The sequence below is a fragment of the Microtus pennsylvanicus genome, chromosome 2 (assembly GCF_037038515.1).
Source record: "Microtus pennsylvanicus isolate mMicPen1 chromosome 2, mMicPen1.hap1, whole genome shotgun sequence".
In the NCBI taxonomy this organism is placed as follows: domain Eukaryota; kingdom Metazoa; phylum Chordata; class Mammalia; order Rodentia; family Cricetidae; genus Microtus; species Microtus pennsylvanicus.
In genome coordinates this window covers 98,313,753-98,551,722 of record NC_134580.1, presented here as the reverse complement: position 1 = coordinate 98,551,722, position 237,970 = coordinate 98,313,753, and the positions used below count along the sequence as shown (strand labels likewise).

The 237,970-nt window shown below is 48.6% G+C and overlaps 5 protein-coding genes across 7 annotated transcripts; 4 read left to right on the top strand and 1 right to left on the bottom strand.

The window, feature by feature from the left end:
• The first annotated feature begins 644 nt into the window (after positions 1-644).
• Positions 645-22,606, top strand: Pla2g4d (phospholipase A2 group IVD). Its single transcript, XM_075962660.1, has 21 exons — positions 645-652; positions 898-967; positions 2,354-2,432; positions 2,622-2,758; positions 4,275-4,406; positions 5,039-5,079; positions 5,420-5,462; positions 6,743-6,806; positions 7,070-7,206; positions 8,756-8,866; positions 8,962-8,999; positions 9,526-9,661; positions 9,932-10,068; positions 11,521-11,743; positions 17,045-17,162; positions 17,507-17,644; positions 17,854-17,955; positions 18,083-18,274; positions 18,545-18,711; positions 19,279-19,465; positions 20,835-22,606. The coding sequence occupies exons 1-21, from the start codon at positions 645-647 to the stop codon at positions 21,059-21,061; spliced, it is 2,487 nt and encodes an 828-aa protein (XP_075818775.1). The 3' UTR covers positions 21,062-22,606.
• Positions 22,607-35,480: 12,874 nt separating this feature from the next.
• Pla2g4e (phospholipase A2 group IVE) lies at positions 35,481-114,583 on the top strand. 3 transcript variants are annotated; one of them, XM_075961871.1, is made up of 21 exons: positions 35,974-36,065; positions 70,523-70,634; positions 79,063-79,135; positions 85,882-86,018; positions 87,709-87,840; positions 89,218-89,258; positions 90,570-90,612; positions 91,404-91,467; positions 92,466-92,626; positions 92,729-92,815; positions 93,183-93,220; positions 95,302-95,437; positions 97,088-97,224; positions 101,349-101,571; positions 105,560-105,674; positions 106,138-106,275; positions 108,211-108,318; positions 108,822-109,025; positions 109,916-110,082; positions 111,225-111,408; positions 111,748-114,583. In XM_075961871.1, the coding sequence occupies exons 2-21, from the start codon at positions 70,539-70,541 to the stop codon at positions 111,963-111,965; spliced, it is 2,502 nt and encodes an 833-aa protein (XP_075817986.1). In that variant the 5' UTR covers positions 35,974-36,065; positions 70,523-70,538; the 3' UTR covers positions 111,966-114,583. The 3 variants fall into 3 exon arrangements, with proteins under 3 accessions (XP_075817985.1, XP_075817986.1, XP_075817988.1); XM_075961870.1 differs by lacking the exon at positions 70,523-70,634 and having other exon boundaries at positions 35,481-36,065; positions 111,748-114,582; XM_075961873.1 differs by lacking the exons at positions 35,974-36,065; positions 70,523-70,634; positions 79,063-79,135; ... (5 more) ...; positions 92,466-92,626; positions 92,729-92,815 and adding an exon at positions 92,825-93,004.
• Positions 58,718-59,556, bottom strand: LOC142843851 (small ribosomal subunit protein uS3). The gene has a single exon (XM_075961885.1). The coding sequence runs from the start codon at positions 59,551-59,553 to the stop codon at positions 58,822-58,824; it is 732 nt and encodes a 243-aa protein (XP_075818000.1). The 5' UTR covers positions 59,554-59,556; the 3' UTR covers positions 58,718-58,821.
• Positions 114,584-124,795: 10,212 nt separating the features above from the next.
• Ehd4 (EH domain containing 4) lies at positions 124,796-194,271 on the top strand. The gene is made up of 6 exons (XM_075961858.1): positions 124,796-125,119; positions 144,542-144,718; positions 154,008-154,105; positions 179,406-179,818; positions 185,674-185,838; positions 191,920-194,271. Exons 1-6 carry the CDS (start codon positions 124,884-124,886, stop codon positions 192,454-192,456), a joined length of 1,626 nt encoding a protein of 541 aa, XP_075817973.1. The 5' UTR covers positions 124,796-124,883; the 3' UTR covers positions 192,457-194,271.
• Positions 194,272-197,251: 2,980 nt separating this feature from the next.
• Sptbn5 (spectrin beta, non-erythrocytic 5) lies at positions 197,252-235,613 on the top strand. The gene is made up of 62 exons (XM_075961857.1): positions 197,252-197,374; positions 197,535-197,702; positions 199,558-199,674; positions 201,359-201,516; positions 201,949-202,177; positions 202,954-203,585; positions 205,165-205,303; positions 205,407-205,639; positions 205,895-206,048; positions 206,163-206,363; positions 206,452-206,658; positions 207,840-207,966; positions 209,001-209,089; positions 209,170-209,313; positions 210,031-210,183; positions 210,473-210,603; positions 210,832-211,071; positions 211,805-212,092; positions 212,987-213,227; positions 213,358-213,497; positions 213,635-213,734; positions 214,510-214,680; positions 214,971-215,135; positions 215,527-215,741; positions 216,011-216,197; positions 216,427-216,627; positions 216,857-216,973; positions 217,950-218,095; positions 218,474-218,609; positions 218,813-218,958; positions 219,645-219,759; positions 219,841-219,951; positions 220,137-220,319; positions 220,614-220,817; positions 221,013-221,166; positions 221,586-221,686; positions 221,984-222,151; positions 222,657-222,806; positions 222,900-223,091; positions 223,282-223,362; positions 224,945-225,060; positions 225,150-225,264; positions 225,954-226,067; positions 226,159-226,280; positions 226,493-226,655; positions 226,833-227,021; positions 227,239-227,316; positions 227,799-227,971; positions 229,592-229,682; positions 229,782-229,928; positions 230,701-230,838; positions 230,929-231,185; positions 231,437-231,623; positions 231,841-232,053; positions 232,736-232,932; positions 233,061-233,265; positions 233,498-233,692; positions 233,770-233,922; positions 234,199-234,416; positions 234,549-234,729; positions 234,887-235,063; positions 235,172-235,613. The coding sequence occupies exons 1-62, from the start codon at positions 197,264-197,266 to the stop codon at positions 235,364-235,366; spliced, it is 10,569 nt and encodes a 3,522-aa protein (XP_075817972.1). The 5' UTR covers positions 197,252-197,263; the 3' UTR covers positions 235,367-235,613.
• The last annotated feature ends 2,357 nt before the right edge of the window (positions 235,614-237,970 follow it).

Here is a 237,970-nt window from a genome sequence, read left to right as displayed (position 1 = left end):
TCTGCCTTGCCTCCCCCTCCGCCGCACCAGAACCCCACCACAGTCACAGGGGAAAGGGTGGGGTGGGGAGTCATCCTCTCCTGTGCTGGCTTAGAGACTCACACCCCCATGTCTGGCTTTATGTTGGACTGGGGATCCGAACTCAGGTACTCATGTTTGAGCAGTAGACATTTTACCAACAGCCACCTCCCCAGCCCCTTCTCGAGGTGTTTTAAAGCAGTCCATAGGCTTTGGGCGTGTGGGGTCTTAGCCTGGCCAGAGAAGCAGGTGAGCAAGGCCTGGTGCCTATGCTGTCTCAGAGAGGAGCATTGAAACCCTCACCTCTCCTAGACCAGTATCATCCCAGTCACCTTCTTCCGTGTGTCAGGCAGTGGAGCATCTGAGTGGGGGAGGACGTGGAGCCAGGCACCTAAAAATTGACTAATTCTCTGACAATCATTCCCTCCAGCTTAAGGACTTAGGGGTTGAGATGTTGCTGGGGTTGCTAAAATTAATCATGTCAATGTGTGTGTGTGTGTGTGAGTGTGTGTGTGTGTGTGTGTGTGTGTGTGAGAGAGAGAGAGAGAGAGAGAGAGAGAGAGAGAGAGAGAGAGAGAGAGAGAGAGAGAGAAAGAATAAGATGACAGGAAATTCAGTGTACAGCCATGGCAGGGTAGGTGCTGGGACTGGGACGGGCTACCTCCCGAGTCATTCTACCTTGGTCCCTCAACCTTTGCAGTTCTCTGTGGAGAGATGCTTTGGGTTTCCTCAGACCCAGACTCTAGTAGGAAGCATCCGTACAGAACTAGATCTGTCCCAGGGGCACAGGGACCCCTGACCACACAGGCTGTGGAGCAATGATCGAGCCACAACAGGAAACCTTCTCAGGTTTCACAACACCTGCCTCCCTGCTTGCAGTGTCGCGGTGTTGCGGTGCCCATTGTTCACCGTGCAGCTTCTGGCTGCCTTGGATGAGAGCAGGGGTGGGGTGCGGGGGTGAGTATCCCACGAGCTCTTTGTTCTCCAGTGTCAGTCCTCCCCGTGTGGACTCTTTCTGGTGGAACCAAGCACCCACAGATGTAGTTCTCATGGCAGGCTCTCTGTCAAGACGATGCAAGGCCAATGACCTTCCTTTTGGCCAGCCCAGAATCCCGCCAGGCCCATGTGAGTCACCTCGGATTATGGGGCTTGTCTTATGTCACCTAGAAAAAGATGGAGAGCTAACCCCAAACTGGAGAAAAGAGGGAGTCCCCGGGTCCCAGGAGCGTTAGGATTTCAGTTGGCACGGGCTCTGCCAAGACTCAGCCAGCTGGGCTCTGATTGCTTCCTTGCTGCCCACTCTCTTGCTTTCTCTTGGGCTTATCTGAGGTCTCATTTGTCTCGTGAGCATCTAACACGCAATACCTTTCACCACCATTCTCTGTGCTGGCGTGATCTTCCTGGAATTGCCTAATTCATGGCCAGTGAATCACAGATGACGAACCGCAGTGTTGATAAAATTCCTTCCTAGGGGAAGGCAAAAATAATAGCTACCCTACTTCCCAAGCTCTCAACAACTACCGGAGGCGTGATCAGAGCATAGGTGAAAGGTCAACTATAGGAGTGTGGGTGCTCCTCCCTGCAAACATCAGAAAATCTTGAACCCAGAAAGAATTATGGTTTTCTCATTGTTACATAGATGTAATGCCCTTGCCTAGTCTCCCCTCTGCCTACATACACTCCAGCCCTCCTGGGGGCCATGTGCCATTAAGGCAGAGCTGCCTGCAACAGGTAGAAGATAGCCTCTGGGTACTCAGATGAGGGTCTCAAGTCCCTCCCCCACGGGGGGTGTAAACAGTCAATAAGGTCATCTGGAATAATCCTTTGGCAAGGGGGTAAAGCTGAACCCCCCAAGATGGAGGTTGCTTGGATCAGAGGATAGTCATTCACATTTTAGAACTTGGGGATACATGGGCCACTGGGTTTCCTTTGCTCTGTCCACCTTGAGATGTAGGAAAGACACAAAGGATGGGAATCATTGCTTCAACAAAGGACAGCCCTCTCTGGAAGGCCTGACTGTGACCATCTCCCCCTGACCAGTGAGGTGGTCACTCCTTGTCCTCCGTTTCCTGCTTTATCTGCTCTGCTTGGGATTTTGTCCCTGAAGGGGAGATGACCTCACCAGCACTGACCCCAGGTGGTCTGCCATCCCATCATTGCCAAAGGCCACAGTCAAAACACCAGGGACAAGTGGTAGACAAAGGCGGTTTGGTCTGGTGTCCCGGCAGCTTCACTCTGTATGAGGTCAATGAGTGGAGTCGGGGACCTGGACAGTGCAGCATCTCCAGGTTTGAGAGACTGCTGGTGAGCACAGGGGCTTGGGGTGTCTTTGCAGGAGGAGGAGGAGGCCTCTGTCTTCTGGCGGCTCACTGTGAAGGTCCTGGAGGCTCGGAGTCTGCCTAGGACTGACTTGTGTAAGTGACTATCTGCGGGTAGGGGACTGGATCCCACGGAAAAGGACCAGGCGCTCTTTGGGGTGGGGCCTGGCTGCCCTCAGTGTATGCTGAGGTTGCCATAGAAACCTAAGCAAAACCCCTGGAAAAGATGTGCGGCGTTCTCTCTCACCTGATGGACAGTTCTCTCCCACCCCTTGACTTTGTCAGTGAGTCACGCGGATCCGTATGTGACTCTGCTGCTGCCCACAGCCCCTGGAGTGAAATTCAAGACCCAAACTGTCACCAACTCCAGTCATCCTGTATGGAATGAGACCTTCAGTTTCCTCATTCAGAGTCAGGTCAAGGTAAAGGTCGGGGTGGACAGCCCTGCTCTCCTCTTTACAGGAGGGTCTCGGAATCAAGCAGGGTTGCTCCAGTAGTCCCCGAACTCGGGGGAGGGGGCTGTCTTTGTGCTCCAGACTCTATGTGCTGTGAGCAAGAGAATGTGGGAAGGAATGCTCATCCCTGGCTGTGGGGCCGATGTGTGGCAAGATGCTACGTCTCCCTAACCCATCTATGATGTGGGAATAGGAGGCATTCCTCTTTAGTGGGGCTGCTGTGGGGCCGAAGGGGAGCTTGTGTAGAAACTGCCACAATACTTGGCATTTGCCTTTGGGGCGTGTTAGGGAACTAGCAAAGCAGACTAGTTGAACGCTTTCCCTCAATTTAAACTACATTTTAAAATTTATTCTGTGTATGTGTGCCTGTGTGCATCAGAGAACTCACGTGGAGGTCAGAGGGCAACTTTGGGAGTTAGTCTCTCCCTCCACCATGTGGCTCTTGTTTGTCAGTCTTGCTAGTAAATGCCTTTACCCACTGAACCATCTTGCCTGCCCCAAAAGAAATTTAAAAATATATTTTGATTGTTTTTAGATTTTTTTCTTTCCCTTGTTTCTTTCTTTCTTTTTTTTCCAAATAGGATCTTGTTGTGTAGCACTGGCTGGCCTAGAACTCACTATGTAGACCAGGCTGACCTTGAACTCACAGAGATCCACCTGACTCTGCCTCCAGAGTTGCTGCATTAAAGGGATGTCATACCCAACTTGGTTTTCTGCTTTTGCTTTTTTAAGGCAGGCTCTTTTACATAGGTTTGGATGACTTAGATCTCACTATGTAGCCAGATTGACCTTTAATTTACAGTAAGACTCCTGTCTTTGCCTCCTGACCTCTAGATTGCAGACACAAACTGCCATGTCCTACCTAGGAAGAAAATTCAAGATACATACACACATATTTGAGACAGGCAATATTTGTGTAGTTCAGACGAGCCTCAAGTTCACGGTCCTCTTGCTGCAACCTCCCAAGGGCTAGGATTATAAGAGTGAACCCCCAGGCTGTTTTTACTCTTGATAAAACAAAACCCGTAAGTCCCAGGATGGATGAGAAAGAGGCTTGTGAACTCCTGCCCTCATCCATGAAACTTTCGGCAGTTGAGGAGAAGAGTCAACTTCCTTTATGGGTTCAGGCCCTGAGAGGCTCCCCATCCAGTAGGGGGTCCCACACATGTGCATATACAGGCAGCACCAAATGGGCTCAGTAGGTGATAAATCAGAGAGACAGATGGAAAGAACATGAGGAAACATGAAGACAGGAGATGGGGTAAAGGAGGAATTGGAAGGGAGAGTTGTGGCAGTGGTAGATTGGCTACCAACAACTTATATTCTTGTATGAATGGTAAATAAAATATTCAATAATTTAAAAAAATGAGTAGGAATTAAGAACTTTACTGGATTTTACACTTGTATGTGTATGCGTGTTTTACACTTGTATGTGAGCTATTGTTGCAATGAATCAATACTATGTTATGTTCTTGGCCCTTAGAATATTCTAGAATTGAGCATCTATGACGAGGACTTAATTATGAAAGATGACATTTGCTTCAAAGTTTCCTATGATGTCTCAGAAATCCTCCCTGGCCAACTGATCCAGAAAACCTTCCGCCTGAATCCTCAGGTGGGTGAGAAGGCTCCAGGCTGAGGAAATTGCTCAACGCTTCTTAGCTGCCAGGATGGTGCTGGCTGCACTCATTCGCCGGCAGGAGCGTTTTCGTTGGAACAGGAAATGGGCTGTTCCATCTGGGGCTGCTTCCAGCCTTACCCCACGCCAGCGTTTTAGTCACCTGCAGGATAGCCCTCAAAACACTTCTCAGAGCAACCACGAGAGGGCAGTGTAGGCTCACTCCTGCACAAGGGATTCGGGCCTGCCGCTCCAAGGTCTGGTTTGGCTTCCACTGCGGGCTTGGGGAGGGGGAGGGCAGAATTCCGGGGGCCTCCTCGACAGGGAGAAGAAATCGGGCCTGGATAGCCTCAGGTCACCTCTCGCTGAGCTGGTCTTTTACCTTCAACCCCATCAGGGTTTGGGAACCCAGAAGGGAGGGAAATCTGTCCTCCGAGGCCCACTAGCTTCGGGGATTTTAGCAGATAGCTTATCTCACCCTAGACGGCTATTTCCTCAATTTTGAATTGGAAATGATCTTAATAGCGCCCCACCCTCAGAGACTGCTGGGGATGCAGGATAATGCTGTTAAGAGAATGGGGTCGGTCAACTGTAAACGGCCGTGACTTGCTCACCCTGTGTGGTTACAGGGACCAGAAGAGTTAGATGTGGAGTTCCTCGTGGAAAAAGCGTGAGTAAGGGTGAACAGCCCCGGGAAGTGGCTGCGGACACAAGCTCTGCTCAGGAAACTGGCCCTGACCCAGATTCCTGGTTGGTCTGTCCAGCTGAGTCACCCTCCATCTCCTCCCCATCCCTGTCAGGGTCTCCTCTTAGGATCACGGAGAAGGGCGGCTGGGGTTTTCCCCGCCCTGTGCTGCCCTTTCACCTTGCCCTCTGTCCGCAGTGGTATCTCCCTCATCCATCACCCACGGAGAGCCCCTGCTGGTGGGAAAGCGAACAGTGATAGGAACGGGTGAATGCAGAACCCCTTTCCTTCTGTTAAGTCACTGTGGATGTTTTGACTTTTCCAGGTTGGACCCTCCAGAAAACCTCATCACCAACAATGTTCTTGTGGTAAATGGCCTTCCTGTGACTCAGGGGAAGAGATTCAGGGCAGGGGAAACTGGGGTTCTGGGGTGGGGGTGGGGGACAAGACGTGGTTAGGGCTTTGTGGTCGAACTACCCCAGACCTGCAACCAGGTGGTTACACGAAACTGTGGGGCTTAGAGAGGTCTAGAGCCGAGGGGCACATGCAAAGGGAGCTTGTGGTTGTGCGGAGAAGGTTCTGACTTCTGATTGGACAGCTTTCTGATGACGCTTAGTTATGTGTAATGAGCACAGAGTCCTTAGGGATTAACTTCCTTACAGTCATAGTGAAGTCCCACACGCCAGGTCCATCTTCATTTGTTAATATTGAGGTCACCGAGGTTTGGGCTCCCATGAAACTGCAGTGGGTAGTAATGGCCACAAGGTGGCGAGCGCTGCATTTGAAGCTGCCTTTTGGGCGTGGGGCTCATAACAGGCATCAGGTGAATAAAACCTGGAGCTGTCGTCTCCTGGAACACATCTCAGGAGCCCTCACCCCCAGGGCTTGCAAGTGCGGGTCTGGTGGTTAGTTTACCTTTAAAAGGAATTCATAGTGTAGCTTGGCACCATGGCACAAGTCTGGAATCCCAGCATTTGAGAGGCAGAAGTAGAAGGCCATGAATTTGAGGGTCTATAGAGTGAGTCCCTGCCAGGGTTACATATTGTATCGTGTCTAAGATACAACAAAATATCCCTTACAGTAAAGTAACTCCCACAGCAGTTGTGGCTTCTGTGAGTTGGGGTGAGCAGCGGGTAGTTAGAGCCAGTGGTTCTGTGGGAAGGGCTGGCCAAAGCAGCACCGGGCACTGAGCTTCACAGGGGGACTGCTGAAGGCAAGCCAGTGGAGCCGAGGGTCATCAAGAGATGTTCTGGTCACTGTGGCTCTGAGTGCTTCTTTGATACCTCCAGTTTGGGGCCTGAAGTCCCCACATATTGCCTGGAAGTCCAAAAGATGAAGACTGGAGACGTAACAGAGAGAGACATGAACCTGAGAGCTGGGGGCTCTCACAGCTTCCAGAGGCTCAGTAAAGCTGCCAGTAGGGATGGGGTGGGGATGGGCTGTCTTGGATGTTCACATGGACAACAGGCATAGCAGTCTGCAGCAGGTCAGGAACACATGAAGCATTTTCTGTCTAGTCCCATTTTGAACCCCACTTCTTGTTCTTCAGTGAGTGGGTTTGGTTGAGGCTCAGTGGGACCCAGAGCTGAGGGAGAGGGGACCTCGGTTTGTTCTGTGGATCCCTTGCCTATGATGTGCTCTGTCCCAGGCCCGAGAACTGTCACGCCTGGATGTCTGTCTGGACAGAGCTGGGGGCGCCACCGTGGCAGCAGGTGAGAACTCCTGAACCCTTGCTGAACCGTAGGGAGCGTAGGCTGCTGGGAAGCCTGCAGGGTAAGGGGCATCTCTGGCATCGGTGGGAATCCCATGGGGCTGTGGCATGCAGCAGGCTGGCAAAGGACCTCTTTAGGTTTTGCTTTGCTTACTGTGGTCCAGCCTCCACCTCTACAAATACCACTGTTGCCGGTATCCCAGGTCCAAGACGGTGTTCTAGGCCCCCTTTCCCTTGCTCTCATCCATTCCATCTCCTCCCTAGGTCAGGACAAACTGGAGCTGGAGCTGGCCCTGAAAGGATCATATGAGGACACACAGACATTTGCCCTGGACACCGCATCCACTTTCAGCTTCCACTACATGAGGGGCCAAGACACAGAGCTGACAGGCTGTCTGAGGGTGAGTCTGCCCTCCACTCCCCACTACCCTGGGCTTTAACTGACTCCCTGCCCTTTCCCTGTGAAAGCCAGGCCTCCTGTGTTCTTGTCAGTCTCTCTCAGCCAGACCCCATACCCTGGAAGACGGGAACATCAACGGGGCTGTTGGGAGGTGGGAACAGCTACATGGACTCAATCTCTTTAGTGCTCTGCTGGCTTCTCTGTCAGTGGAGTGAGTGTTGTAGACTAAAGCCTGCCTGTGCCCACACGGTCAGCCTGTGCCCACATGGCCAGCCTGTGTAGCCCGGCCTTGCCCATCTCCACTGGGCCCCAGCCATCCTCCTCTCCTTTGGCTTTTCAAACATACCAGGTGCTTTTGGGTCTTCTGGCTCCCTCCAATGCCTCTTCGTCCTCTTCCGGCCCAGTTTCTCCTCCCCATCTTAGCTCAAACAACACCTCTTCAGAGATGACCTCCATGACCCCCTTCATCACAGACAGGTTCCCATATCCCCCTTTGTTTACAGTATTCTACCCTCTCGCACTATGATGTACTGACATCACACGGCTGACATCCCACTATGACATCACATGGCTGACATCCCACTATGACATCACACGACTGACATCACACGACTGACATCACACTATGACATTACACGACTACATCCCACTATGACATCACAGACTGACATCCCACTATGACATCACACGACTGACATCGCACTATGACATCACATGACTACATCCCACTATGACATCACACGACTACATCCCACTATGACATCACATGACTGGCATCACACTACTGACACCAAGTTCATTACCCATGTCTTTTCTTTGAAAACTATTTTTGGATAGGGTCTTATTAGTGGCATGGCAGGTTTGGAACTCCCTCTGCAGACCAGGCTGGCCTCAGACTCAGAGATCCGCCTGCCTCTGCCTCTCAAGCGCTGGGTTTAAAAGCGTGCACCGCCACTCCCAGATGTGACCCCGTCTTCACAAGTGTGATTCCGTGAGAGCAGTCTCTGGGCAAGCAGCATCAGCGTCCTGATTCGTAACCATAGTCAGTTCCGTATTGTCAGGGAAGGGCTGTCCTGTTTGCAGTTTAGACACTCAGAATTGGTTGAATGAGGGGCTGGAGAGATGGCTCAGAGGTTAAGAGCATTGCCTGCTCTTCCAAAGGTCCTGAGTTCAATTCCCAGCAACCACATGGTGGCTCACAACCATCTGTAATGGGGTCTGGTGCCCTCTTCTGGCCTTCGAGCATACACACAGACAGAATATTTTTTTAAAATATTTATTTATTTACTTATTTATTATGTATACAATATTCTGTCTGTATGCCTGCAGGCCAGAAGAGGGCGCCAGACCTCATTACAGATGGTTGTGAGCCACCATGTGGTTGCTGGGAATTGAACTCAGGACCTTTGGAAGAGCAGGCAATGCTCTTAACCACTGAGCCATCTCTCCAGCCCCCGACAGAATATTGTATACATAATAAATAAATATTTTTTTAAAAAAAGAATTGGTTGAATGAATAAATGAACGAATGGATGAATGTTTCCCTTCAGAGCTCCAGAAGCAACGGCTGGATGTCACGTACCTCAGCTACTCCCCTCATTGTACCCCTGAAGTCCTTGGCCACAGGGAAGGAGGTGACTATAGATGTTCCTGCTACAAATGTAAGAGGCCTCACTGGAGGGGACATACGCCCCGAGACACCTGTCTCCCACAGGGTCTGGATTATTCTGAACAGAGTCTCTTGCTTTGGTTTCAGGCCCCAGAAGTGAAGCTGCGGCTTAGGACAGACAGCTGGTGAGGACATTGAGGGGGATAAGGAGAGGGCGGCTGGTAAGGACATTGAGGGGGATAAGGAGAGGGCGGCTGGTGAGGACATTGAGGGGGATAAGGAGGGGGCGGCTGGTGAGGACATTGAGGGGGATAAGGAGAGGGCGGCTGGTGAGGACATTGAGGGGGATAAGGAGGGGGCGGCTGGTGAGGACATTGAGGGGGATAAGGAGGGGCGGCTGGTGAGGACATTGAGGGGGATAAGGAGGGGCGGCTGGTGAGGACATTGAGGGGGATAAGGAGGGGACGGCTGGTAAGGACATTGAGGGGGATAAGGAGAGGGCGGCTGGTAAGGACATTGAGGGGGATAAGGAGGGGGCGGCTGGTAAGGACATTGATCTCTGTGGGACAAGGAGGGGGACGTGCTGTGTAACAGGCACTTCTTGCAGGTAGAGAGGGTTTTTTTTTTCTTCAGAAGCTCACCTTGGGCTTGTTCACCCAAAGAGTGAGCCATAAAGCTTTCTCCTAACCCTGGACTCCTCCACCATCCCAGCCCCAAGGAGCTGGCTGTGCGGCTGGGCTGTGGGCTCTGCCCTGAGGAGCAGGCCTTCCTAGGCCGGAGGAAGCAGGTGGTGGCCGCCGCCCTGAAGCAGGCCCTGCAATTGGATAAAGACTTGAAGGAAGACGAGGTTTGGGGGTGCAGCAAGGATGTGGGTGTAGAAATTCTGGGGTGGCTGGTGTCCTCTTGGTCTCCAAAGAGTAGAGCTGGACTGTTGGAGAGGATGGGGTTTCTAATCTCTGTGGGGGCTCTGCTAGGTGCTGAGGGTTGTCCCTCAAACCTATAGGCCTTGACTGCAAGGCCCTTGCCTGGAGGCAGGGAACAGGCTGAGTCCCTGAATGAGGCAGAGGGCAACTCATTCCCATCTTGTTAAACTAGTCTGCATCTCTGTGTGGTCCAGGTTCCCATCGTGGGCATCATGGCTGAGGGAGGAGGTGTCCGGGCTATGACTTCACTCTATGGTCACCTGTTGGCGCTTCAGAAGTTGGGCCTCCTGGACTGTGTGACCTATTTCAGTGGCATCTCGGGCTCTACGTGGTAAGGGACATAGGGACTGGAAGAACAAGAGATGATCAGAGGCCAGGATAGGGGCAGAGCGGATGCCAAGGGGCCTTTGTATGGGGAAGTGGATAGAGCAGTGGGACCTGTTGGGGGCCAAACAGCTTTCTCAGAAGAGAGAAACAGACTTAGCCAGAAGTCCTGCCAGGGGCACAGTGAGGTCAGAGGGCTTTTCCTAGGTTCTAAGGAGCAGGAAGGAGGAGGGTGCAGAGGAGGCTGGGTTTGCTGTTTTGTCAGGCTATTTGTAGGCTTGGGTGGCCTTGAACAACTTCTCTGAGTCTCAGTTGGTTCATATCTAAAACCTGCATGATAAGAGACACACTCATAGGCTGACAGGAGGGAGGCCCTACAGGCTTGGCCTGAGGTTAACACACACCAGGACCTCTACTGGCCTCTCAGGTGATGCTTAGGGCTCACAGCACGTTCTGAGGGAGTTTCCTTCTTGCTTATATCATACAGGTGAAGAATTTGAGGTAAAGAAAACTTTTATTCTAAGCTAGGCATGGTAGCCATGCCTGTATTCCCAGCACTTGGGAGACTGAGGCAGAAGGATTACCATGAGTTCCAGGTGAAATTGTGTCTAAACAAAAAAGGGGGGGCAAAGAATGTTCTTTACACAAAGATAACACTCTCCAGCCCCCCCCCACAATGAACCAGACTGGCTCACTATTACAGATTCATTCATTCAAGTCTCATTGACACGTGACATAGGCAGTAAAGTAGAGATAAAAGTTTGAGTGACAGCTGTTGACAAGGCCAGTCTCAAATGGCCTCAGGACAGCCCCATAGAGGTGGAAGTAGGGAGGGGACTGTGGAATATAATAGCCATCCGCCACACACAGCTGGGAGTTTTCAGGTTTGGAGTTCAAGAGGAGGACTGAGGGGGCTGTTGTTTTGGGATGAGAGATTATAAGACAAACTATAGACCGGCAAACAGTAGCGTGGCGGGAGCAGCTCTGAGAAGGAGCAGGTCCGTGGGGGCAGAGTGGACGCTCCCTCAGAGGAAAGAAGAGGAAAGGAGGCGGAGAACTTCCCTCTCCAGGCCCACAGTTGGCTCCTGCTGTCACTGAGTCCAATAACATAAGTCATTGAACCAGTTTTTACTGGTTTCCTGCTGACTTTCCAATGTGGCTGCTGAGATCCTAAATTATACACAGGCTGGAAATGTGCTTGTTACTGAAGCCCCGGCCAGCGTGTAAGACACCCTAGGTCGAGCTTCAGGCCAGCAAACAAAACCCAAACCACATCAAACCTATACAAGGCCAATTTCACACCCAGGCCAGCCCAGGACTAGAAGGAAGTCCCAAGCTCGTCTCCAGATGGATTTTCTAGGCAGTGGGGGCCCTCAACAATCCCTCCTCTAGGAATTAGACACAGGGTGGGATTACGGAGCCTGTGGGGGGGCTCGTTTTCATCCACTTGTGCCCCCAGGGCAATGGCCCACCTTTACCAGGATCCGGAGTGGTCGCAGAGGGACCTCGAGGGACCCATCAGCCATGCCAGGGAGCATGTGGCTAAGAGCCTGTGGAGCGAATTCCTCCCCGAACACTTGGCAAGCTACCACCAGGCACTGAAGCTTCGGGCGGAGCAGGGCTACACCACCACCATAGCTGACCTGTGGAGCCTGGTGCTGGAGTTCAAGTTGCATGGGCAGGTATGCCATCTGCTCAGCAGCGTGGTGTGATTGTGCCTTTAAGAGCGTCTCTGGAGGGTGGAAGAGACTGGGAGAGAATGCATGGGGTCTTAGCACTTGGGAGGTCAGAGAAAAGGGGTTCAAGGCCAACAGAGACTCCATAAGGAATGTGAGGCAAGCCTGGTACACTGGGGGACTCAGTCTCAAACAGACACATACACAAAAAGAATGTGAGGGTTAGTGTCTATCCACCGCCAGAACGCCTTCTTTCTAAGTAAGTTCTTCTTCAATGACTTGCTACGTACTAGAAATTTCTGGACCTCCCAAGAACTGAAGTGCAGTCAGTTAAGCAAGCAAGGCTTTTGCATTGGTTGAGCCGGTTACTAGAATGCATTTAATGAATGGTTCAGAATGAGACGTCATTCCCCTTCCCCATCAGGGTGGTGTCCACTGCAAGGGCTTTGGAGCCAAATGCTCTGGGCCCTAAGCCCTGCGTTTACCAGTGGTGTATCCTTAGGCAGTTAGTTCTTCTCTCTTCCCCTCGGTCTTTGTCGGGGTCTGGTGGCAGCCCAGACCATAAATTATTTCTCTAGACCGGACCCCAACATAAACTATCTCTCTTGGCCAGCGTGGAGGTGCGGGAATAAAAACACAACTCACATGGCTTTATTGGGAAGGAGAGTCTCAGAGATCCCTCTTGAAATCCTGAGTTCACATCCTGAGAAATTCCTCTCATTTATTCTCCAAACATCCTTTATACTGAAAAGTAAACATTCCAGGAACATGCGACTACAACATTCCTTTCGACAGAGTTTAGAGACTGTTGGATCTGACATCGGTACAACTCCTGCTACTCTTTTGCCTCATGTAACTATCTCAACAAAGTTTCAAAGGCATCCAAAACACCTGGGAGATGAGAAATCGCTTTCAAATGTAAAGCAAGGGCTAAGGCCTGACTGGTAAAGCGCTTGCTTTGTAAACGCACGGGTTCAATCCTGCGTGTCTGTTTGTCAATCCCAGCGCTGGAGAGGTGAAGATACATGAGTTCCTGTGGCACAAAGCCAGCCTGGTACTTGGCAAATTTCAGGCCAGTGAGAGACCCTTTGAAAAAGAAACTTTGAAAAAGGTTGGTGGTGGCCTGTGCCTGGAACAACACCTGAGGCTGTGCTTGGCAGCTTTGGAGCTGTTTCTAAAGCTTCCTTCTAGCACCAGTGGTGTCGCCCTCTGGGCTCAAGGTGGCGTCTCTGAAACCCAACACCTCCCAAAAGCTGGAGAACACCCGAGTGGCATTTTACTTAGAAGTAAAGATCTTCTGAGTCTTGAGGATTTCTCTTCTTTGTAAGATCATTTCCTTCCTTCCTTCCTTCCTTCCTTCCTTCCTTCCTTCCTTCCTTCCTTCCTTCCTTCTTTCCTTCCTTCCTTCCTTTCTTTCTTTTTTTCAAGACAGGGTTTCTCTGTAGCTTTGGAGCCTGTCCTGGAACTAGCTCTTGTAGACCAGGTTGGCCTTGAACTCACGGAGATCTGCCGGCCTCTGCTGGGATTAAAGGCGTGCACTGTGGTTCCATATGACATTTCTGTCTGTGGCCTTAGCATATTCGTGCTTTGATACTCTCTCTTGTCTCCCCTCCTATCCTCCTGGTCCCCTTCCTCTTCCCAGATAGTTACCCTTCTCTTTTCACGTCTTTAAAGACAAATCTAGATTTCCCATGAGAGACATGTGTGCTTTCTGAGGCCGCTTTGTTTTGCTCGACATGGTGACCTCTAGCTTCATGTGTTTTATTCTCCCTGGTTGAAGGAATTCCATTGCATATACGCTGTATTTCCTGTGCCCATTCCTCTGACAGTGGACTCCTGAGCTGGTACTCTAACTTGGCCAGCATAAACACTGTAGCAGCGAATATGGGTGGAGCAGGCATCGCTGTGCTGTGGTGATTTAGAGCCTTTGGGTAGATCCCCAGAAGTGGTCCAGATACGGTGTTTGTATTTCAGGTGGATAGATTTGTTTGTTTGCTTGCCTTTGGTTTTGTTTTTCATCCTCGTTTCTATAGTGATCACTCTGATTTACACTCCCAGAAGCAGTGTGGTTCCTTTCCCCTCATATCCTTGTCAGCATTTATTGCTGTTCATTCTCTTGACAATAAACACCGAGACTCGGGTAGGATGGCATCTCGATGTAGTTTATTCCTAAGGATGCTCAATCACATATTTATTGGACATTTGTGCTTCTTTTGAGACCTTGCCCATTTGTAGATTAGATTCTGGGCCTTGGAGTACTTAGTTTCTGAGCTCTTCATATATTCCAGATATTAGTCCCCTGACGGGTGAGTTGCTAACGACATTTTCCTGCTGGTCCGTAGATTGTCTCTTCACTCTGATGGTTGTTTCCTTTACTACACAGAAACTAATTTATTAGATTCCCATTTGTTGATTTTTTGCTATTGTTGCCTGGGATATTGGAGTGTTTTCCTATATTGGTTTCAGAGTTCAGGTCTTTGATGCATTTTAAATTGAATTTGCAAAGAGGGAGACATGGGGAACTGGTTTCATTCTTATACTCATGAACATTCACTTTCTCAGCACCATTGTTGATGAGGCTGTCTTTTCTCCAAAGTATGTGTTTTGCTCTTTTTTCAAAACCCAGGAGACTGCAGCTGCATGTATATGTTTCTGGATCTTTATTTCATTGATCTGCATGTCCTGTTCTGTGCCAGGGCCATGCTGTTTTTGTTTTGTTACTATGGCTTTATAGTATAATTTGAGATCAGGCATTATAATATCTCCAGTGTGTCTCTTTTTGATCAGAATTGCTGTGGCTGTTTAGGGTGTGTGTGTGCATGTGCGCACGCGCGCACGCTTCCCTGTGAATTTTGGGACCGACTTTGAGTTCTGTGAAGAATGTCTTTGGATTTTAAGGAGGGATTGCATTGTATCTGTAGATCGCTTTCAGCAATATAGTCATTTTCTTTTCTTTTTTCTATTTTCCTTTATCTAAATGATTTTTTTCCATACAATAGATTTTGATTATGGTTTTCCCTCCCTCAATTCCTAGATCCTCTTCACCTCCCTTTCAATCCATATCCATATCATTTTTCTCTCTCCCTAGAAAACATACAGACAGCTAAAGAAGGTAAAACAAAAACAAACAAATCTGAATAGAGCAAAACAAACAAACAGAAGAAAAAGAGCCAAATATAAAGCAAATAAACACATATAGACACAGTAACACACATATTCGCAGACACAGGAATCCCATAGAAATACAAAACTAGCTGGGCAGTGGTGGCGCATGCCTTTAAGAGAGGCAGGTGGATCTCTGTGAGTTCGAGGCCAGCCTGGTCTACATAGCTAATTCCAGGACTGGCTCCATAGCTACAGAGAAACCTTGTCTTGAAAACCAAACTAAATCAAAACAAAACAAAGAAAAAGAAACACAAAACCAGAAGCTCTAATATACACAAAGGACCTGTAAGATGGAGGCGGAGGAGGAGGAGGAGGAGGAGGAGAGGGAGGAGGAGGAGGAGGAGGAGGAGGAGGAGGAGGAAGAGGAAAAGAAAGAAGGAGAAGAAGAAAAGGAAGAAGAAGAAATGCCCTGACCAAATATTATGAGACCAAGAACCTCCACAGATGCCACTGAGTTCATTTTTGTGTTGGCCTTCTGCTGGTCATGGGGCCTGCCCTTGAGTGGGTCATATCCCCAGTGAAAATCCACTGTAGACAACTGATTTTCCATTTCATCTCCAGTGAGACTGTGTTGGAGTGAACTAAGAGGCTATCAGTTGAAGAAGCTGCTAAGTTAGGAATGGGGCATGTGTCTACTTCTCTCAGCCCTGGGACCCAGCTGGTGCAGATCTGCTCTGGCCCTGTGTATGCCGTCAGTTCTGTGAGCTCTTACGGGCACTGGTCCTGCTGTGTGTAGAAGGTCTCGTTTCACGGTACCAGTTTTGCTGAACAACGAGCATCTATTTTGATTATTCTTTCAAATTATTCTGACTGCTCTTGGCCTTCTGCTCTTCATAATAGAATCAATTAGCTGTGTTTCCCTATTAATGTTGGGATTCTAATTGAAATGGCATTGAACTTATCAGGCCAATGTAATTATTTGAAATGTTTTTATTGTATTAGCATGTCCAGTGTGTTCGTTGGACCTACTGTTTAAATTCATATTCTGTTTAGAATGTGCTGTGCTTTTGCTAATTGACTTCTGTCTCCTGTCAACAGCTAATTAACATAATGGGAGGAGCTTATTTGACTACATTTTATGAGGTGCTAAAATAACACAATTTGATCCCAGCTGTAAAGAATTTATATTATTATTTAATTATCATTTGATCTTCTAATAATGACTTCAGCATGAGCTTATGTATATAATTTATAGTAATTTTTTTTGAAACAGAGTCTCATATAGCCCAGGCTGGCATCCAACTTGTTATGTAGCTGAGGCTGGCCTTGAACTCTCCTGCAGCTATCCCGCAAGTGCTTGGATTACAGGCATGTGCCATCATGCCTGTTTTACCAGCGTCTCATGTGTGCTAAGTGGGTTGTTCTATCAGCTGAGCTACATCCTCAGCCTTCAGTTTCAACACTTTTCCTGAATCTTTCGTTGGGTGGAGCGAGGATATCAGGAAAGCATTGGAAGAAGCCCAGACTTGAAATGCAGTAAAGGAATCCTAAAAAGGACATCACATCCCTTGGCATATTGTAGAATGTGGGCTAAAAGATTGCGGTGTGCTTCTTGGAAAGGGGTGTACGTGTATGTGCGTGTGTGTGTCTATGTGTGCATCTGTCTGTGTGTGTGCCTATATGTGAGTGTCTGTGTGTTTGTGTGTGTATGTGTATGTATGTGTTTATCTATGTGTGTGTCTCTTTCTGTGTCTGTGCCTATGTGTGTGTGTCTATGTGTGTATGTATGTGTGTATGTATGTGTGTCTGTGTCTCTGTGTATGCATCTCTATGTGTCTGTGTGTCTCTTTGTGTGTATGTGTGTGTATGTCTCTGTGTGCTTCTCTCTCTCTCTCTCTCTCTCTCTCTCTCTCTCTCTCTCTCTCTGTGTGTGTGTGTGTGTGCGTGTGTGTGTGTGTGAAGAAAGGATGGGGAGGATTTGAGGAGCTGTTGACATGGTAGTCTTTGAGAATGACCTTCTCTGGAGATACGGCTGACTGCATATGGAACTCAGAACTGCTTGCACAACCCACTCATAACCCTAGAACTTAGCGGAGCTGCAGCCTCCTCACTAGCCCGTGTCCCTATCCTGCCCTGGCCCTGTTGGAGTTACTGCACCCGAGACAGTGCTACTCACGCATGTCCTCATGCTTCCAACCCTAGGTGACAGACCAGAAGCTGTCGGGGCAGAGAGCTGCCCTGGAGAGGGGTCAGAACCCACTGCCCCTCTACTTGAGCCTCAACGTCAAAAAGAACAATCTGGATACTCTCCACTTCAAGGGTAAAGTCCTCCCCATTCCAGCCCCTAACAACTCCTCCATGCCCCAGGAGTCTCCAGAGAGCCAATAGCCCAACTCCTGCACACCACGGCTAGCTTCTGGAAGGCTGCTATTGTTGATGAGCCCAGGAGCCAGCCAGGGAGCACTCTGTCCTCGGGTGTGGGGTGTCTGTATGTGTGGCCAGGGGTCAGTGAGAATGCTCGCCTAGGAGTCTGCTTCCTCAGACTCCAGGGTTTGGTAGCAGACAAGGGGAGCCAAAGGCCTGCCAGGGGCAGTGCCACTGGCCACAGCGAGTTGAGCCCCACATCTCCCCTCACATCCCTGCCTCTCTTTCCCATCCCATTAGAATGGGTGGAGTTCTCTCCCTATGAAGTTGGGTTCCTGAAATATGGCGGCTTTGTCCCCCCTGAGCTCTTTGGCTCTGAGTTCTTCATGGGGAGACTGATGAAGAGGCTCCCCGAGTCCCAGATCTGCTTTCTGGAAGGTGAGTGGAAGCCTCTTCCTGGACAGGACTCTTGTAGTGCAGGTCTGGGTGGAGGGACAGGTGGGCAGTGGGGAAGGCTCATGGGGAGCTGCTCTCTCCCCATGCCCATTTTCCATGGGCACCCAAGAGTGGGGATCATTTGGTGTCCCCGTGGGAAACAGGTACAGGAACCTAGGGACTGTATTGGCTTTGGGGAATTTGGCCTTCAGGTATCTGGAGCAACATCTTCTCTGTGAACTTGATGGATATCTGGTACGATGTCACCTCTGGGAAAGATTGGAAGAATGTCATTGTGGATGTCCGGCACTCAGGTAGAAGGGAGGTGATGGGGGAGAGAGCCTGGGATGAGGCCACTCCCCTTCGGAGGCTGGTGGAGGAGAGAACAGGAAGGCATTTGGGGGCCCCTCTGACAAGCAATCTCTGTTACTCTCCATGCAGAGGAGCCCTCAGCCTCAGCAGGAACCTCCTCCTGTGTGGAGACCTCGTGGCTGCAGCCTGGAACCGCCCTGGCCCAGGCATTTAAGGGCTTTCTGAACGGCCGGCCATTCTTTCAGCGCAGTGCCAACTTCCTCCATGGCCTCCAGCTGCACCGGGGCTACCGTAACCAGAAAAACTTCTCCACCTGGGCAGGTAAGGACGGACCATGGCCTGTGTCCCCACAAGGCCAGGCTCCTGGATGGGATTGAGCTGTGGCCGCTAGCCAGCAGGGGTTTGCAGGGAGAGTGTATGTATGTACTTGGGGGGTGTGGTCTAGAGAGCCCAACGTGGACCCTAGGGACCTGAATTCAGAGAGTGGCACCAGGCATAAGAAGGGGACGTGGAGGGAAGCAGGGTCAGAGGGGTGTGGAGGCTACCTCTGCAAAGGTGGTTGCTTTTAACTAGCATTGCCTTTCCTATCAGATTGCCACCTAGATAACACCCCCAATCAGCTGACCCCACAGGACACTCAGCTCTGCCTAGTGGATGCTGGCTACTTCATCAACAACAGCTGTCCCTCCATGATCCGCTCAGGTCGCCAAGTGGACCTCATACTCTCCTTCGGCTACTCCCAATTCTCGCCCTTTGAGGTACCTAGTCACTCCGTGGGAACTCCTCTGTGTGGCCTTCACGGATGAGCAGCAGGGTCACTGTGCCACTGCCCCATCCTTCTCGTGACCAAGGCAGGAAGCTGTAATCCACGGGGGGCTCTCCGGGTCCTCGGTTGGGAGGGCAGTGGTGGTGGCTGAGCTCTGGGACCCAGGACAGGTGAATGGGAACCTCTTTGGGACAGAATAGCTGGACAGAGCTGGCAGGAGATCCCCAAACACCTCCGCGGCCAACTCTCAACTTCCTCTAGGAGCTCTGGGTGGCAGTAATGCCAGCATGCCCATCTAGGTCCCCTGCTGAAGCCCTCCGGGTCTAAGACACAGTGATGGTGCATTGGCAGGAGGGGGAGGAGCACGGCTGCTGGGCCTTCATTCCCACCTTTAACTTTTAACTACCCAGATCCTTGGATTCATCTCTGAGGCCTCTGTGTAACTCAGGCCCGGGCCAGATCGCTGTCTTGATGCTGAGGGAGCAGGAGGGGGCTGGAACAGACCTAGTGTGGATCCGTGGTGACACAGCTTCCTCTGTGCTTTCCTCTGCTCCTCTAGGGGCTGCTGCAATCTGAGAAATACTGCAGAGCTCAGGGCCTGCCCTTCCCCCACGTGGAGCCCAGCCCCGAGGACCAATGCCAGCCCCAAGAATGCCACCTCTTCTTAGATCCCACCTGCCCTGAGGCACCGGTTCTGCTGCACTTCCCGCTGGTCAATGACTCCTTCAAGGAACACTCAGCCCCTGGTGAGGCCACTATTCCTTTCCAGTGGCTTCTAGGAAAGGCTTCTGACTGGTCACCAGGCTCTTTGGCCACGCCTTCCCAGCCTAGCCATGCCTCCCTGGCATGGGTGGCTGATGCCCCTTATCTTTGTAATGTCCTTCTGTCACTGGTCTTGTCACTGTCCTGCAACTTTGTCCTGACCCCTCTGCTTTCCTGCTCTGTGTGGCCTGGGACCCCTTCTCAGGGACCTGGGCCTTTCTTCGAGTGATGCTCAGTGTCTGCTTTTGTGCATCGTTCCCAGGTTTCTAGTTGATACCATAATTCTGAATCTTCCAGGTTTACTCTTTTCTATGATTTTGGTTGTTCATCTTGCTATAAGGTCTTTCTGGATAGCCTCAGCTGACCTGGTACTCACTATGTGACTTCAGCTTCATAGCAATCCCCCTGCCTCAGCTCCCTGAGTGTTGGGATTACTTGTGTGTGCTACCACACTTAGCTCTACCTTTTCTTCTTTTCTTTCCTTTACTTCCTTTCTTTCCCCTTTCCTTTTTAAAATATGAGTATTTTGTCTGCATGTATGTCTGTGTACCACTTGCATGCTCTGGTGCCCAAGGAGGCCAGAGAGGGCATCGGACCCCTCTGGAAGTGAAGATGGTCATGAGCTGCCATGTAGGTGCTGGAAATCAAATCCAAGTCCTCTAGAAGAGCAGCCAGTGCTTTTAATCGATCAGTCATCTTTCCAGGCCCCATTTTTTTCTTTTCTTATGAATGAAATTTATGCCCTGGCAATGCTGAAGCATGCATGGGCAGCCCATATATGATGATTCTGTTAAACTTGTCCATATTGGGTTTCATGGTCTAAGCTGATGAGGACAACATCTTTTTCTTATACTGGGTGTTAAATCTAAAGCCTCCCACATAGTAGCGATTGTTCAGTAACTACATCCCCAGCCCAGGTTTTAAAGTTGCTCAGGCTGTTTGTGATCCTGGTGTTAGACCAGGTCTTGGACATATAAACCTGCCTCAACCTCAGAGTAGCCAGATGACGGCCTTAGAGACTGGGCTTCTAGTTTCACCCTTAGCCAAGTCTCAGAATTCCAAGAAAATGCCTCTCCTCGTTCCTACCAGGAGCTTTAAGAATCCATTCATCAATCACATTGTTCCTCCTGAGAGGCCCTGGAGCAGCCATTAGCTGTGTGAATTGTGGGAGGTGTGTCTGGCTGTGGGGGATAAGGGTGACAAACTCCTCTTACCTCAAAGCCTTTACTACCCACATTTGTAGGGTTGGGTGAAGGGGAAAAGCAAGAACTCCTTCCAGAGACGCAGTACCCTTGGGGCCTGACTGAGTAGCCTCTGGTTCCTGCCCCTAACTCTCCTCTCACCCTTGGACAGGCGTCCGGCGCAGCCCTGCTGAGCTCGAGGCTGGGCAGGTGGATCTCACAGGGGAAGCCTCCCCGTACTTCATGTACAACATGGCCTACAAGGAGGAAGATTTCGACCGCCTGCTTCAGCTCACTGACTACAACATGCGGAACAACCAGGGCACTGTCCTGCAGGCCCTGAAGACCGTTTTGAAACGTAGGGCCCCGGAGGTGAAGCCCTTGGAGATGCAGACCTGAGGCTTCTCAGGGGCCTCTAAGGCTCTGAGGACCACACTCGGACCCTCCACTTTCCAAGGACTTAACTCAGGCTGCAGCTGGGCTTAGCCACAGAGTCCCTCCCAGTTCTCCAGATCCTGGCTTCCTCTGCAGCTAGCCTCACTGTCAGAGAGGCTGTACCCCACCCACCGGTCTCCTCTGTGTCCCAGCTGCTTTGAGGGGAGTTGAAAGCCTCTCCTGGCCAGTACATATAACGACTGACTACACCAGCCACGCTTTCACAAGCAATTACTTTCTTTCTGAGCAGAATGGACTTGGGGTGGCTTAAGGCACCTGGATGTACCTGTACCGTCTCCTCCCTGTCAATATGCAAGGCTTTTATTTCCTTTTTAAAGACAGGGGTTTAAAAAACCTCCGTACTTCATGACCTCACCATGTCTTAGTACACAAGTCTTAGGGTTAAATCCTCAGTATTCTATTCTTTTTGATGATATTACAAATGGAAGTATTTTCTCAGTGTCGTTTTCATACCGTTCCTTGCTTATGGAAATGTAGTTAGTTTTGTAGTTTGGACTTGCATGATACAATCATTAAGCTCTCTGGCTTAAATACTTTCCATAGGTTCTTCAGGGCATTCAGTTACGGACTTGCCACCTGCAAATGGAGAGGGTCTGACTTCCCGCTTCCTGATTTAAATGCCTTTTCTTTCTTTCTATGACCTGATGCTGTGACTAGAACCTCTGAGTGGAGGTCAGTGGACATGGTGAGAGCAGCCATCCTCGTTTTGATGCCTGGTGTGGAAGGAAAACCTTGAGGTCTCTGCTGCTCAGTCTTCTTAAGTGGTTTGAGTTTGTCAGATTGAAAATGCTCCATTCTGTTCCAAGTTTGTTGAGTGTTTTTGTTTTTGTTTTTAACCATAAGAAAGTACTAAATTTTGTCATGTAATTTCTGTATCTCTTGGGATACTCATGTGGGTTTGTTCTTTAATTCTATAGTTGTTTATTTGTTTGTTTTGCTTTGGGTTATTATTTGTTCGTTTGTTTGTTTGAGACAGGGTCTCACTCTCATGCCTGACTTGCCCATACTTCACCATACAGACCTAAATGGCTTCAGACTCACAGAGGTCTGTTGTGGAATAATTTTCTTATACACTGTAAAGATTTGTCACTTGAATTGGTTTAATAAAATGCTGATTGGCCAGTAGCCAGGCAGGAAATATAGGCAGGGATGGTGGGAAGGAGAAGGGCAGAGTCAGGACTCAGCAGTCAGACCAGGGAAAGGGAGCAGGAGATGAATGTGCCATGCTGATGAAGGTGCCACCCTGTGGCAGAGCATAAATAAGGAACGTGAGTTAACTTTAGAATGTAAGAGCTAGTAGGAATAAGCCTGAGCTATCAACTGAGCATTTATAAATGATATTAAGCCTCTAAGTCAATTATTTGGGAAGAGGCCACCAGGTATTTGGGAACAGGCATTCCGAGACAGGAAACATCCAACTATTAGAGACCTGCTTGCCTCTGCCCCTAAGTGCTGGGATTAAAGGCCTATACCCCCATGTCTAACCTTATATTCTGTTCATGTGTCTTACTTATTTTTACTGAACTTTGGACATCAGCCACCCTTGCATTGACCATAAATCCTTCATGTGGATTGCTATCACATCTTTTTTATCTTGTACACTTCTGTACACCACACACACACACACACACACACACACACACACACACACACACTGGCTGCCTTGGCTTGAGGTAGGAAGCCAAGTGGAAACTTTAGGACAGACTTCAGCTCAGGGACTATCTTCAGCTGTTGCCTTGCTCAGGGTCTTCCTCATCTGCCTTTCCTGTATCCAGCTTTGTTTTGATTTTCTTTCTTTATATTATCATAACCTTGTTTTCCTTAGCTGCAGTATTGGTCACCAGCCTCTGCCTTCTGAGTGCTGGAATTAAAGGTGTGCACCACCACACCCAGCTCTAAGCTTTTCTTTAATTCCTCTTCACAAATTGGAAATTTAACTGGGTGGGATCTTGCCCTCAGGTCACCACTCCCTCTTTTTTATCTCCTTGAACAGCGGATTCAGCTCCATTCCACGTCCTGTTGCTCCTTTTCTCTCTTCTACATCTTGTATTTTTTTATGCTCCGATTGCTCTTTTTCATTATAAATCTTTAGTTGAGTTAACACGAATGACCACATGACAGAGTCTATGCTAGGCTGTTTTGAGATTTCCTCTGCTAATGGAATTAATCCAAATATTTTCACTTTAGTCTTAGGTAGACTTTTTGGACAAGGGCAAAAAACAGCCATATTCTTTAACAAAATATCACAAAAACAACTCTCAAGGCAACATACTAACTTTCTTCTCTTCTGAAACCCGGTGAGCCAGGCCCCTATAGTTCTTTTACCAAAGGTCTTTATTGATTGCTCAATGTTAAAAATCTATTGGCCACTTTGGCTTTCCCATCATCTCAGAATATTGAGTCCAGCACCCTCGTTGCCATAAAGCTCCTTTCTTACATTTTAAACTATGACTTTTCTACCCACAGAGCAGTCTAGCTGGGAGTTACTGAGTTTAGTGGTTCCCTGAACATCACTTACAGGAGGGAAGGAAAGAGGGAGGAATAGAGGATCACATCCCAGTCTCAGAGTCCACTCTATAAGTACAGTCAATGTAACTAGTACACTCAGGTCCTCTCTGTCTTCCCACTGTCCTTGCCACACACCTGTAGTAACCTGTACAGGAATGTGGTAAGACCACCATTGACGTTAGCAAAAAGCTAGCACAAATTCAAATGTCTGTTAACCAAAGATTGGAGGGGCTGGAGGTGGCTCAGTGGTTAGGAGCACCCGATGCCTTTGCAAAGAGCCTGAGTTCAGTTTCCATCACCCACATGGTGGTCCACAACTGTCTGTAGCTTCAGTTCCAGGGTATCTAATACATGCAGTGCCCATTAAGTCATGCAGGCAAACACACATACATATAAAAATATACATCTTAAAAAAATAGAGGAATGGATACATAATTGCCATGAGGGCAAAGAAAAGTAATAAAGTATAACTTCATACATTGACATAGATGAATCTCAAAAACAATGTTGAATGAAAAATAAGTCCTATATAGTTTCATTTAGGTTAACTAACCACATACCCCAATGCTGTGGAATATTTCAATATTCCTTTACACTGTGAAGATGTGTCACTGTGATTGGTTGATAAAGCTCTGAATGGCTGTTAGTTAGGCCGGACTTCTGGTGACAGAGGAAAGTGTTAAGAAGAACCTCTCCCCAATCAAACCAAATTAGACCGAATCAAAAATGCCCACATTTAATAAATGCTATACTCCCGGGAGGACCAAGACAGCATGGTGGGGAGAGGAGCCCATGCACACCCTGGAGACCAGGTGTTCCTTTTTCTGTCCTAAATAGCCCATGGGAGTCGTCCTGACCCTCCCGGGGGAGGGGTCAGCACTTTGCCGGCTGGGAGGTGGAGTCCAGAGGTGGAGCCCAGCCCAAGGCAACTCCCAGGCCACGGGCTGGGGTGATGCTTCCAATCATCCCAGACTTCTTAGGAGTGTCAGAGGGCTGGGGTCTCACTTTCAATCAAACAGAAAGGAGTCACCAGACAGACACAGAAGGGGCAAGACATCAGGAGGAGAGGTAAAAGCCACAAGTCACCTGATAAAGAGAAATGGGTTAATTTAAGTTATAAGAGCTAGTGGGGCAAGCTTTTATAATAAATAGTGCCCATGCTGTTTTTGTTGTGAGCTGGTGGCACAAAAAAAGTCTGTCTACACCCCAGACTCAGCAAAGACTACTGATATATATATATATGCATGCAGTAAACATATGGAAAAGTGAAGTGAGCCAGTAAGATGTTTTATCTCCGGCTAAGTCAGACAGGGGTTGAGAGGACAGAATGAACCCTTGGGAAACGACTCGGCAGATCTCTGCATCAGCGGCCAAGTGAAAAGCGATGGCTGCCGTTTATTGAGCGTAACCAATGGGATGCTAAGCATTTTCGTTTTCCCATTTAGTTTTCACAACAGCCTAGGGAGGTAAGTGTCATGCCTAAAAGTTATTTTCTGAGGTGAGAGGTGGCGAAATAACTTGCTCCAAGCCACAGAGGCATTAAGGGTGGAGCCAGGACCCAAATCCAGGCCACCTGAGTTCAGCTCATCTGTTTGGCCATCCTATGTGCTGCCAAAACCATTTTCACAGTCACGACAAACTGGTAATCCCCAGTCCCAGAACGGAGTACCGGCAGTCGCTGCATTGGCCAACATACCAGGAGCCAGGATTCAAGAATCTCTCAGCATCTCATAGAATCTAGGACAGCTGGCTTTTGTGGCCCAACCTGGCCCTGATTTGCTCGAGGCTAGGAGGGGAGTGAGCTTGTTCAGCACAAAGCGGGTTGTTAGGATGAGAGAATTTCAGTGCGTATGTGGAGAAGGTCCTGAGTATGCAGAGACAAGCTGGCCGTCTGACCTAACACCTGGCACTGGCAGTGGGGCAAGAACAGAGGGACGGGGGACTGGCGACTGCTGCTACCCAGGCAGAGGAAGAGGAAGGAAAAACACACATGTGTCCTTTCTGGGAATGGACAGAGGAAGAGGAGTTACAAGTATTTGCCCCCCAGTGGAGCTCAGGAGAAAATGAGAGCCCTTAGCCCACCTATGGAAGGGGCTGGCGTGTGAGGGTGAACCCCGAGAGAGCCATAAACAGTGAGGTGCAGCCGATGGAAGGAAACTGATGAGATCCTGACTGTGGGTGAGGGCTGGGTTCAAATCCTGGCATATACCTTGATGATTATTGTTATTTTGATGTGTAGGGGTGTTTTGCCTACATGTATGTATGTGAGGGCCCTCACACATGCTGGGCACAAACCAAGTGCCCACACATGCTGGGCACACACCAGGTGCCCACACATGCTGGGCACGCACCAGGTGCCCACACATGCTGGGCAAGCAATCTGTCACTGAGCTGCACCCCAACCCAGTAGTTATTTTAAATTTTTATGTAATAATTTTAAATAAGTACTTGTTTGACACAACTTCATGGAAATGGGGTACTTTATGCACATAAATGGATATCCTTTCAGGGGGTGAAGAGGTGGGTCAGCAGTTAAGACCACTTGGTGTTCTTGCAGAGAACCTGGGTTCGTTTCCAGCACCCATATGATTGCTTACAATTTTACTCAAGTTCCTTCTTCTGGCCTCCTTAAGAGCCAGGCACACACACAATGCATGCAGGTAAGGCACTCATACACATAACATAAACATAAAAAGTTGCCAGCCATGGTGGCACCCGCCTTTTGTCTTAGCACTAAAGAGACAGAGACAAAGTGTTCGCTGAGTTGGAGGCTGGCCTGGTCTACAGAGTGAGCTCCAGGTTAGCTAGAGCTACATAAATAACTCTGTAAGTAAATAAATAACTAAAATCTCTTTTCAAAAACGAAAGATTATATCCTGGTGTTGAACATAACTAGCCTCAAGGCCAAGCAATCACCACTGGTTATGACTCTTGTAAAAGAACAGCAGGACTAGCCCAGCTGGGCCTTTGGCTATTTAAACCCCTTCGTGGAGGGAGCGGTCATGAGACGCACACCTGAGTATCCCTCTATTGGCTGTAACTTGGCCTTAATTGCACGAGGCCTCAGGGAGGGGCTAGAGCATATAGACCCAGGAAGACTGATTGGGGGCTCGTCTCTGGGGCAAGAAGAAGTCCTCACCTGCTGCTCCAGGTGCTGCCTTTGGAGAAGCGAGCCCTCACACCCACGTAGGGAACCCCTCCCCTGTGCTCCATAAGGAAGCCCAATAAACTATAAGTACTCCAGAGCAAGTTTTGGTGGAACCATGCCTTGGTTTGCCTGGCAGCTTAGTTTCAGGAGAAGTAGATGTTGGTTATGGCTTACCCCCAGGTTAAGAATTTTAGCAACTCCTGGGCACTTTCAACCTAGCTAGCAATTAACTTGAGTGAAGATTGCAGTTTAGCTGACCTACCACTAGGGGATGGTGTTGTGAAGTGGCCCCAAGGAGTTTGACTGAGACCCTTGGTCTTCAAGAGAACAGAACATATGCATCGCTGTAAACTTCTCATACAATATACCCCTTGAAATTTTTATTTTTTGTACAAGAGTATTTTGCTTGCATATATGTCAGTGCACCATGTGCATGCCTGGGACAGAAGAACTCAGAAGACGGCTTCTGATCCCTGGAACTGGAATTACAATTGGTTATGAGCCACCATGTGTGTGCTGAGAACTAACCTTGGGTACTCTGCAAGAGCAGCAAGTGCTCTTAACCACTGAGCCATCTCTCCTACCTTACAGTATGTCCTTAAACTCATGAAGCAGTCTTACATGGTAGTTTGTAACCAGTGTTTACATATGTATTCAAAGGGGAACTTAATTCAAAAACATAAAATACCTAGAGGAAGCCTCACATCATACAAGTACTTGGGATTTTGTTCTCAGCCAGGATGCCCATAGTACTTAGTTGTGCAATGAGATATTAAGTAGCTATGGAAATGAACACTTTGTCCTACACACAACATGTGGATGGATCGTATAAATACAATGCTGGTTATAAGCAGCCAGGCTTACGAGAGTAATACTGATTGACTGCTTTTACATAAAGACCCCAAAGTGGTCAAACTCACTATGGTATAGGAACTCGGGATGTGCTTTGAGGGACCAGGGGAGCCAGGATAGAAGGAAGCCCAGGATGTTTGGGGGTTTTAGTTAGTCTTCTGTGTTTTGATTGGTGCACTGGTTATGCATGTATGTCCAACTTAGTCTGCTTCCTGTTAATATCCACAGTCAAGTAATTTAAAGAGAAGAAATTTGTTTCTTACACCTCTGAAAGTTGGGAAAGCCAGAGTTAAGGGGTTGCATCTGGTAAGGGCCCTCTTGGCTGGTGAGGATTCTGCTGTAACGAGGTGGTATGGCAGAGAAATCACATGGTGAGAGGAACCCAAACCAGCCTAACTAGTTTTTATAACAGACCCATTCTGGAGATAACCCATTAACTCACTAACTCACTGATCTATGGGTGGGTTAGTGTATCCGTGAGGACAGAGCTCATCACCCAATCACCTCCTAAATTCCTGTCACCTTTACATACCACCGTGCCATCTACCTATGACTTTGAGCATTAAGCATTAAGATTTGAATTTTGGGAAAGCACCACGCAACCACCGCAAACAGTGAGCATTCATGGGCTGCACACCTACACCTAGAATTCATACAATTTTCTGTGTGTCAGGATTGGCCTTAAGTTTTCTATGGGGTTTCAGAGATGGATCAGTGGCTAAGTATTGAAAGAAGACTGCTAATTAGTTCCCTGCCTCTTAGCCCTGAAATAATCACACAGAAACTGTATTAATTAAATCACTGCTTGGCCTATTAGCTCTAGCTTCCTATTGGCTAACTCTTACATATTAACTTAACCCATTTCCATTAATCTGTGTATAGCCACGTGGCTGTGGCTTACTGGCTAAAGTTCCGGCATCTGTCTCCAGCAGGGCTACATAGTGTCTCTCTGACCCCGCCTCCTTTCTCCCAGCATTCACTTTAGTTTTCCCCATCTAGCTCTGTTCTTTTGCCCTATCACAGGACAAGACAGTTTCTTTATTCATTAACCAATAAAAGCAACACATAGACAGAAGGACCTCCCACACCAGCTAAGAGCTTGGGCTATCTGTTCTTGCAGAACATGAGAAAGGCAAATGAGATAGGTTGTCTTTTCTAGCAGAGGGGTAAATGAGACAAAGGAGGCACCAGGTTTGACGAAATTCATAAAGATGCCATTGGGCAAAAGTTCCTCTGCCAGTCAGCTCTTTCCTAGGGTTGCATTATATGCTCCAGGCTGCATCCTGCTCTCACAGCTGGGCTTTGCCTAGCCTGCCCTTCGAGTCAGCCAACTGCATAGGACTGGGAGCCAGCTCTGACCACTCAGAGTATGGCACAGGACCTCTTTCTATTAAGAATATAAGTTCAATGGGATTCCAGAAGAATATGTTTGCTTGATCTGTAGAGGTTATATTTCCTGACTTGCTGAAATACTTCAGATTGGGAACCCATCTCTAACACGGAAGACCTGAGTTTGGTTTCCAGCACCCATATAGGGTACCTTATGACCACCTTTAACTAATTGTAGGGAATCTAATGGTCTCTTCTGGCCTCTGTGAGCACCTGTACTCATGCATACAAACCTACACACACACACACACACAAATTAACAAGAAATAAAAAGTGTTTATTGAAAGGAATGTTTAACTAGCCATGTTTGAGGACCTGTGTTCAGTCCTCAAGCCCCGGGGGGAAAGGGTATATTACAAGAATCTGAAAGTACCAACTTGTGCATAGGGGGCTGAGATGCAGCATTTGTGTCTACCATGTAAGTGTTCCCATCACTTCTCTCTTGACAACTCCGGCCTGGTGGCCATGGGTGGTGAGGGCGTGATCAGGACTAGCCTATCTTAGTATGTCATCTCCCTGGCCCTGGGATTGGCCCAGAACAGCCGCCTTGCTCAAGTGAGGTGCTCAGAGCCTGTTAATAAATGTCTCTTTGATGCCGGGCTTGCAGGTGTGAACAGGACAGAGTCCTGCTGCTTCTCATTCCAGGCTCTGACCTCCAACACTCTAAATCTCTATCCCCGTCTGTTCTGTGAGTCAATGTGGAGCTTTCCCAACTCGGTGAAGCCAGAAGTTGCTGCTGGTGCTTACGCTCCTCTAGCGTGCAAGACTCTCGACACCTGCAATTAGTCAGGATTAGTCTTGACTAATCTGCGAAGTGGGCGGGGCCAATGGCTGACGTCAGCAATAAGATGAAAAGTGGTCTCTTGTGGCGCAAGGGTGAGCAGAGAAAGGTGGCTCTTCTCCTGCACTGCGACATCTTCACAATGGGACCTCAATGCTCCACACAATCGGGGGTGATAGCCAGCCCCCCAAGTACCACCATGGAACAGCTGCCTAGCTTGGAGCTTAAACTGAGATTGTATTCTCCTAAATTCCCAGATTCCTTCACTCTGAGTCTCCAACCAGTTTAACTTGGAAAGATTCTTTCTTCTCTGGATTTTCCCCACCGTGGTAACTATAACACCCCACCCTACTTAGGATGCTGTGACCCTCGCCATGAAAGAGGCAACTGAACAACCTTCAGCCAAAGCTTGTGGCTGCTGCTTGGTCTGGCTTTGCTCTCAGGGCCACATGGTGTCACTGTTGAAGGTGGACAGTGTATCCCCTACTGTCCCCTCCCCTCCCCGTGCTACACTGACGGCCCCCTGCTGGGCAGCTACTCTGGAGTTACCCACTATGCCCACAGCAGAGTGGTCTGTGGGGCCAAGCAGGGCACCTCCCATTATTTCTCTGGAGAGGGAGGCTGGGAGGACTTCACAGGCTTCATGCCCACAGCGGGAAGGGATAGCAGAATCACAGCCAGCTCCCTACAGCCTGCAGGGCCTGATTCAAAAGGCCTCTACAGGCAGTCTTCCACTGTGTGCCTGGGTTTCTCTTCCTGCCAGCATTCTTCCCCTAGGATCAGGGAAGTCCTGTTTTCCCACAAGACGATGAACTCATATGGCGTTACGGATGCAGGTTTTACCAAGTGCCACCTTCATGAGACACAGCAGTGATACCATATGGGTCTCATCCTATGAGGTGTGACATATGTGCTGCCCGTAGAATCAGCTGTGGTCTTTGGTTGGAAGCAACACTTAAGAGCTGGCATGGGCTGTGCCCAGCATTTGCTTCCTGCTTCTGTGAGCTTACTGTCATCGCCATCCTCATTTCATAGGTAAGGAAAACAGTTAAAAAACTAAGGCCGGGCCTGCAGAGATGACTCAGTGGTTAAGGGCACTGCCTGCTCCTCCAGTAGCTCCTCCAATTCCCAGCTCCCACATGACAGCTCATAGCTGTCTGTATCTCTAGTTTCAGGGGATCCAGCACCCTCTTCTGCCCGCCCCCCGTGGCACCAGATACACTGTGTTGCACAAGCATACATGCAGGCAAAACGGAGTGTAATTTCTTAAGTTAAAAAGAAAATAGCCAAGGGGTAATGGCACACACCTTTAATCCCAGCACTGGGGAGGCAGAGGCAGGAGGATCTCTCTGAGTTCAAGACCAGCCTGGTCTACAAAGAGAGTTCCAGGACAGCTAAGGCTGTTACACAGAGAAACCCTGTCCTGAAAAATCAAAATAGATAAATAAAATAAAATAAGACGCAGGCAGGTTAGGTATCTGTGAGGCCCCCAACACCATCAACCTCTCCACCTCTCGGATGACTGGATGGGAGGGCAACGTTCCCTGTGGAATGAAGGCCCCACCCACAGGAAGCGTATATCAGATCCTCTGGAGCTGGAGTCGTAGATAGTTGTGAGCCATCTGATGGGGGGATGGGAACTGATCTTGGTTCCTCTGCAAGAGTAGTAAATGTTCTTAACTGCTAAGCCGTCTCTCCAGTACCCTAAATGATTACTTTTAATATAGTGGAGACTACTACCATTTTAATTATGCCGTGGATAAACCTTTATGGCATGTGGGACTGGGGGATGGGTCAGTGGGCAAAGTCCCTATTGTGTAAGCATGAAGCCCCCAGCTTAGATACCCAGCACCGATCTAAAAGCAAGGCATGTTGGTATGTTTTGTACTCTTGGGGGAGGGATGGGTGTAGAGGCAAGGAGATCCCAGGGCTCAGAAAAAAAGGGGAGAGCTTAAAGGATAAGATCCCAACAACCTGAGTCCCCATCTTCAGAACTCATGTAGAAAACTGGATGTGGTGCTGGGCATTCATAATCTCAGCTCTCCTGCAGCACCATGAGAGACAGAAACAGAGCAGACTGGGAGCTTGCAAAAGTGGGCAGTAGCAGAAAGACCTAGAGAGCCTGCCTCAAAGCGAGGTGGGAGGAAAACCAGACTCCCATAAAGTTGTCTTTTGACTTCCAAGTGTGTACTGTGACCTGTGCACAAGAGGGCACACACCAACTTAATTAATTAAAAAGAAGATGGAGAGCAATAGAGAACAGCCAACGTCAACCTCTGGTCTCCATAAACACACTGATGGCTGAGTGCATACATGTATGTCTGTATGAGCACATACATGCACACACACACATACACACACATGCACACACAGACACACAGTTTTTTTTATGATATGTAGGGAAGACTTGATTCCAAAAAATTAAGTGGAAAATTGGAAACAGAATAACTATTATCCTATTGAAAGTCAATGAGAAAATGAAATTGGCTTGATTACATTTGTTCTGGGAAATAGTTCTCCCCTCTTTATTTATTTTTTAAGTAAAAGAAGTACAGTTGTCATTAGGGGTGGTGGTGGTTTACCCCAGTATCACCAATAATCCTGCAGCATCTGTCTGGAGGACACAGGTCTGCTTCATTCTACACAAGTAGAGAATGGAACCTTTTGGAGATAATTGACCAGGTGCTCTGGAAGGGATGGGGGGTGGAGTAGACTCTGGACGCCCTGTGTGGAGTGTAAGAATGCCATTGCAGTTGTTGCTTTGGCTGAAGTTGTAATTCTTTTGATTGATTTTTTTATTTGTATGTATGTATATGTGCATGCACGTATGTATATATGTAGATTCAGTATGTCGTTTTACAGGAATAAGCAAGGCAAGGCCTTGAGATACCCCTTTAAAACAATGCTTATAGGATTCAGACCTGCAAGCACGAAGGCTCAACTGGGCTTCTCTCTGCGCACAGGATGGGATTCGTGGTAGTTCCCTCCCCTCGTTCTAAGTCCCTAGTTATCCCCACTTGGACCCTCTTTGCAGTTCCTGCTGTGGCAAAGCTCTGGAGCATGGAGCACAGTAGGCAGCTATGACCCAAGCAAGGAGAGGGTCTTGGAGGGTAGAAGGAAGAAGAGGAGGAAAGTGCACTGGCAAGATGGCTCCGCGAGTAAAGACGCTTGCCACCAAGCCTTGGTTTCAATCTCCAGGACCCACCTTGTGGAAGGAAAGATGGCAACTTCTTTTTTTTTTTTTAAATATTTTTTATTGTTTATTTAACTTTATTTTATGTGCATTGGTGTGAAGGTGTCAGATCCCCTGCAACTGGATCTTCAGACAGTTGTGAGCTGCCATGTGGGTGCTGGGAATTGAACCCGGGTCCTCTGGAAGAGCAGTCAGTGCTCTTAACCGCTGAGCCATTTCTCCAGCCCCCCAACTTCTTAAGTGTATAAAAATGAATAAATAAATGCAAATTTTAAAAAGAGAGAGAGGAGGAAAAGGTGTGTGACATCATGGGTCTTACCATGCCAGGTAAGAACAATTGCATGGTGGGAAGATTTATCTTGGCTCATGGTTTTAGGGGGCTCAGTCCATCATGGCAGGCGAGGCACAGTGGGAAGGTGTGGGGAAGTTCCTGATGAAGCCTCGTTGCGTGCATCAGACCAGGAAGCAGGGAGCAGGACCAGAGTCAGTGGTCTGGTTATCACCTCCAGAGGTCTATAACTGCTATGATTTCTGCCAGCTCGACCCCACCTTCTCAAGGTTCCCAGCTCCCCAAACAATGCCACCAATTGGGAACTGTAAAGTATTTTCCAGACCAATAAGCCTCTTCGCCAACGCAATAATCCAAATCAAATCAAATTAGAAAAAGCCCAGGTTTAATGCATGGCAGCCCTCCCTGGTGGCCCTCTGGGAAAACACATAGAGGGGGAAGGAGAACTGGAAAGACCACTGTTCATTCTCTGGGGAGCAGTTTAAATAGCCTGAGGGAGTGGTCTAGACCCTCTCTGGGGAAGAGTCACCATTTGGCCAACTTCCTCGGAGGTGGAGTTTGGACCGAGGCAAACTCCCAAGGGAGAGGGCTTGAAATGGAGCTTTCCACCCAACATTCCAAAATGAGTGCCAGGGAGCTAGGGTGACACTTCCAACCAAACATCTCAGACTTCTTGGATAAGGATGTTAGGGGCTGAGGTGATGCTACCGACCACAGACAGGAACAAGTGACCAGAACATGAGCCTATAGGGGATATTTAAGGGTTAAATCACAGGCGCATCCTATGAGGCTGGGTCGCTAGCCTTTCAGGTACAGTGAGCTGGTCTCTATGGAGCTCCACCATGCTTGGTCTATACCTTCAACTCTGGCCATGACACACACTGGCACCAGATCAGACCCATGGTCAGCTGCCTGTACCCATGCACCAATGTCATTCTAGGTCTTACCTGAATAGATGGAGTGGGCAGAGTGTCAAGGAAAAAAAGTTTGCTTAGGACAGGTAGAGAATGCATGGAGGTGCCTAAGCTTCCTTTTGCCTTCATCAGGTTCCAACATATTTACCTTTGCTTCTGGGGCTGGAGAGATGGCTCAGGAGGTAAAGTGCCTGCCGTGTAAGCAGGAGGACTTAAGCTCAGCTCCCCAAAATCTACTTAAAATCCCAAACATTTGTCTGTAACTCCAGCACTTTGGGAATGAGGGCAGAGACAAGCGGATCCTAGGGCTGAATTAGTAAGCTCTGGGTTTGATGAGAGACACTGTCTCAGAGTAATAAAATGGAGAGTGACTGAGGAAGACATCCAGAATTGACCTCTGGCCTCCCTATGTACTTGCCCATTCAACACGTGCATGAACACATGCACACACACACACACACACACACACACACGTGCATGAACACGTGAACACACACACACATACCCACACACATGCATGCAATAAAAATTTTAAGAAAGTCTTCTAATCTCTCTCTCTCTCTCTCTCTCTCGCTCTCTCTTTCACGCACACACACACACACACACACACGCACACACACACACACACACGATTCACTTGGAATCAAGGGCTTTCTGGGTCTTACCTGTGGCTTTCTCTTTAACTTCAAGATAACCTGGCTTCAAATACCCTTGTCGATTAGAATTCTTCATCCATAGATTTTTTTTTCTCTCTCAATCCAAGCTTTATCTCTCCTTATTTATGACAAATAAAAATAATATAAAGTGCTATATCCATATCTGATATTGACCAGTTTTCTTTTCCTACTTACTGGCCTGCATTGGCCACAGCTCTGCAGGCTCCAGACCCCGGAGAAATGGAAAACCTGAGCCAATGTGCTTTGTCAGAGCCCTGGAGGATGGCTCAGCCTCAGCGGTCAGGAGAGCGGCCTGCTATTTATTCTAGAAGGCCTGGCTTGCTTTTGCTTTTGTGATTTTAAACGTAATACCACGATGCGTTCTCTTTAAAGCTGATATCATTCATCAAACCAAAGAAAGAGATGAATGAGAGGCAGGGTGAACCTTCTGCTCCAAGCCTAGAGGTGGATGTTTGTTTTCAGGGCTCAAAATAGAGATCTGGGGGCGCTGAGGGACAGCAACATCTGAGCGATGGATTTACCTTTCCGGGAATACAGTCTCCTTTAGGACCTGCTAGCCTCGGCCTCTCGGCCGCTCGGCCGCTCCACCGCCCCCCTCCTCTCTGTGACATATTGAGTTTCGTACTTAAAATAGCTTCTCTGGTGTAGAGCTGGAGACAGCCCCGAGCCCGAATCACGTGGCCCTGAAACGCGGGTCTCCCCTCACCAAACACTACCTGGTGTGGGTTGCGCACAGCGCTAGCTGCCTGCTGACCCTCCGCACGGCAGGGAGCCTTTCTTTCACCAGTGACTATAGAAGCATTTTTCGAGAGGGGAGCTCCCTTAGCAAAGCTGTGACCTCCCCTCCGTCCTTAATAATTCACCTGACATTTCTCCAGGAGGAACCTGATGGCACCATTCCTTTCTCACAAAGCTCCTGACGTCCCCCTAGGATGCCCCACAAGGACACCTTGCTCTTAAGTATCAGCTTCAGCTCTGCACGGTCTAGCCCGTGCTCCAACGATGCAGACATGGCTGGAAAAATCCAAGCCCCAGAAGGCCACCATGACATAGAAACCAACATGTTCGTCCCACAGAGCCTACAAGGGGAAGAAGACAGTGGGCCAGGAAGAAACTGCAGTGGATTTGAAGATACACAGGGCCTGGAAACGGCTGTGTGCCCACCTTTACTTCCCATGGCTCCTTGCGGCTCTCAGGTAAGTCTGTGTTCTGAGGGGGAAGGGCTCCTGTCGTCCCCCTCCGTCCCGCCCCCAACTCTGAATAAGATCACCTGCATCCTTTCAGAGGTCATATTTTGTTCATTTAATATAGATGTCATATTTTGTTCACTTCTTTCTGTTCTGGATGTGGCCCCTCCTCCCCCGCAATCACCTGCCTGTCCTTACTTCTCTGTGTTCAGAAAATCAGTTAACAGAGGTCGTAGCCTTTCACTGATGAGTGTATCTGCTACTCCACCAGGCAGGGATTCACAGCTGCATCTGATGAGATGCTAACGCTCGGCAGTATTAGGCAGCTTTTTTTTCCCCTTTAAGACTTTTTGAAAGCTCTGTGTAAGTGTGTATCTATGTAAGTGTACATCTGTATGTCACTTGTGCACAGTTATCCACAGGGCCAGGAGAGGGTGTCAGACCCCCCTTTGGAGCTGGAGGTACAGCTCTAAGTGGTTGTCCAAACACAGGTCCTCTGGAAGAGAGGCCGGTGCTCTGAATCACCACGTTTTCAAGGTCACACAGATAGTTTTGAGGAGGTGGTGGTTTGAATATGAATGACCCCCATAGGCTCCTACATTTGAATTCTTAGTCACCAGGGAGTGGAACTCTTTGGTAGGATTAGAAGGATTAGGAGATGTGGCCTTGTTGGAGAAATATGTCACTGGGCGTGGGCTTTGAGGTTTCAAAAGCCCAAGCCAGACCCAGTCTCTGTCTCTGTCTCTCTGAATCAGGATAAAGCTCTCAACTACTTCTCTAGCACCCTGCTTGCCGTACCTCCGCCATACTCCCCACTATGCTCATGACGGGCCAAGCCTCTGAAACTGTAAGCAAGCCCCCAGTAAAACATGTTTTCTCTTATGAGACTTGCTGTGGTCATGGTGTTCCTCCACAGCATCAGAACAGGGACTAAGACAGAGGGGTATCTATTTCTGTCCATGGGTTACTGAGAAGAAAGTACGGTCACGCTTGTGACAGATCTATCAGAGTGTGCCTGGGACAAACCGCACAGATACACAGTCCACACAGTGGTACAGCAGTGTTCTTCGTGCGGCCGCGTGCAACTCAGAGGGAGTCTGAGGGAGCGTACTGATTTGGTCTTCTCACAGCCCTGCCTATTGGGCAGGGAAGGGAACATCTTGAACAAGTTCCATCTGATAAACATAGCACTGTACAAAAGCCAAAGGGCGTCTTTAGGTAACATGGGTTATCTTTCTGCGTCCCTCCGCTGACTGCCAGGGTTTGGGAAGGCCTGGTGATTCACACTTTGTGTGACCTCTCCGGCAGTGAGAGGTGGTCACATAGGCCATGGACCCCCTCACCTCCTACAGGCCTTACTGGTCTCTCTCCTTCCCTCTGTCTGGTCCATGGCTTGGTGAATCCATCCTGAGCCTCAACCGCAAAGTCATCATGCCTGTTTCTAGAAGATGCCGCTTCATACATACACACTAGCATCCACCACACCCCGCAACTCAGCCTCATAATGTAACTTGTGAGGGACGCTGTGGGGTGGCCCAGCCCTCACGAGAACATGACTCCACCCCTTAACCAAGGTGACTGCTCTGTGGATGTATGGGGCCTCTTCCAGGTGACCCTTCTCAGAGTCACAGGTGATGAGCAGCCAAGGGCCGCCAGGATTTCCCGCAACTTCTCTACCCTACACTAGCCTCCCTTTCCCCCTTCCCCCAAGCCCCACTGTTCCTTAGATGCTAGTTCTTGCTCTCCTTCCTCTTCCTGGTGCCACCTTCTTCCCAGAAGTTTGTGTCTGGGAAACTAGGCATGCTCTTGCTATGCAAAAAGGAGAGTCAGGGATTAGGACAGCCTTTCTCCCCTATGCCCTGATAAAGAAGTCACTGGCCTGTCCTTGCCTGCCCAGCATCCTCCTGACTCACCTCCGAGGCGCAGCTAAGAAGTTACAGCAGCAATTAAAGCGCAGTAGCTCAGTATTGGTCTCATTAGAGTGGTTAAGAGCCTTGCTTGGGAATCAGATGGGGCTCCATCCCTTGCTCTGTCATTTGTCATCCTGTTACCTCAGAAGAGTTCCTCAACTGCTTGGGCCTCCTGCTTCCTTATCTATGGAGAAATAGCAGGTCAGAAGTTGATAAGCTGCTTGGCATAGAGCCCGAGCACCTGAGGTAGAGCAATGGCGGCCACTGTTTCTTCTCTTCTACCTTGGCTATTTTCACACATATTGGGCTCTAGGAATGAGGTGGTACCATGATGCCTTTATCCTTTTTCTGTCTGCTTTATAGTAGAAAGGCCATTTATCTGGGACATAGACTACCACAGAAAGACATTTAGTTTCTTATACTTCATTATTTAATTTTTATGAATATCATTTCGGGTATACTACAATAAAATACATTACATCTAATATTATTTAATTAAACAAGATTTACTTTTTTAAAAGTCCCGTCCACAGTTTCTCCTCTTTCCTCTCCTTTCAGTCTCTCCCTTCAACCCCACCCTCATTCCCACCCCCCCCAACCCATTTCTTCTCCGTGTCCACCCAGAGTATCAATAAAACATGGCATAGCAAGTTGCAGTAAGATAAGCATCTTTCCATGGGCAAGACGACCCAGCATGAGGAGTAGGGTCCCAAAAGACAGTAAAAGAGTCGGATACAGCCCCTGTTCCCACAGTTAGGAGTCCCACAAGAGGACCAAGCTACACAACTGTAACATATATGCAGAGTGCCTAGGTCAGTCTCATGCAGGCTCCCTGGTTGCTAGTTTAGGTTCAGTTGTGGCTGTGAGCCCAGGTTAGTTGATGGTGTGAGCTTCTCGTGGTGTCCTTGACCCCTCTGGCTCCTATGCTCCTTTCTCCTCCTCCTCTGCAGGATTCCCGAACTCTGCCTTATGTTTGATTGTGGGTCTCTGTATCTGCCTCCATCAGTTGCTGGATGACTCCTCTCTGATGACAGTTGAGCCAGGCACCAATCTGGTCACAGGAGACAGCCAGTTCAGGCTATTTATCCACTATTGCCAAGTCTAACCTGGGATCCTCCCGGTAGACTACTGCGAGATTCCCATATTCCAGGCTTCCACCCAACCTGAAATGCCATGCCCTACAGCTGTCCCCTTAGCACCAGACCCCTCTAGTACCTCATCCCAACCTGATCACTCATGTTCCCACCTCATCTGTCCTCAGTCTACTCATGAAATCCCTTTTATTTCTCCTTTCCATGGAGATCTGGGCACCCCCTGCTCCTGAACTCTCCTTGTTCACGAGTCTCTCTGGGTCAGTAGATTGAAGCGTAGCCAACCTTTACTTTAACAGCTAATATTCACTTACAAGTGCATACACACCATGATGGTCTTTCTGTATCTGGGTTACCTCACTCAAGATGACTTTTTTCCTAGTTCCATCCATTTGACGTCAAATTTCATGATGTCATTGTTTTTAACAGCTGAGTAATACTCCATTGTGTAAATGTACCACATTTTTTTTTACTCATCCTCGGTTGAGAGACATCTAAGTTGTTTCCAGATTCTGGCTATTACACATAATGTTGCTATGAATAGTTGAGCAAGTGTCCTTGTGCTGTGACTGAGCATCCTGTGGATATATGCCCAAGAGTGGTATATCTGGCTTTTGTGATAGATTGGTTCCCAGTTTTCTAAGAAACTGCCATACTGATTTCCAAAGTGACTGTACAAGTTTGTACTCCCAACAGCAATGGAGGAGTGTTCCCCTTGTTCTACATCCTCTCCAGCATGAGCTGTCACTTGTGGTTTTGATTTTGGCCATTCTGACTGGTGTAAGATGGTATCTCAGAGTCATTTTGATTTGCATTTCCCTGATGGCTAAGGATGTTGAACATCTCCTTAAGTGTTTCTCAGCCATTTGAGATTCTTCTGTTGAGAATTCTCTGCTTAGATCTGAACCCCATTTTTAATTGGATAATTTGGTTTGTTGATGTCTAGTTTCCTGAGTTCTTTATACATTTTGGAAATCAGTCCCTTATCAGATCTTTTTCCATTCTGTAGGGTGCTATTTTGTCCTATTGATGGTGTCCTTTTCAGTTTCATGAAGTCCTGTTTATTAAGTGTTGAACTCAGTGTTTATGTTATGGGTGTCCTGTTCAGGAAGTTGTCTCCTGTGCCAACACATTCAAGGCCATTTCCCACTGTCTCTTCTATCAGGTTCAGTGTATCTGGATCTATGTTGAGGATTTTGATCCACTTGGACTTGAGTTTCGTGCAGAGTTAAGTAAACAAGATTTACTTTTAAGGATTCTCTCTCTCTCTCTCTCTCTCTCTCTCTCTCTCTCTCTCTCTCTCTCTCTCGGTATTTATTATTATTATTTTTAAAGACAAGGTCTCTCTACATAACCCTGGCTATCCTGGAACTCATTGTATAGACCAGGCTGTCTTCAAACTCACAGAGATCTGCCTGCTGCTGCCTCAGGAGTGCTGGGATTAAAGCTGTGTGCCACCATGCCTGGCTTAAAGTCTCTTTTAAGATATACAGGAGCGGGGCTGAAGAGATGGCTCGGCCGTTAATAGCATATACTACTCCTCCGTGAGACTCCGGTTCAGTTCACAGCCGCCTTGTGTATGTAGAAAATGAAACTACTAGAAAATAGAATAACAGTGCCAGAGCCCAAGGAAGGCTGTAGGAGGGAAGACAGAGGGAGGAGGCCAACAGGCAAGGACGAGCAGTTAGACAGGAGGGTAGAATAGCTTCTGCTCTCACGCAGCACAGGAGGATAGCTATGAGGGTTCAGGAGATGTGACATCTTCTTCTGGTCGCTTTGGGCTCCTGGACGCACATAAACATACTCGTGTAGATATACACACATGCACATAATTAAAATAAATCTTAACAAAATAAATAATTAAATCTATTTAGAGGTTGGGGTGATAGCTCAGTAGTAGAGCACTTATTCAGCAAGCATGGATCCTAGGGTTCAATTCCCAGCATCACACACACACACACACACACCTAAACAAACCACCAAAATTATTTTATTTTAGCATATAGCAACTTCATATATTTCTGGGACAAAGTGTGATATTTAAGCAGATGTACCTATCACCTCAGACATTTGTCATTTCTTTATGTTAGGAAGATTCAAATTCCTGTATTAGTTCTTTGGAAATAGTCCCTTACTTGTCATCAGTCACAGCTGTCCTCCTGGTTGTATGACAGCAGACATTATGTCATCGCCTCTGTCCAATTGCTCCCCTCTGCCTGTTGGCCTCCCTCGCTCCATCTTCCCCCTGTTTTCCTCCTCGGGCTCTAGCATCCCTTATTCTGTTCTCTAGTACTTTCGTTCTCTGCATATGCAAGTAGTTTCTTAGCATGTTTGAGAAACGACCAGGTGTTGGTGTCTCACACCTTTAATCCCAGCTCTCAGGAGGCAGAGGCAGGCAGATCTCTGTGAGTTTGAGGTCAGCCTGATCTACAGAGTGAATTCCAGGACAGCCAGGACTACACAGAGAAACCCTGTCTTGAAAATGAACAAACGAAAGAAAAAGTTTGGAAAACATTGAGAGGCAAATGCACTGAAAACCATCCAACCCAGTGAGTACTCGCCCCTTTCAGTTTTTTTCCCTTAGATAATATTTATACATTTATGCTTACAATATTTAGGCATATCTATCCCAGGGTATTTTTTAGACTAAAATTAAGGTATATTTTCTAGATTACAGTCTGAAGCATTTTGTGTTTGTGGGTGTAGCAGTGGAAATCAAACCTAGGGTATCAACAACAATAGGCAAGTGCTCATACCAAAGAGTTAAATCCCTGGAGCTTCGCTATGACAGTCCTGATGGCTGGTTCATATTCCACAGTGTGCAGGTGTCCATGCATTAAGACCTTGTGAAATATCTAGCGATTAAATGGCCACAGTCACATCTAGATCTGCAGGAGGGCAAGCTTGGCTGGGAAGATGTGAACACAGCTCAGTGGGGTCCTTGATTATAACCACATGGTGGCTTTGGAAGGAACAGTCCACCAATTTTCAGATGGCTTCTGGTCAGTTCTCTGTGTTGGCCTTTGAAGGGTTCTGTCCAGGCCCACCGCTGTGGACTATTCTTTCTAGACAGCATAGAGCCTCCAGTAAATACCGGCTCATCAGGCTGGCTGGGCCTCACTGCTTGGAGCTCCAGTCCCTGCCCTGAATTCTTGGGTAACTCTTCACAGCTTGCCACACTCTCCTGAGAAAACCAGCAGGCACATCAGAATACATTTCTTGAGCAAATATTTATAGAGTTCCCACTATGTGCTTAGGATTGTTTCAGGGGTGGGAGACAGTGCTGAGCAGGTCGTGTGAGATCCAGCCTTCATGCCACCTACATGTGTGTCCTCAGGGAGGGAAGCCTGGGAATCGCTATGGCACTCTTCTGATGTCTAGGACGAAGCACTCAGCAGCGAGTGACTAACAGCAGAGAAGCCCTGGCAGGCGGACTCGGCACATTTGAATGAGAACCGTGAGGAAGAGAAGAATGATGGGAAAATGTTCCCAAAAGAACCGAGTATAAACAAAGGTCCTGGGGTCTGCACAAGGGTCATTGGTTCTAGAAACGTAAAACCCCAGTGTCTGGTGGGCATGTCAGGGTCAAAAGTAAAGTTGGAGCCATCTGCTCCAGAAGCTGCGGAAGCAGTGTTAGCTTCCTTCTGAGGTCCAGGGAAAGCTGCCAGAGGGATTCAGTCTGGGGGAATGATTTCGTCTGTGTGTGGTACACACTTGGGGGGGTAGTGGAGGATGCTACCTGGTAACAGGAGGACCAGGAAAACAAAGATGGCAGCTTTAGCTGTGGCCTGGTGAGGGGTAGTAGATTTGGGGCTCTTCTGAGAGTAGAGCCTACCAGACTCAGTGACTGCTAAATAAGCCATCACAGATATTGCTTAGCTTTTTGCCTTTGTAACTGCTGGGCCCCATTACTCAGGTAGGGGACCCCAGGGTAGGAATAGCTTGGGGTAAAAAGGACTAGAGGTTTCTGTCTTAGACATTTTTTATGCAGAGAATTGAGCTCAGGGCCTTGAACATGCTGGACCATGGTGTCCTACAACTGAGCTATATCCCCAGTTCTTGTCCTGGACGTTGGAAATTTGAGACACCCTCAAATAGAAGTGTCAGGTTGTTCAACTGAAAAACTCAGGGAGAGAATACATGAAGCAGAATGCAGATTTTTTTTTTGAGACAGGATCTCATGGCGCCCAATCTGCCACTGAACATGCTACGTAGCTGAGGATAGTCTTGAACTCATGATCTTTCTCTCTTCCTCCTGAGAGCTGGGGTTGCAGTCCTGTGCTGTACTACCATACTCCGCTCCTGGGGTGCTGAAGGTCAAATCCAGGGTTTCTCCCCATACTAGGCAAGCCCTCCACCAACTGACCTATATCACCAGTCCCCAAATACAAACAGCTTTTAAAGCCATGGCCCAGGCTGAGATTTAATGGACAGGGCAGAGACAGAGGAGGCAGAATTCTGCACTCTCCTGATGTCTGCCATCAGACACCCAACTGCAAAAAAGTCATCAAAAGAGTCTGAAGGCTGGCTGTGGTGGCACATACTTACAGTCTCACCACCTGGGAGGCAGAAGCAGGAATGTTGGGAGTTGAAGATCAGTCTCCCCCATGTGCCAAGACCTGGCCCCAAACTAAAGTCAACAGATATGCACGAGTGGATTGTAAAGACATAGACAACAAGGTTGGAATGAACCAACGAGGGAGTGTGGTGGAAGCCAAGAGGTTTTTTTCTCTAATCATCCCATCATGCACTGCTGTCCTCCTGAGAGCAGAGGTGGTCCAGAAATACTTTTAGAAAGCCGAAACTCCAGGGCCACTTGCTCACACACCTTCCCTCTTCCCCAGCAGATGCTGGCTGCTGTCCTGAGCCGCTCCCAGCTTCCCACTATCTCCAACATCAAAGTTCATATCTGAACCTGACTCCAGAGGCCACACCCCAGCTCCCACCCTGCAGGGTTCACACCCCATGGTCCACAGCTCACACCCTTCCCTCCTGGCAAGACCTGCCCTACTCTAGGCCACCTACGCTAGTGAGGCAAGCTCATTCCACTTCTCTTTCCGGGTTCTGCTGCCTGCCTTCCTGGAGTAGAAGTCTGTCCTCCACACCTTGTCTGCATGTCAAGATCCAGCTCAGGGCTCACTCAGTCGATTTCCATTTTGATACTTGATGGAGTTTCTTCAGGACCATCCCTCTGTGTTGTCCTAGGTCACTAAAGCCTAATGAGTCTCTTCTGTCTCATCCTTCTTTCCACTCCATCACCATCACCGTATCTAGTAGGTTTTTCTCAGGCAGTCTTGAATCCCATCTCTCCTCGTGCTCCTTGACCCTGGCCTGGGCCATTGTTTTTGTTCTCTGCCCTAGCCACTTGCAGCTCCTCTTCTGCTCCCGGTCCTGCCAAGCCTGCACTGCCCCCCAAGGCAGAGTGAGCTCACAACATCTCTCTGCTTACTACCTTGAAGTGGCATCCATCCCTTATGATAAGATGCAAATTTTTTTACCATGGCTTTCAAAGTCACCTTCCGGATTACTCTCTATGCTTCGGACACAGGTGTAGAGTTGCGTGCCAGCCTTTCCTGCCTCTCAATTCTTGGGATGCACCCTTTGTCTGGGAGGCTCTTCTCTGAAGCCCACACACAGCTAGGTACTAACCTTCTCTTAGCTGACGCATGAAGGTTACCCACTCTGGGAGGCCCTGATTCTTCCCGCAGTCAGAGCCAGCTGCTTCCTGTTATGGTCCTTCATGGCATCCCGTTCTCCTACTTAATACCTGCACAGCTGCTACTGATAGTGGTTGGTGTTTATTTCCTCTTTATCTAGTGAATCCACGTCACCAGGAGACACAGAAGAGCAGCTGTCTTAATCATTTTGATATCTGCACTCCATAACAACATAGTCCCAAGCATGGGCAAGGCATTCAAATATTTTTGTCATAATGAGGAAAGTTTTTCCTACGGTCTGGAGCCCACCTAAGCTTTAGTTGTCCTTCAAATTCTCTTACAATTAGTTTCTTTTATTTATTTGTCGTGTAGGAAAAAATAATAAAGCCATCAATAGCTACACACTATTAAGATTCATTATAAGCAGAATCTGCATGGTAGTCTTGCAACCTGTGTGTGTGTGTGTGTGTGTGTGTGTGTGTGTGTGTGTGTGTGTGTGTGTGTGAGAGAGAGAGAGAGAGAGAGAGAGAGAGAGAGAGAGAGAGAGGACAAAGACAGACACAAATGGAGACACAGAACATGTGAGAGTTCTGAGTGTATATTCTTACACCTAGCCTGTGAAATGAATATTACTGACCCAGTTTTACACAGGGAAAAATGAATCAGAGAAAACGATTGCCTAACGCCACCTAGCTAGACTCCAAACGTATCTCCTTTATGTGTGTTGGTGAGGATTTTGTGTCTCCAACCATCTGGGAAGTTGTTTTGTTGTTGTTGCAGGCTTTTGGTCAGAGGTATCTTTGGTTTATTTTTGGTGTCCTCCACCTCCACCTCCGCACTGCAGGTGCTCCTGAGATGTCCTTTGTGCCACTTGTGAAGGTGTGTCTGCCAGCAGGTGAGAGCTTCTGGACAAAGGGTTCCATGTTTCTGCCACCGTTGTGTGAGAGATGAGCTATATAATTCCGAGAAAGGTGAGGGGCTGCCCCCAGATCCTCGCTTCCAGGGGCCCAAAGGCCAACTCCCTCTCTGGGCTAGTTGGCCCTGCCCTGCCCTGTCCTTGCTAACTTGTGAAATTGCTACAATTGCCATTTGTTATATGAGGTATCCAAGATTATCCTGGCTTCTAGAAGGCCTCTCCCACAGGTGCCTCAAGCAGCTATAAAGATTACAGTTGTCCTCAGAATCTGGGGCATGGCAAGAGAGTACTAGGATTGCACAGCTGAAATAGATTGTCCAGATAAAGGCCAGCCTCCTGCAGATTTTCCAGATAAAGGCTAGGCTCTTGTAGATTTTCCAGATAAAGGCCAGGCTCCTATAGATGTCCAGACAAAGGCCAGGCTCCTATAGATGCCCAGACAAAGGCCAGGCTCCTATAGATGTCCAGACCAAGGCCAGGCTCCTATAGATGCCCAGAACAAGGCCAGGCTCCTATAGATGCCCAGACCAAGGCCAGCCTCCTATAGATGTCCAGACAAAGGCCAGGCTCCTATAGATGCCCAGACAAAGGCCAGGCTCCTATAGATGCCCAGACAAAGGCCAGGCTCCTATAGATGCCCAGACCAAGGCCAGGCTCCTATAGATGCCCAGACCAAGGCCAGCCTCCTATAGATGTCCAGACAAAGGCCAGGCTCCTATAGATGCCCAGACCAAGGCCAGGCTCCTATAGATGTCCAGACAAAGGCCAGGCTCCTATAGATGCCCAGACCAAGGCCAGCCTCCTATAGATGTCCAGACAAAGGCCAGGCTCCTATAGATGCCCAGACCAAGGCCAGCCTCCTATAGATGCCCAGACAAAGGCCAGGCTCCTATAGATGCCCAGACAAAGGCCAGGCTCCTATAGATGTCCAGACAAAAGCCAGGCTCCTATAGATGCCCAGACCAAGGCCAGCCTCCTATAGATGTCCAGACCAAGGCCAGGCTCCTATAGATGTCCAGACAAAGGCCAGGCTCCTATAGATGTCCAGACAAAGGCCAGGCTCCTATAGATGTCCAGACAAAGGCCAGGCTCCTATAGATGTCCAGACAAAGGCCAGGCTCCTACAGATGTCCAGACAAAGGCCAGGCTCCTACAGATGTCCAGACAAAGGCCAGGCTCCTATAGATGTCCAGACAAAGGCCAGGCTCCTATAGATGCCCAGACAAAGGCCAGGCTCCTACAGATGCCCAGACAAAGGCCAGGCTCCTACAGATGCCCAGACAAAGGCCAGGCTCCTATAGATGCCCAGACAAAGGCCAGGCTCCTTAGATGCCCAGACAAAGGCCAGGCTCCTATAGATGCCCAGACCAAGGCCAGCCTCCTATAGATGCCCAGACCAAGGCCAGGCTCCTATAGATGCCCAGACCAAGGCCAGCCTCCTATAGATGTCCAGACAAAGGCCAGGCTCCTATAGATGTCCAGACAAAGGCCAGGCTCCTATAGATGTCCAGACAAAGGCCAGGCTCCTATAGATGCCCAGACCAAGGCCAGCCTCCTATAGATGTCCAGACCAAGGCCAGGCTCCTATAGATGTCCAGACAAAGGCCAGGCTCCTATAGATGCCCAGACAAAGGCCAGGCTCCTATAGATGTCCAGACAAAGGCCAGGCTCCTATAGATGTCCAGACAAAGGCCAGGCTCCTATAGATGTCCAGACAAAGGCCAGGCTCCTACAGATGCCCAGACAAAGGCCAGGCTCCTACAGATGCCCAGACAAAGGCCAGGCTCCTACAGATGCCCAGACAAAGGCCAGGCTCCTATAGATGCCCAGACAAAGGCCAGGCTCCTATAGATGCCCAGACAAAGGCCAGGCTCCTATAGATGCCCAGACAAAGGCCAGGCTCCTATAGATGTCCAGACAAAGGCCAGGCTCCTATAGATGTCCAGACAAAGGCCAGGCTCCTATAGATGTCCAGACAAAGGCCAGGCTCCTATAGATGTCCAGACAAAGGCCAGGCTCCTACAGATGCCCAGACAAAGGCCAGGCTCCTATAGATGCCCAGACAAAGGCCAGGCTCCTATAGATGCCCAGACAAAGGCCAGGCTCCTATAGATGCCCAGACCAAGGCCAGGCTCCTATAGATGCCCAGACCAAGGCCAGGCTCCTATAGATGCCCAGACCAAGGCCAGGCTCCTATAGATGCCCAGACCAAGGCCAGCCTCCTATAGATGCCCAGACAAAGGCCAGGCTCCTATAGATGTCCAGACAAAGGCCAGGCTCCTATAGATGCCCAGACCAAGGCCAGCCTCCTATAGATGTCCAGACCAAGGCCAGGCTCCTATAGATGTCCAGACAAAGCCCAGGCTCCTATAGATGCCCAGACAAAGGCCAGGCTCCTATAGATGTCCAGACAAAGGCCAGGCTCCTATAGATGTCCAGACAAAGGCCAGGCTCCTATAGATGTCCAGACAAAGGCCAGGCTCCTATAGATGTCCAGACAAAGGCCAGGCTCCTACAGCTGCCCAGACAAAGGCCAGGCTCCTACAGATGCCCAGACAAAGGCCAGGCTCCTATAGATGCCCAGACAAAGGCCAGGCTCCTATAGATGCCCAGACAAAGGCCAGGCTCCTGTAGATGCCCAGACAAAGGCCAGGCTCCTATAGATGTCCAGACAAAGGCCAGGCTCCTATAGATGCCCAGACAAAGGCCAGGCTCCTACAGATGCCCAGACAAAGGCCAGGCTCCTACAGATGCCCAGACAAAGGCCAGGCTCCTACAGATGCCCAGACAAAGGCCAGGTTCCTATAGATGCCCAGACAAAGGCCAGGCTCCTATAGATGCCCAGACAAAGGCCAGGCTCCTATAGATGTCCATACAAAGGTCAGGCTCCTATAGATGCCCAGACCAAGGCCAGGCTCCTATAGATGCCCAGACAAAGGCCAGGCTCCTATAGATGTCCAGACAAAGGTCAGGCTCCTATAGATGCCCAGACAAAGGTCAGGCTCCTATAGATGCCCAGACAAAGGCCAGGCTCCTATAGATGCCCAGACAAAGGCCAGGCTCCTGTAGATGCCCAGACAAAGGCCAGGCTCCTATAGATGTCCAGACAAAGGCCAGGCTCCTATAGATGTCCAGACAAAGGCCAGGCTCCTATAGATGTCCAGACAAAGGCCAGGCTCCTATAGATGTCCAGACAAAGGCCAGGCTCCTACAGATGCCCAGACAAAGGCCAGGCTCCTATAGATGCCCAGACAAAGGCCAGGCTCCTATAGATGCCCAGACAAAGGCCAGGCTCCTATAGATGCCCAGACCAAGGCCAGGCTCCTATAGATGCCCAGACCAAGGCCAGGCTCCTATAGATGCCCAGACCAAGGCCAGCCTCCTATAGATGTCCAGACAAAGGCCAGGCTCCTATAGATGCCTAGACAAAGGCCAGGCTCCTATAGATGTCCAGACAAAGACCAGGCTCCTATAGATGCCCAGACCAAGGCCAGCCTCCTATAGATGTCCAGACCAAGGCCAGGCTCCTATAGATGTCCAGACAAAGCCCAGGCTCCTATAGATGCCCAGACAAAGGCCAGGCTCCTATAGATGTCCAGACAAAGGCCAGGCTCCTATAGATGTCCAGACAAAGGCCAGGCTCCTATAGATGTCCAGACAAAGGCCAGGCTCCTATAGATGTCCAGACAAAGGCCAGGCTCCTGTAGATGCCCAGACAAAGGCCAGGCTCCTACAGATGCCCAGACAAAGGCCAGGCTCCTATAGATGCCCAGACAAAGGCCAGGCTCCTATAGATGCCCAGACAAAGGCCAGGCTCCTGTAGATGCCCAGACAAAGGCCAGGCTCCTATAGATGTCCAGACAAAGGCCAGGCTCCTATAGATGCCCAGACAAAGGCCAGGCTCCTACAGATGCCCAGACAAAGGCCAGGCTCCTACAGATGCCCAGACAAAGGCCAGGCTCCTACAGATGCCCAGACAAAGGCCAGGTTCCTATAGATGCCCAGACAAAGGCCAGGCTCCTATAGATGCCCAGACAAAGGCCAGGCTCCTATAGATGTCCATACAAAGGTCAGGCTCCTATAGATGCCCAGACCAAGGCCAGGCTCCTATAGATGCCCAGACAAAGGCCAGGCTCCTATAGATGTCCAGACAAAGGTCAGGCTCCTATAGATGCCCAGACAAAGGTCAGGCTCCTATAGATGCCCAGACAAAGGCCAGGCTCCTATAGATGCCCAGACCAAGGCCAGGCTCCCTGCCCAGAGCAGGGATCTTCTCAGGGTCTCCCAGGCAGGTTCCCTCTATTTAGTTCCAGCCATGAATGTTTACTGTTCCCAGGTGGTTTACCTGAGTGTTGTTTGGTTTGGTTTTTAGGATTAAGGTTCAGACCTCACAGTCTCTACCACACTGAGCTTTCCCCAAACCTCTTCTCACGTTTATTTTCAAACAGTTTGACTAAATTTCCCAGACTGCTCTCGAGCTGGCTCTGTTGCTCAGGTGGGCCTTGACCTTACGACCCTGCTCCCTCAACCTCTTACATGTCTGGGATACAGGCCTGTACCACCAAGTGTAGCTAAGGGTGGACATTTGAGTAGGAGAAGGAGGACCCAGATGTAGATAGTGGGTCAGTTGCTTCCTTCCCTTGGTGGAACTACCTGGCCACACCCATGCCCTCTTAGAGGATGAGACAGTCTCCCCATGTGCTTTCCTCAGGGTTGACATAATTAAATATGTGGCCTGGTAGCCTGGAACAGGGGAGGATGAGAAAAAAGAGGCAATCTTGAAAGGACCCTAATTTCCAAATATATCATTTTTTTGCTTTATTTATTTAACATATGATAATTTTTGTTTTTTTCTGTTCATATATTTTCAATGTAGACATTATAATATTTTAAAAGTTTTCAAAATAAAATAAAGATTATTAGTAATCTTATCATTCAGGGATGACATATGAACCCTTAGTGTGTTTTCTTTTAGTCTTTTTTCTAGGCACATACCTTCACAGAAATCAATGTTGCTTTTGCATACACATATTAATTATGTAATATTGGATTTGTTTAGAAAATTAATTCTCCCTATTATTTTCTTCTGTTACTAGGAAATAATATACCATTAAGGTATATTATTAGATATATTATTTTGCATATAAAATTAGGTTTCTAATTTTAAACTAATTTGTGTTTTTTATTGTTGGTTTTGTTTGTTTTTTTGTTTTTTTGCTTTTTTGAGATAGGGTCTTTTTATGTAGTTCTTTCTGTCCTGGTAATTGGCATGTAGCCCAGGCTGGGCTCAAACTCATGGTAATCATCCTGCCTCAACTTCCCAAGTGCTGAGATTATAAGTGTGTACCGGGACACCCAGCCAGATTTCTAATTTCTGATGTTAATAACATTGCCCAGAGCCCTAAAAAATGTGTCATTAATATGCAAATTACAACAATGCCTCTTCTGGCTAAGCTGCAGAATATCCAGCCAGAGATGCTATAGGTGACTGGGTGGGAATGACGGCTGTCTCTATTCATCTGCTACTAGGTTAGAGCCTGACCAACAAAACAGACAGAGAGGCCACAAGAGTAATGCTAAATCCAGCACCTTTGAGACTGTGTGTAAGACTTCATGTTCAACTGACTCCTAGAAATAGAATTGCTTGGTCAAAAGTCATACAGGCTTTACATATTAAAATATCCAGGTCTAGGCAGTAGTGGCTTTGATCCCAGCACTAGAGAGGCAGATGCCGGTGGATCCTCGTGAGTTTAAGGCCAGCCTGGTCTACATGAGATCTTATCAAAACAAAGAAAGAAAGAAAGAAAGAAAGAAAGAAAGAAAGAAAGAAAGAAAGAAAGAAAGAAAGAAAGAGGGGGAGGGAGGGAAGAAGGAAGGAAGGAAGGAAGGAAGGAAGGAAGGAAGGAAGGAAGGAAGGAAGGAAGGAAGGAAGGAAGGAAGGAAGGACGGACCACCAAGTTGCTCTGCAGATGTTTGGTCTCTTTCCATTAGAACAGTAGTTATGCTTTGTGGGGTCTCCCTCATCACTCCCACCCCAGTTCTCTCAACTTTTCCTTGCCAAGTTGACACTTGAAAAATGGCATTCATTTTTTAAATTTCAAGTTTTTCAGTATTAGAAATACAGTCCTACGCATTTCTTAGATAATCCATTTACTCCTAAACTTTTGAATGTGATTATCTAAGCAGAGCTTTTAAGTATCTTAGTGCCTGGGCCATACACCCCACCAATGAATACTTCAGAACCCCAGGGAGCCAAGCAGAAAGAATTTTCTTTTAAGAGATCCAGACCATTCCAGAAGGCAACAAGTCTTCCTTCAGTCTTTCTGTGTGTTGTGTGTGTGTGTGGTGTTCATGGTGGATGTGTGTCAGGGCATAAAAATGTAAGTGTGTGTACTCACAGAAGTCAGAGGGGACTTCAGGTAATAGCCCTTCACTTTCTCTTTTTGAACCAGGGTGTCTCTCTCTCTCTCTCTCTCTCTCTCTGGCTTGGAACTCATGAACTAGATTAGGCTGGCTGGCCAGTGAGCCCCAGAGATCCATCTGTCTCCTCCTCCCTAGGCTGGGTTTGTAAATGTACCTACGTGGCTGGCTTTTTTTGGTTTTATTTTATAATTCATGAAACTCAAGTCCTCGTATCTGTAAGACAAGTACTGTTCTGACTGAACGGTCCATCCTTTCCTTTCAGTCCACTCAATTGCTTTTGAGTATTTCTTTCAAAGAGAGTTTTGTTTGCTGGGAAAAATGAATCATCATAAATTTAGCCTTTTTTGTTTTTGTTTATTTTGTTAACAGGGTCTCACTGTGTAGCTTTGTAGCCCAGGCTGGCCTCAAATTTATAGAGAGTCACCTGCCACCATAGTACCAGGGTTACCATACCCAGTCATGACAGATATTTATACAACTTGACTTATTCTGTACAGTTGTCTTAGCATAAAGAATCTTAGTATGTATGTGGTCAGAATTACGCACTTATTTCTCTTCTTTATTGTGTCTCAGATTTACTTTTTCTTTCTTTCTTTTCTTTTTTTCTTTCTTTCTTTCTCTCTTTCTTTCTTTTCTTTTCTTTTTTTTTTTTTTGAGACAGGGTTTTTCTCTGTGTAGTCCTGGAACTCACTCTGTAGAACAGGCTGGCCTCAAACTCAGAGCTCTGCCTTCCTCTGCCTCCCAAGTGCTGGGATTAAAGGCATGCACCACCACTGCCTGGCTCTACTTTTTACATTTTTAAATTAATACTTTTGCACTTTAGTGTGGGGAAGTGGCTGGGTGATGGTGCCATGACTCCCATGTGGAGGGCAGGGGACAACTTACAAGCTGCCCTCCCCTTCCACCACATGGGCTCCCAATATCAACTTTGGGTCTTCTGGCTTAGAGCATCTGGAGAGGTGGCTCAATCGTTAAGACAATCCAGGTTCGATTCCCAGCCCCGACATGTGGCTTACAACAGTTTGCAACTCCACATCCAGGGGATCTGACACCATCTTCTGATCTCCTGGGGCACCAGACGCGTAAGTGTTACACACACATGCAGGCAAAAAACAAAAAACAAAAAAACATACACATAAAATAACAAAACAAATAAATCTGAAACAAAAGTTTTAAACTTTATTTTGTGCTTTTTCACTGATTTAAAAATGTTCAAGGGTTAATTTTATTTTATGTGAATTAGTGTTTTGCCTGTGTGTGTCTGTCGGAGCCCTGGGACTGGGGTTGTAGACATCAGCGAGCTGCGATGTGGGTTCTGGGAACTGAACTTACGGTGTATCTGAGGATGACCTCAAGCTGCTGACCCCTGGCATTAGGTATGTGCCACCATGCCTAGTCTCATCCCAATTTCACATCTTACTCCCTCATAAATGATGACTAGAATAATAACCAGTTGAAAAGTGAGATACGGTTTTAACTTACTTTTCTTTAAGTAACAAAATGGGACCAGTGTTTATTTTTCAATCTAACCTATCATATAAGCCATCATTTCCCTACTGGGAAAGCCATCGTTTTCATATGTAGATTTCCTGTACAGACACCAGTGACATGACCTCTGACACTTGAGGCTTTAAAGACTGCAACTTTAAAACACATTTATTAGAATAAATAGAATTATTATTAGAATTAATTTTTATCTTTAATCATATCTATTTTGCAAGTTCACTGAGTTGGTTTTTTTTCTCCATTTTCACTCTCCTGCATAAATTTTGGAATCTTTTGAACCGATACTCCCCAAGCTCTTAGTTGGAAATTTGATTGTGTTAAACATATGGATTGATTTAGGAAGATGCTACAGTATTATTTTTGTCTTCAATTATATGATGTCTCCATTTTTCAAGTGTTTGTGTCTATGAACAACTTTTTAGCTTTCTACAGAGTTTCTGTTAATTTTTTAAATAATTTCTGTGGAATATTCTCTCTTTCTCTCCTCTCTCTCTCTCTCTCTCTCTCTCTCTCTCTCTCCCTCCCTCCCTCCCTCCCTCCCTCCCTCCCTCTCTCTCTCTCTCTCTCTCTCTCTCTCTCTCTCTCTCTCTCTCTCTCTTTGTCCCCAGGGTCTTTTGTATCTTTAGCAGGTCTGGAACTCCCTATAGACCAAGATGACCTTGAACTCATAGAGATTCAATGGCCCTTGCTTCCCTGTGCTGGGTTAAAGGCATGTGCCACCATGCCCAGCATAAGGGGATATTTCATCTCTTGCATCTCTTGTGGAAAATTTACAATGCTCACTTATTTTTATAAGCATCCCTCTTTATTATACCATCACTAGTAAATGTATTAGATTTGTTTATTAGATTTATCGCTTATCACTACGAAATGAATAAGCCAGATCTGTACTTACAAAGGTGCGTGAGTCTCTCAAGCAGAGTGAGTGGAGAAGAAAACGTGTTGTAGCAGATTACACACTCAGCGTTCTTGGTGGTGGTGGTGGTGGTTTTGAGACAGGATCTCGTACAGCCCAGGCTTTCCTTGAACTCTCTATGAATGACCTCAAACCCTTGAACCTCCTTTCTCTATCTCCCAAGTGCTGAACTTACAGACAAGGGTCCCCACATCCAACTATGGGATGCATAGTCTGAAAAGATATCATATATAAACCTTTAAAACACCCAAAAACTGTAGCTTGGAAATCCATTTGTATGCGGACAAAGAGTGAGGAGTGTGGCCATCCAGGGTTGCGGCAGATTGGGCTTTTCTTGGGAAGACACAGGGAATGGGGGCAAGTGGCTCTTTCCCTAGGGGCTTCTATGCTGTTCCAGAGTTAGTTTTCTCAGCTGGGTAGTGGATTGTCTCCTGGGTGTTCACTTGATCGTTCTTTATGAACTTTGCATATCCTTGCTTAATACATTTTTAAAGTGGGGAACTCGGATTAGAAGATACACAGGTAAGGCATGTTTTTCTAGGGGCAGAAAAGCCAGTGAGGCTGTGTCTCTTCTCTCTGACCTCCCTGACTTTTCTCTATCTCCAGCATCTCGCTGCCTGAAAACTTCAGAGTAAAAAGGAAACCTGAAGCACAAGTGTTGAGAACATTTGTGAACTCTTTTGAAATTTGTTTTGTTTTCTTCTTCTTCGTTGTTGTTGTTGTATTTCGAGACAGGGTTTCTCTGTAGCTTTGGAGCCTGTCCTGGAAATCACTTTGTAGACCAGGCTGACCTTGAACTCACAGAGATCCTGCCTCTGCCTCCCGAGTGCTGGGATAAAAGGCATGTGCCACCACCACCCAGCTTGATTTTTTTTTACTTCACTTAATTAATATACATTTTATTCAACATGCAATAATTGCACATATTTCTGGGGAATTTGGAAATTCTTATCTGAACTATCTCAGGCCATGACCTCATTTCCTGTGGCTCTGCTGCCTCCTGTGCCTTCCTTTGTCCTATCCTGCCTCAGCCTGTCCTTTGCCCTTTCCTCAAGGCCAGCTGCTGCTACCCCGGCCAGGAGCCACAGTGCATCCCCTCTCTGGCTCTAGGCAGGACAGTGACCAACACACCTTCTCTCCACAGATACAAACACCAGTGTGGGAATGTGATGAGTCACAGGCCCATCCAGAGGCCTTCCCATCGCCAATGTGGTGGGTGGACATGTGATAGTGTTGATTTCCAGAATCAGGGACAAAGGCAGAAGAATTCAGTACAGAACACACCACACACACACACACACACACACTCACGGTACCACTCTGTCTTCATTTCTCGCCTTCCTTCAGACAGAAGCCAAAGTGGAGACCGGCCACAGAAAGGGGGGGCGAGGGTGTCCGAACTGCTTCGACACAAGAGGCAGAGTAATTGAAGTCAAATTTGTGCAAGCTAAAGCAAATAAAAAGTGCCTTTGTATTGTCCCCTGCACCTGTGGCTTCACCCAGGTGTCACCTGGATTACTGCCTTGATGGCAGAGTCAGTAGCTAAGGCTGCTGGGGTGCCCTTTGTCATACCACTCCTCCTGCGGTGTCTGGACATCTACCCCTGGCTTTAGCTCAGCACAGGCTGAAACCCAAGGTCACCACAGATGGATTAAAGGAAGAGGCTGGGCAGGGACTGAGGGGTTGGCACCAAGTGGGACCCATCATCCCACAAGGCCTCACTGTGTCCCTAGAACCAACTCAGCCACTCTTCCTTATATTCAGTGCAAATGACCTTGGACCTCAAGATCAACTAAATTCCACAGGAAATTCCCCGAGTGCTTCCTTCCCCAGGACCATTTATGAGGCTGACATCATCCCAAGTCTGGCTGGGCCAGTGGGGCCAAGTCTTATATGGACAGTTAGAAATGAGCCCTATAGGCTGGGCGCTCTCGTCTGATCTGGTACGATGGACTTCTTCACCTGTGACAGGGGCCTTTTCTTGCCAAAGGACTGTGTTCAGGAGAGAACAGAAGCAACCTCTGTATACACTGAGGACATGACTGCTCCAAGATATGGTTGAAGGGAAGGTTTTTATTATAGGTATGAGAGAGAGCGTGGCCAGAGGCATCTGAAAGAGTCCAGGGCAGAGGGAGGAAGTAGTACACTGAACGTGACTGGCAGATAGACCAGTCTGTGAGAGAAGAGAGAGAAGGAGAGAAGGAGAGGGGACAATGAAAAGGATGAGGGCAAAGGAGACCAAGAGAAAGGGGACAAGGGAAGAAGACAAAAGAGAGGATATGGCCAAAATGGTGGAGTTACATGGGAATGGGAAGTTGGGGAAAGGAAGCTCAGGAGATAGAGAAGTTTAGGGTAGGATCAGGGTGTGAAAAGTGAGAAGAGCCACAGTTGATTTTGATGCCAAGAAAGCCTGGAAGCCTGTAAGCACTTTGGTATGCTTATAGGAAACACAGATAGCCATTGGTCCCAAGTTTCTTTCGGACTTGACGACTTCCAGTTGCACACAGATGCACAGAGAAACAATCAAACACAGACAAGCACACAAAACAGATGAACATGTGTACACAAAGAGGCACACAGACATGCAGACAAGCATACAAAAAGGAAGGGCACAGACACACACACACACACATAGACACACACTTATACACACAGACACACACATAGAGTTGCATAAGACACAAAGACATGCATATACACAGACACACATAGAACTATACACAAATACATATATACACCCCCATAGATATATACATACTCACATACTCACACAAGCTCACGTACACAGACACAGAGAGATACATGAACAATACATGTTAGGAGTATATAACACACACACCACCACGCGCATCACCACTTGGTGTCCCTGTCGTATCTTAGATGTACCCTACCAATCTCTATCCTATCCCAGGCTATGCTGGTGCCCAAGCATGGCATGATCCAGCTGGGCAACAAGGAGCAAGTCAAACCCCAAGGCCAACAGAAGAGTACTCAGAGATGCCTGGTGAATGAGAACATAGGGTGCCAGTGTTACTCCGGGGGTTCTGGACTAACCTAGTCTGAGAGAAACCCAGACACTGGAGCCCACTGCTCCTGCTCCCAGCCAGTGCTCTGCCCAGCAGACCACACTGCCTTTCTAAGCACAAAGGGACACCCACTTGAAGCCCGTAGAGAGCCCCAGCCTCCTCTACTGTGTCATGCCTGGCAGCCTCCTGGACCTGGTTTGAAACTTCCTGCTCACAGGCCTCCCAGGTCTGGTACCATTTGTCCCATTTCTGCCCTGGAGACCATGAGATCTGTTTGAAGAGCTTTGCCTCAGGGGCTTGAGCCAAATAGAAGCATCAGACGTTGACTTTATTCAGGGGACTTGGCTAGAGCCAAATTCAGTCAAAAGACAGACACCAGAGGAGAAACCTCACCCAGGTCTTTGTACACATCCAGGCAGCCTGGCCAAATGACCCCAGAGCAGAGCCTGCTAAAAGACTGTCCAATCTTCCTATGGAGTCTGATGAGGCTCTGACTGCAGAGTGGCTTACAGGGAGACTCAGCAAGGCTACTGGAGGATGCTGGTCTTAGACCAAGAATGAGGGTTATCTGTTGTCCCCTAGGGAGGGGTTGGGCAGGTCTTCTAGCAGGTTAAGTCCACCCCTAGCCAGTGAGACAATACCACCCACACCGAGGGTGGTCATTCTTCCTCTTACACCTCTCTGGAAACAGCACAGATAAACCCAGAGGTGTGCCTCCTGGGTGGTTCCAAATCCTGCCAGCTGGACAATGAGGATCACCCATCACTGATACATTTGGACTAATTCTGACTATCCATATATTGTCTTTTACATTGCTTTCTTGGTTTATTTCTTTATTGATTTGTATGTGCCATTGATTTTTTTTCCTAAATTTTATGTCTATCAGTGGTATTAGAAGCTGTGTGCCAATTCTTGGTGGGTTTTGTTGTTGTTGTTGTACGTTATTATTATTATTTTTTTTGAGACAGGGTTTTCTGTGTAATCCTGACTGTCCTAGAAATTGCTCTGCAGACCAGGCTGGCCTTGAACTCACAGAGATCCACCTTGCCTCTACCTCCCAAGTGCTGGGATTAAAGGCGCCCATGTAAATTTGTTTTATAGAAATATTTAGTAGTTAACCTTAGCTATATATAAGGGTTATAATTTTTTTGGAAAATGTCCTAGTACATTTTTAAGCTTTGCTTCCTTTTGAATTTTCTCCATTATCTCATTCCAATTTTTATTTATTTATTTTTTTTGTTTTTTGTTTTTTGTGCAAGATTTTATTAAACGTCTGTACAGGACAACATCCAGCCTCCAGGTGCAGTTGCCAAGACCCTGTTAGGCTGTAGGCACTGGCTGGGGCATGGCAGGTGGCTCTGGCTTCCCGCCCTTCTGCTCTGAGATGGGGGTGGTGGGCAAGATTTCGTCCTTTGGCTCCACAATGCTCACGTGATCCGGCAGAGGCTTCTTGGGGCCGATCTTACCACTTGGATCCCAGGGCAGCATGATCTTCACTTTGATGCCCAGCACACCCTGTCTGAGGAGCACATGGCGCACAGCGGTGTCGACGTAGTAGTTGACAGGGTCTCCACTGTGGATCATCAGACCATCCACGAACTTCATGGACTTGGCCCTCTGTCCTCGGAGCTTCCCGGACACCACGACCTCGCAGCCCTTGGCACCACTCTCCATGATGAACCGAAGCACACCATAGCAGGCCCTTCGCACAGCAAGCCCTCCGAGGAGTTTGTAACGTAGAGACTCAGCCTGAGCAATGGCACACAGACCTCTTGTGGCCACTTTCTCTGCATAAAGCTCCACGCTGCCCTCAGGGAAGCCGAACCTCTTCTGGACCACTGCAGTCAGCTCTCTGATCCGGCGACCCTTCTCACCAAGAACATTCTGTGTTCTGGTGGCTAAAATAATGATTTCTGTTCTGGTTGGTGTGACTCGGACTTCAACCCCGGAGTAGCCATCCTCAGCCAGTTCCCGAGTGAGAAACTCATTTAGTTCGGCTTTGAAAATGCCATCAGCCACAAACTTCCTCTTCTTAGAAATCTGCACCGCCATCTTGCCCTCATTCCAATTTTTAAAACAATAGTACCATCAAGAATTTTACAAATGTCTTTTTCAGTTTTTAAGCAATCTCCATCATCAATATTAAGATCAAAGTGCATATTTGTTTGCTGCTCAATGTATATTGCATCTTCTGGTTTTCATAGCCATCTAAACGTTTTCTCCTAAGAAATCTTTTACAAAAGATTATGTTTTAACTATGCGTACCTGTGGTTCCGTGCACACAAAAGCAGTGTGTTAGTTATGTGTGCCTGTGGTTCTGTGCATGTGAATGCAGTGTGTTAGTTATCATTAAAAACATTGATCAAACCCAATCACTCCACTCCAAAGTGTGTAACCGAGTAAACCAAAGCTTAGACTTGCATAAAAACTTGTGCACAGATTTATATAATAGCTTTATTCTTAATTGCCCAACATTAGAAACAACTTTGCCCTTCAACTGATTGGTAAATAAACTGGAGTATTTATAGTTGAGTACTACATAGCAATGAAAAAGAATGGGTACATTATACATGGTAATAACAATGTATTTCGAAAACCTAGGCAGAAGAAGCCGGCACGGAAGAGCAAACTGTGAGTGAGCCCACTTATGTGAGACTCTGGGAAAGCTGCATTCAGCCCACAATGACAAGAAGCAGATGAGTGATGACTGACTTTGCTGCAATCTGAACACAGATGTTGCAGGGCTCTCTCTGACTAGGTCAGGCAGGGCCAGAGGCAAAGTGAGGACATAAATAACAGCTAACATCCTCCCGCCCCTCCCTCCTCCAAATCTTTTCCCTTCTGCAGATCCCACTCCAGAGCCCTGGTATGCAGGCCCAGACTGGCAGCCAGAGGCTTTGAGACAAAAGACGTCCTAGAAACCAATGTGTCTGCAGAACTAGGCCAGAGGCCATGCCCTACAACGTAGAAGAAAAAGTTTTGATGACCCGTGGACCTTTGGCAAACCATGGGCCACACTGGCTGGTGAAGGAGGCATCCCTTCCTATTCACCTAGGCCACACAGAACTGATGGCTGCCTGTCCTACTATAGAAACTGCTATCTCTATTTCTTTTTATTTATATAAGCTTGTAAGTGTGCATAGTGTGTGCATATATGTGTAGGTGCATTTGCCTATGCTTGCATGTGTTTTAGCTGGCTTGGGATATCTTCATCATTTTCCACTCTTTTTTGGATAAAGTGTCCTAGTATGTAGTTCTAACTTATAGAACTCACTGTGTAGACCTGGATGACCTTAAACTCACAGAGCTCTTCTTGCCTCTTCCTCCCAAGAGTATGGGTGCTAGCACACCTGGCTAGCCCACCTTGTTTTTTATACAGGATCTCTCACTGAACCTGGAACATGCTATTTTGGCTAGCCTGGCTCCATCCCACAGTGTTGAAATTACAGGGACACCCCACCACATCTGGCTTCCACTGGCTCCACCTCACAATGCTTGGATTACAGGGACACCCCACCACATCTGGCTTCTACTGGCTCCATCCCACAGTGCTGGGTTACAGGGACACCCCATCACATTTGACTTCAAAACTGCTCATTCTTAAACACTGTCTGTTCAAAAAACCCTGCCAGGAGTCACACTGCCAACACCAGGGGGATCCTGACTCTTTTTATCCCTAGCTGAGTCTTTACTGTCCTCTCCAGATCTTACCTTTGCTGATGCTGTCTTGCCTGATAATGCCCTCCCTCACCTACCCACTGAAGGGGCTGCTACTCTTCCTTCAAGGGCGAGGTCACGTGCTTCCCCTCTGGGCAGCCCCTCCTGCCCCATTGGTCAAGCTCTCTGAGAGCTCATTTGAACTCCTCATAGACAGCTCAATTTCCATGTCACTTCAGTCTCACCCTTGGTGCAGGGATGATGTCCCTGTGTCGCGATGTCCTGGCGTGATGAATCACACCATTCAACAGCTGTCTATCACAAAGAGGTGGTGACTTAAGGAAGGGTTTGTGTGGCTCATGGTTTGAGGGCACAGCTCCTCATGTTGGGGACGGTGTGGCAGCTGGATCGTGAGGCTGCTGGTCACAGTGTTCCACAGTCTGGGCTCAGAGACAAGCAAGTGTTGGAGCTCAGTTCCCTTTCTCTGTTTTATTAAAGTCTGGGAGCCCAACCCATAGAACAGTGCTGTTCACATTCAGGGTCCTCATCCTCAGTTAAACCTCACAGACATGTCCAGAGGTGTGTCATCTGGGTGGCTCCAAAAGCAGTCAAGCGGAAAAAAAATTGACCACCATAGCCAGCCATGTGCCTACTAAGCTCTTTGTGTCACCCAATCTTATGAGGGAGTTCTATTGTGTCCTTCAATTTACAGATGGAGAAACTTGACAGTAGGTAGTCAGGCCCAGTCGAGTTTGTGTGGCTTGTATGTGACAGAAGCCAGATCGTCCACCACGACACAGTGACAAGGCTGGCCTCACCATGGAGACAGCGATGGAGTGGACGCAAGGTACAATCTTGTCTCATGAGCAAGAGAGTCAAGAGCAGAAAAATGTAAAGCCAATTATTATCCAATTGAGACAAGAGGTGACAAGTTTTATTAGCAGGGACTTCATGAGATTGAGAAATGTTGGTTCGCGGCCACAAGCTCTCTGCAGGGTGTTGAGAAGGCCTCTACTGCCTTATAAACACAAGGAGGCGGGAAAATGTTTGCGAGCCACATACATTGTTGACGCTAAGAAAATAAGTCTTGGGAGAAGGCTGGGGGTGGAGCGGTGGGAGTAAACCAACAAGGGTGAGGAAATAGTTCAAGTCCAGGAACTCGGGTTAAGCTGGGCGTGGCAGCTAATGTCTTCAATCTCAGGGCTTCTTCAGGAAGATAAGAGATAAGAGAATCTCTGGAAACTCCAGGGCCACCTAACCTGGTGTGTGCAGTGCAGCAGGAAATAAGAGACCGCCTCCCAAACAAGTCTGAAAGCAAAGAACAACTTCTGAAATTACCCTCTGACCTCCACACCTGTGGCACCTGCACACCCCTGCTCAGAAGAAAACACATGCACACACACATTCAGAAGAACATACATATATTCAGAAGAGAACACACAGACAGACACACAGAGACACAGATACACACATAATTTCAAAAAAAAGAAAAATTTAGGAAGCTGGGCATAGTGGTGCATGTCTTTAATCCCAGAATTTGGGAGGCAGAGAATCTCTGTGAGTTCAAGGCCAACCTGGTCTATATAGTGAGTTTCAGGAGAGCTGGCCACCATGCCTGGCTCAACACATTAACTTCCATGACTGACATTTTCAGATCTCTCATGACCTGAAGAGATGATAATACATTGTTTTACTTTACATTGTGAGAGTTGTCTGTGGTCCTTGTTTGTCTTTGAACCAAAGGTTTGTGTATCAAGGGCGTGGAGGAGCACAGGAAAGCCCTAGTCAACAACCCAGGAGCTTTGTACCGAGCAGTACAGAGTACTCAGGACAGATGTGCCGGGCAAACTGACCTGTGTCACAGTTCTATCACTGCCGTGGTGATCTCGAGTGAGCTGTTTATGCTCACTGGGTCCCTTTCAGTCTTTAAACTGAGCTGATGAACACACCTTCTTCACAGGGGACATAAGCATTAGATCAATTGCCATCACTTTGTAAATGGCACATGTGAGCCACCTTGTCTTCCTGACGTCTGTGCTGGACCTTGTCTTCCCATCCCCTAACCTGATGGCTTGGGGTATTTCCAATCAACAGCAAGACAAGCAATGGCCAAACTCTGAAAAGGAAAGACTAAAAACGGAAATAATCAAGGCCCAGGAGGAGGAAACAGAAAGATTGTAAATTTGAGGCTAGCCTGGGCTAACTGGTAAGTTTCAGGTTAATCAGAGTATTGAGACCCTGCCTCCAAAAACAAAAGGAAATAGACAAGATCGTCTACAGTATGGTAGACTTGGTGTAAACTAGTAACTAGAGTGGCTGAGAAGCTAAGGAGGGGGGACAGAGGCACAAGTCATTGCGCCTACGCAAGGAAAGGCTCCTGGAGAAGGCGACATTTAAATAGAGCTAGAACAGAGGAGCAAGGTTCAGCTTCTCAAAGAGTGGCATTCAGGACTTCATGATAGGGAATCATTGCAGACACAAGACTCCCGACATGGGGAACTTGGCCCCATCAGGGCAAAGAGACTGCACAGCGGGAACCTGATTGATGCAGAGACTAGAATGACTGATGTGAGCGGCCAGATCACAGAGCTCATGACTCTAGAGAGACCTCAGAGAATGCAGAAATTTGTTCGTCAGGGCAGCCACCCAGGGCTGCTGTCTTTAGATCACTTCTTGCCTTTCTGTAGATTACCTAAGAGGACAGCGGCAAGTGCGGTGGTAGAGCGTTTTGCTTAGCATTCATGAAGTCTTGGGTTCAAGCCCCAGCACCTCCTCAAAGAACAGTTTCGAGAAAAGTGAAAGTAGATGCGGATAGGCTTGTTAGTCCAACATGGAGCAGAGATGGGGAGAATAGTGACTTCCAGTAAGGCAGTTGACAACAACAATTGGAAAAGCTGGAGGAAGCCAAATTTCTCCAAGAGACAGAGATGCCTACAATGTGGCCAGTATCATCTTTGGTCCAGAGATGGGTTTCTTGGGTTATCTCCCAATCCTCACATAACTTTCCTTTCCTTGTGGGAATGCTTCTATTTTGTTATGTTAGATATATAATGGATCTATGTTGCATAAGCCCCTTTTAATTTCTGTAACTGTATGTGATGTGGATGCCCCAGCTTCCTGCCTTTCCACTCCCACCCTGACTAGCCCATTTCTGTTCAGGCCCCTCTGTGCAAGCTGAACTTACTGCTCTTCTTGTTCATGCCCACCTTCTCCTGTTTCCACTCCAGGGATGGACACACAATGCTTTCAGAGTTAAGACGACACAGAGCAGATTCCATAAACCTTTTTCCACCCATGACCCTTTTTATCTGGGAATTAAGTATATAAAATAAGCATACAAATAAAACATCTAGTGTAAAAAAAATCACAAAGCAAAGTATTTAAAAATAATTCTTTGGTATGCCCATTATTGTATCAGTTGTTAATGATAAAAGAACGCGTCCATACCAATGAGATAGTGTGTTTGTTTATTTTTAAATATATAAATGAAATCTTGCCTAAATGTTTGGTATGGCAGAATGTCAAGGATCTTCAGTGTCTTTCAGTTGATTGATATTTAATTTTATAATCGGCAGTGCCTAGGCTATGACACGTCTCAGAATTACATAGTACAAAACCACAGGTGTATGTTTGGCATATTTGAGAACTTGGAATTTCTGTCCTAGTTCCAAGCCAAAATACATTTAGAGTTTTACTATTGCCAAAGTTTTGTGATCCCCACATACAGTGTCCCTATAAGGGGTTGTAGCCCACAGTTTAAGAAATTTACAGCAAGTGTCCTCGTGCACGTCTTCATTTTTTTCTTTTTAAAATATTTTATCAAACTTATTCATTTTCTTTGGTGTGGGATATTTGTGTGTGTGCGCGCATATGTGCACATACAGTCAGAAGACGGCGTCAGAACGCTGGGAACTGAACCTAGGTCTTCTGTGAGAACAAGAAGTACTCTTTTACTTATTTATAAATTATTTACTTTATTTTATTTGCATTGGTGTTTTGCCTACATGTATGTCTTGTGAAGGTGTAAGATCTTGGAATTACAGACAGTTGTTAGCTGCCATGAGGGTGCTGGGAATTGAACCCAGATCCTCTGGAAGAGCAATCAGTGCTCTTAAATGCTGAGCCATCTCTCCAGCTCCCATTTTTGCTTTTTGTAACACTGGAGACTAGATTCGGGGTTATAGATAAGACCATGAGGTACGTCTCTCTATGGCCTATAAGAGGTTCCCTGGGGCATTGTTCTACCAGTGTTCACTTTGACTGACAGTCCCAGGTCAAACTATGGTATCATTTCCTCTTCCATAGGGTAACACAATGGAACACAATGATACCTCTGTCTCCCCATTGCCACCAACACTGGCCATCACTTAGCTGTCTCACGGTTTTCCAATTCAATAGCTGTTGTGAGCTCACTTTTCTTTGTTTTCCTCCTGTGTCGATCTTCTCTTCCAAGTGTCATCCCTTTAATACAGCATTTAGGTGAGAGTGCTCTGTTACTTCACTCTGCCTAGGAAGTCACGTCTGCCTGTACCAACTATTAAACTGTTGATTTCTTCCTTATTGATTTTCAGACCGAATACCCATGATTTTGAGGGTCTCCTCCAGTGCCTGCTCACTTTTTGGTTTCTCCTTCTGAATGTGACAGGTTCAAGTCTTTGATTATTTTGATTATGTCTATGTCAACATAGACATCTTTTTTAAAGATATATTTTTATTTGTGGGGGGTTGGATGTGGTGTGTGTGCATGTGACTTGTGTGGGTATCCTCAGAGGTTGTAAGGTGGTGACAGATCCCTGCTGATGTTGTGAACTGCCCAAGGTATTGAGAAAAGCAAGTGCTTCACTACGAGATCCCCGCTTCATCGTGGTCATCTTTTTCTTGTGAATTATTTCTTTGTTTATTAAATATTAATCATCTGGTGATTTGCAAATGCATGGCAAGTATATTTGGTTGATTAGCTTTTTCTACAATATGGAAATGTTTAACCCTTTTCTTCTTTGTTGTTTGTTTTTTGAGTCTCATGTAGTCCAAGCTAGCCTTGAGTTTCATCTGTCTCTAAGGATGACCCTGAACTTCTGATCCTCCTGCCTCTACCTTCCAAATGATAAGATTATAATGTTTAGTACCATGCCTAGCTTACATTTTATTCAGTCTAATTTTATTCAGTCTAAGTTAGAAATGTTTTTGGTTTATAGTTGTTTCAAAATGTTTGTTTAAAAATTCTTCTTCAGAGTCCAGGGATGTATGTTTCACTGGTCAAACACATACTTAATATGTATGAGGCCCATTATTCAATTCCCAGCACCAGAGAAAGGAAGTAAGAAAAAAAATCCTTTTCTGTTGTTAGAACACATGCACTGTCTTCTATTTGTTTGATATTTGATGTTGGCCCATCTTTTTGCGTAGCACTAAGTGAAGTACTCTTATTTTATTTCCGTGTAGTCCGCCATGTTTATATATCTGTTAGAAAGTTTGTGTTTTCCTTGTTGATCTTCATCGCCAAGTCTCTGTGTGTATGTGTGTGCATGTGTGTATTTGTGCTTGTAAGCTGCCTGATATGGGTGCTGGGAACCAAACTTGGGTTCTCTGCAAGAATAGTACATCTTCTTAATTACTGAGCCATTCCTCTAGTCCTGTAATGATATTTTACTAGCTATTAAGTTCTCTTAAATTACAAAGGTTTTGCTAGACCTGGTGGAACATGTCTTTAATACCAGTACTTGGGAGACAGGGCAGGGGGATCTCTGTGAGTTTGAAACCAACCTGATCTACATAGAAAGTTCTAAGACAGTCAAGGCTAAATATAGAGACCCTGTCTCAAAAAAACAAAAACAAAAACCAAAGGACAAAGGTTTTCTCCAGTCTTTTTATTTTGTTTCCATTGATCTGATTCTTGGTTCAGCAACATGCTCTTTGTATTAGCATGGCTTTGTAACGTTAGTGTCAGCAGAACAAGGCTCTCCTCTCCACATTAGCATTTAAAGATGTTTATTGGGAAGAGGAAATGGGAGATGGATGCCGGAGGTGGACCTGCACTGACAGTATCCTTTTCTTTGCTGATATTTTTCTTTTCCACCCATCAAGTCAATTTCCCTATTTGCTTCTAGATTTTGTACCTTTTTGTTTTTGGAAGATTCTTCTCACTTCAATATTATAAGAATATATTTTAAACCATCTATAGGTTTAATGGTCAGCTAGTTCTCCTCTCTGGGATTTATTTTTGTGTCATTATGAAGTTGGGCTCCAACTTTCCTCCAAACAGTGAATAACCCCTCCCCATAATGAATAGTCTATCTTTTCACTATGGATGCAAAATGTGTCTTTTACTGTGCGGTAAACTTCCAAATGCACAGAGAGATGCTCCCGGGCTCTGCTTCCTTTATGGAAGGTGCTGGACCTCAGAGGTTGCCGTCAAGGATGGGAGATAGCAGGTGCATTTGAAAAAGAGAGAGGCTGACCATCAGTCCCTGAGCTTCAGCCTGGGGTGCAGCTAACATCATATAAGATGGGAAGGCAGGGACAGACACCTGAAGCCACATGAGGAGCAAAGGTGAGGATCGTTTGGTTGAGGTGGAGCAGGGCCAAGTGTGCTACTAAGAAGAACATATAGAAATACACTTGTCCATAGAGGGTCCCCAGCCCAAGAGGCTTCTTGTGAGAGGCAACTCTTGGCCAACCCATCCATGGGAGTAGAGAACAGACCCTGGGGACTCAGCTGAGAACAGTGGCCCTCACCTGGCATGCTGGGACCACTAAGGAGATCTGAGGCTTTCTGATCACTGGAAAGTGGGCTGGAAAGGAGTGGGATCCCTTCATCTGTTCCCAGCATCACCTCTATAGAGGGAGACTATAGGAGAAGGAGCAGCTGGGGGACCTGGCCTGGAGTGGTTGTTGTGCCTCACAGCAGAATCCTAGGTTGGGTCTCCAGAGCTGGTTCGGAGCCTCGTTGGGTGAGAGTTGGGGTCAGACAGACTTCACTCTGTCACAGGGTCGTAAGTGGCGATTCTTGGCACTGCGTTTCTAACACTCACCTGAGTTCACTTCTGCCTTCTCCAGAGACTTCAAAAGGACAACTGATCTTTTAATTTAACTCCACCTTGACCCCTCCCCTCTATGATGGCTTCTTGTCTCCTTCCAGAACCTTCCTGGGTAGTCAGCTTGGAAGTTGGCACACAGCAGGCAACAGATGTTCTTATGCATCTGTCCACTGAGTCCATGAAGTGGAAGGTTGGTTGTAGACTTCACCTAGGTCAGAAGTGCCAGGAAGAGCATAGAGGAAGAAGCTGCCACCACAGCTCCCCTTGGTCTCTGTTCAGCTGATTTAATCCAACTAAAAGTAAAGGCTCTGCTCTTGAGGCACTGGTAGATGATGAGGACATTGCCAGAATGGATGCGGTGGCTGGGGTGTGCTTGGGGACGGGACATATAAATGGGCTTCTGTGGCCAGAAGAGGACCAAATGCTAAGCCATGAGAAATGTCTTGGAGAGGTGGGTTGGTCCTCAGCAGACCTTACTGGAAAAGATGGAGGGGCAGAGGAAATGGAGTAGGGGAGACTCCCTTGCTTTGCAGACTGGATTGTACTGTGGTCAGGTCACCACAGAACCTCCTGACCCACCACCTACTGACCTGGCCTCTATTTTCTGACGTCTCAGACTATTTTCTTCTCCTAAGTGGTTCCTACATCGCTTCCCGATCACTCCTCTGCTTCAACATCAGGCAACTTTTCCTTCTGAAACTCCAACTCTGATCATATTGTTCTCCTGCTCAGAAACAACTGGCGGCTGTCGCCTAGAGAATATGTCTAAATGAAAAACACAGCCTTTGAGAGGCCACTCTAAGGCCATGGTTTATAGAATGCTGTCGTCCTACAACTCAGAACCAGCTTGGGGGGGGCAGGGAAGGAGATGCCAGGTCCTACTTTCCAGGTTTGTCCTTCTATCTTCCACATCCTCCCATGTCCCCCCATCTCTTCCGCCCTCCTATATGAGATAATATGTGGGAGATACCACATAACTGATGTACATCATTTGCATACCAAAACCTACCCTGCCTTGTTCCTGCCTCCTGGGGTGCCTTTCCCTCCCATCAGAGCTGTTGAAATCCTAGTCTCTAAGGCCCACATCAGAGGTCATCTCCACGAAGCCTTCTCGGAACTATGTTCTCCCTCCCTAGCTAGAACCCATCTTCCGGCCCTGTGTCCTTCCGCCAGTTAGTTGTCTACATCACAGCTGAGAACCATGGAGTTTCCCAAACATGAAGGATTTATGTTGATTCTTCTAGGGACCCCTGCCTGCCTAAGGAAATCTGGACCTTAGAACTGCTCAGGGGTTAGAAGTATTTGGCTCCCCAGCTGGACTGTGGAACTTTCAAGCCTGGGATTTCTCTGTTTAGCATCATGTATACAGTAGGAGCTCACTAAGTGCATAAAGTTAGTTGAATTTGTGAAATCAATTGAAAGGTGTGGGCATCGCATTAGTGTTAGTGACAGTGGGTTGATGGCAAGAGAAGTTTCAAAGCCACCAAGCTAAATAAAGGTCCTATCCTTTCTGGGGAGTCAGGCAACCCAAACAACACCGCCGACCACCCTCCTTCCATGCGTTCCTGTGTTCAGGTCTCACCTGTATGTCGTTCCAAAATACATCCTATCTGTGGGCCAGAAAAGCCGGTTGTTAAGCCTCCGGCAAGAACCCAGACAGGAAACTCCCAGTATGAATTCAAGCAAACCAGAGGTGAGCCAACACAGGCAGAGATAAGAATCATAGAGGCGGGGCAGAGCATCTTCCGCACTGTGTAGTGAAGACTTGAGGGGTTGGTGCTCTCTCCTCCCAGGCTGCCCAGAAGGCTGGTAGAGGCCGAGGCCCTGGACCCTCTTCTCACGTGACTGGGGCAAGTGTTTTCTTTCTTCACCCTCTAACATAAGAACCTGAATTTTGGCCCTTATATCTTGAGAAATCTCTGCCCACAACTCCCAGGAAAAACATGCCATGGTCCTGAGGTCTATTCGGTCCCAGAGGATCAGCTACGTATCCATCTGCATGAACTGGAGAGACAAGGCTTTCCTACTTCTTGGCAGAAACATGCCAAAGCCCAAAATGTTCTTTCTACCATATTGTACCCATAACCTGGTCATTCTGAGCAACTGGGGCTGCAGACTGCTGATCCCAGTGACCAGAGCCCTGGCTGGAGTCTGCATTTTCAAGATCTGCAGACCTGTGTGGTTCCTTTGGACCTGAGACCTAAGCCCAGGCAGCACATCTGTCTACTCGCCTTAACCCCTCCCTGAGCCATCACAGCCACTGCCCAGGGCCGGCCAGGAGGGTGGAGCTCTGAGTCAGAGTATAAGTTCCCGATCTTACCATCCAGCTGGAGAGCCGCCGCGATGCTTCAGAACCAGATGCCTGCTTGGGTTTCCCACTCCCTGTCAGACCCATGCCAAGCAGAAGATGGCAGGTCCATGGCCTCCTGTGCCTTGAAGGTGAGAGTGTGGTGGTGGTGGAGAGGGAGGCTCTGCCAAAGGCAGATGGCCAGGGAGGCATGCCCAGGAGATGAAGAGTCTGTCAGGTCCCAGAGAGGCTGGTGGGCATGGAACGCCTGTAGAGGTTGGCTTAGAATTCTCTGCCTAGCACCTGGGAGAGGTGCTGTTGCCCAGTCTGGACCAGGGCTCCTGGCTAGGGATGGCACGACTGAGTATACTCACAAACTTTACCAGCCTGCATGGGGAGACTCGGGGCTGTCTAGGGCCAGCCAAGTCAGCATCGGGGATAGACAATGCCTAGTACTGCCAGGGAGAATCTACATGTGGCCTGTCCTGGCAGTGACTGGTCATTAACCCTGTGGGCATCAATCCTAAACGTCTGTGATTTGTGAGTGTGTGGTTTGGGGTATTTTGAAGTGTGAGAGTTGGTGGTATTGTCATTTAATTGCTGTCAATTGCCCCTCTGGGTGTGTAGTCAAGAACCCTAGATCTAGACTAACTCTCAAAGTCTCCCAGGGAAATCCCTGGGTCTGGAAATGTGCTACTGCTTGAGACCAAATCTGCCTTAGTCTTCCTGTCTGGGCAATGGGAAGATGCCCTCCATCTCCCTGTTGGCTATAGACACACTGTGGAGAGAACGATCAGTAGCAAAGCAGTGTCCTCGGCCAGCCCTTCTGAACCACTGATGGAATTGAGTGAAGCCCCAAGAAGGTGTCATCCCTCTAGAGTGGGATATGGAGACACTGGTCAGTCTCCAAAGAGGCTGTGGAGCAGCTCCTTGTGGCATCGTGACAGTCCTCCCTGCTGTACTGGACAGGATTGGTGTTGCCTCCTGGTTTCCCCCAAAAGGCTTGGGTGTCTGGAAATGCTTCTAATCAGCTCTTTACTGATCCCCAAAAATGTGAACTAGGACAGTTCTACCACAGATAGGGTAGGGTCAGCCAAAGACTCAGAGTGGGTGCTCCAGGAATCACACCACAAACAGACACACACACACATAGACACACACACAGACACACACACAGAGGCACGCAGACATACAGACACAGACACACACACAGACACACACACAGAGGCACGCAGACATACAGATACAGACATACACACACAGACACACACACAGAGGCACGCAGACATACAGATACAGACATACACACACAGACACATACACACAAACACACACAGAGACACACACACAGACACACACACAGACACACAGAGGCACGCAGACATACAGACACAGACACACACACACAAACACACACACAGACACACACACAGGCTATGCTTGCTGTTCCTGTTGGGTCCTAGATGGTCCATGTCTCTCAGTTGTATTTTTTCTCTGGCCACTCACCTAACATGAGTGATAAGCAAAACAACTGCAAGAATTCCTCTCATGTGATGCCCACTCCCCAGGCTGGGATGTTGCTCAGATCTGCTGAAACTGGTACTAGAGTTTCAAATATCACCACCTAGGTGGTCTGCTGTGAAGGAAGGACCATGTAGACTGGCTGATATCGCCAGGTTGGTCAGAGCTCAGAGACAATGTTTCAGGGAGCCAATGGCTACACCCAGCTGTGTGGAGATGAGGTGGCCTCACCTGTCCAGCTTGCCCTGAGATGCCCCAGGGAAAGGAGCTGCCATCCTCTCTCCAGGCCTGGGCAATGGTTTAGGGAGGGGATGCCTGGCCTCGATAGGCATTGGACCCATCACTTTTGTAACTTAGTGCTCAGAACCTCCCTAGCCCTTGTCATCCAGGAGCCTTATGGTGAAGTTGAGGGGAAGTTTGTGTAATGTAACTAAATAGCTTTTGACTGATTATCAGAAATAGCTGGGCCCTTGAGTTTGAGGAGATCCCCAGCTATGGAGAGCTGAAGGCCTTACAGGTGCCTCTGACATTCAACTGGTCATGGCCCATTCTTTATTGGAAACCTTAGCCACACTCCAGCTGAAAAACGCAGTAGCCTGATAAGGTAGTAGGTTTGCACTGAGTTCTGGGTCCTACCTAGCTCCATCATCTCTGTCTGTACAAGCGTGTGCGATGTGTAACTTGTTCTTCTGTAAGGCAAGGATTATGTCTTCTGTGGAGGCTTCCCAGAGGGTTAAGACCCTATGCAAGGCATCTGGTTCAGGGGCAGGGGCAAGTGCTGGACTGGCATGCCAGACTCATATCTATGAAATTAGGGCGACGGGCAGCATTAAACGGTGTAGCAGCCAATCCATAGCGCTCCCCACTCCCCGTGTGAATTGGCAATGTTTCCTGTCTGGAGTAGCTCTCAGGAGGAAAGTAGAATCCTGACAAGATCAAGCCAGAGGTCAAGGCCAAAGAGGAAGCCTGGGCTGTGCAGTCTGCAGCCCAAGTATCCTGGTTCCTTTCGTCTTCCCTGGCACGGCTGCGCTGCTTGTTTCAGAGGCTGAATGAATCTCTGTGCTCTTTGTTCCAAAGTTCCTGCCCTGACCTCCAAGCCCCTGAGTGCTTCCTGCTCCTCACCCAGGACCTGCCAAGTGCCCTCTGAGCTGAAGGGGTATGGCTGTCTTTTCACCAGGGCTGTAGCCCCAAAGCATAGCACCCAGTGATGCCTACAGTTAAATATTTTGACCTTCGTCCTTATTCCCAGTCCCAGCCAGGGTTGGTCTTGTCCAAGTCTCTAAGGTTTCGGCTCATGAACCTGGGCTCCTTAATCTGACCGGTTTCTGGTTCCCATCAGCATATGAACTCAGGCACTGTACTGAATTCTATTGCCTCTTTTTTCTTTAAAAAAAAAAAAGGTTGTTTTTATTTTATATGTAGAACTGCTTTGCCTACATGTATGTCTTGTACCACATGAATGCGGTGCTCTAGAAGGCCAGAAAAGGGTATCAGATTCCCTTGGCACTAGAGCTGCAGACAGCTGTGGGCTGCCATGTGGGTGCTGGGATCAAGCTTGAGTCCCCTGAAGAAAAGCCAGTGCTCTTAACCACTGAACCTCTCTCCAGTTCCTTGATTGTGTCTTTTTATTGTAGATCGGCTTCTTCTGGGGCTGTGAATGTTTTAGGAGGAGCAAAAATTATACTTCTTTGCCAAACGAAGGTGTGTGTGTGTACGCGCGTGCGTGCATGCACACATCTCACTGGTTTGCTTCCTGAGTCTTGAGATCACAGACTTTCATTGCCCACCACTGGGGCGACTTCCAGAGTCATAACCCAGCTCTGCGAATGCACTTAGACCCAGACCTGAGTCTGGTAGTCCCACTTTCTTCCTCTAGTGCTCCACCTCTGTGCTGCTGAGATGTAAGAACCCCCTTTGGGGAACTTTGGAAATGGGCCCTTCCTAAAATTCTTTGAGCCAGAAGGAATTTCTAGGTGCAGTCTGAAGTTCAAGGCAGATCTCAAGAGGCCCTCTGTGTCTATCCATGAATAAGGTCTTCAAGGACCTGATGGTTGTGATGTGTTCTGGGGGCTCACAAGGAGAGTGATCACGGGGCTTGTCTGGAGAAACAGCCAATAAGGACACAGCCAATAGAAGGACTGCCAAGGTTGGGGGTTAGCTGAGAACTCAGTGAGAATTCAAGGTGAAAAACAGGAATCGGCCAGGAAAATTAGTCTTGAGGGAAGATCAAGACAGCGGAGCTGAGAACAAGAACCACCTCTTCATTTTTGGTGAGAGGCATCCTCAAGTGAGAGTTGACAGTGGACGTGAACCTGGGTCTGAGGAACAGAGATGAGTTTAACTCTGACCCAAGCTAGAAGCTGTGGGTCAAGGGTCTTAATCCCAGGTCCCCCGTCTGTGACGCAAAGTGAGTACTGACTGCCTCGGCAGATGGCTAGCTGCGGGGTGCCACTGCCATAGACTGCGGGGTGCTACTGCTGTAGACTGCGGGGTGCCACTGCCGTAGACTGCGGGGTGCCTCTGCCGTAGACTGCGGGGTGCCACTGCCGTAGACTGCGGGGTGCCACTGCTGTAGACTGAGGGGTGCCACTGCTGTAGACTGAGGGGTGCCACTGCCGTAGACAGCGGGGTGCCACTGCTGTAGACTGCGGGGTGCCTCTGCCGTAGACTGCGGGGTGCCAATGCTGTAGACTGAGGGGTGCCACTGCCGTAGACTGCGGGGTGCCACTGCTGTAGACTGAGGGGTGCCACTGCCGTAGACTGCGGGGTGCCACTGCCGTAGACTGCTGTAGACTGCGGGGTGCCTCTGCTGTAGACTGCGGGGTGCCTCTGCTGTAGACTGCGGGGTGCCACTGCCGTAGACTGCTGTAGACTGCGGGGTGCCACTGCCGTAGACTGCTGTAGACTGCGGGGTGCCACTGCCGTAGACTGCTGTAGACTGCGGGGTGCCACTGCCGTAGACTGCGGGGTGCCACTGCTGTAGACTGCGGGGTGCCACTGCCGTAGACTGAGGGGTGCCTCTGCCGTAGACTGAGGGGTGCCACTGCTGTAGACTGAGGGGTGCCTCTGCCGTAGACTGCTGTAGACTGCGGGGTGCCTCTGCCGTAGACTGAGGGGTGCCTCTGCCGTAGACTGCGGGGTGCCACTGCCGTAGACTGCTGTAGACTGCGGGGTGCCACTGCTGTAGACTGCGGGGTGCCTCTGCCGTAGACTGCGGGGTGCCACTGCTGTAGACTGAGGGGTGCCTCTGCTGTAGACTGAGGGGTGCCTCTGCTGTAGACTGCGGGGTGCCACTGCTGTAGACTGCGGGGTGCCTCTGCCGTAGACTGCGGGGTGCCTCTGCTGTAGACTGCGGGGTGCCTCTGCTGTAGACTGAGGGGTGCCTCTGCTGTAGACTGCGGGGTGCCTCTGCTGTAGACTGCGGGGTGCCTCTGCTGTAGACTGCGGGGTGCCACTGCCGTAGACTGAGGGGTGCCACTGCCGTAGACTGCGGGGTGCCACTGCCGTAGACTGCGGGGTGCCACTGTTAGCGACCTCCATTGTGGTGTAGGCAGCTTCGTAAGGCAGGGAAGAACTTCAGGACACATCAGCACGAAGCTGAGCTGGGTAAGATGAGCGATGGAGAGAGAAAAAGAAGAAGGAGAGAGAGGGAGGGAAAGAGAGAAACTTGAGATACTTTAAGTGCAAGAATTGAAAGAAAAATGTGCCTTAATGGTTGGGTGACACATGGCTATAATCACTTAGGAGGTGGAGGAAGCAGGAATACCAGTTCAAAGCTAGCCTGAGCTACGTAGGAAGTTCAAGGTCAACCTGAGTTACACGTGATCATGTCTCAAAACACCAGCTAATATTCTCTAATACACACATAATGTAGAAATGACTTGTGTCTTTTAAAGTGATATGGCATAAAGGATGCAATTTGCAATCAGGTTCAAAGATTTGTAAAAATTTTAGGTAAAAAAAAATAATGAGCTGGTTTGCTTCTTTTCTTTGTTTTAAACAATGTCCTGTTATCAATGAAATTGTGAGACTTATGAGGTTCAGTGTTAAGGGCAAAAGGAGTTATAAGTGATGCTTAATAACTAATGTCATTGAATCCAAAAACTGTTTGTATCCATCTTGTTTGAGATGTCTCTGGAGGAAACTAACTCCATGTAGGCAAATCTCTACTGATTTTGTCAGTTATAGTCAAACATAAATCAGATTCCGGAGCAAGAGGCCTCTTTTCTTTACCCGTGCCCCTTGAATTTTCCTTATCTCTCTATACTGCTCAAGGTTATAGTAAAAATTAGACAGATAAATCCATAAAAAGCTGGACATGGTGGTTCATATCCATAATCCCAGCATTAGGAAGGTAGAGGACTCCAGGGCAGTGGTGGTGCACGCCTTTAATCCCAGCACTCGGGAAGCAAAGGCAGGTGGATCTCTGTGAGTTTGAGGCCATCGTGGTCTACTGAGCGAGTTTCAGGACAGGATCCAAAGCTACAGAGAAACCCTGTCTTGAAAAAAAAAAATGAAGAAGAAGATGGTAGAGGCAAGAATTCAAGGTCAGTCTGGACTGTCTTGGCTCAAAGAAGCTGTCATTGTCATCATCATCATCCTCCACCTCACACAGTGGCAGCCCCATGGTTACTGATGTTGCTAGTATTGTACAAGAGAGTGACAGAGGAGGAAGCGACAGCCACCCTCACTGACAGACACTGGGGGAAGAAGACAGAAGAGAACAGCTCCCGCCTGGACTCTGGGTGCCCTCTGAGGAAATGAAGAGTAGGGAAAGCTTGCCAGGACCACACACTCCTTCCGAAAGGTGATGCTTGCCTCCTCGCTCAGTCAATCCATGACCTACTCTGCCCAGGACAGGATGAGAAATGAAGAGCTTGCTGCCTAGAAAAGTCCCGCCATAGGCCACAGACCACAGGCCACAGACCACAGGCCACAGGCCACAGGCCACGGGCCATGGACCACAGACCACAGACAGTTAGTATGGTTTTAGTCTTTGGCCCAACTACAGGACTCACAACAGAATGCTGTTTGAGCAAGTTATTGGCCCCAAAGGCTTCCGAGTTATACTCACAGAAGGGATCCTTGAACCCACAAGCAACTGTGAGCTCGACTCTGGTTCTGTTAGAGAGAGGGAAGAGATCTTGGAATTACATGTCCTTATCAGGTAATGAGGAACTCAGATTTCTCAGAATTGTTGTTCTCTTATTGGTTAGACGGAAGCCCCAGAGGAGTCTGGGGAGGAAAAGGAAAAGTGATAACACAAATTGCCCCAAGTGGTGTCAGTATGAGGACTTCCGCCCCAAATCCCTTTCATGTCAATCTTGGCTTTTCCACAAACCATAATTTTCTTTAAAGAGAAAAGAGTAGGCCTATCTGAAAAAGTCACAGAGTGTTCTAGCAGCATTGGGAGTTGTGCTCAGTGAGGGGGACAGGCTTCCATACACATACATGATGAGCTGGGGGTCTGCAGGACAAATCCAAAGCCTGGAGTGGACACTTGCAAGGGCTGGGCTACACCTGGGTGACATTCTCGGTAAAGAGTTTCAAGTCTGAGGTTTAAGCAGAAAGGGCATAGATCCAAAGATACATGAAGAGAACAGGCTTGGAGCCTCACACTGTGTTGGCTCGGTGGGGTCTGGAGGAGCATAGCTCCTTACCTCAACAGACCAGGACCCTGGAGGTCCAGAAGAGTCTTTCAGAGTCTGGAAATGCAGTGGTCTGGGGGGGGGGGGGATTTCTGTAGCCAAGAACGTTCCCATTGTGGGCAGCAAGAGTCCATGGCCAGTTCACCCTACTGTCCTCACCATTAACCCTGCCCATCCTCTCTCCACCTTGGACCCTCTCTGACTCCCTGGCTCACAGTGGCTATTCAAAAACTCTGAGTAAAAGTCATAGACAGAGAGGAAATGGTGTGTCTGTGCCGAGAGGCAACTGGAAGGTACTCTCTAAATGGCATGGTGGCAGAGGATTTGTGTTGTTGAGAATATATGTCCTTGAAGATCAGTCATACACAGGCATAATCTGAAAACCTGGGGCAGGAAACTTGAATAGAAAGAGGAAGAGAGTTGTGGTCCCTCCCTTCCTGGGCAGTACATGTGATGCAGGGACACTTGAGAGTGGGAAAACCTGGTTTGGGGATATCTGGGAGGGAGAAAGTATCAGGATGGAAAGAGGACAAAAGTGGACCCACGGCTAGTAAGAAACTCACAGAGGACAAAGACAGCTGCTGAGGGAAGCCAGATGATGACTTCCGATGGGTGGGATCTGAGACGAGGCAGGGCTCTCAGCAAGTAACCGGAACAAGAGCGAGACAGCTTCCGCTGAGCATCGGATGAGCAGCTCAGGGCGTGCCCCCGGTTCCAGCTCCTAGGCTAACACACCGAGGGAGAGGCACAGATCTGAGGGCTCCAGCCCCTGGGGTTAGCAATACCGACAGAGGCATCTAACAGGCATCAGTCATCGCCGTGAAGATTATCCATGCTTTTGTCGTTGTGAAAGACAAGCACCGCACATGGGCCAAAACATCACAGTCATCTAGAGCAAGGCATGGTGAGATGAAGGGCAGATGCCGTACTGGGGGAGAAGTACAGTGGCCAGGAATACAAGGAAGGGTTACTCTGAGGAAGGGGCCTGCCAGGCAAGGGAGCTACAAACACCCAGAGCTGCAACAAAGACCTGTGGTGATAAGCTCCTGGCATGAGATGCCCAGGTTTCAAAGGTGTCTACCATCCCAGTCATAAAGTGCCTATCTTCTTCTGAGCAAGCTGCCATGTTGGGTGGGCAAGGGGAAATTTTGTATCTGTGTGGCTGGAATAAGAAATTATTCATTGGGCTATAGAGACGTATATCAGCCTAGAGATAAAAAGATGAAAAAGCAGCATGTCTCCGCTCTAGAGACTTCCATGTAGGACAGGAACAAGCCAAAGTAAACCATGACGGAACAGCGTGGAGGTTGCTGCGAGGTGGGCAGGGAGACAAGTGTGGAGAGGCCTCCCCGGCAGCACTGGTTTCGAGGTGGTACTTGAGGGGTGACTTCACTTTCCTTTTAATCAACAGGAGGGACCATCTCCATGCCATCTGCTGACAGTGAGGGTCATCGGCATGAAAAACGTCAGGCAGGCTGACATACGTAAGTGTCCTCCCCACTTCTCCCTCCTTTTTGCGGGGTCGGGATGGAGAAAGGACCTGACAGCCACCAGTCAGGCATATCTCTGTGTATAGACGTCCTGAGCCATGGCTGTGTGTCACGGGTGAGGTAGGGGCTGCTGTGGAAGAGCAGTGGAGGCCGTTTAGCACCATGGAGCTGCCCACCAGCTCCGCTCAGAGCTGCTTCTCGGAACACAAACCCCAAACCAGGCTCTTGAGCCACAGTGGAGTCTGTAGCACCCAGATCTGCAGCCCAGCCTCCTCCGTGTGGTTGGATATTCAAACTCTTTTTAGACTAGCTTCCCCTTCATCCAGCTCCCGCTGCATTCCCAGGGCACAGGAGCTCAGGGAACTTCTGCTTTGGGACTGGGCCAGAAATGCCCTACATGTATGCTATAGTGCGGTATCTAAGGGATCAGTTCTCTCCTCGTGTGGACCTCTGCCTGCTTAAAGTAGGAAGGAAGCTTTGCCTCTCTAGGGAGAGAAGATTTTATGTCCAGAGTGCACAGCTGTGGGAATGGCCAAGGCCAAAAGGGCACACTGAGGTCCTAGGATCCAAGCACCCAGGTTATAAACATCCGGGGGGACCGAAAGCCTGGTCGGAGGAGGAGCAACCCGAGAGAAGGGCTCTGTCTTTGGGGCACCCGCTTTGGTCTGGCCACGAGGTATCCAAACAGAGCTCAAGTCTCCCCACACCTGAGTGATCATCACAGGAGGTCCACTTCGTAGGTGAGAAGTTTATGATAGCCTGAGGTAGAATGTGTGTTTAATTCCAGGCCTGGGGGTCTGGTGAGGAGAGGGGACCCTCTGGGGCAGTGGATCTCAACTTTCCCAATGCTGTGACCCTTTAACCCAGTCCTTCAGGTTATGGTGACTCCCAACCATAAAATTATTTCCTTGCTATTTCATAACTGTAATTTTGCTACTGTTATGAATCACAATGCAAATATCTAATATGCAGGATATATGATATGATATGACATATGATATGATATATGATAGGACCCACAGATTGAGAACCGCTGCTCTCTAGAGGAAAGAAGCTGTGGTCAGATTGCAGACAGTCAGAAGCTAGATAGACAAGGAATCTGTTGCATGGTGACTTCCTGATGGTCGCGTGCCAATCATGGAGGGACAGCAGGTGTGGAGAGCAGAGGAGGGACAGCCCTGTCGTCCCTGAGACTGCAAAGGGACAGACATGATTCAGACTGAGCCTACAGAGGGTGAGGCGTTCAGGGCCCATGTCAGTAGGAACGGTTCCAGAAAGCATTAAGTTGGGCTTGTGTCGGCCAAGGGACCCACTACAGAGCAAGGATCCCCCAGACTCCTTGGGGCTTTCTCAGTATACTGGGGTGTGACCTGAGGAGCCAGGAAATGTCCCCAGGCCCAAACCATGCCACCTTTCCTGCCCATCCCAGAATGGGTCTCTTACTCTCTTCCTTCTTGGCAGAGGTCACCCCTCCCCTCAGCCCTAGCTCCCCCCCACACCTTCCTCCAGCTTCTCCAGAGGTGTGTCTGTTTCAACCCCGTCACCAGTCACCCAGGACGCTCATTCTCAGTCTTCGTGCCTGTGCCTGTATGCAAGACCTTCCATTGTCCGAGGCCCTTTCTTTTGTCCCCGCCACGCCTATCCCCTGGAGGCTGGCAAGTGGTGTGGTAGGCTATGATCTGGCTTTACCAGTCTCCTTTCCCCCTTCACCGCATGCCCATTGGCACACAAGCAGACTTTGGGGTTCTTTTTGGGAACCCCTTTTTAATATTTTTCTCCCTTCCCCTAAGGGACAAAGGGCCGCTATGGCGTCTGATGGTGCTGGCAAGGTCACGTTGGGTCTGAACTCCACAGTTGTCACTGGCTAGGCTATGGTGCTACTGTCTATGGATCCGGGGGGAATTATCCTGATCACTCTTGCTCAAATTGCCCCTTCTAGCTTAAATCCAATATTAAAGGTTCTTTGGTTTAGGCATCTAACCCATGTCTGATTTCTGGAGATGTCAAAAGCCTAATAGAAGGAAGTACTCAGAGGTTCAGGGGTGATAACCCACTTGCCAAGAGCTAAAGAGTACTTGTCCCAGGCCAGAAGGCAGGCACCTCTAGAAACCCTCAGCCACCAGGAGTCTCCTTCTGTGGTGAAAACAAGTTGAAACCCCAACCAGTACCCCTGGGGACATCAGGCAGGGACCTCAAGAGATATTGGGGTATCCACTGGTAAACACACAGGAATGTACTGAACATCTGCAAAGACAATTAAGTCATCTCTGCCACCTACAATTCAAGGAAGGGAACATGTCATTCACATGACCACATCCTCTGTCACTTCCTGGGGAACAAGGGCTAGAACCTGCTTTTGTCTAGGAAATCCCAGGTCTTGAAATTCCCAGCTTAGTCATCACTTCCTTGTGGCTGACTTGACAGTATTCTTACAGTTGGCTAATGTGGTTGCCTCAGACTGTCACCTGGGCCCCCAGAGCCTCCACCATCATTCCTTGGCCTCCTCCCTTTAAGCTACGCTCTCCTCATTCTCAGCCTTTCAAGTATGGGGTAGAGGAATCTTTCAGCAAAAAGAATCGGGAAGCTAATGAATGCTTGAGTACGGGTATCTGATCCTGATCGGCCTTGTCACTTCCAGGAATGTTTTGTTGTTGCTGCTACTGTTTGTTTGTTTATTCATTAGATAAGTCTCGCTGTGGAACTGAGACTGGACTTGAACTCTTGTTCCTCCTGCATCTGCCCTCTCAGTGCTGGGATTCCAAGCATGCAGCTTGCCTAATTTGGTTTTTGCTGCTGTGATTGACCAAAAAAATTGACCAAAAGCAACTTGGGGAAGAAAGGGCTTATGTAATCTTACAGATTTTAGAACTTCATTAGAGAAGCCAGGACAGGAACTCAAGGCAGGAGCCTGGCAGCAGGAACCGAAGCAGAGACCACAGAAGGGACGCTGCTTACTGCGTAGCTCACCGTGGCTTTCAGCCTGCTTTCTTGTAAAACCCAGGACCGCTTGTCCAGAGGTGGCTCCGCTCACAGTGGACTGGGCCCTCCCATGCCAGCCATTAATCAAGAAAACACCCCACAGACTTGCCTACAGACCAGTCTGATGAAGGCGATTAATTCCTCAGTTGACATTCTCTCTTCTCAGATATGTCTCGGTTTGTGTCAAATTAGCTAAAACTAAACAACATTCGCTACCATGCCTGGAAAGAATTTTTTTTTTATCTTAACTTGAGGTTTAGGACAAAAGACTGAGATGTTATTTAATGGATTCAGTGGGAAATTTCTAGGTATGGATTGATAAAAGTGGAGGAGTTTTAGAGAGACAGAGGCCTTTAAGGGTCCTTTAAGTCAGGCGTGCTGAGCGACCTGGCAGAGCCAACAGGCCTGGCAGAATCCCTCTGCACAGAAAGCAGACTTGAGAAGAACATGCCACGCCCAGAGGGAAGTGCTTGGGACCAGGAAAAGCAAAGGGAGGAGTTCCAGAGGGCCGAGCAGGTCCCTGGGAGGAGGGAGGAATTCCAGAGAGCCTAGCAGGTCCCTGGGGCACCTCCTATAAGCAGAGCAATCCCACACACTGACTTGCCCACCTGCATCTGCTCAGGATTTCTTGCCTCAGATACAGCCCTTAACAGGAAGTTGTTATTCATTCATTTAAAAGTTGCCTAGTGAGTGCCTAGTCTGCCCAAAGGTTGCAGGCCTTGGCCTTCTCAATGAGCACAGTGGTGAAGACAATGACTGGACCTGTTCTGCCAGTACAGCATAGCAACAGCCCTCTCAGGAGTGCCACATGGGACCAGAACTGGATGCTCAGAGGAGGGGTACAGAGAAGATTCTAAAACCTAAAGGGCTCGGGAAGAGAAGGGTGGGTTAAAGTAGGAAAGAAGTAGCTGGGTGGTGGCAGCGTAGGCCTTTAATCCCAGCACTCTAGAGGCAGAGGCAGAAGCGGACAATCTTTGTGTGTTCGAGGTCAGCCTGGTCTACAGAGCGAGTTCTAGGATAGCCAGGGCTACACGGAGAAACCCTGTCTCAAAAAACCAAAACCAAAACCAAAAAGAAAAGGGAAAAGTAGAAAAGAAGGATGTTGAAGCTAAAGAGATGCCTCAACTGTCAAGAATATTCCATATGCTTATGGTGGACCCATGTTCCCTTCCTAGCATGTGCATGGATGTTCACAACCTCCTGTGACTCCAGATCCCATGCCCTCTTTTGGTCTCTACAGGTTACTGTATGCACATTGTGCATGTCTCATGCAGACAGGCACACCTACGCAAGAATGAAAGGGAGGAAGGAGGGAGGGAAAGAAGGAGGAAAGAAAGAGGGAGAGAAAGGAGAAAAGGAAGGAAAGAAAGAAAGAAGAAAAGACGGAAGGAAAAAACAAGGAAGGGAGGGAAGGAGGAAGGGGGGAGGAGGAAGGAAGGGAAGGAGGAAGGAAGGAAAGAAAAAAGGAAGGAAGAAGGAAAGGAGGAAGGGAGGGAAGGGGGAAGAGAGAGAGAGAGAGGAAGGGAGGGAGGGAGGAAGAAGTGCCTGGCACAAGGAGCGACAGGTGCAAGGCCTGGAGCAAGACAGCACGGCCCTTTTGGAGAGCTAAGATGACTAAGCTTGTCCTGCAGTCAGAGTGCGTGTGGCTGGTTGTCTGCACGCATGTGTAGGTGTGTGCATGTAGGCATAAACACATGCAGGGCAGGGGTGGGGAGTCAGGAAGGGTGGAGAGTGGAGGCGAAGCTGAGAAAATAGAAAGGAGAGCCATGATGGGTAAAGATAGACTCCTTCCTGAAGCCAGATGGGAGCCATTAAACTGCACAGTGACAAAGCCGCGCTTCCAAAGCCCCTCTCTTCGGAGAGAAGGCTGGCAACAACAGGGAGCCCAGTGGGAAAGCTGCAGAGACGATAGCGACCTGAACAAGGTAGTGTCAGTACAGATGAGGACTCAGGGCGAGAATCAGGGAGCATGCCCTCTGCTGGCCTAGGTACCTGAGTCAGTGGGCGACAACAGGGTGGGCCTGGAGGAGATGGGCCCAGATGGTGAGGTCATCATTTTCTTCTCATTCCGTCAAAGTTTCGTCTTTCTGTGTGGATTAAGCCACGGTTGGGATAGGTGAGGATGGCGTCTTCTCACCTTTACTCAGCGGGAGGAGGGCTGGGAGTGTCTGCTCACCAAATGGTGAGCCATCAAAGACTAGAAGCCAAAACATATGATGCAGAATGGGGCTACAGACCATGCAGAACTAACTTATAGTGCAACACGAGCTTGGGTCCCTGAGGGGCAGCTCTGCTTCCACTCACACAGCAATTCCTAGTAAAAGTTATGAGCTAGTTGGAGTCCCATCCTCCCAGCCTCTCTACCTACAGGACTTCTGACAGTGGGAACTATGAACTTTCACTAAATTCTACAGAGGTGCACCCTAGGACTTAACCAAGCAGGTCACCGAGCTGGTGACAAAGATAGTCCTGGTACCTCCCCCTCCTCCCAAGCATAATGGCATGAGGAATCACTTAGGCTATCCTTAGCCCTATCTGTCCCGCTACTCCCACCAGAAAGGTTAGAGCAGCTCCCATTTTGGAAAGTCTTACTGAAGTCAAAGCAGTTTCCCTTCTCCAGGGCACATGGAGCAATATACTAGGTTTGTTCATTTAAAGTGGCCACAAACACAAGGGTGTCCTGAATTGTACACCCCAGACTAGGAGACCAGTACTGAATGGAGAACCCACTAAGGGCAGCTGTATTAAATCATACAAAGACACGGCCCCTGCACATTGTTTCATCTGAACCCGTTCCCACAATGGCCCTTCTCGGCTCTCTGGTGGAAAACTATACTTCTCCCTGCTGCTTCTCAGCACAACCCTACTTTGGTTCTCTTGGTGCTAAGACCACAGGTAAAGTGGATCTTTGGAGCAGGGCTTTTAGGTATTTCCACGACATCTGGAGCACTATATAGCTTATCTCGTTGTATACTAGTCAAGGTTCTCTAGAGGGCTGGAACAGACATAGTGAATATGTATTAAAAGGGGGGTTATTAGAGAGGCTCACAGAATGTCGTCTGGATAGTCCCACAATGGCTTTCTTGTGATGGGAAAGGCTGAGGATGCAGTAGTTGTTCAGTCCATGATGTTAGCTGTCTCAGAGTCCCAATCTAAAGCTGTAGGCCTGGAGAGTACTCCTGGGAGATGCTGGTCCTCAGTACATATTGGAATCCCAGAGAAGTCGGTTCCAATATTGGTTAAGTAATGTTGTAGCAACAGGAGGGGTGGTCTTGCCAGTGAGAATGAAGGAAAGCAGGCAAAAAGCAAGTTTCCTTCCTTTGTATCATTTTATATGGGCTCCCACCACAAGGTGTGGCCCAAAATTAAGGTGGGACTTCCTGCTTCAAATATTCTGTTTTAGAAACCTTCACAGGAATGGCCCAAAGCTTGGGTTCTAGTTGATCCTAAATTAGTCAAATTGACAACCAAGATTAACCATCAAAGGTGTTTGCTCTAGCACCTGGAGTACTTCCTCTTTAGGTTACCCTGGTCCATGATGAGGGTCAGCAAGACTCACCCTCATCCCTTGTGACCTATAGCCCTTGGTCTGTGTGGCTTCTCGGGGTTCTAGGACCAAGCCAGAGAGGCAGATTCCTGCATCAGGAGAAGAGGAGCAACAGAGGAGGCCTTGCTCTAGAAGAGATTTGCCTGAGGTTCTCTCTTGACTTCACCATCTCCTCTCTTCTCCTTTCTTTTCTACTGTTGTCTTCCTGAGACAGTGAGTCAGACGGACTGCTTTGTCACTCTCTGGCTGCCTACTGCCTCTCGGGAGAAGGTGAGGACCAGAACCATCTCCAACTGCCCACACCCAGAGTGGGATGAGAGCTTCACCTTCCAGATCCAGACTCAAGTAAAGGTGAGCCGCTGAGAACCACACCTGGGTGCCCTACCCACGTGTCTACTCCCCTCTCTGCCACCTGTCCCTCCCCACTCCCATGTCTTCCTCAAGGCTGTTTGTGTATCGTCTTACTTGCCCTATTAACCTGTCTTCCCACTCCCCCACTGCTTCCTTCCTCCTATGTGTGTTCCTTTCTGAGTCTGCTAATCCTTCTACCTTCTCACTTCCCCGTCCTCCTAGTTCTCGTTGATCCTGACAGACTCTGGCTGAAGCACAAATTGTGTTTCCAGGACCTTCCAGAGCATCCTCCCTGCAGGAGAATACGCAGTAGGGAAAGCCATTCTATTGACCAGGTCTAACCTGATCTGATTTCAGCCAGAGGCTTTCCTCTGAAATCTGCTCTTGATCGCGTCAGTCCTTCACTTACTCTGTTTCCTTGGGTGTGTGCTCTTTCGCTTGTTGAGCCATTATTTCGCAGCGCTGTTTTTCTTCAGATACACGGTGCGTCTAAATCACAGCCACATTTCTGGTAGAACTCTCCTTGAGCAGCTTGAGTGGTGGCCCCCTTGAGACAAATTTGGCCTGGTGATGAAGGCATCAATCCCAAGATAGTCACAGCTTGATCCCCCAAGTCCTGGTCTAGCCCAGGAAGGACAGACCCTCTCGACCTTCCAGAACTAGAAGTATAGTTCTAGTTCGTCAAGAGTCCTTTTAGTTTTCGAGAGGGTTGTGCTCCCCATGGTTCCAAAAAAAAAAAAAACAAAAACAAAACAAAACAAAAACCTCTTCACCCGCTGTCGTGGCTCACACCTGTCATCTCAATACTCAGGAGGTTAAGACAGGAGGATCGAAAGTGTGAAGCAGCCTGAGCTGCACAGTGAGACCCTATCTCAATAACATAAAGTAAGATGCTTTTTCTGTTGTGTATCTGAATTTGGTGAGGGAGGTAGAGGTAGTGTACCATCTTGCTTCCTGTTTTGCAGTTACTAGATTGCCCTGGTACATATATAAGCTTCCAAAAATTACAAGACCAACAGATCTATATAGTTAGAGATACCCCGAACCGCATTTATGTCCACTAGATAGAAATCTAGGACGTAAACCTTGCCTTCAGTCACAGCTCCCAGGATCAGAGGTTAAGAGTCTTAGAAACTAGTCCATGCCGTCTGAGGCCATTGAGAACAGGCTACTTGCTACTTGAAGAGCTACTTTGGGACGACTCATAAGACCTTCTTAGGGGTTACTGTGCCAAAGCATAGAGTTCACACAATTCACCCCAATCCCCCAATTGCTGGGAACAAAATAGCCTTTATTGGCCCCTCCCTTGGAGTAGCAAATGTTCATTTCCCTGGCCTGCCTTTTCTTGCTATCTTCAGATCCCAGGTGCCCCATGTCTGTAGGGCCTTGCTATGCTCTCCATCCTGCCCCGGGTGAAATGAAAGCCCTCTATAATCTCCCCAGGCTTCTCAAGCTTTCAAAGGGACCAAATTACCCTGAAATCAGAGCGGGGAGGAGGGCAGTCTCTAGGGACCTGGAAAGCAGGGGAAGACACTTCATCCCTGCAGATGTCTCTGGCATCCAAGCGGAAGTATCTGTGTCCCCCTTTGTCAGACCTCACTCTCTGCTAGGACTGAGGTCCTGTCCCCTGTCCTGGGAGCAGGTCACTGCAACCATGGTAACCAGGCATCCACTCTCCTCTTTCCTCTAGAATGTACTAGAGCTGAGTGTCTGTGATGAAGACACATTGACGCCAAATGACCATCTCCTGACCGTACTCTATGACCTCTCCAAGCTTTGCCTTCGGAACAAAACCCACGTGAAGTTTCCGCTCAACCCAGAGGTGGATGCAGATCACAGAGCTTCTAACTTCATGGGAATACCCACATACTGTCATGAAACCCTTCCGTGGGCATCTCTGAGCACATATACAAACTGGGGAAAGGATACACTCTGGTTCAACTCCTAGCACTGTCACTTGCATGGAAATTACTTAACTTTCCTCGTTTCCTACTTCTTCATCTATGCAATAGTGACACTAGTCCTCCAAGTAGCGTTGCTATGAGACTTAAATGAAAAAAAAAGTAGTGATGGCACCTAGCAGTTAGAGTTTGCTATGCTAACTAGAAATGTGGGTGCCCATTTCCTTTTCCTCACCTCCAAGTCCTCTTTCTGGAATGCCCTTGAGGTAGAGAGGGCAACTTAGGGAAGTTCAGGGCTGGAAAGAGCCAGGGTATTCTAGATTCAGCCATTGAACAAATAGCTGGGTGATTCTGTGTGAGGTGAAGTGCTGGGCATACATCAGAGGGCAAGCAAGCATCGCTACCTTTGTTCTGTATATTCCGATGGGGAAACTGAAGCCCAGTGAAGCCATGGTTCACCCTCAGGTACACACGAGGCATGGAAACAGAGGGAAGGGAAGGGGCTTGTGTTGGCAGGGTTGGACTCTCTAAAGACACCAGCTCAGAGCTCCCTTGCCCAAGCTCTGAGCCCTATGAGAAGCGAGGCAAACAGTGGGGAACCAGGAGTCGAAATAGAATATCAACGCTCAGGGACAGAAGAATGCATATTCAGGGCCAGGTGTCACATCCGCACCTGAATCCCCTGCTGTGGGGTCCAGCCTTGAACAGACAGGTTTGTACATTTCAGGGTAGGGGCATGTGGGTTAGAAATGTTAGGCAGAAAAAAATAGAGGCACAAAGAAATAGATAGATAAGATAGAGTCAGGAGGGCAACTCAGTGAATACTTCGTCCCCTCACGTTTATTTTTCATAGGCTTTATATACCCCAATCCAAAGGGGAGGGGGAAGACCAAAGACCTTTTTTACCAAAACAGAAGCAGCAAAATGCTTATCTTCTCAAATACCCAAAGCATCAAGTAACAACAGCCTAGGTCAAATCATCCCGTTTGGAGTCACACCCTTGGGCAAACCTCCTGTCACTAACCTTGAAGGAGCAAGAATAGGCATGAACTCTCTGACCGTTGGTCAAGGTGACTGAGTCCACGTCCACGGGCTCTGACACCCTGCATTGTCACTCTGTGCCTGAGTCCGAGCCTGGGACAAAGATAGGTGGGGAGGGCAAGAAGAGCCGGCAGCAGCCATTCCTTCTCCACGACCCCATGGGCAGGACATGCAGGTCTGCAGGGGTGGAAGTGGGTCCCTGCAGGCAGAGGTTTGCAGACATGGCCAATAGCCTCCTTCCCTTTCTCTCTCATCAGGGCATGGAAGAGCTGGAGGTGGAGTTCCTGCTCGCAGAGAAGTAAGTAGGCATCAGCCCTGCGCGTCAGCTAAGATCCTGGACTTTAGAGCTGTGTCTGCCTTCGCGCTGCCCTACGTTGTTCCGGCCTCATTGCTGGCCTGTGTGCTGGCTTTCTCCATGTGTGCAGGTTCTCTTGGGAGCTTATAAAGGGTGTAGGTGCCCAGGCTCAGACGCTATTCTAGTTCCATTGATACCAGTATCTGTTTAAAGATTTATGAAGTTGGGCATATAGATTAGTTGGTAGAATGCTTGCCTAACACAAAGCCCTGGGTTCAGTCCCTAGTACTGTACAAATAAAGTATGGTAGCACACACTTGAGATCCCCCCCCACACACACACACACATTTCAGTGCTTGCCTCAAGTCCCCAGCATTTCCAACAGGAATTTCCTGGAGAATTCCTGCCACCATGGTATGGGATGAGGAACTGTCAGAGCAAACATCGTAACCCCTGGCTGAAATGGGAGGGAGTGGGCAACAAAAAACAAATCTGGAAGCTGGAGAAGAGACTCAGTGGTTTAGAACACTTGCTGCTCTTCCAGAGGACATGGGTTCAATTCTTAGCATCCCCATGGTGACTCACAACCACCTGTGACTCCACTTCCAGAGGATCTGATGCCCCCTTCTGACCTCTGCTGGCACTGCATGCATGTGATATACATACTTAGATACACCCTGCATGCATGCAAAAACAAAAAAAAAACATAGCTATAAAGTAACAAAGTAATTTAAATGTACAAACTAACCCTATTTGCAAAGTGTATACATTAATTGAAGCACAGAAGCTGTGTTGGTATGAAGAGTACTTGCTTCTGTTCTGGATGTGGGGCTGCAGTCTTATTGACCTCTGACTTGTGCGTTGTTCCCCGCTGGACATTCTGTTTTAAATGTACACCACTTTCTTACAGGGTCATAGAGGCTGGCTTAACGCTCCAATCCTCCTGCCTCTGCCTTTTAGGTGCTGAGTTTACAGATAAATGCCACCAATCCTGGTTCAAACCTAGTTTTGTTTTGTATTGTTTTTCCCGAGACAGGGTTTTTCTATAGCTTTGGAGCCTGTTCTGGAACTAGCTGTTGTAGACCAGGCTGGCCTCAAACTCTCAGAGATCTGCGTGCCTCTGCCACCTGAGTGCTGGGATTAAAGGCGTGCGCCACCATCGCCCATCTCAAACCTAGTTTTTCAAGCAGATATTTCTCATTTAACTGAGAAGGATCTGCTATTCTATGACTGATATGATTTATAGCTTTTGCTGCCTTCTTAAGAAACCAGCCAAGAACATTGTCACTGACCTGGAGTTCTCTTTTCTTTCAGTCTCTCTTCACCAGAGATGCTCATCACCAACGGCGTGATTGTGGTAATTGTCCTTCTGGGCTCTGGTCACTCCAGAGGCCGCATGTGGCTGCTGCTCTCAGGGGAGAGGGGCTTGAGCCTACCTTGGAACCTTGTCCCTATGCTGAGTCCAGCGAGAATTAGCCTAAATGGTTAACTAAATGACGTACACCCAGGGGTGGGGCTGCATCCCGAGCCCCTGGATCAAGGCAGGAAGTAGGAGGGTATCACCCTTGCCCAGCACCCTGCACTCCCAAAAGATCATTCCTTTCCCAGAATTGGTCACTTACAACAACTCCAATACCTCTGCAAGCCTGATTTCAGTACTAAAATTATTTCTTAGGCCAGCTCATGGTCTACATAGTGAGACCCTGCCTCAAAAGAAACAAAACAACTACAAACAACAACAACAACAACAAAAATCATAGCTATTTTAACTGAATGTACCCAATGTCCCAGAAAACTTCTCCTTTTTAAAGCAGAGTGCTTGGGATGTGCGGCAATAGCCTTTGCCCAGTCTCTGCTTTTCGGAGGTTATTTTATCCCAACTTCTTACTTGCACTGCTGGACACAGGCTCAGGTCAGCCCCTGATGCTCCTGTGAGCATGACTCCCAGTAAACCATGATGCGCGCCTAGCTTTGTCTTCCCCTTCTTGGAGCACTCAGTACCCAGCATGCTCGGCAGAAGCCCAAAGCTGATCAATACTAAATCTGCGCCTTTGCCTCTTCCCTTCTAACTGGAAGAGGGGGCGTGGCTTTGCTTATTGTGGCATGGCTTTGCCTAGCGTCCCATCCACCCTTTTTGCTTTGTTACAGTCTCGGCAAGTCTCTTGCCTGGAGGTCTGTGCGGAATCCAGGAGGCCAAGGAAGAGGAAGAAAAGTGAGAGTTTCTCTGCTCGTCTAATGGCGGGTTTTGCCATGGGGGTGGGAGGAAGACGGCTTCCAAGCCCCATGGAGGTCATTTTGGAGCTCAGGAAACTAGGTCAACTCAACCTGGTATGGGCTATCCTGGGTTGGGGGAAGTAAAGTCAAAACTCCTCAGAACTGCGTCCCCAGACACCCGTCCTCTTCAGCTGTCTCTAGGAAGAGTGTGTTCTTCCAGGGACCCAGATGGAAGTTCTCAGGGCCACCCAGTGTCCTGGGGCCTAGGGCTCAGTGCTGCCCTGAGTCTGCCTGCTCGTACAGTGGGGCCGGTGGGTTCTGCAGCTCCCAGTTCAGAGCATTTTCCTAGTGAGACACACATATCGCTGTCTGCTCCTCTGTGCCTCTCTTATGCTGGACTTCCAGCTCTTCTCACAGAAGCAGTGTGGACCCACAGACACAGGCTAGAAAGGAGGGCTTGGAGGGGCTTCTGCTCCCAAACTGACAGCCTGCTGGGGGATCTGTTTTCTCTACAATGGGCTGGTGACTTTGGCAGAGGGGGATGGGAGGCTGTTCTAGTAAAGCAACACCAAGAGGTCTTACCTTGACTCAGCATCTTAGAGGGCTTTCTGGAGAGCTAATCTGTCGGCATACTCCACAGGCCTTGTTAAAATGCAGATTTCAGGGCCCTGTCTGAGGCTTGCGAATGAGTGTCTGGGGATTGTGAACCCCAACTGGCACTTCAAGATGGGATTTTTTTTATTTTTAAATTAATTTTATCTTATACATATGAACATTTTTGCCTGTGTGTATGTATGTACTCCAAGTGTGTTCGAGTTCCTGGAACTGGACTTTAAACAGTTGTGAGGCACCCTGTGGGTGCTGGAAACTGTACCGGGGTCTTTAAAAGAGCAACAAGTGGTCTTAACCGCTGAGCCAAGATAGGAATTTTGCTGGGCTAAATGGGAAGCCAAGATGAGAATCTTCTCAGGGGTCTAACTGCATCTTCTTTCTCAGATAAAGACCTGCTAGTGATGGTAACAGACTCCTTCGAGAATACTCAGTGCGTCCCACCCTTCCAGGAGCCCTGCTGCAGCAATCCAGCCTGCTTCCATTACCCTAAGTACTTCCAGCCCCAGCTGCGTGCGGAGGCGCCAGAGAGCCGCTGGAACTGTGGGGTACATAGCAACCGCAGTTGGATGGGAGGAGGAGGGGGACTGGGCTGGAAGGGCTAACAGAGGGGCCCCTCAGCCCCTCACAGAGCCCACCCATCCTTCCAGATTTGCTGCTGTGGAACACGCAGGAATGGCTCTGTCTGCCAGCCCCTCGATTGCCTTTCTGATGGCCAGCCGGTGACCCTGCCCGTGGTGAGCGCCTGGGTCTGAGAAGGGGTCCCAGAGCCGCCTAACTCCAGTAGCAGGGAGATGGGAAGAGCGCAAAGACACATGGGGAAGGTAGCACCCGGGGTCTCGCAAGCAAAATGGAATGGCCTCGTAGGCTTCAGTGGGAACCAGGAAACGTGGAGTCTGAAGATGATGGAATCATTGAATCTAGAAGTAGGCTGTGGGAAGGGAGCATGCACGCATGTATGTGAGCATGTGTGTGTAGATTATTGTGACTATGTGTGCATGCTGGGTTCTGTCCATGAGTGAGTCATGCAGTAAGTAAGTCTCCCCCTCTTTGGCCGGGCTCCTTTGCTCTCAGGGGTCATCTCTAACATCCTTTTCTCCTCAGGGAGAGAACTATGAACTACACATGAAGTCCGTGCCCTGGTAAAGTACCCTTTCCTGTCCTTTCCCTAACTCAGGGGAGTGGGTGTGAAGTCATATCTCACTGTGGCTTGATTTGTGTTCTCTTCCATGGCTAATGGGGCTGAGCATCTATTCCGGAATTACTTGGCCTTTAGTAGATCTTTTCTGAGACATGTTTACCCAAATCCTTTGCCTATATTTTAAGTGGGTTCCATCTTAATATTAATTTATGGAAGTTCTTTGCATAATTCTGGATAGAAGTATTTATATTTACCTTGTTCTGTGAGATATCTTTGTATTTTATTTGTGTGTGTATGTGTGTGTATTATCTTATATCATGTATGAGTGTTTGTTTACATGTATGTATGTATGCCATGCTTAGCTAGGGCCCACAGGGATCAGAAGAGAGCATTGAGTACCCCAGAACTGGAGTTACAGATGGTTGTGAACCACCATGTAGGTGGTCCCAAACTGAACCTAGTCTTAACTGCTGAGCCATATCTTCCAGCTCCTCTTTGTACTTTTTGAGGGTAACCTTTGAAAAATGAAGGTTTATAATTTTGATGAAAACTATTTTCTCTTTTGTCATTTGTATTTTTGATGCCAAATCTAGGAAATAGTGCCTAATCCAAAATCATGAAAATTTGCTGCCATACTTTCTTCTAAGATGTCTTTAGTTTTAGCTCTCACATCTGGGTTATGGTTTAGTTCTTTTACATCCTGTACATTTTACGTGGGGATATCCGACTGCTCCAGCATCATTTTTGAAAAGACTCTTCTTTCTCCTGTTAAATTTCACCTGTGTTGAAAATCAAGTGACTATATTTTTTTTATAATTTTTATTTTATATGTGTTTTTCTTGCACATAAGTCTGTGCACCACATGTGTGCAGTACTATCAGCGGCCAGAAGAGGGCATCCTGTCCCCTGGAATTGGAGACACAGACAGTTGTAAGATGCCATGTGGGTTAGGAATTGAACCTGGGTCCTCTGGAAGAGCAACCAGAGCTCTTAACCTCTGAGCCATCTCTCTTGCCCCTCGCCTATATTTTGATTTATAGTTTGATTTGTTATTTTTCATTAGAAAAGTTTCTTAGTCACACTGGATCTCAGTTTTCCTTATCAGCAATTCAGGTTACTCCTTGAATTCCATGAATTAACATGTGTGAAATGCCAGGAATCTAGATGGCAAATGGGGTGCTCAGGAAGTGTCCACCAATGCTACTGTTATTTTCAGTCCCATGACTGCCAGTAGAAGCTATTTCCTCATAGGAAGAGAGGTGCTGGGAGAGTCCGGGCCCTGCCTTCAAGGGTACTCAACTTTGTTAGTATGCTAAGATAGGCCAGAAACTGACACCCCCTCGGAGTCCTTGGGGGAGATGGGCCTCGGAAGATTCAGGAATACGGGTAATACCTGTGAAGGTAAAGATCCTAACCGAGGTTCAGATCAGGCCATGAGAACCTGGCGTGTCTCTTCCAGCAGGTAGCTTAAGGTGAGCTTGGACAGATCTGGTAGGGTCGTATATGCCAGGCTTGAACTTGCTCGTGACAAGGATCTGATAAAAAGAGGACAAGCGTCAGGCCTGTCATGGTGGCTCATGTCTCATCTGCCTTGAAGAACTGTGGGGATGGGGCAGTGAGGTCAGCGTGAGAGGCTTTGGCCTTCGCACAAACACCAGAATCATGGTTCTGTGGGCAGGAAGGACGCAGAAGAAGCAGGGAGCCCTACAGGAGCAGAGGGCTGGTCTGTGGGGCTCAGAAGAGTCTAAGAGATTTACCTACGAGATCTAAGGAACCCTCATCACTCATGTCCAGCTTTGGGACAGAGAAGGTACCTAGGGAAACCTTTTGGAATTTTCCCGATCCTGCCGAGGAAGCAGAAGATTTGAAGAGGCCCAGTGGTAGTCTTCAGACAAGTACCAGCTTATCGTGGACCAGCTAAGGCTTAGGGCCTTTAGGTACTGAAGGTCGTGCTGGCCAGTAAGCATTTTGCAGATGAGAATGTAGATGCCCAAGGTCGCAGAAGAGATACATGGCAGAGCTGGGCCCCAAAGCCACATCTGCTAGTTGAAGACGGTGGCTACAGGGTCCCCTTTCCCACAGCCCTGACACGCTGGATGTGCGGCTCGGCTTCAGCCTGTGCCAGGAAGAGGTGGAGTTTCTGCAGAAGCGGAAGGTGGTGGTGACCAAAGCCCTAAGTCAGGTGCTGCAACTGGAGGAGGACCTGCATGAGGATGAGGTGGGTCAGCAAGGGCACTGCCTGCGCTAAACCAGTCCCCCAGCTCCACGTCCTACTTCCCAGACTCACGGTGGCTACTGTACCACCTGGATTTGTGTTTGCTCAGGCCGCTGAGGGTGTGGTGCCAGGACAAGGGCCCTGCTCTGTGTGGTCCAGCTGCGTGTCTACCAGGGTAGGGATGGGGGCTCCTGGAGCTGCACACACACACACACACACACACACACACACACGCACGCACGCACGCGCGCACACATGCACGCACGCACGCAGGCACACATACAGGGGTGGAGGGGAATCCTGACATGGCTAAGCTGTCTTACTGACATAGCGTCAGGATGGCATTCTCACCCAGCCAGGAGACATTTTCAGGTTCCAGCACCTAGGTCACCCAGCCCCCAGCCTTCACCCTCTTGTTCCTTTTCTTCTCTAATGTGTGCATGTACCTGTCCCCACCAGAAATGACAGCTGAAGGAAGCTGAAGAGAATCCTCTTCCATTCCCAGAGCCAGTTGCCTCTTCCCCTGGAGGTAGCCACAGAGCCCCTGCACCTCCATCTGTTAGTCTGGGGAACAGACTGGGCCCAGAGCACCTGGCTAACCAGGAAGCTGGCTGGGACGGGGCTCAGCTCCAGGAAAGATCTTACAGTCCTACTAATGGAAATAGGAAGCAAGGGCACCTTAAACCTATGTTTTACACACACACACTTATCAGAATGTGGTTTTTTTTCCTTCTCTTGCTCTCACAAGTGCTGTGCAGGCTGAGCATGTCCTGTGTGCCAGACCAGGGACGAGCGTCCCAACATTGCTGCCATGTATAGGTGTCGGTCAGCCACCGTCCATGTTCCCCACCGTCCATGTTCCCCACCGTCCATGTTCCCCACCGTCCATGTTCCCCACCGTCCATGTTCCCCACCGTCCATGTTCCCCACCGTCCATGTTCCCCACCGTCCATGTTCCCCACCGTCCATGTTCCCCACCGTCCATGTTCCCCACCGTCCATGTTCCCCACCGTCCATGTTCCCCACCGTCCATGTTCCCCACCGTCCATGTTCCCCACCGTCCATGTTCCCCACCGTCCATGTTCCCCACCGTCCATGTTCCCCACCGTCCATGTTCCCCACCGTCCATGTTCCCCACCGTCCATGTTCCCCACCGTCCATGAGCCGTCCATGTTCCCCTTAGCCTCGGTTTTAACATTTATTAACAAAGGGCTGGGGTGAGTGCTCAGAAATCTTTTTTTTAATTATTTTTTTTCAACTTTTCTCTGTGTAACAGTTCTGGCTGTCCTGGAACTCATTCTGTAGACCAGGCTGGCCTTGAACTCACAGAGATCCACCTGCCTCTACCTCCCGAGTGCTGGGATTAAATGCATGTGCTACCACCGTCTGGCTGAGTGCTTAGAACTCTCTAACCATGACTTTCTGATTTACCAAGCCTGGATTAGGCAGCAGACCCCTTACTGATGGCATCACTGACTTAGAGCAAAGGTCATCTTCTGGGCCCTACCGCGTAGCCCACTGCTCTGGAAAAGGCAGTCCCCAAATCATTCCCTTCGGTCTAACCAGCTCTCTGTCTTCCACCATTTTTATTAAGCTGAGATCACTCCATGTCTGTGGAGGAGCCCTCTCCAGCAGTCTTTTCTGTGCCTACAGGTGCCAGTGATAGCCATCATGGCCACAGGAGGTGGCACAAGATCCATGGTTGCCTTGTATGGCCACCTGCTGGCGCTGCAGAAGCTGAACCTTCTGGATTGTTCTTCTTACATCACTGGCTTGTCGGGTGCAACCTGGTAAGGAACTGGGCACCATTGTTGGTGGAGCCCAGAGGAAGCAGCAATGGGTGTGGCCTGGGATCTGGTAGAACTCTGAATTTTCCCATCCCAAGTGAAGTGACTCATGATTCCGGAAAAGCTCTGCCATGCGCAGTTGTGGGATTTGGAACATTCAGTTTAATTCCTTAGACTCGGTTTGCTGGGTCTGTAAAGTGGGGTTGACAATAGGCTTGGCCTCTCCCAGTATTAAGCACAGAGCCACTGTATACATTGGCCATTATTGGCTATGTCCTTGGCAGCGACCCAGAAAATCACAGCGGCTAGTGATGAGTGAGCCTGGTGTTACTGTCTGTCCTAGTGAGATGCAGCCACCCTCTCTCGGGGATGGGCCCCATCTCCCGGGATGGGTGGAGCTAGCCCGGTTGCGCTGGCTTGCCTCCCTGCAGGTCCTCAATACTATCCTTTCTCCTGGTCTCTGCCCTGTCAGTCCCCGTCAAGTAGCAGAAAGGAGTAAGCAAGCTTTTACAGGGCTGCCTCCTCCCCACTCTGCTGAGGCAGAAGCCAGGGAAGGTCAACTCTACCAGCTGGCATAGCACCAGGGCCAAAATAAAATAAAATAATCAAAGGATCTTGAAGGTTAATGACAATGTTTCTATGAAGGTCATTAATACAGTTATCTTTATATAAGATGGTCATAGCATAGACCTTGTAGTGTTTATATATATATATATATATATATATATATATATATATATATATATATATATATAGTGGAAGGGGCTCACTAAAATCCCCAAGCATCCCTGTGACCACAGGAAGTCTCTTAGCCAGAGCTACACCTTTCTCTGTCGGGTACTGAGCCCTGAGTCTAGGTAGCTCTCATCAGAGGGACTGGATGTGAACTTGACCTAGGAAAGCCCATGGCTCCATATCTATTCCCCAGATGCTGGGGGCTTTGGATAGATGGGCCAGGTTATCAGTGCTACCCTCTGCGTAAAGCATAGCTATCCATCAGCATCCAGAAGGGACTGGTTACAGGGTACCCAGGGGATATCACTGTCAGCTGATGTTAAAACCCTTTATCCATACATGGCATGGTATCTGTATAATAAAGCCCACACAGTCCCACCGGGCACCTTAAGTCACCTAGCACCAAATCCAATATATTTGCTGTGTGAGTAGATACTAAGTTCTCTGTCTCAGTAATGACAGTCCACAAAGTAAGCAGGAAGAAATTTCTGACTGATTTCCGTCAGCAGTTGGTTGGGTTTCTAGGCGAAGAACCTGCAGGTTCACCCATAACTTATTTTACAGGCAGAGAAACAAAAGCACTTGCCCTGCATTACTCATGTCAGGAATCATAGACCTGGATTTGAACTCAGTCCAGGGCCCGTGTTCAGTGGCAGCTCTCAGATAGCAATAAAGATAACTCAGAGTATTAGAGAAAGGCTCAGCTATCAAAAGCACATACCGCTCTTCAGAGGATCCAGCTTTAGTTCCTAACACCCACGTCAGACAGCTCACAAGGGCCTGGAACTCCAGTTCTGGGGAGATACAATGCCTCATATGATTTTTTTTAAAGGTTTATTTTATGTATACAGTGTTCTGCTTGCACCAGATCTCATTATAGCTGGTTGTGAGCTACCATGTGGTTGCTGGGAATTGAACTCAAGACCTCTAGAAGAACAGTCAGTGATCTTAACCTCTGAGCCATCTCTCCAGCCCAGCCTCATATAAATTTTAAAAATAATTATTAGCAGGGCGGTGGTGGCACACACCTTTAATCCCAGCACTCGGGAGGCAGAAGCAGGCGGATCTCTGGAAGTTCGAGGCCAGCCTGGTCTACAAGAGCTAGTTCCAGGACAGGCACCAAAGCTACAGAGAAACCCTGTCTCGAAAAACCAAAAATAAATAAATAAATAGATAGATAATAAATAAATAAAATTATTATCATAGCTGACGTGGTGGCCCAGCACTCAGGAGGCAGAGACAGGTGGACTTCCATGGATTCAAGGCCAGCCTGATCTACATAGCAAGTTCCAAACTACCTAGGGCTACATAATGAGACTCCATCTCAAACAAAATAAGTAATAATAATAATAATAATAGAATATGTTTAAAATGATAACTTGCTTTAGTAGGCCTGGGGAGGGGCAGGCATTGTGTTTGCTTGGACCGTAGGCAGAGCACAGAGAAAGCTTCAGGACCTGCCGGAATGTCGCAGGGAAAGGCTCACAGGTCCCCTGTACTGAGGAAAGTATGGGGAACATGCTTTTTAACACAAAGATAAACAAGATGTGGGTGGTGGTACGTGCCTATTAAGTCAGCACTCAGGAGATAGAGGCAAGAAGATCAGGAGTTCAAGGCCAATCTCAGCTACATACTGGGTTGGAGGCCAGCCTGATCTACATGAAACCCTGTAAATAAATGAAGAAGGAAGGAAGGAAGGAAGGAAGGAAGGAAGGAAGGAAGGAAGGAAGGAAGGAAGGAGAAAGAAAGGAAGAAAACACTAAATAGGTTTAGGGTAAGCTTTTGAAAGTAATAGAGCAACTTTATGGAAGTTAGGGTGCTATTTGTAGAAGAAATCTGATCACCTTCCATCTTCCTTTGGAACCAGCCCCAAGAAGGAGGCCCCTGTTTGTATCATTTGGCATCCTTAGGCAAACCCCCTGCCACCAGGGAACCTTCTGGGACAGAATAAAGAGGAGCGCTTCCTCATGTTGACATACAGAAGTTTGGTCCAGGCCAGCAGAGTCAGACAGATCACTTACCTGGAGAGAAGCGGGTTGACATTGCTCAGGGTCATTCGGTTCATGACCTGGATTTTTTAAAACTTTCTTTAAAAAATTTTTAATTGTGTATGTGTGTTCAAGTGCCCACATGGAGGACAACTACGGGAGTTGGTTTCTTCCTCTCACTATGTAGGTCCAAGGAATCAAAAAAGGTAGACATGCTTGTCGGCAAGCACCTTTACCTTCTGAGCCATCTTACTGTCCCCAAACAAGGTAGACATGCTTGTTGGCAAGCACCTTTACCTTCTGAGCCATCTTACTGTCCCCAAACTAAGGTAGACATGCTTGTCGGCAAGCACCTTTACCTTCTGAGCCATCTTACTGTCTCCAAACCCAGACTTTGAACTCAGTCCAGGGCCTGTGTTCAAAAGCTGCTCCCAAATAGCTATAAAGTTAGCTCACTTCAGCCGAGCCATGTCCCCGCTAGACTCCATGGGGCAAGCAGGAAAGAGAGAAGACCTTGGGCCTAGCCTTGCTATTCCCACCCATCATAGTCCACATTTATGTTAAGAAGGAAAAGAGGAGGTGGAGAATGAGAAATGGGGAGAGAGGGAAGGAGGAAGAGCAAGGAGAGGAAATAAATCTTTTCAAAAATTATTTACACGTGTGCGTGTTCCGCCTGCATGGATGTCTGGGCGCCATGTGGGTGGCTGGTGCCTGCAGAAGCCAAGAGAGGAACTGGATCCCCTTGATTTGGAGTTACTGATGGTTGTGAGATGTTGTGTGGGTACTGGAAATTGAGTCGGGCTCCTCTGGAAGAGCAACCAATGCTCTTAATTCCCGAGCCCCAGGAAATACATCTTTAATTAATGTCCTGTCATGGGGATGAATATGGTACAACAGAGAGTAACTAGGATCTGGAGTCAGCCGATCCCGGGATCAGATGTTGCCCCAGCCCTGTCTCACCATAGTTCTAGTTGTTCCACACAATGGTAACTTTTGCAATCTTTTTTTCACAAGAACTGTATGAACTGGGTACATCAATCACAATTCTCACCACTTCAGTTAAGGAAACAGAGGCAAAGAGTGGTTAAGTAGCTTGTCCAAGATCACATAGCAAGTGATGGGTAGAGCCTGGTTTTGAACCCAGGAAGATGTGGGCCTAGAATCCTAATCTCATTCAACACGGGCTTCCTGATGTGCAATAGGCATTCAAGAGAGGAAGCAATCAATTATGAGAAGTAGTACTTGCCTGACTCCCACCAAAGGTCCTCCCTCATTCCCTTTCCTCCAGGTCCTCTGCCAGGGTTAGAACTCCCCATGATCTGCCCATCTTCTGTCCTGTCTGAACATGGGGTTGGTCAGACTAGGGCTGGGGTAGCTCTGTCAGCTGTGTGTGTCTCTCTCCAGGACTATGGCTACCTTGTACAGTGACGCGGAGTGGTCTTCCAAAAACCTGGAGCCTGCTGTCTTTGAGGCCCGGAGACATGTTGTCAAAGACAAGATGCCGGCCCTGTTCCCAGATAATCTCTGCAAATGGCAAGAGGAACTCCGCCAGCACAGCCAGCAGGGCTACAAGACCAGTTTTACAGACTTTTGGGGCAAGTTGGTTGAGTACAGTCTAGGTGATAAGGTGGGTGTTCAGCCTTTCCTGGGTTCCATCTGCCTAGAGTAATACCAAGTCTCATTCTTTCTTCTTCAGAGATCCTGAACTTCCGTGGCTAAAGGCTTTAGGGTAGATTAGATTAGATTAGATTAGATGTACCTGCAGGTACATCTCAGGCTGGAAGAATCGTGGAGTGTCCAAATACATATTGGGGAAAGATGGTGAGGTCATCTTTCACACCCTTTTCAGAGGACTGAGACCCCGTGTTGGGCCCACCTGGGTGCTCCTCTGCGTAGATGAAGCATAGCTTCTGAAAGCCATATCTAAACATCTGTGGGAGAAAATGAGAAAGAAGCTGGGCCAAGCAAGAGTGCTGTCAGCCATGCCTCCATTCTGACCCCGCGTGGAGGAGAGACAGAAAAGTCAAATAAAGCATACATTGTGTGAGTGCTGTGTGGCCTAGGAAGGCTCACAGCAAGGACTTGTGGGTCCTTTGGTCCACATAGCTATGTGCTGCATTATCCCCGGCTAAGCCTGCCTTAGCATCTCATCATTAGGTCCAAGGAAATGTGGGCCCAGCATAGACAGCCATAGATTACAGGGTGCAGCAGCCAGCACCCCTCAGTGTTGTTCTTGGTCACTGAAAGTCTGCACGGTCCATTTTCATGGCCACCACAAGGAAAGAGACCTGGCAAGGTTCCTTCCTGTTCTAAGAGTCAACAACTGAGTGACATATGCCCCCAAAAGAGCCTGCCTGCGTGGGGTACAGCTGGCACAACCATGAGAGTTGTGGTAGAGTGGGGAATCCCTAAGAGATGTGGTCCCATACACCAGCATGAGCTCAGCTACTGCCTATATTCGTCACACTAGGCTTTAGAAAGCAGCCACTGGTTGTTGCTTGGCTCCAAAGCAGTTTCCCACTTAGCTCTGTCTAGCCCACCAGATCTTGGCCCACTTCTAGAGGTGTCTTGGGGGCTCTGAAGTCAAAGCAGAACTTCCCAGAAGGAAGATGGACAGCATAGTATCTTCCAACAGGTTCCCTCTGCTAGGTAATCAGATGTTTTGTGTAGGTGGAGGCTTCTTGTTCCTGGATGCCCAGACCCCAAATAATCACACAGAAACTATATTAATTAAAACACTGCTTGGCCTATTAGCTCAGGCTTCTTACTAACTAACTCTTCCATCTTAAATTAACCCATTCCTATTATTTTGTATTTTATCAAGAGGCTTATTATTTGCCAGTAAGGGTCCAAAGCATCTGTCTCCATCGGCAGCTATATAGCGTCTACTTGATTCCACCTACTATCTCTCTACATCTCTGTTCAGATTTTCCACCAGGCTTTACTCTGTTAAGTCACTGGCAGAAAGCAGGTTCTTTATTAACCAATGGCAATAAAACATATCAGAGCATTCAGAGGGGAATCCCACATCAATTTTGGCCTGGGAAAATAACTTAATGGATAAAATGCTTAAGTACCCAAACTTGAAGCCGGGCATTCAGATCCCCAGAACCCACGTAAAGCCAGGCAGACATGGAACTCTCTGTAATACCAGCACTCAGGAAGCAGAGAAAGCATCCCTGGTTGGTTAGCGAGAAATTGTTAAGCTCCAGATTCAGGTAGAGACCCTTAATAAATAAAGTAGGAAGCAATGGGGGAGGACATATGACATCAGCGGAATGCACACACACATGCACATGTGCTCAATACCCACACACACATGCAAACATGCAAAAGTCTATGTGTGCATACCACACATACATACACATCAAAAAGAAAAGGAAATGAAACATTTTGAGCAATCAATAACTTGACTCTCATTTTTTCTTGTTCTGAGATAAAGTCTCACATTATATAGCTCAGGCTATCCTGGGATTCACACTGGAGCTCAGGCTGACCTTGGATTTGTGGTGATTCTCTGGCTTCAGCTTTCCAAGGGCTAGGATTGCATCCATGTACTTCCACACTGGGTCAGCTCCTATCTTTAGTAGTTACTTATTCCACTTACATTTTTTTAATTTAAAGAAAGTCATTTAGAATTTTTTTTTCTGTGTGTTTACCTCCATGTGTGTGTGCACCACATGTGTGCCTGATGTCCACAGAGGTGCTCAGACAGAGCAGCCAGTGCTCTTAACCACTGAGCCACCTCTCCAGTCCTCATTTGTTCTTTTAACTAATTACCCCTGCATGCCTGCAGCTATACTGGCCATGAGGATTCCGAGAGGACTAAGATGTGGTTCCAACCCATAACCTGACCTGCCTTTGACAACCCCTCTCTACCCTGACTCCATGATGAAGCACAGGTGGAGGGCAGAGGCTAAGGGTGTTGGTTCTGGATTCAGATAAAACGGATCTGAATTCTTGTCCTGCTCTGCAGGACGAGGGTATCCACTATTCCTTAGTGGGAATTCCATCAGTGAGTAATTAACATTTTAAAATTAAAGGCTGACCATGGTAGCACATACCATAACCAGGGAGGCAGAGGATTGCCTCAAATTCAAGACCAGCCAGAGCTACCTATAAAGATCCCATCTCAAACCAGGTATGGTAGTGCACACCTTTAATCCCAGCACTTGGAAAGCAGAGGCAGGCGAATCTTCTCTATGAGCTTGAGACAAACCTGGTCTACATAATAAGTTCTAGGACAGCCAGGCTATGTAGGAATACCCTGACATAAAACAAAAAAAAAGGACTCATCTCAAAAGAGGAAAAAAAATATTTTTTTGGAGGTAGGTTCTCATTATGTATCCTTGGCTAGCTTAGAATTCACTATTTAGACCGTGCTGGCTCAAATTCACCTTATGTGTCTATGTGTTTCACCTCCGTGTGTGTGTGTACCACATGTGTACCTGGTACCCTTAGCGGTCAGAAGAGGAGCTTGGATTCCCCTGCCTCTGCCTCCCACATGATGGGATTAAAAGCATGCAATATCACAACAGGCACCAAAAAAATGGTTTTAGCAATAATAATCAATAGCAGCCCACATGGTGAGAAGAACGCACCAAGTGTTCCGAGCTAGAAGTCCAAGCATTTTGAGAGCCTAGAATGGAGAAGAATTAGGCTAGGGGAAGAGAAGCAAAGCTAGGAAGGTACAAGAAGACCTCTTCTGATCTTCCACTCTAGCTAGGGTGAGAGTCTCTCCCCCTCCTCCAGCCCCCTTGACAGCAATAGCTGGCTGGGTTCTTTCCTGGATCTGTGGCTTTACTTCTAGGACACTTAACTCTGTATCGCCCAGATCTCTGGGTCCAGTTGTGTTAAACACTCTCTTTTGCTTCAAAGAAGACCTAAGAGATGTTGGGTACACATGTGTTTGCCCTTCCACCCAGGTTCACTTCAGTGAAGTCTTTGTGCACAGGGTAAGCACAGAGGGTCAGAGCTTGGGCACCTAGGACCTCAGCTTGGCCTCATTTGCGCTTGCTGATTCTCTTTGGGACATGGCTGAAGTGGTCCAGGCATATCTGCGGGACTTGCCACACTGGACACAACACAGATCTTGGAGGACTTAAGGCTTGCCTAGATTGTCCCATAGTTTCAGGGTCCTAAGGCTCCAGTTGAGAAGTGGGGTGAGGGGAGAGGAAAAGAGATTTGCTTCTTAAATTTTAAGGGTCAACACCAAGTTAATAAGACAAAAATTCCTTGCGGACGTTCAGGTTCCAAGGGTGATTGGGAGTAATGGCAATAAAAAGGGACCATGGTGGCTTTTCCTACCTTTACCATATCCTCCATCCCCGAGATATGAGAATCCTCAGACCCCTCCCCCCCCCCCCGCAAGAGACAGCTTTAAATTGCAGAGCTAAGCCCACCTCACTTATGGCCTGTGTTGCCAGACAGCCCAAGAACACGTTATACGTTCTCCAAGTGCCTTTGAGAGTTGATGTCTGGACTCCCTGCAACTTATACAGCTCCCCAGGGTGGGGTGGGGGAGGCTCTGGAGTCTGCAAATGGATTCAGATAGTTCTCTTGTTCCTCACGAACCGCTTGCAAGCCACCTCTCCTAACCACTGGTGTCCCTACAGAAAAATGATTGCAAACTGTCCGAGCAGCGGGCCGCCTTGTGCCAGGGGCAGAATCCTCTGCCCATCTACCTCACCATCAATGTCAAGGATGATGTAAGCAACCAGGATTTCAGAGGTAACACTGGCGGCTAGTGACTTAGGACGGGGTCCCTTCTTGGCGGGTACAGCACACACTTTGCCAGTCTTCACAGAACTCTCCCGCATGAGGGGGGCAGGGAGATATGGGGATTTCCCTTAGCCAATTTCCCTTAGCTTGCCGGGGATTATCTGATGAGTCGGTGGGAAATGATGGTAGTGAAGATGAGACGCTAAGATTTGGGGGGGGGGGGCTGCCCAAAAGGGAAGCCTAGAAGGGTAGTTTTTGCCCCCAGGTTATTCAGCTTTAAGAAGCAAAAGTTTGAGCCTCACCGCTTGCAGAGCTGTTTGGTTCAGCAGCAAACGCCCCCTTGCGTCCCACAGCGGAATTGCGGTTTGCAATTCTAAGTTCCCTGGCTTCCTGGAGCCAGCACTGGTGGGCCGGGGGCGGGGCTGTGTAGATGGCTCGCCAACCTGAGACTGATATTGCTCCCTGTGTACAGAATGGTTCGAGTTCTCCCCCTACGAGGCGGGCATGCAGAAGTATGGTGCCTACGTTCCTACTGAATTATTCGGCTCCGAGTTCTTCATGGGGCGGCTGATGAAGAGGCTGCCTGAGCTAGAGATGTGCTACATGCTAGGTGACTCCCTAGGACACTCAGTCCCAGTGTGGCGGGGCGCCCTGGACTAGTGGAATGACTGGGAGAATCTTGTGCCAGTGCTGCCTTGGTTAGCCTTGAACTCTTGAATTTCCTGCTCTACCATATAACATGAATCCAAGAGGGGCTCCTGAACCTACTTCCAGATTGTAACTACCCTAATCTTGCTGTGACCCTTTAGGCCCAGGGAGACTTCAGTAAAGGACCCTACAGGACTCTCTCAGCACCCTGGTCTCTGATGGTCAATCTAGGGTCTGCTCAGAAGCAGCCTGGGTGAAAACGGCTTCTAGAAAATCACCTGTCTGGCTCTAGGCAGCAGTGTGCCTGCTTCCAAGAAAGACTGAACCCCTCAGATCCCAGGCAGGGGGGACCCCAGCAGAAAGGACAGAGTCACTGGGAAAGCCTAGCCCAGCTTCCTGTTCTTTGCTCCCTGGTTCCTCAGAAGCCAGGTCACTGAGTGCAGCAGTCAGAAGCCAGGTCACTGAGTGCAGGGGTCAGAAGGCAGGTCACTGAGTGCAGGAGTTCACTGTGACATCCACTGTAAAATCCACATCCACATGCCTACTGTGACATCCGCTGTGATGTGCACTGTAACACTTACTGATACCCACTGTGATGTCCACTGTGACATCACCCACTGTGACATCACCCACTGTGACACCGCCCACTGTGACACCGCCCACTCTGACATTGCCCACTGTGATATCCACTGTGACATCATCCACTGTGAGACCATCCACTGTGACATCACCAACTGTGACACCATCCACTGTGACATCGCCCACTGTGACATCACCCACTGTGACATCATCCACTGTGACATCACCAACTATGATGTCCACTGTGACATCATCAACTGTGACATCATCCATTGTGACATCATCCATTGTGACATCATCCACTGTGACATCATCCATTGTGACATCACACACTGTGACATCCACTCTTTGTTCTTCACTTCAGAATCTTGTCTACAAACAAAATGGCCTAGAAAATAAGCCTATCTTTATGGCTTCAAGAGCAGCTATTTAAACATGTTTTATCTAAATAGGATGCTTATATTCCACTTACTCCAAAGCAACCCATTCCAGAAAGTCTAACTTGAGTCCCATCTTGTCTACGATGTCCACACAGAAGCCCACAGTGCACAGTTCCTTTCTCTCCCCTGAGCCCCTACACTAAAGCCCGTGTGGTTCTGAAACCTATAGTCCAGCTTGAACTCACTTGCTAGCTGTGCAAAGTTGCCTAAATTGCCTAATTTCTCTGGAGCTGTTTCCTCAGGTCCATATAAGAAATTTAAATAGAGCATATAACTGTTAGTACTGGCTTGTTATGGTAGGGTCTCACTATCGTAACAGGTAGCCCAGGTAGGCATGAAGCTTACTATATAGCCTAGGCTAGTTTCAAATTCTTGTCAATCCTCTTGCCTCTGCCTTCCTACTGGGCTTACAAGAGTGAACCACCATATCTGGTTTCATTATTATTTAATAGTATTAGTATATAAATTTTTATATAACCTTATAGTATTGTTATATAAATTTTACATTCAAAAGTAAGAGCTAGCCTTCTATGTATCAAGGCTTACTGCATGCCAGACACTGTCTTAAGTGCTTTCTCAGTGTGAGCTGAGGCAAGGGTGGAACTGGGTTTGAACTCGAAGCCTGCACTTGTCAGTTACCAGCCCCCCTGCAGCTGTGTCCTAAGCACCCTCCTGCCCCCCTGCCCTGAGGGAAGGGAGAAAAAGAGCCAAGGACTAGCACCGTCAGCCATTGCACGGAACTGCTCAGTGGGAGTCAGAAATCCAAGTTTGTCCCACCTGCAAGCCGCCTGGTCTGGAGTAGGCATGGAGGCTAAGGCTCAGCCAGTGAGGTGTAGGGGGCCTGGCAAGAGTTGTTCATGGCTTCTCCGCTTCTCTAGGTTTGTGGAGTAGCATCTTCTCCTTGAACCTGCTTGACGCCTGGAATTTGTCGCACACTTCAGAGGAGTTCTTCTACAGGTGGACAAGGGAGAAGCTGCATGACATCGGTAGGTGGCAGCCTGGCCTCCCCTCTTGGGTAATGGATCTATAGCGTATGAACCGTGAGCTAAGGACTGATTGCCTGGCACTGCTTCTCCTTCGTCCCCATGATCCAGACAAGGGAAGGCAGTTGGGCCAGAGCGTTTTCCTTCACTGGTGGCAGGGGTGGGGGCAGGGTGGCTACAGGTGGTACTTGTGCCAAGGCCCAGAAGGATACCTCCAACATCCACAGCATCCAGAGAGCTGATGGCCCTAGATCTGAGCACAGAGAAACACCAGACTTCTGGGCTCGCCATCCTCTCTGGAGCCTTCCTTCCTGGCTGTTCTCTTTCTCTCTCTCCGTACCTCCCCACCCTCGTCTCATACCTCTGTCCTAAGTCCTCTTGGGTTCAGAGCTAGGGCTTGGGCAAGGAAGGAGTGAACTGAGCTTAGAGTGGCTCGCTCTCTGGGGTCGAGCAATCAGGCGCTACCCCAACTTTTGTAACCTGCCCTTCATTGCTTCCCCCTACAGAAGATGATCCACTCCTGCCCGAAATCCCGAAATGTGACGCTAACCCGTTGGAGACCACAGTAGTGATCCCAGCGTCATGGCTGTCCAACACCTTCCGAGAAATCCTCACGCACAGGCCCCTCGTGTCTGAGTTCCACAACTTCCTGTACGGATTGCAGCTGCATACTGACTACCTACAACACAAACAATTCTCTATGTGGAAAGGTACCCCACCTGGGAGCTCCTCCAGGGCTGGCTCTCTTGGGAGGGAGATAAATAGAATTGAAGTTGCCATTGAGAAAGTTGGTCTCCTTTGGTCACATGTTAATGGGTAGAAACACAGCTGGCTAGGGCAAGGATGTGGGGGAGGGGTGGGGACTAGCCCATTTGTGGCTGAGGGCTTGAATGAATACAACTCTGCCAGCAGGAGGCAATGCAGGCACTAATTAATTAACTGACTAACTGAAGAATCTGAGCAACTGTCCCAGGGGCAGATGTTGACCCCATTGTACAAATGGAGAGATAGGAGCACTTTTGGCAATATCTTTGGGGAACACCTTTCACTGTGAGTGGTGCCCCCATTGCAGTTGAGCAAGTACAGCCTAGCTCAGTCTCACAGCCCCAGATCTTAAACCACACTCTCATAGCACACATTCTGTGTGCCTCTCCTTGCTAAGATTTTGGGGACAAGGTCTAGGGCGCCTCCTCTCCCACCATGTAGAAATCTTTGATGTTTTATTTGACCACAGCCTGCGAAGTCCTTCAGTCTGGGCCCATTATCCTTTTCCTTGCTATCTGGAGCATGGGTATCCCTAGTTTATAGGATGTTAAGCCCCTCCTTCTCCATAAGTTCCATGGATGGGTCATGGTAGGTTTGTGTGCATAACCCATAAAAAACTGGCTAAAGTCTCAAGAGCATGCTGTTATACATCAGCCCACCCAGAGAAGTAGGACTCTGAGCCTTAGAGAGGATGTGGGAGGCTAGAGGCCCGGGCTGAAGCAAGAAAGCTCCAGGCAGGGCAATCTGGTCATATCAATGCCTCCACCCCCGCCCCCCACAGCGGACATCAGGGCACCGGGTAGGTAAGATGTTAACTAGAGGGCTTGACTTTCAGACACTGTGCTGGACACCTTCCCAAACCAGCTGACGCAGTTCACAAAGCATCTGAACCTGCTGGACACTGCCTTCTTTGTCAACTCCAGCTACGCACCCCTCCTTAGGCCGGAGAGAAAAGTCGACCTCATCATTCACCTCAATTACTGCGCAGGATCCCAGACAAAGGCAAGTAAAGTAGGAAGGGCGCCAGCCCCGGCTGCTCCTGAGCCGTCACAGAGTCAGAGGCTCTACCATGGAGACCTGCACAGGTGTGAAATGGGAGAAGATGCCCAGCTAGCGCACTCTGAGGCGGCCTCAGAAGAGCTCCCATCATGCAGCGCGATTCAGGGCCAGGGGACCAAACCTCGCTGGCAACCAGCTGGCTCTCACGTGCTAGGACTTGGGGTTTGCCTGAACTCAGTGAATGGCAACTTAATTTTTGCTTTTAAGCATCTGATGCACTTGGCCATTTTTCAGCTGAAAAAATATCTTGATGAGTTTGTAATATCTTGTTTTCAAAATAATACTAGGGTCCATGTAATCACAGGGCTTCCATATGGTTAAAAGAGTTAGCAGCAGTGGTATTTATTATTATTATTAGTTTTCTCTTTAAGGGAAAACTCTGGCTTTTGGTTTTTGGTTGTTTCTTTTAGAATTTTTTTGTTATTAACTTTGATACAATCCCATCCTGAAGCCAGGAAGAGAAAGGAATTATAGACAGATGACTAGAATGGAAGCAAAAGTCACGGCCTAAGCTCGTAAAGAAGCAACCGTGCGCTTCCCTACCCAGGACCTCACCTGGCCTTGCACCAGTTCCTTATGCTAGACTGCACAGCTGCTATTACCCCTAAGTCACAGAGGAGGGGACCAAGACTGGAGGCGTATGCAAATAAGGCCATTATGGGACTGAGGGTTCTTTGTGACTTAAAAGAAACTTTTTTCAAAGTCCAGCCTTCGGACACTGTCACTTCCAAAATCTCTGAGTGGTCAGTCAGGACTCCAGGCCCCAGTGTCTGTCAGTCTCACAGAGGCCACCCCTGTGTCCCCATGTCTGTCTTTGGGGGAAGCAGCAGCAGCGGGGCTTCTGTGTTTTCATTCAGCGGAGGAACTTTCATCGGGATGGACCCCAGACCACTGCCTGGGCCTTTTGTCCTAACCTGGCTTTCTTCTTAAAATACCACACAGTGGGAAAGAAGTTTGGAACCAGATTTAGCTAGAAAAAAATCAGGAAACCAGACCCAGGATCTCTGTGGGGCTCACCCCTCATGCCCTCCCCGGGCCTCTCCCCCAAGTTCTAACGTTCAAAGTGTCCTCCCATGACGTTACAGCCCCTGAAACAAACTTGTGAGTACTGCACCACGCAGAACATCCCCTTCCCCAGCTACTGCATCCAGGAGGATGACAAGAGTCTCAAGGAGTGTTACCTGATGGAGAATCCGCAGGAACCTGATGCCCCCATCGTGGCTTACTTCCCGCTCATCAATGACACCTTCCAGAAGTACAAGGCTCCAGGTAAGCTCCCAGCGTCTTCTGGACACAGGCAAATGCCCCTGATTTTAGACTTACAGAATCTTCTGAAGATCCCAAAGGGGAGGCCTGATTTAGCTCCAGTCTGAACCCAGAGAATTCCCTCCATCCTCTCCCATGAACTGGCCAACATAGTCTCCTGTTCTTTTAGTCACTCAGCCATTTATTGATACCCAGCTATGTGGATAAACCTGAAATAGATAAGCTATGCTTTAGGTGTGCGTGTGTGCATGCGTGTGTGTGTGTGTGTGTGTGTGTGTGTGTGTGTGTGCAAACAAGTCCTTACAACCTACCATAATCTGTAGCAAATCCTCTTGCCCCAAGGTGTAGAACGAAGTCCTGAGGAGCTGGAACTGGGCCAGCTGAACATCTATGGCGCCAAGTCTCCCTATGCCACCAAGGAACTGACGTACACAGAGGCCGCTTTCGACAAGCTGGTGAAGCTCTCGGAATATAATATCCTCAATAACAAAGACGCGCTCATTCAGGCTGTGAGGCTGGCGGTGGAGAAGAAGCGCATGAAGAGCCAGTGTCCCTCCTAGGCCTGGGGGAGCCCTGCTTATCCTGTGTCTGCTTCTATTGTCAGAAGCATCAGCCCTCAAAGCCTGACCTCACACACCGTTGCTGCCCTGCTTTCTGGCCAGGGGTGCAGGCGGCTTGGCCTGGGCTTTCTAGCGCAACATTACAAAGGAATGAGGAAGAGAGAAAAAGGAAAGAAGAAAGAATCGATCAAGTTTTACATCTCTGGAGTTTCTCTCCACTTCCCAGCCTGGAAGGTACCATGTTCGCAGGCTCCCGCACAGTCTCAAATGTAGAATGCAAATGTGACCTTCCTTTTCCTATGACTGGAGAAATGCCCAGGAAGACTGAGAACTACTCTAAGTTCCTCAGGAAAATGCTTTGTAAATTTAATGTGATTGCATCCTTGGAATTTTTGTTGTCAACAGTATTTTGTGATTTATTTTTATTTTTCTTTTTTACAATGATGACATGACGAAGAGAGTGTTAGTGGAAAGCCTGGTCTCCGACGCAACAAAACCAAACCGGTGACCAACCCGTGTCAGTGATGCCCCTTCAGCCGCCAGAGCCCTGGGCTGGTGTGCTCCAACCTTGATCAGGATCAGGTCACCCAGCCCCAGGAAAACCAGGCCCTGCTAGAATGCAGCATAAACCCACAGACTGCGGATCCAGGATGCCATTCCGGGAGGCCTGGGCAGGCTGTGGGCACCAGTTCAGTGGCAGGAAGCCACCAGTGCCATCCGCGCTCTCTGGCATCCCTCCGGCTTCCAGCTGGAGTTATTTATTTCTGAGTTCAATCCTCTTATTTATCACAGAAGACACCACCACCAGTTCCTCTAAGTTCTTATGAAGTGACTCAGGGAATAAGGTTAGGAAGGATGGCCTCAGAATGGCGACTTAGGACCCTGAGAAAGGCCTCAGCTCTGGAGGGGAGTATCTGATGAGCTCTGAACACAGACACCAGACTCCAGGCTTCACTGATAGATCAGAACACGAGCCCCTGTAATGAGAAGACAGAAGCTGAAGGGCAGCGAGGCCTGTGGCCTGCTCTGAGCCCAACAAACCTGGAGGTCAAGGCCCTTTTTCTGAGCCACGTGATCCCACCACAGTCCTTGGTTGTTGAGAGATGAATGGTACCAGACATTTTTGTTCATTTGTTTTAAATGGGCGCCTGTTTCCGTCACTGCTATTCAGAGTGTGATTGGGGCTATAAACCTAGCCACACTGACAAGAACCTGTACTGTGAAGAGATTGGTGCCCCCCCCAGCCTCACCTGCCCCCAGGTGACTCCCCTGTGGGAAGAATGGATTTACCACACATTTCTATCAACTTGGAGAACGTGAGCCCACAGACTCCTTTGAGCCATTGGTAAGCTGGTCTTCTTGACCTGCAGAACTGGTCCCTATACCCGCGTGATGCTGACGTGAGTCGGATGTCCCTCACCTCCTCTAGCCCTCTACTGGCGTAGCTGGCTGCCATTGTCTTCCCTCCCTCATGCAGGGAGCAGGCTCTGAACTGAACCAGAATAGGACCTGCATCTTGCAAAGCAAACACAGCCATGCCTCGGACTCGCCACAGCATGTGAAGTTTATAAGATCACTGTACCATTTGAGCACAGAATAAAGTGGTCAAGGTGGTGAATGTTGGCCCATCTGCTTTCATTATCCAATGCTACAAAGCCCTCCTGACCTGGACCCCCATCCTTGTCCCTACCCCCACCTCTGTCCTCATTCCCCACAATTCTCAGCTACTAGGGGTAGAGGAAGCTTGGGGCACATAAGCTTCTTCAGAGAGCTTTGTTGCCTGCTCCTGGGGTGGCCACTGCTTTCGGTGAGGCCTCCCCTGTTTTTCTGAAGCTCTCATCAGCTGGTGGAGTATTACCTGAGGCAGACCAGGATGCTCCCAGGCCATGTGCTCGGCAGGAGGAACCGAAGGAAGCTGAATGACTGCTTACATCAGTGGCCAGCGCATGCTTGTGCACAGCAGGCTGAAAACCATTTGCTTCCCAGGAACTTAGGTTTGGGTTGTGTCAGTAGCGAGAGAGGGTCACAGCCCCACGCTGTCACCCTCAGTATCCTGAGGAGTGCCCCTAAGCTTTAGGTACATTGGTTAAGGTCAAACTGGGATTCCTAGCTTCAACAAAGAAAGAATTTCAGGGCGACCTGGAATTGTGAAGAACAGCTGGTGTTTTTATTAAGGACATTTTTTAAATTTTTTTATTGTTTTTATTGAGCTATATTTTTTTCTCCACTCCCCTCCCCTCCCATCCTCTGCCCTCTCCCATGGTGCCCATGCTCCCAATTTACTCAGGAGATCTTGTCTTTTTCTACTTCCCATGTAGATTAGATCAATGTATGTCTCTCTTAGTGTCCTCATTGTTGTCTAGGTTCTCTGTGATTGTGAATTCGAGGCTGGATTTTCTTTGCTTTATATCTAAAAGCCACTTATGAGTGAGTACATATGATGTTTGTCTTTCTGGGTCTGGGTTGCCTCACTCAATATGATGTTTTCTAGAACCATCCATTTGCCCACAAATTTCAAGATGCCATTGTTTTTTTTTTTCTGCTGTGTGGTACTCCATTGTGTAAATGTACCATATTTTTCTTAGCCATTCTTTAGTTGAGGGGCATTTAGGTTGTTTCCAGGTTCTGGCTATGACAAAGCTGCTGTGAACATAGCTGAGCACATGTTCTTGTGGCACGATTGAGCATTCTTTGGATATCTACCCAAAAGTGGTATTGCTGGGTCTTGAGGAAGGGTGTTTCTTAATTTTCTGAGAAATTGCCATACTGACATCCAAAAGGGCTGTACCAGTTTGCACTCCCACCAGCAATGGAGGAGTGTTCCCTTTACCCCACATCCTCTGCAGCATAAGTTGTCCATTAAGGACATTTTAATATAGGCTTCAGTAGTAGGGTTAAGAGTGAGAGGAGCCCCAGAGGAAAAAAAAGATTCACCCAAGTGGGAGCGTATTCTTCCTACAAGGAAGTGAGGGAAAGTGAGGCATGCCAAAGTCTGAGTATAGGCTCTGCACGGAGAGCAAGCAGTTCATGTCTTAGCACTAGCCGTGTAGACATTGGCTGCTAAGAAATCCCTTTTTCCTTCTTCCTCCCCACCCTCTGTTGAGATGAGGCATGAGGTGGCTCCAGAGATGCACTGGATAAAATCATAATCTGATAAGGTAAAACCAGGAGCCAGAGCCAGCAAGATGACTCAACAGAGTCAAAACCAAACCAAACCTCATAGAAGCCTGGAAATCCAGACCCCAGAGCCCACATAAAGGTGTAGAGGAGGGCACTGTGGTACACACTCACATGTACACAGATGTGTCTTGCATACTAACATGTTTCTGCTTTATTAAGAGGAGGGGGAAAACCCAGAAGCCCCTAGGGTTGACCAGGGAGTTGAATGTGTCCTTTCTTTGTGAACAGGATTTCTGGTGAGATTCCAGAAAACTGCAGACTTGTGGCTGGGAAGGTGAAAGGCCTTAAGCGTTTGTTAATCATGTTGGAATTCTTGTTCTCTTCCTGGTTAGAGACTTCTGCTCGATGCTTGGTAGGAGCTCTTTTTCCTTTATCATGTTTCTGAAATTTCCCTTCATTCTGTCCTCCCACAGCTAGGATTTGTACCCGAGAGCTGTCAGCACCTATCCCTGTTCCCAGAGCGCCTCGCTGCCCACAGTTTCCTTGCCCACCAGTCCAACTTGCAAATGACTGGGACGTATTACTATTGTAGGGACTGGGACACAAGAGGGGGCCAAGCAGTGACTAAATTTCAAGGAGTTGCCTCTGGTCCCCCATGGGAGGGCCACATGGAACCTGATCCTCACAGCCTCTACGCAGAAAGGTACAGCAGGTACATACAGCAGGAGCAGAGGCCAGGCTAGCGATACCTTCCCTCCTGGTTTCTACTCAGGAAGCTGGAGCCCCTCTTGGACGACTCCTACTCTCCGAGATGCTGCTCTTCTGAGGTCCTGCCTCTCTGCTTCCTTCCCCCAACTCATACTCTTCTTAGCCGTCTCGGCTGCACCCAGGACTTAATGGCCGCTTCCTTTTCAACAGCTCAGCGTTCTAGTGCCAGCTAAGCTAAGGCAACCCTCCCTTGTTCTAAACAAAGGAATTGTAAGTCTGTATCTGCTAATGCAGTTTTTACTGTATAACCTAAAGATCTAAAATTAAGCCGCTCAAACAAAACTGAAGTTCTTTGTCTCTCAGAGATCTGGGCCACTTTCAGCTTTATATGCCATCCTCAAGGTTGCCTTTTGGCCGGCTATCACCACCTGTGCTTCAACCGCCATGCCTGTATTCCGGGCAGTAGGAAGATAAAGGGGTCTTGGGACTCTTGGACTGTGAAGTTACCAAAACAGGTCTAGACTGTCTGCATATAAACTCCTTTTCTTCTAAAAAAAAAAAAAAAAAAAAGACTGCAACTTTTATCTAAAAAGAATTACCAGTTGTTTCAGTTCTGATTTTCCAGTCTCTAACTTTGTAGCCTATAGCCTAACCTGGAAGTTACAATGTAGCCCAGGCTTCCCTTAAACCCATAGCAGTTCTTCTGCCCCTGGATCCCAAGTGCTGAGATTATAGGCTATGCCACCACACCCAGCCGTTTCCAGCTATCTATTCTTCCAAGTATAAGAACATAAAATAAGGCTGGAGGGATGGCTCAGACGTTAAGAGCACTGGCTGCCCTTCCAGAGGTTCTGAGTTCAATTCCCAGCTACCACATGGTGGCTCATAGCCTTCTATAGTGAGATCAGATACCTTCTTCTGGTGTGCAGGTGTACATGCAGACAGAGCACGTATACATAAAATAAATAAATCTTTTTTTAAAAGAACATAAAATAATCACTGTGTGCCTAGGGTCAGAGTCTGCTGGCTCAAGGATCGGGAAGGCATAGCAAGGACAGCTCTTCTCTCCCCATGTTTGAGGACGCAGTCAAATGATTTGAGGAGAACACTGAGCTTGCGTCTGAAAGGAAGAACTCCCTCCAAGACGGCTCCGTGGGTCAGCAATACGGTTCAGTGGGTAAAGCGCTTGTCATGCAAGTCTGGTCACCTGAGTTCAAGCCCCAGAAGCTGCATAAAGGTGAGAAGAAAGCTGAGCCCACAGAGTTGTCCTCTGACTGCCACATACATGCATGGCAACCATGTACATACATGCATACATCATGCACATATACAATGATGTAAGTGAATAAGTAAACTTTAATTTTTTCAGTTAATCTGGGTGGGGTTTCTTTTAGATTATAATAGTGATATAATTTCTCCCTTCTATTTCCTCCATCCAAGCCCTCCCACATACCTCTTCCTGCTCTCTTTCAAATCCACGGCCTCTTTTTCATTTGTTTTTTTTTTTTTTGTTGTTGTTGTTTTTTTTTTTTTAATGCTGGCTCCTCTCACTTCCCTGAGGCGTGGGCTGGGAAGTTCAGGAAGGTTGGACAGGTTCAGCAAGCTGTCAATCAGAGCACTTCCCATGGTCTTCCCCTACGGCCATTCTCCTGGGTGAGATTGAGATGGTGGCAGCAGCTGGCCTGTATGCCTAGATCAAGAGCACAGAGCTGTGTTTCCACAGAAATCTATGGGGTGGGGGGAGCCCTCACAAGCCAGGCCAGATTAAAGGCGGCAAAGAACTCACCTCTAAATAAGAGACATGTCAAAGAAACCTGTGGCAATGTTTTAAATCCTAACCTGTAATACTTGAATGCCTGAACATGAACTTTATCCTCATCTACGAAGTGGGCATCATGTTCCTGGTTCTGTTGTTAGCATGGTCCTTTCTAGAAACAAGCTGTCAGTTAGGAGTCACATTTTTGTCTCTGAAAAGTGGTGGCTCTGACAAAGTCCAGAGGGATGCAGTCTGAGGTCCCTGCACAGAGGGATGCAGTCTGAGGTCCCTGCACAGAGAGTGAGGGAGCCTGCTTCTGTTGGCTCTTTGCTTTGCCATCCCCTGTATAGTTCTTGGCCTCAGGGTCCAGAATGAGCCCAGGAACTCCAACAGGATATCATTCTTCAAGATAGGAGAAAAACAAACAAACAAACAAACAAACAAGAGCCAGGCATGGTGGCACACACCTTTAATCTCAGCCCTCTGGGAGGCAGAAGGTAGATCTCTGCCTTTAAGACCACCTTGGTCTACAGAGTGAGTTCCAGGACATCCAGGGTTACACAGAGAAACCCTGTCTCAAAACACTAAAAAAAAAAAAAAAATCTTTCTGATAAGATCTCATGACCAGACTTGCCTGCAGGGAGTCTGGAAAATTTAGTGTTTTACTTAGCTGGCAATGTGCCCCAGAACTAAGTCAAGAGTCATCTTGCTAAAGGTGCCTTCCCTGAAGGGCCTACAAGCCACCCTTGCTCTACCAGGTACATTTTTTTTTCTTTTTTTTTTTTTAGTTTTTTGAGACAGGGTTTCTCAGTGGCTTTGGAGCCTGTCCTGGAACTAGCTCTGTAGACCAGGCTGGTCTCGAACTCACAGAGATCCGCCTGCCTCTGCCTCCCAAGTGCTGGGATTAAAGGCGTGCGCCACCATTACCAGGTACATTTTAAGTGATCTCAGTGACATACAAAAGTGGCCACAGAGAGAGCAGAACAGGGTGTGAGAGTGATGGGGGCTTTCTTCACGGGCCAGAGAAGCTGCTCTCTCCCCCCAGGCCTCTAAGCCGCTCTGCAGTGTAAGGCACTGGCCTTGGTCAGCATCTACACCCAGCCATCAAACATAGCTCAAGACAAACCTATGGCCAAGGAGTAAGGGCAAAACCTTTCACAAGAATAACAACAGGGGGCTGGAGAGATGGCTCAGCGGTTAGGAGCGCTAGCTGCTCTTCCAAAAGTCCTGAGTTCAATTCACAACTACATGGTGGCTCACAACCACCTGTAATAAGATCTGGTGCCCTCTTCTGGCCTGCAGGTGCACATGCAGGCAGAACACTATAGATAATAAAAACCTTAAAAAAAGAATAATGATAGAACTTTGGCAAATATTACATTTTTCTCTCATACACAGAATCTAGATTTTGAGGGAAGTACGAAGGTAGAATAAGGACTGTTTCGGAAGGGGAAAGAGTGCGGCGGGAAGAAGAGGAGGGGCAAGACGGCAATGAGAGGAAGGATGCGACCCAGTGTGGAAATGTCAGAGGAGGCCTGGAGAGGCGCCTGCTGGGTAAGCACGGGGACCTGAGATTGCCTGGTGTTTAAGTGCACACCTGTAACTTCGGGGTGGGGCACTGGCCAGGCAACCCAGTGAATCAGTGTGCTCCAGATTCAATGAAAGACCTTGTTTCAAAAACTAAGGTGGAAAGCCACGGAGGAAGACACAATCTCTGACCTACACACACATGTACACAGGTGTACATGCATCCACAGGAACACACACACACACTCATACCCCATATATACAAAATATAACGAAAGGCATAATTTTATACAATGACCATTGTGCTAAAAAAAATTGTATAATTATTTTTTTCAAAAAAATAAATTTTTGCCAGGCGTTGGTGGCGCACGCCTTTAATCCCAGCACTCGGGAGGCAGAGGCAGGTGGATCTCTGTGAGTTCAAGGCCAGCCTGGTCTACAAGAGCTAGTTCCAGGACAGGAACCAAAAAAAGCTATCTCGAAAAATCAAAAAAAAAAATCCCATCCAGCAAATAGAATTGTGAATCTTACTATTAGGCTGCTTTCTTCCGGGATTACATAATACAGCAAATTGCCAGGCATCCCTGGAGAGCTGGAGTGCGTAGTATTAGCTTGGGAAAACAACTGGCTTCAGATGAAAAGCTGAGTGGGACTGGGACTGTTTAGTGGGAAGAAAGCAAACCAAAGGAGAACGGCATGCATAAATGGAAGATGACGATAGAGAGGACCAACCTCCACTCTTGCCTCTCCCCTTCCCCACCCTTCCCTCTCCCCCCCCCCCCCATCAGGATTTAGCAGGAGTAAGAATGATGCTGGGGCAGCTGCAGGAAGCAGAAGGGAAAGAAGAGAAGGGCAGGCACCATGGAGCTGGGGAAGGAGGAGGAGGCACAGCAGGACTTCCTTCCCCCCCCTTTTTTTTTTGGACTAAAGGCAATTCATTTATGTTTCTTCCTTACTTTTCTTTCCTGCTTGTAAAACAAGAATGTGATTGTTCTGTAAAGATTGAAAAAGTTCTAAAGCCCATAAAGAGAAAACTAAAGTTATCTGTTCCCACACTCTGGGAGCATTACAATTTGGGGGTTCATCACTTCTATCTTTTTCTTGAGTACTCTAAAAATCTTTAAACAAAAATATAAAATCATGGACTTCCACTAAAAAAAGATTAGAGCTGTGGTTTTTGTTTGTTTCCTTTTTTTCCAGATGTGGTTTCTCTGTGTAATAGCAGGGCCATCCTGGAACACTATAGACCAGGCTGGCCTCGAACTCACAGAGATCCACCTGCCTCTGCCTCCCGAGTGCTGGGATTAAAGGCATGTGCCACCCCTGCCTGGCCAAGTTGTAGTTTTTAAAACACCACAAAGGACTGAAGAGATGGCTCAGTAGTTAAGAGCATTGGTCATTCTTCATTTCCCAGCACCGACACGCACATGGTGACTCGATCATGTGTAACTCATTCCAGGGAATGTGACACCCTCTTCTGGCCTCTTTGGGCACCAGGCACACATGTGGTGCACAAACTTCCAGACAAACACACACACACACATACACACACACACACACACACACACACACACACACACACACATATTTGAATTAATTTTAAAAAGACCATGTCTCAAAAAGCAACATCGAAACAAAATCCAACACACTACCATACAACACAAAGTCACCTCCTCAGGCCATTCCTAAGCACACAGCTTAGAAGGAGTAAGTAAGCATTTCACACTGTTGTGCAACAGCTCTCTGGAGCTTTCCCACTAGCAAAATTGAAACTTTACACCCATTGAATAATACCCTATTTCCTCCTCCCCGAAAGTTCTGGTAACCACCACTTCGACTCTACTTCCTGTTTCTATGAACTTGACTACTTTAGAAACCTCCACAAAAGAGACATCTACGATATCACCTCTCTGTGGCTTCTTCACCACAGAAGATCTTCAGATACCCACGATGCGTCGTCATGTGCCGCTCACTGAGCTACAACCCTAATCCAAAATACTGTTTTGTTTTTTTTTTCAGGTCAATAACCATGTTGAAAGCCACCATTTCTTTAACTCTGTGGGAGACAGCTAGTTGCAGTTTTTCAGTATTATAAATAGTAATAAACTTCCTCTCAGATAAAGTTTTTTTTTTTTCTAGACAGGGTTTCTCTGTAGCTTTGGTGCCTATCCCGGAACTAGCTCTTGTAGACCAGGCTGGCCTTGAACTCCCAGAGGTCCGCCTGCCTCTGCTTCCTGAGTGCTGAGATTAAAGGAGTGCGCCACCACCACCCGGCTTCAGATAAAGTTTTATATTCATTATTCCACAGGGTGAATATCCTCAGGTTAGTTTCTTCAACATGTAATTCCCGAGTCAAAAAACAGATCAATTTTTGGCAACGCAGCAAGGAATGATTGACATGTAATCAACTGCATGTATCGAAAGTACATAATTTGGGGGTCTGGAGAGATGGCTCAGTAGTTAAGAGCATTGGCTGTTTTTGCAGAGTACCTAGGTTCAATTCCCTGGACCCACTTGGTGGTAACTTTAGTCTCTGGTGAAATCTCGTGCCTTCTTCTGGCCTCCTCTGGTCGTGCATGCGTGTGGTGCACAGATACACAAGCAGGCAAACATCCATACATGGAAAAGAAAGCACATAATATGACTAATGTCCTATGTGTACAAATGTGAAACTGTAACCAAAACCAAGGCCAGGGAGGTCATCTTTCATTTCCAAAAGGCTTCTCCTAACCAAGGTCAGGGAGGTCATCTTCATCCCCAAAAGGCTTCTCCTAACCAAGGCCAGGGAGGTCATCTTTCATCCCCAAAAGGCTTCTCCTAAGCTCTTCTCTCTCTTTACAAACCTTCCTTCTACTCCTCCTAGTAGATTATGTGATAGGTGTGTTTTCCTTTCCAAGTAATAGCCAAACGTCTCCCAGAGGTGTCCAGCCATTTCACATTCCCACAAGTTGTATAAGGCAACTTATACAACTTCTCGCCAACAATTGGTATGGTCTTGATAATTTTACACAATCTATTAGGTATATTGTGATCTTTCTGTGGTTTTAATTTTCCTTTCCCTAATGATTAATGATGTTAAACACACCATATTTTTGTGAAGGGTCCTTTGGAACTTTCTCAGTATTAAAATTTGTTTTTATTTTTAAAGCTTTTTCCTTTTTTATGTGTTTTGCCTTTTGCTATGTCTGTGCACCATGTGCATGCAGTGCCTGCAGAGGCCAGAAGAGGGCGTTAGGTTCCTGAGTCGACATGTGGGTGTTGTTAATTGAATCTGGGTCCTCTGGAAGAATAGCTAGCTCTCTTAGTCACTGAGACATCTCTCCAACCCCTTGTTATTAAATTTTAAAGGTCTAAGCATTCTGTATATAATTGTGAGATGTTATCTATAAATATATTCTCCAAGTCTGTACCTTACCTTTCCCATAGTTCCTTCATAGGTAGGACATTTTTTAGTTTGACAAATTTTCTTTATATGGATGTCCCTCTGGTGTTAACTAGGAAAAATTACCCTACCTTATAACCACATAAATTTTCTCATATGTTTTCTTTGAGAACTTTTATAATTTGTAATTTTTACATTTAGTTTTAGAATTCTTTTTGAGTTAGTTTGAACAAAGAGAATGAGGCCTAGATCAAACTTCATGTTTCTGTATACAGGCATCCTACTGATCTAGAACTATTTGTGGGTCATGTTTGACATCGCGGGGGTGGAACCCACTATGTCATGCATGCTAAGCTTCTACATTCTAAACTGTTCTGATAAAAGACTTTCTTAGCTGTCTCGGTGGCATGTGCCTGTAATCCCAGCACTTGGAAGGCAGAGGCAAAAGAATCAAGACGAGTTCAAGGTTATCCCATGTAGCTAGTGAGTTTAAGGACAGCTTAGGTGAATGAGGCTGTGCTCCAAAAAGAAAAACAACCAGATTTTGAATTGTCCACTAAATTGTCTTTGTACTTCGTCAGAAATCAGTCAACCATGTATGTGTAGGTCTCTTTCTGAACTCTGTTCCATTGACATGTGATTGAACACTAAAAGGTGGCATGTTCTGAAAATGTGATATTAGGCATTATGTGAGCATCATAGAGTATACTTACATAAACTAAGATGTGATGTCATCAGTCAAGAAAACCTTTCAAAAGCTTGCTGGAATGTCATTAGTATATGCTTATTTGATCATTTTTCCATTAATACCACCCTGTCTTGATTTTTGTAGCTTTATTAGCTTTGAAATTAGGTAATACAAGAGCTCCATTTTTGTTGTATTTTACAGGTTTTGTTTATTCTGGGCCCTTCATGTTCACCATATGAAATTTAGAATCATTTTATTAATTTTCCACTAAAACAAAGATCTGCTGAGATTTTTATTGGGATTGCATTAAATGAATTAGGGGAAGCTGGCATCTTACTGTTGAGTCTTCTGGTCCATGAACATGATACAGGCAATATATATTTAGGCCTCCACTTCTCCTGGAAATATATTGTGATTCTCAGCGTATAGATCTGGTACATTGATTAGATTTAACTCTAAACATTTGTTAGTTTTGGTGCTATTCCAAGGGATGCAGATTTTCCACTTCAATGTCCAATTGTTGTTTCTAGCACACAGACATAGTTGGTTCTTGTATCTAGAAACCACACTAATAAGTTCACCTCATAGCTTTTTGTATAGATAGACCATAGTTTGTCTATTTATCTACAGACGGCCACCTTGGTTACTTCCAAGTTTTAGCGATGAACAAAGTTCTCATAAACATTTTTTGTGCTGCACAGACAACACCTGGGTGATTGTTCAAAATGCAGTTTTACAACTACCTCACAAATCAGCTCTGCATTTCTCCCAAGTTCAAGAAGTAATTCATACGCGATCTTTCTCCAAATTTTATGCACACAAGAATCATCTGCAGGCACTTGCTGAGCTCCATCTCGCAACATTTTAATTTAGTAGGTCTGTAGCAAGAACTAGAGATCTGTATTTTAACAAGCACCTGACCTCATCGGCTACGCTGAAAACGCGCTAGAGCACTTCTCGCCAAGGACGCATAGGCGATGGTCAATTATTTCTACCAGGGTGTAGGTTTTACACTGGAAAGGGGGCGCGAGAAGGTGACAACCGCTCTGATTTATGTTAGTGTTGAATAGAGATTGTAATAATGATGATTCCATGCAAAAGAAAATCAAGTAAAACCAAGGAAAAGGGGGGCCTTTAATTGATCCAGAATTCAGTAGAGGCAGAAGAAATGTTCACGCAAATAGATTTGTCATTTATATCGGTGAAGCTGAGTCTCTTCGGGAGTAAACAGGGTTAATAACCTGCCAGCGGAAAAGAAACCTGTTGGTCAACTTTCTGAATTGTCCGTCCCCAGTATCCACGTCCAAAAGCTTAGGATGAATCGAGTTCCAGAAGGGCGGCCTCCGGTGGTTCGTTCCTGCCAGCTAAGACTTGCCCGGAAGCCAACGCCACCTAGCCAGAAGGATGTACCCCGAGCAGACGCGCCGTGCCACCAGCCGGGGCGACTCCCTCTCCTCGCCCAGCCCTCTAGGCCGATGCCGTCATCAATAATTCATTTAGACACGCCTTTCCATTGGCTAGAGCCTCCACTCCTCGCTGGCAGACGCCCAATGAGGAAGGACCTGAGAGCGCTTCTGAATAATGAGCGCCCGCCCGTGACGCAGCGGCTGATGATTGGTCGCCGCGGCAGGGGGCGGGCCCGGGAGCGGGCGGCGGCGAGAGCTGCCCGGGCGCCGAGAACCGAGCGACGCGGTGTCTGAGCAGAGTGCGGCGGGCTGCAAGTTGGCGGGCGGCGGCATGTTCAGCTGGCTGGGACGGCAGGCGGGCGGGCGCGAGCGCTCGGGCGGCATGGACGCGGTGCAGACGGTGACGGGTGGCCTGCGCTCGCTCTACCAGCGCAAGGTGCTGCCGCTGGAGGAGGCGTACCGCTTCCACGAGTTCCACTCGCCTGCGCTGGAGGACGCGGACTTCGAAAACAAGCCCATGATCCTGCTGGTGGGCCAGTACAGCACGGGCAAGACCACCTTCATCAGGTAACTCGCCGCGCCGGCTCGCTGCCCCTCCGCCTGGGCACCGTCTGCCCTCGGGTTACACTCCGAGCTCGGTGGCCCGTCGCCTCTGCCCACCCCGACGGGCTCCCCGAGCGCGAGGCTCCCCCAGCGCGGTGCCTGCGAGCCCCCTCCCTTGCTGTTGCCAAGGCCTTCCCTGAGCCTGTCACCCTGGCCTGGGGGCCTGGGAGAGGGAGGGAGGGCGAGGCACTAGATAGCATCATCAGTGCAGCCTGGGGCTGGAAGTGAGAGTGACGGTGTCCGGATCCTAGTTGAAGAGGTAAGCTTCCGTCACAGTGACAGCGAATGAATGAATGAATGCCACGGTGGAGGAATTGTCGTGCCTTTCCGTGCCACCCTCTGCCACAGCAGCTGCCATCATCCAACTTTATGGGCTATAGGAAGTTAGCCTACAGTGTAATCATCTCACCAGCCTGTGGAACGAAGGGGAGTGTCAGGTTACTATTTGTTAGTTTCCATTTCTTCACCCTTGACAAACTGAAAATATCATGCTCGCCCAGTATCCGGAAGCAATAGCCGTGCTTGCCCTGCGGTTCCAATCACATAGCCTCCTCAGCAGTGACTAGATGAGAAATAATTTACAGTGAAACAGACTGGGTTTTGTTTGTTTGTTTTAATAAGGCATCTTATTTCTAAAGCAACCAGCATATTAAAATTCCCTTACAGCCGAGCGGTGGTGCACGCCTTTAATCTCTGCACTCAGGAGGCAGAGGCAGGCGGATCTCTGTGAGTTCGAGGCCAGCCTGGTCTACAGAGTGAGTTTCAGAACAGCCAGGTCTACACAGGGAAACCCTATCTCACAAAACAAACAAAAAAAACCCTCCTTCTTTGAGATTTCTCTTTTGTTTTGTTTGTCTCTGGTTGTTGTTGTTTTGGTTTGGTTTGGGGTTTTTGTTTTGTTTAGAGTTAAAGCCCATGTCAGCAGAAGCAAAGTGACTCAAAATTTAAGATTTGGATCCAGAGTTTTGGAAATCGGAACACTCTCTTCATCATTTACTGTTCAACAGGTGTCCAGAAAACTGCACGTCTTTGGGGTACATGCCATTTCTGTTATGACATTTTTCTTCAATCCTGTGACCTACAATAGTTCCAACAAATAGAGTAGTTGTTACTGTAAGAAATATGTTAAACCCAAGCCTGTAGATACAATATGAATGAATTCCGCAAAGGAAATACACTGCGTTTTGAAATACAAAAGGAGAGTGGAGAAAATTAATGTTGAAATTGTTTCATTTGGTGCTTTTTAATAAACTGAAAATAGTGTGGAGTATGTTACTTCAGAAATAAAGGTAGATGTATATATAGATAATATATTTATAATATATATTAGATCTATTATAGTAACTGGCTCCTTGAAAGATGGCAAACATCTGGCTGTGATGGTGCTTGCCTGTAATCCCAGGATTTGGAAAGCTGAGGCATGGGGATTGTGCCTTCTAGGTTAGCCTGGGCTACATAAGGCATTCTAGAATAACCTGGGCTACACAACAAAACACCCTGTCTCCAAAACAAAACAACAGCAATAAGAGCAACAAAACTTAAGAGACGAAAACAAAATAGATGGCAGACAGATGGTACTGTTAAGGTCCTAGTAGTAGCAGTTGTGAATTATTAGGCTAGGAAAGTATTAGTAGAACAGGGAGAGAATTTTTTTAAGCCTAAAGCAAATAAGAGTGTAACATTGTTAAAGCGTACCAGTGGCAGGTTCATAGCAACCTCACCATTTCCTCCTGTTTATCTTTGCCATGGGTCTCACTGTACCTATGCATGACTAGGGACCATTTCCTTGATGCTGTCCCAACCTAGCCTAAAGCGCCTCTGTCCGTAGCCTGGCTAATAAACAGGCTTGAGATAGGAGAGTACAACTCAGTTCGAAGGGATGTGTATCAATCCCTTTCCCTGCCTCAGATCATTTTGTTATATTCTCATTCTTCTCTGTTTTGTTGAAGAGGAGAAGCTTTGTGGGATAGTACTAAGCTGGTCCTGAGGTTTGACTCATGGCTATACCTCCCAATTAAGTACTTCTTAGTAATTGGAACGCAGTAGGAGCTACAAACCAAGGTTAAGGGAGGAATAACCTTAACTGGAAGCTTGACCAAGTGGCTTTGTCATTAGACCAAGGGCCCAAAGTGGACCTGGGGGTTAGAAGATCCCTATGGACAGGAAGCTGGATGAAGCTACACTTGTGGCATCTGAAATTGATTTTAGAGCAGAGAAGGAGGAAGTGTTTGGTCTCTGGGAGAAAAGCTCCAAATAGAGGGCAGCTGTCCTGGAGATGTGGATACTTGGAGTAGTAAACAGGAGGGGTCATGAGAGCTGGCTTTCCTGGACCCTGGTTTGGTCCTGGTAGTGACCTGGGTGCTTTGCTCTTAGCTGTGAGCACCAAGTGCTCACTCATACATGGGGAAGGGACCAGTCTATAAAGTTACAAGTTCTTTTCCTTCCAACTAACACAGGACCTATGATGTCATGGAGGGACATCTTCTATATAAGCCTCTCAGCACAGTTTTTGCTGTGAATTTCACACCTTAACGAAACTCTGTTTTTCTCTCCCTTGTTTTGGAGAAACTAGGATCCCATTGTATGTGATGGGCCAGGACATTCATCAGAACTGAGGCAGCTAAGTGTGTCCCTTGTTTTGATAGAAAGGTCTCCTCGGTGGGATGCCTGAAGAGCCTTGGAGTGTCAAGAAAATATGCTCACTCTTTTATGGGTGATCACCAGGAGGGACCAAGTGCCAGGAAGAGAGCAATTAAAAGAATGGTGTTGATGGAGAGGTGGTTCAGAGGTTAAGAGCACTGGCTGTTCTTCCAGAGGTCCTGAGTTCAATTCCCAGCAACCCCATGGTGGTTCATAACCATCTATATTGAGATTTGGTGCCCTCTTCTGGTGTGCAGGCACATGGAGGCAGAACACTATATACATAATGATTTTTTTTTAAAAAAAGAGTGAGATTGAGGTTAAATGGAAAGTACAGATTGTTAGAATCTCCTGTAGATCATAGCACTGAAAGACTAGAGGAGGCTTCAGAGATATGTCAAAGTCTCTGGGATAAAGGCAGAACAGCTGAAAACTCTATTGTCTGCTTATTTTCTTTTCAAAAGATAGGTTATGTAGTCAGAACTGCTAAATAGCCTTCTTCTGACAGGCAAGGAAAAATCCAGAGAAGAAGGGATTAGCACTGGGGAGAGTGACCATATCATCTTTGAAGGGCAGATGTTGGACTTATCCAGGATTATATCCAAACCTTGAAAGGAAAGGAACAGTTTCATGGGCTGGTTTGGCAGTTAAGAGCACTTATTGCTCTTCCAGAGAACCCAAGTGTGGAGTTCGGTTCCCAGTACACACATCAGATGGCTCATAACACCAGCCCCAGGGGAATCCAGTGCCCTCTTCTGGACTTCATGGGTACTGCCTTCACAGGTGCGTGCACACACTTTCATACACAGTTAAAAATAAGCCCATTAAACATTCAATTTCAGAGCTTCCTCCAGAAAAAAAAATCCTGGGCCCAGCTGCTACACAGCAAAATCATTCCACTGTGAAACAATTAAAACTACGAATTGCAACTTTTGCTCTTACGGGTTCTACTTCCTCTCTTCCTCCTGTCCCCTGGTACCTTCCCCCAAGAAAACTTATTATAATGAGGAGAAAAGAAGAAGTGACTTTAGAAACTATGTAGGCTGGACTGGGGGTAGCTCATTGCTTACCTAGCGTGCGTCAGGTCCTAGGTTCAGTCCCCAGAACTGGAAAAAAAACAAAACAAGGAAGGCTTTAAAGGGAGAGATCAAGGCAATGGTGAGGAAAGACACAAACCACATCCATATTGTTTGCACACTACATGGTCTTTATGTTTAAACAATCTTGATATGAAACAGAAACCTTTTGCATTTTTATAAACTTGAACAGAATCAAAGTGTCACTAGGCAAACAAAACTATTTGTGATACCTCCTAGGAATAAGCCCAGCAAAAAGAAATGCAAGACTTCTGCACTGAAAATTAGAGTCATTACTGAAAGAAATTGAGGAAGACCTAGATACAGGATACAGGAAAGCCACCCTGTATCTGTGGACTGGAAGCCATGTAAGATGGCAGTGCTTCTGAGCTGCTGTTTGTTTGCTGAGACAGAGTCTCAGTGTTGATTACTTGGTGGCCTGGACCCACTGAATAGCCCAGGGTGGCCTCTTGTGGTAGTTCTCCTACCTCTGCCTCTGGGGTTCTAGGATTATAAGGGTGTGCCACCATACCTAACCAGTGTACCTGAATTGGTTGTCATGTTCAAAATAACTTCCATTAAAATCTTTGTCTTTTTACTGTTTGTTTGGGGCAGCAATTGACAGGCTGACTCTGTAATTCTTGGGAGCTCAGAATTGCAAATAAGCAGCCCTGAAGAATAACAAAGTTTGGAGGATTCACATTTCCTGATTTAGAATTTATCATGTAACTGCTGAAAAAAACAGTGCTGCATGGCACTAGCAGGATAGACTGGTTTGTGTACAGACCTGAGAGTCCCACAATAAACCTTCGTATGTATGATCAACTGGCTTTCGACAAGATATCCTGACAGGTCAGTGGGAAAAGGTAGCTTTTTCAAAAGATGATGCTGGGACAACCGGATGTTTGTGTGCAAAAGCAACGAAGAGAAACTGATCATGGGTATGCGGTTTCTTTTTGGTGTGATGGAAGTGTTTTTTGTTTGTTTGTTTTTTGTTTTTTCGAGACAGGGTTTCTCTGTAGCTTTGGTGCCTGTCCTGGAACTAGCTCTTGTAGACGAGGCTGGCCTCGAACTCCCAGAGATCCGCCTGCCTCTGCCTCCCAAGTGCTGGGATTAAAGGAGTGCACCACCACCGCCCGGCGGAAGTGTTTTTTTAAATTGGGTAGTGGTACTGATTATACAACTCTGAGAATGACTTAAACATGGATCTACTCTTTTTTTTGGGGATCTACTCTTTAGAAGAGTAAATTTTCCAATCTGTGAATTGTACTCCAGCTGGGGTTGGGGTATAGCTCATCAGTGAGGTGCTTGCCTAGCACGCACAGGGTCCAGAGTTGTTCAATCACTAGAAGTGAAAACATAAAAGCAAAGCAATAAAAGCATTCTTCCAGGTTAAAGCAGCCTATAATTCTGAGTTTCATAATTCTGTAATTGGTGCTAGCCAAGCAATTTGTGCATCTGTGTGTGCTAATTTAAAATAGAAAAAAAATGTATTCCAGAAAGAAAACAAGCTGGAAATGAGCGAAAGGAGAGTAAGAACAAAGAGAACTGGAGAGTAAGTGAGGCTGAGGGGTACAAATAGCTGCCTCGGGATCCCCGTGGTTTTGCTTCTCCTTGTATATATCTTGACAGTCAGGAAACATTCATCATTCACAATAAGTTGATACAATAACTGTATGATGAATAGTTCTTTTAAAGTACTTAATAAGGACTGGAGAGATGGCTCAGTGGTTAAGAACTCTGGCTGCTATTGCAGAGGACCCAGGCTTGGTTCCCTGTATCCATAGGGTGGCTCACAACCATCTTTAGCTCCAGTTCTAGGGGATCTGACACCCTTCTCTGGCTCCCACAGGCACTGTATGCAGGTGGTATGCTTATATTTATAAATATAAAACATTCATACATAAATAAAAATTAATGCTTAATATAAGTATGTATTAAACTTAAAAATATTGTTTTAAATATATATTTAGGGATCATCAATATAGATCAGTTGATAGAGTGTGTCTCTAGCATACAAAGGCTCTAGGTTTCATCCCTAGTACCACATAAAACAAGTGTGATGATACGTACCTATAATCCCAGCACTTAGGAGAGAGAGGCAGCAGGAGCAGAAGTTCAAGATCATCCTAATCTGCCATAGCAAGTTTGAGGCCAGCCTGGGCTGAATAAGACCCTCACCCCCTTCACCCTCCCCCTCACTTACACGTGTGTGTATATAGTGTTTAGTCAGGAAAGGCGGTGGAGACAATGAAGCTACTCCAGCATATTCAGCATGTCTCTGGTTTGAATCCCATGGATTCGTATACCCATCCCTGCAGATATTGAAGACAAAACGCATGACAAAGCCGAAGAGGAGGGAAAGGTGGTGTCTCTAGATGCTGTTATCAGAAAAGGAGAGGGGGTTGCTAAACAGGCAAAATATTGCATAGCCTCACAGAAGCTATAGAGCCAAGGGAAGGGAGGGTCCAGAGAACCAAGTGTTCTTGGGGGACAGGATCAAAACAGCTTGTAGGTGAATCAGCCAGCAGGAGCCAAAGTGACCTTGGCAAGAGCTGTGTCACAAAGTGGTGATGGTGGAAGCCAGGTGGTGGTAGGTTCAGGAATGCGTGGGAGGCATTAAATGCAGAAAATCCTCAGCGGCAGGCACTGGAGGGGAGGAACCATTGGTCAGAGACATTTCACTGGCTTGCTTAAAGAAGAGCATGACCTCAACACAGTTATAAGTGGATGGACGGGGGAGGGTGCAGAGGAAGAGCAACTGGTGGCTGAGAACTAAGTGACCGAGTATCAAGACAGATGGCGGTGGAAAGAGGACTTTCCTGGTGTGGTATGGTAGTGGGTTTGGTTTTGTGGTACTGGGATGTGAATGAAGGATGTGCCAAGTAAGTAGTCTACTGCAGAGCCATGACCTTAACCACAAAAGAGATTTTTTTAATCAAAAAATTCTCATTTAGATGATTACTTCTAAAAGACATTTAATATACATTTCAAACCCTGGCACTGTGACCAAGAAAGTTTTGGCTGTACATCTGAATCACCTTTCAAAATAAAGATCCCTTGGAATATGGCTGCCAGAGGCGCCCTCTGGTTCTTCTATAGCCTTATCCAGGGAACATCCATTGATACCTTGAAGGGCCAGCCAATGGAATTATGACAGATGAACCATCAAGTCTTGGAAACTCAGTTTTGATCCAGTAGAGGGAGACTTGACTCCAGTGAATGCTCCACCTGTTCCCAGCTTTATCAGATCACATTTTTAGCAACGACTCAGATGAAGACACAAGTCCTGCTGGAGATTACATGATAAATACAACTCAGCAAAATGATAGCTTTTCCCACTTCGTGTAACCTGTTGAAAATTTCTAATGTCACTAGATCGTCTTCAAAAGTAATTTCGGGCCGGGCGGTGGTGACGCACGCCTTTAATCCCAGCACTCAGGAGGCAGAGGCAGGCGGATCTCTGTGAGTTCGAGGCCAGCCTGGTCTACAAGAGCTAGTTCCAGGACAGGAACCAAAAAGCTACAGAGAAACCCTGTCTCGAAAAAATTAAAAAAAAAAGTAATTTCGGGGCTGGAACCATGACTTGGTGGGTAGGCACCCTTGCTCTTGTAAACGTAAATGCGTGAGTTCAAATCCCCAGTGTTGTGTGATGTTTTACTCTTTGGGCTTTTTGAACTCTTTGGGGGCCCACCACCCAGCTCCCACATAAATCACACACGAGGCTTATTCTTAGTTAGGAATGCCCGACCATAGCTTGGCTTGTTTCTTTCCAGCTTTTCTTAAATTATCCCAACTACCTTTTGCCTCTGGACTTTTTCCTTTTCTTCTGTGTATCTTACTTTCACTCTGACTCCTTGGTTAGGTGGGTGGGTGGCTGAGTGGTTGGGTGGCTGAGTGGCTGGCCTTTGATGTCCTCCTCCCCTTGTTCTCTCGTTCCTCGCTCCTCTCTTCCAGATTTCTCCTTCTATTTATACCCTCTGCCTGCCAGCTCTGCCTATGATTTCTCCTGTCTCGCTATTGGCCATTCATCTCTTTATTAAACTATCACATGTTTTAGACAGGCAAAGGATCACAGCTCCACAGAGTTAAACAAATGCAGCAAAACAAAAGCAGCAGTCTTTACATTATTAAACAAGTGTTCCACGGCATAAACAAAAGAAACACACCTTAAAATAATATTCCACAGCACCTCAGCATCCACATAAAAAGGTGGGCATGGGTCTTGGGTACCTCTAACCTCAGTAGTGTAGAATAGAGACAGGTAGCTGAAATGATTAACTAGGAAGCTTCTAGTTCAGTGAGAGCGTTCATCTCAAGTCGGTAGGGTGGGGAGCAGTAGAGGAAGACACCTGCAGTCCTGCACCTCATGTGCATGTGTCACACACCCCACCCGTGTAACTCGAATGGTTGCGTCTTTCTATAGCACAACTTGAAGCATTTGTTTCTCATCTTAAGCTGTTATGTATACTGCTATGATGAATACTTTTGATTAGAAGACTTTATTTCTAGCTTTTTTTCCCCTTAGAATACCCTGAGCATAAATACTGCATTGAAAACAAAACAAAAAACTAGGGAGAAAGCTCAGGCTGTAAAGTGCTTGTCACGCAAGTGTGAGAATCCTCATAAAATTGTCAGGCATGCTGTCCTGTGACTGTAACCCTAGAATTCAGAGAGACAGAGACAGGTGGACTCCAAGCCAGGGAGAGAACCTATCTCAAAAGGTGGATGGTCCTGGAGGACTGTCCCCCAACGTTGTCCTCTAGCCTCCACAGGCACACATTTGTACGTGTATACACACATACACACCTGTGTACACATGCAAAAACACCCCACTGTTTTTCCAGGCTAAATTATTATATCTGCCAAGATCCATAGATACATGAAGAAAGGTTATTCCAAACTTCCACCAGAAATGAGGGTCAGGATCACAGTTTGACTAAACCATTAGTAAAACTAATTATTAGCATTAAAAAAGTTTGATAGGAAAAGCATTTTTTAAATTTGCTTTTTAAAATGCTGATAAAGTTGAGCATACAGAGTAGTCACTATCTTTATTTCTTTGTAAAATCTGTGAACTTTGCCCAATTTCCGTTTCAAGTGCCAGTCTTTTTCATGTCAATCAGTTGGATATTTTCCCCAGTAACACTTGTCAATAACTTGTTATAATTATTATGTATTTTTCTAGTTTGAGGTTTGCCTTTCCATTCTAATGAGAACTTGTATATAAATGTATCTAATATTTGTGATCAAATTTAACAATATATATTTTTTATATTTTACTTTATGGTAAGAATAATCCTTGTTTATAATCATTTGGGAAATATTCACTCATTTTTATGTATTTTTTAATATTTGTATTTATTTTTTGCTTTGTTGTTTTGAGTCCTGGGAGCTAGAAGGCATACATGCCAAGGTACACGGGAATAATTAGAAGACAGCTTGCAGGAATTGTTTCTCTGCTTTCACTGTGTGAGTTCTGGGGATTAAACTCAGGTTCTTAGGCTAGTGGGAAAGTTCCCTTACCATCCTGAGCCATCTTAGTAGCCTGTATTTTCCTCTTGAATAGGCTTGGTTTAAATTTTTATATATTTAAGGTCAGGCATAGCAGCACAAGCCTTTAATTCCAGCACTCAGGTAATAGGGGCACACAGACCTCTGAGTTTGAGGCCAGCCTAGTGTACAAAGTGAGTTCCAGGACAGCCTGTCTCAAAAGAAAATACACACACACACACACACACACACACACACACACAGAGAGAGAGAGAGAGAGAGAGAGAGAGAGAGAGAGAGAGAGAGAGAGAGAGATCGATCAATTTTAAAAACTTGTCTCAGTACTGTTAGTTGTTTTGTCTTGTGGCCATATTTTTAGCACTACTGTTAAATAATATTAGCTCTTCCTCCTGTTAGGTGAGGCTTTTTCATAGGCTGTTATTTAGTGTTCAGACCTTTCTCTTTGTTATTATATTTATGAATATAATATATTCCAGCACCATCCTGTGTTGAAACACTTTTTAACATGAGGTAGCTCCAGATCCTTCTGAGTCTCTTTCTTTTTCAAACAAACAACTGTTAATTGTCATTTTCTATCACTAGTTGAGAAGAACTTTGAAATCACATTGTTAGGTGCTTCCTTGAAGAATCCCACTGGGGCCCATTTGTGTGCAAACTGTATTTTATCTAAATGAGATGTCTGTTTCTGCTCTTCCTAAGCAGAAACTCCACACCACTTTGGTGGGACCTTCCCTCATTCTTCTCTGAAGGCAGCTGCTGCTTTACTTGTCCAGCCCTCTGCAGCTCTTAGGAATGTTATCCTTAGGTATTTCAGCTGCCACTGCTTTTGTAAGATTTTTTTCCCTCTGTTATTTATGGCCTGCTTTCACTGGTACATACGGTAGCTACTGAGGTTTTGTTTTTATTTTGGTCATTGGCTGAAAGAGTATCCTGACATCGTTTGAATACACAGGCCTGTGTCTTCTAGACCCATAACTGGCAATTACACTTGTGACTGCATTGTCTCCTCTTGTCGTTCATAACTTACTGAACCAGGAATGTGGCATTCCTGTCAAACTTCTCATTTTAGTGATTTTGCCTTTGTTATTTTACCTAAAGGTAGTGCATTCATATCTCATCTCATAAATTAATCACATGAAAATACTTTTTCCAATATTAATTTTTAAAGAATTTTATTTGGCTGAGTGTGGTAGCATGCACTCAGAAGGCAGAGGCAGGTGAATCTCTGTGAGTTTGAGGCCAGCCTGATTCCAGGACAGCCAGGGCTGTTACACGGAGAAATCTGCCTCAAAAAAACAAAAAACAAAGCAAAACAAAAAAAAACCCAAGCAAACAAAAACAAGAATTACAGTGCTCAAAGATCGCAGAATTTACAACCTAAGTCTTTCGGATTATAAACTGCAAATCATAACATCAAAAACAATGAAGGTTCATTGTGTGATTGAATGAAAAACTGGAGACATGAACGGTGCTATGAGAAATTGGTTTGATTCCAAGAGGTTTCCGCACCCTCCTGAAGGCATGGAAGGAAGGCACAGGTGTTGATACCGTGTTGACAGCAGTTGTTCAAAGCCCGGCTCAACCCCAAGTAGTTTGAATTCCACTGAGGGCCAGAGAGATTTCACCCAGCAAATTCCGGTCTTTTGGTTCAACAGGGCAGTATCCATTCCATTGCTAGGCACAGCAATTTCTAAAATAGTATCACTTAAGTAAGCAATCCTAATAATAAGATAGATTCCACACTTAAGAAAGACAGTTTTGCCCAGTATGGAGGCACACATCTTTAATCTCAGCACTGGGGAGGCAGAAACAGGCAGATGTCTGTGAGTTTGAGCCAATCTGATCTAGATAGCAAGATCCAGGACAGCTAGGATTGTATAGAGACCCTGGCCAAAAACAAAACAAAACAAAACAAGAAGCCCTAAATAAGACAAAAAGTAATAATAAAATGTAAGTTTAAGAAACACAAAAATAAAATGGGAGTGGAGATCAAATTTGTTTACAGACTGATTTAGGTGTTGGGCACCAAGCCCAGGGTCTCATATATGCTAACATTGCTGTACCACTGAGCTGCTTCCCCTGGCCCAAGTAACGAAAGCTGCCTAGCTGCCTAGCCATTGGGAAATGACAGGCTAATTGATGCTACCTTAGAGGAAGCTGAGAGTGACAGCTTATGCCTGGAATCCTAGCACCTAGGAGACTGAGACAGTAGGATTGCTGTGAGTTAGAAACCAGGCTGACTACAGAAATAAAACTCTGTCTCAAATAAACAAAAGTATACAGCCTTTAAAAATCTTACCAAAGATGTTTTTAATCGCATAGAGAAAAACTAATGGTGGAAAATCTATATGCAAAGTTGTTTAGGCAGTTATAGTTTTTTAGAAGAAAAATTCTATCCACAGAGAAAAAATACTGGATGTAAATATATCAAAATGTTAAAAATAGCTGTGGTGCTGGAGAGATGGCTCAGTGGTTAAGAACACCACCTGTTCCTCCAGAGGGCTTGGGTTCAGTTCTCAGCACCCACATGGCAGCTCACAACCATCTGGAACTCCAGTTCCAGGGGAGCCAATGCCCTCTTCCACGGGTCTCCTTGAACACCAAGCACTCATGTGATGCACAGGCACACTTTCAGGCCAAAGACCCATACATATGAATTAAAACAAACAAACAAACAATACTATTTCTAGCATGTCATGGTGAAGCCCACCTGTAGTATTAGCATCAAGGAGGATGAGGAGGAATAGGATTGCTATAAATCAAAGTCTAGTCTGGCTACATAGTAAGACTCTATCTCAAACATAAAACCAAATCATTTCTTCAAGACAAGCCAGAATGGAAGGACATACAAAACACACACACACACACACACACACACACACACACACACCACCCCAAATATATGAGTCAAATATTATCAATAATGATACATTATGTGAGATTCCAAATATTATAAATTGAAATGTTTTAAGACTCATCCTCTTGAGTTAAAAATGAAAATTTTCCACTGATATCAAAATTGTATTTTCTATTATGTTTCTTTCACACTTGTGTGATTTAAAGTTTTAGCATGTAGAGAGAGCATGGGGTCCTTGTGCACATAAATAGGAATTAGGGAAAGTTAAACATGCAGGCTTGTGTCTTCAAAGGAAAGAGGCCCAGAATGCTGGGAATAGATGCATTTTCTAATCTGATGATCTTTGCTGTGAGCCAGGCTTCACCCAAATTCCCCAGACTGTTTTGTTTATCCCAGACTTTTCCCCTAGATCTTGAGTCACCTGTACTAGTGACTTCTGTGTTTTCCTAGGCCAGGCCTCTCCTGACTCCCACAGGCAATATGTTTCCTTCAGTTATTCTCCTAGACCCTGTCTTGAGCATTGTTTTTGAGTCAACAGAACCCATCTTTTGGAAGAGGACATATGTATTTGTAAAAAGTTTCAGTGTAAGCATGTCTTAAGCTTTGTTGTACACAAGGGACTGAGTTAATTATCAGGAAGCTTTTCCCCCGAAATTGTGCTGTACTTAAATATGATAAAATAAACTGACTGGTTTATTAAACTCTAGAAGTTTGAACCAATAGCAGCCACTGAGTCCCTCTGAACTGGATTTTCTTCTTGCTTCTCATGATCTTTCCTCTGCTGGCCATATCATTTGCAGAGACCCCGATATTAGTAGGGCTGGACATGTGGTTCATTGGTAGAGTATTTGCCTGGTGTGTTTAAGGGCCTGGGTTCAATCCCAAGTACTACAAGTAAACAAATAAAACCTTCTTAAGACTCAAACAACTGAGGCAGCTATTGGAGTTAGTTTAATTCTCCCCCTTTTCTTCTAAAGATTTATTTTTATTTTATGTGTATGTTTTGCCTGCATGTATGTATACCCCATGCATATCTGATACCTTTGAAGGAGGCCCCAGACAGACAGTTTTAAGCCACCATGTGGGTACTGTGAACAAAATACCAGTCAGTAAGTGCTTTTAACCACCGAGACATCTCTCTAGCCCCAAAATTCTCTTTTAAAAATGTTTTGTAAATGTACCGCATTTTCCTTATCCATTCTTTGGTCGAGGGGCATTTAGGTTGTTCCCAGGTTCTGGCTATGACAGACAAAGCTGCTGTGAACATAGTTGAACATATGTCCTTGTGGCACGATTGAGCATCCTTTGGATATATACCCAAAAGTGATATTACTGGGTCTTGAGGAAGGTTGTTTCCTAATGGAGTACTACATAGCAGAAAAAAATAAGGACATCTTGAATTTTGCAGGAAAATGGATGGAGCTAGAAAACATTATTTTGAATGAGGTAACCCAGACACAGAAAGACAATTATCACATGTACTCACTCATAGGAGGTTTTTAAACATAAAGCAAAGAAAACCAGCCTACAAATCACAATCCCAGAGAACTTAGACAACAATGCGGACACTAAGAGACACTTACATAGATCTAATCTACATGGGAAGTAGAAAATATAAAAAGACAATATCTCCTGAGTAAATTGGGAGCATGGGGATCTTGGGGAAGGGTTGGTTGAAGGGGAGGGGAGAGGCAGGGAGGGGACCAGAGGAAAACGTAGAGCTCAATAAAAATCAATAAAAAAAATGTTTTGGTAGGCCAGCAAGATGGCTCACCGAGGAAAGGTATTTGCCTCCAAGCCTGATGACCTGAGTTCAACCCCCAGAACCCACGTCATGAAAGGAGAGCCAATTCCCGAAAGTCTTCTGGATACTACTTACATATGTGGCACATATTCATACATCACACACACATGCGCGCGCGCACACACACACACACACACCTCCTCAAATATATGTGGAATGCTTTTAACATACATTATTGATTGAATACTTGCTTAATAAGATCTCCTTCTGAACATTCCTTGTGACTCACAGAGCATTTTCCTGTAAATGTTCCCATTGGTGTCTGACTCAGCCTCTCTATTCCTGATTTAACTCAGGTAACCGGTTTGACCATAGTTCAGAAGTTTACTCACCAGTGAATGGTGATGAAAATAAGGTATTTGCCAATGGAGACTATTTATGTAAAGTCCCCAGTGTTGGGTAGAGTGCATTACTAAACACAGTAAATGTGGAAGTCCAGTCCAGAGAGAATGCGTGACAAACACCCAAGTAGCAGAATTCACAGCTAGAATTTGGGGTGTTCTGCCTTTGAGAGGATAGTGCTTGGACTACAGTAAACGACTTCTCGTTATCCTGAGTTTTTTTTTCCTTCCCTTTGTCACACATAATACTTCTCTTTGAAGTTAATTTCCCCCCTCTAACCTAAGTGATAAAGAAAAGACACCATCCACATGCTGTGACCTCATCAGACCAGGACACAGAGAGGTCAGCTCTGCTGCCACCCCCTCCACTTCCGCCCAACCACATGTGATCCAAATGATGGCTTGGCTTAGGACCTTGGAGCAGTCAGTCATCGCTAGAATTGGCAGGCTTCTCTGAGAACACAGGAAAAGGGAGCAAAGTGATGCCAAGGACAGATATCAAGCCTCTAAGGCACAGGATGCCCGTGGAGTGGGCTGCTCGGCTCTGCATCATGGAGGATTGTTTTCTATAGTTTTCCTGTGTGGCCTCTTGTGTTCCTCTCAACTCTTGTTGCCACAGATAACACCTCAGAGTCCCTGGAACTCCCGTTTTGGTAAAGTGTCTGCCTCAGCCTTACGCCGGGGGTCTGTGAGGTTAACGTCTCTGTGTATGCCACACCTCAGAGTCCACCGTACCCTCCCCTCCCCGGTTGCTGATTTCAGCTGCGTCCCCTCGGCATCGCCCTTGTCACATGGGACTCTTGGTCTCTTGGTTGTTCTGTTACTGCCTGCCCAGCAGTCTGATGCACATCTGAGTGTCGGGAGAACCCTTTGGATCATCTACTCAGTGTGCCATCTCTTGATTCACGCGTGTGACAGGCCCTAAAATAGCCAGTGAACTCAGAGTACTCTGTACTCTGGGCCCCAAGGTAACGTGTAGAGTTTAGCCTGGTCCAGGAGTGAGGGGACCTTTGTATGGCCACTAGTGAGTTTGAGCAAAAAAACAAGTCATGCATCTACAGTAGCATCCTTCTCTTTAGATGGGTTAAATCAAATGATCCCAGAGACTTTGTGTACATACACACACACACACACACACACACACACACACACACACACGGTGTACATACAAACACATATCATGCCCTGTAGGTGCTGATGGTTCACAGAGGATAGAAAGGCCCATAGGTGACCCCCCACAGTAGATAGGAGAGGACCCACTCCACGAGGGCAGCATGTTATATAAAGAAGTGTGTGAGGGCCAGGCGATGGTGGCGCACGCCTTTAATCCCAGCACTCGGGAGGCAGAGGCAGGCGGATCTCTGTGAGTTTGAGACCAGCCTGGTCTACAGAGCTAGTTTCAGGACAGGCTCCAAAGCCACAAAGAAACCCTGTCTCGGGGAAAAAAAAAAAAAGGAAGTGTGTGAATACCTTTGCGGCAAGGTTGCCAACTATTCCTGCAGCTACATAAAGAGGTGGATTTTGTGACCCTCAACAACATCGAGTACGTGGGGGAGGGGTTAACTTTGTTAATAAGTTGTGTCTTTTATTGGTACTTCTTTGATAACTGAAAATCGAGTGTGGACATTTTTATACCTGTGGGAGAGCCCCACTGAACATTTTCCTACCCTAAGAGAGCAGCACAGCGGTCCTCCCTCGTTCTTGTCTGTGTTGGGAACCCAGAGTCTGAATGCTTTCTCAGGGTCACAGTGGAGGGCACTGTGTACGTCAGAGTAGTTCATATTTGCAACTACTTTAAAAATGAGCATTTGCGCTTATTAAAGGTAGCGCACACCTTTAATCCCAGTACTCAGGAGGCCGACACAGGCGACCTCTGTGAGTGCAAGGTCAGCCTGGTCTACAGAGTGAGTTCCAGGTCAGCCAAGAGACTTTGAAACCCTGTCTTGAAAAAACAAACAAACAAACACAAACACACACACACACACACACTTGGGCTGAAGAGAAGGCTCGGTTATAGTGATTAAGAACACTGGCTGCTCTTCCAGAGGTCCTGAGTTCAATTCCCAGCAACCACATGGTAGCTCACAACCATCTATAATGGGATCTGAATTCTGGAATGTAAGTGTACATGCAGAGAGAGCATTCAGACTTAAAAAATAAATAAAATTAATAGAAAAAAGAAGCACATGTTAACATTTGACCTGGCAGGGTTGCTGCTGAGGAAGCTTTGGCTTCTATTACTGTATAAACTTGGAAGTCGGAAATACCTGCTTTCCTTTAAACAAGTTTGTCATTGGTGTTTTCCTTTAAACTCCTATTTAATTCCGAAGTTCATGGGATTTGCTGTGATTTCAAGTAAATAAAACCCCAGAGAAGAGTTTAGAGTTTAGACACCTCCTGACAGTAAGTGTCCACTTACACAGACCTTGCACTGAGTTGTCCCAGTCTGGCTATAGCACCTCTATGTTCCCACCTGAGGCCCCTTCTGAGCAGCACTGATGTGGAACCTGAGGTCTCTCCTGCCCAGGCCTGGTGAAGGCACTGAGAAGGGGTCACATCCTAAGGAGGCTGGCCAGGTAGAACTCAACCCTGCATTCTCCTTCCCCACAGCTGATGGGACAGCTCAGATGTGACCCTTTTGTGAGTTGGAAACTGTGTGTGCAACCAGGAATCCTGTACCCCTGGCAGCTGTCGGCTCAAGCGTTGCCATCGGCACACCTGTCGTTCCTCAGTCCCCCTCCCTGCCTAGCCTCATCCAGGCTGAGGGTGTGAAAGTCGAATTGGGCATTGCCAGGTACAACCTGGCCCTCAGTTCCAACTCTGCTGTCGCATGGCCAGACTTGAAGTTCCAGAAGGGCTATGTGCCTGTGTTAACACACTCAGCGAGGTGTGTGAAATACACTGTCCTCACAATGAAGTCATCTCGCTCTAGCTCTTGTCTGTCCGTTTGATTTGTGTGGAATTCTGTCAGAATTAACCACTGTGCTATTAGGCGCACTAAGGCTTTGACAGGAAAAGACTTTAATATTTTGAAAAAATTAAATATTGACATGTTTTGAATCAGTAGTATGTCCTTGCTTCAGCTTTTCTTTGAGGAGAATGAGGCGATGTGCCCCACGTCTTTGGGAAGACAGTCTGGCGAGCCCCTTTCTCTCACATTAGATAAGGAAATAGAAAGTCCTGATTCCCAGGACCCTATCCTGAATGTTTCTGCTTCTCTGAGAAAGTCCCCAGTGTCATGCCAAGTTTAAAGATCTGAAGACAGCACACATCTGAGAAGCTGACCGCTTGTATTCTATTTTCTCTCACTCGCTGTGTAACAGTAGGCAAGTTGCTTGGCCTCTCTGATAGCCTGTTTTCCTACATGTAACATGAAGATGTTATCACTGACTTGAAAGTGTTGTAGGAACTGAATTAAACAGTAATGTATGCTTAAGGCACGGTGCACACATAAGGCACGGTGCACACAAGGCACAGTGCACACATAAGGCACAGTGCACACACATAAGGCACGGTGCACACATAGGGCACAGTGCATACATAAGGCACGGTGCACACATAAGGCACGGTGCACACATAAGGCACGGTGCACACATAAGGCACGGTGCACACACATAAGGCACGGTGCACACATAAGGCACGGTGCACACACATAAGGCACGGTGCACACATAAGGCACGGTGCACACAAGGCACGGTGCACACATAAGGCATGGTGCACACACATAAGGCACGGTGCACACATAAGGCACGGTGCACACAAGGCACGGTGCACACATAAGGCACGGTGCACACACATAAGGCATGGTGCACACATAAGGCACAGTGCATACATAAGGCACGGTGCACACATAAGGCATGGTGCACACATAAGGCACAGTGCGCACATAAGGCACGGTGCACACACATAAGGCACGGTGCACACATAAGGCACGGTGCACACACATAAGGCACAGTGCACACACATAAGGCACAGTGCACACACATAAGGCACGGTGCACACACATAAGGCATGGTGCACACACATAAGGCACGGTGCACACACATAAGGCACGGTGCATACATAAGGCACAGTGCACACATAAGGCACAGTGCACACACATAAGGCACGGTGCATACATAAGGCACAGTGCATACATAAGGCACGGTGCACACACATAAGGAACGGTGCACACATAAGGCACGGTGCACACACATAAGGAACGGTGCACACATAAGGCACAGTGCACACACATAAGGCATGGTGCGCACATTTAGAATAGTAAATACATCAGATTTGATGCATGTGTAGGGCACAGTGCATGCTTGTGACATGGTTCGTATATAAGGCACAGTGCATGTATCAGGCTTTTTGTCTTTTCAGTAAATGCTAGGAGTTATTAGCTAATTTTTTCATGATTAGTCTCAATTTATAGGACATCTTAAAACAATGTCTCTATTCTGGGTCTCTGCAACTTCACAGAAATGTGAAAACCTTGGGTAAAGTTAAAAGCAGTGACATACAGAAAAGGTTTAGAGTTACGCCTACTAATATTGCTAGCTAATTTTCATTTTGTTTCAATAAGAACAAAGTTTCACTTTTCCTTCTCATATCGATGGCAAGGTTGTGCTTGGCATTTGATATTCAGTTCTTTCTCTCTGTCCCCAGAATAGTCAGACTGCATCTAACTAGTCAAGATGTCCAGAAACAGAGATGGTTCACTGTTGGAGTGAGGAGCTGCAGAAACCCATGTAGTTTCTTCTCTTGGCCCCGAGTCATTCCCTGGTTATTCCAAGACGCCTGGTGTACCGTGGTGACTTCTCACACAGGGTGCCTGGGGACCACAGAGGAGGTGTTCCACATGCAGGCCAGAGATACTCTTCTAAGTGGGGAGTCGTCCATAATGCGTGGATGTGGTGAGGTGACCGGGGAATGCTTCCCCAAAGGTGTTACCTATTACGTCAATGGGACCTCAGATGTCTGCTTTTGGTTTGGGGTTATTTTGTCTTGTTTTGGGACACAGGGTCTCATGTAACCTAGGTTGGCTTCAAACTTGTGTGTAGTAGACTCCTGATCCTCAGTATTGTAATAATTGTGTCTGAGTTGGGTAATCCTCAGCAGCTCTCTGGCTTCTTGTTTGTGCCATCGTGCTAAGCATTTCCTTTCTTTTTCCAGATACTTACTGGAGCAAGATTTCCCCGGCATGAGGATTGGTCCTGAGCCGACCACAGATTCCTTCATCGCTGTGATGTACGGGGAGACCGAGGGAAGCACCCCTGGGAACGCTTTAGTTGTGGATCCCAAAAAGCCATTCCGAAAGCTTAGTCGCTTTGGAAACGCTTTCCTTAACAGGTAAGGGCCAGAAAACTGCCCTCTTTGATCTGGGTGTTCAAACTTTTCTTCAAACTATTTCCTGCCACTTGTGGGGTCCAAACAGAAGGACAGAGCCTGTGTTCTGGAAGAGGGAAGTGCGTGTGGTGGTGCTATCATTTCCTAAGACTGTCAGAAGGCTCGATTGTTTGCATCTGTTCTGAGTGATCTCCCTGGGCATAGCTGGGGCCCAAGATGGACATTATGCTGCCCAGTGTGAGGGCAAATGTCTCATAATTTGGTTTGCACAAGAATAGTTGAGGTTGCCCAGCTCCTGTCACTAGCAGTGTTAAATAGCGGGGGGGGGGGGGGGGCAGCCACTCCTCGGGTACGGTATGCAGGACTTCCCACACTCAGGAAACTTAGCTGACGTCCAGATTTGGTCTGTTGATTCAGGATAAATCACTTCACCTTCCTGAATGTTCTTCTGACGTTTTATTCCTATACTTTGAGCTTCTTCCTTATTCCTTGAAGCAGAGCAAGGTTGAAATAGGGTGATAACAAAAGGTTAGTTTCTCTGTGTGGCCATTAATTTTCCAGACATAGATGGGTGTGGATCGCTCTGCCTTGACTGGAAGTGTGTCTTGCGCTGTTGTCTTTCAGCAGACTTCCTGGTACAGCTGACGTGTGGCACGGGGAGAGCAAATGACTGGGTCTTTGCTACAGCCCTGTAGTAGGATGAGATTTCCTGGCCTTTCCCTGCTCCACTGTCCCTCCCTCTCTTCCTTCCTCCCTCCCTCCTTCCCTGCTCTCCTCCTTTTTCACCTCTCCCAACTTTTTCTTCCAGTTTTATTTTTTAATTATTTTATTTAGTTCTTTTAGTTCTAATATATGAAACAAAACATGCAAATCTTTCTTTTTATCACTTAACACAATACTCTGGTTCTGTTTTGCTACAAATGACAGGATTATGTTATGGCCAAATAGCACTCTATGTATATGTATATGTGTATGTGTATGTGTATGTGTGTGTGTGTACAAAGGTCCCTTTCTCCTCCACAATATCATCAGCATATTTTGATAATATCCATTCTAACTGGGGGAGACAGGATCTCGTTGTAGTTTTGATTTTTATCTCCCTAATGACTAATGATACTGAGCATTTTTTTCATGTGTTTAACTGACATTTTCATTTCTTTTGAGATTATGTAGCCACTTTTTATTGGATTGCAGTTCTTTGGGAGTTACTGTCTTTATAGCCTAGATATCAATACCCTGTCAAGTAGTTTCTCATCATATTATATAGGTTGTTTTTCACTCTGTTGGTTGCTTCCTTTACTGTGCAAAGGCTTTTTAGTTTGAAATAATGCTGTTTGTCAGTTTCGACTTTCGTTTTTCTGTGCTTTTAGCTTTATCTGGAAAATTAAGTTCATGGTTGGGACAGTTAATATTGTTAAAATATGTACATTTTCTTTTTAAACCCCTTTCCTCTTCCTTCCTGCCATTCCTCCACACCCCCCTTTTTCCTCTTTTCTAAGTGTGACTTTAAAGAATGGGGAGCCAGCCATCAGCTAGAAGTGGAGGACCAGCTCCAGCCTGCTTAGGAAGAGGAAGTAGGGCTGGTACTGGGGCACAGCAGGAGACTTGAGCTGCATTTCTGCTTTCTAGACGTTTCTAAAAATAAGAACAGCCCCTCCCTCTGATTGCTGCCTGTCCAGAGCCTGAGAGGCTCCGTTCATGAGGACCCTGGAATGAACACTTGCACAGTGGTTGTGCTGAGAGCAGCCCAGGGAGCCTCCAAGATTCCATCTATGAGCAGATTCCTCCTTTAAAGGCTTTCAGATGCTTCTGTTGCAAACCAAAGATAGTATCCAAGGGGTAGCAAGAAAACTCGGTGGGTTAGGCAGAAGTGTGTAGCTGATGAAGATGGAGAAGTTAATTCTTGTTGTTAACAGTGACTTACAAAACACTGTCCGGATGACCTCCCCTTGCAGATTCTCTTCTTCAGGAGGGGCTTGTGTCTTAACTCCAAAGCTGCCGTGGGTGGCAGCTTCTCCTTGTGCAGAAGTTAAACCCAGGGAAAGATCCCAAGGTCTTGAGAGCCTCAGTACAAAGTGATTGAACCAAGTCCAAGGAAATGGCAACAAAACACACACACACACACACACACACACACACACACACACTTTCTGGGAGCTCAGGATGTGAAGTAAGGAGCAACTAGACTGGTCCCAGCACTTTTCTATCTAGAGTCCCAGGCACAGTAATCTTCCTCCTGGAAGGTTGCTTTAGAATCCTTACATTCATTGCCCTTGCCTTTTCTTTTATGGTTTATTATTATTATTAATATTGTTATTATTATTATTTAGCTTGACAGGCCTTTAAAGAGAAATAAATCTGACTTTTTTTTCAAATTCTCATTTAGCAAAGTCCATACTTTTAAGGACATATTCAGAACGAATGATTATTAGTTTGTTTTACTTTCCTAAAATAACTTGTTTTGGGGCTGGAGAGATGGCTCAGTGGTTAAGAGCATTGCCTGCTCTTCCAAAGGTCCTGAGTTCAATTCCCAGCAACCACATGGTGGCTCACAACCATCTGTAAAGAGGTCTGGCGCCCTCTTCTGGCTTTCAGGCATACGCACAGAATATTGTATACATAATAAATAAATAAATATTTAGAAGAAAAATAAATAAATAAATAAATAAAATAACTTGTTTTTAATCTCAAACTTGGAAATAAATGTGGAAGAAAAGTATAGAGGAAAGATTTTTGAATGGCAAGGTTCACTATCTTAGAATCTAAAATGTGCTGAAAATAATCCATGCATTATGTAAGTCGAGTATTAATCAAACAACTAGACAGCTTGTGTCCGGCACTGGCCCACACTCTACTTGAATATGTAACACGGAGAACTGAGATATATTTTCTTTAAGTCCTCATGAAGATGCGTGATGTGGCTGCACCGTTATCCTCAAGCAGTGATGAGGAACTGGTGGACAGCAAGGGTCAGATGAGGTCTTTAGGGTCACTCAGCCCAGTGGCGGGGTTGGGATTGGAACCCAGATCATCTGACCTCAGTCAGTTCCCAAATAATGACATGGAGACTTTTTATTAATTATGAAAGCTCAGCCTGTATCTTAGGCTTGTTCCTAACTAGCTCTTATAACTTAAATTAACCCATTTATATTAATTTACATTCTGTCGTCTGGCATTATCTCTCTTCCATCTTGCACCTCCTGTTTCCTTTCCTGACATCTCCTGCATGCCTAAATTCTGCCTCTTCTTCCTATCTCTCCCTGGAAATCCTGCCTATACCCCCTGCCTAGCTATTGGACAGTCAGCTTTTATTATATCAGTCACAGCAATGTATCTTCACACAATGTACAAATTATTCCACAACAAATGGTCAGTTCACAAGTAAGAAAGCTAAAAGCAAAGAAGTGATTTGCTGAAGAAAGGGTGATCAGGAAGAAGCAGAATTCAGGTTTCCCTCCTACCATTTGCCACCCTGTGCCCCAGCAATGAGGAATGTCTGTCCTTCAAGCCATTCCGGTGGCTGTGCCTATGTGAGGCTCACAAGTACAGGATATGCCTCATGGAAATCCACAATGCTGATAGCTCAGTTAAGTGGCGCCTGCATGACATGGCAGCTGCCTCATACAGTGCGTAAGAGAGAGCATCAGTTAGGGTAGGGCGTTCCAACTTGTGTGTGTGTGTGCATTCAAACTCTGTGTGTGTGTGTGCATTCAAACTCTGTGTGTGTGTACATTCAAACTCTGTATGTGTGTGCATTCAATCTGTGTGTGTGCGCGCGTGTGTGTATGCATTCAAACTCTGTGTGTGTGCGTCTTTGTGTGCATTCAAACTGTATGTGTGTGTGTGCATTTAAATTCTGTATGTGTGCGCATTCAAACTTTGTGTGTGTGTCTGCATTCAAATTGTATGTGTATGTGTGCATTCAAACTGTGTGTGTGTGTGTGTGTGTGTGTGTGTGTGTGTGTGTGTGTGTGTGTGTGTGTGTGATTGTAGTAGCCCTCTGGGATACAGCAGGGTTGGGAACTCTTAACATGACACACTTTCTGGAAACTAGGTCAAAACAATAGGAAGGAAAATCAGTTGTTTTCTGGGTAGAACTTTCTCCCTAGGTCTTGATGACAGAGGCCTCTCATGACTTCAGCCACTGTTCAGAAGGGCATCTCACAGAGTGCTTTAAGCCAGAAGATGCCTGGAGGGTGAAACCACCTTCCCTATTAAACAAACCTTGGAGACCTGATTCCCCTAGGCTGATTGCTGAGAGACTAAAGGATCAGTGGTACATTTCAAAGAAACAGATGAATTCCTGAAAAGACGGGTTTGAATTAGGAAGCCACATACTTCAACAGCACAAGGGGGAGTTAGGTTTAGAATAAAAAAGAGTTTGATGGAAATGAGAGGCTTTAAAAATCTGCCTGCCGTAAGCTGTCTCCCCCAGCAGCACCCCCCACAGCACCCCGCTTGGAGCTATGCCATGGAGTTGATACTCCAGCCTGTATCAGGAGGCAGTTCACTTCACAGAGAAGGAACAGACACTGCCCAGAGCACCCTACATCTGAGTTCTGAAAGATGCCAATGTTGTTAGACAGTCCAGAAGTGTCAGGGCTTGGAGCCTGACGTTTTCAATCTCCAGCAGTCTGCAGGAAACTGTTAGATGCTTATTAGGAAATAAATTAGATGTTGTGGGTTTCCCACAGTGTACTTTTCTAAAAATGGCAGCATTTTTTAAATACAGATAGCCTCAGATACTGTTTTCAGTCTTATCATCTAGTATACTTTTAAATGACTGTTTTTTACAAAAGAAATTCAATTGCTCTCTCTCTTTCTCGTGCACACACACATGTGCACACACATGCATTTGCCTATAATTGCTTAACTTTTTCCCATTAATCTTTCCCCTTAGGACGTGAGGTGATTCTGGGTCACAAACCATTGTCCTTTTGTTTTGTTGTTGAGGTAGGATCTCACTATGGCTCTCTGGCCTTGTACTCCCTTTGTAGACCAGGCTAACCTTGACCTCAGAGATCCACTTGCCCTAAATTCTGGGATTAAAAGTGTGCACTACCATACCCAGCTACAATCTATTAGGGTTTTTTTTGTTGTTGTTTCTTTTGAGTTTTTTGTTTGTTTGTTTTGGGGTTTTTCGAGACAGGGTTTCTCTGTGTAACCCTCAGTTTCCTGGAATTTGCTCTGTAGATCAAGCAGACCTCAAACTCAGACATTCACCTGTCTCCCAACTGCTGGGATTAAAAGTGTGTGCCATCGCTACCCAACTTATTTTGGGGTTCTTGTTGTTTTTTTGTTATTGTTGTTTTGTTTTTTGTTTTATGTATATGGATGTTTTGCCTGTATGTGCGTTTGTATATCACATTTCTGCCTTGTGTTGGCAGAGTCCCAAAGAGGTTTTCAGATTCCCTTAAACTGGAGTTATGGTCACCATATGGGTTCTGGGATTCAGACCTAAGTCCTTTGGTAGAGCAGCCAGGGTTCTTAACCTCATCTCTCCAGATCCCAAACCACTGTTCCTGATTGACAGTTGCCTGTATGATTTTGGTTCCACCATTTCAGGAAATGTACCCTTTCCCCTTGGTTTGGGCAGATCCTTCTAGGCTGGCACACTGCTTCTGGCTTTCCTCCATGGCAGTTGAGAAAAGAGCATTCGTGTAGTCTAGATGTGAACATCACTAGTGGGACTGTGACACTGAGTTGCCAGGTCTTTTCGTAGATTTCTGTTTACATTATATAATCTCTGGATTTGTACTCATTGGTAAAGCAGGCAAGATCAAAGGAAGTATTTGAAACTGCTCTATGCTCCTTTCCTGTTATGATTTGAGCTGAGTCACAAACCTGGTAGAGTCGCATAGAGAGGCTTAGAGACTTGTTCAAGAGGGATTGCCTACATCCACATCCCCTGTCTGTCATTCACCGCTGCCTAGCTCCCAGGACAGCCAGCTTACATCTCAGCTTCGTCACTTGTCACCAGTGGGCTATGACAAGCAAAAGCATGTAGCCCTTCCAAGCCCCAGATTGCCCTTTTGTAATGCCTCTCAGATTGCAGTAAGGATTTAATCCACGGACACATAAAATAGAGCGAGCCTGGCACATGGTCAGGGCTTAGTGCTGGTGTTATTATTTTCATAATAACTGAAAACTTTATAGTTTCATTGAAAAATCAAAATCAGTATTCAGGTATGGGACAATTCTTTTACAAATCTAGTTTTTCCGTTTTGTTTTGTGCTTTGAAAAAAAAAATTGGGGTCACACGTGGCCCAGACCAGTCTCCAACTCAGTATGTAGCTGAAGCTAATCCTGTCTTTGATTGTCCCCTTCTAACGCCCAGGGCTCCCGGGTGCTTGAATTACAGGCGTGAATCACAGTGCTCAGCCTACCAATTTCATTTTTTAGTTCTTAAAAAATATGTATTTATTTGGCGAGGGGTGGTCAGCTGTCTACTGTGAGTATGTGAGGACACTGAACAAGCTGTGGGAATCAGTTTTCTCTTTCTACCCTGCAGGTCGTGGGGATTGACTCGGGTCATCAGAAATAGCTGCAAGCACCCTTACCCACTGAGCCATCTTGACAGCCTGAATTTAACTTTTTAAACATTAATCATTAACTTAGAATTTTAGCTTTTGGAGGTAATTCTAAGTAACCTAATACTTGTACCTCCTTGTGTTCCTGTAAGGCAGAGCTAGCAACTGCTTTAGACCTTTGATACCTGCTGTTACTTTATCTTCTACACCTTTGCTACCCTTGGCTTTTCCTAGAGTTGGAGGTGACATGGAGCTGGGATAGTGAAGGATCTTGATTGTTTTCTTCTTATACCTTGGGGAAAAAAATTTATCAGGTTCGTGGGAGGGGGACCTATAGAAGCAGGGAGAGGCCCTGGATCTCTGCAGCCCACCTGCCTTTTGTGTGTCTGCACTGATTTCACCGCTCCAGGAAAGAGTGTGAAATTCATCTTGGTACAGCAGATCTATGCCCAGAAATGTTCCTGCAGAACAACTACCATCATGATGTTAGGGGTTCCTGGTTACAGTAGAATGTGGTTTTAGGATAATGCCCACATGCGTAGACCTAACCTTGCAGTACCTGCTGTGGTACCCTAGTGCTCTCTGCCCGCCTAGCCTTGCCTGGCTAGTATCTCTCTCTCCTCTGTCTGTCTGTCTGTCTGTCTGTCTGTCTCTCTCTCTCTCTCTCTCTCTCTCTCTCTCTCTCTCTCTCTCTCTCGGCAGCTGTCCTTGCTGCTGTGTGGAGTACTGCGTCTTGCTCTGTGGCTCACACACTGACCTGGGAGCTGTTGACAAGCTCTTATTGTTCATTCCAGGGGTGATCACTGTAGGAATTTTAAGTCCCTCTGTTAGCCTCACACCAAAATCTAGGGATTTTGTGTTTTGGAAATTTTGATACTGAGTGTGAGCTTGTGGTTTTGGAGCCTCCATGTGGGGACAGATTGTGTAAAATAGTTTCACAGTACAGCATGTTCAACCTGTTCAGCTTGTTTCAGGATAGAATGACAAGAAATGGTGCCCACCAAGTGGTGCTCAGAACTCTGTTTCTCCCTCAGTTCTAGAGAGCAGAACAGGAAAGTCAAGCTCTCTCTGGGAACCTAACAGTGACTAGTGGCCCTGGGTGCTCTGCTCACATCCTCGCTCTGCTCACGTTGGGCAGTTGGGCGTAGGGTACAAGAGGGACCAGAGAAAGGATAAATGAAAGGTTCCTCTTACATGTATTTGGATTTATTTTTCATATTATGGCGATTTTCAGTTTTCTGGCCTGAGTTCCACTCATCTGTCTTAGAAGGTACTAGCGTGTAGTCTCCGGCCAGCCACACATTATTGCCCCATGATGTCATGACCGATCTGTGCTTCAAAGAGCCTTTCCTCTTCTCGAACTGATTCGTAAAAACAGAAAAAAAAGTGTGACTACCTAGTGCTGAGCCCCTTAAAGGACACTTTTCATGAACGTCAGTGATAGCACCTCGGGGCTGGGTGCCCTCCCCTGCCCACTGGGCTGCTCTGGCCACAGCTGTGGAGGCTCTGAGGCTTCCTTATGGCCTCCTTATCCTGCATTCCCAGCATACTTACTTTCTGAGTAATCCCTACAGTTCCACTAAATGGAAGAACTGAGCTGTTCCCAGGCGTTTCCAAGCCTCTGCCCACACAGATACAGCAGTCAGGCACTTTTAAAACAGGAAGAGGAGAGGCACTGTTTCCCCTGTAAAACATACACAAGCCCAACAAAGATCCAAGCCGGGCTTTGCCCGAGGTGGAAGTAACAGAGTGCTTCCTGCTATTACTCACCAGCTCACGACGGGAAAGCTCCAAGGACACGCCAGATCCTAGTCTAGCTGTCTCTCTTTACATATAAGGAAACTGAGGCCCACGGGGAATGGCTTTTGTCTAAGGTCACCAACAAAGCCAAACAGACTCGGAGCCCAAGTCTGCTGGAGCACAGTTCAAAATTTTCCTTCTCTCCCACTGTGCTTCCAGATTGTTAGGACAGATGATGGAAGCCTAGCAATAGGGACCATGGGCAGAAGGAGGAGGCAGGCAAGAGAGACCAGGAAAGAGGCTTGAAGATGCTCAGTCAGGACCTCTGCTGACCGTCCCCTCACCTGTTCTCAGGGCACCCCTAGGACTTCTGTCTAAGCATCTGAGGAGTGATGTTTCCCAGCCTTTTGCTGAACTTGAAGCACAGGGGACTTTGGACTAGATGCTGGGTCATTGGGGCCTCAGAAAGGGACATCAGCCCTAGGTCCTCTAGCAGTCTGCAGAGCGCACAGAGCAGACTCAGGTACTCTGGCCTGGAAGTGAACCCTGAAGGAGGCGGCAGAAGCTGAGGGTGCTTGAACATGGAGGTGGGAAGGAGGTCGTGGGGGTAGGAGTCAGACTGAGCTTAAGGCCCGGTTCTGAGCGACTCAGCTGCTTAACCTCTCTGAGATTGATGGAAGAAGGTTAATTTAGGGATCAAAATAGGCGATATTTGGAAAATGCCCAACTATTTGATAAATCTTAGCTAAAACCACAATTACAATAAGGGACCGAGTGGCGTCTAGCAGTGGGTTGCAGCCCATCCCCCACTCCTGTCTGTGGAATGGCATCTATTCTGTGGTTCCAAGGGGTACCAGGGAAGCTGCCATCAGTTTCCCCCAGCCTCTCCCCTGCTTCACAGCCCATTTCTTTAGCCTCTGTCTCCTCCACATCCTCTTTTACAGACATCGGTGAGTAGAGAACCCATTAGAGACTTCCTCAAGGTCCAGTTCCTGGCCCCAACTTTGTTCTGTCTCTTCCAGATTCATGTGCTCGCAGCTGCCCAACCAGGTTCTGAAGAGCATCAGCATCATCGACAGCCCTGGCATCCTGTCCGGGGAGAAGCAGCGCATCAGCCGAGGTCAGTGTACCCCCACCCCCGCCCTCTCCAGACTATTTCTTCTCCTGCCCCTTCTTCCCACCCCTCCAGGACAGCCACAGCCCAGGGCCTCCCATAGTACCCTAGGCAGACAAAGAAGCTCCAGGAAACAAGTGAGGAGGTTTCATAGCTTCAGCCATTTCAGCTAGTTCCAAGCTCAGGTAAATGTCCAGCACCCAGGAGGGGAATACCCCTTGGTAACTCTTCACTCGGACACGTGGCGTTCTTCCCACTGGTATGGATTTCACCCTAGGAGCCCTTGAAGCATCTCGCCATGAGGAAGCTTTTGCTAGGCAGACATAGTCCTGTGCATACAGCAGAAACAGGCCTGGTTTCTGTCCTTGAGGAACTGGAAACGAAGCAGACATCCTTCATGTTGTCATAGAGCTAAAATGAAGACTGGGTGAAACACCACGAACTGCAGCCCAGTTTCCAGGTAGCAGGGAGCCTGGCCTGGTGCTAGAGTGTGGAAAGAGGCACCCCCGAGGCTCTGAAGGACGAGTAAGAATTGCTCAAAGGAAACTGATAAGAGCCCATCTGTAGGAAGATCAGAAAGTTCGTGGACAATGCCCTGGGTTCCATTCGCCTTAGCAGACAAGGCCATGGGTAGTTGATAGTCATTTCCAGACCTGGGCGTTGTGGTTTTAATGGGTATACTGCTGCCTTCCATAGAAAAGCTCATGGGACAGATCCTAGGACAGCAGCAGAGAGAAGAAAGGCCTGGCCGGAAGAGCGCAGGGTGGATCCCCAGGTTATGGTTGTGAGGTTGCTGCTTCCTGCTGATAGCTTCACAGCCCTTTGCACAGCATAGTGAAACCATGCATGCCACCCTTGAGTGGCAGCCACTCTGTAGTCAGCCGTGAGTGTGACCAGCAGTGAACTCCTCAGTCCAGGAAGCAAAAGCGTAGTTGCTCGGTAAAGGGAAGCTGCTTGCTGGCACCGGAAGGGCTTCTTTGGCCAGTGACCTCCTTCCTTCACCATTCTGTGGACTCACAGAGAGCTGGGTCTGCCTGGCTCATCCTGCGGTCTTTGCTGATTCTGGCAGGGACACCTTGAGTCTTCACACAATCTGATGGTTAGAGAGAAAGGAGAAAACAAAACAATGGAAACCAGGCTTACACTGGTCTTCTCTCCCGAAGATCTTTATTGTTGTTGTTTTCTGTTATAAAAATAGAATCCGAATGAGTAAGGGTATGAAGAAGCTCACGCTGTCCCAGCAGCTCTTCCTACACATCCAAACACATAATTTCTAGCGGAAACACAATGACCAAACACATTTCCCACAACTGACATTTTGCCGTATGATCTCCATGGGCTTAATAAAAGGAATGTATGTATTCTGTTTAACTAATAATGTGGCTGTCATAGTGTTAGCGGTTTTTCATTTTTACAAAGAGAATTACAGGTTTGTTTGGTTTTGGTAGAGCTCTGTAGCTCAGTCCCCATAGATGATTTTGTTTTGTTTTGTTTGAGACAGGGTCTCATGTATCTCAGGCCAGTGAGACCCTGGCTCAAAAAGCAAGGTAGGCAGCCCCTGAAAAATGGCAGCCAAAGCTATCTTCTGACTGCCACATGCGTGGGCATACACATGCACATTTGTGACCAAGTGTGTGCACACGCAACTCCCTAGTTTGGGACCCTTAATCTGAAAGGCTGGCGAGGTGTTTTATTTGGGGGAAAAACAAGTGAGCTATCCCAATTTACTGCTTCTGCATGTCTGACTTAGTATTCTGAGGAAATATGTGACCCTGATAAATCTTTTTACCACAGAATTTTAGGGCTTTTAGGGTGTGGCTTCCACCTTATCCCTTTTCTTCCCCAATGGCAGGCCTTTGTCAATGCTCACCTTCCATATTTTTTAGCGTTTCTCTTATGTGTAGTAATTACAAGTGTCTTTCAAGCTGTAGCTCCTGCCCGGTGGTGCCGAAGCCTGGCATGATGCTTCTACTGTGCTTTGAAGATCAGTTTCTGTCGACACTTGGTATGATCTGACTCACATCCTGGTCTGACTTACTGTCCGCTCATATCCTATGCACAGAAATAGCACGCGTGGCCCAAGCCCACTAGCTGGCCCCTGCCATTCTGAGGGACACAGCAGCTGTGGGGAAGGACCTTGGACTCTAAAACAGTGCTGTGGACTGTAGCCAGGGCTTCCAAACCTGTTGACACATGGTATTGGGGACATAGTTGGTGGTTGGAGTCACTCTCTGACATATTCATTACCAAAGAATAAATAGCGTCTTAAACACGCTTCAGCTTCAGCAGTTTGGCACACCTCACATGTGCTCAGACTAACGTCCATCCCTCTGTCCAGCTTGGACACAGCCCAAGCATGTGGTCTTAATTTGTTAGAAATTAAGGTCAGTCAGTACAGCCGATGGAGTACTTACCAATTGTGACTCCATGGGCATTAAAAACATTCCATATTGACTTTATTGTTAAGTGTCTGGCTCCCTTGCGAATGTTTTGTCTGTAAGAAGAAGAAAGTGTGTGGGGGCGGGTGCCGATGTATCATCCCCGTTCTCCATTTCCCTTTTTGCAGTTGATGGGTTAACCCTCAACAAGCCTTGTGACTTACTCTCTTATGCAATAAAGGAGACCACTTGAGGTGGGTATTTGTAATAATGTAACAGTCATAGCGTGCTAAGCCCTTGCTATATGTCACTATAAACACTGTTAGTCATATGGGCTTTATTATTTAATTTAAACCTGAACATAACCATGAACAGACAGAGCTAAAGACTCCTCACCCTCCCACTTCTGGGAAAGCAGCCTTGAAAGCAGCCATGAGCGTTTTTCCCAGTTGCTAGGCAGATGTTTGACCAAGTTTGAGACCTGAGGAGCAGGGTAAAAATTACCAACAGTGTTACATTTGGAGAACAGGCTCAGAAGAGTGGCTGTTCCGGTATTGCTGACAGTCTAAGATAATGTGGAAGCTAGCCCACCTTCCTATCTGTGGGGAGTCTGCAGAGAGCCTGCATGAAGGAGTGCTAACGATGCGAGGAGAGGTGTGTGTGTGTGTGTGTGTGTGTGTGTGTGAGCGTGTGTGAGCGTGTGTGAGCGTGTGTGAGCGCACGCATCCTGACTGCTGAGCACCCCCAGGAAGAAGTACTGACTCCTGCAAACCCAGTGTCTTCCTTTAGCTTGGGACAAGCAGATAGTAAGGAGGCAGTTGAGCATTACACTACCCTGCTGCGGTCACATTAGACAGGATGGACCTGAACTGGAGAGCTGGCTGTTTGTCACACTGGCGGTCCTCATACCACATTACCCAGAGTAGTGAGGACCAGGGTCCAGAGATTTAGGGATCAGGCAGCCTAGTGCCATGTGTATATTCAGGAAGGAGTCGGATACGTTAGTGGTAAAAGCAGAAATAGGAACTCTTGAACCTGGAGTTCAGTTATGTGCCTCCCTTCGCCTGCAGCTCTACACATCATGTTAATTCTCTCATTGCGTTATAAGCCCCGCATCTTTATTCTGTACTGGGCAGAAGGGCAAGTGTGGTTACCAGAGTGAAGGCAGTGTTTTGCAGCCATTCCTCTTCTCTAGGCCCATAATGGGGAGAGAAGAAACGTGTGAGCTTTCTGAGTGATACCTCGTATTCTGCAGTGTTGGGTTTGATGCAAAGTATGTCCAACCCCACTTTAGGTTATAAACAGCCGTAAAGCTTATAAAGCCATAAAGAGATGCCTCTGCAGAATCTGACAGACTCTAGCAGTGACCCTCAAAGTCAGGGCATTGTACTCCTTGCCTCCTGCCTCCTGTTGGACTGCTCTATGCTCCAGAGTCAACAAGAATGCTGACAGTTGGGTAATTGGTTTTGAAGTAACTGTTTCATACCACCCAATGTGGAGATCCTTTAGATGTGCCTTAGTTCAATCATAGTTAGCAGAAAACCTTTAGGAATAAACAATTAGGTTTATTTACTGAATGGTAGCTTTTCTTGACTGGTATGAAGGAGTGAATGCTTATCGAGCAGGAATAAAAATACTCAGATAGATTTATAATAATTTTATTGAAATCAAGTAATAGCTAACTATAAGTCCTTCAAATGTTCTTGCCAATAAAAGAATGTGTGGGTTCTTCAGATTTTTTCAGATTATTTTTCTGAATTGGGTGTGTAAATTCTGAGCTAGTTCACCCTTCGGCAGCTCCTTTGCCCCAGTGTCAGCAATTGTTGACACAATGTGATGAGCTGGGTGAGCATGCTTATCCACATGCACATCCTTGTTTCCACTCCCAGACTGTTATCATCCTGGCTCTCAGACTGTTTGCTTCCTAGACTACCGTTTATTCCATGCAGAACCTAAACATCACCTAGGGTTTATTTCTGAACTTGGCATGAAAACCAATGTGTTCTCAGCTACTTGGGATAAACCTCTTCAGTCTAACTTTAACCACAGCATCTGCATCTTTGAGCACAACACAGAAGAAAATTGTAGCGCAGCCATCAGTGCCCTTGGCCGCCTCTCTAGCACAATTGCACTGAGGTACTGTTTTAGCTGCAAATAATTCTTCCTGTGGATTCCGGAGGAGACTGAGATTTGTCTCTAAAGATTTGATTATGGCAACAAAAATAGAATAGTTTTTCCATCCTAAAAATGCAAATAACGCCAGACATGGTGGCTCATGTCTATAATCCCAGCACTTGGTAGACTGAGGCAGGATTTAGCAAGTTCAAAGGGGACCTAGGATACATAGTAAGTTTGAAGCCAGCCTGGGCTACAGAGTGAGACCCTGCCTCAAACAACAAAGTGAAGTTAAACCCTTGACTAGACATGGTGGCTCACACCTGCATTCTCAGCACTCAGGAAGCAAGGGTTTGAGGTAGACTAGCCTGGGCTATAAATGAGACCCTGTCTCAAAACAAAACAAAAAATGCAAAGAAGTCTAGAGGGAAAAACAACCTCTTGGCCTGGCTCTTCTATCAAATCTTCTTTTCCTCCCAGGGCTCATACTCATCCAATGAAAGCTGAATTTCTTCCTCTGATGTTGAAGCCTTGTGTCTGTTACTTCCCCGTCTGTTCATTAAAACCAGTGACTATTGGAGCTGGTAAGATGGTGAACAGATAAAAGGACAGAAAATGCCCTGCTAATAAAAGCAGCACAGTGGTGGTATATGAGACAAGGATTTAATGTCTTTCAGTGACAGCAGCAAACTTCAGAACCGTTCATTAGCGTCTGCACATTCACGCCTTTGAATGTGGCACCTGAAGATAGGCAAACCCTGTCAACAGGCTGTTTCAAGAAACTACCAGCAAACTCGAGGTCCTCAAACTTAACATCACAAAAGAATTGCCGGAGCTGGGAAACCGGGCATGGAAGTCCAAACTGTGATTAATAAGGGCATAGAAAGAAAGAAAAAATAGAAAAGACAAAAACAGATCGCAATCAGGGAAGCACAAACATCTACTTGACAAGTTTTTTTGAACTTTAAAGACAAAAGACCGGATTTTGATCGCTGCCCAGGAAAAGAGAGAGAACATTTAGAGATATCCAGATAAGAGTAACTTCCCCTCTTGGGTTTTGGGAGTGAGAAGAATTTAAGGGAAACACATACACTTAAGTCTGTTGTGGAAGACTGAAGGCCTGGAGCAACAGTTAGGCATCTTCAACAGTAGTGAAGACCAGTGGGAGAGCTGCCAGGGCCCAGCCGTCCCCGGTCCCAGCAGGTGTGGGTGGCATAGTCAAGACTGGCACTAAGTCCTGAGTTAAGAGTGTGATGTGTATATATCCACTCTTACCTGCCTCTTTGACCTAACAAACAAGATGGATACAGTCACCCCCTGGTAGAACTTATGTTACAGTGAGTCAGACGCAAAGAAACAAGTAAATTATTTTATCCATTGCTATGAATAAGTATTGCGTACTAGGAAGGCGATATGAGACTGCTCAGTGAGGAGTCAGTGAGGTGGACTAGCCGCACTTAGACTGCACGTGCATCTGTGAAGACAATGCTTTAGGCAAGACCTCAGTGCTGAGAAGGAGCTGGCCTTGCAGAGTTGGGGCCGGTCAAGACCAAAAGTTTTGGCTGCTCACAGTATTCAGATCTAACCCCATGTAGTGTTTAGATAGTCAAAAGCTTTTGCGCAGGACCTAAGTTTGGTTCTTGCAGCTAACAACTGACTGTAATGCCAGCTCCACAGGATCTGGCACCCTCTTGTGGACTCTGCAGGCACCTGCATACATGTGTGCATACACATAAATACAAGTAAAAGAGATTATTTGAAAAATGTTCAAATGTCATATGTCCATTCATTGATTTAAAATACTGCATGTTCATTTTGTTCTGAGATTGTTTCTGTAACAATCAGTATAAACCTATAATCAAATTATTTTCATTGGTCCAGTCAAGGGATTGAAGTTTTTAGAGTCAGTACCCGGTGTATCTTAGTTTGCTTTCTATTGACGTGATAAAGACCATGACCAAAAACAACTTAGGGAGAAAAGGGTTTATTTGGGTTACGGATCCCAATTACAGTTTGTCATCGAGGGAGCTCTAATCAAGAGGTGCACCCAGCAGGAAGCAAAGGTTAAGTACTGAACAAAGGTTCTAAGAGCAGGGTTCCTCTCCCTTTTAGGAGCATTGTATTTTCTTTCTTGCTTTAAAAAAGAAGTAATTCATTGGTTTTCGTAGAATTGATTTAGCCATCACCACCGTCAAGTTTAGACCATTTATCACCCTGGAAAATAAGCCATATCCTTAGTGGTCATACTGGTCCTCCTCTCAGCCCTAACTAGGCGATCACCGATCTACTCTTTGCCTCTTTGGATTTACCTACCCTGTATATTTTATATTAGTAGGACCACCTAGGAAGTGTTTGCATTTAAAACCAATCACATTTGCAAGGCTTATATGCAATGTAGTTTATACCAATACTTGCTGTCTTTTATGATGACATGTTATCCTGTCATATGGTTATACCATATTTTATTCACTCATCAACTACTAGATGTTTGAATTTTGTGATGTTTTGACTGTTACGAGTATCTTGTGAGTGTTCATATGTAAATTTTTGTGAGGACATATGTTTCATGTAATTGCCAGATTGAACTATAACTGAATATGTAACTTCTAAATTTTATTATATTTATTTACTTATTTCATGTGTATGTGTTTACCTGCATGTATGCATGTGCACCACATGTGTGCCTGGTGTCTGCAGAGGTCAGAAGAAGGCAAGATCTCTTAGAACTAGAGTTATAATGGCTACGAGCCATCATATGGGTGCTAGGAATAGGACCCTAGTCCTCTGCAGAAGCAGCAAGTGTTCTTAAGCTCTGAGCCATTTTCCTGCCCAACCCACACCCCTTTTGGATTGGGTCTCACTATGTAGTCTTAGCTGGCCTTACTTTGTAGACCAGGCTAGCCTCCAGTTCAGAGAGATCTGCCTCAAGTGCTGGGAGTAAAGGAGTGTTCCACAAGTTGGCCTGATCAATATTTAATCTTTGAAGAGTTACTGAACTGTTTTCCAAAGCAGCTGCACCATTTCATTTCCTATCACAAAATAACGAGGGTTCTCTACATCCTCATCAACACCTGCTGCTCTCTCTTCTCTAACTGTGGCAATGACAATCAGGGGCATCATACCACCCAACTACGCTCCCAGCCCTGAGTGTCAATTGATTCTGGCTCTTTGGTTATGAAGCAGGATCTCATTTCAGGTTTTATTTGCATTTCCAGCTGATGATGTTGAACATCTTCTAGATCATTTGCCTATCTTCAGAGAAATGGCCATGCGGGTTCTTTGCCTACTCTTTTTAATTGGGCCTACTTTTATCGTCAAGTTGCAACAACTCTTTATATATACTGTACTCTTGTCAGATACATAATTTACAAATGTCTTCTTCTACTGTGTTTTTACTCTCTTCTCACTGACACCTTCTGAGATAAAGACCATGGTCATTTCAGTTTAGTTCATCTTACCTTGCTGTGTTTTGGCTTCTTAATCTGAGAATGTTAACTCAAGGTCAGTAATCCCAGCACTTAGGAGATGGAGGCAGGAAAATCAGGAGTTTAAAGTCATCATTAGCTATAACCTGGACTACATGTATTTTGCTCATATGTTTTTCTAGTAGTTTCACAGTTTTAACTGTCAGATGAAGTCATCAATACTTTACACTAATTGTTTGATATAGTATGAGTCAGGGGTACAGCTTCTTTTCTTTTGTGTGTGGAAATCCAGCTGTCCCTGCACAATTTTTTGAAAAGATAATTATTTCCCCCACCAGAAAATCTTGGCACCCTTGTTCTAAAACTTAATTACTTCACCAAGCATAGTGATATATGCCTGTAATCCTAGCACTCAGGAAGCAGAAGGATCAAAAGTTAAGAACTCTGGACTACCTAGAAAGTTCCAGGCTAGTGTGTGTTACATAATAAAATTCTTTCTCAATCATCATCATCATCTATAGATGTGAGTTCATTTGGGGACTCTGGTTCTAACTAATCGATCTATTAGGCTGTCCTTACACAGGAGTCTCCTTGCTCAGCAGCAGGGTAAATGGGCAAGCTCACAGGCCAGTTACTATAGACAGCCAAGGTGAACATGAAGGGAGTTGTTGATAGGAAGTTCTTACCAGCATCTGTCTGGAGTGTAAGGCAGGGGAGATAACCAAGGCTGCCTTTACTGTTATCTCTTGTAGACTACAAAAAGAGGGTGGGAACAAAAATGTGGGAAATGGCAGCTTTGGGGAGGCAGGGAGTGGTGTGCGTGCTGGAACATGCGCACATAGCCAAAAGGCACACGTTAGGAGATTTGGTTCTGAAGATTACTTGGAATGCTGAGGATTAGGAATTGGGTGATAATGAGGTAGAAAATCCTGTAGAATGTGTGTCTGCAGGCTCAGGTCATGAAGCCGTTTTTACATTTAGAATCGAGTTTAGTGACCTCTAAACTTTGTTTGGATTTAGCATCAACAGAAAAGTGTCTATCCCCATAGCTGGAACTGGCCCCTGATGACTTGTTGACAGGTCCTGTTTTCTGGCTGGTGCTAAGGCCGGTCATTTGGAGCTGTGAGATGCTGGACATCGCTTGTCACTTGGGCCCCCAACAGGAAATCCTGATTCCTTTTTGTTTGGGAGAAGTTTGCTGACAAACACATTCATGTCTCCTTTTCCACTGATGCCACGGGAAATTCGTCATGACGAGTGTTGCTGCTTCTGATCCGAATGTGAACTCGTCACCACTGTGGCTCAGAATGGTATCTGCTGGGCCCTGGCAGATTTTATTAACATTTTTAAAGCATAATCAATCATGAGGAATGGGCTGATTTTTTTTCTAACCTTAAAGCCTTGACTTTCACTTACAAAACAAAGCAAAACAAACAAATATATATCTTGATGGTAAGGCAGACATTTTTCTTAGTCTGTGTAGAAAACAACTGGTAATTATAAACCATTTCGCAAACTATTCCATAGACATTGGGAAACAAATGAATTGCGAAAATGTTTCTTGCCCTGTGAGTGTGCAACCTGAGTTCTTTCCATATGTTAGCTCATTGCTCCTTGAAGAAACCCTCTGTGGTCCCATTTTACAGAAGAGAAGACTCCAGTGAGGCACAGAGATACTAAGCAATTTTTTTTCGCACCACTGAAGTTTTTATTCATGTGAATTGTTAAAAATGGGCATCTATACCAGTGTCAAATGAGGGTGGGAGAGGAAGTCAGGGTAGGCAAGGAGAAGGAATTCCCGTCTATTGGTAATAAAGCTCCAGGTTCATCCCATCATGGATTTCATAATCTCCCAGAGACACGTGGTCCTTAAAAATCGTGTACCACTTTTTAAGAACAATCTTATTCCACCGGTGCCAGTTTGGGCCGCTATCAGTTTCTTCAAGTCCCTGATGGTGTCATGGTGTTGCACTTGATGCGGACTTTCTTCCCTAGACTGTTCGTTGCAAACCACCTCAGTCATTGTGGCTGGACCTCTAAACCCCTCAAACTTACCGACGACACAACTCCTACCTCGAACACCGATTTCTGGCCGCTGCTAAACAATTTTAACATCACTGTGCCACAAGCTCTTCTCACCACCACACCCCAAACTGTGTCTCCAATACTCACATCCTTGTAAAGTCTCCTCACCTTGAATCGGGCCAATCTGACCCTCTAACCTCACTTTTTGATCAGCAGAATTGAGTAGGAGGGATACTTCGTGACGTCCCAAGTTTCAGCCATAGGAAGTCTCACAGGTTTCACCTGGATCTCTTGGAATGTTTGCTTGGGGAGAAGCCAGATGCTGTGCCCTGAGGCTCCTGTAGTTGGGGAGGCTCACACCCATTCCCCTGGAGTGGCTCAGCTAGCCAGCCACTCCACTGGCCTGACTCAAATGTGTGCAGGCACCGGCACCACTCAACCAACTCAGTCAAGCTGTCGGGTAGCTCCAGTCATCAGACCTCACGAGGGACCTCAACCAAGAACCACCAGTCAGTTCTCAGAGCTACCCGAGAAAATGGGTTTCTGTTTAAACCATGAAGACTTATGGTGACTTAAACAAAGCAGCTAGCGAGAAGCCTGCTGGTTCTAGAGCACATGTTGTGACCCGCGAGAGATATGTGTACAAACTGGGACACTTTCACCCTTGAGAAGGCAGCCTTCGGAAGCAATGTAGTCTATGCTTTCCTCTTTGTGCTCTCTCGTTTTTATGGCAACCTGACCCCAGCTAGGGTAATCTGGGAAGAAGGAATCTCATTTGAGGAAATGCCTCTGTGAGATTTGCCTGTAGGTGAGAGAGCCCAGCTCACTGTGGATGATGCTACCCTTTGGCAGGTGGTCCTGGACTGTTTAAGAAAACAGGCAAAATGAGTCAGTAAGCAGCACTCCTCCATGGCCTCTGCATTACTTCCTGCCTCTAGGCCCTGCCTTGACTTCCTTTAATCATGAACTGTGATGTAGAACTGTAGGCTGAAATAAACCCTTTCCTCCCCAAGTTGCTTTTGGTCATGGAGTTTTATCACAGCAGTAGAAACCCTAACTAAGACACGCTGCAGATACTATATCTGTTTCTTCAGAGATTTTGATGGCAGTCTTAGGGAAGGCTATATACCACCCTGCAACTCTCATATCAAGGACGGCAGAAGGAGGGGAAGGAGGTTTCCCTACGTTGGTTGTCACGCTGTGCCAGGCGTTCCTGGTCAAGCGCTTCAGCCCCTTCTATGCATGCCCATTGCTTTAGATTTCCGCAGCGAGACAGTCGCTTGGCTGACTGTAGAAAGGTTCTGTGCAGGTGGCGGATGAGCCAAAATACAAAACAAATGCATGTTGAAGCAGAGGCTTATAAAGAAAGTCTTGATATCCCACAGCCAGTGGTGTTCCTACGATTGTCGCCTAGGCAGGGGTTGTCTCTGAGGCTGGACAGACAGAATGGCAGGGAAGGGTGGGGCTAGGTAACGCTCACTGGTAGAGTTTGCCTAGGGATCTTGATGTGATCCCTAGGACCAACAAAAAAGAATGGGGAGTTTGCCTAACAGAGTTGCGAGGGGCTCTGCAGAAGATGCTGTATTGGCAAAAGCTACTGGGGAGGGGTAATAAGATCTTCTGAGTTCAGGGTGCATTGCTGAGTAACCAGGAATAGCAGATGAGGCAGTCTAGGCGGGCCCGCAGGTGTGTGCCGGAGGCCTGGAGGAGAAGCGCATAGATTTTGCTCTGGAAATAACAGGAAGCCATTGAAGGGTTATCTTCTTAACCTTCTCCTGATTACCCAGAGTTATCATTATGAACATCCGGACATTCTTGCCCGCAGACTACTGGTCAATTTCTATTGTTGACTGTGTTTCTCTTTGCTTGATACCAGGGTGTTTCTGGGTCTTGTTATATCCAGCCCTGTTTTCTCTGCTCCCCGATTAATTTTGTTGTTGTGAGTGATTTTTGGCAGACAGAAGTGGTGAGTTCCAGGCTGAGGCACAGTTGCCACCGCCTCTTGGTACCTAGTTCAAGGAGGCTGGGTGTGGACCAGAGGCAGCTTCTCAGGAATTCTGATGTAAGAAAGCCCCATTTTGAGGGTTTGGGAGCAGCATTAAACCACTACTTCTGAGTCAGATACCCTATACATGTAGTAATAGGGGCAGCGGTGGCGGGGCTGCGTCCCCAAACACCCCAGCCGCCTGCCCTGCCCGGCTAGCTTATGCCCCGAAATAATTACACGGACACTGTATTCTTTTATAAACTGCTTGGCCCTTAGCTCTAGCCCTTACTGGCTAATTCTGATATCCCAATCAACCCATCTCTAACAATCTGTGAGCACCGGTCTTACCGGGAAGATTCTAGCCTAAGTCCATCCTGGGTCAGAGCTTCATAGCGTGTGTCTTCCCTGGAGCAGGTAGCATGGCATCTCTCTGAATCGTCTGCTCAGGAGAGGAGAGCTGTCGAGTCTGACCTCACTTCCTCTTCCTCCCGGCATTCTGTTCTGTTTACTCCACCCACCTAAGGGTGGGCCTATCCAATGGGCCTAGCAGTTTCTTTATTGCTTAGCTAATGAAATCAACAGATTGATATATGACACTCCCACATCACTTCCCCTTTTTCTGTTTAAACAAAAAAAGGAAGGCTTTAACCTTAACATAGCAAAATTACATATAACAAAACAGTTATCAAGTAAAAGTTACATCAGAAACATTTATACATATAACAAAATTGACCGTAAATCTCTATCAATAAAGCAAAATCTATACTAATGCAAATTATTCATGTCTATATCATATCCCCCTTTAAATGTAAAAGAACATTTATAAACATTTTTTGGGAACATGGGCGCAGTTATTTCTCTCCAAACTGCTTCCTGCTGAATGGGGGCGTCGTTAATTAGGTCTTTCATGGTATAACCTGTGTGCCAGGGTCATCTCAGTTGGCAGTTGAGCAAAGCAATTTTCTGAAGATGTTCACAGCAACCCTTCAGGAGGACGTGGTCCATCATACCAAATCGGAATTGAAGAAATGAACAGGGTCTCATCCTCTGTGAAAACAAAATAAGAAACTCCTTTCCAAAGCATCATGTCCTTAGATCCAAATTTCAAAGTCATACCCTCATGATATCCATTCTGGTTCCACTTGGCAGCCCATATAATGAAATTTCTCTCTGTACTTAGCTCCTTCACAGTCAAAAATTTTAAAGAAAACACAATAATACAAAGAATCCAGACTCTCTGTGAATTTTCCATTTTTTACGTGGCTTATATTTCTTTATTTCTTTTAATCTCTTAACTATCTGTACTCTAAAGACTTTACCGCCATATACACCTCTTCCACCCCAGACAAACAAAGCATAATGTTGGCAAATCTGACAGCTCTCCTAGACTGAGAGCTATATCCCTGGTGCCTCTCCTTCCTCTAGGAAAAGTCTCCTGAGCCAGCACTAACCAGTATCTCCCAGGGGAGAGCTGCCAGTGAGAGCAGAGGTCACCAGGTGACCAGGTAAAGGGAGCCCTCGTCTGAAGCTGCAGTCCTCCGCCTGTCTCTTCACTCCGTGCAGAACGCCCTCTACACATTTCAAATCTCTTTGGAAGGGAGGGGTCTTACAAACTTCTAGTGAATATAAAGAAGATTTTTTTTCCCACATTCTCATTTGTACTTTCAAATGTTTAATCTTTTCAGATTGCCTCAATCCCTACTGTTATATGTGGGGAAAAAACATATAGTAGTCTCTGCTCCGCTCCTGGGGGAGACCCCTATGGTGAGTGAGATAATTACATTTCTGGGTAGTAGAGAAATGGCATTCTGAGAAACGCTTCCTGGAATAGCTACCATTTCCCAGACCCTCCCACAGACTGGGTGACCTAAGCAAGGTACTCTGCCACGCCAGGCCTCCATGCACCCTTCCACAGGAGAAGAAGAAAATATTTCACCAGATAGTCCATGTAAATACTAAGTGCTCCATAGATGTCAGCTTTTCTCAGCAGCCATGAAGCACAGAGAAAGATTTACCTCAGGCTTCACAGCCTCTTGTGCAGCAGCTCCTCTCTCATCCAGACCAGCTGCGGATGTGGAAGAGCTGAAAACAAGAGGGCTGTCCAGGCACCTGTGGTGCAGTCCTGAGAGACAGGCAGGCTCACAGGGGGGTCTGGAGGAGGCTGACGTGAGCTCAGATCCCAGCAAAGGGTCCTGAAGATAAAGGAGGTAACGTGTAGACGCCTTTTAGCTTAAAGCTGTGGTAAGTAATGGACATGGTGGTCGCTGTTTATTGTGTAGAGATATGGTTAGACCCGGGATAGGCGTGCCAGGATCTCAGGGTTAGCTCACTCAAGTCTGGGACTCAGAGACAGACCAAACTTTTTTCCATTTGTTCTTCAGGGAACAAAAGGAAAAAAGGGGAGGGGTAAATCGGATATTTATACTAGAGTTAGGGAAAGCCAGGAGTACAAGCAAGACTTGAGTTGGCTAGGCCTGCCACAGAGAGCCGCCAGGAAAGAAGAATTATTTGGTGACAGCCCAGTTCCTGCCACAATTCTAGTTTTTTTCTCCCATGGTCCCCTTTTCCTGTACCTGGTGATGGCCCTCACATGTGTCAAGGCAGCTTCCTGGAGAGACCCCACTGCACACTTTTCACCTGGGTTCTTTTTGTTTCTGTTTTTTTTTTTCAAAACCATCTCTTGGTTTTTGTTTATTTTTTTATTTTGTTTCTATTTTGAGGATCTCACTATATAACCAGGCAGTTTTAAACTCCACAACCCCAGGCTTTATTGACTGTTTTGTACTGCTGGTAACTATAGCTGTAACATGAACTTGGCGTGGTAAAATAAGTGAGTCTTTTATCTTTTTAAGAGCCCATTGTGGACTCACGTGGTCCCTGCTGATATGATCTGCCGTTTCATTTGTGACATAAACCCAGAAAATCTCTGAGCAATGTTTTGGCGAGCCATAACTTAGTTGCTGAGCTGATCGTCATCATCTGGCTGCTGCCCCGTGCTCCCAGATCGCTCGCACGGTGCAGAGTGTTTCAAACACAGGGCAGGGTGGGCTGGGGTCAGAAATGGCTGTTAAGGCCTTTCTTGATCCTGTCAGCTTGGTTTGCCGTGTCTCTTTAGAAAACCACGACTTGAGGAGTCATTGTCTTTTTGACCCTCTGAACCTGGGAATGACAAGATTCATTGTCAAGGTCAAAGCCTTATTTGTCAGTGTCTGACCTTAGCGCACTTGGGTGGAGTCTGATGACACTGGCATTTTGCCTCAAGAAAACTCAAGTAATGTTTGCCAAACTGACTCTTCTGATTTATAGATGTATAGTGTAAGAGTTTCTTGTCTAATGTATACAAAGCCCACTCAAAAAATGAGAAATGGGTATTTTTCGTGTATGACACTGATTCCTTGATGTTGTTAATTTTGATACAATATTGGAAGACTGGGGTCAATCACTTTTTAAGCATCCTTTGACCTTTCTTCTGGTAATTTCTTTCAGTATAGAATTGTTTGGAATTGGGTCACAAGGAAATTAAACTTTCAAGACAAACTATTTACCCCAATGAAAATATTCAAGGACCTTCAAATTAGACCAAATGCTGTAACACACAAGCTCCATATGGACGGAATATAACGAATGAGACTTGTTACTTGCTAATATTATTAGTTATTTATTCAGTACTCCTATAGCCCCCTTAGGCTGATCTTGTGATTAGTGAATGTATTCAGTGGACACTGAGCTAAACTGAGTTTCCCAAGCATCTGACTTTCATAGTCTCCTGTCCAGGACCATTTAGACAACTAGAAACTTCAGATTCAAACGATTCCTTAATGATCACCAGACTTATAGATGTGGAAACTGAGACCTGGCAACCTGGAGTAATTAGACTTGTATGTGTCATGTCGATAGATTCTTAGAGGGATCTCCAGAAAAGAGCCTCAAGTGAGCATAGCATTCTGTCTTTTTCCAGTGCCTAGCGCTCTTTAAGTGAGCCTGCTTCTTGACCTAATTTTCAATCTGAGATAGAAAGGAAGATAGGAAACTATTTTCCTTTTCACTTGGCCACACTAACAAGATTTTACCTAGAACCTTCCTCTGTCCTGTGTCGATGGACTAGCCCTGCGGAGTGATCCTTTTCCTGACAGTCTGGACACATTCCCACAAATATGGTCTGCCATTATCCTCACCACCTTCCCGAGGACTGGTACAGGCACATCTGGGAGCAAAGGACACCCAAGTCCAGGCTCTTATGTCCTAGGAAAAAGGATTGGTTAGAAATAAGAATAAAGAGTTTATTAAGAAATGGAAAGTACCCCCGAGGGGAGTAAAGCCTTGAAGTTTAACCTCCATGACCCTCTATAGGACATTTAAATAGCACCTGCTTCTCCGACTGCGGGCTGGGGGGGGCAGTTCCCATGCATGCTTTGTTGTTATATAAAACCCAGCTAAGAAAGCGTCCCTGGCCTCTCTAGGCTGACTGGCTTCCTTCATGTGTTGATCTTTTTAACTTTATTTATTCCTGGTGTGCATTCTGTGGGCACACCACGCATGGTGCATGTGCGGTGGTCAGAAGACAGACTCGGGGAGTGAGTCCTCTCCTTCCGCCATGTGGGTTCTGGGTATATCACCAGCCTTGATATGTTGTTGTTAGTCTCCATGTAACTTTGTCCGGTCTCTATTCTCCTGCTATGGGGTGGAGAGACAGCCTGTGAGGCTGGCTTGTTTATTTTATAAGGAAACAGGCATAGACAATCTGATTTACAGGTCTTGGACTGAATCCCAGAGGGAGAAAGATGGGAAGGGAAACAAGTAAACAGCACGAAGCCCAGGTCCTATGCTTATCTGGACCTTGTTTGTATCTAAATTATGGCTCGGCCTCCTGCAGGCCAGGTGTGCCAAGTGCGGAACTGCTCCAGAGCTCAGGCCTCTTATTGTAGCTAGCTGTATCCCCAAGAGGTAGCCGTTACCCATTGAGATCTTTGAGGAAAACTTCACATTGAATTTCCACAAAAATAACTCTTGTCAGGGAATCTTCTTGTGCAGACCACAATGTGTTATTGTGATAACCACCTGTGTTACCACAGAGTGTGTTCCCTCCGAGCCCTGCTGCTCCCAGCTCGTCCCTGCTCCGAAACACACAGCTAATGGGGTCTTCTGGGCAGGTACTACATAGTTGAGGAGATGCTGCTCCACCCTCAGGGTGGTGAAAGGTATACCATTGCAGCCTATATCTTGAAAGTGCTAGAGATTGAACCCCCCCCCCCACACACACAAAATACCATACTATAGAAGGAAAAAGAATCCTCAGTCATGTTCCTCCCTCCCCACATCCCTGTGGTGCCACACAGTGGATAAAGGCACAGACTCTGGGGTCAGAAAGCCTTGTTTGGCTCCTGCTGCCCTGGGAAAGCACTGTGAACGTGGGGAAGTCAGTTCCTGTCTGTAGGTCAGGAGACACCATGGGCACGCTGCAGGAGTGTTACAAGGTCTGCTGAGATGAAGCCCTAGGAAGCTCTTGAAGCAAGACTGGAGCCAGAGCCAGTAAATTTGGACAGCTATTACGTATTTTTAGCCGTCACTCCGCTCTCAACAATGAAATGTTCAGAAAAATACTTTGTTAGCTGTAGAGCAAAGTCGGCCTGGAAACAATGCAGAGACTCCCCACAGGTCTAGCTGAAGTGGCCGTCATTGTTAACGCAAGTGCCCCCTTTTAAAAATAAGGTTAGCATGCCTAAGTGGGCCCAGATAGTTGATGTCTATTTTTAGATGATTTACACTTCCTGCAGCTAGGAACAGCCATATTTTAGAACTGTTTAAACAACTATGTCATCCAAATTGCCAAGAAAAATGATGCTTGTTCAAGTCAACGTGTTTGGCTAAGACATATTTGTGTGTTTTTTTTATTTTATTGTGGTAAGAGTATTTAGCAGGCAATCTTAGTCTCTTTACAATTGTCTTTCCTCCTTCCCCCACCTCTAATGGAAACAAACAGAAGTGCACTTATCTGAATGTTTGAGTCATGGGGCTCACACCCGGACCACAGCACATGTGTGGACGTCAGAGGACAAAATACAAGAATTAGTTCTCTCTCCTCCAAATGGGTCTCGGGACTCAATTTGTCGGAGACCTGGTGACAAGTGTCTTTGCACACTGAACCATCTCGCGGGCCCCCTTACCGAATTTTTACTTCCAGTATGGAATTAACTCTGGGCATGGTGGTGTTGAACCTGTCTCTAGGGCTTGCTCATGTGGCCCAGCTGGACTGTTCTGCCTGCTGGCTCTCTTCCCCTTGAGTCTGTGAGTCTGACTGTTCTGGTCTCTCACAGGTAGAATCACACAGCATCTGCCTTTGTCTGCAGTCTGGCTCGTTTCGTTTAGTATGTCCCCAAGGTCCATCCTGTTGTCACATTGCCACGTGCTGCAGAATTTCCTTTTTCTTTAGAGCTGAATGATATTTTACATTAGGAATATACCACATTCTCCTTATACATTCATCCATGCATGGACTCTCGTGTTTCATGGCTTGCCTCAAAAATAATGCCACATTTAACATGGGAGTGCAAGCTGACTGTCTTCATTCCACTTCTTTTCTATAAATACCCAGAAATTAGATTACCAGGTCATATGCTAGTTCCATTTTTACTTTTTTTGAAAAATAAGGCATGTTTATTAAACACTTACTATGTTTAATAGTAGATCCCGGGTATGTAGTGGTGGACAGAGTGAAGAGGGGAGCCCCCCACTGTGGGTGCTAAGAGCCAAGCTTGGGTCCTCTGGAAGATCAACAACACATGTTATTAACCACTTAGCCCTGAATTTACATCTTCAGGTCACTAAGTAGACCATTATAGACTCCGTGCTATGAAAGGAAGATTATTGGTGCTGTAGGAACCTGACTTAGATGGTGGGAAGCAGCTGCACTGGGATTTGGGGTAACAAACATAAGTAAGACCTCCCCTGCTCTCCGGCTTCCTGTAGTGTCTAGTCTAGTGGGTGCCTGGGCCAGGAGACACCCCAAAGCCTGGAGAAAAGGCCTATTGGGAGGCCACATGGGGGAAGTCCCATCCTGCTGCATTGGGGAGGGACCCCCATGGGGGTCGATGCAGGCAGAAGGAAAGTACAAAGGAATGAAGACTGGAATATGCAGGTGCCTCTGACACACAGCAAAGAGCCCTTGTGTGTGTTTGTAGGGTATGGTGGGGTGAGGCCCAGGCTAGTCATGAAAACACTGATTCTCAGAGCACTGAGGGGACTCTCAGTGTTTCGAAGAGCTAGGGGTCATTTGGGGGCTGGATTGGAGAGGAAGGAGTCTGGGGTCAAGAAGGGCAATCTGGCTGCGTGGGAGGGAGCATGGCTGGCGTTCTCGGTGCCCATCTCTAATGGACACTCACCAACTGGGTACTGGAGGACACGAAGTTGACCAGGAGGCCCAGGAGACCAGGCACCACACTAACAAACCAACATAGAAGTTTTGTGGTAGAGTATCAGGGCCCCAACTAGAACCAGAGCTGTTAACTCTGGGAGGGAGGACCAGTCTTTGTCAAGAGGAAAAGTTGGAGCAGGGGCTGAAAGCCACGCCAAGGCCACATGAGGGCCCAGAGAGAATCTGGCCTTGGTTCTGACTGCCCTCCATTGTTTTACATCCTTTTATTGACACATATCTTGTTTAAGACTTGTGTGATTAGAAATTTGGCTCTGGGGAGAAATTTAAGCCACCCCCCACCCATTAAAAACAGACTGCCAAATTTGCTTCCTCAGGTCCCCTGACTTGTATTTACCTGAGCCAGGGAGCAACTGCAAACCCCAGCTTGCATTTCCTGGCAGCTCTTTCTTTGGCCCAAATGAGGACCACAGTTTCCACAGGCCCTGTGACGGGAAACCCCTGATTGGATGAACGGGCCCCTTCCTTCCTGACCCTCCCTTTGTTCCTGGAACGGGGAGCCAGGAATGCCAAGCTGGAATCTTCCGAAGGGCACATACCCTTTTCCCAGCTCCCAAAGCTTTCATTGGGGCTGATTATATCTCTTTTTTGTTTCATATCAATAAAACTTCCACTGGAGGGCTTAAAGCGTTGAAATGTTTATAACTGAATAGGGCCGAAGAGGTGGCTGAGTTGTGAAGAGTGCAGTTGGGCTCTTGCAGAGGACCACACTCTGTTCCCAGCACCCACATGGTGGCTCACAACTATCCGTAACTCCAGCTCCAGAGAACCTGGTGCCACCTTCTCTTCTGCATGGGCACCAGGAATGTACATGGTGCACATATGTAATGCAGGCAGAGCACTCAGATACAGAAAATAAATCTAAAAACAAACGGATGTTTAAAAACCATCTTGATCATCAAAGGGGGATGTTGCTATGTAATTTCTGCAGCCTGCACACACGCATGCATATGTGATGCTCGTATAACATATAATAAGATGTATCTCTTGTAACGGCAGTTGGGAAAGTTGTACCAAGTCTGTGCGCACACGGAACCACTACCTTCATCAAGGGATAGAACTCTGTCACCCCTAGGAGGTCCCTCTTGGTTCCAGTCATCTAGTCCCAGCCCCACCCCTGCTGTAGGCAGCACTCAGGTGTCACCTAATCTTGCTGTTCCAGAACTTTGAGATGAATTGCTTAGTGTGTACAGAATTCCTTCACTGCAGTTCATGTGTTGGGTGGGCCCATGTTACATACAACCCTCTTTACAAGTCTTTCAGGAGACAGCTGGATTGTTACCTGAGTTTATAAAGTCCCTCAGGAACGTCCTCTTGCCCTAGATCTAGACTGGATTCCACTCTAGTCAGACATCTTTTGATAAACTTTCACTGTGACCTCACTGTGCCTCAAGCACTGGATACAGAATTTTGGTTTTTTACTATGACTAGTAGATGGCATCTTGGACAGTTTTCTAAGTGCTAAGACTATTCTAAATGCCCCATGTGTTAAGAATGCAGCCCTAAAAGGTATGTGGGTACGTTAGGGGCTCCATTTTACAAACAAGGTAACAAAGATTAAACCGCTTGCACAAAGTCACAAAACCACTATGATGTAGGCAGGATTAGATTCAAGGCATCTCTCTGTCTAAGCCCACTCTGCCCATAACAATGTGTACAACTATGAAGAAGATGGTTCCTGTGGTTAAAGAATTTATAAGCCAAAGAAGGGTACTGAAGAGATGGCTCAGCAGTTGAGAGCGCATACTGCCCCTCCAGAGGCCCTGAGTTCTGTGTTCCCAGCACCTACCTTGGGCAGCTCCCAACAGCCTGAACTCCAGCTCCGAGGGATCTGAGCCCTCCTCTGGCTTCCATAGACATCTGCACACATGTGGTATTCACTTATACAGACACATGCACACAGACAGACAAACATAAAATCTTTAGGGCCATGCATGGTGGCACATGCCCCTAATTCTAACACTCTGGAGGCAGAGACAGGCAGATCTCTGTGAGTTCCAGAACATCATGGCCAACGTAGTGAGTTCCAGGCCAGCCAAGACTACATGATGAGACTCTGTCTTGAGAAATAAAATAAGGTTCAGTGAGAAACCTTGTCCCAAGAGAATAAAGCAAAAAGTGATCAAGCAGGCAGGACACTTTATTGTCCTCTTGCCTGCACACAAGTTCACAGGTACATACATATGCATATACCATACACACACACACACACACTTGCTATAATCTAGATAATCTTTTATTATGCCATGTGAAATCAGCCAGTTACAGAGGACAAATATTGTATGATTAATTCCCATGCAGCACTGACAGCAGTCAGATTCATAAACCTAGAGAGGAGAATGCTGTTCTGAGAAACTGGGGAGGTGGGGGATCCAGCACAGCTCCAGGAACGGACCGGACTGAGGTAGTAAGCGAATGAAGAAAAGACAAGCGCAGCCAGATACACAGAAAACTGAGATTGGGTGGTCTGAACTCTTGACTGGAGAAAACACAGCACCCTGGAAGCTCAGTGTGTTTATTATATCCAGTTTAACAGACAGACGGAGTTGTTGTACACAGCTGAACAAGACTGGGTTATTACACACAGAAAAACTAGGAGGCCGGGCTTATGGTGGACAGCTGGGTGGAGGGCTGGGTTTAGTTCATCTCTGCAGGAGCAGTCTCTCTCTGCAGGAGCAGTCTCTCTCTGCAGGAGCAGTCTCTCTCTGCAGGAGCAGTCTTCAAACCATAAACATTGAGTGCTGGGAGGGATGGTGGACATACTCTGAACATACTGTCAGCATTTATGCTTAGTCCCTCTCATCCAAGGAAAGCTTTGCCATGCCTCTGAACCTCACCCCAGCAGGGGAGGCTTTGCCATTCTCCTGTGGGTCTAAGGCTCTGGGGTCTGACGTGGCCAGCTCATGTCAAGAGTCCACATTCTCTCAGGACCTCACTCGTTCAAGGCTCCCCATTCCCTATGGAAGATATAGAGATTTAGTATTGAATGGGTTTCGAGTTTTAATTGGGAGGATGAATGGTTGTGCAACAGTAAGACTAGAGTCTTACAAAATGACTAAAATGGTAAAAATCATTATGGTACAATGGGCAATTGAACAAACCAACCTTTCCCACTTTAGATAACTCTGTGCTCTCTTCTGAGATGTTCAGTGGTTTCTACTCTTGATTGTGTTGCCTGGTGTGTGGCAAGCAGTCCTTTTTGTTACCTGTTCAGTGGCACAAAACCACAGCTCCCATTGTTACTTTAGAAAGAGGAAATACAGACAGGGCCATCGCTCCAGAGATGTGTAATGGCTTCACCTAGCGTGGACTTGCATAGCAAGGATCTCACCTTAGCACTGGAAAGCTACTCACCGCCTCTGTGCTTGATATCTCTCTGTCTCTGTCTATCTCCCTGTGTGTGTGCACCTAAGCATCCAACCCAAGTCCTCATGTGTGCTCTATCACTAAGTGAGTCCCCAGCCAGAATCTTATTGTTTACAAATTGTAAATTTTAATTTAGGCTGTAGTTTAACACATGTTGCGTCACAGCAAAGTAGTCATCTGAGGTGGCCTGAGAGGAAGAGCCACCATGTCCGCATGGCTATGCCGACATTAGCGATGCTGCTCTTTCCATTTACCTGTAGGGATGACAAGCTTCCTTTGGCACTTATATAGTAATACCTATTTCAAAATCAAACAAACAGCCAGGCAGTGGTGGCACACACCTTTAATCCTAGCAGGCAGAGGCAGGCGGATCTCTGAGTTCCAGGCCAGCCTGGTCTACAAGAGCTAGTTCCAGGACAGGCTTCAAAACTACAGAGAAACCCTGCCCCAAAAAACAAAACAAAAAAAAAATCAAACAAACAAAATAAACCTATTACTAATTCTAGTTTCTTGTGTATCTGTTCCCCTCCCATACTCGTTTTTCAAAGGGATGAAAACTTTAGTCCACAAACCTCTTCACTTTTCCTACAAGATCATTTTTCCTTGGGCACTTCCTCATCTGCCCTAGGACCCATACTCCATCCCCAGCCAGCATCCCAGGTTGATACTAACAGTGTGGGCTTTTGCTGCAGTGTGTTTCCATAGGGTGCTGAGCACTGCCTGACATTTAACATTTTATGTGAATGCTATCATTCTGTGGTCATCTTTTTTGATGTGTAGGTTTTTTTGTTTTCTGTGTTTTTGTTTTTTTGTTTTGTTGTTGTTTTTTTGTTTTTGTTTTTGAGATGAGGGTAACTTTATAACCCAGGCAAGCCTCAAATTTGTAGCATTCCTCCTGCCTTCTCTTCTCAAGTGATAATAGCTTGCATATGAGCCACCATGTCTGACACTATTCATCTCTTTGAAACCAATTTCTACCCAGAGCTTTCTTATTTATGAAGGGTAGAGTTTTTTGGGGTTTTTTTTTTGCTTTGTTTTTGTTTTGTTTGTTGTTGTTGTTATTGTTGGTTTTTTTGCTTTGTTTTTGTTTAGGGAGAAGGTTTATTGTTTGTTGTGCTTTTTTGTTTTGGTTTTTGGTTTTTTTGAGACAGGGTTTCTCTTTGTATCCCTGGCTGCCCTAGTAGATCAGGCTGGCCTCAAACTCACAGAGCTCCTCCTGCCTCTGCCTCCCGAATGCTGGTATTAAAGGCATATGCCGCCACCACCTGGCTAGGGTTTTTCTTTTAAAGATTTATTAAATTTTTATATTATCAAAGTTTTATATGTACAAGCGGTTGTTTGTATGTAAGTCTGTGTACCATTGTACATCCAGAAGAGGATGTCAGAACTCCTAGAACTGGAGTTACAGGCAGTTATTAGCTGCCATGTGCTAGGAACCAAGCCCAGGTCCTCTGGAAGAGCAGCCAGTGCTCTTTACCGTTGAGCAGTCTCTTCAGCCCCCACCCCCACGGGTGTTTTGCTGTAGTTGTTGTGTGTTTGTTTGTAGAGACTCACCTCTGCTGACAGGTTATCTAGCTTATTCTTTTTGCTGCCTGGTATTTTCTTATCTGAATAAATCAAGCTTGATATTTTTTAAAAAATATTTTCAGTAAGCAAGGTGCACTGTTAAAATTGCATGGTAGCTACCTCGGCGCTCTTGGCATCATTCTCTAGACTTTGGCATGTGTCTGGAGTTATCGGGAATAGGAAGGCAGCAGGAGAGGCGACTGCTTCAGTGGAGACCATGGCTCTGCAGCTGAGCAGCCTGGGAGTAAAATAACCTTTGAGTATTGGCCTCCTGTGTGCCTCTCCTGGGAACTTGCTTCCTTGGGGGAGATGGCCGAGAGTCTTGACCTCAGGAAGAGTGTTTACTTAACTGCTTGATTTGGAACAGATTGGTAGGTGGCCAAACACGACCAGTGGAATCTGTTGTGGCCCTGTCCATTTTAAAGAGGAAATTGGCAAATGACCATATTGTGTGTGACAGATGTTTAAAATACTTTTTAAACACACATAAGCTATAAAAAGTCCTCATGATAAATATCAATCACAGTTCCCCCAGACAACCCTTGACCTCCTTCAGCATTCTGTAAACCTCCATTCCCGTGCTTGCTGGACACCCTGGGAATGCAGGTGGCCTCCAGGCTCCCTTCTTTCTTCATCTCAGAGGTTTTCTGGAAAGTAAATCTTGTCCAGAGAGTGAGCCTTTAGCCCACAGTCTTCAGTGTCAGGACTGGAGGTCAGTTCTGCCCCTCACCCAAAGACCTGTGCTAGGTGAGGTCAGAACCATGAGTGCCAAGTCAGTTTGCCTACACACAGGGCTTCATCAAGCTGACCAGGGGCCCCGTTTTGTCCCTTTCCCTGGGAGGGTGCCAGATCCCCAATATTAGCTACGTGCATCCAGCCCAGCCCTCTCATGAGAGATGGTTTTCAAGTCGTAGGCCCTGCTGCCTCAGATTCAACGCTCTTCTTCACTGGCGTTCTCCCACGGCCGTGTCCCCCAGAGTGTTCCGCACACTGACAGAGCTTTCTCTCCACCCAGGGTATGACTTCTGCCAGGTCCTACAGTGGTTTGCTGAGCGGGTTGACAGGATCATCCTACTCTTTGACGCTCACAAACTGGACATCTCGGATGAGTTCTCAGAGGCGATCAAGGCCTTCCGGGGCCAGGATGACAAGATCCGAGTGGTCCTGAACAAGGCTGACCAAGTGGACACCCAGCAGCTGATGCGAGTCTACGGGGCCCTCATGTGGTCTCTGGGCAAGGTCATCAACACGCCCGAGGTGCTTCGAGTCTACATTGGCTCGTTTTGGGCACAGCCTCTGCAGAACACAGACAACCGCCGGCTCTTCGAGGCTGAAGCACAGGACCTCTTCAGAGACATCCAGAGCCTGCCCCAGAAGGCTGCAGTGCGCAAACTCAATGACCTCATCAAGCGGGCAAGGCTGGCCAAAGTAAGCATCAGATAACAGGGTGGGCCCTGGGGCTGATGCTGGATTGCACTGCTACCATCCCAGAAGGCTCAGGGAGGGAATGTGATTGGTGCACTCCTTTAATCCCAGTACTTGGGCTGCAGAGCCTAGTGGATCTTTGTGAGTTTCAAGGCCAGCTTTGTCTTCATAGGAGTTCCAGGCCAGCCAGGACTATAGTAAGACCCTGTCAAAAAAAAAAATCACCATAATTTTGCTGCACCATTAATCTCATCATTCAGGAGATAGAAACAGGTGGATCTCTATGAGTTTGAGACTAACTAGGGCTGCACAGGCTGATTACACGCATTGAAACTTGGTCAGGAAGTAGAGTCAACTCTCCTTCTCTTGGTCTTCTGGTATAAAACAAAAAAGTGGTGGAAGGGGCTGACTTTGGTCTGGCCATGGTGTACTGGGTCAGCCTTCTGGGGTCCACCGTAACTGTGGTTCATTTAGTAGACAGATTTGGCATGCCCAGGCCAGAGCTAGAGTCATCTGGTGGAGGAGGAAGTCCCAGAGTCCCAGAGGGAGCAACTGTACTGACCAAGGAATGGGTGCTTGCCCATATGACCTCAGAGGATGGTGCCTAGGTGCCTGTCAGGAAGACAGGATGGCTCCCCAGAGGATCACAGGCCTTCCAACACCTTCTTTCTTCTCATCAGCCATCTTCCTACTGCAGCCAAATGTGCATGTTCCTATGTCTGAAGAGACCTGCCCCTGGCTGTCAGTGCCCAGGACACACTGCTACAACTTCCTGGTTCCCTTTCTTACGCCCCAGGCTGTACATACTTTTCCTCTGTGTGTCACCAAGCTAACTTGAGTCCGAAGGGTGCTGTATGAGTCACCACTCGCTGTCCTTTCTTCCTGGTATAAGCTACTTCTTCTCAGAACTCTAAGCCACTTTATTCTGTCCTGCAAGGCAGTTGCTCTAGCTAGTTCGTGAAACCACTTAGCTGCAGCTATTCTGAAAGGCCTGCTACCCTAGGCCTAGTGCATGGTAGCAGGAAATCTGTCTCATTTTGCTTGTTCAATGACCCTTTGACACATGGTATTTCTCTGTTCTAGCTGTTATAAATTAATTTAATTTCAGGGTATATAAAAATCTAAATTAGTTTTGTCATTGTTGGTTTTTGTTGTTTGTTTGTTTTTTGAGACAGAGTTTCTCTGTGTGACCCTGGCTGTCCTGGAACTTGCTCTTTAGACCAGACTGGCCTCGAACTCAGAAATTTCCCCTGCCTCTGCCTCCCTAGTGCTGGGATTAAAGGCGTGCACCACCACACCCTGGCTAGCCTAAATTATTTTCTAATCAAAGTCCTGTAGACTTTGTAAATTTCACGGGATTTAATGTCCATGGACATTTTAAATTTGCCAGTCGCTGCTGAGGGACTAGTGACTGAAGATACATCTATATTCAGTTATAGGGAAAAAAGGTGGGAGAGAAAGGGAATGAGAAAGAATATGAACAGAGAGCTGGAGAAAGAAAGAGAAGGACTGTGGATGTGACTGGATAGAGAGCTGCTGGAAATGCTGAGCACCAGCCTGTAGTGCTCCCGCCATCCTGAGTCCCTGGAGCAGACCAGCGTGGCCTAGGTTAGGGAGACACAAAATGCCTCTGTGTTCTGAAAGTGAATAATGGAAAGCCTTGTGCAGATGTGGGGGGCGGATGTTCAAATCTGCTGAGCTTACTTATAGGAAAAGAAATAGCATATTCTTTTCTTCCTAAGAATAGTGTCTGGCTTGTTCCTTTTCACAGAGGAAAATGTTTGTGGCACATCTACTTCCATCACCAGCTCCCCAGTGCCATTTGCACGTGATATGTCGCAATACTAGCGGAACATTAGGACAGGAAGCTGCCTGGGCTGGCTAAGAAGCAGAACTGAACACGGTGGCCCCTTACGTGGTACATGCTAAGTGGGTGCTCCATGAAGCTGTACCCCTAGCCCTCCTGCTGCAGTTGTAGGTTCCACTTTGGAACTTTGTCGTTTATTCTTAAAGAAGCAAGGAGCAGCCTGGAGGTGCAGCTCCATGGGTAGGGTGCTCGCCTAGCATGCCCAGAGCCTTGATTTGATCCCCAGCACTGCACAAGTCAGCTGCGGGGTACATACCTGCCGTCCCAACAGGACAGAAGGCTCAGAAACTCCAGGTCATCCTCAGCTACCTATTAAGATTGAGGCTAGCCTGGACTATGTGAGATTCCGCCCAGAAAAACACAAACAAAAATGTGGGGAAGGGGTAGGCAAGAAACCACTGAGTCACCCTGGACTACTTATATTTCCTTAAAATGCTTTTGTATGGGTCTGGTCATCTTTCTCTTGGCACAGTTTTCCTTCTGCAGCAAAAAAAAAAAATGCTTAGAAGCCATTTTTTGCTTGATAATATCAGTTACTTGACAGTTGGGCATCCTTATCCTTACTTCATACATGAAAACCTGACATTCAGAAAGCAGTGTAACTTCCTGGAGCTGATTGACAGCCTGGGAATATTACAGAATGCACATCCCAAACCCAGGTAGTCTGCTTGGTCCAGAAAGTCCTGATCTATATCCAGCGTACACATCTTCTGCAATATCTCCTTACTTTACACTCTTACTTTATATATTAATCTATAATTCTGCTTATTCTAGAAAATTCTCTATCGACAGAAAACCTACAAGGGACATTGTAAAATATGGGATGGGTAGGTTTTTAGATATCACCTAAGAGATAGGAGATCTGAGTCAGCTGATGGGATAATGATTCCAAAATTCATGGCCCACCCAGGGGAAGCAAATGTAGCCTCGTTTTTTTAAATGCTCATAGCAGATTCATTTAGAATAGCCAAGATGTGGAAACACCCCAGTGGCCATGTATGTAATGGATGGTACTCAGTACTGGAGAAGAATGAATATTGATGTGCAAAACAACATGGAAAAGTCTGAGCAGTGAGTTCTCAGCAGCGTGTGCCATCTCTCCGGCCTTGGGGGGGGGGGGGCATCATCCCTACCATTCACTCCTCTTCCCACCCCGGACTTGAACAGGTGCAGCACCCGTTTCCCATGCTGCCGGGCCATGCAGTGGTCAGTTAGAGTTCACATCTGAAATAGTGGTACATACTCCTGTAATCCCAGTGTGTGGAGACTGAGACAGGAAGATCAGAAGCTTAAAGACACCAAGGACTGGCGGTACACCTCGGTGGTAGAGCAGTTCTCTAATGTGCTCAAGGTCCTAGCTTTTGTCCCCAGCACACGGGGAAAAAGGAAGAAAAAACCGGACTAAGGGGTGGGAAAAGACTGGATGAGATAGCACGTATAAGTGTCCTGTGGCTGCTTTACCACAAGCTGAATGACAAATAAATTCTCGTAGTCTACAAACCAGAAGGCCAAAACCAAGGTGTTAGTGATCACACATCCTCTGAGAGATCGAAGTGTCCTGAGTTCTTCTGACTTCCTTGGGCTCAGTGGCCTGTGTTTTTATCTTAACCATTCTCACCATAATACAGGATTTTTAAAATACAAACAAAAAGCTTGGAGATTGGGTAATTTTACTGTCTTTTTATTTGTGTATTTTCAAAGCTGTTTTTTTTAAGACTTATTTATTATATATACAGTGTTCTGCCTGAATATATGCCTGCAGGCCAAAAAGGGTGCCAGATCTCATTAGGGATGGTTGTGAGCCACTATGCAGGTGCTGGGAATTGAACTCAGGATCACCTGGGAGAACAGCCCGTGCTCTTAACCATTGAGCCCTCTCTCCAGCCCCTCAAAGCTGTCTTCTAAGGAACAAGAGCCCGTCCTGTGCGCTGGGTTAGCCTCCTTGTCTTCCTCACTTTTGTCAGAGGGAGGCAGCCTGCCAGAAGCCTGTTTGCTCTGAGACGCCAAAGCTTACCGCACGGTTCTTCAGAGTAAGCTATTTTAGGAAAGCCTACATATGAGTTTGAGAAATAGAGTGTAGTTTTATTCTTCTGTTAACCTGTGCATACCTCAGTCTTCTTTACGGGATAAGCAAACTCAAAAGGGAGACAAGCACACCGGCAGACCCCATTCTGCACGAGGCTAGGAACGGCCACCACCCACTTGGAAATCTTTACTCAGTAGGGAAGCAAAGCAGCTTTTGAGGAAGGAGAGTGGAGGTTGAGAGCTCTGGCTTTCAGAGGTCACTAGAGTTCCGTGGAATTTAGTTTGCTCTTCAAAGACGCACTTTCCTCTTAGTCACATGTGATATGTGGGGCCTGGCTTCCCTGTTTGCAGTGTCAAATTCCTTTTTGGAGAAGTTGGGCATTTTGTAGCTCATCAGGCAGATACAGGCTAAGTGTGAGAATTGCCGTTCAGTGTGTGGTGATGCACCCTTCAATGCTTATCCACTGAGAGCTTAAAATAGCTCCATCCCTGCCTGGGCTTTGTGGATGTCAGTGCCCACGCCTATATATGGAAACCTGTCTCTCTGAAGGCTGACCTCAGATGCCTGCCGCTCAAGGCCCCCTTAAGCCCTCTTTAAGACTGTTAGAATCACATGTGGTTTTGGTGCCAGCTTTGATCTGAACAGAACGACAAACCCTTGTTCAGTAAGACTTGGCTGCTTCTCTCAATCTCACTTTTTTTTTTAACCTAAGCATTTTGTGGATCTCGGGTTTATTATTGAATTTTTTAAAGTGGGGACAATTGGGAGATAGGTTTCACTGGGTAGCTCAGATTGGAACCCATTGTGTAGCCCAGGCTGGCCTCAACCCATGGCAGTCCTTCTGTCTCAGCTTCCTGAGGGCCGAGATTACAGACATGAGTTACCATGCCCAATATTAACTGGAAAAAAGTATTACCATAAACCTACAAACAACAGTCTCAGTCTGAACAGAGGAATTTCAGACAGTTTATTGTCACCGCACGGCGTGACATCAGGCATAGTGCACAGTACACGTGTATGTTCAGAACCAAAGCTGCTGTGAAGTCACACAGTGTCACAGTGAGAAACACCTTAGAGTCCTCACTGGCTTGATGTGGACTTAGTCTCTGGGGGTGTGCATTCAGAAAGCTTGAACTGTTGTCAGATATTCTTCTAACCTTACATTCGGTTTTAAGGAGTTGGTCCCTAAGCTGTAACCATACAGCCCAGCATGTGTTTATCTTCAGATGGCCTCTGTGCAGTGCAGGTGCTTGCAGATTCTGCTGGGCCCACCAGTGTGCATGCACACCCAGAGGCCCTCGGCTGAGCTCTGGGATCCATCTCCTCGCTCTCCCCGATGTCCTTCTTCCCTGAGACTCTAATGAAATCTGTTCTCTTCACTAGCATTTTCCAGTCTACATGGCTGCTTTATTTTTTAAATCGTTGCTCTGTTTTTCATCCCCTCCTATTTTAACTATTTATTTGGCTTTTGAATTACTCTGTAGACTTAAGTTCTGTAAAGAAAACTTTTGTAATGAACACAACTTACTGACTTGAAGTCGGAAGTGGAAGAATGGAGAACTGAGAGAAGGAGGTGACACGGGCAGACAGTGCGGTGCCCTCCTGGGGAGACTGCTTGCCCTTCGGGGTTTGGGAGCCCTGTCATCCCATGTCCCTTATCTGCCACGTTCTACCTCCCATTGTCTTCTGGGTCTTCCCCCTTGCCCAGCCTTTGATGTTGGGGTTCTCTCTGCTCACCATCACTGTGTGGTCTCTGCATATCGGGTCCCTCTGGCCCTTGCTCAAGTCAGGCCAGCTCTCAGGAGCTCTGGAACATTCTTGCTCCCCCTAGGGTGCCTGGCTCCCCCTAGGGTGCCTGGCTCCTCACCTTCTCTTGCGGTCAGAACCAGAGTTCTGTGTGGGGATGGGTCTCATGTATCTCTTCTCAAGTAGCGTGGTGTGTGCTCACCCGACATATCCCCTCAGGTACATGCCTACATCATCAGCTATCTGAAGAAGGAAATGCCAAACGTATTTGGAAAAGAAAGTAAGAAGCGGGAACTTATCTTCAGGCTTCCGGAAATCTACGTGCAGCTGCAGCGAGAGTACCAGATTTCCGCGGGGGACTTCCCTGAGGTCAAAGCCATGCAGGTACTGGGAGCCCCCATTACAATGTCAGGAGGAGGTTGTGGGGATGGCAATTCCTTGCCACAACCAAGCCTAGCTGGTTATAGGAAATATAAGAAAGTCTCAGTTTAATGAAGAGGAATTCAATGACGTCGTCTTCCTAATGGTGACCCATGGTGATGGCCTCCTATGACTAAAGCAGCCATTGTTTGCCTTCCAAATGTCTTTTTAAAGAGGAGAGAATTAGCCAAAGGGCAGTGAAGCTCACATGAGAAAGACAGCCAGCCTGGCCTCGTAGGTGATGCTCAGAATTGGCTCTGACGTTTAGGTAACCCTGGGTTTTCAGAATCACAGAACCTGAAGGGAATTAGAGCTGGGCTTGGCTTTGAAGGTCACCGTGTGGCTCCTGCAGCCATACAGTGAAAAAGTGTGCTTGGACAGGCTGGCTGCCGAGCACCGAGCTGGGGCCCTGGATGGACAGGCTGGCTGCTGAGCACCGAGCTGGGGCCCTGGATAGACAGACTGGCTGCTGAGCACCGAGCTGGGGCCCTGGATGGACAGGCTGGCTGCTGAGCACGGAGCTGGGGCCCTGGATGGACAGGCTGGCTGCCGAGCACCGAGCTGGGGCCCTGGATGGACAGGCTGGCTGCTGAGCACCGAGCTGGGGCCCTGGACACAGCCTACTTCGCTGTATTCAGTAGCATTCTGCTGAAAGCCTAGTGTTGGTGGCCTCCAGCCTGATTGCAGAGTTTCCCGTTAGCTCTGGGCAGTTCCAGGCGAGCCATAATGGGGCTGCATTCAACTGCTTTGGCCCAGTCAGTGTCCACTGCCCCACAGGGATGGGATGTCCTTTGGAGCAAGGTCACCACCTTCTTGTCCGGTGTAGCACACATCTGCACAGGGCACCGTACTCTCTGTTAAGCAGATAACATGAACTCAGGTGCTTACAGCTACCAGCCGTGTAGCCACAGAGGAGGAAGCCGTGTCATCTTGTCACCATGTCTGCTTGTCTCCTCACATTAGTGGATTCCCAGAGCATATCTACCAGGAGGATGATTCTGCAGTTGCTGGGTGCGAGCTTGTTGGGGTCCTGTAGCCAAGGAAGACGATATGGCCTGCCTATGCGGGGACGTCCTATCTAGCTCAGTAGTCACTGTCCTATGGGAATATGAGCCCTCATGGGCGTAAAGGAAGCTAAAGTCTAGATTTGTATGTAAATCACCTTTCAAATTGGTTTCAAATTCTCAAAAACTCTGGGGCAAGGGATAATCCCTGGGGTGTGACCCCAAACATTAAGTTACTTTGTTGCTACTTCATAACTGTGATTTTGCTACTGTTATAATTGTAATGTAAATACTTGATATGCAGCCCAAAGGGGTCACGACCCACATGTTGCAACGCTGATCCAGACTGCAGTGGGTGCTCTGTAAATCCATGCTGAGCGTTCTCCTTTCCCTGAAGCTGTTGATGGTCCACCATCCTCAGCAACAGGCATTCAGTTAACACCACTGTGTGGGGGTCAGAAGTAGAAGCTAAAGCTTGGGTATTACAGTCACGACCTGGGCATATTTTAGGGTCATGAGGACGGTTCATCACAGCTGGCTTTAGGTCTCTGTTCCCCCTCTCAAGAGACCCCTGGTCAGGGGATGTCACATATATTACACTGAGCCAAGTGTGTGTTTCTATTCCCTTAGCACCAGGACAGACTGCCTATGTCTGTCCTGTGTCCTGTCCCAAGGGACGCTTGCCTATTGTGTAATGACTGCCCTGCAGCTTGAGAACACTTTACTCAGTTGTCCTGAAGAATTTGACCTCCATGTGGAGGAGTTACCATGTTTTAACAGCAGAGGGCAGCAGAGCCAGCCCTATCTGCTCCTCTCTATCACACACTGGAAAACTGCTCTGGTGAACTGTAACTGGGTAAGGCTGACCCAGCTTGAGACTAGGCTAGGAACCTGCTCTTTGGAAGGAGCAGCCCCAGTGGTACACTTGTTGATCTCTTTAAATCCCGACTGCATGACTATCCCAATGAAAACGATTGCTGTCTTAGGCCTGCCCTGCTGGAGGGCCGTAGCTTGTCCTCCCCACTGCTGCTCAGGTCTGTGAGGACCTGAGTTTCTTTTTTTTTTTTGGTTTTCGAGACAGGGTTTCTCTGTGGCTTTGGAGCCTGTCCTGGAACTAGCTCTGTCGACCAGGCTGGTCTCGAACTCACAGAGATCCGCCTGCCTCTGCCTCCCGAGTGCTGTGATTAAAGGCGTGCGCCACCACCGCCCGGCTGGACCTGAGTTTCTTAACTGTGCGCTTTCTGGGCAGACGTAGTGGTGCTTGCTAGTCGTTCCTGCAAAATCGTGGCTGTTGCCCTTTGTTTCTTCATACAGTTGCCGTCAGAATCGCTGGCCTCTGCAGGCTGGTAGACAGTTTGGGCAGACATAAACCCCACGTGTCTGTCTGCCAGACACAGGGGCTCTGTGTGCTCAGAGCTCAGACTCGGTGTTCCTGCACCCAAGGGAATTCAGACCTCTTACCCAGTAGCATTGGAATTCTTATGTGGGAAGGCCTATGTCCTTCCTCCTCATCTGGTCCTTTTTGTCCCCTAGGCTGACTGTGTGGCACTGTCAGCAGAAGACCTGAGTGTTGGTAGCACTCTGTAACGTGGGGAGCGGAGATGATGCCCTGGTGGCTCTGATCCACCAGTGAGGATGCAGGACCCAGAAAGCAGGACTGTCCTGCTCAAGTGCTCAGCCGAGTACAGACTGCCGAGTTTCAGCTCAGCAGGTTAGGTGTGCAGTACTGGCTGCCTGCAGATGTGATGGGAGATCTGTTCTGAAGACATTATAGGCAGTCATCTTTTGGCTTTGTCCCCTAAGTCTGAGTGCTGGGGCTTTCCTTCCAAATATGAACACAGAATTCCTGCCCTGCCACACACCTTGAAGATCAGTTTTTGTTCTCTGCTAGACACAGCTTCCATAGCTATCTATAAGGTGACTTTGCTAGGGAATTCAATTATATGTAGCTTTTAAGTATTAGATTAGCCATGTGTAGTAGCATACACCCATGATCCCAGCTCTCAAAGTAGAGGCAGTAGGACCTAGAGCCACGGAATTCTTACTGCATACACGCATGTGTATCTGTGGCTGTGAACGCAGTTATCCACAGAGGTCAGAAGAGGTCATCATATCCCATAGAGTTGAAAGTACAGGTGATTGCGAGCCATGCAATATGGGTGCTGGGAATTGAACTTGGGGTGTCCTGCTGCTTTTATATGGACATGTTCTTAACCACAGAGCCACCTCTCCAGTCCCCACCCTGAATTCTATTTGCTCTTTTGTTTGTTTGTCTGTTTAGTTTTTTGAGGCAAAGTCCCACTGTCCAGCCTAGAACTCACAGAGGTATGTACAGCTGCCTCTGCTTCCAGAGTGCAGGGATGAAAGGTGTTTACTGCTGTGCCTAAATCCCCACCCCAACCCCTCAAGGGCTCACCATGAATTCTTGACCCTCCTGCCTCCACCTCCAGGCCAGCACTTGGGAGGTGGGGGTAGGAGGGTCAAGAAGTGCTGGCCTTTGAGGCACGTGCTATGCTGTTGGGACCATTTGGAGTCCTGGCCTCCAGCTGCTCTTCCCTGCTAGAGATCTTTACTTTCCTTCTGATTTGAGTTACTGAAAGCTGTGTCAAAGTTGTTTACCAGCTCTGCTTCCCGAGCACGTGTGGCCTTGGCCTTGAGGATCAGAGGATAAGGTTTTCACCTGTTGGCCCACCTGACTGTTGGGTATATAAGCCTCTGTGGGCTTCTTACCAGGGACTAGAGGTCTGTGTCTCTGTATGTTTCAATCTCCAGCCCCTTGCCAGAAGCTCGCACACTGTATGATAGTGCATAGAGCACAGACAGGCATTGAGCACTGCACTATGCCTGCTGTAAATCTTTATTTTTACTCTCTGCTTTTTCTCCATTTTTTTTACAATGAAAGTATGCATTTGTCTATGCGCATTTCCCACCTTAATAGCCTGACACACTGCTTCTGTCCAGAATAGCCAAGATTGGCTTCTTTCCGGGATCTCTCTGTCTCGTCTCCAGGAAACTGCGAAACCTCTCTACCTCCACGCCTTCGCTCTACCCAGAACTGCCCATACTTGTGCACCCACATATATAAAGCTACAGCGAGGACTGGGAACACAGAGCTCGGTGGAAAAGCACTTGCCTGATGTGTGTTACATCCCAAGTTTATTTCCCAGCGACACACGCAGACAAAAACAAAACAGAACACAACTCTGCCGTTGGCTAGAGAAATGATAGGTGGCTCTGCAGTTAAGAGTCCTTGCTGTGCACGCATGAGACCGAGTGTTTGAGCCCAGCACTCATGTAAAAGCTGAACATGGTTCCACACGCGCCTGTGATGACCTCTGAAGGGGCTGGAACTGGAAGGTCACTGAGGCTTGCTCTGCCTGAGAAGTACAAGTCAAGGTTCAGCTCTGTTGAAAGATCACTCCTCCCAAAAGATGGGTGGAGACCTCCCGTGACCGGCTTATGGGGCTCAACCTGGGTTTCAGCTTGTGCCCATTTGAAATAACTGACTAGTCTCCAGCTGCAAGATTCCCGCAGCACTGACAGCGACCTTGGGGAAGCCTTCGCGCAGTAGGCTGTGTCTCTGTGGGGATTCGCCGCAGGTTCCTGTCGTGTAGTCTTCTGAGCTCATTCCTACCAAGGTTAAAGCCAAGGAGCGTGTGCCCCAGCCTGCATCAGTATTCCAAATAATTCAAAAAGGAAGTTCCTTTCACCAGGTGCTAGGGAATTGAGACAGGGCATGGTTATGTAGACCAGGCTAACCTCAAGCTTGCAGCAACTCTATAATCTTTACCTTCTGAGTGCTGGGATTATAGGTGTGTGGTACCACGTACAGTCAGCTACAAAGTTCTCAATTAATAGGATTAGGATTTTTTGGGTTTTTTGTTTTTTTCTAAATATAGTCTTGAGGGTTTTTTTAATCTTTAATTATTTTTTTAAAAATTTAATTCTTTGCAATACATCCCAATTGCAGCCTTCTCCACCCCCAGATCCATTGCTCCTTCATTTCCTTTCAGAAAAAAGCAGGTCTCCCAGTGATAGCAACTGAATTCGGCATAGCAAGATGCAATGAGACTAGGCGCACACCCCCTTATCAAAGCTGGGCAAGGCAACCCAGTAGAAGGAAAGGGTCCCATGAGCAGGCAAATGAGTCAGAGACACCCCCTCTCCTACTGTTAGGAATCCCACTAACACCCCAAGCTAAAGAATCACAGCATGTGTGCAGGCTCCATGGTTGCCGTTTCAGTCTCTGTGAGCCCATAAGGTCCTGCTTAGTTGATTCTGTGGACCGTATACTCCTGGGGTCTTCAACTCCTCTGGCTCCTACCGTCCTTCCTCCCCCTCTTCTACAGAGTTCCCCGAGCTCTGCTTACTGTTCGACAGTTGGTCTCTGCATCTGCTCCCGTCAGCTGCTGGAGGAAGCCTGTCTGATGACAGTTGGGCTAGGCACCAATCCCATGAGTATAGCAGAGTATCATTAGGGGTCATCTCATTGATTTTTTTTTTGTCATGTTTGAGTCTACCCTAGATCTCTGAGCCATCCAGCTTCCAGATCCTGACCATCCAGGCAGTGTCAGGCATGGGCTCCCTCTTGTCCCTGAGTTCTTTAGCAAAGTAAAGAGTTAGCAGATGTGGTCTCTGGTCTTAACGCCATCTGGATAGCCCATGAGTAAAGCAAGGTTGTAAGCTGCCCTTTTTCACTCCCTGGATCGTTATGAAAGTAACAAGTGTGCAGCAGGACCTTTCTGAGAGTGATCTAATTCTCTAGGGCATTAAGGGCAGGTGAAGGGTTTTTCTCAGTCTTAGGCGATGGCTGCAACTGCTGCAGCCTCCAGAGAGAACAGCTGCTGTACAGAAAGCCACATCTCAATCCGGAAGCTTGTTCCTTGTTCCTAAGCCCCTCTTTACATCTGGTGAGCTTGGACATGGGAGCCCCAACAAAGAGTTCTGACTGGCAGAGGGTGTGGTGGGATGTCTGCTTTAAGGGAAACCCAGCAGCACCTCCTGCAGAGAACGTAACACCAATTCTGGTTCCCTCCCGTAGGAACAGCTCGAGAACTATGATTTCACCAAGTTCCACTCGCTGAAGCCCAAGCTGATCGAGGCCGTGGACAACATGCTGACCAACAAGATCTCCTCCCTGATGAGCCTCATCAGCCAGGAAGAAATGAACATGCCCACGCAGATGGTGCAGGGCGGCGCCTTCGATGGCACCACCGAGGGGCCCTTCAACCAGGGCTATGGGGAGGGGGCCAAGGAGGGTGCCGATGAGGAAGAGTGGGTCGTGGCTAAAGACAAGCCCGTGTATGACGAACTCTTTTACACACTATCGCCCATCAATGGCAAGATATCAGGTGTCAATGCCAAGAAGGAAATGGTGACGTCCAAGCTGCCCAACAGTGTCCTGGGCAAGATCTGGAAGCTGGCGGACTGCGACTGCGACGGCATGCTGGATGAGGAGGAGTTCGCGCTGGCCAAGCACCTCATCAAGATCAAGCTGGACGGCTACGAGCTCCCGAACAGCCTGCCCCCGCACCTCGTGCCCCCCTCCCACAGGAAGTCCCTGCCGAAGGCTGACTGAGGGTGCACAGCTGGGGTGGGAAAGGAGGGGGTGCCTGGGCCTGAAGTCTGCCCTGCCACTGACTTGCTGAATGTCCTTGGCCAAGGTTCTGTTCTCTCCGTATCTCAGCTTCCTCATGTAGGACGGGGAAGGGCAGATACTGGATGCTGTATGAGGTCCCTTTACCTCTAAAATCCCTAAATTTCTATCAAAATATTGAGAAGAGCACTATATATGGAGATTTAAAGTCTAAGAAGAAAAAGAGATTATCCAAAGGAAAAAAATGTAGATGTGGACACAGGCTGGGGAACTCTGGGGAACTCAGGGAGTGAGCTGGGGACGCACTGAAGTCCAGGACTGTGCTGAGCAATCTGTTACCATAAACCTCTCAGTTCTTCAAAGGGCACTGAGAGAAAATAATTTATTTTTCTTACTGTTTCTTGCTATATTTAGAGGGGGAGGGGAGCAGAACAGAGGGTTGCTTCTCTCTGTTGACTGACACCAAAGAGAAAGAAGAGTGATGCCCAGGTTTGAAAGAGGATGTACCATATCTGTGTGTGCCCATCCCTTCTGCAGTGCCCAGAGAGTAGGCAGCCAGGCCAGGAAAACCTGCCTTGTTCACGCACCTGCTGCATGACCCTGCCAAGGTTCCTTCCAGCAAAGCTGGATTCGGCTAGGAATTTGGAATTCACAACCTCTGTCCGCCCCTGGCAAGGACTGTAGCTAATGTTTCAGATCATAATGAAGTCTGAGGATTGGCCTTTCTTCCCAGCTCACCCAATAGGTTGCAGCAGAGTCAGTTTATGAGACTTAAGAAAAGAGACAGTTCCCATCTGTCACTAAGTGTGCCCTTTGGCCATTGAATGTTCCCAAGGCTTTTTGGTAGGTGACAGAAAAGTGAGTGGCAGAATTTAAATTCAAGAAGGCCATGTCTTGAATTGTGTAGTCCTAGAGACTCTGGACCCAGGTAAAGAGAGACTGGCCCCATCCTGAGCTGTCAGTGGAGATCAGTGTCTTGATGATTGGCACTGCTGTTTGATTTTTAAAGAAAAATAAGCATTTTGTTGTGTCCAGTTGTGTTTTTCTCACAAGATGAAGCTTTTCTGTAGAAATCTTTTGTGTAATGCCTTGTCTTCCAAGCTAGTGTGCTTCTCATCAAGAGTGCCTCTCTGGGGCCAGGATTGGTCTGCGCACATACCTCTCCCCGAGCCCTTGAATTTCCCTGGCCCACTTATTCAGGTGCAGGGGCCTGCTCTGCAGCCCAGCTGAGGACACGTCCGCCATCACTTATGCAGTAGGAGTCACAGCACAGCGGTGCCCACATAGTCCACCCTGACAGCACCGGAAATGAGTGAATCTGAACAGGGCTCCTGGATCTTCAGAAAAACATACCCCTCCCTAATTGCCTCTGTCAACCTCGGGGTCAGACAATGCTAAAAGCTCACACCTGTTATCCCGGTGCTTGGGAGACTGATGGAGGAGGATTACCATGAGTTTGAAGCCCGAACTACGTTGTTAGTTTTGTGGCAGTCTGTTTTAAAACCAGGGAGAACTCTTATGTCACCATTCAGGCTCCCCACCTCACTCTCTAAATGACAGCTTTAAGAGGAGCGTGGTGTGCATTTGACTCTGCATGAGTGTGTTTTAATTAACTGGACACACAGAGGGGAATGTTTGATCCTGGGGCTGTAACTGAATGCAGGCATCTCTGTGCTGTGAGGACCCTGGTGTCCACGGTGGTGATGTCCGGGAGGGCTGCCTCTCCCCCCCCCCAGTTGTCTTGCTGCTTTTTTCTCACACTTGTCATATATCTCCATAAATATAATCACAAATGTATGTCTCAGGAGTGTCTCAAAAGTGTGTCTGTATGTTCTACGTACATATGACCAAGTCGCTTCTCTACAGAACCTCAGAGGAGGCCTTTCTAGGGACCGCAAGCTAAGATTTCTGGGGTCTCCCTTCCCACTCCTCTCCACCTTCTGCTGGGAGAAGCCTATCAGCTGAGCTTCACCACACTCTGACCCGGTGATGTTCCTGAACAAAAAGAAGTCATGGGTCTACTCTTCATGATATTCTCTTGTTTGTCATGATAAGTTTACCAGAAAGGAAAGCGCCAGGGATGGTGGCCAAGTGAAAGAGTGTACCTTCCCAGAACTGACACGGTGTTCCTAGACTGTCCAGAATACGCCTCCACGACATGCCTCTGCCCACCTTGACTGTATCGCCCTACCCCATGTGTTAGTTTTCTGAGTGTTACAGAAACACTTGACAGAATTCAGTTTCTAGAAGGGAAAGTCTAAGTTGTCAACTGTTTGGGGAAAGTCAGCACAGAGAAACATACAAACATATATGCATTCTGCTGGCTCCATTGGGCCTGGGGTGAGGCGGAATGTAACAGCCAGGAGCATGTCACAGAGGAGGCTGTTGCCAGCCAGGAAGCAGAGGGAAGGAGACCCAAAACGGGAGAGCTACTTCCAAGGCATGCCTCAGTGACCTGCTTCCTCGTCATATCCGTTTGTCTCATCCTTGGATAAACTCAGAACCCTTATGGTCCAACCACCATCCTATTGACCAAGCCTTCAGTACACTCATATCCCAACCACCATACACATCACCCTAGTTTTCAAGGAAGCCACCTCAGAGGGCTTACACACAGGAGGACAGGTTGGCATGTCGTCTGTGACTGCATGGCTACTTCATGCTCTCCCTGGTTCCAAAGACCATGTTTGTAACCACCACATGGCATCAGATGGCAGAAACCCCTGCAACTGAGGGGAAGTGAGCCCCTAAGCTAGGTCCTGCCATCCTCCCCTGCCAGGGAAGTCATAGAGTAGGCAGATGGACAGACAGTATGACCCCAGAACAGGGAGCCTGAGTTTATTCAAGTAACCCAGGGCCCAATTCAAGAGCATGTCAGAATATATAGTATTTAGCAATGGTAAGTATACAATGCCTCTATTTTATAAAACCTTATTTGAAAGTGTCCGTCCACACTGGCTCTGACTTGTAACTGTGCCCACTTCTCAAGAGGAAAGTGGTCCCTTGGGTCCGTCTTCTCCATGCCATCCCTGTAACCCCAGTTCCTCCCGCATCCTCTCTGGGAAGAGGTCTCACAGTGGGTCACATGACTGCGGACAAAGACCCTACTGAAGCTCACACCTTAGCTGAGAGAGTGAAAGCCCAGGCTGAAGGGACTGTGGGGATGGGGACTGCTGGGTTGTGCGGCGGGGAAGTGATGAACACACTCCTGAGATGCAGGCCTCACTCTCTCACACACTTCAGGTGTGTGCCACCTGCGCAACATTGGGCTTTTCCCTGTCACCCTCATGATGATGCCGACCTGGATCGTCATTCAGCACAGCGTATTCCTTTTTCCCCGAAGTTTGGGTACAGTAGACCCTGCCCTCTTTCCAGGATGGACCCTGTTTAGCTTAAGCCAATTGAAGTATTCCACTACAAAACAGGAACTGGTCCTGAAAGACTGCCATCTCCTCCAGAATCCTCCTTGGAGCTGACGGTGGTCCGGGGCTCCAGGCAGGCCATGCAGAGGGTGGTAAGCTCCCTCCTGTGTTGCGGTCAGAGGAAGGATGAGTACCTGCCCTAGGGGGTTCCATACAACTGGCTAAACTTGGGCCGCAGTCTCTGAGTGGCTGTGTGTGGATGTCCTTGAAGGCTCTGGGAGAGGGCACAGGGTGGGTGTCCCTGTGGCCAAGGCTCCTGAGAAGAGGGCCTCTGACAGGCAGCGCCTGGGAGGGGGTTGTTGCTTATAGGGGAATGAGTGGGAGCTGCCTCCTGAGAAGCTGCTTTCCCTGGTACCCTTGCCTGTCACAATTCATCTGTCACTGGCTGCCTTCTCAATGCTCGGCTGAGCTGGTCGGAGCCTAGGAAGCTGAGCCCAGGATGTTAGGGTCCCCGTAGTTGTTCTCAGGTTCGGGAGGGGCTGTCAGTCAGTTTGCTTGGCCCATCGTCCTAGGACGGAGTGCAGGAGGGAAGTGAGCCCACAGCTTTCAGCCAGAGACCCTGGCCATTGATGGCTCATTCAGACCTCAGCATCCTACCATGGCCTCACAGAGCCAACAAGACCCTCAGAGCCAAGACCCTCACCTGCCAACAAGGGAAGCAACCAGGGGATGGGGTAGAGAATGAGGGGGGAGACCCCCTAGCAATGAACCTAGAACATTCTCGAGCCACCCCCTCCTGTCTGGGCTCCACCCTGTAGCAGGTGGGAGGACAATGCTGCCTGTGTGGCATTACCCCTGACAGGCTGGCAAAGGGGAGGGCCGTGCTGTGGCTCCACTCCAGCCTGACTTTTCTGGTTGCCTTTCCCTCTCTCCCCAAGCCCTGCTATCTTGTATCTCCATCTGACTGCGGGGCCTCCTAGTGAGGACCCAGGCGCCAACTGCCAAGGTGAGCAGGCCCTGTCTTCCTTCCGTGCCAAAACTGAGCCAAAGAACAGGGGACAATGGCTGTGTTGGTAGGACTAGTGGGGGTTCAGAGAAGAATCTGGGGGTGTGTGACTCTGGGTCATTCAAGTGCAGGCTACCAGTCAGGCTTTTTATCTGCATAGGCTCCACCTCATATTCCTGTCCTTCCTGGGAATAATGCGGCAGGACAGGGCCTCGGGCTTCTGGCAGGTTCATCAGTGCCCACAGTGCTTCCCAGCCTCAGTGTTCCCACCATCTCCAGACACAGGGAGATGTCAGTTGCCATTCATCCTCCAAGAGTTATAGGGTCATAGGTTGGTTGTCCTTCAACCCTCCAGTTCCTTAGCATCTCTGAGGAAGAGACTCGGGCCCACAGCTCCACCTTGCCGAGTCCAAGTTTGGCCATGGACTCTGAGTATGAGGTCGGCCATGTCCGCAAGCTCCAGGCTCAGCATGCGCAGATGCAGGAGAAGACCTTCACCAACTGGATCAACAACATCTTCCGACTAGGCCGGGTAAGTGTGGCCTGGGAACCTCCAGTTCTGGTCAGCGACCTGGAGACCTGCTATGGGATCCCTGGCCTGCAGCTCTTCTGGCCTGCTCCTCCCAGGCTTTAAAGTGGGGTGGGCAGGAAATGCTGGGCCGATCCCACATCTGCCCCAATCCACTCCTCAGGCAGGTATCAGGATCCAGAACCTGTATGCAGAGCTCGCTGACGGTGCCCACCTCCTGCGGCTCTTGGAGCTTATTTCTGGGGAGGCCCTGCCAGCGCCCAGCCCAGGCCGCCTGCGTGTGCACTTTCTGGAGAACAACAGCCATGCACTGGCTTTTCTCAAGGCCAAGGTGTGTTCTGGGAAGGGGTTTCTGGGTGGATAGCTGGGTGAGCAGCAACCAGAGGCCATCATATGATAGGCCTCAGGCAGAGCAGGAGATCCGGGCCTGAATACCGGGTGCAGCCCAGGCACAAGAGCCAGCACAAAGCTCTCCTTGCACAGTGCACTTGACTCAGGCCACCAGCTGGCCACAGCAGGAACAGTCTGCATCCCAGCAGGACAGAAAGCATCTCTGTCTGATAAGGGAGGACTGCAGGGTTCTTTGCCAAAAGAATCTGAGTGTTTGTGATCTTCTCTCTTCTTAAACCTGGACATGTAGATCCACAGTGATTTATCAGGCAAGATGCGTAGTCAGCCACGTAGCAGAGTCCAGGTGTGTGTGTGTCCACAGGAGGCTGCCAAAGAGAAGGGTTCAGGAGGGCACCAGAGTCACCTGGGGAAGCAACAAATCAAAGAGATAGGCCTTAAAAAGAGGCAAGAGTCCCCACAGCACAGAGAGCCCCCTCATGACCAGCGCCACTGGTCTGTTGCCACATACACATATATAAACACACACCACCACCACACCAAAGTCTGAATATTTGCTGATTCCCTGCCATCGCGATCGAGTTCACTGATCCGCTGGTATTGCTAAACCTAAAGCTGGGAGAACTGACTCTGGAGAGCTGGAAGGAGCAGACGAGCCCTCCTTTAGCCAGGTGTCACACCTTCGAGCTGAGGTGAACACAGAGTGATGCGGGCCAGGAGAGGAAGTGCATGAGTGCATCATCGCTCAGAGACCTGTGAGGTGCAGCTGTGCCCACAAGGTACAATGCCTAGAGAAGCTCCTCGCGCAGGACTAGGGACCAGCTCACAGCTACTCTGGTCCTCAGGGCGCCTCCCCTTTGCTCCTTCAGCTCATCGTTCCTACCTGGTAGACACCAGTAATAAAGTTCTGCTAAGAACTGGGGTTGTATTGGGGAGCAAAACCAACACCCCACTAGGGGAGCAGTGGTGTACATCAGGTGTATGTTTGTGTCAGTAAACGGGAGCAGATGTGTGTGTCTAGGTGGGAGGGAAATGCATGGTTGCAACTTCAAATGGGATGGCTGGAGCAGCCCATGTTGACAAGGCGACACCACACTAGAGGCTTAAAGGAAGAAAGGGGACTAATCATGCCGACGTCTGGGGGGACAATATTTTCAGACAGCTGAGACAGCCAGCCTGTGCAAGGACACTAAGGCCTGTGTTAGGATCAGGCACCAGGGATGCCGCAAGCAAAGCCAGAGTCTTGATCTCACAGTTCTTCTCCTTGGTACCACGTGATTCAGCAGAGAAGATGGAGCCGGGGGGGGGGGGGGCCAGGCAGATCCCGTGAGGCCCTGCTACATCTGTCCTGAGTTAACCCGTCCTCTCCTCTGAGGAGCGAGATCTAGACCAGTGGTTTCACCCTTGAGCCACCCACTGTTTGCTCAATGCAGATTCCTGGGCCCAGACTCTAGAGAATCTGGCTGGGTGGAGATGGAGATCCTGGACTTCTAACGGCTCTGTTGGAGTTGAAATACCTACTGAAGACTGAGGTCTGGGGGCGATTCGGGGACCCAGCACCCTCTTGAGATGCAGCGGCACTGGGAAAAGGAGGCAGCACCACATATGAGGGTCTGCTGCCCAGGCTGGTTTACCTGCTCAGAGAGCACCGGGGAGACCAATGTCCCAACTATTCAGAATGCCATCCTTTTCCTGACATTGTCCATTGCCTGCTCTCCCTGGAGGACCAGTGGCTGGAGGAGGCCAAATTCCAGGACCCTCCCATCTCACAGCTCCTGGACTCCGGGTTTCTCGGGAACAGAGGCTTCATGGCTTAGCCCATTCACCCATGCCCGCAGGTGCCCATAGCCTTCATCGGGCCAGAGAACATTGTGGATGGAGACCAGTCGCTCATCCTGGGACTCCTCTGGGTCATCATTCTGCGTTTCCAGATTTCCCACATCTCCCTGGACAGGGTATGTCTCACTCTCCAGGATGCCACGGCCTAGCCCAGCCCTGGGTTCACCTCGGGCCCCTGGGGACAGAGCAGTTCCCCCCATGCTGATGATCCCACAGCAGACCCTTGGTGCTCTTGGTGCTCACTAACTGAACTTTCACTCCATCCAGGGGCAAAGAACCCAGGGTGCTGCTATGTGCCTAAATAAGAATGGGGGTTCAGGGATCAGTCACTTGCTGGTGAGGCGCAGAGTGGCTGGCCACCAACCCTTCCTGGTGTGTTACTTGGCACTGGATCCTGGCCACCTTTGCTACACCACAATACACCATCAGAGGAAGTTAGATATAAAAAGGGACCCTAGCCCAGAGGTCTCTGAAGTCCTCGGGATCTTGAAGATCACGGAGGCAGTATTATCATGGTCTCCATCTTTTCCTGTCCCTCCTTCCCCCTCTGCCTGGGTCAGAAAATACAGGCAGAATGTCCTGATATCTATCAAGTTTCTGTTTTATGATTTCCAAAGCCCCACCCCCATCTCCACCTGGGTTGGGGAAGTCAAGCTGGAGAGTGAGACCCTAATTTAAAAAGTCATGGGTCTAGCATATACAGGACGCCCCTCAAAACAAACCATCTGAAGGCCCATGAATTGGCTCAGTGGGCAAAGGCATTTGCTGGTAAGCCTGACAACCTGAGTCTGGTTCCCGGGGCCTCTGCGGCCACCTTAGGCCTTCTCTCTGCTCAGCTGGGTCCTGGACAGTATCTTAGCTTCTTTTACACACTTCTCAGCACCACCCGAGGAAATTAGATATGGAAAGAGACTTCACCTCAGAAGTGTACGAAGATGTATAAACCCTAACAGTAACTGCCACAGAGAATAGAGAGCTGAGGTGAAAAGGCCTCGTGCCTGGCCTACAAATCTGGGGTGACAGGAGTGTAGTGAGCCCTACCTTCCGTTCTGTGAGGCCTCAGGTCAGTTGGCTCCAGCCTGGCCCTTCAGAAGGTTGTAAAGGGGCTGACTCACAATTACTCTTCCGGAACTAGCTTCAGTCGGAAGGGCCCTGAGGTGGGAAAGCATGAGAAAGAAGTGTACTAAATATAGTACAGTATCCTAAAAACACCGTGATAGGGCATTGAGAGAGAGAGAGAGAGAGAGAGAGAGAGAGAGAGAGAGAGAGAGAGAGAGGCTTTCCTGTAAACCTGGAGTGTTAGACCATAGGCCTGCCTTAGACCTGACCACAGAGCCTGAATGAGGCCACACCTCCCTGCTGCTCCTCTGGGACAGAGTTTTGAAATGGTCCAGGCTGTGACTTGACAGGCCTCAATGTATGCTGTGTGGCTCCTCTGTGTTCCTGGTCACATGTGCTATACTGAGCTAAGTCACATGCCTGAATCTTCCCACCAACCCTAAAGGGTTATTTTTTTTAAAAAAATCAGACTTTTCCTTTCCTGATAATCTGAGAAACCTTAGGAAGACTGCTTGGGGGTTTGGTCCAGAGATGAAGGCTCCTTTGGCCTTCCCCAACCATCCTTTCTTGGAGAGCCCAGAGAGTCCCTGGCGTCCCCACCCCTCGTCTATCCCTATCACTCTCATTTTTCACTCTTAATAGAGCCCCTGTCCAGGCCTCTGAGCCTCCCTTGCCACAGCCTGCAGGCTCTGGTAGCTTCCACCCAGCGCACACACTGACCCCACCGCCCTGTCCTGCCAGGAGGAGTTCGGGGCCAGTGCAGCTTTGCTGTCTGCTAAGGAAGCCCTGCTGGCATGGTGCCAGCGGAAGACAGCCAGCTACACCAACGTCAACATCACTGACTTCTCCCGCAGCTGGAGTGACGGGCTTGGCTTTAATGCCCTCCTCCATGCACACAGGTGCGTCTTAAAGCCTGAAGGCCTCCAGCCACTGAGGCCAGAGCCCCAGGCTGGGATGCTGCCGGCTCTTCCACCCACCCTGCCCTCCGTGTCCCTGGGCCTGGAAGGAGGAGGACAAGTGGGGCTGTAAATGGAGAGACCCTGGGTCTGGTCCCTGCCGTAGGCCTGCCCCTCCTCCTTCCGACCCCTGCCTTCCCTACTTCCTGTGCTTTGTCTCTTCCCGGTCCTCTGTCTAGCTAGTGTCTGTCTACCCCTTGGGGATGCCCCACCACATCTTGTGTCCTGGCCCCTCTGCCACGTTAACCCTCCCTCCTACCAAGCTCTACCTGTCTTCCCACTATCGGAGGAAAAGCGCTGTCACACTAAGCAGCGGATAGCTAATGTAAGCAAAGCAGGCCATTATTCCGAGGAACCTTCCTGCTCTCTGCACAGGCCAGACCTGCTGGATTATGGCTCATTGAGCTGGCAGCACCCTCTGCACAACCTCTCCTCTGCCTTCCGAGTGGCTGAGCAGGAGCTAGGCATTGCCCAGCTGCTGGACCCTGAAGACGTGGCCTCCCTGCATCCAGATGAGCGCTCCATCATGACCTATGTGTCCTTGTACTACCACTGCTTCTCGCGCCTGCGCCAGGAGCAGATGGCCCAGAGGAGGCTGGCTAAGGTTGGTGATGAGGGGGCGTGTCTGGCTGGCTGTCCCTGTACCTTACCGGTTCCATGGCCTTGGCCAAATCGCCTCTCTTCTTTGTGCTCCACGTGTGGCATAGAGGTGACAACTCCTGAGTGATGGAGGGCTGTCTGGGTGCCCAAGGGAGTGTTCGTGAGCACCTAGCATGCATGGTGCCTGGCATACATGAGAAGCCAGTGACCCTTTCTGGCCTTCCGCCTCCACTGCTCTCGAAAACTGTTCCGCTTCTGATGGGATTAAAAGGTTTAGAGAGCTAGATCTTCAAGGACAGGCATAGAAGAGGCTCCGTGCAGCAGGCGCTACACTGAGTCCATGCTTTGGGGGGCTGTGGATGCAACGGCAGAGTCTGAGGCCTGGAAGGGCTGTCCTGGGGGTTAGTGTCCTAATGTTGGTGTGGGGTCAAAAACTGGGAGCTGGTTTAGGGAGTAGGGGCACAGGGAAGAAGGGGCCAGAAAGCTGAGGAGAGGCCACCCTGTAGGCCCTCAACCTGCAGATGAGGCTAAAGGAGCAAAGTTAGACGGAGGAAGATGTGGTTGCAGCCCAGTTGCGGAGAGAGTACTGCCGTCTGAGAGTACAATGTCCCTGCCACTCTGCCGGGTACAGGGGGGGGGGTGTTTTTGTGTATCCTCAGCTAAGAGAAGGAACGCCAGCCTTACGTGGACAACTCTGCCTGGCACTTAGCACCAGTGGTGGGGCTTTCATTCTGAGGCCCACCCCAGGTGCAGCCTGACCAGCGCTCCGCCCTCCTCCAGATCCTGCTGCAGCTCCAGGAGACAGAGGCACTGCAGGCACAATATGCGCAGCTGATGGCTGACCTGCTCCGCTGGATTGGAGAGAAGCAGATGCAGCTGGAGGCTCGGGACTTCCCAGACTCGCTGCCTGCCATGCGCCAGCTACTGGCAGCTTTTGCCTCCTTCCATGCCCAGGAAAAGCCACCTCGGCTGCAGCAGCGAGGAGCCATAGAGGCCCTGCTCTTCCAGCTGCAGACAACACTCCGAGGCCAAAACCGAAGGCCGTTCTTACCCGGAGAGGGCCTGGGCCCTGCAGAACTGGCCCAGCGCTGGGCAGAACTAGAGAGGGCGGAGACCTCCAGGAGCCAGGCCATGCAGCACAGGCTTCTCCAGCTAGAGCGACTGGATACTCTGGCCCGCCATTTCCGGCGCAAGGCAGCCCTCCGGGAAAGCTTTTTAAACGAGGCAGAGCAGATGCTAGCGCAGGCCAGAGACTCCCTCATCAACCCAACCACAGGGGAGGCAGCCACCCAGAAGCTGAGCATGTTAGAGGCTAGCATCCTGCCCCAGGAAGGGCGCTTCCAGGCCTTGGGCGAGATTGCAGCCATCCTGCAGCAGGAACAGTATCACGACTGGGCAGATGTGGCCCGCAGGTGAGCACCAAGCAAGTGAACCCGTTTGTCCTCACAGCAACCTCCAGAAGAGCAGGGTAGTCTGTGGCTTCAGAGACCTGCTAAAGAGATAATCCCCTGGACGCACAAATTCACACCACGTATAACTTACCCACGCTGGTAAAGCACTGGTCTATCTGGTTAGCCTCTCATTAGTTAGCACACTCACTAAACAGGTGTTTATGTGGTACACACTGTAACCCTACACACCATTATCAAACACTTAGCAGTGCTGTGGGCAAGCAAAAATTCTTTTCCTCCTGAGGCTTAAAGCATTCCCAAGGAACACAAGAAAGAAAATAAATCACATAAACTGTATGTGAGCAGTTTTAAAAATTAGGGGCTGGACCAGGTGTGGTGGCACACACCTTTGATCCCAGCAGCACTTGGGAGGCAGAGGCAGGCAGTTCTGTGAGTTGCAGGGCCAGAATGCTCTACTGAGCAGGTTCTAGGCCAGCCAGGGCTACCTAGTGGGACCCCGTGTCAAAAAACAAACAAAAAATTAGGGTCTTGAGTCTATCTCAGTGTTAGCATATGTGTATAATGCAGAGAGACCTTGGTTCAATCCTCAGAAAAGAAAAACAGAGGGAGGGAGGGAGGGAGGGAGAAAAGGAGGGAGGGAGAAAAGGAGGGAGGGAGAGAAAGACAGACAGGAAAAGCAAGCAAACATAGGACTATGAGAGACCAAGGCAAGAGGCTGTCAGTTGACTTTTGGTTAAAGATCAAGGGGAAGAAAGTGCGCTGGTTGTGTATATGTGGGGGACAGGCTGTCCTGAGCAGAAGGAAGAGCAAGAATAGCACCCCAAGGTAGTTACACACCTTACAAAGTTGAAAAGTAGCAGGGGGTGGTGGCTAAACGCCCAAGTCACAGGAGATGAGGGAGGGGGGTAGAGGTTAAGCCGGGCCTTAAATAGTAAGGCAAAAGCATTTTTGTGGATTTTTTTTCTTTTCCTCAGAAAGCTAGGAAATCACTGCGTCTTGAGCAGAGGAGTGAGCCACTGCAGGCTTGGTGCCTGTGGTCACCTGCGCCTATGCTAGGGCAGGTTGAAGGGGTAAAGGCTGAAGTGAAGAGCCCTTTATAAAACTGGCATAGAATCCTGGGGGAGGGAGCAGTGAGGTGGTGGAAAGTGCTGGCATTCTGAATACAACTTCCTATTTTGCTTTTGAGGCAGGGTCTCACAGAGACAGAACTCACTATATAGACCAGGCTGGCCTCAAAACTGGCAATTCGCCCTCTCCTCCTGTGTCCTGGGATTACAGTTGTGGTAGCCAAGATCAACTGATACATATGATAGTACCGAACAGGATTTGCAAACAGATCCGGAGTTAACTGAGCTGTCACAGTTTTAGTCTGTGTACCTGGAAAGATAATTTTCATTTTCATAGAGATGGGGACTAGGCATGGGGAAGAGGGGATAAGGGTCTGAACATCTGAACCTTCCAGGCTCCCTCTGACTGTGAACACACTCTCCCAACCATCCGTGTCTAGATGTTCACATTCATACCCTACCCTGGCTCCCGAGGTAGGGACAGCCATGCTCACTTGCCTCCTGTTCTCTAGGCAGAAGGAGATCACCCAGCGCTGGCAGAAGCTCCTGCAGTGTCTACAGGAGCAGAAGAAGCAGATCGCAGGCACACAAGCTGTGCTGAGCCTTCTGCAGGAGGTGGAAGCTACCACGGACCAGCTTGGGGAGCTGCAGGTGGGCAGATGAGCTGAACTCTGGGAGGTCCTACACCCTCCCCGCACGGGTGCTCACAGATACCCAGCTCCTAGAAATGCGCTAACCACTCCTCTCTGGCCAGGTGCTGGCCAGCTTCACCGCCTGTGGGCCACAGCTGGAAGAAGTGGCCTTGCTGCTTCAGAGGCATGACCTGCTGGAGGCCCAGGTCTCAGCCCACAGAAGCCAAGTGAACCGCCTTGCCCAGCAGACGTCCCAGCTGGACTCCTCTCAGGGCACCGGTGTGCAGGTGCTGCAGGCTAAAGCCCTGGCACTGGTGGAGCTTCACCACAACCTCGTGTCCCTTGTCAGAGCCCGGTAAGAGCCAGAGCCAGTCCTAAATTCTCACCGGTCTGTAGAACTTTCCTGAAACTTTAATTATCTTCTGCCCAAGCAGAAATCTTAATCTGGCCACCTCCTCTACCCTGCTCCTGAGCCTCCAAATCTCAGTCTTACTTGTTAAGCCATTCTGAGGAAATCCTGCCAAAGGCCATATCTGATGCAAGTGAGCAAGCCCCTCCCCGTGCTCTGCTCTTCCCCAAACCCTTTCATGGCCCTTCGGTCCCTCCTCAGACGCACCCGGCTGGAACAGACCCTGCAGCTGGCACAGCTCCTGCACAGCTGTGAGGAGGAGGAGGCCTGGTTGAGGGAGCGCAGACAGCTAATGGAGAAGGCAGCCCTGGGCCGGGACCTCGCTCAGATCTCTACCGCTCTGCAGAAACACAAGGTGTCTGTCCACTCAGTGCCTCGCTCTGACATCCCGACCTCCTTGCCTGTCAGGCTTGGGATTCCGGGTGTCACCTCTCCGTCCCTTCACAACCCACACCCCTAACCCTGCTAGGCTCTGGAAACCGAACTCCATCGCCGCCAGTCTGTGTGTGCAGATCTCATGCAGAGGGGTCGCAACCTCAGTGTCAGAGGGCCCCCGACACAGCCAGATCCTCTGGAAAGGGTCGAAGCCGTGCAGGGAACGTGGCAGCTACTCTGTACTGAAGCCGCAAGGAGGCGCGCCCGGCTGCAAAGTGCACTGTTGGTTGGGCAGGTAGAACGTGCGGGGCGGGGCGCGCACGGCAGGGGGCGGGGGCGCGGGAGTACCTGCACGCTCTCAACCCTTCCCCACCTCCCCACAGTACTTTTCTGACTCAGCCAAGGCAGCTTCTTGGCTTCTCCTGCGGCAGAAGCAACTGGAAAGCGCATCCTGCGGGAAGGACCAGGCAGAGGTCGAGGCCCTGCTGCAGCGCCACCGGCTCCTGGAACGAGGCGTGCGCGCCTTCCGGGCGGAGCTGCGCGAGCTAGAGGATCAGGCGAGGGCTGCCGCAGCCCAGGTATCACTCAAGGTGCGCTGGAAAAGGGCTTGGACTCCTGTCTCCTACACTACATGCGAGGCACACGCTGCTCCCTGCCCAGAGCTGATCGTTCATTCCTCACCCCCACGGCCTCTCCCGTCTCCAGTCGCAGGTCACTTGGAATTCTGTCTGTGGACACCAGACAAGGGCATCAAGGATAGCTGGACTTGGCTCGGTCTGCCCAGCATAGTTCAAGAACATGGAAGTTCTCCCAAAAAGCCTTATTTTCACGATCCTTCACCCTGAAGTTCCTTTGGGCTCTCTGATTTGACATCCCTCTCCCCTGCCCTGCCCAGCCCTGTCCCACGTATTCCCATGGAGGCTGCATTTAGGGCCTCTAGACCGCTTCACCTAACCCGGCCATGAAATTGGTACATGGATGGAGGAAAAACCTTGCCCTGCCTGCACATGGTGCCTCACGTTCCCAGACCTTATGGGCCCATCTCTCCCTTTTCCTTTGTGTTTATTCCCAGACCACATAATTAATCATTTAAAAACAGATGGGGGCTGGAGAGATGGCCCAGAGATTAAGAGCATTGCCTGCTCTTCTAAAGGTCCTGAGAGTTCAATTCCCAGCAACCACATGGTGGCTCACAACCATCTGTAATGAGATCTGGTGCCCTCTTCTGGCCTGCAGGCATACATACAGACAGAATATTGTATATATAATAAATAAATATTTGTTTTAAAAAAAACAGATCTATGTGTTAGCAAATATCTAGAACACCACCAGCCTTTACAAACAAGTTAATCAAGATGAGATTGGGGGCAGGCTACTGCCTAAAGACCCCATCTTCTCTGGCGAAGAGGCCTTTTTGATTCTTTGACCAAGGCTGTTTCTAAACATGCACACGCTCCCCATTCCTGCACCTGTGGGGCTTCACTCCTAGTACTTACAGTTCACAACACGGTGCATTTGGTCCAGGGCATCATGGTTTCTTCCTGCTCTGTGCACCTGCCTTCCCAATGTGTTACTTAATAATAGGAACCATCTCATCTCTTTTGTGTGTTCCTGTTCCACCCGGTGCAGGCAAAGATGGAGACCCCAGGCCTGGCCCCTGGCATTCTCAGTCTTTGCTTTTATCACTCTTGCAGGAGAGGCTTAGAGTCTGCCCTTCTGCCAGGTGGGGAGCCGCTTGGTCGCCTAAGCAGAACCTTGTCCCTCTATACAGGAGGAACCTTCAGGAGACTGGAAAAGGCTTGACGGAGACACAGCTGGAGAACCTCATGGTGGGACCCAGGTTTTAGCAGCAGCAGGCAGCCAGCATTCACACCAACAGATGCCCTTCTCCACCAGAGGTACAAGGTCATGACCCTTGTGAGAGCATGAAGTCTGTCAGCAACGAGGTCAAACATCTTCCCTGCGGCTGTGTCTAGGGCATCCCAAAGCCAAACCAAAGAAGTTCAGGGGAGGCCAATGTGGGCTCAGTAGAAAGAAGTAACTGGAGCTATCTGGAAACACGCTGTGTTGCTCAGAGCAGCCTGTTCCTGCTTCTAGACAGCCCAGGAAGGTGGTTTTCACACCAGCAAAGTTTAGATGAGATGGTTAGGCTGGCTCTGTGGAGTTTGAAGTTCTCTAGGTTCTCCTCTGATTTCTTCCCCTTTCAGTACCAATTCTTTTTGCTTGTTTGTTTGATTTGTTTTGATTTTGGTTTTTTGAGACTGGGTTTCTCTGTAGCTTTGGAGCCTGTCCTGGTATTCACTCTGTAGACCAGGCTGGCCTCGTACTCAGAGATCCGCCTACATCTGCTTCCCAAGTGCTGGTATTAAAGGTGTGCGCCACCACTGCTGAACTCTGTACCTACCGTTACAATGTCCATAACCCGTTCCTAAGTAATCTTATTGCTGCTGCTGCACTGCAGACTTGCTCAGGGACAGAGGACAGAAAGATAGAGACGGGGTGCTTATCCAGTCACAGGGAGGGGTGCTAGCTTGTGCTTCCTCTCTGCCTAGCTGCTACCACATCACAGCACTTCTTGGGCAGAGTCCAGTGGGCCTTGTCTTACCCTCTTTAAATACCCAGATCATCTGGCCTTTCTTTCCCCCAGACACCCATGGTGTCTGACATGACTACATGCTTTGCCTACCTACGTACATCCCTGGATACTGTCCTATCTGTTCTGGGTCTGTGAGCCCCGCAGCCCCAATGGGAAGGTCCAGTCTCAATTCTTTTAGCCCCTAAAAGCTCTTCACGCAGGCTCAGGCACAGGGAAGCAATGGGCACTGAACAACCTTGACCCACCGTGTAGTGAGCTACTGAGCAGGGAGGAGGAGGGCCCCAAACGCCCTTGAACCCTGTGCTCTCATAACAGTATGTGTCTCTTGGCTTCCAGAAGAGGCGCTGAATACCTGGGAGCCGAAAGACTTGGGGAGCAGCCAGAGCAGTGTGCCCACCATTCGCAGCATAGAGCAGAAACCCCAGGTACAACCACGGGCCCCATCTCGGAGATCCTACTACTTGGTGGGAGCTAGGTGTGGACACACCGCCTTCCTTCTGCACAGGTGGCGTCTGCCCTGTGCCTTCCAGGGGACGGCCCAAGGATGGCTCTTCAGACTGAATGTGACTTCGATGTAGACTCCACCACCATACTGCAGGCACAGGCTCACTTGAGCCAGATCTATGAGAACCTACTGGCCCTTGCAAAGGTAATGCTTCTTTGGTCAAGAAATGCCCATAGCTAAGCACGTGGCATATGTCCTTATTCCCAGGTGCTTCCAAGGTGAGAAGATTGAATAAGTCCAGGTGTCCTTGATCAGCCTGGGAAACACAACAAGATGAAAAACCCCAAAACAGCGAACTCATGTTTGCCTGGCATAATTGAAGTGCTAGGGTTCAATCTGCACCAAAAGAGAGAAAGGATGGGAGGTTAACCATACCCCTATCATAAGCTAGAGCAATATTCTCAACCTTTGGGTCATGACCCCTTTGCTGGGGGCGGGTGTCAAATGATCCTTTTACAGGGGTCACATATCAGATATCCTGTCTATAAGATCTTTACAAAGGTACAATATAAGTTATGCAGCAAAATTACAGTTATGATGAAGCAATGAAAATAATTTTATGGTTGGGTCACCACAACATGAGGAACTGTGTTAAAGGGCAGCAGCCTTAGGAAGGGTGAGAACCACTGGGCTAGAGGCTGTACATGATCCCAGGAACAAGGCAGTGACTGACATGTTCCCTGCTCTAAAAGAGTTTACATTATCACCAGGATCTTAAAGGGATGTGATATGATCGTGGAGTAAAGACTCGATCCTCCTAGTGGCCTGGGATAAGCAGGGGTGCACCCAGGACCTCTCGGAGTGCCCTCCCTTCCCGTGGGGGCACTGAGCCTTCACCCTGACCCAGGGCTGCTCCTTCAGCTTCACAGGGCCCGGCTAGAGGAGACAGCAACTCTGTTTAGCTTCTACAGCTCCTGTAGGGAGCTCCAGTCCTGGCTGGAGGAGCAGACATCCCTGTTCCGAACACTGCAGCCCAAGGGTGACAACTTAGAGGTCACACAGCTCAAGTGTGAGGTAAGCCGCTGCGCTAAAGGAGACTGCCCGAAGTTTCCACCACCCTGGCGTTGCTTCTGCCTCCATACTCCTCACTGTTTTGCCCCGTATTTCACGTTTGCTCTGGCCCTGTCTGGGGAGGGTCCCATGGCAGCAGGCCTGACTCTGAGGCTAGGGACTCAGATGCTTTCTGTCTCAGGGCCAGGAGGTTGAGTGTCTTAGAGCCAACCATCCCAAGGCCCTTTGTGGTCCAAAGAGGCAATGGGGAGAGAAGAGCCTGCCTCCCAGGGCTCTGGGTCCTTCTCCGCAGAACTTTCTCATGGCCTTGGCCATCAGAAAAGGCCACTGGGCTGAGGTCGTCAACACCGCTGAACAGCTGAAGCAGAGATGTCCAGAACATACCTCAAAAATCCAACAACAGGAGGAGGACCTGAACCAGAGGTGACTGACAATCAGGGGTGGGGATGCAGGTAGGGCAAAGCCCTTGCTTGGTACCTCTTCCATACCAGGTAGAGGGACTAGATGGTGTCAAAGTTACTGAGGAGCGGGCAGAGGACCACCAGCCTAGAAGCATCTGTCCTGCTAGGCTCTAAGACCTCAGTGGCTTAGTGTCATTGGATGGATGGGAGGTGTCCTTGTGATGGATACATTCCCACATCCTCTGCTCAGGTGGCAGCAGCTAGAGGCCCTGAAGGAGGAGAAAGGCCTGCAGCTCACACGCAGCATGGAGGTGCACCATCTTCTACAGCAGTCTGAACCCACACGCGCCCAGCTGCTAAATGTGATGGGCAGGCTGGAGGCTCTGGGGCCGGGAGGCTCTGAGGACAGTCACCGTACCCTGCAGCAGATTCAGCAGAAGGTCCTCGTACTGGAGAACAGGATCTCCTACCTCCAAAGAGCAGCCATCAAGTATGGCCAGTTTGGGGATGGTGGTGGTGGCCAGGGAGGCAGTTAGGGCAGAGGGAGAGAGGGAGGGTCCTAACAAAATAAGGAAGGGGCAGGAATGGGATAGGGAGAAGGTGACCAAGATGTATATTGGAAGGATGCTGGCAGAAGGCAGAGGCTGTTGGCATGAGAAAGTGCTTTCTTGACCTGCACTGGGAGATGGTTCTTCAGTGACAAGCCTCGAGTGAGAGGGCCAGGAGATGAGAGTATAAAGACCAAAAAACTGGAGGCCTTGCACAAACTGCCTTATGCCAAGCGAATTTATTAAGGACAGCATCTTGTATACTATTTGCAGGGAGAGAATGGCCGGGGTCAGAGGAAAGCTAAGTTAGACAAAGATGGCAAGAGAACACAGGATAGCTGACACAGTGGCCTCGGGACCAGTAATCACGGCATTTCAGAGGAGAAGGCCTGGTTCCCAGGAACCGACTCCTTAACTCCTTCGAGGCTCAGGCCCAGACTGGACCTTGCAAGGTCTACCCCAGGCAAGGATAGAGAATTAGCTTTCTCCTTGTCCTTTCATTAGGACCTCTGAGAAAGTTTTGGATCGGGTCTGGCTCCCACACTCAGAGAAAGGGAGAGCCCCAGGGTCATGCTGCTTCTAGCTAAGGGGGGAGCGGGGTCACATTCAGAGTTGTCACCACTTTCCCAGGAGACACCGGCCTGGGTCCTGACTGCGGTGGCTATCATCCTGCAGGGCGAAGGAGTCAGGCCCCAGAGAGGGCTGGCTGCTTCAGGAGCAGGTGCTGATGCTGCAGACTCTGCTAAAGCAAGTGCAAGGGCGAGTGGTCCAGCAGGTCCAAATCCAGACTGAGGCTCGGGTCCAGCAAGGCGTCCTACAAGAGAGCCACAAGCTGCTGCTGTGGGCGGAGGGCATCCGGGCTCAACTGTGCAGCAAAGAGGAGCTGGAGGATATGGCCTCAGCCCAGGAGCTGCTGAGGAAGCTTGGAGGCCTACAGGAGGAGACCTGCCTGTGGCAAGAGAGGTCAGGAAAGACCTGAGGGGGTGGAGTTCATAAAAGGAAGGTCAAGAGCAATGTCATCATGAGCCAGGCTGGTATCTAGCATGGCCCTGCAGGCAGATTTTCAGAAGATACCCCAGCCCACCTCAGGCAACCTGCACACTCTGGGAAGGGACCCCAGACACTGAGCTGCCAGAGGCTCTGAGTTCCAGCCCAGCCACTCTCCTTCAGCTGTGATAATGGTGCCTGCCCCCCAAATCTAGCTTCCCATTCTGAGCAGCGCATACCCTGCTAGCCTCTACAGTCAAAGGGCCCAGGACTCACCAATGGAACTAAGATTTCTACGTCACTTCTGTGACGTACAGCCTTATGAGCAAACAGAGCCACCATGTGCAACCCTCAGGCTGTCCCCTGCTCCAAGGAGCCTAATAGGTATCAAGTGGATCCTGAGAGTCAGACCCCTGCCTTCAAGACACTTGTCACACACACCCTTTGGGGTTGCAGCAGCTTAGAGGAAATGCTGGCTTTTCCTGCCTCCCACAGGCATGCCACATCTTTTCAAAATGCGGGGGAGAGCAGCATTCAGCTTAAAGGGGTACCTGCCATGCTGGGTCAAAGGTGCCAGTGGCCCTGACAGCAGCCATGTGCGGACTGAGCGATGTTTTTGTTGAGTTGTGCTGTCTCTGCATGCCACAGTCATCTGCCTAGAGGACAGTGTGATGTGGATCCTGGGCATTCTGCCGGGCCTGTTGCATTCCGTCTTATGCATAGGCCAGGACATAGCTGTCCTGTGAGAAAGTGAACCAGTAGGACTGAGCAACCAGCTGCCCTCACTTCAGAGCTCTGTGGTGTGGTGAAGGGCTGGAGGCGCTGGTGACGACCCAGGTGGGCTGGTACTATGTCTGTTATTTTACACAGGCTGCGGCAGCTGGAGGCTCAGGCCCAACTGGTGGCAATCTCAGACTCCCCACCGTCTCAAGAGGTGGCCAGTGCCCTAAGGCTCCTAGGTCAGCAGGGCCAACAGCTGAAGGCCCTATGGGGCCAGAGGGAGCAGGAACTTCGGGACAGGCTGGAGCTGCAGAGGTTTGGCCAAGAAGTGGATAGTTTCGTTGCGATCTGTACCAGCCATGAGGCCTTCCTCCACCAGGACAATCTTGGGGTAAAGAGTTGGGGGAGTGAAACTGGAGTGTCGTCATACCGCCCCTAGAGGGAGCTGGCCTCCTTGGGTCCAGAAGCCAGGGTGGGTAGGGAGGCCCTGGGGATGAGCTGACTTCAGGTCTCTGTACCAGGAGGATCTAAGGGAGGCCCAGAGCCTGCTGCAGCAGCACCAGGGTTTTGGGTGGCTCCGGAGCACCCTGGGATCTCGGGCTGAGGCCCTGCAGGCATGTGCTGAGAAGCTGCTTCTGAGCCAACACCCTGCTGAGCCCAAGTGAGCCACCTGCCTGCTGCCTTCTCTCTGCACCTGGGCAGACTCCTGCCCTGAGGCTGGGTGGGACGGGGTTCCCTTGGGCTGGGGAGTGGGGGGCTCAGGGCAGAGAAGAGCCTTCTCGTCTTTCTGCACACCAGGATCAGAGAGCTGCTGCACAGTGCCCAAGAACAGTGGGCCAGGGTCCAGGAGAGGAATGAGCAGAAAAGGGAGCGGCTTCTGGCTTCCCTCCGATTGCACGTGAGTTCCTAGGCCGCGGGAGAGACCTGCAGAAGCAGGGCCCTGGAGCCCACAGTACTGCGCTGAGCCAGTACGATCTTTTTTTTTTTTTTAAAGATTTATTTATTTATTATGTATACAGTATTCTCAGTACTCTGCCTGCAGGCCAGAAGAGGGCGCCAGATCTCATCACAGATGGTTGTGAGCCACCATGTGGTTGCTGGGAATTGAACTCAGGACCTTTGGAAGAGCAGGCGGTGCTCTTAACCACTGAGCCATCTCTCCAGCCCAGCCAGTACGATCTTGTGTACTGAGCCTTTCCCTACCTTGAAGCACAGTTCTCGGGTGTTTCCAAGAGGAGGCTGGAGCTGTGCTCACTGTGATTCTCAGAGAAGGATGCCTTGACTAACTGCCCCCTCATCCCCCTACACACCCACCCTCACTTCTGACACACCAGAGGCCTGCATGGTGAGAGAAAGCAGCTGCAGCTTAGCCTTGGTGTTTGTTCAGGCCCTAGGGCCAGGCCAGGCCTCCAAGAACATCAACCTATTTAGATCAAGACACCCGAGATCTGGCGTGGTCTGTAGGAGTTGGACCTGACAGGCATTTCTCTTTCTGGGCACAGTGTCCTTGCCCCATTTGTAGATTAGAAAAAAAAAAATCCAAGCTCTACCTCCCCTATACCTGAGGATTGGCTCTGGGCCTTATTTCTCACCACAGGGCCCCTCGCCCTAGAAGCAGGCGTGCCACCCCTCACTCTGGGTCCTGAGACCCTCTGTCTCCTGGTCTCCAGCAGGAGTGGAAGCAGGCTGTGGCAGAGTTAATGCTGTGGATGGAGGAGAAGTGGCCCATGGTGGCCGATGAACCCTCCGAAGCATGCAGCAGTATTCAGCAGAAACTCAAGTGGCACGAAATAGCTAAGAGTGAGCTATTAGCTACCCGGGGGTACATGGACGACCTACAGCAGGTGAGGATAGTGGACAGCAGGTGCAGGGCCCTCTTGTCTTCAGATTCCCAGCATACACTGCTCTTCCTGTTTCTATAGAGCACAGTTGCTGAAGGAAGGGACCCCTCTGCCTCCTTCACCTGAGTGTGAAGCTGGGTGTCCCTCTAGATAGGCACCCAAATCAGCTCAGAAAGCTACCACCATCCCAGGTAGCCAGCAACCTGCCTCCTGCCCCTGAGTGCAGCATGTTGTGGCTGGTGGTGGGGTCCTCACAGCTCAGCAAAATACCTGGGCCTTTGTCTCCACTCCAGGCTGGGAGAAAGCTGTTGCATAGCCACCCCCATGCCCAGGAGGACATACAGAACAGACTCCAGGACCTGAATCACAAGTGGGAAGAGCTGGACCACAGGGTGGCAGAGCAAGGAGACAGGCTGCAGCAGACCAGACAGCAGGGGCAGCTCCTAGAGCTACTGCAGGTCCCTGGGGAATGTGGGATGGGGGTGAGGATGCAGAAGGAAGACCAGGACTTGGCTGGGTTTGGATGTGAGCAGGCAGGACAGAAAGGGCTGACAGGGTGGCCCCATGAAGTCCTGTACAGAGCTCTGACCCAGAGTAAGCTAAGCCTGGCTTTGCCTGGCAGCAGGCTGTCACAGGAGTGACTTCTGTGTGTCTAGTGTGTGATAATCACAGCTTGGGTCTGCCAGAGAAGAAGGTGTATAAGGGATGCTTTGCACACTATGAGTTGGGAGGACATGATGGGTCCCTGGTAAATCTGGGGCTAGAAACATGGTACACTTAGAGCCCCAGCGGGGTTGCCTGCTGAGCTGGAGAAGAAAGGCGAATGCAGCCTCTTGCCACCCTCCCCAGGATGTCAGGGCGATGTTGGAGCATCTGGAGGAAGCCCTGCAGAGTGCAGAAATGGGACAGGACCTGCATTCCAGCGAGAGGCTGCAGAAACAGCACTGTCAGCTGGAGGATAAAAGTCAGGCACTGGGCAGCAAGATGGCTGCCCTCATCTCTCAGACCCACAACGCCTTCACTTCCCTGACCATCCTGGAGGAGAGCCAGAAGTGTCACCAGAGGTGGCCATTCCATCTTTACTATGCTTGAGGGTCATGCTTCTCCCTCCACGCATGCCTTGTGACCCCAGGGCGTGAGTGGCACCTACAGGACCTGAGGGCGTCCAAACCCCCTTCCTTTCTGAGTTGGGTCATTCTGAGGTGGGAGGGCTTCAGAGGCTTTCTGTTCCCTGGCATTATTCCTCATGGGTCCCTGGCAGGGAAGAGGAAAGGACCATGACCTTGTTTTCTTTTTCCTCCCCCAGCCACTTTATCTTTTCTCCTTCTACCAGGCTCAAGTCCCTGCAGAGCAAGCTGGCCACCCGCCACATACAACTGCAGGCCTCAGTTGAGCTCTACCGATTTAACTGCCTTAGCAATCTGGAACTCACATGGGTGGCTGAGCATATGCCCAGTTCCAGTCCTGCCTGCCCTGCCCACTGCTGGCACGATGCCCAGAGCCTTCAACGTAAGCACAAGGTAGTGTCACCTGTCTCCTCCCAGGGCCCCCAATACCTCATTCCCAGAACTTAAAAGCCCCCTGCACTACTCAGGGTATCCTGGCCTCTAAATATTTCTCCCTGGGTGTCCTGATTCCCAAATCCACTTTGCTCTAGCTATCCTTAGCCGAGTGATCTAGAGCCTAGAGAGACACCCACGATTCTAGTCTGGGCATCTGTGGTAAAGGAATCCAATTGGTCTGTGGCAGATGCTCCAGGCTGAGCTGAAAGCTCACGTGGGCCACATGCATGAGGTACTAAGTTCTGGTCAGAGTCTAGCCGTGTCCGGACACCCCCAAGCTCAGCACATTGTGGAGCAGTGCCAGAAGCTAGAAGGCCACTGGGCAGACCTGGAGCAGGCATGTGAGGCACGTGCCCATTGCTTGCAGCAGGCCGTCACCATCCAGCAGGTAGGAGACAGAGGGTGGGGTCTGCAGAGCAATGGAAGCTGGGTCTGCTGTGGGAGAGGGGAGTTGTGGGACCTTCATGGAGGGAGCCCAGTGAGGAGAGCGCTGTGCTAAGAATCAGCTGGTTCCAGTGAGGGTCCAAAAGCCTCTCTGTTAGCTGCTGGCCACCAGGAACGGGTGATGGAGGGTTCCAGCTAAGATCACCAAGGTGAGTCAACATCTTTCTTTGCAGTGCTTTCTGAGTGTGTCTGAAATAAAGACCTGGGTGGAGGAGAAGTGGCCTCTGGCAAGCAGTCAGGAGTATGGCAGTGATGAAGCAGCTACCTTTGGGCTCATTAGGAAACACCAGGTACTGTGTCCTGTGCATCTCCATGTGAGTAACCGTAGACCACAAGGACGTCTGCCACACTCCAAAGGGCTCATCCTATTTCTTGAGACACAGGCCCCTGCTGTTTCCTTCTAAACACATGGCTAACCCCCTCCACCACCCACTCAAGACCTTCCTCACCCTCCCTACTGAGCACCCCTCTGCCAGTCCACCCCCAGCCTTGTGATGCAGGAGTGTTTACCCCCTGGAGCCTTCCTGGACCCACCTCTCCACGCAGACTCTGTCTCCTTCCTGGCACTTTCCCGCTCCTCCCGGTCTCCAGCTTCCATCACAGGGGCCCTTTGGTTAGCCTGTCGCCATCCTAAAACCCATCTTCTCCCGTAAGCCTCCCTGGGAGGAAGGAGGGGGGCCAGAGTGGATTCCTAGAACCATCAAACCCCAAAGCCTCGGCCCCACTGCTCTCCTGCTTCTTGTCATGGAAATGTCCTCTTGTCTGGATACTTTCCTGCATGCCCCAGTGGTCACTGTTTGGCAGTGTCTTGTGGCTGAGGATTTTCAGTGAGCTGTTCCTGAAGGGTGTGCCCGCAGGCTTGGCCTCATGTAACCTCCCTGTGCCAAGCCTGCAGAGAGGCTTGCTCAGTTCGGTCTGTTTTTACACTTTGATATTGGGGCTCCAACATGATGGCTCCTGTGCCCTCCCTTCCTTGGCCCAGCCTTCCCACCATTTACTCTTTCTGGCTAAGCAGTGAGCCCTCTGAGGGCGGAGACCATATCTTCATTTTGTAAAAGAGTAAGTGTGCCATCAGTCTTGGGTAAGTGGGTAGTGGGTGGGTGAAGCTGAGTGGAACATGGCTGGGTAGGCAGCTGGATGAGTCCACCGGTAAGTGAATGAGTGTGTGAGCCAATGAATGAGTGCCGGGGGGTGAATTGTAGGTTGTGTTGGGGGTAGCGTATGGAGAGACAAAGAACCACCCAGTCTGGGCTCTTGTGTTGGCAGATGCTGCAGCGGGAACTAGCTCTTTATTGGAGCTCCACGGAGGATCTTGAGCAGAGATTCCAGACCCTCTGTGGACTTGATGCCACTGAGCATCTGGGTACGGTACGGGAGCAATTGCAGGCACTGCAGAAGTTGGCAGATGCAAGGTGAGGGGCACTCTGGACCCTCTCATCAGTGGGCACAGGGGCCCTAGGCGCAGCTGACTGTCCCCGGCTGTGGCCCTTTGCTGGCGGGAACCCAGGCCTTAGGATGCACCAGGAGAAGGCTAAGATTTCACATTGCTCACCTCTAACTTCTGCAGTAAAGGCCCACTTAGCAGGAACTGGGCCCTCAATTGCCAGTCCTCCATCTCTTGCCAGCATCCTTTGTCCCCTACCCTGGCCTTGCTATGTCTTCTTCCCACGTCAAAGGCTTGGGCAACGATCATAAATAACTCCACTCCTCAGCACCCCCACCCTCAGGTCCTACCATCAGGGGGATGAACACGCCGCTAACATCCGGGAAACCCCTGGCTGTCACCACAGGGGCCAGGAGCTGGAGGGGACCCTGAAGCTGCATGAATACATGAGAGAAGCCGAGGACCTGCAGAGATGGCTGGCCAGCTGGAAACAAGTGGCCAGCGGAGGGGACAACTTTGGAGAAGACTATGAGCGTGCGCTGGTGAGGCTAGGAGCAGGGAAGATGCAGGAGGCAGATGCTGGGTGACAGGAGCGAATCCTGTTGGGCTGGGTGGACAAGGCATAGTAGAATCATGGACTATGCCTTCGGGGTGGAGTGTGCTGGTAATATAGCCACACAGCTCTACACTGTTGCTGAGTACCTAGACTAAGGCTATCCTGTCATCTACTCCCCTCTCTCCTCAGCAACTCTGCACTAAGTTCGCCAGGTTTCAGAACCAAATTGAAACTGGTGCCCAGCGAGTAGAAGCCTGCCAGCAGCTGGCAGAAAGCCTTCTTGAGTGTGGGCACAGCGCTGCACCCAAGGCCCACCAGAGGCAGCAGGATCTCTGGTGAGTGTGATGGCCCAGGCAATGGTCTGGGTTTGGGGGAGGGTGCTGACCCAGTGTCTTGGAGTGTTAACAAAGGGTGGTACTTTCTGTGGGACACAGGATCCTGCTTGCTCAGCGAGAGGGGGCAAGGTCCCGGAGATACTAAAGCCTCCACTGTGGTCTGTGAAGGAAGTTGAGGCTGGAGATACTGTAGTAGGAGGCTGTTCGTTCATTCCCGGCTGCCCTGACCCAAAATAACCATAGAAACTATATTATTTAAGTCACTGCTTGGCCAATCACTTAAGCATATTGCTAACTAGCTCATATCTTTGGTTAACCCATTTCTATTATTTTATATTTTACCATGGGCTACATGATGTCTCGCAACTCTGCCTTCTTTCTCCCAGCATTCAGTTTAGTATTCCCTGCCTAGCTCTACTCTGCCCTATCATAGGTCAAGCCAGCTTCTTTATTCATTAACCAATAAAAGCAACACATGTACAGAAGGACTTCCCACACCAATTCCCCTTTTCTGTTTAAATAAAAAGGAAGGTTTTAACTTTAACATAGTAAAATTACATATAATAAAACAGGTTTCAAGCAAAAAAAAAAAATAATGGTTTGGGAAGCAAAAAAAAAAGGTCAGGAGCTAGACAGACCAGAGAAGGGAATACAGGCTGACCCTTGGCTGCTCTTCTGTGCGGTAGGGCTGCCTGGTCTGAACTGTGGCAGTCAACCCGTGCCCAAAGCCGCCTGCTCCATGACGCAGAGACTGCCCTCAGAGTCCACAGAGACCTTCTAGAAGTCCTTACTCAGATCCAGGTATGAACTCTAGACATGGATCTACCAGGTTCAGTGCCCCGCCCTTCCTTCCTGCCCTGCTCTGAGCTTTTTCTGCCCTAGGAGAAAACGACAAGCCTCCCTAATGATGTGGCCCAGGACCTACGTGGGGTAGAGAACCAGCTGCAGAGACATGAGGGGCTGGCACGTGAGCTGGCAGGCATGGAACAGCAGGTAAGCGGGTTGCTACCAGCCCTCCAAGCCTGGCCTATTTGTTCTCACTGGGGCTGCCGTGCATGGCAGAGCATGGCCCAGGAAGTTTCCAGGCTTGAGTACTCAGACAGGGAACCTACCTTGGGATGCCCAGATCCTTTCACCTCATGAAGAAACTGCTCTCTTCCCCTACCCTTTCCTGCTAGCTGCAGGAACTGCTGAAGGCTGGAGGCAGGGTGCAGAAGCTGTGTCCAGGTCCTCAGGCCCTGGCCGCTGTCCAGAAGAAGCAGCAAGCTGTCACTCAAGCCTGGAAGACCCTACAGTTGCGTGTGGAGAAGCACAGGGCCCAGCTGGAGCGAGCACACCTCCTGGTCCGATTCCACACAGCGGTGAGGGCTCTCAACTCTTGGGAGGGGTGTGTGTGTACACAGACATATGCATGCACCGAGGCTCTCCAGTTCTGGAGGGAAAATAAGTGTGGCCAGAAAGGGCAAGCGCAAGGGTCTGCAATCCTGGAAGGGCTGGGTTGGATAGTGAAGGAAAAACCAAGGGACAGAGGCTTGTGAGTTTCCCCAGAAGCTGTCTCAGGCAGCCTGGTGTCTATATGTGCATGGGTTCAGGCAGGCTGCAGTTCTTTGTCACCAACCCCATCTCAGTGGCTCCCCCTTGTGTCCTGGGGTCAGGTGAGGGACTACACCTTCTGGGTGGCCAGCATGCATCAGGAGCTGCAGGTGGAGGAGGGTTCCTGGGAACCCAGCAGTAACCTGCTCAGGCTCAGAGCCCACCAATGGCTGCGGGCAGAACTGGAAGCCAGGGAAGAGCTGCAGCAGCGGGCCGCTAAGCTGGGCCAGCAAGTGCTTCTGGCCGCAGGGGCACCCACTAAGGAGGTGGGTGTTTTTCCTATGCTCCCAGCCCACCCTGTCCTCCCATTGGGCTGTCTCTTTCCCACCCCCACCACCCCTTCTCCAAGGCCTCCCTGGGGATCTATTAGTGGCCCCCACCCCTACCGCCCCTTCTCCAAGGCTTCCCTGGGGACCTATTGTGGTCTTCCCCAGTCCCAACTGCCACTGTCTCATCTTCAGGTCCAGGATGGGCTTCAAGCCCTACAGGAGGAACGTGACCAGGTGTTCAAGGCCTGGACACTCAAGCAAGAGAAACTGCAGGCCATGCTTCAAGAACAGCGCCTCCTCAGACAGTGTGAGCACCTGGCAAAGACCCTCACGGGCCAGGAGGCAGGTGTTGCCGCCCCGACTCTGACTCTCCTTCTCCTCTTCCATGCCTCTGTCTGCTCCTCCCTTTCTTCCCGAGTCTCTGGCTTTTCTTGGACATAGGGATAGGGCTGTGGGTGAGTCCTCCCTGTTGGCTAGTGGAGCTCACCAGGGCACCACGGCATCCGCGAGCACCCGCAGGCCAGATCTAGCCCTGCTCTTCCCCAGCCTGGACACTGAGACCCATGGAATCCGATAGAGATGGCCTATAACCTCAACTTTGTCAGAGGCTGAAGTGTTGTTGGCCTTCCTGAGTTCCCGTTCCCCTCACCAGTCCCTGTCACGTGCAGTGTTTACGTCAGCTACTCAGGCAGCAGGGGTACTGTCCTGGAAGACAGCACTGGCAGCCTTCAGTGCTCTGACCTCTCCTCATACTGATTTAGGAAGTCCTAAAAGCCGGCACCCTGGGGAGCTCGGTGGAAGAAGTGGAGCAGTTGATCAGCAAGCACGTGGTCTTCCAGAAAGTGCTGGCTCTCCAGGACACGAAGGTGATGGACTCAGGGAGCCCTGAACATGGCAATGGGAGAGTCTCCAAGAGGGGTAGGGTGGCTGTGTGGTGGGTGTATGCCCAGAAAAGACCCAGGCTGGGGTGCTCCGCACTGCAGCCCCCCCCACCAAGGAGCATATACTTAGTCTAAGGTCACTGCAAGGGCCTTCAGCCAGCCCTTAACCACACAGAGCTGAGGGAAAGTCAGTGGCCAGGATGCCAGAGCAGACCACGGGAGGAGGGAAAGTCAGTGGCCAGGATGTCAGAGCAGAGCACATGAGGTGTTTATTCTTCACAGGAAGCAGCTCTGTGTGAGCAATTGAAGACTGTCCCGAGCCCTGAGGGGCAGAAGCTGCTTTGCCTCATGCTGGAGCACCGGGGGCGAGTGAATGAGCTGACAGCGAGCCGGGGCCAGGCCCTCCACACCTCCCTGATGATGGCCAACTTCACCAGGGCAGCAGCTCAGGTCAGGGGACCATCCCTGCCCATTGCCCAACACTTAGAGTACATTGTACAACCTGAGGTGACAGTCACACACACCAGAACACTATGATGACAGAAACAGTTTTGGGGGGTTAAATGGCTTCCTGGAGGCCTCGGAGCCCAGAACATTTGATTTGAAGCCCCTGTGGGCTGAGACCCCTCTGTTTGCTGAACACCGACAGAGCCAAGGCAAGGAAGAGCTATCGGAAGGAGAACATAGCTGTACACAGTCCTGCAACAGGGGGTTCACTCCTCTGAAATGGACTCCCATCCAAGTTCCTTGCTCAGGCTGGCCTAGGCCATGGCTTCCTAGGCTAGAAGCCTGGTTTTTATTTACTAGATACTGCTAGCTCTGCCCCCGAGGCCAGTGGTTCACCACCTGAACTTTGCAAGTGTGGAATGGGAGTTGAGGGAGAGTCGCGGGGGCGGCGGCGGGGGGGGGATCTTCAGAATGGGACATCATAGGATTTGTGCCCCATCCCTACCAGGTTGAGGACTGGATGCAGGAGAGGGTCCAGCAGCTGAGAGCCTGGAGCCCTCTTGGAAACCTAAAAGATTATCTGAAACACCTGCAGAAACACCAGGTTTTCAAGGCTGAGGTCCAGGCCCATGAGCAGGTCATGACCTCTGTTGCCAAGGTAACCCTAGCCTCAGCCCAGACTCAAGTGTTGATGGCTAAGGTTTCAGGTAAGAAGAAAGGTGCTGAACGCTCCCCTCTTCCTGTCTCCCAGCAAGGCGAAGAGCTCCTCAGACAGTGCCACCCTCGGACTGGAGAGGTCTCCCCGAAGCTGAAGGCCTTGTGGGAGCTCTGGGAGAAGCTGAAGCAGGCAGTGACCCTGCGGGGCCAGGCCCTGGAGGACAGATGCAGCTTCCTGGAATTCCTGCAGAGAGTGGACCTCTCAGAGGCCTGGATCCAGGAGAAGGTGAAGGCTCCCCTGAACAGGCGTTTGGGGACTGAGGGCTGGGGACCGGTAACTAAGGATGGGGTGGGGAAGAGCCAGGCCTGCAGTTGTCTGGTTCCTGGATGGTAGGAGGGAGCTCTGGTGGGAAGCCCCAGCTTCAGCTGCGAGTGGCCAGAGCTAAGCATTGCATCCCCACCCTTGGCCTCCGCAGGAGAGGATGGTGAACAGCAGTGATGTGGGCCTGAACCGCGAGCACTGCCTGCAGCTCTGCAGACGGGTCCGCAAATTACAGGTGAGAGGCTGTGCTCAGGGGGGGTTGACACGGTATCTCCCATTGGGAAATTTGTCTGGTGGACTCCAGAATCCAGAGAAAGCTCAAGCTCGGCTTTGTGTTACTTGGACACACTTAGGCAAGTTCCTGCACCTGACAATCCTTGGTTTCTTCATCTCCGAAATGGGTAGCTTGCCTTCCTCAGAGGTGAGCGAGTATAGGTGTGTAGCAGTGATCACATGATTCTACACCTATAATAACATTATCCCTCTTCTGGAGAAGTTGGTAGACTGGTTTCAGTGTTATGGTAAGAAGCAGGGGTGGTCCCTGGAGCCGCTGAGAAACTTCGGCAATCTTCTGAACTTATACAAAATTGCAACCATAACTTACTATTTCAAAATTACTAAAAAAGATGCAACCTCTGCCTGAGTGTGGTGGATCATCGATGCCTGCCTTCAGTGCGAGTAGTTCAGCATCTCCTCGCCCACACCACTGACCAAATACACCGGGAATCTATTTCTGCAATACAGAGGGGGGACACTGGCAAATATGTTCATGATCAGATGTTGAAGGAAGATGGGGTGTGCTAACCCGCTCGGGGGTCAGCTTGATACTTGTGCTAACCTTTATACAGATGCATAGGGTTTTGGTAAAGGCTGCAGTCTCAACCCCAATACATCCTTAGCTGGTGGTGGCATTTGCTGGCTGCGGTGCCACATGGTACAGCAGGAAGGGGCTCCCTGGGCGCGAGTCCTGAGACTCTCATGGCCCTGTCATGAGAGAGCACCAAGGCCCTTTGAGCCCCGCTGTGCTCTGGGATCGCCTCTCAGATGAGCTGCTTCACAGAAAGGGGCTTTGGGGATTAAGAGGAGTTAAATGGTACAAATGTGGGAACGGGAAGCCTGTGATCACCCTGCTGGGGCTCCCCTCCCTGAGGACCTGTAAGCCTGCCTGCGTCCAAGCTCCATTTTTAACTTTACACACTACTCATGGGCCTGTGGCCACCTTCCTCCTCCTACCCGGTCCTCGTTCTGAGAAGCCCTGTTTCCCCGCCTGAGAGCTGAAGCGGTGGTCTCCAGTTACTGCAGAGGAAGCAGCCACCTCCCACTCCCCAAATGTGCTGTGGTCGCTAAAATTCCTTCCTGGGGGAGAAATAAGCAGTATCTCCCCCCTTCTCCCAAGGCCCTAGGGACAAATAAAGACTTGAGACAAAGTTCATCCTGGGTTCACTGGGCTTCCTTATGGAGCACAATACAGGAATGTGGGTTCTCCTCCCCCAACAAGCTGAGAAGCCTTACCTGGAAGGGATGAGGGCTCTGAAGGAGCCCCCTCTATCCTCTTCCCCATGTGCAATTAAGGCAGAATAGCATGCAGCAGATGCTACGAAGCACCTGGATATTCAGGTGAGGGCCCTGTGAACCCCCCACCCACCCACGAGGGAGCGCAAACATCAACAAGCCCAGCTGGGATGATCTTCAGCTGACAACAGCTGAACTGAACCCCCCAAGATGGCGGTTGCGTTCGCAGGGCACGGCACTACAGCTTTTCCAAGGAGAGGCCCTGAACAAGTAGTGCTGATGTCCACACCTCCGCCTTCCCACAGGTCACGGTGGATGACACCTACGTCAGGAGAATCAAAAACTTGTCACTGCAACTCAAGAACCAGAGCCCCGAGGAATCTGAGACCATCTGCCAGCGGCAAAGCCAGCTCAACGATAGGTCAGTCTCAGGCTGGGGAGAGGAGTGGGGCTGGAAGAGGGGCCAGGTGCCACCGCGGGCTGCAAGGTTCACCCTCATCCTTTGGTCAGGTGGAAGACTTTCCATGACAACCTGCTCCTGTATCAGCAGCGGCTTGAAACAGCCCTGGAGATGCATACATTGTCCAGTGAACTGGATGACGTCACTGAGCAGATCAGGGAAAAGGTAGAGAGTGAAAGTCTCCTTGTGCACTGAGTTGGGAGTGGCACCGCCTTGACTCTCCCATGACCCCAGTCCCTGGCCCGCCTCGGCTCTTCAGATGGGTCCCACTAGGAGTCCACCAGAGAATCTAAACCCCCACCACACACACCTCTGCAGCTCCCGAGCCAGTCCCCCCTGCCTCTTTCTAGCCCAGGTCTGTGATGGGTCTAGAGGCCAGAGCACACCTGTTTTCCCTGGACCCTAAACAAGTCTAAAGTCCAGAAGAGGTCTGGTCCAGGATGGTGTCAGCTCCCACAGAGATGCAGGTGGACTGAGAGCTTGGGGAAAGTTCAAGTGAGACCTACCTCTGCAACCTGAGAAGTCCAACGGGGACAGCATCCTCTTCCCCTGGGTCCTGGCCTCACAGCTAACTCCATCCTCTGAGATCTCTTCCCGGAGGGATGAGCGACTAAGAGACAAAACTCAATGTGTCTTACCAGGGAAAGTCAAGACCCAAAGTCCTGCCCCAGAACTCTCGTGGATTCACAGGAGGAAAATGCCTCTGGTCAGGTGCAGGGCCCTGCTCCAGTCCCACCAAGCTGGCAGGAAGGGATTCGTGTAGGGTGTTTACATTCTCCACGCTAGGCTTCTGTGATGAGGGGACAGCTGAAGTTAGGCCTAACCTGCAATGGCTCCCCCTCCCACCCTGCCAGGAAGCCCTGATCCATGCCCTGGAGAGTACAGAAGATTTGGAGAATGTGCAGAGGCTGTCATGGAAACAGGAAATGCTGCAGCAGGGGATGGGCCTCATCCAGACGCAGGTGGAGGTGTGCGATTAGGGGATCCAGGCCCTAGATACATCCTCGGGAGCTCTAGTGAGACCCACATAGCCCAGGCCTCTGACCTTTATCCCCACAGTCTCTGGAGGGTAAGGTTGACCGCCTCTGCAAGAGCAGTCCTGAGGTTGCCCACGGCCTCAGTCATAAGCGACAAGAAATGATGGACAGCTGGCGGAAGGTCTGGAGCAGGGCCCAAAAGTGGTATGAGCCCTTGGGCCTCAGTCCCGTGCCGAACAGTCCCCCCACCCAGTTCTGAATCCACACACTTTCTTTGACCCCTCTTTCTCCTGAATTTCTGTACCATTTACCGATGAATTCCCAGCCCGCAGACCTTCTTGGGGATTAAAGGATACTGGGCATGAGGGAGTGGAGGCTCCATGATTCTAGCACTAACTAGAGAGTCCTGTGAGCAGGAGGGCGTCACTAGATGTGGGCCACAAAGCCTGGAAGCTCCAGATGCTGCTGTGGGATCTGCAGGACTGGGCACAGGGACTGAAGACTGCAATGGGCATGGGGGGCACCCCCTGCAGCCCCGAGAGAGCCCAGTACATGCTGCAAGAGCACCAGGCATACAAGGTGAGCCACAGTCCCAAGGTGCTAGGCCTTTCAGATGTCACCCCTTCACTACCCCCCATTCCTGTGACCTTTTTCTGTCTCCTGACCAACTTTGTCCTTTTCCATCCTCCCGTCTCCTTCCTGCTGGACCTCTGCTAAGCCCCAGCCTACAGGGCATTGATGTTGGGCCTATTACAGGTTGAGCTGGATATCCGAACAGCCAGCCTTAGCCTGGCCCGAAGCATGGAGCAGCAACTGCTTGCGTCTGGATACCAACTGGCCTCTGTGGTTCGTCAGCCCCTGACTGCGGCCGAGCAGGAGTTGAGTAGCTTAGAAGAATCATGGCAGAGGCGGCAGCAGCAGCTCCAACAAGCCCTGGAGCAGCAGGTGGGTCCCAGGCCAGCTCCAGCCTACCCCAGACCTCCACAGCCCTGGTCAAGGCCAAAGCTGAAAGGAGTGCCTCTCTTGGGTGTTGCTGCCGTTCAACCCGCTCCTGTGTCATGGCACCAGGCCCCTAGTTCTCCAACTGAGCCACCAGAAAGACCACACCCCTGTCTGCATAGTCACTGGGCCCTCTCCTGACTTTCTCTTATTTTTTCACCAGCTACTTCTGAGCTCTGTGGAAAAGGTGGAACACTGGCTCGACAACGAGGAGTCCTCTCTAGCTAGTGAGGGACTTGCGGTAGGTGCCCAAGAGGAGTAAGAAGAATGGCCGGGAGCACTCATCAAGCTGTCTGAGTCAGGAGTGGTTACCATCCGTCCTAAGTGTCCTTGCCCCTTTGGGTAGGGTCTGAGGGGCCAAGGGAGTGAGCTGATGGTTAGGCTGGTCGCTCCCTCACAGCTCTCTCCCACAATCCCCCGCCCCCCTCTGTCCTCATTCCAACATTGCCTCAGCCCCAGAAACAGACAAGCAGAATTCACCTAGACCTGGAGGAATAATCAGGCCAACACAGTCCTACTCAGAGTGTGGAGAGAGGGAAGCCCTCAGCCCTGGAAATGGACACAGATGCTGTCTCCCCTATCCTAAAGCTAGGGTGGGAGGGTGGGTGGGGTTTGAGCAGTGTCCTTGGGAGGACAATTGCCTATGGAAAGGGAGGGAAGCAGATGGTTCACGGTGGAGTGGTGGTAACCCTATAGTCAGCATCAGCACCTCACTTCCAGCAGGACCCCTTGGCTGCCGTGGAAACCCTTCTGTTAAAGCACAAGAGGCGCAAACAGAACCTGAAGGCAAGGGCTGAAGAGATCAGTGCGCTGGAGGCCACAGCCCACAACCTGCACCAGAGTGGACACCCTGAGGCCCGCAGCATCCTGGCTAGGTGCCAGGGCCTACTCCTGAGGTACCTGTGGCTCTGGGATGATGGGAACTGGGCTGAGCTAGCTAGGATATCTATTATCCAAGCTCTTCCCTTCTCATTCAACTCCTTGGTTCAACTACTAGCATTTCCCAAAGCCTAGTGTAGGACACTAGGAGTATCCTCCGCCCCTGGCCTGGCAATATGTCAGCCTATTCTCCATCAGACAATATATGGCATCCACTTCCTTCATCCCAGCTTCCTCCACTAAGAAGCTCACACTAGGAAACCGAGAGGAAGTGATTTAATGACGTGGAAGGGACAGGAGCATGCTAGGTCAGTCCTGAGTAGTTCTGCTACCCAATGGGTGTACCTGAGGCAGATTCCACTGCCCTGGTTAAGTCTTAAATTTGCCTCTGAGGGCCTGGGGTCTTAGTACGGTGCCTATGCCCCGAGTAGGCTGAAGATCTCTTATGCAACTGAAGCTAACTGTAGACCTGCATGGCCTGCACATTTCGTGACACTAGCCTTGCCTTCCCCCTTGTAACAGCTCCTGTGGCTCAGCAGGCCCAGCTCCTCCAGTGTATAGACCAAAGCGGAGACAGTCTAAAGCCATGTCCCAGACTAGCTGGGGCTACCTTCCTTCCCACTTCTGTGGCTCCTTGGGCTGGTGCTCTGACAGGAACTAGTATATCTCCTCTCGGTTACTTACTTATCTCTTTATTTATATTTATGTGTGTGTGTGTTTTGCCTGCATGTATGTCTGTGCACCATGTGTTTGCCTGGTGCCTCTAGAGGCCAGAAGAGGGCATCAGGTTTCCTGGAACTGGAGTTGTAATGATTGTGAGCTGCCCTGTGGGTGCTGGAATTGGTCCTCTTTCGGGCCTCTCTGTTCTTGCAGGTAGATTTCCTGGGTGTCCATGGAGGTCTGAGTAGACAAACAGCAAGTTAGTTTGCCAGTCTGTTACATTAGGTGGTTCCCGCAGGCCTAGTCAACCGCAGCAGGATGGCACTGGCCCCTTCCCTCACCCCAGGCTGTGACATACTCAGGAGGCTGTTCAGCTTCAGTCTGCCTCGAGTTTCCCCAGCTCCATGCCCTCTGGTTAAGACCAGGGAAGGGGAAGGCTAATGAGAAACTATTCATGGCCCCTGGGTTGGAGGTATCAGAACTTTATTCTGTGTGCATCTGCTAATGTTTTTAATACATTGTTTTGAAAGTATGTATGTATATATATATAGTAACTTCCATATATCAAATGTGTTAAATATTAAAATATGTGTGTGTACTCTTGCTAACAGTATAATCAAATCCATAATCCAAAAAGTGGCTAAAGCCAGGCATGGTTACACACACCTGTAATCCAAGCACTTATTGGAGGGGCACAAGAGGATCAAGAGTCTTGAAGCCAGCTTGGTCTGCATAGCAAGTTTGAAGCTTTACTGAGCTACATAGTAAGACTCTGTCTTGAAAAGAAACGGGGGTGGGATTATCAATATGGCTCAGCAGGTGAGAGGGCTTGCTGTATGAGCTTCAGCTGGTGGAACCTCTGGAGGAAGGAGAGAACTAGCTTCCAAAATTGGCACACACACACACGGGGTGTGGGCACACACACTCTCCAGTCCTGGCAGCTGAGCCTGGGAGTCCATGAAACCCTCTTCTTGCAGGAAAGAGGTACTCACAGAGCGAGCAAGGGTGTGGGGTCGCCAGCTGGAGGAGCTGCGGCAGCTTCGGACTTTCTTGCAGGATTCCGATGAGGTTCCCATTGCTTGGGCTAAGGGGGTTGTCGGGGCACACCTTTCTCAGAGGCTCTCCAGAGGTTAGGGAATGCAGAGCCTCGTTCTGTCCTTGTGCTAGGTCGCTACGTGGCTGAGGGAGAAGAACCTGGTGGCTCTGGACAAGGGCCAGCAGGACCCAACCATGATGCAAACACAGTTGCAGAAGCAGCAACATTTCCAGGCTGTGCTGGATGCCAGTGTTCACCAGCAACGGGAGCTGCAGACGGTGAGGTTCCATGAGGCTGAGGGGCCACAGCCTAGTCCCCTACACCCCCGCAGCTAGGTGTGACTCACAGTGGTGACAACTGCTGTCCTCTGCATGCTCTCTGTGCAGGCTGTGCTAGGCTGTGTGCAGATAGTCCCTCTTCAAAAATGGCGCCTTTTCGATAACGTTATAGAGAGTATATTGGAACAATAAGACACAGCCAGCAGCCGTGCAGCTCAGGATATCAAAACAGAGTATCTGTTTGTTTGTTTATTTTGATTTTGTTTTAAATATTTCCTTCTCTGTCTGGAAGGGAATCCTGGCCCCAAGCTCCTGATATCAAGTGTGTTGCTAAGTAGTTTGTGTTCGGTTACCTCATTTAACCAATAATCAGTGCCACTCCATTGCCTGGGAAGAGGACACAGAGGCGTAGAGTAAGAAACTTGTGAGGCTGGGTGTGGACACACACCCACAGCACCAGTACTGTGAGGCTGAGGCTAGACAGTAGTGAAAAGGGCGGGGAAGACAGGAGGAAAAGCCAGTCTGGTGTGCGGACTGTCATCCCAGCACTCAGGGTTACAGAAAGAACTGCACAGCGAGTCTGAGGCCAGTCTGGGCTGTGTAGTGAGACCCTGTCTCGAAAAAGAGGCGGGGGGGGGGGTGGACAAAGGATGGACACTGGAAAGGAAGGAGGGATGGAACTTTGTCCCATGTCACACAGAGTGCAGGCTGGTCATTGGTACCAGGGTACCAGCATCCGTAGTCCAGGATGTCTGTACAATGTCTGGTGTAGGAGGGGCAGAAGCTGCTACAAGGAGGCCACCGAGCCTCAGAGACCATCCGGGAGAGGCTGCAAGAACTAGGAGGCCTCTGGGCTGAGCTGCAGGCCAACTGCCAGAAGAAGATGGCCAGACTACAGGGGGCCCGCAAGGTGAGGTTAGGGGCTGTGAAGCAACTCACTGGACAGGCCTCTAGGACACACCACCCCCATTCTCTGATACTCTCTTACATCCTGCCCCAGGCTCTGCATCTGCAGAAGATGCTGGAGAAACTGGAGAGCTGGCTAGAGACCATGGAAGCAGAGCTGGGAGACCCCGTCAAAAGCCAGGACCTGCTTAGGGTGGGCGAGCTCCTGGGGGTGCAGAGGGAGCTGGAAGCAGCTATCGCTAGTCAGACCAGGCAAGTGCAGGAGCTGCAGGGCCAAGCCCAAGCCTGCTTTCAAGAAGGCCACTGCCTCACCAAAGGTGTGGAAGAGCGAGCCCAGCAGCTGCTTCAGAGGTAGATTGTCCAGAGCCCCCTGGTTTGATACCCTGCCCCTCCTTTGCCTGCTGCCTTTGAGGGGCATCCCCCCCAACCCCTGCCTTCTTGGAGGAGAACCCACACTTGCCTTCTTGGAGGGGCACCCCTCCTGCCTTCTGGCATGGCTCTCATCTTTTCTCCTGCCCTCAGTGAAGGGCACAGAGTAGATGAGCATTGTTATAGTCTAGTTCTAACATGGATGGCCGTGGCCCTCTCTGGTTCCTTTTTAGGCTCCTGAGCCTTCAGGAGTCCCTACAAGAGCGCAGGGCGGTCCTGGAAGCCCAGAGCCTACTCTTACAGTTCTTCAGGGATGCTGATGAGGAAATGGCCTGGCTTCAGGAGAAGCTGCCCTCTGCCACAGCCCAGGACTATGGCCAGAGCCTGAGCACCGTACGGCACCTACAGGAGAAACACCAGGTGTTAGCCCATGCCGGGAGGCTCAGCTCAGAGGAGCTGGAGGCTCACAGTTGAGGACAGGGCACTGTGATCCAGCAAAGCCTCTGCTTTGGGGACATCTAGTTTCTTTGGAAATCCTGGGATGGAAACTCCTTAGAAGTCTGAAGGATCTTTTGGCCCAGCTCTGGGTGTGGGTTCCCAATTTGTTCGTATCTCTCTGGTCCTTTGTCCTTTGCAGAATCTAGAGAATGAAATCAGTAGCCACATAGCTCTGAGCCAGGTGGTGGTGGGTACGGGTCACAAGCTTGTGCAGGCTGGACACTTTGCTGCGGAAGAGGTGGCTGCCCGGGTGCAGCAGCTGGAGGTGGCTCTAGATCACCTTCAGACAGAGGCGGCACGGAGGAGGAGGATGCTGCAGCAGGCTCTGGAAACCCAGCAGATTTTGATGGAGGTGAGAGGATGCTGTAGATGCTGAGATGTCAGAGCCAGCCTGAGAACACCAGGAGTGTATGGATTGAAAGATGACCCAGGGGCAGGGAGAGCACTGCGGCTTCTGCTCACAACACTGAGCGCACTGGGCTTGACTTTCACCATTTCTTCCATACCTGGGGTTCTCAGCTAGAACTTGGTCAGTGTTGCCTGAAGCCATCACCTGGCAACTACATCTGAGCTACCCCTCAAACTAAACAAGTAGCAAGAAATGTGAGCTGTGTATTCTCAGCACCTAGAGGGCTGAGCTATATAGTGAGACCCTGTCTCAAAAAAACCAAGTAATTAGAAACCAGGCCAGTACTCAAGAAACAGGAAGGTCCAGTTCAAGTCCCAGGCCAACCAAGGTCTAAAGTCTCATAAAAGAAAAGAAAAATATGAAGTAAGGACTGTTGGCTAAAACTTGATTTTATTTTTCATATGCTTTTATTATACTAAATAGAAACCCTGTCTCTGAGAAGCAAAAGTAAATTGTATTTATGTTACATGAGAACTCTCCAATTTTCCCATGCAACTGATTGAGGACACCCTCCCCCAGTCCATCCCCTCACCCCACTCTGAAACCTGAGGCTGGGAGCCCTTGCCCGTGTTTCCAATTGAAGCACCAGGCCTAGGAAGCTAATTCCTGCTGTTACACTGCCTAGCTCCTGGAGGCGGGATCCTGGCTAGCTGAACGGGGCCATATTCTGGACAGTGAGGACCTGGGCCAGGATGCTGAGGCCACACTGGTTCTTCTGGGGCGTCTGGAGGCCACCCTAAGAGATTTGGAGGGGTTCAGCAGTCGCACTGAGCAGCTACAACACACAGTGGCCCTCCTGGAGAGTGGGCAGCACCTGGGCAGGTATGCCAGAGCCACAGTCCTTGGAGAGGAGCAGAAATGAGGATGCCGCTGTCACGGGGGCAGAGGACACTGGTCCAGACCAGAGAGGGAGGGCTGTGCTCTATGCTGTCCCTTTCTTCCCGTCCTAGTCCCAGGGTGCTGTCCCAGCTGCAGGCTGTGAGGGAGGCGCACGCACAGCTGCTGCAGAGGGCGGAGGGCAGGGGGCAGGCACTGCGTGAGCAATTACGCCTGCACCAGCTGGAGCGAGAGGCCCGGCTCCTGAACGCCTGGCTGACCACCAAGGTGGCTGCTGCCGAGTCCCAGGACTATGGACAGGACCTAGAAGACATCGAGGTGGGTTAGACCTCAGTAGGCCCAGGGGAGAGGAGGGGAAGGTTTCTTTAGGTGAAGAAGGCATGTGTTTGAAGATGGGGAGTCTGAGGGGTGAACAGCGAGGCTGGAGGAATCTGTAGTTTCAGAACTCTAGGGCCAAGTGATGCTGGGGCCACTGGTGTGGCCGGGCCCTTAATGAGCTTCCAAGTCTGCGGGTAGCAGCTCTGCAACCCCTGGGCTTCCATCCTTCCAGGCGATGGAAGCCACGTTTGGTGCTTTCAGCAGAGAAGTCCAGAGCCTGGGCCAGGCCAAGGTGCAGACCCTGAGAGAGCTGATGGCCTCCCTGGAAAGAGAAGCACCCAGGTTCTTCCCCCAGATCCAAGCCCAGAAGTTTCACATCCAGGCCACCTGGGAGAGGCTGAACAAGGCAATCGAAGCCCGTAGAGAGGTAGGCCATGTCTCAGGTAGTATCGAGCTGTGCAGTGAAGCAGAGCCCCGAGCAGGTTTCCCCTCTTTCTCTCCCAGAACCTGGCTGCAGCCTGTGAGCGCCAGAGCTTTGAGCAGGCCGTCTCGTCGCTCCAAGGCTGGCTGCAGGAGAAGACTACCCTGCTGGAGGGAGAGTTCCCCGGCCACAGCCTGTCACCTGCACAGCTCCTGCAGCAGCATAGGTGTCTGCAGGTACAGGTCTTACCCAGGGCTGCTCACCCCAGCCCCACTCTTCAGGCAAAAGATCTGTGTGCCTCATAAGTCTCTTGTCAGAGATGACAGATGAAGGCGTCCACCTGGGCCTTGCCCCGAGCCACTTCTCCAGGATATCAGACCACTCCCCTCTGGCCCGAGGACTTGGCACAGGCTTTAGAGCAGAACAGAGGGGGGTCGCCACAGGCCAGGAGCCACTGAATGGGGAGTGTGCCCTCCCCAAGAGTGAGGCCTGACCTCATGTTCTGGTTGCAGAGAGAACTGACAGCTATTGAGAAAGAGGTGACCAGAGTGCAGATGGAGACCCATCGCCTGGGCCAGCGCTACCCTGTGGCTCAGGAGGGTCTGGCTGAGTGGCTCACCAAGGTGCAGGGGGCCTGGGCCGAGCTGGAGGCCAAAGCCCAGGAATGGAGTCAGAAGCTGTTGCAGGCCACGCAGGGCCACACCTTTCTTGGGCGCTGTCGGGAATTGCTGTAAGCAGGGGTCCTGTACGGACTGTTAGCTTAGCTCTGCCCTACCCTGGCTTCGGGGGAGCAGCACTTCTGCCCTGGTCCCGGAGGCTGCCTGGTCAGCTCTGCTAGTAGCTCTCTTTCCTTGCCCAGCAGAGCATGGTCTCAGGAGCTGCTTTCCTCGGAGGAGCTGGCTAGGGATGTGGTGAGGGCTCAGCAGCTCCTTGAGCAGCACGAGGAGCTGGACCAAGAAATCCAGGAGTGCTGCCGTCAAGCCCAGAGCGCACGGCAGGAAGGGCAGCAGCTGCTGGACAACAGCCTCTTCGTGTCCCCGGAGGTGTGAACAGAGGGTGGGATGAGCCTCACTGCTAAGGCCTGGGAGCCCCAAGAAGGGTGAGAAAGGAGTAGAAAGGAAGGATCTGGGTGGGCATGGCTCTCTCGCTAGCCCTGCCAGGGTAGGAGCTCTGCCCAACCTTCCATGCCTCTTCCTGCAGGTGGCAGAGTGTCTGCAGGAGCTGGACAGACACCTGCAGGAGCTTCAGGCCGCACAGGCCCTGCGTGGGCAGCGCCTTGAGCAGAGCCAGGGCCTGCGGCAGCTGGGGCAGAAGCTGGAGCTGGCGGAGGCCTGGCTGGCTTCCCAGGAAGGCCTGCTGCTGGACCCCAGCTATGGGGTGAGCGGAGGCAGGTCTTGCCGTTGCCTGCTCATCAGCGCTGGGCTAAGCGTGGAGGGCCAAGGGAGGCTGGCACCCTCCTCTGAGCCATATCCTCGTTTCTCTCAGCATTCAGTGACAGATGTGGAACGTCTGCTCAGCAGACACGAGGGCCTGGAAAAGCTGCTGGTGGCCCAAGAGGAGACATTCACCCAGCTTCAGACGATGGCACAGGTCCTAGGGCTGGATGACGGGAGGCTGAGTATACTAAGAAGAGGCATATGGGGGTGGTCGGGTGGCACAGTTCCTCAGTCTGCAAGTTAGGGCTCCTTAGGGCACTAAGGCCTTGTGGTGTCTTCCTCAGGGTCTCTCCTTCAGGAAAACCACCAGTGCCCTGGAGAGAGGGGTTACCCCTGCCACCTCAGTGCCCTGGGGAAGGAGGTGCCCCTGTGGGCTGGCAAGAACAGAAGACTCCAAAGCTGAAACATAGTCATAGAGACCGGCACTCTTGGGTGGGAGAAAACAGGGAAGGACGAAGGTTATGGACCACACAGGAACATACACACACACACACACACACACACACACACACACACACACACACACACACACACAGGACCACACAAGATGGCAATCCAGTGCAGCCTTCCTGTAGAGGCTCTCTGAACTGGGGATTGGTTGCACGTCTAGGTAAGATGAAGGACCTGCTATAGCCTGGTGTCCCCACTAGACCAGTTATCCCCTCGCCTGGAGCATGTAGCTGGGCCACAGGGGCTCAGAGTGTCCAGGGTCCACACTCTAGGCACAGGGGCCAGGAGTTCAGGGCCCACTAGAAATGAGGAGTGGGTGTCTCCCGTCTCTTGTCTGTGCTGGGCCTGACATCTGGACCCCTATCTTGTATCCTCAGGAGGCAAAGGGCACTCCTGTCATGGAGTCTGTGGAACTTAAACAGCAGCCTCCTGCAGAGGGGAGGCAGGTGAGTAGTGGCCACCTGGCCTGGCCCTGTGGCTACCAGCAGACTCCTGGGTAGCTTCCTAGGTGATCTCAGGGAAGGCTACAGTTTCTATCCACAGGAGTCGGGAAGAGAAGGGGGTCCTTCTCCTCCCTCTTCCCCTTCCTCCTGGTTGTCCTGTCAGATCCTCCCTTGATCCTCCTCCCTTCCCCATGAAGACCATGGGCAGTACTTTCCTGGAGAGGTCTGGGGCCATCTTTCCTGTGTCTTCCCCACAGCCCAGCGCAGGCTTCTGGAACAATAGCCATGGGACGCTGACAAGCAGAGCCCTGAGCCTGTTCCCGGATAGGAGGAAGGCAACCGAAGTACCTGGTGGCACTGGGGTAAGAGACGTCGGGCAAATAGAGACCAATCTCAGGGGGAAAAGCTGAGGTGACCCCTGTGACCCTGTACCCCATCTCTCCCCAGGAGCTGGCTTACGTAGCCCCCCTTGTGCCTGAGTGTGAAACCAGAGGACAGGAAGCATAGTTTCTCCCCAAGGTGAGAACTGCAGGCCTGGCCCCTGACAGCAAGCTTGGCTGAGGGGCTGCAGGGGAAGGAAGAAGGTAGTGGGCGGGCCCCAAGCTCCCAGTGTTGCTTGTTTTTGTCTGTAGCTACTCTCTCTAATGTCTAAAGTGGGACCTGATGTTTTTCTCAAAGAACTCTGGAGGTTAAGAAATTTGCCCAAAGTGACGCAGCTACTTAGTAGCAGAGGTAGATTGTGTGGCCCTGTCCCCTCCAGCCTGGAACTTCGTGGGTTCTGTTCCTTTCTGGACCTCACAGGCTGGTAACTGAATGTTGGATCCTGAGGCCTGGACTGTGGTCAAGCTCCCACCAGCAGGAGGATGTGCAGAAAATACTCCTTGCCATGTGTGCCTTTCTGCGTCTGAAGGGTTCTCTGTGGAGCGATGGGGTCCCAGGGGTTCCGCCCAGTCCCTTGGCCCTAGCTCCCCTCCTGTCATCACCTCCCCTCCTCCCTGCTCTGGGTCTTGATGGGAGCTCTCATGGCGTCTGCTTGGGAGTGCCGAGTTCCCAGTCACACTGCAGGCCCCAGTAGGAAGGCACTTAAGTCTCTAGGACAGGGACACAGGCAGTGGCTTCTAGGAAGAAGCTGTCTTAGCTAGGGTGAACCTTCTCTGGTTCTACAGCCTAAACCCCAAGGCCAGGTTCCCAGCTGAGAGTGAGGATTCTGTGCTCAGGTAGGACAAGTGGGACGGGTTTTTGAGAGGCCAGGACTCAAGGCCCACCCTGCTGAGTGGGCCTGTGCCGAGGCCACAGGCTCCCTTTCTCGCAGGGGCTCACTGATCTCATCTGCCCTTGGCACCCTTTACACCTGGTGAGCCCCTGCTGGTGCCAGGTCCTGCTCTGGCTATCCCGTAGGCAAGAGCACTCTGGATGTCCACCCCACAGTCCTCATTCTGAGACAGCAAGACCTCAGCCATTGCTTGCCCCTCTGCTCTTCATCTTTCTCCTGTCTTGATTCTCTGTCCCTGATCCCAGGGCCTAGTCAGGGCCAATGGCCAGAAGTCTGGAGGCCGAGGAATGAGGCAGGCTGAATACAGGCTCTTCCTAGGGTCCTCAGCCATCTCACCCACGCCGTTCCTACATCCAGGCTAGTGGGCTTCAGCCTCTCTAAAAATGGGGGCACTTGAGTCACGTGAAAGAGACTGAACACCACCCCCACGGGTCCCCAGGGCCAGTATGACGATGTCATACATCTAGACTGATGCACAGCTGTGTGCCTGAAAGGCTCTCGGGTTCTAGCAGGTGACAGCCACAGCTGTGGTTCCTGGCACCTCTCCTGCAGGACTCCTAACTCCAGCTTGATTCGGAGGGTGTGAGCTGAAGGAACAGGGCTTGAATGAAGCAGTTCCTGGTGGCCCTGGGAGTGAGCCGAGGGCATCACACACATACTCTAAGGAGATACCTCCTTGGCT

What these genes read in the sequence shown, in the direction of transcription:
- Pla2g4e (XM_075961870.1), top strand. Translation starts at nt 35,802, where the DNA reads ATGCCCCACAAGGACACCTTGCTCTTAAGTATCAGCTTCAGCTCTGCA. An exon ending in CGTCAGGCAGGCTGACATAC is followed by an intron (nt 79,136 to 85,881) that starts GTAAGTGTCCTC and finishes TTCCTGAGACAG; the next exon opens with TGAGTCAGACGGACTGCTTT. An exon ending in AGATCCAGACTCAAGTAAAG is followed by an intron (nt 86,019 to 87,708) that starts GTGAGCCGCTGA and finishes TCTTTCCTCTAG; the next exon opens with AATGTACTAGAGCTGAGTGT.
- Pla2g4d (XM_075962660.1), top strand. An exon ending in CCAGATCTGCTTTCTGGAAG is followed by an intron (nt 17,645 to 17,853) that starts GTGAGTGGAAGC and finishes TTTGGCCTTCAG; the next exon opens with GTATCTGGAGCAACATCTTC. An exon ending in AAACTTCTCCACCTGGGCAG is followed by an intron (nt 18,275 to 18,544) that starts GTAAGGACGGAC and finishes CTTTCCTATCAG; the next exon opens with ATTGCCACCTAGATAACACC.
- Ehd4 (XM_075961858.1), top strand. Translation starts at nt 124,884, where the DNA reads ATGTTCAGCTGGCTGGGACGGCAGGCGGGCGGGCGCGAGCGCTCGGGC. An exon ending in GGAAACGCTTTCCTTAACAG is followed by an intron (nt 144,719 to 154,007) that starts GTAAGGGCCAGA and finishes TGTCTCTTCCAG; the next exon opens with ATTCATGTGCTCGCAGCTGC. An exon ending in CTGAGGTCAAAGCCATGCAG is followed by an intron (nt 185,839 to 191,919) that starts GTACTGGGAGCC and finishes TCCCTCCCGTAG; the next exon opens with GAACAGCTCGAGAACTATGA.
- Sptbn5 (XM_075961857.1), top strand. Translation starts at nt 197,264, where the DNA reads ATGGACTCTGAGTATGAGGTCGGCCATGTCCGCAAGCTCCAGGCTCAG. An exon ending in CAATCGAAGCCCGTAGAGAG is followed by an intron (nt 233,693 to 233,769) that starts GTAGGCCATGTC and finishes TTTCTCTCCCAG; the next exon opens with AACCTGGCTGCAGCCTGTGA. An exon ending in GCCTCTTCGTGTCCCCGGAG is followed by an intron (nt 234,730 to 234,886) that starts GTGTGAACAGAG and finishes CTCTTCCTGCAG; the next exon opens with GTGGCAGAGTGTCTGCAGGA.
- LOC142843851 (XM_075961885.1), bottom strand. Translation starts at nt 59,553, where the DNA reads ATGGCGGTGCAGATTTCTAAGAAGAGGAAGTTTGTGGCTGATGGCATT.